The sequence below is a fragment of the Carassius carassius genome, chromosome 1 (assembly GCF_963082965.1).
Source record: "Carassius carassius chromosome 1, fCarCar2.1, whole genome shotgun sequence".
Taxonomy (NCBI): Eukaryota; Metazoa; Chordata; class Actinopteri; order Cypriniformes; family Cyprinidae; genus Carassius; species Carassius carassius.
This window is the reverse complement of record NC_081755.1, coordinates 16245449-16507891: the sequence shown is the minus strand read 5'-3', so window position 1 is coordinate 16507891 and position 262443 is coordinate 16245449. Positions and strand designations below refer to the sequence as shown.

Genomic DNA, 262443 nt, shown 5'->3' with positions numbered 1-262443 from the left:
GCGGCAAGGAACCGAAACTCCATCGGTTCCTTTTTTTACTACTATTTTTACTACTTTTTTTACTACTTTTTACTACTCTCCTCTAAAGAAATATAGTTTTCAATAAATTGTTCAGTAACTTGTTTGGTCTTGGTCGGCCATGCACAGTATTTTAGGCACAGTATTCAATGCACTACTTCACAGTAGTTCACTTGTGCACGCTTTATTATGACCCGAATCAACTGGTTGTGTCTCCTCAGATGACATCACTCTCACTGTGGATGGGAAAGACACATATGAAGAAGTGAAGAAGTCGGGAAGGTACAGGTAAGGCCATTCACACCTCTGCTGCTCATGCTGCTAATGTTTAGTACGGTTCTTATTTAAAGTGGATCTTTTTCAGAGAGTGCAAGAGAACCCAAGGTGTGTCCACTACAGACCTGGTCGGCCGCATGCTGCTTATGACCAAAGCTCATCACAGCAACATGGTAAGGCCCGAAAAATACTCAACATATGTAAATGCAGAAGGCTCTCACTAGACAAGCTTGATTTCAAACATGTCACCTCAGTTCATAATTCAAGTACATGTTGCTGGGTTGTAAAACCCATTTTTATGGAAACAATTACCATCATACTGTTGTACATTTTTGTTATATTGGTATAGCATATTCACCCTACTTTCACTTACTTATTAATGCTAGTTTGCTTGTCACTTTGGCATCATGTTTACACCATTGTCACCTCCACCTTATGTCCATAACTCTATCACTGATATTGTATTGGACCTGATCATAAAAAGTAACTTTTCAAAGATCTGTTCGAGTTTTTGAAAAAATACCTAGAATACTGATTGTTTGTCATGACATAGAATTACAAAAATGCACATTAAGTATGTACATGCTTACAATACACCGGCCAAGCATTCACATCTGCTTTTGTTTAGAGTTTGTTTTTGATATGTCTCTAGTACTGTATGCTATAATTACACATTGTCTAATTGGACATTCATTTCTTCCTTTCTTTTGTCTGCAGGGCAGATCAGACTATCAACAACACACAGACAACTTTGGAAGAGTGAGTGTTTTATTCCCTTTTGGGTTGTTTTTGTGGTCTTAATATTTTTTTTCTAAATGTTTTGAAGTACAATAGAGAGGATTTCTTTGGTAGTTTGGTTATAATCAATTATTCTGCCAGTACTACAGTATTGTATTAATTTGTGTACAAAACCATATTGCCTTAACCAAATCAGCATGGCAAGCCTGCCATCATGATTTTGCAGGTATCTGGGTTTTTTGTTGTTGTTGTTTTGAAATACAAATGCCAATAGGGAGCCCAGAATTCCATAGTATAAATAATATAAAATTGATTAGTCATTCTCAGATCCCCCTCTCCCTCCTAGGATTGTTTACTTGTTTTTCTGCTTTACCCTTTTGTTCCTACTTCTGCTAGCATTGCCTTCACATGCCTCTGCCAAGTTGGGACATAAAAAAGCTTTATTGTCTTCACAGTCCATAATCAGAGACTGAGCCATGAATGGAACCTCTGTTTCTGAGTTTAACATTGAGTAAATAATTCCTAGTCATTGCATCCAAATGGAGAGAGGAAAGTTCTTTAATGTCCCAAGACCTTCACTGATAGTGAAAAAAACACCCATTGCAAAGGACTCAGACTTGATTTAGGTGCAGATGCACTGTACTGTATGTCAAGAGTGCTGACTACAAGGTTATTGTTTTTCAGTCATTATTGTGTGCTCTTGACATCAGAAGAAAAAAAAAACGCTTGTTGGCTTATTCAAAGGGCTGCTGGTTTAACACATCTTCTTGGCCCTAACAGAACCACCAAAGTGCTCTCATCATTCATCATGGTCTTTATATTGTGTTTGAGAATAAAAAATGTATTACTATGTAAAAAAGTGCATTATTAGCAATGATTAGTTTAATGTTTAATGATTAATATTTATTGTTGTAATATTTGTTATCATTTCTGTTCTGCTCACCACAGGGTCCTAAAGGCCACAGTCCCTGGACAGGAGTGTCACAGTTCTTGCAGACGTCCCAAAAAATCATCCAGTTTGCCTCAGGAAAGGAACCACAGCCAGGAGACACAATTATCTATGTGGCTGGAGCTTTTGACCTATTTCGTATCCTTACCTGCTTAGACAGTAATAAGAGCACCCAAAATTTCTTCCATTAAAAACAAAATAATATAATAAAATATATTATTTAAATGTTTGAAAAAAAATAAATAAAACTGAATGAATTTATAAAAGAGATTTTAAACAGTCTGGTGGAGTTGTAGATTGTCAGTAAATAACAAATTATGTGTGTCTGTTCCTCACACAAATTTTATTGACTTCAGGTGATTGAACAGACAGAATGAATGACAGAAGGGTGAATTTTTCCTTGTAAGATAGAGAGTTGGTGAGCATTGGCTACTCACAACATCATCAAGAGGTATTACAGCTATTACACTACTGAAAATAAAATAACTTGGATACAGGACAGGTCCCCCTTTTATAAAAAGGTATAAAAATCACTTTTATATAAAAAAAGGTATATAAATAACCACACTGGGCCATTAACAGTGTTATTACTGTTGCTCTGTTCATTCTCTTATCTATGGCCATTTTTATTTGGCAGACTGGGGAACTTTATGTTAAATGCTCTGCAGAAAAAAAAAAAAAGAAAAAAAATTACCCAAAAAATTAACGTCCTTTCAAACGCACAGTGTGTGAACATATTAATCTATGCTGGTAATTATTCTGAAGGATTAAAGCAAACAGCTAGCACAGAATATAGATTCATTATGCTGTCATTCTTTGACATTTAAAAAATAATGAATCGATAATTGTTCATTTTATTTAGAGTTTTTACATGGACTGCATGTGCATTTTCTGAGAACATATGAGTAAGACAATATTCATGTTGTCCTCTTTACCCTGATGCAAATCAGATATTGGCCATGTGGATTTCCTGGATGCAGTGTCCCAGCTTTCAGAAAAGCCATATGTTATTGTGGGCTTGCACTTTGATCAGGTAAGCTGAATACAGGAAAATCTTAGAAATATATTTAAAACTAAAATTTTCTTGGTTGAGCACGATGCTGATTGTCTTTCAAAGGACATAAGAGATTAAGAGAAGGAGAAAGAGGAACGGCATGTTTGTTTGTTTTTATTATTATTATCATCACTTTAGGAGGTAAATCGTTACAAGGGGAAAAACTATCCAATAATGAACATCCATGAGAGGACTCTGAGTGTGCTGGCCTGTCGAGTGAGCATTAATCGTTTGCATTGCAGTTAATCCCCATTTATGTCTTGTTTTATATAAGATATTAATTAATATCTATATTTTGTTTTCAAATCTCCCAGTATGTCTCTGAGGTTGTTATAGGAGCACCCTATGCTGTCACAAAAGACTTATTGGACCATTTCAAGGTAAATACTCTTCCACTGTTTTAAAGTTGATTCTTGACTTTTTGTCAGACTTGATTAAGAGTTGGATAGAACACTGGTTTTTGACCATCAGCATAAAAACTGTGGCCAGTAGTTATGTTCACACACCAGTTTTTAGTATTGACAGCAGTATTTAGTGTACTGTACTGTATAACTGTATTAACAAATATACCTTGTATAACCCAGAAAATGATGACAACTAATTTTCTGTTACAATTATAAAATTAATTTAATCTTCTAATTAAAATAATAAAACTAAATGTTACGGTAAATAAAATAATTTTTACATTTATTTTCCAGAGGAACTTTGTGTAGAGTTGTGTGAAGACTCATCCACAACCTCAGATAAGAGGACTCTGTATAAATTAGCTGATTCGAGATTAAGATCAGACACATTCTTAATTTGTGGCCACAATATTTTTTTCCACATGTCAAGCTCTGGTTTTTCAGAGATGCAGTTTGATTTGGTTTGTGACCATGATAGTCATGCAGCTAATTTCATAGAGTTTATTCTAATTTACTTCACACACTTATAGTGATTTAAAAAGTTGTTCTAGTTATGTATTTATAATACTGTTATAATGAGGTATTCAGGGTTTGGAGTAATACACTGTCCCCATGGTATAGGTAGACCTGGTGTGCCATGGAAAAACTGAAGTTTTTCCAGACAGAGATGGATCAGACCCATATGCTGTAAGTGTCATGATATGAAAAAAAAAAAAAAAAAAAAAGAAGAAAAAAAAGGGGAAGTCGTGGCCTAATGGTTAGAGAGTCGGACTCCCAATCGAAAGGTTGTGAGTTCGAGTCCCGGGCCGGCAGGAATTGTGGGTGGGGGGAGTGCATGTACAGTTCTCTCTCCACCTTCAATACCACGACTTAGGTGCCCTTGAGCAAGGCATTGAACCCCCAACTGCTCCCCGGGCGCCGCAGCATAAATGGCTGCCCACTGCTCCGGGTGTGTGTTCACAGTGTGTGTGTGTGTTCACTGCTCTGTGTGTGTGCATTTCGGATGGGTTAAATGCAGAGCACAAATTCTGAGTATGGGTCACCATACTTGGCTGAATGTCACTTCACTTTATTATTACTTTTTTTGATAATTATTCAAAATTCCAACACAATACACTTTTATTTCATAATCTGTGCTTGTTTTCTGTGCTCAGGTACCCAGGAAAATGGGAATATTGCGAACAGTGGATAGTGGAAACAGTCTTACCACTGATGTCATTGTGCAGAGGATCATCAAAAACAGGTGTTATATTAAGCTCTTACCTGTTAACATGGAGGAATCCACTGGTGACCACTTTCTTTGTTTACTGTCATTTGCAGCATTTACTTCATGAATGCAAAGGGTACAATATTGTTAAATGAGCACTGGTATAAAAGCTTCCTTTGACTTCATTCTTCTTTAAACCTCTTGATCTCACAACACATAAACATCCACATTTCACTAAGCACATGGAAATTTTACTGATACTTGCCACCAAAGCACACAGATTGCAAAGTTGATTGTCTAATTTGTTATATATTGTTTTTTAAAAATTGAAGTAACACAGATAATTGATCAAATTATTGACTTGCCTACTTTGAGACAAATGTATTATTAATGATTGTTCAAGAAAATTAAATCTGTTTTCAAATAACTGAAGAGTATATAAAAGGGTGTGCTTGTGGGTGTGCGATTTAGAGATAGTTTTATAACCAAATTTATAATGAAACAATATTAAAAAATATATATTATTCATCTCATCTAATAAAATATTTTATTTATTGTCAGTAAAGCCATATTATAGGATTTCCTTTAAATCTAGAAAATATCCAGAAAATGGACTCTAAAAGGACTCTAACACTAGCATGCTCTATTCTTTTTTCATTCTATCTGGTTTCTTTTTATTTATTATATTTATTATTGCTATGTGTACTGCGTTAAGCTAACTGCCACTTGTCATAGCACTTGCATATAATTGATCTGTTGATTTTGTCCTCATTTGTAAGTTGCTTTGCATAAAAGCGCTGCTAAATGACTAAATTTAAATGTAAAATAGTACATACTTTGCTTAAGCAATTTTAAGGTGTGCTTTTAGACCTGTTGTATCCTACTTCTTACATTTGTAAATATTCTATGAGTGAAAATGTTCAATAACAATAAAGTTTTATTTTGTTGGTCACACCTAAGGTGACTTTTAAATCTAAGAAAAATCATTCAGTAGTTCTTTTACAGTAAATTGTAATGGACAATCACGGTCAGGAATGATCAATACAATGCTCACATTATTCCTTCATTTGCCTACCAGGCTGCTGTTTGAGGCCAGAAACCAGAAAAAAGAGGCCAAAGAGATGGCGGTAATCCAGGCCATGAAACGACGAGAAGAAGACAAGGCTAAAGAGAGAACGCAGGCTGTGCTGTAGGGAAGAAAAAAAGATCATCAGAGACTTACAAAACCCAGTACATGCAGTTGACTTTTTTCTAATGTGTCCAGATTTTGGACTTACATACCATAAGAACACCAGCAGCTGAGAGCTCCTTTCATTGAAGAATTAGCATGTGTTGTCTTGGGAGCATCTGCTTTTGTGAACCACTCTCGCACTCTCCACCTGAAGGACCTATTCATCATTTCTTGAAGGCAGTGAGCCATTTCCATCAGATCTGTTTACTAAGTAAAGAAGAAGGCTGGAACTTGTCCTGCACTTTGCTGTGTGCAGGATGTTGCCACTCTGGTGACCAACATGACCTACGTGGCCTTTACCTCCACATGTAACTCCAGAGTTATTCTAACCTTTGCTTGGAAATCAACACTCCTGAAGATCTGAATTCATCAGAAGAGCACTACAGTCTTCTGTCCTAAAACACTGTATTAATTATAAAGATTTAATATTTATCTGTCATTATTAATGGCTAATCCTCATATGAAGTATTTTTCATTGTAATATACAACAAAGTGAATTGTTGTATTAAAAATATATGAAAATAATAGTTAAGATATGGTGTTCATCCAACTTGTATTTTAATGTTTTTTTATGTTTATGTTTTTGTTTATTATTATTTTTTAACTTAACCATTATAACTAGTCAAAAGGATATACCATATTTCAGGAAGTTTTTGTTAAAAGTTCCCAAGGGTATAGTTCACAAAAAAAAAACAAAAATAAAAAATGTATTCACTCATGGCATTGCATTCAAAAGTACCATAAAAGTTGATATGTCTTGTACTTTATTTTCCCAAACTTCTTCTGTTAAACAAGAGTTTTGTGTGAGCAAACAGCATGAAATGTCAGTCTTATTTACTGATAACGTTGACTGCCACAGTTCTCAAAATTTATTTGTGGACAAATTAATTTAAACTTGCTAACCAGTTGTCAGGATCAGTAGGTGAAAATGTCACGTTCATTATTCACTTTTATTTTGTGGAAAATATCACTTCACTCTGTCTGCCTAACATCTCCTGTAATTCACAGAAGAATTTGAATATTGATTTAAAAGTACATGCTAATTTTGTTTTGTGGTGAAATATTTCCTTTAGGGTTTAAAGAGTTTTAAAGTTTCTGTTTTAAATGGATTAAAAATTAAATTATACTACATCTAGCTCTTAGAGTGAAAATGCTGATCAATAGTTAGTTCCTTGTTTTCTATTTTATTTAGAATGATTTTGGAAGGCAATTTCAGATCAGCATGTTAAGCTGAGCCACGTTGTACATGAATACAGGCATAAACTCCTTTACAAGTCCGCATATAGTTTTGAGTTTGTTTCTTATGAAGGTGTGTACACCATACCCAAAATTACTTTTGCAGAATGAGTAACAAATTATAGCCACAAGAGGTCTTCAGTGGAAATATGTGTAAAATTCATAGAAACCACAATGGACTGAAACCAACTAACCCTGTTTTGATGTGCTGTGATATATAAAGTGTATAAACCTCAATCATGGAACTAACTACTGTCTAAATATAATGGTTTCAGGGATTATATTATTTTAAGTCAACACTGAACTGACTTACATTGTTTTTTTTTCATGTATAATTTTTAAATTATATTACAATATAAAAGGTTGTTTTTTTATAGAATAACCCACTGTTTTTGTTAACATATTAGTCAACTTGAAATATACTGGAACTTAATTTTTAACTGAACAATTATTAAAGTTAGTGTCTGATTTTGGGAAATCAAATGAAAAGTTTATTTTTTTTATTTGTATATTTTTTATTTCTAACAAAACAGGAATTAATAACACGGTATCATAATAATTAATATCAGCTAATCTCCTTGTCTAGTTTTATGGGATTTAAAAAATGCAAATAAATAAATATCTAAATATGTAAGAGATCACGTCTGCCTAAATACATATTTAACTGTTTGTCTATTTGTCTATATATTTATTTATTTATTTGCCATTTGGAAAAAATAGTCTAACAAAGGAAGCAAATTGTATTATTTTTACACATTAAATTAAAGTCCCTATTATGTCCAATGACGTCACGTCCTTGAACCGCTTATTGAACAGGTGTGTTGCGTGAGGACTACCAAAAATATTGCATGTTTTAAATACGATTTTAACTAGCCTATATAATAGTTTTAGAAATGTTACGATGTTTTGACGTTTTAACTTCCCTGCAGGTAAGTTAAATATAAATTTGTACTTTAAAAGACAATGATGACTTGAGTAGTATAGTTGATTCATATAATGTTGTCGTTGAATCTCGTGGAGGCATGCATGACTGCATGTCTCGCGGCTGTGCTGACGTGCCTGAATCTGCGAAATGAAGATAAAAGGTCCTGCAATCAGAAGAATGCTCGAATTGAGCGCGAGACGAACGTGCACAGAGTCCTCATACTGGGTAACTCTGAGTTGAGATATCTACACTGTTCTTGTGTTGCCATAGAACCATGGTGTAAATAAATAAATCTATAATAACAACTGCATATTTATCGAACTCCTGAATGTTATGCGCATCCCTTGAAATCTAGCATTGTATTTGTAGTTTTTTTTTTTTCGGATTTCTGCAATAGTAACTTTTCCCTGTTTAATACTACTGTGCAATATTTTATTCCAAAAATAGGTACTCCAGAGAGCGGCAAAAGCACATTAATCAAACATATGAAGATCATCTACAGCCATGGCTTTACAAAACAAGAGCTCATCAGCTTCAAGGTGCAGCACTAACTTATTTAAATTGGTTGATATTCATTATCATTTTGCGTTGACTGATACAGAGTCAGAACAGTTGGTATTCTTACAGTATGTTAATATGGGTTTTTGTAAGGCTTACTGCATTAGTTCTCAACATCAGAACTACAGGTACATGCAGTGTTTAGGAAAGTTACACTATTGCATTAATTTCCTCCCTTTAAAAGTAACTCACTCTTTTAAGTTACATTCATTTTGAGTTGTCACCTGGGCTGCACTTCCTAACAACAAATATTAGCAACAACACTAATTTTACTGGTAATTCTAAAAAAAACACACAAATGTGATGTTTAACTGAATACTTTTTTGCTTATTCATATGGTTGAAATGGACCATCAAAGGGTCAGCAGTGAGATGTTTGGGGAAAATTCTCAGTTTGCATTTCAATGATTTCATTAATTCTTTTGAAAAACTGAAAATCTGTTTTTGGGCAAGTTTGATAAGAAAATCATGTTCACATTTAGTCTAGAACTACAATAACTATGTTTACCCTGCACACACAGCCTCTGCACCTTATTTCTCTCAACATGGAAACAATAGAGATCTCAATCAAGAAATTAGGAAACAAATTGAAAGTAATTTGCAAATAAGAGCACAGGCTGCAACCATAGACGGAAAAAAAAAACAGGCTGCAACATGATCTATATTTATACTATACCACCACATACCATTCTTCATTGCCCTAATAACTTTATAGTAAAGCTCCCATTATACATCAATAAAAAGTGAATTAGCTGTATTTTGATTCACTCCATATTTAAGGGGGAAACAAGTTGTTTTAAATGTGTAATAATTAACACAGTGACTTAATTATACAGTTACTTTAAGCTAATTGTGTCTAAAGCACAAAGTAAATATAAATATTAAAGACCGAAAACTCAAACATTATTTAAATATTAACCATTCATAATGTAATAAATCTATGTTTAACAGTCATGTTTTGTGCTTTACTGAAATGTATCATGGCTTGTATGATATGAATAAACCGTATTTGACTATGCTGTAAGTTACAGTGCTACCACATTAGTGTATCACTATTACCACACTGCATGTTGTACTATTCTCCAAATGGTTAATGTGTGTTTGGCTTTTAAATGTACAGCCTGCTGTGTTGGATAACCTGCTGACAAATATGAAGTTTGTGCTGCATGGCATGGGAATGCTGCGCATTAATTTGTCAAACAAGAAAAACAAGGTGAGTTATGCAGACTGTTCTGTCCATAACGATGTGCATGGCAGTTCTGCAGTTCCCAAATTCGGATTAAAAAAGGCGAAAAGGCCTCTTTTCTGTCTCAAAACTAAACTTAAAACTAAACTACAGTGACATTAAAAACTCATTTCTGTACATGCTCATGACACCAAATTGGCTTATTTGTATCTCAACTTTCTACTCTATATCTACACCTAAAAGCTTTCTAAACCCCTATATTTTGCATAATATTGTGGGAAATATTGTGTGGTTATAATATAGAATATAAAAACAAACGGCAATTGTCATTTAGGTACTGTAGGACCAGATTTGTGCCGTGAACTTTGAGACTGAGCAAGAGTTCTAATACACATTATAATGTACCCAAAACAAACGTCATGAAAGTATTACTGAACTGGCAGGGTAACGAATATGGGACAGAAATACCTTCTTTTCAACTCTTTATTGTTCTGCTTTTTTGTTTGTTTTAACCATGATCCAATTTAAAATTATTTTGGACCTTATACGACCAGGCCAGGTTCTTGGCAGAAGTTTAGACTGATTCAAACACAGGTCATTCAGATTTTTGCTATGTTTTTATAGGCCCATGCACATGCCGTCTTGTCATGTAAGTGTTGTGTAGGAGAAGATATGGAGCTACTGCCATTTGTGGCTCATTCATTCTGCAGTTTGTGGGGGGATCTGGGCATCAGGGCAGCAGTGGCCAGAGGCCATGAGTTCCAGCTCAATGATTCTGCACTATAGTGAGTATTTACTTTTCTGCCATTTGTACCATTGCATAATAAAGCTATAGTTTCTTTTGAATGCCACTGTTTTCTTCACTGACATTATAAATTAGCCAGTCAGAGCTAAGCTCGGCTCACTTGCAAAATCAGATGTTCTCTCTTCCACCCTCAATACCCATGGGTGAATTGCCCTTGAGCAAGGCACTGAACCCCCAGTTGCTCCCCGGGCGCTGGATATAGCTGCCCACTGCTCTGGGTGTGTGTTCACTTCTCACTGCTGTGTATGTGCACTTGGATGGGTTAAATGCAGAGCAACAATTGCGAGTATGGATTACCATACTTGGCAAATGTCACGACTTTCACTTTACCAACAATAATTATAGAGGCTGTGTAGAATGTAAGCTTTTATTTGACAGGAACATCTGTCCTACCACTGTACTGAATAATCATGAAGTATTTTCCTGCATCCTGATAGCCATATTAATAATGTCACATTTATTGCAGTAAAATTCTCCCCATGAGGAGATATTGAAGTGTGTAATGTAATGTTTGTCCCTGGAAACAATGATGCAATCATTGAAAACACTATTCCTGTAGCAATGCCCCAGTTTGTCATATGCAAATACAGCTCTTATCTGGCTCATTTCAGGGACAATTGCTTTTAATGCAGGAGATTTCAATTATGTTTGGGTTTGTCAGTTATTCTTATGTAACAAATTATGCTTTCATGAGAATTTTAAATGTTGATATGGATGAGTGAAATACTACAATGAATGAGAATTTACATGTTGATAAATGTATCCGTTGTAATTGCTATTTAGAATCTTTGTGTTTGCGAGTTGGAGCCTTAGGAAAATAACATCAGAACATAAGAAGTTTCTCATCTCATATTCCCGAATGAAAGATTTATGGCTGGATAATCTTTTCAGTTTGCCATTTGGAATATAATCTCCATGTTCTACCAAATGGCTTGCTCTTTAATTCCCCTATTTGGTTTGATATAATTTTCCAAAAATGCAAATAAAGAACATGATGAGTGACTTATGTGGTGATAGTGAGGATAGTTTATGAATGACAGTTGCAGGAGATTTAATACTTCATACTGTTATTTGTATTATCTTGCAGGTGACCACTGTAATTACTTTAGAGGGAAAAATGGGCATGTTGGTTTTTTTGTCAAATTGGGCATTAAACATTTTGTACTTTTGCTTTTTCCTCTGTTTTGTATGCTCACAAATCTAGTTTCTTTGAGAATATAAGTCGCATCATCACACCAAACTACATCCCCACTAAAACCGATGTCCTCAGAGTGCGAGTAAGGACTCATGGTGTCATCGAAACCCAGTTCAGAGTCAACAACTCTCTGTACAGGTAAACAGATTTCTGCAATATTATCATAGCTAAAAATGTGTGATTCTATGTCCATATTTTCATTACTGACTGATTTAAGATGATGTTTAGCAGAGTGTTCATGTGGCTCCTTTCCGTACAGTGAAATCACACAGTGACCAGGGTTTGTCAAGATTAAAAAAGGATAAAAATTAAGATTTATGTACACATGGATTTGATTTAAACACTGTATGTTTCCATTAACTTAGTCAAATTAGTTTAATAGTTTTAACTTAATTTTTCTCAAGTCGTATGAGATTCAGCTTTATTTTATTTTAATTTCATCATATCAATAATTGGTTTATAAATACTGATTTCTTTTTATTTATAGGCTATATGATGTGGGTGGCCATTGTTCAGAAAGAAAGAAGTGGTACAGTTATTTTGACAGTGTCCAGGCAGTGCTGTTTATGGTGGCTCTCAGTGGGTATGATCAAAACCTTGATGGAAATCATTCCAAGGTGAGTAGCATACTTTTTTACTTTCTAACTCTAGAATGCTGTCTTATGTTAACCCCAGATGGTTTAGTTAGGTAATTAAATTCTATTTACACTGTTAAAATAGCAGGATTTTCTGCCATTTTATACTACTTATTGTAAATAGTAGAAATTATCTGAACCTCAGTATTATAGTACATTATAAAACTTTATGCAATAACGTATTGAGTGTAAATGATCATTTTAATTCAAATTATTAAATCGATGCCACCTTATTGGTACAATAAAGCCCTCCTTACAACTACCCTTACCCTACTTAATACTTATTCTGCTTTTTGATTATTTCCTTAATTAAAATAAAAAATGAAATAAATGCCTTTCTGATGTTATGAGATTTGAAAAGGGAGAAAAAAGCTTCAAGAGTAAGAGTCAGCTAACAGCATAATTGTATGAATGATTCGGGAATAGGACAGAGCCTTTTCACCCTTTTGTCTATGCCCTGTGGTGTTTTCCATGAATTATGTGAGTTACATTTAATTAAACAGTTTCATTAAACAATCTGTTAAAGTTTCACTCAGTAATACAGTAATGAACATTTTCAAAAACTAGATGACATTCTACTCGCCCTTCAACCATCAAAGATCCCCTTTCTACTTAACATTTTATTGGACTGTCCAGCTTTTAATGTACAGAGAAAACTCACTTTGAGTTCAGTCAAATTTTGCCAGGAAAGTTTTTAAATTAACACGTTAAAAATCTTGTATGATATAACTTGTATTAGTTTGTATTTATTGTATTTGTTATATTGGTTTTTTTTTGCCATGAAAATAGCCTTTCATGCTGACATGGCATTACATAAATGTGTACTATATACTATACTAGTTTTAAAAGTTAGTTTTTGTACTATATACTATACTAGTTTTAAAAGTTTAAAAAGTGCAAAAAGAGGAAAAGATAAAGAGTATTGAAAATTTCTCCTACCATAGATATTAATCATACAATGTCACGCTAAAATGCCAAGCATTTACAAATAGTAACTTAAGGTTTATTTTTGTTTTTATTTTTAATAACAGAACCGTCTCCATGAAAGCCTGGAGTTCTTCAGATCCACATGTAACAGTGTTTTTTTCAGAGGAGCTTCTCTGGTGAGCTGCGTTTGTTTGTTTCCTGTAAAATCTGACATTAGGGCTTCCACATATTTAGTTCTGTTATTGTCATCTTTGATCTGAGCAAGAAAAATATATTTTATTCAAAAAAGATGATTATTCATACTATTACATGAAGCTTTATTCTATTTGTACTACTTTTTATAAGTCCATTGAAAGAATCAGTTTCTAATCTCCCCCACCCCACCCCCACATATTCATTCACAATTGTCTGCACTCATTGAGATTCAGTGTGTACACCTAACCTGCTTCATAACAAGTGCTGACCTCTCTTAACACTCATTCTGTACCACTTCAGTTATGCATTTCCATAAGATGTCTTTATCCATTAGTTAGTGGTCCTATTAAGAATTGTATAAAAAAAAATTCAGAGTATATACTAATTAATATAAACGATTCTTTCTGCAAAAGACAAAAATACTAGGGATGAATGAATTGAAAAGACTGAATGGCTTCAGATGTTTTTCATTTTCTTTTAACTTGGCATTTCAATTAAATTTTGCAGGTTTTATTTATGAACAAAATTGATCTGTTTGCTGAGAAAATAGTGTATTCTGGGAGACACCTGCGACTTTATCAGCCAGACTTCAGAGGTACTATACTTTTTTTTTTTTCTATACAGTCTTTTTGTTTATTTCTGTGGAGCATAACTTTTACAGGGTTTATAAATAAGCTTGCTAAAAGTACAAAGTATTAAATTAATGACCATAGATGTTGTTTGCTTCTCTCTCTCTGTGGATTTGTTGCCCTTCCATGTCTAGTTGACCCTTTTCTGTGTAATTTAAAACTGCAGAGACTGCAGATACTAATAATCCATCTTCTCTGGATACCTCACGTCACTCTTATAAGAACACCCTAGGAACAATGTTTAAGCATTGTTTGCATAATTTCTGTGCATCCAGACACACATGAAGACTTTAGTCTGGCATTAGGCAAATCATTATAGTTGTCAAGTGTTTTGTCTAACAGTGCGCTTTCCCACACTTGAAGATAGTTCTCACTATTTGAAGAATTAAACTGGATTCCACTCAATGATTAGGCCTTTGTGAATTTCTTTCATCCATTTATTTATTATAGCATTAAGCTATGTAGGTGAAAAACCTTTAAAGATATAAGCATAGTGTAAATGACCAGCAAACCCAACCCGACCTCACGGCAATTCGTACATTTTTCACAAGGTGGCTTATTCGTACGAATTCGTACGACCACACTCGTACAAATTCATACGATTGTTGCCAAATCGTACGTATTTTACGAGTTGCACAATTCGTATGAATTTGTACGAATGACCTACACCTAACCCCGCCCCTAAACCTAACTGTCACTGGGGTTTAGACAAATCGTATAAAATCGTATAAAAAAGAGTGAAGTCGTACAAATTCGTACGAATAAGCCACCTCGTAAAATACGTACGAATTGGTCGTGAGATAGCGTTGGCAAACCCAATAAAATGCATAAATTAGCAGGTTACACATGATTCCATTATAAGACTTGGGCTAAGGTAGACATCACTAATGTTTTTAAGGCAGGGTTTAGGTTAGGTTTTTTTTTTTAACTGTACATGCTACATGTGCATATGGCATACTGTATGTAATAGTATTATATATAATTGCATAAGGCCATCATTGTCTTTAACTTTTGGAATGATATTTGGTATGAATATATTATAAAGTAATATATTAATAAAGTTATATAAAGTTTGAATATATTAAGGAATTGATTCATTTGTTTCTATTTTTGGATGCAGGGTCAGACTGTGATGTGAGTTGTGCTGCTCAATATGTGACTGACCAGTTTGTGGCATGCGCTACCACCTCAGGCAAGATGTTGTACTCTCACTTCACCAATGCCACAGACCCCTCCAGCGTACATGATGCCTTCCAGCTCACCATGAGCGCTATTGTTAAACATAACCTTCAAACAATCTCACTTCTCTAATTTATTTTTTATTCCCATTTTTATTTTTGTCTGTTGTTTCTGTGTCTATTTTTAACAATTGCTTATTTTGAATGGATCATGAAATCCATTTTAATATTTTAACTATAGGCATGTTTTGATTTACCGGTTTAGTTAATTGACTTAATTGTGGGATCATTAAAGTGTTGTAAATAAATGGGTAAAATTATATTTAGTTGGATGTTTTCCTTGGTACTATAATGTGTCTTGCAGCATGTAAAAAAAAAAGTGGATCTGGTCAAGTTGTTAAATGACACTTTCATATGGATGTTCTCACATTTGAAAATATATTTGCCATTTACTTGAAATAACTTGATCAGTTTAAAAAAAAAAGTTGGTTTATCAAAACGACAAAAATACTGGTTCTTTGTGGTTGTCAAATATTAATGGAATATGTTCATAGGCAATGTAAGAAATTATATCTGCGATCACTCCTGTGGACACCTGTGTGTGTGAACTTCATGCATCCACTAAAATCCGCTGCCACATTAATAGACGCATGAAAGTAACTGTAAAATCGACGTTATAGTTTGGTTGTGAATTAATGAATGACATTCATTTTATTCCATATTACTGCAGTTTTAAGAGTGCATTAGTTCACACATGCTCAAAAATATTTTGGAATGATTGAAAGGTACTGTGACCATTATAAGCTGCTGAGATAGATTCTTGAGTCCAGGCTGAAGATCACACTGGCCCCACACTTAAATAAGCTACGGTCCTGGAGAAACTCACAGCTTTGCAGTTCTGGAAAGACATCCTTCACACAAATAGGCTACAGAGAGAAAGAAAAATAAAAAATAAAAAAATTCAGAAAAATTATCACAATATATGATAATTGTGTTGTAATTCAATATATGCTTTGATATTGTAATATCAGTTTGGAAGAAGCTGTGGTAGGAACATGGTTTGTTTTAAAAAGGCTAACCATTTTTTAAGACTGAACTTACCGTAAGTAGACTATATGATGTCTAACGATTCGATTCATTACGAATAGACAGTACTGATCTTACCATGTTTTTGAGGAAGTTGCGTGGAAAATGTGTTTCTGGCAGGGCATTGATGTCTGTCAGTGGGTCGATGGGCTCTACTTCTGGTTCTGATGTCCTGATCACAGACAGGAGTCCTGAAGCTCTGTCCACGGAGTAGAAACTTGGTCTCGCCGCTTGTTTGTACCAGCCATCCACTGGACAACAAACTGCTAGTAAAGAAATGAGCAGAAGTATCAATGCGAGTCTGTCAGATCTTTCCATGCTGATGTGTTTTGTTCCCTGAAGCTCCTCGGGCTCTGCTGTCATCATCTGTTTGCAGTCGTTTATATATGGAGATCCTGTGGTCATGATTCATTGCTCAGTGGGTAGATCATGGAGAGCTCGCTTAGAGATGGACAGTTATGCTTTCTACATTTTAAAAGAAAGTAGTTTACTGTAGAGCCAGGGTTATTATAGTTAACTAAAATTAAATTATACAAAAGAAATGTAATTCACTTGAAATGTTTACTAACGTTTTAAAATGACCAATGACCAAACTAATAAAAATGCTAAAAACAGACAAAACAATCTCGAAACCTCCAGTTGAAATTTAAAATGAAAAAATGTAAAAAGTTTTTTTTTTTTTAATATTTCAAAATATTAATAAAAACTAAAATATTGTCAGAAGTAACAGTGTAGAGCATAACCTTATTCATGCCAATTGATATCCCACTTATACAGTATATCCAAATTGTCTGTCTACTCCTAGCAGATGACTAGAAGTGCTGTCAGGTGAATATGAGAGTCTCACACAACATTTGATCTGGGATAGCCATTAATGTAAATGTTATCCAAAGATTAGATATACTTCTGCCTTGTTTTGTAGCCTATATCATATAAACAAATTAAATTTTTTAACAATTCAGTATTCAAAATGGCTTGGCATAAATGTTTAATTTGAATTTTTTCTGCAAGAAAAAAATGAATAAACATTGCATAAAAAGGCGCATAGATTCACTGATCCGGTATTTGAATCATTTTTACCATTACAGTTGAAGTAACACCACTTTATTCAGCAGAGATCATAAAAATGAGTATGTTTATTTTTATTTATTTATATACTTGTACTTGTTTTCACATAACGTGTAAACATTTTACTAGTTAGACTTTTTCCAAAGACTTTTTCCAAACTATAATTCCTGACTAAATGTATAACCAAGTGAAATATTATGAAGTTTCAATAACAATATACAATACTATACCATTCAAAAGCTTGATGTAAATAATGTTAATGTAACAAATAAATGTAACTATTACTCCATTTAATGATGTTTATACAAAGTCAAATATATGAGGGATAAGTAGCCTACAGCTCACCTGTTATGTGTGCCCAAATTTCTATGTAATAATATATGTTTCCAGTATCCAGTATAGTTCCAGTATCCATTACAGTATATTTTTCCAGTAACGCCTTTTGGAGCTCCACTATAGCATTGCCATGTTTCTTCTTTCTTTCCTTTTGCAATATACAGAGGAAAAAAAGTTTGGAAGCCCAGCATTTACATTCAACTTTATTTATAAAGTACTTTTAAGACCAATATGTGGAAACCAAAGTGCTGTACAAGAAGACTAAAAAAATAAAATATAAGAATAAAATTAAGCAAAACATTATAAACATACCACAACAACAACAAAGAACAAATTACAAGACATTATTAAATTCTAATGAAAACAAATGTTTTTAAGTGCACTCTGAAATGCAGGAAGTGTAGGAGAAGATTTTACAGACAGGAAGGTCATTCCAAAGCCTTGGAGCAGCAACAGAAAACAAATACAGCATACAAATGATAATGAATGCCATGTTTTTCAAAAATCTATCCTAGAGGGAGCATGTAAAGGGAAAACAAAACCCATGCCAGTATTGAACCCTGAGGAACCCCATATGTGAGAGGGGCAACAGATGAAGAGTAATTCCCTAGACTGACTGAAAAAGTCCTATCTTTTAAATCTGAAGAAAACCATTCTAAAGCTAAACCAACATGCCAACATGGTCTCTAAGGTGATCAATGAGAATCTTATGATCAACTGTGTCGAATGCTGCGGTAAGATCTAAAAGTAACAGAACAACACAACTTCCAGAATCAGCGCCACAAAGAATATCATTAGTAACCCTCAAAAGAGCTGACTCCGTACTATGGCTGACTCTAAACCCTGACTGAAATCTACCCGAGATGTTGTTCTTAACCAAAAAATCATTAAGCTGTGAATACACAATCTTCTTCAGTATCTTTGAAATAAAAGGCAATTTTGAAATGGGACAAAAATTATTCATATCAGAGGAGTCTAAACCAGCTTTTTTAAGAAGAGGCTGGATACCTGCATGTTTAAAACTTGGTGGAACAACACCTAATGTCAAGCTACTATTCATAATAGTAAAAATGCATGTACCAATAGAATGAACCACCTCTTTAAATAAAAGAGAAGGAATCACATCACAGGGAGACCTAGTGGGCTTCATGTGCGCAATTATTTCTTTGAGCTGTGGAAGACAGACAGACGTAAAACAAGTCAATTGATTTGGAAGAGCAGAGGGTACAATAAAATCATTAGTAACAGATTAAATCTGGGATCTGATTCCAGCAGTCTTATCAATTAAAAATTTTAAAAACATTTCACATGTGTCAACAGAAGGAGAGAGTAATGGCATAACAACAGAATGGAGTACAGTGTTTACAGTAGAAAAAAAACACTCTAGGATTATGGCAGTTCTTCAAGATAATATCAGAAAAATAATTAGCATTGTTTTCTGAATCAGCTTGTCATAATATTTCATCTTATTTTCAGCTAAGGCAAAACAGTAACAAACACATAACAACTAGTGTTATTGAACATTTTGTCTAACATCATTCACAATGTAGTGTGAAAAAAGTAAGAGTTATGTCTTCTCCAAAATAGATCAGTCCTGTGTGAGTGTCAACAAAGTCCAAAACATAGCTTTAAAAAAGAAAAGGTACCCAATCCATTCCATATTTGCTATTTTTATTCTTCACCCATTTGCAATATTGTATTTTCCATTGGGACTGTTGCCACGATTGGCTGCAACCTTTTTTTTTTTCTTTGTGAGAAATCTTGAATATAGTCTGGATCTGATACCAGTCCACATGATTCCCTTGAACGGAGTCTTCAACCCAAACTGAGTTGAGATATACGCCTTAAGGGTTCATCAGTCCTCAGAAAGACCATTATAAATGAGAAAAGTAGCTTCTTTCCCTAGGATTGTGTGTCCAGCAAAGAAGACTGGAAGAGTTCAGTGATCCAAGATCAAAATCCTAAATTGTCAGCTAAAGAAATACAAAATGGAACATGCTCCATAATGTATTTATCAATATGTCTATGTGATTTGTAAAACATAAAAAAAAAAAAATACAATAAAAAATGTCACTGAAAAATTCACTGCTGTCCAAACAAAATAAAAATAAATAAGTTTGCAGAATAGCATGGGGATGTTCTGCAGAAATACTGGCAAATTATAATTGTACAGTATATACAGTAAATATGTAAATTATTATATATACATCACAGCCTTGGGTTGTTTTACTCCATGAGGGTTTGGACAGCTATCTATCATCTATTTAAAAATAAAATAAGCAGGGGGCATAATGAAAATTCAGAGAAGTGAGCAGAAAATCTTATTGTTTTAGCTGAAAATCACAGTTTATGGAAGAGGGGTCGATGCAGGCACATATGAATTAAAAAGCCTCAAGGCATGTGCTGACAGAAGAAATATGAATATATGATACTAATTTAGGCCTATTTTCCTTTAGCTATATTAAAACCCTCTGGAGTCGATTAACGCGGATACGCGTTTTGAGTCACTTTCTCCTGATAACCCCGAAAAGAACTTAAATTACACTTTCAGTTTTAATCGTACAGATAAGAGAAAATAAATCAATCGAATCTGTAAAGGGTCTACTTTTTTTGGATACAGACATAATAACAACAAAACTTTGTGCACTTATAAAATAAAGATAACAAACAAGGTGTGCTGTCTGCAGCCTTTGTCTGCGCTGATCTTCTTTTACAAACACGTCATTAAAATGAACTGTAACTCCTCGAATACTCAACGAAAAGACATGAGAGAGATATCTATAGAAAGCTTGACATGTCTATTTTTAAACTGAACAAGTGCCGCCGAAAACAGATATTCTGTGATAAAGTAATCCATATGAAAACAACGCAACAACGAAACAACCCTTCTCCCTAATGTGAACGCGCTATTCGGTTTCAAACTGAGGCGCGCGGCTTGAATACGCCCACACAGAAGAAAAAGCAGCGAGACTGTTCTTCAAGTTTTTTTATTTTACTGTTTGCTTCGCAATGAGAGGATTAAGACATAATTCACCCCAAAAAGATGTGATGTGGTTGAGGATTTGAGAAATGGATTTCCTCAGAAAAAAAAGAATGAAGCACTTTATTCAGCAGAGATCATAAACATGAGTAAGTCTCTTTTTATTTATTTATATACTTGTACTGGTTTCACATAACGTGTAAACATTTTACTAGTTAGACTTTTTCCAAATACTTTTTCCAAACTATAATTCCTGACTAAATGTATAATCAAGTGAAACATTATGAGGTTTCAATAACAATATACAATACTATACCATTCAAAAGCTTGATGTAAATAATATAAATGTAACAAATCGATAACTGTAACAAATGTAAAAACAATGCTTTTCTTTCAATTTATTCCCCCTAAAAATATTCTCAGCTCTTTTCAACATTAATAATAATGATAATAATAATAACAATAAATGTTTTTTTTTTTGTAGAAAATAAGATTGTTAAAAGGATTTCTGAAGGATTGTGTGACTGGAGTATTGATGCCAAAAAATTTGTTTGAAATTCAGCTTTGATTGTTTCTAATAAACTGTTTAACTGCTCCCCCAAGTGTATATTAAATTATGTTGTGGGATAATTAAATATATTCTTAATAAACTACAAACATAAAATTATATACATTTATTTTGTTCTCACATTCTTTCTTGTAAATCCTCACTCACAGTGGCACAGCTGACTGAGAGGCTCATTATGCAGCTCATTATGCGGGCCTTTGTCTTCTCAGGTGTAAATCATAATGATATTCATGATAGTTGATGCCTACTCGCATATGACTTTTACCAACAAAAAGTGTTTTAGAAAATTTAAATCAATATATTGTTTTCTGTTAGTGAGTAAACAAGAAGATTTTCACATAATTTAGAAAAAAAAAATTCTAGGCTACAAGCTCCAGTTTTCAAAAGTCCCGGGAACCAATGTTCTCTATGTGTTTTATGGCCTTTTTCAAGTGTTTTAACATTTTTAGTTTCTCACTAACCACGCATAATATTTTTTTTCTCAAAAACACAATCATGTACATACATGCATTTCACATATTATTATAGCCAAGTTTGTGCTGACTACAGTGAGATTAGGCTTTACCCATTTAGATATTTATAAGAAACTGAAAAAAGCACAAATGTCAGGGCATGACAAAACTTCTCCAGGCCCCAAAAATACTGCCTTTATTGAGTTATTCTGTTAATCACATATATTCTGCTAAAGTTTGTATCATTGTACATTGTGTTATATTAGAATGTTTGTTTTAGTTCTTTGAATTCAGGAGGCTGAGGGATTCTCACCACAACAACTTTTGACCTTTCTGTAGTAGGCCTAAAATGCTGATGATGCAAGCATGATCTGTAAGCAGAACATGAAGGCTAGTTTGTGTCTTTAAAGAAGTTGGATACAAAGAAACAAGTTATTATTTCAGTCAGGCTATATTTTCAAGTGTTCTCCAAAAAAAAAAAAAAAAAAAAAGAATAGCCTAAATGTAATATTCTGTGACTAGAATTAAAAATAACTGAGGGCGTGTGGGGATATTATCCAAAGGCAGTGTACAGTTAAACCCTTATAATAAAAAAAAATATATATATAACATAAAATAATGATAAGAATCTTGCATTTTAGCAGACTGTTTAATGTATATAAGCAGTAGTACTTATTGTGTTACTGGCTTGTAGTTTTGTATGAATGGATCCACATGAAAATCACGCCCATTTTTAACGAAACGAAACTTCTGAGACGTTAAGCTCACTTACGTTAGCTCTTCCTCAACAGATACTTTCATGGTGTGTGGACTAACGTGATCAGATCTGACTGAGAGACTGACTGAGGGTCACATACACGATGATACGCCACGGTGACTTGTGTCCTCTTCTGTGAAAACGCACACCTGCGCTAGGTAAGACACAAACCTGAGAGTAAACTTGCCTTTATAATGTGTGTCAGTTTAGCTTTAGCATGTCACATGAGGAAGACACCAAACTGCAAATTTCTCTTAATTTGGCATTAATGTCATATATAAGATAATCTATACTGCTAAAATAACACTCGTACAGACTCTTCGTTTTTATAAGTAAACTTGTCTGAGCATAATTCTTGTTAGCTCGGATCATGTCAACGTCAGTATTGCGTTGTCATGTTTGTTTCGGGCTATTAGTTGAGCAATTTTACTGATAAAATGTTGGCTTACTATGCAAAAATAGTAAAGTTAAGTTGTCGATTAGACGTGAGACGTATACGTTTTGTTTGTTTAGTAGATTAGAGGATGGTTTTGAAATACAGGTTCGCCATTCAGACAAGTCATAGCCTGATCTTATTGCCTATAATGGTAAAGGAGCAGCTTATAATACGTAGATAATATATTTATAAGCATATACCCATATGCGCATGGTGATCGTATATATATATATATATATATATATATATAATATGTGTGTGTATATATTATTATTGTTTCATTTTGTGGTGGATTTCTTCTTGCTCGCACTACATTTAATTTACAGTGACTTGAGCGACAGCGGCCTCTATTGGACTGCAGTCACGCCATCTGCGTTTCAGAGTAGCGCGTTCACGCCATCAGCGTTTCAGAGTAGCACGGTCACGCCATCTGCGCTTCAAGTTTATTGCGCGTCTACTCGACGGTGCGTGGTACATTAACGTGCGAGCGCTACGTACAGCCTATTTATTTTAGTAAATCCTCCTTCGGTTGTCATATTTATTCATATTCATAAGAATGATTGAATTCATTCACGTTTTAAATGTTATAAGTGCATGTTATCATTCAATCTGTACCTGCTGTATTCTGCTTATGTGGAGAGTATCTAAATTATTATTTAAAAAATATTAAAAAGGATAAAAACCAAACTGCCATGTTATTGTTTCATTCTTTAATAATTGCATGCCAAAATCAGGAACAAAATAAAAAACATAAATCATAAATCGACAAATCATGAAGAATGCAATCTTTTTCACTACAGTTCAGATTGGAAAATTCATATAAAATTAAAATCAAATGGTTTTCTGCAAACTCTACCAGACTCTTGTTCTACATGTCCCCATGTACCACTGTGGTGATTGTCATATAATTTTACAGTATCATTCTTTAATAATTGCGTGCCAAAATCATGAAAAATTATATAATTTTCACTATACAGTCAGATTTGAAAATTCATAAACGATAAAAATCAAATTGTTTTCTGCAAACTCCACCGGACTCTTGTTCTACATGTGCCCATGTACCCCTTTGGTGATTTTCATATCATTTTACTGTATCATTCTTTTAATAATTGCTTGCCAAAATCATGAAAAATTATATATTTTTCACTATACAGTCAGATTTGTAAATCCATAAAAAATTTGAATCAAATTGTTTTCTGCAAACTCCATCAGATTCTTGTTCTACATGTGCCCATGTACCACTTTGGTGATTTTCATATCATTTTACTGTATCATTCTTTTAATAATTGCTTGCCAATATCATGAAAAATTATATCTTTTTCACTATACAGTCAGATTTGAAAATCCATTAAAAATTTGAATCAAATTGTTTTCTGCAAACTCCACCAGACTCTTGCTTTACATGTGCCCATGTACTACTGTGGTGATGTTCATATCATTTTACTGTATCATTCTTTAATAATTGCATGCCAAAATTATGAAAAATGCTATCATATTAACTATACAGTCAGATTTGAAACTTCATAAATAATTAAAATCAAACTGTTTTCTGCAATCTACACCAAACTCTTGTTCTACATGTACCCACGTACCACTGTGGTGAATTTCATATCAATTTACTGTATCATTCTTTAATAATTGCATGCCAAAATCATGAAAATTTATATCTTTTTCACTGTACAGTCAGATTAGAAAATTCATAAAAAATTAAAATCAAATTTTTTTCTGCAAACTCTACCAGACTCTTGTTCTACATGTCCTCATGGACCACTGTGGTGATCTTCGTATCATTTTACTGTATCATTCTTTAATAATTGCATGCCAAAATCATGAAAAATTATATCCTTTTTTACTATACAGTCAGATTTGAAAATTCATATAACATTTTAATCAAATTGTTTTCTGCAAACTCTACCAGACTCTTGTTCTACATGTCCCCATGTACCACTGTGGCGATTTTCATATAATTTTACTTCATCATTCTTTAATAATTGCATGCCAAAATCAGGAAAAATGCTATCTTTTTCACTATACACTCAGATTTAAAAATTCATTAACCATTGTAATCAAATTGTTTTCTGTAATCTCCATCAGACTCTTGTTCTACTTGTGCCCATGTATCACTGTGGTGATTTTTATATAATTTTACTGTATCATTCTTTAATAATTGCGTGCCAAAATCATGAAAAATTATGTAATTTTCACTATACAGTCAGATTTGAAAATTCATAAACGATTAAAATCAAATTGTTTTCTGCAAACTCCACCAGACTCTTGTTCTGCATATGCCCATGTACCACTTTGGTGATTGTCGTATCATGTTACTGTATCATTCTTTAATAATTGCATGCCAAAATAATGAAAAATGCTATCTTTTTCACTATACAGTGAGATTTGAAAATTCATATAAAATTAATATCAAATTGTTTTCTGCAAACTCCACCAAACTCTTGTTCTACATGTGCCCATGTACCACTTTGGTGATTGTCATATAATTTTACTGTATCATTCTTTAATAACTGCGTGCCAAAATCATGAAAAATTATGTAATTTTCACTATAGAGTCAGATTTGAAAATTCATAAACGAATAAAATCTAATTGTTTTTTGCAAACTCCACCAGACTCTTGTTCTGCATGTGCCCATGTACCACTTTGGTGATTTACATATCATTATACTGTATCATTCTTTAATAATTGCATGCCAAAATAATGAAAAATGCAATCTTTTTCACTATACAGTGAGATTTGAAAATTCATATAAAATTAATATCAAATTGTTTTCTGCAAACTCCACCAGACTCTTGTTCTACATGTGCCCATGTACCACTTCGGTGATTGTCATATAATTTTACTGTATCATTCTTTAATAATTGCGTGCCAAAATCATGATAAATTATATCATTTTCACTATACAGTCAGATTTGAAAATTCATATAAAATTAAAATAAAATTGTTTTCTGCAATCTACAGCAAACTCTTGTTCTACATGTGCCCACGTACCACTGTGGTGATTTTCATTTAAATTTTCTGTATCATTCTTTAATAATTGCATTCCAAAATCATGAAAAATTATGTAATTTTCACTATACAGTCAGATTAGAAAATTCATATAAAATTAAAATCAAATTGTTTTCTGCAAACTCCACCAGACTCTTGTCCTGCATGTGCCCATGTACCACTTTGGTGATTGCCGTATCATGTTACTGTATCATTCTTTAATAACTGCGTGCCAAAACCATGAAAAATTGTGTAATTTTCACTATACAGTCAGATTTGAAAATTCATATAAAATTAATATCAAATTGTTTTCTGCAAACTCCACCAGACTCTTGTTTTACATGTGCCCATGTACTACTGTGGTGATGTTCATATCATTTTACTGTATCATTCTTTAATAATTGCATACCAAAATTATGAAAAATGCTATCTTTTTCACTATACAGTCAGATTTGAAAATTCATATAAAATTAAAATCAAATTGTTTTCTGCAATCTACACCAAACTCTTGTTCTACATGTGCCCACGTACCACTGTGTTGATTTTCATATAAATTTTCTGTATCATTCTTTAATAACTGCATGCCAAAACCATGAAAAATTGTGTAATTTTCACTATACAGTCAGATTTGAAAATTCATAAACGATTAAAATCAAATTGTTTTTTGCAAACTCCACCACACTCTTGTTCTGCATGTGCCCATGTACCACTTTGGTGATTGTCGTATCATGTTACTGTATCATTCTTTAATAATTGCATGCCAAAATAATGAAAAATGCTATCTTTTTCACTATACAGTGAGATTTGAAAATTCATATAAAATTAATATCAAATTGTTTTCTGTAAACTCCACCAGACTCTTGTTCTACATGTGCCCACGTACCACTGTGTTGATTTTCATATAAATTTTCTGTATCATTCTTTAATAACTGCATGCCAAAACCATGAAAAATTGTGTAATTTTCACTATACAGTCAGATTTGAAAATTCATAAACGATTAAAATCAAATTGTTTTTTGCAAACTCCACCACACTCTTGTTCTGCATGTGCCCATGTACCACTTTGGTGATTGTCGTATCATTTTACTGTATCATTCTTTAATAATTGCATGCCAAAATCATGAAAAATTATATCTTTTTCACTATACAGTCAGATTTGAAAATTCATAAAAAAATTTGAATCAAATTGTTTTCTGCAAACTCCACCAGATTCTTGTTCTGCATGTGCCCATGTATCACTGTGGTGATTTTCATATCATTTTACTGTATCATTCTTTAATAATTTCATGGCAAAATCATGAAAAATGCTATCTTTTTCACTATACAGTCGGATTTGAAAACTCATAAAAAATTAGAATCAAATTGTTTTCTGCAAACAGAGTCTTGTTTTACATTTACCCACATTTTCATATAATATTACCATTTCATTATTTAATAATTGCACGACAAAATCATGAAAAATAGGATATTTTCCACTCTACAGTCATATTTGAAAATTCTTAAATATTTTAAATCAAATTCTTTTCTGCAATCTCCCCAGACTCTTGTTCTACATCTCCCCAGGTACCAGTGTAGTGGTTGTCATCTTACTTTACTGTATAATTTTTTAATAATTGCTTACCAAAGTCCTGACCGATGCTATTGACCTCGCTATATCCACATACAAACAAACCTATAGACTTTTATTTACTTTTGGCTGGCTTTGGGATAACCATGAGGTTTGGATATTGACTGTGTATTGGACATTATGTTTGGCTTAATGAAGGTTTTGGTAATTCTCATCCTGCCTTGTGTGTGCGGTTTCTCTGTCTTCACCCACAACATGAACATGTCATAACTTACAGGTAAATGTTTACAAATATTTATATGTTAATTTGAATAAAAATTTATGTAGCTTAATCCAATTTAATATTTTATCTGGTCTTTCAGATACAACTTTCAGTGTTGTGATGTACTATAAAATGTCCATATAACTGTCCTTTTCCATTATCACTAATCTTATGCTATTGTCACTATCCAGCAAGATCATCACAGTCACAAAGGAATTACTGTTAGTATAGTGGTTGTAGTTCTAATTTGTATATTGTGGCACATATCTTCATTATGTTGAATGGTCTCCAATGTCTCCACGATGCTTCAAGAAACCCACCTGCAAAGCTACAATACTATTAAACGTTTTAGGCACTTAATATTAAATGCTGTAATAAATAGTGATTGATATATAATAACTACATTAAATCAACATTTGATGTGAGCATTTTTTTGATGTGAGCAGCTTTTGTCCTCTATCCACTTGCAAATAGTTTTTCAGGTCGCTTGGCAGGTATGTTTTTGTGGTATCTTGGAGACATTGCCACAGTTCTTCTGGATTGAGTCTGTCTCATTTGTTTTGTTTCTTCATGTCATTCCAGACAGAATGGATGATGATAAGATCAGATCTCTGTGTAAAGCACTGGCTGTTGTCAGACAAAAATCTCAGTGGATTATTACAATTAATGTCAAAATAAATGTTTGGAAATGTATACTTCTATTTCCTCCTGACACACTACAGCAAAATAAATTATTGGCATAAAGGCATTTTTCTTTATTTTCATGACTATGAAAATTGTAGAGTCACACTGAAGACATCAAGGGCTATTTGACCGAGAAGGAGAGTGATGGGGTGCTGCGCCAGATGACCTGGCCTCCACAGTCACCGGACCTGAACTCAATCGAGATGGTTTAGGGGTGAGCTGGACCGCAGACAAAAGGCAAAAGGGCCAACAATTGCTAAGCATCTCTCAGGGAACTCCTTCAAGACTGTTGGAAGACCATTTCAGGTGACTACCTCTTGAAGCTCATCAAGAGAATGCCAAGAGTGTGCAAAGCAGTAATCAAAGCAAAAGGTGGCTACTTTGAAGAACCTAGAATATGACATATTTTCAGTTGTTTCACATTTTTTTGTAATGTATATAATTCCATATATAATTCCACATGTGTTAATTCATAGTTTTGATGCCTTCAGTGTGAATCTACAATTTTCATAGTCATGAAAATAAAGAAAACTCATTGAATGAGAAGGTGTGTCCAAACTTTTGGTCTGTACTATATATATTTATATACTAAGGATAACTAAGGATAATCCCAAATTCAGTTTGTCAGAAAATTAGATTATAAATTAAGACCAATACAAAGAAAGGATTTTTAGAAATCTTGGCCAACTAAAAAGTATAAAAATGAAAAGTACGAGCATGTACAGCACTCAATACTTTGTTTGGGCTCTTTTTGCCTGAATTACTGCAGCAATGCGGCATGGCATGGAGTCGATCAGTCTGTGGCACTGCTCAGGTTTTATGAGAGCCCAGGTTGCTCTGATAGTGGCCTTCAGCTCTTCTGCATTCTTGGGTCTGGCATATCGCATCTTTCTCTTCACAATACCCTGTAGATTTTCTAAGGGGTTAAGGTCAGGCAAGTTTGCTGGCCAGTTAAGAACAGGTACTCAAGAACCTGGTCCTTAAACCAGGTACTGGTAGCTTTGGCACTGTGTGCAGTTGCCAAGTCCTGTTGGAAAATGAAATCTGCATCTCCATGAAGTTGGTCAGCAGCAGGAAGCATAAAACCAGGTACTGGTAGCTTTGGCACTGTGTGCAGTTGCCAAGTCCTGTTGGAAAATGAAATCTTCATCTCCATGAAGTTGGTCAGCAGCAGGAAGCATAAAGTGCTCTAAAACTTACTGGCATACGGCTGCGTTGACCTTGGACTTCAGAAAACACAGTGGACCAACACCAGCAGATGACATGGCACCCCGAACCATCACTGACTCTGAAAACTTTACACTTGACCTCAAGCAACGTGGATTGTGTGCCTCTCCTCTCTTCCTCCAGATTCTGAGACCCTGATATCCAAAGGAAATGCAAAATTAATCAGAGAACATAACTTTGGACCACTCAGCAGCAGTCCAGTCCTTTTTGAAGCGAGACACTTCTGACGCTGTCTGTTGTTCAACAGTGGCTTGACACAAAGAATGTGACAGCTGAAACCCATGTCTTGCATACATCTGTGCGTAGTGGTTCTTGAAGCACTGACTCCAGCTGCAGTCCACTCTTTGTGAATCTCCTCCACATTTTTGAATAAGTTTTGTTTCATAATCCTCTCCGGGGTGTGGTTATCCCTATTGCTTGTACACTTTTTTTCTACCACATCTTTTCCTTCCCTTTGCCTCTCTATTAATGTGCTTGGACACAGAGCTCTGTGAACAGCCACTGTGATTATTAGTGAAATAAATCAAATTTTTGATGATATTCTAATAATATGACCAGCACCTGTATATGTATGTAAGGTATATATATATATATATATATATATATATATATATATATATATATATATATATATATATATATATATATATATATATAGTACTGGTAATTCAATATGCTGTTGTATATATATATATTTCCAATTGAATTTTTTGTCCAATTACGAGTTGCGAGATGCCTCGCATGTGCGACTCAATAGTCCTGCCATGTTCAGCTCCAAGTTTTAAAACTTAATTTGTACAATAAATTTTCATTACTTTTAAAAAATGTCATGATGACTTAAAATTAAATACATTTGCACTGAAAAATATAAAGAAAATCCTTTTGAAATGAGAATGATGCCATAGATTATTTTGGATGGAATACTAGATTGATTTATATAATGAAGATATGTGCCACAATATACAAATTAGTACTACAACCACTATACTAACAGTAATACCTTTGTGACCGTGATGATCTGGCTGGACAGTGACAAAAGCATAAGATTAGTGGTAATGGAAACATGAAGTTATATGGACATTTTATAGTACATCACAACACTGAAAGTTGTATCTGGAAGACCAGATAAAATATTAAATTGGTATAGGCTACATAATGTTTATTCAAATTAACATATACATATTTGTAAATATTCACCTGTAAGTTATGACGCTCATGTTGTGAGTGAAGACAGGGAAAACGCACACACAAGGCAGGATGAGAATTACCAAAACCTTCATTAAGCCAAACATAATGTCAAATACACAGTCAATATCCAAACCTCATGGTTATCCCAAAGCCATTCAAAAGTAAATAAAAGTCTACAGGTTTGTTTGTGTGTGGATATAGTGAGGTCAATAGCATCGGTCAGGACTTTGGTAAGCAATTATTAAAAAAGTATACAGTAAAGTAAGATGACAATCCCCACACTGGTACCTGAGGGGATGTAGAAAAAGAATCTGGTGGAGTTTGCAGAAAACAATTAGATTTGACCTTTTAATGGATTGTTTAAAATGTATTTACAGTGAGGAAGAAGATAGCATTGATCATGATTTGGTAAGCAATTATTAAATAATTATACTGTAAAGTATGATGAGAATCACCACAGTTTTACCGGGAAAGATGTGGAACAAGAATCTGATGGAGTTTGCAGAAAACAATTTGATTTAAATTTTATATGAATTTTCAAATCTTACTGTATAGTGAAAATTATATAATTTTTCATGATTTTGGCACGCAATTATTAAAGAATGATACAGTAAAATGATATGAAAAACACCAAAGTGGTACATGGGCACATGTAGAACAAGATTCTGGTGGAGTTTGCAGAAAAAAATTTGATTATAATTTTTTATGAAGTTTCAAATCTGACTATATAGTGAAAAAGATCGCATGTTGCCTGAATTTGGAATGCAATTATTAAAGAATGATACAGTAAAATGATATAAAAATCACCACAGTGATACATGGGCAATTGTAGAACAAGAGTCTGGTGGAGTTTGCAGAAAACAATTTGATTATAATCGTTTATGAATTTTCGAATCTGACTATAGTGAAAATTATATAGTTTTTCATGATTTTAGCATGCAATTATTAAAGAATGATACAGTAAAATGATATGAACATCACCAGAGTGGTACGTGGGTACATGTAGAACAAGAGTGTCTGATGGAGATTGCAGAAAACAACTTGATTATAATTGTTTATGAATTTTTCATTCTGTGTATAGTGAAAAACATAGCATTTTTTATGATTTTGGCATGCAATTATTAAAGAATGATATGACATTCTTGATATGATATGATATGATATGACAATGATATGACAGTAAAAGGATATGACAATCACAACAGTGGAACATGGGTACATGTAGAACAAGAGTCTGGTGGAGTTTGCAGAAAACAATTTGATTTAAATTTATATGAATTTTAAAATCTGACTGTATAGTGAAAATTATATAATTTTTCATGATTTTGGCACGCAATTATTAAAGAATGATACAGTAAAATGATATTAAAATCACCAAAGTGGTACGTGGGCACATGTAGAACAAGAGTCTGGTGGAGATTGCAGAAAACAATTTGATTATAATTGTTTATGAAGTTTCAAATCTGACTGTATAGTGGAAAAGATAACATTTTTCATGAATTTGGCATGCAATTATTAAAGAATGATACAGTAAAATTATATGAACATCACCACAGTGGTACGTGGGCACATGTAGAACAAGAATATGGTGGAGTTTGCAGAAAACAATTTGATTCCAATTGTTTAAGAATTTTCAAATCTGACTGTATAGTGAAAACGACATAATTTTTCATGATTTTGGCATGCAATTATTAAAGAATGATACAGTAAAATGATGTAAAAATCACCACAGTGATACATGGGCACATGCAGAACAAGAGTGTGGTGGAGTTTGCAGAAAACTATTTGATTATAATTTTTTATGAATTTTCAAATCTGACTGTATAGAGAAAAATATATAATTTTTCATGATTCTGGCATGCATTTATTAAAAAGAATGATACAGTAAAATGATATAAAAATCATCACAGTGATATATGGCCACATATAGAACAAGAGTCTGGTGGAGATTGCAGAAAACCATTTGATTTTAATTGTTTTTGAAGTTTCAAATCTGACTGTATAGTGAAAATGCTAGCATTTTTCATGATTTAGCATGCAATTATTAAAGAATGATACAGTAAAATGATATGAACATAACCACAGTAGTACATGGGCACATGTAGAACAAGAGTCTTGTGGAGATTGCAGAAAACAATTAGATTTTAATTTTTTATGAATTTTCAAATCTGACTGTATAGTGAAAAAGATCATTTTTCATGATTTTGGCATGCAATTATTAAAGAATGATACAGTAAAATGATATGAACATCACCACAGTGGTTCGTGGGTACATGTAGAACAAGAGTGTCTGATGGAGATTGCAGAAAACAACTTGATTATAATTGTTTATGAATTTTTCATTCTGTGTATAGTGAAAAACATAGCATTTTTTATGATTTTGGCATGCAATTATTAAAGAATGATACAGTAAAATGATATGAACATCACCACAGTGGTACGTGGGCACATGTAGAACAAGAGTCTGGTGTAGATTGCAGAAAACAGTTTGATTTGAATTTTTTATGAAGTTTCAAATCTGACTGTATAGTTAAAATGATAGTATTTTTCATAATTTTGGCATGCAATTATTAAAGATTGATACAGTAAAATGATATGAACATCAACACAGTAGTACATGGGCACATGTAGAACAAGAGTCTGGTGGAGTTTGCAGAAAACAATTTGAATTAAATTTTATATGAATTTTCAAATCTGACTGTACAGTGAAACATTTATAATTTTTCATGATTTTGGCAAGCAATTATTAAAAGAATGATACAAAAAAATGATATGACAATCACCAAAGTGGTACATGGGAACATGTAGAACAAGAATCTGGTGGAGTTTGCAGAAAACAATTTGATTCAAATTTTTTTATGAATTTTCAAATCTGACTGTATAGTGAAAAAGATATAATTTTTCATGGTTTTGGCATGCAATTATTAAAGAATGATACAGTAACATGATATGACAATCACCAAATTGGTACATGGGCACGTGTAGAACAAGAGTCTGGTGGAGTTTGCAGAAAACAATTTGATTTTAATCGTTTATGAATTTTCAAATCTGACTGTATAGTGAAAATTATATAATTTTTCATGATTTTGGCACGCAATTATTAAAGAATGATACAGTAAAATTATATGAAAATCACCAAAGTGGTACATGGGCACATGTAGAACAAGAGTCTGGTGGAGTTTGCAGAAAACAATTTGATATTAATCGTTTATGAATATTCAAATCTGACTGTATAGTGAAAATTACATAATTTTTCATGATTTTGGCACGCAATTATTAAAGAATGATACAGTAAAATTATATGACAATCACCAAAGTGGTACATGGGCACATGTAGAACAAGAGTCTGGTGGAGTTTGCAGAAAACAATTTGATATTAATTTGATATGAATTTTCAAATCTCACTGTATAGTGAAAAAGATAGCATTTTTCATTATTTTGGCATGCAATTATTAAAGAATGATACAGTAACATGATACGACAATCACCAAAGTGGTGTATGGGCACATGCAGAACAAGAGTCTGGTGGAGTTTGCAGAAAACAATTTGATTTTAATCGTTTATGAATTTTTAAATCTGAAAGTATAGTGAAAAAGATAGCATTTTTCATGATTTTGGCATGCAATTATTAAAGAATGATAAAGTAAAATGATATGAAAATCACCACAGTGGTACATGAGGACATGTAGAACAAGAGTCTGATGGAGATTGCAGAAAACAATTTGATTACAATGGTTTATGAATTTTTAAATCTGAGTGTATAGTGAAAAAGATAGCATTTTTCATTATTTTGGCATGCAATTATTAAAGAATGATAAAGTAAAATGATACGAAGATCACCACAGTGGTACATGAGGACATGTAGAACAAGAGTCTGGTAGAGTTTGCAGAAAACAATTTGATAAAAATTTTATATGAATTTTCAAATCTGACTGTATAGTAAAAAAAAAAAAAAAATTTTCATGATTTTGGCATGCAATTATTAAAGAATGATACAGTAAATTGATATGAAAATCACCACAGTGGTACGTGGGCACATGTAAAACAAGAGTCTTGTGGAGATTGCAGAAAACAATTTGATTTTAAATTTTTATGGATTTTCAAATCTGACTGTATAGTGAAAAAGATATCATTTTTCATGATTTTGGCATGCAATTATTAAAGAATGATACAGTAAAATGATGTAAAAATCACCACAGTGATACACGGGCACATGTAGAACAAGAGTCTGGTAGACATTGCAGAAAACAATTTGATTATAATCGTTTATGAGTTTTCAAATCTGACTATAGTGAAAATTATATACTTTTTCATGATTTTAGCATGCAATTATTAAATGCAATTATTAAAGAATGATACAGTAACATGATATGAAAATCACCAAAGTGGTACATGGGCACGTGTAGAACAAGAGTCTGGTGGAGTTTGCAGAAAACAATTTGATTATAATCGTTTATGAGTTTTCAAATCTGACTATAGTGAAAATTATATAATTTTTCATGATTTTAGCATGTAATTATTAAAGAATGATACAGTAAAATGATATGAACATCACCACAGTGGTACGTGGGTACATGTAGAACAAGAGTGTCTGATGGAGATTGCAGAAAACAACTTGATTATAATGGTTTATGAATTTTTCATTCTGTGTATAGTGAAAAACATAGCATTTTTTTATCATTTTGACATGCAATTATTAAAGAATGATACAGTAAAATGATATGAACATCAACACAGTAGTACATGGGCACATGTAGAAAAAGAGTCTGGTGGAGTTTGCAGAAAACAATTTGAATTTAATTTTATATGAATTTCCAAATCTGACTGTACAGTGAAAAATATATAATTTTTCATGATTTTGGCAAGCAATTATTAAAATAATGATACAGTAAAATGTAGTGTTGTCAAAAGACCCGGTACTTCGGTACCAAGTCGGTACTAAAAAAATGTAAATGTGACTGTACCAGGTTTCTTTAAGTACCGGTAGTACCGAGGTCCCGTTCAAACCCGGTTCAGCCATAGACAGTAAAAGAAAGGGTTTCAGCGCTATGATTTCCGTGAAGCAGAAAACGAGGACGGAATCTCAAAATCCAGTCATGGAAATGAAACTTACATTTTAATATGGACAGTCATAGAATTTGTCAAAGTTAGCATAAATTAATCAAATCTCCATATGGACCAGTATCTGTAAATGTTAAGCCGCAAATGTTGCTTGAAATATGAATCCGTGTTCTGCGCGAATTAATGAATGGCAGAGACGTGCGGGTTTGTTTACTACATAGACTGAAGCGCATGACGCTTGCATTAATTTCAGCATCTGAGCTTCAGAGTTCTCTCTCCATCAAGCGATCTTTTCAGTTTCTCACACATGCAAAAGAGAGAGAGAGCGAGAGTCTTACCACGCTGAATCGACACGCAGCGTGGAATAGTAAACTATTCTTTATTGTCTTTTCCTGTAATGGAGTTCATTTAGAATTATTCATATTCATTTTTGAACAAGCAGAAGACATACCGGTTTCTCTGGTAGTGGGCGGAGCTAATGCTCAAATGGCAATTTCATTGGCTGGCGCTGATTTTGTACCGTCCCTGTTTTGATTTCAGCAAATCAGTTTGACCGAACGCAGACAATGTGATTAATATTCATGAACCCAGCAGCTCATCAATTCATAGTGCATTGGATATACATTAGTATGATAGTAGAATTAGTAGTAGTATTATCTTTTAATAATAATAATTAATATGAATAATAATTAATATGATCTATTACTATTTTTTTTACAGAAACCCTCAATGACCAAAAATATATTAAGCATCACCACCAGTCTTAAGTTCAGTTAAAATGACAAATATGCATTCATTAGGCCTAAAAGTTAATTTTTACATAAAGGCATTGTGCTAGAAATTACTATTATTTAGTAAAATGTATGTGATACTGCTACTACTGTTGAAAAAATTTATAAAACTTTATTTTTTAAAGAAATAAATCACAATATTTCTTACATGTTTAAATTTTAATAGAAAATCCCCTTTATTTACCAGAAATGTTTAAATTTCATAAATTAAAAGACAAATTAAATTTGGGTGAAACTTGTTTACCGCTTTTCATAATTATATAACTTGTATAAAAACTTTAAACGCAATTGTAAATAAGTATAAAGAATGGCATTGGTTTTATTTTTAGTGCTAAAAAGTTTTTTTTTAATTAGCATATTTTTGTGTTTTGCTTTGGTACCGAAATTGGTACCGAGAACCGTGGATTTTCACTGGTATCGGTACCGAATACTGAAATTTTGGTACCGTGACAACACTAGTAAAATGATATGATAATCACCAAAGTGGTACATGGGCACATGTAGAACAAGAATCTGGTGGAGTTTGCAGAAAACAATTTGATTCAAATTTTTTTATGAATTTTCATATCTGACTGTATAGTGAAAAAGATATAATTTTTCATGATTTTGGCATGCAATTATTAAATGCAATTATTAAAGAATGATACAGTAACATGATATGAAAATCACCAAAGTGGTACATGGGCACGTGTAGAACAAGAGTCTGGTGGAGTTTGCAGAAAACAATTTGATTTTAATCGTTTATGAATTTTCAAATCTGACTGTATATTGAAAATTATATAATTTTTCATGATTTTGGCACGCAATTATTAAAGAATGATACAGTAAAATTATATGAAAATCTCCAAAGTGGTACATGGGCACATGTAGAACAAGAGTCTGGTAGAGTTTGCAGAAAACAATTTGATATTAATTTTATATGAATTTTCAAATCTCACTGTATAGTGAAAAAGATAGCATTTTTCATTATTTTGGCATGCAATTATTAAAGAATGATACAGTAACATGATACGACAATCACCAAAGTGGTACATGGGCACATGCAGAACAAGAGTCTGGTAGAGTTTGCAGAAAACAATTTGATTTTAATTTTATATGAATTTTCTAATTTGACTGTATAGTGAAAAAGATATAATTTTTCATGATTTTGGCATGCAATTATTAAAGAATGATACAGTAAATTGATATGAAAATCACCACAGTGGTACGTGGGCACATGTAGAACAAGAGTTTGGTGTAGATTGCAGAAAACAATTTGATTTTAATTTTTTATGAAGTTTCAAATCTGACTGTATAGTGAAAAATATATAATTTTTCATGGTTTTGGCATGCAATTATTAAAGAATGATACAGTAAAATGATATGAACATCATCACAGTAGTACATGGGCACATGTAGAACAAGAGTCTGGTGGAGTTTGCAGAATTTTTTTGATTTTAATTTTATATGAATTTTCAAATCTGACCGTACAGTGAAAAATATATAATTTTTCATGATTTTGGCAAGCAATTATTATAAGAATGATACAGTAAAATGATATGACAATCACCAAAGGGGTACATGGGCACATGTAGAACAAGAGTCTGGTGGAGTTTGCAGAAAACAATTTGATTTTTATCTTTTATGAATTTTCAAATCTGACTGTATAGTGAAAATTATATAATTTATCATGATTTTGGCACGCAATTATTAAAGAATGATACAGTAAAATTAAATGTGTGGCGAGTGGGGCAGGGCCGAGGGACGTGGGAACAAGGAGTGAGGCCGGCAATGATTGGGAAATCAGTGACACCTGCGACCCACCGCCGCTGTTTTGTGTTTATTTTTGTAATTAAAATGTTTTTTGATTGTCCGCCGGTTCCCGCCTCCTTCTTCCGGATGAATATGAAGGTTTTATCATTACAAAATGACAATCACCAAAGTGGTACATGGGCACATGTAGAACAAGAGTCTGGTGGAGTTTGCAGAAAACACTTTGATATTAATTTTATATGAATTTTCAAATTTCACTGTATAGTGAAAAAGATAGCATTTTTCATTATTTTGGCATGCAATTATTAAAGAATGATACAGTATAATGATATGAAAATCACCACAGTGGTACATGGGCACATGTAGAACAAGAATCTGATGGAGTTTGCAGAAAACAATTTGATTTTAATTTTATATGAATTTTCCAATCTGAACTGTAGTGAAAAAGATTGCATTCGTCATGATTTGTCGATTTATGATTTATGTTTTTTATTTTGTTCCTGATTTTGGCATGCAATTATTAAAGAATGAAACAATGACATGGCAGTTTGGTTTTTATTCTTTTTAATATTTTTTTTAATAATAATTTAGATTCTCTCCACATAAGCAGGATACATGCACTTATAACACTTAAAACATGAATGAATTCAATCATTCTTATGAATATGAATAAATATGAACCGAAGGAGGATTTACTAAAATAAATAGGCTGTACGTAGCGCTCGCTGGTTAATGTGCCACGCACTGTCGGGTAGACACGCAATGAACTTGAAGCGCAGATGGCGTGACCGTGCTACTTTTGAAACGCAGATGGCGTGACTGCAGTCTCTATTGGGGGATTTGGCAACATGTAGAGGAGGGCCGTTGGACAAAAATTCACGAATTCATGTTTCATGTTGTAAATTCACAATTACATGGTCTGTTTTATTAACACATTGTGGCGAGTGCGGCGGGGCCGAGGAACGTGGGAACCAGGAGTGAGGCCGGCAATGATTGGGCAAATCAGTGTCACCTGCGACCCACCGCCGGTCTCGAGTCCCAAGTAGGAGATGGAAGGATATAAAACTGGAGCGACGACAGTGAAGGACGAGAGACGACCAGGCCTGGGCTTTTAGTTGTGTTTTGGTTTTATTTGAGCGCACCAGTCGTCCGTGAGGGGCTGGTGCGCTGTTTTGTGTTTATTTTGTGATTATTAAAGTTTCCTTTGATTGCCCGCCGGTTCCCGCCTCCTTCTTCCAGATGAATATGAAGTTTTTATCATTACAAAATGACAATCACCAAAGTGGTACATGGGCACATGTAGAACAAGAGCATGGTCTGTTTTATTAACACATTTATATATTAATTTAGGTGAAATTTACATATTTATTTCTTTATGTTTGTATTAATGCATGTAGTTTTATTAGTTCTTTTGATTATTTTTTTGTTGCAAAAGAGTACATTTTCCCCAGAAGTAATGAAGGCAGTCATTTACATTGATTTTATAAAAGTTAAGAAATGTACAGTAGTTAAGCACAAGGTAAAGTGGAGGACAATTAACATTGCTTGGAGTGGCGCTTGTTGCTTTTGTAAAATGGCATCAACAATAGGATAACACGGCAGTGTTCAATAAATTGTCAATTGATCAATAAAAAATCACAACTATTAATTTTCCACCAATTGACGTAGCTGTTGGCTGTAAAGATTTGTCAAGCAACATATAAAAAAAATCATGATAAAGTTATTTTCAGTGAATGTCTGGTATGTGCATATCACAATGGCTTAATGATTCAGAGTATAGATCATTTTTGTTTGTAGAATGCTTAGCTAAAGTAATTTAAAATGATGATCATGTAATGTTGAAAAACTGTTTAAGAGTGCAATAAAAGTAAAAGTAGAATACAGTTGTTAAAAATAATAGGAAGGCAATTGTTCATTATTTCAAAGTCATAAAAATGTCTCGGTGGTAGATCATTGTGTTAGCAGAGCAAAAAGTTGTGGGTTTAATTCCTGGTAAAAAAAAAAAAATGTTTAGCCAGAATACACTGTAAGTCGCTTTGGATAAAAGTGTCTGCTAAATGCATAAATATAAATTTAAATGTAAACTGAAGTACAAGATACTCTTTGGAACATTCTTAAATCAATGTAGAGAACATTATTATCAGGTTTTTCATGTCAGATCCTGTGCTGCTGTCAGTAAAGAAAGAAAAACAGGAAATGTAATTATTAAGCCATTCTCAAATTCATAGTATTTCTTTTAATCTTTCTTCGTTTCATTTGTACATTACAACTTTTGACGGGATATTATTTTGTGTTAGAAAAATTGCAAAGCATTTTAACTAGTGACTTCTGAAATTCAGATACAATTGTGTGTTGTATGCAATTAATAGTCATAATAATTATTATTGTCATAAACATATTATTTTATTTTAAACTGGATCACTGCACTTAGATGAAGTATAGGCTGTTTTCTTACTTTCACATGATTCCCACAGTTTGTGTTTACTAAATTCACTATCTATATGGTGAACTTTGACTTATATGCAAATGGAAATTGAAAGCACTGTGGAGTTCTGAGAAGTCATGTGACCACATATGTATTATCATTATATTGTGGAATAGTGGGTAAAAACCCCTTACTTCATTCCTTTGCTCTTTGCAGATATTAACGGAGAATGCAGTGTCCCGAGTGCAGTCATGTGTCTTTGGAAAAGGCACCAAACTTCTGCAGTCTGTGTGGCTGTAAGCTGACATGTCAATCAAATGAGAATGCAGCAGGTGGGTGCTTGAGTCTTTATAGATCTTACCATTTTTGATTATGTAATTTCAATTGTTAATTACTATTGTTTATTTCCCTATTCTAAATACTTATTAATACATATTTTTATTCATACATTTTATTTCATTGAAGTTTCACAAAATGATAAAGAAATGATTTAATATAAAATGACATGTACTTTGACATTTACACAGGACATTTAACATGTAGTGTATATATATATATGTGTATATCTAACATCTAACACAATATGCAGTGGGGAGTATAGCTGCATCTCAGATCATTTGTGGTTAGTAGTTTTACTCCATATACTTAACTATAACTATATATTTTTTGTATTTAGAATAAAACAAAAAGTAATCAAAAGTTTAAGTGAATCATTTTCAGATTAATTTATTTGTGAAATCGTTTATACGCAGGTTTCAAGCACAAATTTGTGCACATGCTTAGTGAATGAGACCCAATGTGAGTTTGCTGTGTGACCTTTGTTTTTTGTTTATCAGACATGCCACAAGACAAGTTTCAAACATCCTCAAACATTCCACACAGTACCGATGCAGAAATTACTGATATCGGACGTGAATCAGAAGCATTGGGTTACCAGAATGCCAATTTATCCCCAAAACGACAAAATGAAGATATAATCCCTATCCCAAAGAAAAAGGTGCTGGACAATGAAATTAAATAGTGCTGGATTTTTTTTTCTTTTCTTTTCGTTTTTTTTTTTTTTTTTTTGTGAAATACTTATTTTGAAATTCTGTAGTAATTTATAATGCAATTGTTTTCATGCTTCGACAGAAAAGAAAGAAGAAGAAGAAGAAAGCAGGTGGTGCAGAGGGCCCTTCGTCTCTGACCTCAGATCTCTCTGATATATCGCTGACTGAAAAAGAAAAGAAAATGGAGGAAGACCAATCTTCTAACAGTGATGGCTCTTACTGCACTGTAGATGACATTACTAAACTGGCTGAATCATCCTCTCATCTGAGCCCACCAGAAACTGAAACTGCTGAGCTAAAACAACACGTTGTTTCTGCTTTACCCATAGATGCTACTGTAAGTCAGTCTGATAAGCAGCCTAATAGTAGCAAAGAGAGTTGTGTAGCACCTGAAACGACAGAAACATCTAAGTTACAACTGACCCAAGAGCAGAACAGCATTAGTACTGATAAGGCTTCTCCAGCAGTGACCATGGAAGCAAATCAGAAAGATGAAGAGGATAAAGTAATATCAAAGAATAAAGGACAAAAGAGTTTGTCCAAAAGAAAACAAACTTCTTTAGATCAATATGGTGATATGGACCAGAATGCAAGCATAAAGAGCAGCACAGGAAATCAAAGGGAGACAGATGATCATGATGTGGGGGCACAAAACAACCACAGCTCCAGTAGCGATTCTTCAGTGAAGGTTGAGGAGAGTGAGAAACAGCTGTCTACTCATGCAGACCGGAAGATTACAGCATCTGAGAAGCAAAATAAAAGTGAGGAAGCAGAAACAAGTGAAGGCATACATCATGTCTCATCTGCTACAACAAAAAAGTATGTAAATCTTTTTATGTGTTTTGTTAAATGCTTCTTCTTTTTTTTAAACCATGTTTCTCATATAATTTTAACTGAAATGTCAATACATACTTTAACTTTACAGAAATCAAAATAAGAAACCGCAGAATTCATCACAGGGCATGGTGTTTGGCCCACAGAATAAATCTAAGGTAAACAAATATTAAAATTATACAATTATTGTTAATAAAGTAAAACAAATGATACATTTTACCTACTTTGTAAATTTGGTAGCTGGATTAGAGCTAAAGCTTAGGGGAGGGCAGTAAGACATATGTTTTATTAGCTAACACCTTAACAATCTCAGATAGGCCATAGTTGGGGGTGGTGTTGGCGCAGTGGATAAGACACATGCCATTGGTGTGAGAGACCCGGGTTCGAATCCACTGTGTGATACCAATGTGTCCCTGAGCAAGACACTTAACCCCTAGTTGCTCCAGCGATATAGCAATTGTAAGTCGCTTTGGATAAAAGTGTCAGCTAAATGAATAAATGTAAATGTACTTGACTGGACCTGTATGTTGGTCTGTTACTGGAAATCCCAAACATGGAGTTACTGTATTTGATGAGCATTTATTTTTATGTTTATTTAGAAGAATCACGATTCCAGTGTGGATTCTTCAGTGAAGGTTGAGCAGAAGCCGCAGTCTGCTTGTGCAGGCCAGAAGAAAACAGCATCTGAAAAACAAAATAAAAGTGGGGAAGCTGAAACCAGTAAAGGCATTCAGCATGTCTCATCTCCTAAAACAAAAAAGTAAGCAAATGTTTTTATGTATTTTGATGAATGCTTACTGTTTTGTTTTTGTTTTTAAACAGATTTTTTATGTAATTGTAATTGAAATGTCAATACATACATTAACTTCACAGAAATCAGAATCAGGAACCGCAGAATTCATCACAGGGCATGGTGTTTGGCCCACAGAATAAATCTAAGGTAAACCAAAATTAAACATATATATTTATTAGCACTGTCAAACGATTAATCAATTAATTGCATCCAAAATAAAAGTTTTTGTTTACATAATATTTGTATGTATGCTGTTTATATTTATGATGTATATATAAATACACCCATGTATATATTTCAGAAAAATATGTTGTTTTATATTAAATATATTTATTTATAATATACATTAATGAATATAAACATAAACATGTAAATATTTTCAGAATATATACTGTGTGTGTATTTATATATACATAATAAATATATACACACACATACTATGCAAACAAAAACTTTTACTTTGGAAGCGATTAATCACGATTAATCGTTTATTAAACACTAATATTTATATAGAAATTATAAATAAAATTATTGTTAATAAATTGAAATAAATAATAAATCTTACCTATTTATGATAGTCACAATGAATCTGTGATTTATGCATTTTCTGAAATTTCCCTTTCTTTCTTTCTTTTCACAAGTATGGGTGTAAATTTGGGATCTGTAATTAGAGATAAATAAAGCTTAAGCCTGTCAGACATATTTTATTATCTAACACTAACAATCTCAGATAGCCCAAAAATTGGTCATATGGACCAATATGTTGGTCTGTTACTGTAAATTCTGTAAAGTTGACCATTTCTGTTAATGTTTCATTTAGAAGCAGCAGCAGTCTGATCATGGAAAGAAAGATTCTGCTATGGACCAGAAACAGAAAGAAAGTGATGATACAGAAAGTCAGTGTGTCACGCTCCAAAAAAGGTATGCTGAATCGTGTGATGAAAGTACTATTTGGACACACAGTTTTTTTCCCTCTGTAATATTATTGAATAAATATTTTTTAATTGCAGAAATCCAGCATCAAATCAACATATAAGTTCCAGTGACAAGCTCACCATTTACTTTCATGCAGTCCTGTCAAAACACTTCAAGTTTAAGCCAGATGAGGATTATATTTTTATAAGAGCTGGTGCTCACATTGGTAACTGGGAAAAAGATCTAGTTGAACTGTTTGTGACACGGTTAGTTAAGATTTTCTGAACCAGAAATTTATTATTCGTTGCTGAAACCAGTTATTTAAGAATAATTTGATTTTTAGGGATCTTGGAGAGCATGGATTTCTTGTTGAAGGGAAATTTGTATGCAAAAAAACTGATGCTGCATCTGTGTCCATCCCCTACAAGTATGTTGTGTATAAAGCAAAAAAGCAGCAGTATGAATTACGTTATGAATACATCTACAAATTGGATTCAGATGAAACCACCAACAGATGTCTGTTTGTTAAATCACATCTCCTAAATGATGAAGGTAGGTGAAGCTCTTCAGAAGTCTATATTTAACTTTTATTTACACACTTTTTGGAGACGGAATTTGTTCTTTTGGTGTATTGCAGGGGAATGGCATCAGTATGATGATATCATCTGTGCAGAACCATCTAATAATATGTTTGAATGGATCAGAAAAGCTGTTTGGCCTGATCATAAGAAAGGTGTACTCCAGGGGAGACAAATTGCTGGAACAGTCATGCTGGAAACTATCTTTGACCTCCTGAGAAGCTGGAGCAAAATGAACCTCAGCAACTTTTTTAGTCAACTCAGACAGTTTTTTGAGGTCTATGGAAACCCTTTTGTGTTTGAAAAGACACATACGAAATGGTACTCACTCGAATACAGTGAAAAAGATGTAAGTAAACCATATGTGACTCATCACATATTAAATATATTCATACATTACAAGACTAGTTCCTCCAAAAACATATATTCTGTTATTATGCATAAACACCACAAAAGCGCTGAATTATAAAAACGGGTAGATATTAATTGGTCTACTCTAAGGTGGCGTTAGCCAGGGAGTAAAAACTGTTCTTGTGCCTGGATGTTCTCTAGATCTGTAGCATCTAAATATAAACTGGGTTTCCATCTATAGTTCCAAATTTAATTTATGCGCAAAATTGTAATATAGCACAAAACATTTGCGAGATTTGCAACATTTGCAAAGAGAACTGTGACGAGTGGGGCGGGGCCGAGGGACATGGGAGCGAGGCCGGTGGAGTGATTGGAGATGAGCTACACCTGTTCGACCCGCCGGTCTCGAGGCCCATGGAGGAGATGGAAGGATATAAAACTGGAGCGACGACAGTGAAGGACGAGAGAGGACCAGGCCTGGGCTTTTAGTTGTGTTTTGGTTTTTATTTGCGCGCACCAGTCGTCCGTGAGGGGCTGGTGCGCTGTTTTGTGTTTGTTTTGTAATTAAAGTTTCATTTTGATTGTCCGCCGGTTCCCGCCTCCTTCTTCCCGACGATTAGGAAGTTTAATTCATTATAATGGTTCCGAAACCCGGGAGAAGGAGGGACGCGCTGCTGAAGATCCCTCGCCGCTGTGGTGAATCCGCGGTGCCAACGAGCAGGCGAGGAGTGTGCCGCCATGGATGCTCGAGGCGGTGGGCTGGAGCGAGTTGCCGGGGACGGGCGAGCTCGCTACCGGCCGCCCACGATAGGGAGGGGCGGCTGCCGTCCGTGAGGGAGCGGAGGAGTCTGCGCCGTTCGCCAGGTGGCCGGAGCCTGCTGCCATCCGCCGGAACGGGGAAGAGCAGGGAACGGGGGACTGCCCAAAACCGGAGGAGCCGTCGCCGTCCACCGGGCGGCGGAGGAGTGTCGTGCCGTCCGCCGAGGGCCGTCCAGTGCCACCGCCAGGCACCGCGGAGGAGATCGCCCAGCTGGTGGAGGGCCGAGCAGCGGTGCGTCTGGGAACCGGATTTTTTTTTTTTTTTTTTCTCCTCTCTCCCCTCTCTCGTCTCTGTCGCTCCTCCTTCCATCTCCTTTTCTCTCGCCTCGTCTGTCCTACCCCCAGGTTCCCGCAGGTCTCCGTGAGCGGTGTTGGGGAGTAGAGCGCAGTCTCGGGAGTACCCCCCGGCCTGCGAGGGGCAATGGGGGTATGTGACGAGTGGGGCGGGGCCGAGGGACATGGGAGTGAGGCCGGTGGAGTGATTGGAGATGAGCTACACCTGTTCGACCCGCCGGTCTCGAGGCCCATGGAGGAGATGGAAGGATATAAAACTGGAGCGACGACAGTGAAGGACGAGAGAGGACCAGGCCTGGGCTTTTAGTTGTGTTTTGGTTTTTATTTGCGCGCACCAGTCGTCCGTGAGGGGCTGGTGCGCTGTTTTGTGTTTGTTTTGTAATTAAAGTTTCATTTTGATTGTCCGCCGGTTCCCGCCTCCTTCTTCCCGACGATTAGGAAGTTTAATTCATTACAAGAACAAAATCATCACTTCCTGATAAACTGGCACTATATTTCTAAGAAAAGTAGGAGAATGTACTGAATATAATATTTCTAAGAAAAGTAGGAGAAGGTACTGAATATAATAATTTTCATATATAATAAATTACTTGCACCTCAGAATGAGCAGACGAGACACAATAAATACGGTTAAGGCTTTCGGAGGTGGATGCTGCTCTTTGGGAACGCAGTCTTTTAACTGTTCTGGGATGCAATTATACAGAAATATGTTGAGGACAGACTTTGCTTGGGCACTTCCGAATGACCATATAACAACATTTCAAATGCTGTGGAAGAAGATCGGTCTGCTGGTTAGTCAGGATTTACTGTTCCATAACACAAATGTCAAAACATTTTTTGACACGCTTGGAGGAATTTATTTGAAAATGTATTTCCATCTCCCGTTATTTGCATTTACCCTTTCCAAGCAGGTGTAAAAACAGTTTTGCGAATTAAGGCATTTTTATCTGAATAAAACTGTGTCAGTTATGCCTGTGGCAAATTGAACTTGACAAAGGAAGTACAACCTCTGCTGGGCCTTTTCTCAATGGAATCAATATGAATGTTCCGCTTCAGGTCCTGGGAGATGGTTGATCCCTGGAACCTGAAGGACTCCACTGCTGCCATAGTGCTGTGGAGAATGGTTTCTCTTCCCCAAACTCACTAGCTGCTGCTTTCAGGAAGTTGCTCCACTCACAGAACAGTTAGTTTGGTCAGGAGGATATCTTAGATTATATTTTTGAAGGCTGAACTGAAGTCCACAATGGGCATGTTTACATAGATTTAAGAGCTATGGTAAAAGGAAAAAAATTCTTATTAATTTTGGCCTTTTCCTCACAAAAATCTTCATTCAGAATATAGAGCACATATGCCAAATTGACTACTTTTATGATATTTTTATGGTACTTTTTATCTTCCTTTTTTAACTTGACAGTCACGGTTAATATAAAAGAAAAAGCTACCCTGTAATATTATTTTATGCAATATTGCACTTTTGTGTTTTACTGAAGGAGGAAGTTCATACACATTTAAAGTTAGAAACATAAACTTGAGTACATAAAGACAGAATTTATACTTTTTGAGGAACTAAGCCTTTAAAATTATCTAGCACTCAAATGCAAATGTCTACTGTACATGAAATCTAACATCGTCTCATTTTTATTTTGTCAGGTGAGAAAGCTTCTGAAGCAGTTCATGCTGGAGCGAGTGACTCCCGAGTTACAGAAAGACAACGAGGAAAAGAGTGAATTCATCAAGGAGCCACTGAAGGCTGGCCTTATTATGCTCTATGTATGGCACCAGTATCGTTTAGAATTAGACAAGGGAACTCTTTCTCGTCTTTGCACTGCCCTGTGCCTGCCAAGATTGCCTAAAGATAAATTCCTATCTTTCTGGACAGACATAACGGAATCATTCTTAGCAATAGAAAAGTGAGTATAGTTATCTTGGTTATAAGTAAATTATAGAGATGTATCACTTCTGGAATAAAATTAATAAAGTGAAAATTTTGTGACTGGACCAAGGCTGCATGGTCTGAGAGATTGTCGCATCAAATAAACTGTAGAACATGGTACATTTAAGAATACAAACTAAAATGAGATACAAACTAAAAAAGAACTAAATTATCAATCAGTTATATAACAAAAAAATAAATAATTCTGCCTCAAAAATATTTTTTTATACAGATTTACATACAAATTACGATTCAAATTAAGAAATGCATTATAAATGCAAAGAAATTCTTTAGCATTATATAAGCTTCTTTCTTTTTTTAAAGAAATCTATCAACTAAAAATGTAAATTCCCCCATTACCAACTATGGACTTATTTTTTCCCCATTTTATACAAAATTAGAGGTTCAGCATAATGATAATGCTTTTGTTTTTTCTATGCAGTGACTGCATATTGCGTTGAAGGGATAGTTCACCCAAAAATGAGAATGTTATCATAATTTACTCACCTTCATTTCGTTCCAAATCTGTATGAAAACAAAAGAAGGGTGAATAAATGATGAATATATATATATATATATATATATATATATATATATATATATATATATATATATATATATATATATATATATATATATATATATTTGGATAAAATATCCCTTCAAATGTACTATAAAACTAGTCTTTGTGTGCTCCACTCCAATTCAGACGGCCATTAGTATTATTAAAGTGTTTCTTTTTACAAATTGCCAAAATTATTTTTCAACAGCATGGCACAGTCATCAGCATTAATGCAGTTTATAAAATTCTCAGAGTATTGGTTTAATATACAGAGAACAGACTTGAATCCAGCTTGTTTTGAGAAAAGCATTATTATTTAAAAGCTTCTAATTACTTTTGATAACTGATTTGCTCTTCAGCTTGTCTGACATGGTGAAGGAACTGATCAACAAAGTGAGAGCAGAGGACATGCCCAAATGGATCATTGTAATTCCACTACTGCACCTTCTCAAGGGCACTTCAAACCCATTTGAGCCAGTGTCTACTAAGATCAACTCACAAAATGAGATGAGCTGGGCTGGACTTCAGGGACTCAAATCAGCTAATATAACTTCCACCAGATCCCAGGACCGAAGGTACTTAATTTGTCTGTAGGTTTCAAAATGCAATTCTAGATTAGATCATGTCAGTGTCAAACTTCTGAACCCACTTTAATTTATGAGCATATTAATACATGATTAATATATCATTGATGTCTGTTGAATCCCTCCATTTAAGGGCAATGCTCAATCTCATGAAGACCCATGGACATTTGGTGGAGGTGGACAAACTGCTGGCACGGTCTTGGATGTATCTGATGACAGTAGATGAGTTGGTCGAGTGCAGCTCTATCATCCAAGCAGAGCTCCTAGACATTCTACAGCTTTTCACCATCAAATGCCCCACTGACATAAACTACTTAACATCCACAGTGAGTATCAAGCCATCACAACAAATAACCAAATATGTACAAACCAGAACAGATTACATTAACTTGCTGTATATCTTTGGCAAAGAAAAGGATCTGCAACTCTGAAAATGTTGCTGTTTGAATTGTCCATTTTTGATTATTATATTTTTTCTTAGAGTGTAGCAGAGATTCTGGCACACATTCAAAGTTACTTGTTCGAAACAAAATACAGGTAAAGTTCACTAAAATACATTAGATTTCCATTAAATTAGATTTTATTGCCTTGGGGGCCCATGGCAAAAATGTAAGATAAAATACAGAAGAAGAAAATCTGATCCAAACAAATACAATGGCTAACTGGCTTTCATTACTGTTGTAGCTGTCCAAATGAGGATTATGGCATTCAGTGCATACAAGCAACTTGCAAACTTCTACAAAAGATCTGTGATCTAGTTCATTACTTCAGCTATGGACACAATTTCACTGATATTCCTATTGCTTGCATGAACCTTGTTGCCTCTGTTTTAGAATTTGCCCAGGTATTCCATTCTGAAATCATAACATATTTATTTTAAAGTACTGATTAAAGCCAATAGTCATTCAGAATTCAATGTGACAAATGTTATATTTTTTGTTCTTTAAGACATCACAACAAGCAGACACTTTTTCTGAGAAGATACTTGCGTTACTCAATGAGGCCAAGCAAACTGTCAGAGCATGGAGCACGCGCACTTTAAAAGGTAGACTTTTGAACAGAAGTTATTTGACGTGTGCCAACTTCACGACAGAAATTGAGGTAAGCAGAACAATTTACTTGAACAATTTACTTTAATAATTTACTTCAATTATTGTTATTTCTTTTGTGTTCTTTTTGACAGATTTGGAATAACATTATAGCCATAGATTTTGTGAGTAAGGACTTTACTAAAGAATGGAGAGAGACATTTACAACAGACTTTGAGGGGAAATATCAACAGGTATTAATTACACGGTTCCAGTATACATGTTTAGTTGGGTTGGAAAATAGTCCACTATTTTACATATTTTATTACAAAAATACTAATCTTTCAATTTCATTAACTTTATTAAATATCTTCATTATTCCACTGGTGTGCAGGGAACACTGTACTAAATATACTGTAGCAAAAGAAACAATGTCTTATCTTCACAGGTTTAAACTTGCAATCTGGATTGAATTTTTTTTTAACTTTTTTTAGGAAGATCAACTGGATCAAATCCAGGTTTATTGTTCAAAGATTGAGGAACTTAATGGCTCCCATCCTTATTTGGTGGGTAGTGTCGAGAAGTGTGCTCTCCAGGCTGTTACCACAATATGCCAGGTAAAGTACTTTCACTTCATTCTCACTGGCTTGTTCACTGCTGGCTTGAAATGCTTAGTGCTAGGGATTATGACCAAAATAGATTGTATAATATATATATAGTCCTGTGTTTGTGTGTGTGTGCATTGAAAGGTATAGTTCAACCAAAAATGATATTTGCTTATTTCTATAATTAGGTAGTTTCAAACTATTTTCTCTCTTTGTGGAAAACATGTAAGGGACAATATACAGTTATCCTTATTACATGGCTGTGCAAAACATATATACAACAAATATGGAATATTTAAGTGGAAATTGTCTAAAAATCCTACTTGTGTAGGATTTCCTAAGCATTCCACAAGGAAAAAAAATCCATTACAATATACAAAACAATCAGCCATGGCAACAAGACCACTGCAACAATTTTAGAACTCAAGTCCTCCAATTTCCTTTTCAGTAAAGTCAGTAAATTAAGATGCAGATGACAGCTGTTGTGCTTGAATAAAACAAGACCTCTGAACATCTCACCTCTTACCGCTGCAAATGACCAATCAGAATCAAGTATTGTACAAGTATTGAGCTGCATAATTTTAATGCAAAACCAGGGAACTTGACGCAAAGTGGAATAAATGGTGACAATGTTAATTTTGGTTTCATAAGTCGTTAGCACATAGAAAAAAAATGTATTTGATGTTAGACTTTTCTGTTCTTTGTCATTTTCATTGTTTAAAGTACAACAGTTGTTAAGGGTAGCTTTTGTGTGGTATTGAATATGGGAAGTGTACACTTACTGTGCTGACTTTTTTTAACAGACTAAATCCGAGGGGAAACTTTTTGAGAAATTGAACGAATATCGGATAAACTGGAAATTTGGAAAGCTTGTGTCTACCATCATCCTTAAGTCCTGGCCAAAAGATGACAAAGGAAACTATCTGGTGGAAGAAGAAGTTGTTCTCAAACATCTTCTGGGATGGACAGCAGCTAAGAATGTCTTCCAGCTTCATGGTAATTATATGGTTATTATAATTATATGGTTGCTGTGTTTACCAATAATGAGACAGAAACAGCATGTTGTTATTTATTTATTTGTTCTGCAGGTGCTGATGAAAAATTGATTGATCAGCTTTCTGATGAGGCTAGAGAGAAATTTGCCATGGCAACCTCATTATTCTTAAACATTTTAAATCAATTTGTGACTGGGAAAATAGCAATAAAGCTACTTAATCACATATTGCAAAAGAGGAGTGCTTTCTTTGAGCTGCTTTATTTAGGTAAAACACCTAACATGTAAGATTTGATCCTTTTACTATACAATAATTTGATGAGTCATTACCCTACTGTTTTTACAGACTGTTTTTGTGAGAATGAAAAATACAAGGACACCATTGTCATGAGGAGACTTCTTCAGTCTAGACAAGAGGAGGTTAAGTCTATAAATCATGAGAGAGCACTGGTGGATGCTCTTATCACAATGAGCCGCAATCTGCAAGAGCATGTGATGGGTATAGTATATGCTAGATTATCTGCTGAGCTTCTGACAATAACAGATTGCTTTCATAAAGATCACAATAACAGAACGTTTTTGTTTTAATACAAAATTTGTTCTGTTTTACAGTTGATTTTGAAGGGTTGGAAGAAAAACATAATATTGACATTGATGAGATGGACTTGGACAAGTTCATGGAAATTTGTTCAATAAATCAGATTCCTTCTGAAATGTCAGTGGTTACCTACTTTGAGCTAGATGATGATGTTCGATCTATGGCAGAGGTTCTAAACAGCTATAAAGACAGCTACATTTTCAAATCGTGTTGGGTGAAACAGGCCGCAGTGTTTGCAAAGAACTTTAAAGATGACGGAATAATATCTTCAGAGGAGGAATTGGTTATTACACTAGAAGATCTTCATAGTGAAATATTTATACCATGTTATGATGCCTACAATAACATATACACAAGGCTTAAAAATGGTAGCATAACATTTGAAGAAGTTGATGTAACTTTCAAAGCCTACAAGGGAAAATATGATGAATTGGAAGCGGAAGTTGCAATTATATGCAAACTGGATCACAGTTATGACCATTGCTGGGTCCAGGCAAGAATCCAGCAGATCGAGCAGTACCATGAGCTTCATCTGGCAGTAGAGTCAGCTCAGGTGGTCATGATGGTCAAACAAACACTCGGCCTACGAGGAGACTTTCAAGTTTTGGAGAAGTTGCTTGTTACTGTAAGTCATCAAATTTTTACCATTATGTTTCCTATTGCCAAATAAATGCATTTTTAATAAGAAATAAAGCATGCAGTAAACCCATTAGGCTTTCTTCCTTTCAGACACACTTGGAATTTAAACAGGAGCGTCTTGACAGCATTGACAATGAGTTGATGCAGGCAAAAACTGTGCTCGTGGACATCACAGAGGCCCGTAGACTGTGCCTTAGGGAGCTTGGCCTCAGAAAGAATTTTGTTATTTGGGTTAAAGAGGCTCTAGAAGGTAAATAATAAGTGTTTTTGCTGGTAATTGAATGTGATTTCTTAATTCTTAAGCTGTTTTATAAGCAAATGTTATTCATTTTTATCACTTCAGACATCAATGAGTTGAAAGTCTTTGTGGATTTGGCTTCCATCTCTGCTGGAGAGAATGATTTGGATGTGGATCGCGTAGCCTGTTTTCATGATGCAGTTCTTGGCTACTCCTCAGTGTTCTATGATTTGAAGCCAGATGCTGGCTTCAAGCACTTTAAAGAAATGCTGAAGAAACTTTGGAAGGCACTTGACAATGATCCAAACCTCCCAAAAAAATTGGTAAGAATATCTGCTAGCTTAACTAACTAAAGGAAGATATAGGAATTTTCATGTTCAGCATCATTTTCTCCATTTCAGTGTGACTCTGCAAGACACATAGAATGGTTGAAAACAGTCAAGGACAGTCACGGGTCAGTGGAGCTGTCATCTCTATCTCTGGCATCAGCTATCAACACAAAAGGCATCTACATGATCAGTGCACAAAATCTAAAGAAGGTTTGTTATTAACTGTTTGAGTTAAAATAAATGTAGCACCGACGATACGCACAGATATTTTGAAATATTTAAGAGTATTTGCTAACAATATATTGGATTGCAGATTAAAATCAGATTGAAGGGGTAGGTTTGCTTAGGAAAATGCTAACTGGTTTGTAGCTGGTCCAAGCTGGTTTAGTTGGTCTAGTCTTGTTCAGGGCCTTTCAAGGTAATCATGTTTCCAGTTGTTAAAAAACTAGTTAAGGCAATTGACAAGATCAAGCTCAAGATATCAGTTGGTGGAGAATATTTAAAAAATGGTAGCTAATTTATTGCTAGACCAAAATGGTCATCCAGCTCATTCAGGTCCCCACCATCTGATAATCCAGAAATTACCTAACTACAGCATTAACTAACATGGCATTCACTGAATATGTCCTGGTTATATAGGTAAACCGTAATAAGTACATGCATCTGATTGGCTGGAAACATAGTATTGAATGAACCAATTGGGGTATGAGTAGATATTCACAGAGTCACAGCTTCCACTTAAAATGTTTTTTGCTAGAGTTTTATACAGTTTCCTTGAGAAGAAGTGACAATAGCTCAATGGTTATTTTTAATGATCTTCCCTCTACAACAGATTTAAATGCATCAAAGGTCAGAAAACAGTGTAATTTTATCAGAATATGCATTTAATATCAGAGTCATTCAGTTTGTTCCAAGCAAGGTCGGAGCAAACCCCTCCTTCCATAAGCCTACTCTGCTCTGATTGGTCAGCTGGCTAAGCCTGTTGTGATTGGCACAGAGAAGAGTCGTTGAGCAAGTTAGCGAGTGTTACCATTGACAAAGCACCTTTACATAAGACAGTAATATCGTGCTTTACCTGGAAACCTAAAGCTGCACTAGGTATACATCACATATTTGCCCAAAAAGCTTGATAATTTTGAGCACTTTAAACAATTGAATATGTACACAAAGTATCAATCGTATTTACAGGTTGTGGTTTGGAGAGCTTGTTAGTCCAAATTAAGAAGATTAAAAGTCAATGAAGACAAAAGCCAAGTTTAGAGAAGCAATCCTTGGTAAAATGACATGCACATAAAAGGTTTGAATTATATTTCCGTGGTATCCTTGAACACAGCATCTTCTCAACATTCAAACACACTAACTAGCAGAAGTGTTTGTGGGCAGGGCAGACTCCATCATTATTTTGCGGGCATGCAGGGATTATGCAAGTGTGTTAAAAAAATTATGACTTGTTAAGGCGATTCAGAACCGATTCTCTCTTTTGAGAGACAATATGCAGATTGTTTTCATTTAAGGATAGCTACATTATAAATTGCAAAAGAGATACAGTACAGACCAAAAGTTTGGACACACCTTCTCATTCAAAGAGTTTTCTTTATTTTCATGACTATGAAAATTGTAGATTCACACTGAAGGCATCAAAACTATGAATTAATGTGGAATTATATATGGAATTATATACATAACAAAAAAGTGTGAAACAACTGAAAATATGTCATATTCTAGGTTCTTCAAAGTAGCCACCTTTTGCTTTGATTACTGCTTTGCACACTCTTGGCATTCTCTTGATGAGCTTCAAGAGGTAGTCACCTGAAATAGTCTTCCAACAGTCTTGAAGGAGTTCCTCCGAGAGATGCTTAGCACTTGTTGGCCCTTTTGCCTTCAGTCTGCGGTCCAGCTCACCCCTAAACCATCTCGATTGGGTTCAGGTCCGGTGACTGTGGAGGCCAGGTCATCTGACGCAGCACCCCATCATTCTCCTTCTTGGTCAAATAGTCCTTGATGCCTTCAGTGTGACTCTACATTTCAAAAACCCATATGACCTGCTCTTGAAGAAATATCAAACATTGTGTATTGCTTTTTTCAGTTGTGTTTGGAAAATATTCTGAAGCTACATATTATGGAAGAACATGATGAGGGCTGTGAAAAGCGTATTTATTCTCTGGAAGACCTCAGAGATCTTCAAAATAAATTGATGCTAATGTCTGGCAAAGGAGATCAGGGCCAGTGTGAAGTCGATCAGTTTGCAGAGGTGACTTTTTACCTCTTAGATGTTTTATTCTGTTAAATTTCACCATGAGTGCTATAATTATCCCCAGATTAACTTCCTTCCTTTTTCCAGGTTTTTGCCAGTGTACAAAGGTTGGGCTCTGTATTCATTGATTTGTTTGTTGCTGGAAATCCATTGTTCAGACACTGGGAGGCAAACATCAACTGTAATAGTAAAGAAGCATGTATGGTTTTGGACTTCAATTTAGGGAATGTTGTCAGTGTTGTCATGGTGGAAGGCGATGTCACAGAGCAGCTGCCAGAAGTCTGTAAGAAAATGGAGAGCTGCTTATGCTTCTGGAAAGATTTTATGGACAAGCAGAGATCTCAACATTATTACTTAAACTATTACACTGCGGAACAGGTAGTCTACCTGTGCCATCAGCTAGCCCAGGGCAATTTTGCTGCAATGGAAGATCAAGTTCTTATGATGCTCTCCTTTATCAAACCTAATTGCACCACTTCAGATTTGAGACAGGCTTGGCACAGGCTTCAGTATGAAGTAATTAAGAAGGGTCCTGAGCAAAATGATGACTTAGACTTTCAAACCTTTATGGAAGTCCCCAGTATGATGGAGAATGAAAGTATTGGGGAGCCAAGCCCATTGATTGATGACCTGGCAAGCCAGTTGGGGGATGCTATTGGGTCAAAAAAGCTAGATGTGATTTGGAATGCTTACATGCGGACCATGAACAATTTTCTGCCAGACTCCCTTAATGTCAAAAGACTTGGATATCTTCTTGAGATTTTGGCCAACAGCCCCAGCGAACACGAGGCTGATTCCTCACGGGTTGAGAGAACAAAGTACATTCAGAGAGAACTTCCAAATGGAATCGCTACTGGAAAACCAAATTTAATCATCTGCCCTTCTGAAGAAATTCTGACATCTTGTATTTCAATTTACATGAGCAGCAAGGGTCAGCCTCTACCAACCTATGATGAAGTACTCCTCTGTAGTGCTTCCACTTCTTATGAAGAAGTGGAACTTTTCCTCAGGCGCTGTCTTTCTGCTGGCTACAGGGGAAAGAAGATATACACAATGCTTTATGTGGACCAACTTACCTATGAAGTCAGCTACAAAGTTGAACAATTCTTTCAGCATCAAAGTGCACGGAGCAGAAATGATTACAGACTCATGTTGGTCTGCAGCTCTAACAGAGAACATGCATACCTTCCATCAGCTTTTAGTCAATTTAGATTGCACTTGATTCCCCAAGAACCAGTTGTCAGTATTCAGCAATACCTTTTTAGGCATTTTACAGTTCCAGCTGACATATCCAGTGCTGCTGCTGTGTTCAAAGACAGACAGTGTGTGGGAGTTGTATCCTCCGAAAGATCAGGAGTTGGTGAGTATGTATTCAAGTAATGGATTTAAATTGTCTAGTTTTCAGAATTTGTGTCCGTTAAATAAAGTACCCTATTTGTGATTATAATTATTTTTGTTAAAAGTGTAAGATAATACATGTAAATTACATCTGTGTTCTGCATTCTAGGAAAATCACTTTTCATTAAACGAATGTATGAGAATTTGAATATGACCAAGAAGCCTTCACAGCTGAAGTGCATCAGGTTAATTGAGCCAAGAGTTGATGAAAATGTCATACTTCAGTCCTTGCTCAACTGCCCCAAGAAAAAGCTTTCAGTCTATCATTTTGATGTCACCACCATGGTAGCTACCTGATTTAGATTTTACAATATATTTTTTTTTAAATAGGAAAAACTATTGATGCTATTTTCAATGTTGTTTATATACTTACAGGTAAAGAAAGGACTTCATGAATTTCTTTTCAGGCTGCTGTTCCTCGGATGCCTTATGGACTCAGAAGGAAACATGTGGAAAAGCAGTAATAAGCACTTGTATGTCATTGAGATACTAAGACCTGGGACATCCCAAAATGATCGAAGAGCTGTAAGTAAACTCATTAAATCACTTAGGAATTGTTGTCATTAATTAGAGAAATGCCTCATAAATTAATTTGTCTTTTCATTTTAGGGTGCAAAAGTTCCATCTGCCTTCTTGGATGTGTTTCCAAGTGTCTACTGCCGTCCACCCAAAGAGGTCCTTGAGTTAGAAATGAAAATGCTGGAAGATCCATCGTTAGAACTGGGTGATGATCCCCTTATGGATGACCAAGAGTTCAAGAGTGAGGCCTACCAACGGCCTTATCAGTACCTGCAGCGTTTTTACAGTGGTGTCAATTTGGATGCTTTCATGTACCAAGGAATTGAGGGAACTCATGTTGAATGCCTGCAGATGTTGTTTGTGTACTGTGGCATTGTAGACCCCTCTTGGGCAGAGTTGCGGAATTTCACTTGGTTCCTGAATTTACAGCTTCGGGATTGTGAGGGCTCTGTCTTCTGTGATGTTTCTTTCATAGGGGATACTCTGTTGGGATTCAAAAATTTTGTTGTTGATTTTATGATTCTCATGGCAAAGGATTTCGCCACTCCTTCACTTAGCATCTCTGACCAGAGTCCTGGGAGACTACACAATGATCTTTCTTCTACCAATGAAGAGGATCTGGCTCCGTTTAAGATAAGAAAGCGATGGGAGTCAGAACCACATCCATATATTTTCTTCAATGATGACCATGAGTCAATGACATTCATTGGCTTTCATCTTCAGCCAAATGCACAGAATGGGATTGATGCAATTGATCCATCAACAAACCGAGTAATCAAGCAGAACATTATGACCAGAGAGCTCTACGAGGGCCTCAAACTACAGAGAGTTCCTTTTAATGTTGATTTTGATGAGCTCCCAAGGTGGGAGAAAATTGAGAGACTTTCCAGGGTGTTGGGAATACATTGGCCGCTTGACCCAGATGAAACATACGAGCTCACCACAGACAACATTTTGAAAATCTTGGCAATTCACATGCGCTTCCGCTGTGGGATTCCTGTAATAATCATGGGTGAGACAGGATGTGGGAAAACAAGGCTAATAAAATTCCTTTGTGAGATGCACAGAAGTGGAGTTGCCACTGACAACATGAAATTAGTCAAGGTTCATGGAGGGACAAGCTCAGACATGATTTACACCAAAGTGAGAGAAGCAGAGGCCATGGCGTTAAGAAACAAGCTGGATTATGGGTTCGGCACTGTTTTGTTTTTTGATGAAGCAAACACAACAGAGGCCATTAGCAGCATTAAGGAAATCCTTTGCGACAACACTGCTGAGGGAGAGGATTTGACAGGTGACACTGGGTTGCAAATCATTGCTGCTTGCAACCCATACAGGAAACACACTGATGTAATGATCAAGAGATTGGAGTCAGCTGGTTTGGGATACAGAGTTCGTGCTGAGGAAACAGATGAAAAACTTGGGTCCATTCCTCTTCGCCAGCTAGTGTACAGAGTGCAGGCCTTACCACCTAGTATGATTCCATTAGTTTGGGACTTTGGACAACTTAATGACCATACTGAAAAAATGTACATCAAGCAAATAGTCGAAAGGGTAGCTGAAACCCATACCATTGATTCAGACTATGTCAAAACCATAACAGATGTTCTGTCAGCCTCACAGAAGTATATGCGAACAAGACAGGATGAATGTAGTTTTGTGAGCCTTAGGGATGTGGAGCGTTGCATGCAAGTTTTTGGCTGGTTCTACAAAAACCATCCAATGTTACTCTCAGAGCTTGCCCAGTTTGAAACTAATCAGAGAGCAGAGAGAAACGATCAAAATCAGAGGGATACTGATGAAAGAAACCCAATTCTTTGGTCATTAATTATGGCTGTTGGTGTATGTTACCATGCCTGTTTGGAGGATAAAGAGAAATATAGAAAAAAAATTTGCGGGTATCTTCCAAAGACTTACAGCCCAGTGAAAGTGATGCAGGAGATCTCCATTATTCAGGGTCTTTTTTTGAGTGGTGTTCCGTTGGGTGAAACCATTGCCCGAAACAATGCCTTGAAGGAAAATGTCTTCATGATGGTGATTTGCATTGAACTAAGAATACCCCTCTTTTTGGTTGGAAAACCTGGAAGCTCCAAGTCTTTGTCTAAAACTCTGGTTGCAGATGGCATGCAAGGCCAAGCAGCCCATTCTGATCTGTTTAGAAAAATGAAGCAAATTCATCTTGTTTCCTTCCAGTGCAGTCCTCATTCTACACCAGAAGGGATTATCAATACATTTAAGCAATGTGCCCGTTTTCAGGAAGGCAAGAATTTATCAGAGTATGTCTCAGTGGTAGTGCTAGATGAGATAGGTTTGGCTGAGGATTCCCAGAAAATGCCTCTGAAAACTTTACATCCGTTGCTGGAAGAGGGATGCATAGATGATCAGCCAGTACCACACAAGAAAGTGGGATTCATTGGTATTTCAAACTGGGCTTTGGACCCAGCCAAGATGAATAGAGGGATATTTGTTTCACGTGGTGATCCTGATGAAAAGGAGTTGATTGAGAGTGCAAAAGGAATATGTTCCTCAGATGACATGATCCTTGAAAGGGTGAGAGATTACTTTCAGCCATTTGCCCGTGCTTACCTGAACATCTGTAAGAAACAGGGAAAAGGTTTTTTTGGCCTGCGAGACTATTACAGCTTGATAAAGATGATGTTCACTGTTGCCAAAGCTAATGATCAGAAACCTAGTGCAGAACAGATTGTGAAGGCTGTGCTAAGGAACTTCAGTGGCAAGGATAACGTGGATGCTGTCACAGTTTTCACCAGCAGACTAAACATTAAACCCAGGCTTGAGACTATCAGTGCCATTGAGCTTGTAAGAGAGAACATCACAGCCATTGGGCAAGATGAAGAATGCAGATACCTTCTGGTTCTGACCAAAAACTATGCAGCCCTTCAAATTCTTCAGCAGACATTTTTTTCAGACCAGTACCAGGCAGAGATTATCTTTGGTTCAAGCTTTCCAAAAGACCAGGAGTATACTCAGATATGCCGCAACATTAACCATGTCAAGATCTGCATGGAAACTGGGCAAACCGTTGTGCTTTTGAACTTGCAGAACTTGTACGAAAGCTTGTATGATGCCCTGAACCAATATTATGTTAGCCTTGGGGGTCAGAAATATGTGGATTTGGGGCTTGGAACCCACAGAGTCAAATGCAGAGTACACAGAGATTTCAGGCTCATTGTCATTGAAGAGAAGGACATTGTGTACAAGCAGTTTCCCATTCCATTGATCAACAGATTGGAGAAACATTATCTTGACCTCAATACTGTACTAAAGAGTGAGCAAAAAGACCATGTTGAGAAGCTTGAGCAGTGGGTTCAATCCTTCATTTCTGCTAGAAGCCAGCACTTAATTGCTCCCCAAGCACGCCGTTACCTTCCAGCTGATGCTTTCATTGGCTACCACTCAGATACTTGTGCATCTGTTGTGCTGCAAGTTACAGAGCATCTCAAAGGGCAGGAGCTTTCAGATCCTAGAAAAGTGATCTTAGATGAGGCTAAATTGATCCTTTTAAACTGTGCAACACCAGATGCTGTTGTTAGGCTGGACTGCACTTCCCTCTCCAATATAGAAAGTGACCACTTGTCAAGGGTATACTTTGAAGACCAGAAGCACAGTTCCCTTGCCGACTTCATCCTTTCTCACCTACAGCAAGCAGGGCCTAGCCATATCTTTTTCACAGAGGTAAATCCATTGAATTTTAAATACTCTGATTATGACTGTAGAAGAGTGTTTTTTTATTTAGAGGCTAGAACTGACTAGGGGGCCTCAGGTGTCCTCTAAATGATGGTTTAAAGGTATAGTTCACCCAAAAAATGAAAATTCTGTCATTAATTAATTGCCCTCAAGTTTTCACAAACTAGTTAGACCTCTGTTCATCTTCGGAACACAAATTAAGATATTTTTGATGGAATCTGAAAGCTCTATGAGCCTCCCAGGGGTCATAGACAGCAAGGATCCTTACACTATCAATGTCCAGAAACATAACAAGGACATTGGTAAAAAAATCAGTGTAGCATCAGGAGATCAACCGTAATTTTACGAAGTTACAAGAATACTTTGTGTGCACAAAAGAAAACAAAAATAATGACTTTATTCAACAGTTTGTCTTCTCTGTATCACCCTGGCACATTTTTTTAAAGTATCAACTGAACATAAACAACGTATGCTATTTTGTCAGCACACAAAAAGTGTGTTGATTTTTTGGAGTGTTTCCACACAAAATGTATTCTTGTAGATTTGTAATATTATGGTTGAACCTCTGATGTCACATATATTATTTTACAGATGAGGGTGAGTAATTATTGACAGAATTTTTAGTTTTGGGTGAACAAGGTTTAAAATGAGTTTAAACGGATAAAAATCAAGATGAAAACTGGTAATGGAATTCGTATTTAATCAATTTAATTTTACTTATTTATAATTATTTTACTTGGATATTTTAAAATATTGCCACTTCTCGTTTCTTTAAATAAAGAGATTGAAGACAAACAACTTTTTCATTACAGCAGAAGCCCTAGAAATACCTTAGTCTATATTGTGTGGCATTCAAATACTGTCATACGTTATAGGGGACCTTGAAGACAAAAAGTTTTAGAACCACTGCTCTAGAGCAATTCATAAAATTTAAATCTTAGGACTTGGAATCTTTTTTTCTAATCCTTAGGTGACTACATTCTCAAGGCTTCTGACTGCCGCAGAAACTGAACAGCTACAGAACGTAGTTCAAAACATAGAGCTCCTCTCGCTACAGCAATTCGACACAGAACACTCATTCCTCAAGAAAATAAAGTATTGTGCTCACAACATCACTTGATCTTGTCACATTTCAAAACAATGCACATTTGTTCTTAATTAAATGGAATTAAAACCCTTTTCTCTGTACTCAGGAATTATTTGGAAAACACCACCGGGGACAAGATACTTCTTATCCAGTCCGATTTTGATGAAGGCTCCCAAAGGTTAAATGTCATTGCATCTGCAAAGTGAGTTAAATTTGGTTGGTGACATTTTTTTTTTACCAGTTCAGTAATGCAAAGCAGCTTAATTTGAACTTTAAATATATTTCCAGGTATTCTTCTATCAATGAAATCAACAAATTCAGGAAAGAGGACAATCAAAAGGTTTTTGTGTACTTCATTACTAAACTACCCAGAATGGATGGTGGAACTTCCTACATTGGATTTAATGGTGGTAAGACTAGTTTGATTTCATTTGTGTCCAACACTGTATGTTTTACCGAAAATCTGATCTCAAAATTTTCTTTTATAAGGGCCATGGAAGTCAGTCCACATTGATGATCTCAGAAGATCAAAAGATTTTGTCTTTGATATAAAAGCCTTGCAGTGTCGGACCATTAGCCAGCTGTTTGAAGAGAAAGCAGATGAACCTGAAGGTGATGTCATTTTATTTTTAAGATATCATTATCTTTAAAGGGTTGATTCACATTCTCAAAATAATTACAATCATTTTTATTGCTTGCAGCTATGGAGATTGATGACATGTACACAGAAGAAGAAAAGATGGAACTAGAAGACAATACTGTGAGTCACATCTTCAACAGCAGAACTGTATTTTCAGTATTTTTGTAATCCTATTGCCACCTTGTACAGTTTAGTTCACTTCTAGGAAGGTTCGGTAAGTAAAGATTAAGTTGTATTTCTTGTGCTCTTCAGGACTGGAAGAATGTTCTGGACACCACAGCACTAGTGCGAAGCTGTGTTCAGAGTGCAGTTGGCATGCTAAGAGATCAGACAGAGGCAAGCACCCGTAGCACCAAGAGAGTAGAGATTCTGCTAATGCTCTTGGCTGATAACAAGACTCTACACGGTGAGGGATCGCTGTTTCTATTTTTATTTTTTATAGCTTTCATTAACTGTCTTGTAAGAGATCATTGAAATTTAGGTATTTATGTTACCAGCTGAATTTCTGAAAACTTTAAAGAAGCGACTTCATTTTCTATTGAGGACTCATGATGAAAATACAATCTTTGCCAAGAGCTGGGTCTCAAAGGAAGCACTAAATACTGATGCATTGCAAGAAGGTGGGACTTTTAGGTAAGTGTAAGAAAAAATGTATGTGACAGTATATTAGATTGTAGCCTTTCAGATGTTCTCATGGAACCTCATTGGCTTTACTAGCCCTTATTGGCTCTTTGTAAATACCTACAGTATGTTGACAACCTAAATGGGTATTACCGCTGTGTGCTGTCTGCAGCCTTTGTCTGCGCTGATCTTCATTTACAAAAGCGTCATTAAAATGAACTATAACTCAGTGAATACTCAACAAAGAGACATGAGAGATATAGCTATAGAAAGATTGACATGTCTACTTTTAAACTAAAAAAGTGCTGCTGAAAACAAATATTCTGTGATAAAGTAATCCATATGAAAACAACGTGATGTCTGCTTTTCACGTCTCCCTTCATTATCTTCTAATGTGACCACCCCCCTTCGCTGAACGATCTATTCAGATTCTAATGTTACACTGAAGCGCGTGGCTTGAATATGCCCACACAACAGAAGACAACGCAGCAAGACTGTTCTTAAAGTTTTTTTATTTTACTGTTTGCTGTTCGCGATGAGAGGAATAAGACAATTCACCCCAAAAAGATGTGATGTGGTTGAGGATTTGAGATTTGGATATCCTCAGAAAAAAAGAATGAAGCACTTTATTCACTATAGATCATTAAAATTAGTAAGTCTCTTTTTTATAAATGTATATACTTTTCTAGTTTTCACATAACGTGTAAACATTTTACTAGTTAGACTTTTTCCAAACTATAATTCCTGACTAAATGTATAAAGTGAAATATTATGAAGTTTCAATAACAATATACATATACAAAACTATAACATTCAAAAGCTTGATGTAAATAATATAAATGTTACAAATAATTGTAACTGTAACAAATGTAACAAACAATGCTGTTCTTTCAATTTATTCCCCCTAAAAAAACCTGATAAAATATTCTCAGCTCTTTTCAACATTAATAATAATGATGATGATGATGATGATAACAAATTTATTTTGTTGAAAATAAGATTGTTAAAAGGATTTCTAAAGGATTGTGTGACTGGAGTAATGATGCAAAAAATTCTGTTTGTAAGTCAGCTTTGATTGTTCCTAATAAACTGTTTTACAAGTGGATATTAAATTGTGTTGTGGGATAATTACATTTATTCTAAATAAACTAGAAACATAAAATTGCAGTCATTAAACAGTCATTAAATATAAGGCCTATATATTTTTTTCCATCGATACTAAAACGCGAGTGAACTACAAAGCCTATTTCACCTCATCAATAATAGTTACGCTTCAAATGGGAAACATCACGAATATGGACACGTTTGGATTTGTCCCGAGTGAGAGAATGAGAAAGCCCAACCTTACCTTATGCTTAGCTTTAAATTATTATTATTATTTTTGTTTGTTTATATCTAAGCCTATATTATTCTATACTGCCATTATATTTATCCATTAGAATTATATATTTTTAATTCTTGTTTTGTTCTGATAAACTTTTTAAATTTAAAGGATTTGTTGTAAAGTGAAACTAAAAATATCCTGTTGGTAAATTAGTCTATGGCATTATTAGGCCAGCCGTTTTGCCAACCAATCAAGGCCAACCAATACATTTTGGTTGTCAACCTACTGTATACTTTCTATATATTCTGTTCTTTACCCTGTACCTTCTACTCTGTCTTCAACTCTACTTTTAATAATTATTTATTTGTTTTTTAGACATGCCCTGTGGAGGCGAGTTCAAGCAGTAGTAACTCCCTTCCTCGCACAACTTGTTTCTATTATTGACCGTGACTGCAATCTAGACCTCTTGCTGGATAGAAATTCTGAAGAATCTTTGAAGAAACTGTGGTTGGATATTTTTGGAGATTTCAAGTTACTAAATGTTCCTTACACAAGAGTGGAAAACAAGTATGTAATTATTTGATTTCAAGGTGCATTTTGTTGGGGCACAAAATATATGTAAAAATGCTAATTCTCCTGGTTTCACAAGCTTGGCTGTATGTTGTGTCTGTCTGGAATTCATAACGCAAAGCAAATATGCATTGCATTCTTAGCATTGCTGCTCAGTCAGTTTTTTTTCAAGGTCAACTACTGTCATTTCTGATTCTGAGCAATAGTAAAAAGAGAATACTGCTGAGTGCTGAGCAAGTTAATCAACTGGTATATAGCTGGCTACATGAATAATAACATTAATACCAATGAACATTATGATATTTCAGATTCTCCCCACGAATGAAAAGCAAGAGCATGTTGTGTAAATCTTAATCATACACTAACAATGTTTTCTAAGCAATCATGTCTACAATTAGCAAATGTCATTGCTTTAACTGAAAACATGTTTTATAGCTCAGAGACGAAGACAATCTTGGTTCAGAACCACATTGCAGTTGACAAGAACATGGGTTGCACCTTGCCTTTCAGCTGGAGGATTAAAGATTGTCTAGATGAACTCTGGGTGCATGCCTTGCAGCGAGAAGGTATTTTGCTCCACTTCTTCCCTTGCTATGTTTTTTTTTATTTTATTTTTTTATGACCAATCAGGTTTGTTATCTTGAATAGTTATTTTTCATTTTCCTTTCCACTCTCTTTTTATTATTATTATTGTTTTATTTTTATATTTTTAAGAGGAAAATGTAAACAATAAAAACTGTTTTGGCATTTCTTTTAACAGGACATTCTATTAAGCAATTTGAAGAGTTCTTTTGGAAGACCCCCTTGGGCAGGTACATCTCTGAAGCAACACAAGAGATGCAGATGGAGTTTTTCTACAGGTATCTCCAGGATTTCATCTCCATGACCATGAATGTAACATCAGAGGTGGATCTCAAGGTAAGTAACAGACCTTTTCAGAGCTAGATTTCTACCCATCATCTGCATATCCAAGCACACTTGTTCATGTTTTGTTTTTACCTTTTACTGTAGCTCTTACGTGGCGCCCTTACTTGTGGTGTACAAGAGCTTAGAAACAGTCAGGAAGCACATGAGAGTGGAGTCATTTCTCTGGCATGGGTTCATGCTGCCTACCATCATTTCAAGAACCGGATACAGAACCTCTACAGGATGATCAGTATAGAGCCTCGGATCGCTCACATGCTAATTGATAACAGATGTGCCAGAGAGGGCACAGAATTGGTATTTGCATTCAGCTCACTTTTGCTGCCGAAGTTTGGATGAAAATATTTATTAAAGTGTATTACAGTGATTGTTTATTTGCCCTGACCACCTTTCTGTTTTTCAGGTGTTAGATATGTATGCTGCTGTGGCCTGTATTGAATACCTGGAGCCCCAGAGTCTAGATGGAGATGTTCAGAATCTGGCTTGGCTTAGATGTGTAAAAAAACTACAGGTCCCAATTGAGCTGGTCTGCTGTGAGGAGGGCCTACGCCACTATGGAGAGAAAAGCAAGCAGATGGTCACCCACATTCAGTGAGTTATGATATCTACAATTTTTGTGTTTTCTGAGCTCAACAATTATTGTCTTATCATGAGTCTTGGGAAAAACCCAATCTGCGTCCATTGGGTTGCTTCAGAGATGTACCTGCCCAAGAGGGGCCTTCCAGAAGAACTCATCTAAACTTAATTATATTAATAACATACTGGTAAAAAACAAATTATAGCCTGAATGCACTGTAAGTTGCTTTTGGATAAAAGCATCTGCTAAATGCATAAATGTAAATGAAATAAATAATTAAAATGATTGCTTCACTGCAAGCTTTATCAGCATGAAATAGGCCAGCTAACCTATATATTAAAGGCACATTATGGCTTAGTATTTAAGGAATTAAATTTATATAAATGTGCAATTAGGCCTCTAATGGCTTAAATGAACATGCCTTTTACTGTCTCTTTAACTGATGGATGTATAAAATATAAAAAGAAGGAAAATCCTAAAAATGTATGAGCTATGACATGATTAGAATTAGCCCAAAGCGTAAATCAGACGAGCCCCGTCGTGCTCAGGCTGAAATGCGGGGCTCTTTGTCCATAACAATATTCAGGGTCCCCAACACACAACCCTGTATCCAGTGCTGGATTTGCCTGCAAATAAGACAAAGTGACAAAGTAACCTCAGTCGTGGTATTTCCGGCCCGAGACTCGAACCCACAACCTTACTGTATTGTGTAGTTATCAATATTATCATTTATTATCATAACATCATTGTATTATTAATTTTCAGACATGGCTGGCGTCGCATTTGCTCTCTGGCCTTGTTTGTGGAGCACATGCTGCTGGGTGTTGGAGATGTGAGGTTAAAACTCAGGCCACTAGTTCTGGAACACACTCGATGCCTAGCACAAGTGAGTCAGCTCTTTTTATTTCCTTGAAAATAATTTCTTAAGCAGTTTCATTTCTGCTTATCAGCACTTATCTCTTTGCTAAAGGTCTTAGAGCGAGACTCAAATCTCAAAGAGAGGCAGCCGTTTGAGACCGTGATCACCATACTCAAAGCCTGCAAAGATGGAGCATCTCAAATCATTTTCAGGTTTTTTTTATTAGTTATATTTTCTTTAATCAAAAGGTTTAGTAAGAGGCTACTAATGGAGTGTGGTGATTTGTCACTGTTGGTTTACACAGGTTTGGCATTCAGCCTTGTCCAGTGTGCATGGGAGACCCTCAGGACCCTTTGAGTCTGCCCTGTGACCACATCTACTGCCTAACCTGTATCAAACAGTGGCTAGGGCCTGGTCAGATGCACTGCCCTCTATGTGTTCAGGAAGTGCCTGATGGCTTTGTGCTCAAGGCATCTGATGAAATACGGTAATCTGCTTATTGTTTGGGATGAATAGTTGTTCTTTATCTCTCTGATTGTCTATCTGTATTCTCTCTATCATACTAAAAGGTGATGTGCTAATTTTGGTCATTAGGGATCTCATCAGTCAAAACGCATTGTTCAGAATGCGATGCAATGCTTTTTTCATTGATCTGGTCACTGCTGTGTGCTTCAAAGACAACACTCCTCCCAGCAGAGACATCATCCTACACCTGTTGTCCCTCCTTATGGTGGAGTCCCGCTCAGTCCCTCAGATCAGAGGTATGTCTATTTATATGTGTATGTGTGAAGGTCTATGTTTTGACCAGAATAAATAAATGACCAGAACATTGTTCCTCATCCTCTCAGGGCGAGACCGGAGGTTTTTGACTAAGGCTCTTTCCCCCTTTGATGACTCTGTTGATAAAAATCCAGTGGTGCGTTCTGTGGTACTGAAACTCCTGCTCAAGTACAGGTGAGTGTAGTGCTTCTAATAGTGACTTAAGTCACCATCTTAAACATTTATCGAGATAATATTTTTGTCTTTTCCCTTTTTCAGCTTTGATGACGTGAAGCACTATCTTCAGCATCATTTGACAGAAGTTGAGCAAAGCAACATCATTGAGGAGACTGATAAAACCGAGCTTTATTCTTTGTACATAAACTGTTTGGAGGTGTGTATATCACTGCCCTGACAAGCTTGCATTCACCTGCCATGTTTTAGAGCTTAGTTTGTGTAGTTTATGATAAAGAAAACTTTTTGGTAATATAAATAACTACATATCTCCTGTGAAAAAAAGCATGCTTATTAAGGCTAGTGTTTTTTTTTTTTGCTTTTATTCTTTTCTATATATCTTAACTTGCTTTTACTTTCTTTTTTTTCTTTTTTCTCAAGAATTAGTGTTAAAATACCCATATGTGCTATGTTTTATTTGGTCTAAAGTACAGTGTGTTTCTCCTGTCTCTGCAGGACTCAATGTATGATAGGACACAGTGGCATTCTGTGTTGGAGCAGCAGACCTGTTTACAGGAGGGAACTCGTTTTCTGCTGGAGTTCCTTCATTCTGATGCCGTGTCTACACACACTGTATCTATAGAGCACCTGCAGCACATTGCCAGAGTTCGATTGTGCCTAGATATGGCGGCTGACCTGCTAGTGAATAGAGTGACAAGTGCTGGTAATTTGAAAATGCCTGTAGTGCTTCAGAACATTTCCAAGTTAAATTAAAAAAATTACATTTTACATTTTAGAAAAATCTCCATGTTTTCAGTTTATGTCTCCTGTTCATGAAATATGCACTCTGGCCCTAGAATATTTACATGAGATTCACCCAAAAAAAAAAAAAAAAAAGTTTTATTGTCAAAGGCTAGAAATATAAGTTGAAAAAAATGTCTGTGTTTGAAATTTTTTGCTGTTATTGATATTGTTTTTCTGATTTTAGGTGCACACAATGATCCTTCAGCTTTTATACCACCATTTTTGGAAAGCGTGGTTAGTCTTTGCTGCCAAATCAGGAATGACTGGTACAGGGTTTACCTCATCAGAAAGATCTGCAGTCTTAATGGGGTTGAATATGTCCAGAAACTTCTGACACAGGAAGGGTTCAAGTGGCTATTTCCTCAAGAGATTCTTGAGTCGGTGGGTTTCAGTTTAATTAACTTCATAATCCTGGCATGAGTGACAAGTATTTATTCTTTAACTGCTAGGTTTATTTCTCTCAGAATCAAGATGACAGTCAAATCGACCAGTATCTAGCATGTGGAATGGACTACAAAACTATTCGAGATGCAGTAGCCAAAGCCATGCTAGATTGCAACATGAAAGCAATACAGAAAGTTATTGAGGTATTTATTTACTCCTTTACAATACACAAACACACACATTGTGTTCCAAAATCTAGAGATTTTTATTTGTAAATTTTATGCGTCTGACTTCCAGTGTCATATGCTTCCAGCTATTTTTAGTTGTACGAAACAGCTCATTTTGCTGTTTGATATTACAAATTGATGTGTCTTACTATAATATTTTAATCTATTATCTTAACCATGAATACACTGGTTTGTACTGCAAGTTTTTATCATTTACTGTACTTTGTTATTCCTCTTGTTATTTCCCTACAATGGCTAATGAACTGGAGATATCACAAATTCACAGAAAACGGCAGTGACCATGGCCAGAATTTAACAGTGGCTTTGGCCAAAAAAAAACACTAAAATGGAAAAAAGCCCAAATTCAAGGGGGATAAAAAAAATTCTCCTATACAAGTAAATAAAACCTAATAAATCTGATGGCTGATTTTTGATTTTGAACATTTCAGTGTTAACAGTCCATAGTATTCAATTAACTTTGTTTGACATAAAAGACAAACAGATTAATTTAATAAGATAATTATATACATTGTTAGATTGCCTCTTAATGGAAAAGTGTTTGACCCTGCTAGTGTCTATTAACAGAGATTTAGTTCAGTCACTTGTAAAGTTCCAGTTGGGTTAGGATGCCTCATTAGTAATAAGGCAGTTTACTAGTTTGTAAGTATTTTGTCCACTACTTAAACACTGAAATTAAATGCTTAAAATATGCAATGAAATATTTGCTATTTTTCTTCCTCAGTTAAACTTCTTTATATGTGTTGACCAGTTTGCAATGTCTTTCAAAACATATTTGGCAGAAGGATTGCAACTGCACACCCATGAAGAAAGCTGTTTATCTGCTACTAGCTTTGTTTAGAGAAGTCACTGCCCTGTACAGAAGTGGAAACACCAACATGCACCCTAAACCTGAGGTAAAAACACAAAGATACATTACACAACAATTATATACTGTATAATTAGCCATATTCTCTGTATTCTATGGATTTTTTGAGAACTGTACAGGTATATCACTGCTGTATGTCTGATATTCATGTTGTTTTCTGTAGCAATGTGCTGGCCTTGAAGATTTTATCAGAAGCTCAGAAGTCTTCGTCAATAATGAAATGAGAGCATTTGCTCAAGCGCTGGTGCAAAATGATCTTCATGCTCTTCGTGTACAACCACAGACGTCAGGCAGAGAATTTGTGCTGGTAGAGGTCACAGTTCACATGGCTGCAGTCCTGCTGTGTGGAAATCTTCCTTTACTTAAGCCACTGCAGCAACTGGCATTTTCCCCAAACAACATGATGGTATGAAACAATTACACTTTACGTGGTGATTAAAATGTGTTTGAGTGTGATATTTCTATCATGTTCTCCTGACAGGCTTCATTCATCCCAACTATGCCTGATGACATGTTGGCAGTTGCCCAGCAGGCCATGGGACAACTTCAGTGGTATTGTGAGTGGATTCTGTTTATCTGTGCTGCTATAGAATTTGCCAGTGTCATGCAAAATACAAGACCTGTAAAAATCCAGTGCACCTGGAAACCCAGTGGTTAATATCTGACCAGAATTGCAATATTATTATAATTAAAATGATTATTATAATTATTAATTATAAATTAATTATTATTTGACATTGTTTGCCTGGGTCATACATAAAATGTAATTTATCTCTCTGTTGTGATACCTAAAATAACAGCAACAACAATAATATAAGCCTGTTGACCTATGGTAGTATCATATCTTACAGAATGAAATTCCACAAAAGATTACTATGATAAAATAATTAATCCAGCTCTCGCTCACCTGACAAAGGAGGCAGAGCCAAGAGGGAAATTACCTGTGCGCTGAACTGCGCCGAGAGCACTTTAGGGACGTAGCCATGCCTGGGTTTTAAAATGACCTTCGATTAATTGGGCCCAAACTCAAGGCATGCAGGGCTCACCGAGAGGGCCTGCAGGTCACAAACACGCTTAACCGATGCTAGAGCAAGTAGCAGAGGTCCTTTGAGTGCTTCAAGGACCATGTGGAGGTCTCAAGTGGGAATGGTGAGAGGACGCGGGGGCTTCAACCACCTATCTCTCAGGAAACGCACAATGAGGCTGTTTCAACCCACAGATTGGCCAGAGATAGTAGCATGAAATGCTGCGATGGCTGCTACGTACACCTTGAGCGTGGAAGGGGTAAGACCCTTGTCTAGAGTATCGGAGATACGTCACACTCAACAGGGTCTTCGTTTCGTGCTGAGCACCAGTCAACTAAGACTGACCATTTCTGGGCGTAGAGGCCTCTTTTAGACTGAGCTCTAGCCTGAGCAGTGGTGTGTATCACGTCCCCGGGGAGGCTTAGAGGCTCCCATCGAGGGACCATATATGCAGAGCCCAGAGTTCTGGCCTGAGAGGGGAGGTCCCGCCTCAGGGGGATCGGCCATGGGGCTTTCATGGAAAGCCTGAACAGCTCCGAGGACCAAACTTGGCTCCTCCAGAGTGGGGCCACCAGGAGGACTCTGTGCCTGTCTTCCCTGACTCGTCTAATGACCTGAGGGATCAGATCGAGGAAAAAACGTAAAGAAGGAGGCTGGGCCAGTTGTGGGCCAGCGCATCTACAGTACAGACCAAAAGTTTGGACACACCTTCTCATTCAAAGAGTTTTCTTTATTTTCATGACTATGAAAATTGTAGATTCACACTGAAGGCATCAAAACTATGAATTAACACATGTGGAATTATATATGGAATTATATACATAACAAAAAAGTGTGAAACAACTGAAAATATGTCATGTCAATGTCAAATATGTAGGTTCTTCAAAGTAGCCACCTTTTGCTTTGATTACTGCTTTGCACACTCTTGGCATTCTCTTGATGAGCTTCAAGAGGTAGTCACCTGAAATGGTCTTCCAACAGTCTTGAAGGAGTTCCCCGAGAGATGCTTAGCACTTGTTGGCCCTTTTGCCTTCAGTCTGCGGTCCAGCTCACCCCTAAACCATTTCGATTGGGTTCAGGTCCAGTGACTGTGGAGGCCAGGTCATTTGGCGCAGCACCCCACCACTCTCCTTCTTGGTCAAATAGCCCTTGATGCCTTCAGTGTGACTCTACAATTTTCATAGTCATGAAAATAAAGAAAACTCTTTGAATGAGAAGGTGTGTCCAAACTTTTGGTCTGTACTGTATGTCTTTCGAAAAATAGGTTGGGCAATGAGAGTTGCTTTCTGAGGCGATTCATGCTGTGCGACTGGACTAGGACATGGCGCCCCTTCAGGATCGCCTGAAAGGATTGAAGGGCTCGTTCTACTGCCAGGATCTCGAAGCAGTTGATATGGAGATGGCTCTCCTCGTGCGACCACGAGCCGAAGGCTGGTCTGCCCTCGCACAGAGTGCCCCAACCCAGGTTGGATGCATCTGTTTAGAGCACCGTCCTTCTGGAAACTGCCTGCAGGGGTACTCCACGGCTGAACCAAACAGGGTTAATCCAAGGTTGACCTTGATGCGAAAGCGCCCATGCCGCCAAGCATGTGGTGGGACCCGGAGTTTCAGGCAGTATTGCAGGGGCCGCATTCGTAGGAGGCTGAGCTGTAAAACTGGAGAGGTGGAAGCCATCAGCCCTAGCATCCTCTGAAGGAACTTCAGAGGGAAACAGGCTTTGTTCCTGACGGAGGCCGCGAGCTACTGAATTACCAGAGCGCGCTCTGGTGATATGACTGCCCTCATATGGAGTCGAAAACCGCTCCCAGGAGTGTAATACGTAGGCTGGGGAGCAGTGAGCTCTTGGCGAAATTGACCCTGAGTCCTAGGCACTCTTAAGTGGCTCAAGAGCACGGATCTGTGGTGGTCTAGCTTGGTTCGCGACTGGGCTAGAATGAGCCAGTCGTCAAGATAGTTCAGAACACGGATTCCCATCTGTCTCAGAGGGAAAAGCGCCTCGTTCATGCACTTCATGAAAGTGCGGGGAGCTAGAGACTGCCCAAAGGGAAGGACTGTATATTGGTAAGCCACACCCTCGAACACAAATCTCAAGAATTGTCTGTGATGGGGATGTGGATGTGAAAGTAAGCGTCTTTCAGGTCCAGCGAGAAGAACCAGTTCTCGGGCCAAATCTGTGTGAGGATCTGCTTCAATGTCAACATCCTGAACTTCCGTTTCATGAGGGAAAGGTTCAGGAGCCTGAGGTCTAAGATGGGTTTGAGACCGCCATCTTTCTTGGGGACAAGGAAATAACGGCTGTAGAACCCCGATTAGCTTTCTGAGGAAAGTTAATCATAGATGATCTCTTTGGCTCCCTTCCTTAACAGCGTCATCACTTAGGTGTGGAGGACCTGAGCGTCGTCCGGCTCTACCAAAGTGGGAATCACCTCACGGAAATGCGGGGATCTTCGGGCGAACTGCAGTAAGTAGCCGTGTTTTATTATCCCCAACACCCCCTTTCTCTTTCTTCCCCAACAATCAGGAAAATTTAGAGGGCATCGGGTCCAGCACAATCCTTTGCCGTGGGGCCCTGACATCTAGGCGGTTTAGCACTCTTAGAAGGGCGAGCTGGGTGCTGCTCCTTAGGGGGCACCGCCTGGGGGGTAGAAGGGACAGGCTTGCATGGTGCTGAGTCGGCGCAGCCCTGGGGTGACTCAAGGCAGAGCTGGAGCGTTTGTGCAGGAAGTGTCGCATGGCCTGTGATGACTTCTGTGCTGCAGTGAAGCGCTCTGTGAAACCTTCTATGGCTTGCCCGGAGAGACTGGATGGAGAGACTGGGGCGTCAAGAAAGGCCACTTTGTCGCTTTCCTTAATTTCCGTCAGGTTGAGCCAGAGGTGGTGCTCCATCACCACCAGGTTGGCCATAGGTCGTCCGATGGCCTTGGTCTTGGCTTTCGTGGCGAGCAGTGCCAAATCCGTGGTGCTGCGGAGGTCGAGAAAAGCAGGTTCATTAGGGCTAGACTCATCCAGGGAACGGAGAAGCATTGCCTGGAACATTTGCAATATTGCCATGTTGTGCAGTGCTGAAGTGGCTTGGCCTGGAACACTTGCAATATTGCCATGGTGTGCAGTGCTGAAGTGGCTTGGCCCGGAGAAGTGTAGGCTCTGCCGGCCATGGCAGAGGTCGTCCTGCAGGGCTTGGAAGGAAGGGCTCTCTACAACAACAAAAAAATCTAATATTATTTTGTAAATTGCAAAAAAAATAACAAACAAAACAGCATCATATATTTATGCATTGCTTAACCCTCTTGGCGCCACGGTCAGGTTTACTCGACAAGATGCGGCACTGAATAAAACGGCCAATTTCATAGGGTGTCAAATTTCATGCGACCTCGCCTGCACCAGATAGCAGACATGTAATGCTTAATCTCTGACTCAAAAACACGTCATGCTTCTATTCAAAATCATCGAGCTAGAGTGCATTGAATCAGTGCAAACAAAAGTGGAGCTAGTGTGAGAGTGAGCCATTTTATCAGAGCAATATTGTCAACGTCAGCGAGTATTGGCATTAGATTATTATTATTATTATCATCATCATTATTATTATTATTATTATTATTATTATTATTATTATTATCTAATGGCATCAATAAAGCTTCAATAAACCCGCAATGTAGTGTTGGGACTTCTATTTGCGGACCCTGATTCTGAAGGGGAATATCTGCCTTCAGAAGATGACGTTGATACTGAAAGTGAATGTAATGATGAGCCAGAGACGTTCAGATCCAAATGCAGCGCTTTATTAAAGAATGGTCAAACAGGCAGAAATCAGGAATGGCGTCAGGTGTGTCAGGGATAACCAGAGTCGAAACCAGAAACAAGCAGAGATTGGGGCAGGCAGCAGAGAATCAGAGTCGGAGTAATCAGTCCGAAGATCAAACACGGGAATGACAAAACACAGGGAGAAACGCTCGGAAATGTTAGACAGGCTAGACAAGACTTCGCATTGAGTGAGAGTGAGTGTGCTGCTTTTATGTGTGTGTGTAAATGAGGTGCAGGTGTGGCAGGGTGATTGTGATGCAGTGACTCATGGGTAATGTAGTTCGGGTGTGGTGCAACAGTATGAGAGGTGCTAGTGTCCAAGTGACATCTGGTGGTTGATGGGTGGAATGGTCCTGAGTGGAGTGCCCTCTAATGAAGTTCATGGGCACTCCATCTAATAATCGTGACATAGCCCACCCCTAAAGGAGCGGCTTCCAGACGCTCAAAACAATCTAGGAGGGCGGTGGAGTGGAGGCGGAACAGGGGGAGGGATGGAGGGCCAGGTCCATGAGGAAGTGCAGTGGACTGGGGCAGAGCAGGTGGAACTGGAGCCCTTCCTGGGCCTAACTCAGGAAAACAGGAGCCCCTCCTGGGCCTGGCATAGGAAACAGGGGCCCGCCATGGGCTTAACTCGGGAACGGGAGCCTGCCATGGGCCTAACTCTGGAACAAGGGTCCACCAAGGCAGAGCAGGTGGCGTGGCAGCCCACCAGAGTGGAGCAGGTGGAGCTGGAGCCCACCAGGGAGGAGTAGAGGACCACCACAGCTGAGAAGATGGGACAGAAGCCCACCAGGGCGGAGCAGAGGACCACCACAGCTGAGAAGACGGGACAGAAGCCAACCAGGGCGGTGCAGAGGACCACCACAGCCGAGCAGCCGGGACAGAAGCCCACCAGGGCGGTGCAGAGGACCACCACAGCCGAGCAGACGGGACAGAAGCCCACCAGGGCGGAGCAGAGGACCACCACAGCCGAGCAGACGGGACAGAAGTCCACCAGGGCGAAGCAGAGGACCACCACAGTGGAGTCGATGGCACCGGACCGCAAGTCTGCTCAGGTGGGACTGAAACAGAGAACATTGACAGGTTAATAGCAGCCTCCGTGGCCGTGATGAGATGGTAGCTGGCCTCTTTGGCCATTACAGGGCAGGCGGTTAGTTCATGGAGGACCTCCGTGGCCATGACAGGACAGACAGAGAGTTGGTGGATGGTCTCCGTAGCCCAGACCGGAATGAATGAGAGCTCATTGACGGCCTCCCTGGCCGTGACAGGATAGGACGAGAGCTCTGAGATGTGACGAGGCTCTGGGAGTTCGGCTGAGATGTGACGAGGCTCTGGTAGATCTTTGGTGATTTGATTGGGTTCATGAAGATCATTGATGACTTGACTTTGCTCATGAAGATCATTAATGACTTGACTTTGCTCATGAAGATCGTTGGTGACTTGACTTTGTTCATGAAGATCGTTGGTGACTTGACTTTGCTCATGAAGATCGTTGGTGACTTGACTTTGCTCATGAAAATCGTTGGTGACTTGACTTGGTTCCTGAGGATCAACTGTGACTTGACTTAGTTCATGGAGGTTAATGGTGACTTGACTTTGCTCATGAAGATCATTGGTGACTTGACTTTGCTCATGAAGATCATTGATGACTTGACTTTGCTCATGAAGATCATTGATGACTTGACTTTGCTCATGAAGATCATTGATGACTTGACTTTGCTCATGAAGATCATTGATGACTTGACTTTGCTCATGAAGATCATTGATGACTTGACTTTGCTCATGAAGGTCATTGGTGACTTGACTTTGCTCATGAAGGTCAATGGTGACTTGACTTTGCTCATGAAGATCATTGGTGACTTGACTTTGCTCATGAAAATCGTTGGTGACTTGACTTAGTTCACGGAGGTTAATGGTGACTTGACTTTGCTCATGAAGATCATTGATGACTTTAATCGGTCCTTGAAGATCACCAGTGACTTGACTCTGTCTATGAAGAACACCAGTGACTAGCCCTGACTCTGGAAAGTCCATGGTGACTAGCCCTGACTCTGGAAAATCCATGGTGACTAGCCCTGACTCTGGAAAATCCATGGGGACTAGCCCTGACTCTGGAAAGTCCATGGGGACTACCCCTGACTCTGGAAAATCCATGGTGACTAGCCCTGACTCTGGAAAATCCATGGTGACTAGCCCTGACTCTGGAAAGTCCATGGTGACTAGCCCTGACTCTGGAAAGTCCATGGTGACTAGCCCTGACTCTGGAGAGTCCATGGTGACTAGCCCTGACTCTGGAGAGTCCATGGGGACTAGCCCTGACTCTGGAGAGTTCACTGGAACCTGACTCGACTCTGGAGAGTTCACTGGAACCTGACTCGACTCTGGAGAGTTCACTGGAACCTGACTCGACTCTGGAGAGTTCACTGGAACCTGACTCGACTCTGGAGAGTTCACTGGAACCTGACTCGACTCTGGAGAGTTCACTGGAACCTGACTCGACTCTGGAGAGTTCACTGGAACCTGACTCGGCTCTGGAGAGTTCACTGGAACCTGACTCGGCTCTGGAGAGTTCACTGGAACCTGACTCGGCTCTGGAGAGTTCACTGGAACCTGACTCGGCTCTGGAGAGTTCACTGGAACCTGACTCGGCTCTGGAGAGTTCACTGGAACCTGACTCGGCTCTGGAGAGTTCACTGGAACCTGACTCGGCTCTGGAGAGTTCACTGGAACCTGACTCGGCTCTGGAGAGTTCACTGGAACCTGACTCGGCTCTGGAGAGTTCACTGGAACCTGACTCGGCTCTGGAGAGTTCACTGGAACCTGACTCGGCTCTGGAGAGTTCACTGGAACCTGACTCGGCTCTGGAGAGTTCACTGGAACCTGACTCGACTCATGAAATTTCACTGTTGTTTTACTTGACTTTTGGGTGTTAGTAGTGACTTGACCTGACTCTGGAAAGTCGACGGGGCTGGCGGCCATCTTGTGCAGTGTCGCTGGGCTGGTGGCCCTCTTGTGCAGTGGCGCTGGGCTGGCGGCCATGACGTGAGTGAGTCCAGGGTCGTGTGCCTCTGCGACACCCACAGTGAATGTTGAGCCAACAATCAGCAGTGCATAGTCCATAAACTGACTAAGAGATGAGCGGGGACCCTCACTGATTACTCGTGACCTTAGTGGTTCATTTAGCCCATCACAAAAAAAGTCAATCAGCACAAAATCCGGCAGATCAGAGAAAAAGGTGAGGCCTAAGTACTCTTGTACATAGTCCTCGAGTGATCCAGTGCCCTGCTTGAGGGCTAATAGGCTTGCCATCTCCATACCTGACCAGTGTCCACACAAAAAGCTGCTGGATCCTGAGTGGCGAAGTCTTCTGTAATGATGAGCCAGAGACGTTCGGATCCAAATGCAGCGCTTTATTAAAGAATGGTCAAACAGGCAGAAATCAGGAATGGCGTCAGGTGTGTCAGGGATAACCAGAGTCGAAACCAGAAACAAGCAGAGATCGGGGCAGGCAGCAGAGAATCAGAGTCGGAGTAATCAGTCCGAAGATCAAACACGGGAATGACAAAACACAGGGAGAAACGCTCGGAAATGTTAGACAGGCTAGACAAGACTTGAGTGAGAGTGAGTATGCTGCTTTTATGTGTGTGTGTAAATGAGGTGCAGGTGTGGCAAGGAAATTGGCTGATGAATGAGGTGCAGGTGTGGCAGGGTGATTGTGATGCAGTGACTCATGGGTAATGTAGTTCGGGTGTGGTGCAACAGTATGAGAGGTGCTAGTGTCCAAGTGACATCTGGTGGTTGATGGGTGGAATGGTCCTGAGTGGAGTGCCCTCTAATGAAGTTCATGGGCACTCCATCTAATAATCGTGACAGTGAAAGTATAGCCCTACACCAAGCACAAACGGTGAATCCTTTGCCCAATTTAGATGGTCCTTTGCCCAATGTCAGTGGTGTGAACAATGTTTGCCGGGGTCGGAGTGTTCATCGCGAAATTAGCAGGCGTGTTAGTGTTGCAGGGAACGAGGCGGGAGATTTTTACTGCGCTAGACATGCAGCTTTGTCTTCTGACCGTGTGCCTCTCCGCAATCGCGGAGACAGTATTGTAGTGGAGACTTTGTCTAATGCCACTGGGTATGTTAGATGAGGTCAAAGTATTCATAGGACAGTTAGGGTGCAACGTGGAGGCAGGGTGGGGAGTCACAATGACACTGACAGTAGTCTGAGCTGTGCACACTCGGCGCGCGCACGAGGCAGATCTGGCCACGCTGCTCGTAGCAGGAGCAGAGGCGATGTGACATGGGGCATAGCTTTTGAACTAAACAGGTCTTGTCTACTTGTGTTTGTGTGTCATATGAATAATATGTATGTGCCCCATACATGGAATCAGAGTGCCTGCTGTAAATTAAAAATCTCTACAGCAAAAGGCCAACCGCTACATGCATTCGGTTTGTTTCTACCATTTATAAGTAATGATTTACACAGTTTGTTTACTACTTACTATTAACCTGAGCATTCAGTATTGTGCAATATAGCACACAGAAGGTGAGGGACATTTTGGGGGGAAAGAAGTGCTGCATTTTATCATTTAAACGTGACTTTTCATGAAAATTCTAGAATTCAAGATGGCCACCACCATATGACATCATAATATGCATATTAGATGTGAAAATTTAATACCTACATAAACATTGGGTCATCCTTACTATTTTTATAATTGACAAAGTCTCTATCTTTTATCACTTTTAAGATATAGCCTTTTGAAATTAAGATGTCAAAATCGAACGTTTCAGGAAAAAACCTCAGGAAAAAGGGTTAATCCCAAGAGCCGAAGCACTATTCACACAGATTGCATTTAAAAACATATGAGACGCAGTAAAAAGGAATAAACCTCCACAAATTCATGAAGTGTATTTTAAAAGTTGAAACTGTTTTAACTTTGCATGACTTTCTATACATCTCTTGTGTGGGAAGTGAGTGCAGCACTCATAGTTATACACCTAAAAAATGGGCTGAATATGCATCTGTGTGAATGGTTTCGGTTTTCACCTAATCAAGATCTTCTCCGTGTTGAGCTTCTATATTTCTCTAATATTTTGAATTAATAATGCAGCAGCGGTGCATCTCGTGGGCTAGAGTTGACTAACAAAACATTAAAATGCAACATTGTCACTTACATTATAACCGCATCTCATGCCCCACTGATGATGTTCCCTGATGCACACCTAACATCCAAATGCAATTTACAATTCCACTAATATTCATTCTTTATTCACCATCTCCTCATCACAGGCAGGCACATCACCAATATCAGCATGTGTTTGTGTTTGTGTTTGTGTGTGCTGTCTGCATCACTCACAGCACGTGCCTATATCTTCCGCTATATTGAAAAAAAATTTATATCGATATTGAAGGTGTACGGTACCGTCAATAAAAGCTGATACTGTTTTATCGCCCAGGACTATTTCAGAGATGGAGCAAGTTATTTAAATTCTTATTTTAACTTTTACTTTTTTATTTAACTTTTAAGTAATTAAATAAAAGATGATGAAAAAATAAAATAATACAGAAGAATAATACAGAATGCATGTATTAATGAAGTAAAAGGAATAACAATGCAGAAATTGCTTTCTGCATTGAGAGGATTATATATCGTCAATTCCTAATCTCTGGTCTCCCTTTGTGTTTAACAGTCTGTCCTAAAGGTCATCCTTGCACTGTTGGTGAGGTAGGGTCATGTGACTTAATTCCTATGATTTGCAGTAATGCTGCATTAACTAGATATTAATTGTCTTAGAGCACATAATTAGATTTGTGTTTTTTCTTCTTCTTTTTCTTCTTAAAATTAAAACATGATTTTCTTTGTTATCTGACCAGTGTGGTCGACCCATGGAGGTTGGTCGCTGTCCAGACTGTGATGCACCAATAGGTGGCACCAACCACAATCCTGTGCAAGGCTTCCAAGCCATGCAGATACAGTGAGTTACTATTGAGTTACTATTCCTATGTTTCATTCCTTACATAAATGACTGACTGTGGAAGCAGTTTTGACTAAGGCTTTTCTTGATTTTAAATTTAGCCATTTATTAGCAATAATGATGTGGATGGTGTCTTTTTAGAGTTAATTTTTAGAGGTAATTGTTTTAATAAATTTGAGGTAATTCTACTTATTTGCAGAGGGGACCGTACTCAGTCGGGACACATTCTGGGTGATGCACTGCGTCGTGACCAACCTGACATGCAGGACACAAAGAATATGTCACCTGTCCCCTTCGCTCTTCTCAGACTGCTCACACACATGTCCATGCTGCTGGGAGCTCAGAACAACCCACAGGTATTACATTTTGTTTTCATTTAATATATAAATATAGAGTAGGTGGACAACCAAAATGGGTAATACCGCCGCGTATACTGCTGCCACAGGGACATATCAATCACGTCTTAAAATCATTCACGAAACTACCGCCAAGTGGCGCAAAGGGACGGATTGGAAAAGTATGTAAGTGTAAAATGTTGGTTTTATAAAATGAAACTTATACATGACTTATATTTTTTTCCTCTAACAAAATACATTTCTTTTTTAGCATGTTTTTGGAAAAAATGTGCAGCAAATGAAAATAGGTGAAAATAGGTTTGAAAACAGGTGAAAATAGGTGATTAATTGGTTAAAATATAAGTTACTGTGGATTAACAAATGTACATGATATACTTAGGAGCAGAGTCTGGGCCTAATCTAGGTTATGTTATTAACTGTTTTCAAGTTTCATGTATGTTTTATCCATTTTTTTTCATCTTTTTTCATTGCATCTGAAAATGACTTTTGTGCATCACTTTCACTTTGCGCGCTCTGCGCAGAAACTGCCTCCCATGTTGCTCAGCTGCGGACAATTTCAAAATGTTTGATATAAAGGTTGATTTCCCATTTTATACAGGAATTGTTCATAAAAAAATATCTAATTATATTGTTAGTTTTATGCTAACTTGCAATCGAGGTCTTCGGATACTATACAAGATACAAGTTAATTTAGGCTATTTAACATGCACTGTGATATTTTACCTTTTTAACTTATAAAATCCTTGAGATTTTAAAGTCAGTTTAATAGTATTGAAATTCAAGTTAAATCTAGTATTTAAAAAAAAGATTTTAATTGCTTAAATTATTTATATGAATTAATAATGTTTTCATGACTTTTTCATCATATAATTTTTTATGAGCTGTATTCGTTTTCCATTTAAAAAAACCAAGCACCTATTTTTTTTCTTTTTTAAATCTATTATTTGCTCGCATATCTCGTACAACTGAGGATTTTTTTTTGTTTGTTTGTTTTTTGAGGAAGGTGCCACTGTCAGCGGAGTCAAAAGATAATTACATCATCAGAGTTGCCAATTAACTTCAGAAGTGGAAAATAAGGGCTAATTGAAAGATTCTTTCTTTTATTCTTTATTTATAATGTTTATTCTTGTAGAAAATAAGCGTTAATTCTTTAAGAAAATAAGGGACAGAATAAGGAACAAAATAAATAAAAATATTATGGACCGTTCTGAAAGAAGAATTTATGCAAACGTGTATAAAATGCTTTAAAAACTTTAACAGAGATGTCTAGAGGGTATTTAGGTCTGCCCCACACGTAAGATTTTTTAGTTACTAGTCGTTCATTTGTCATTATTTTCATATTTGCAAGATGAAATTCAAAGTGGTGACTCTCTCCATAATACATAGTGCTTTCGTTTTGAATTGATCGTATAAAAGTAGACATTTCAACCTTTCTGTAGATATATCTCTCATGTATGAGACACCACAATTTTTTAGTTATTTCATTATCAGGAAAAAATTCAAGTGATCGAGAGGGCGCCTCTCTGTCATGCATGCACATTAATAATTTTCGCACAAACACTTGAATATTAAAAATAATTTAAAATTTGCATACGCATTTCAAAGTAAATCTTTCAAAGGATGGTTTATTAATCAGTCCATTCTTTAGAGTTTGGAATGAAAGATGAGACTCTGATTGGTTTATTGCACATTACGCCCAAAAAAACACCCATTACTCATTAAGAGAATAGGGACAACCCGTTAGGCCAACCGTTTTTTCGTCATTAAAATAGCAAAAGTGGATTTGGACACACCTTGAGTTCACCTGCGCAGTGTGCTTTACACTTTGCGTTTAGATCATTAAAATAGGGCCCTCAATGATTTAGCTAAATCATGTAGGTTTAATTTATTTGTTTCTTGATTTAATTAGGCCTAAATAGTGTAAGCAAAATTATACAGTGCCTCACGTTTTACTAAAATAAACAAAATTATTTATAAAACACGCAACAATTTATTAATCAATGTACAGATAAATATCTTTTTCCCAAGAAGACATAAATGCATGTTGTTTTATTAAAGGAATTTTAAAATATAAATTAAAATATAAAAAAATATAAGCCGTGAGAATATTGACATGTTGCATATATATCAGTATAGCCTAGCTCAAATGTAACACATCGGTGAGGCAAAACTGACAGCTATGTGCCAAAATGTGTTTGATGTGCTTGTTTGATAACTTGTGGTTAATGCACTTTGTGCAATTTAGCACAGGCTAAATGCACTTTGCAGACGTGGCGGCGGTGGCATTAACAGTGGCAGAACAATCATTTTGTTTGGCCACCTACTGTATATATGGTCATATCCCAATTGTGTGTGGTTTTGAGTATTGCTACATGTGATGCATACATTACATACATCCAGATCAAATACTGTTTGAAGAGCTGAGGAAATGTATTAAGAACCAAACCCAGCTCTGGTGTAAAGCCAGCCAAACTAAGTCAAGTCACCTTTATTTATATAGCGCTTTAAGTAAAATACATTGCGTCAAAGCAACTGAACAACATTCATTAGGAAAACAGTGTGTCAATAATGCAAAATGACAGTTAAAGGCAGCTCATCATTGAATTCAGTGATGTCATCCCTGTTCAGTTTAAATAGTGTCTGTGCATTCATTTGCAATCAAGTCAATGATATCGCTGTAAATTGAGTGACCCCAACTAAGCAAGCCAGAGGCGACAGCAGCAAGGAACCAAAACTCCATCGGTGACAGAATGGAGAAAAAAACCTTTGGGGAAACCAGGCTCAGTTGGGGGGCCAGTTCTGCTCTGACCAGACAAAACCAGCAGTTCAATTCCAGGCTGCAGCAAAGTCAGACTGTGCAGCAGAATCATCTGTTTCCTGTGGTCTTTTCCCGGTGGTCGTCCGAGACAAGGTCTTTACAGGGGATCTGTATCTGGGGATCTAGTTGTCCTAGTCTCCGCTGTCTTTCAGGGCTGTAGAGATCCTCTCTAGGTGCTGATCCACCATCTGGTCTGGATACTTACTGGATCTGGGTGACTGCAGTAACCATCTGATCTGGATACAGACTGGATTTGGTGTCTATGGTGACCTCAAAATAAGAGCGAAACAGACTAATATTAGTGTAGATGCCATTTTTATCATGATGTAGCAAGTACATCGGGTGTTATGGGAAGTGTTCCCGGTTCCGGTATTACCTAATTAACGAAGCCTAATTAATGAAGCATATTAGTGTGTTTTGTGTAAGCCAGGTTAAAGAGATGGGTTTTTAATCTATATTTAAACTGCAAGAGTGTGTCTGCCTCCCGAACATTGTTAGGTAGGTTATTCCAGAGTTTAGGCACCAAACAGGAAAAGGATCACAGTTGATTTTGATATTCTAGGTATTATCAAATTTCCTGAGTTTTGAGAACGCTGCGGATTAACATTTCTGCATTTGACATTGAGAGCATAGGCCGTAATTTAGATATATTTTTGAGATGGAAAAATTTAGTTTTACAAATGCTAGAAACGTGGCTTTCTAAGGAAAGATTGCTATCAAATAGCACACTTAGGTTCCTAACTGATGACAAAGAATTCACAGAGCACCCATCAAGTCTTAGACAGTGTTCTAGGTTATTACATGCAGAGTTTTTAGGTTCTATAATTAACACCTCTGTTTTTTCAGAATGAAGCAGTAAGAAATTATTCGTCATCCAGTTTTTTATTCGTTTTTCAAATTGGTGTTGTAGCAACAATCACTTTCTGGGGAATAATTAACTCAAATGAAGTGAATATTCATGAGTCTATGAATATGATGTGCTTATTGCTTACAAATATTAAATTACCCAAAGAGGGAGTATTTAATCATTTAAAGGTTACCTTTACTAGAATTAATTTAAGTTATCTAGACCATCTGTTCGTCCCGCGAACTGGAAGCTAAACTTCCTTATCAAAAATCAATAAAAATACCCTTCTTACAAACTCCAAGAAATATTAATCTTCTGATCAGGAAAAAGCAATATTTTCTGAGTCTGTACTATTTAGATTATGATGGAGGGAGTCCTCTGTCCAACTGGCCCAGCTGTACTGGGCTAATGCGTGGGGGTAATGTGCTCTGTAGACGTTGCGGGGGTCGAGTCGAACGTATACTTTCTGGCTGTGCGTCCGACAATTCGTGATCAGGAGTCCCGGTTGCTCTTTCAATAAATAAATAAATAAAATGTCTGATGGCGGCTGGCCTCTGGTTGACTGGAGGCACAGGATGACAATCCACAGCAGCATCCTGTTACAGGCCAGAGAGAGAGAGGTAGGGAGGAAAAGGGAAAAGAGAGAGGGAACAGGTCAGTGAGGTTTGTCACGGGTTGGATGGGACAGTCTTTTCGCTTCAGTGGCGGCGGTTGAGTTTAGCTTGCATTGGCCCTTCCCTGTCTATCTCTGCTAGTGGTCGCATGTCTCTTAATCTTGTTACGGTGGACCCATTTGAGAACTGGTTCTCTCGATCCCCGGTTTAGCTGGATTTGGTACGCAACTGGGGAGAGTTTGTTCATAATCTCATGAGGTCCCGTCCAGTGTGGCAGGAATTTCTTTGACAGCCGCTGGGGGCCTGTCTGAGGTGGTGGGGTGAAGCTGTAATACAAGACCCTGTCGCCCACATTCAGTTCCTGGTGTGATGCTTTCTGGTCGTAATATGCTTTCTGGCCTTCAGCGCTTTTTTGCAGGTGTTGCTGGGCAAAAGCAAAAGTTGTTTTCAAATGTCTATGGAGCTCGTCAAGTAGGGCTGTCGCGATAACCGCAATATTGTAATACTGCACTATTGACAAGCAAACCGCAGAGGAAAGATGCAACCGCTGAAACCGCGGCAACCGCAGTGTTCATCTTTTTTTTTTTTTTTTTTTTTAATGAGCTGTGGCCTTTTTGTTTTTTTTTTTCAATTTGTCACTGTGCATTCAATGTTAAATAAATTACTGATACAATATGGTTATGACTGTAATTTTCTCGCGAGCCGTTGTAGCTTTATGGTGCTTCGTTTGTTTTGAATAGGCCGGCTGAAACGATGGGAGGCGCTCGATCTCGTCCCAAAACCTAATGTCACGTCGCCAGTTTGGGAACATTTTGGCTTTCAACCCAATGAAAAGGGCGAGCCAGCGAATATAGATGAGCCGATATGCAAAATTTGCTGCAAAAAGGTTCCTGTGATGTGGCAATACATCTAATTTGAGGTCATCGGGACATTCTAAAACGCTTAACGTGAAAAACGCTTAACGTGGTTTAATGTACCAATACAGTGATATTAACAGACCAAACTCACTAAACATCATGTTCATTTTTTTTATTTTTTTTATATGAGCTGTGGCCTTTTTTTTTTTTTTTTCAATTTGTCACTGTGCATTCAATGTTAAATAAATTACTGATACAATATGGTTATGACTGTAATTTTCTCGCGAGCCGTTGTAGCTTTATGGTGCTTTGTTTGTTTTGAATAGGCCGGCTGAAACGATGGGAGGCACTCGATCTCGTCCCAAAACCTAATGTCACGTCGCCAGTTTGGGAACATTTTGGCTTTCAACCCAATGAAAAGGGCGAGCCAGCGAATATAGATGAGCCGATATGCAAAATTTGCTGCAAAAAGGTTCCTGTGATGTGGCAATACATCTAATTTGAGGTCATCGGGACATTCTAAAACGCTTAACGTGAAAAACGCTTAACGTGGTTTAATGTACCAATACAGTGATATTAACAGACCAAACTCATTAAACATCATATTAATAAAGTATCTACAAAAAATCAGATGATCCCTGAATATGAATTCAACACGTTTAATAACACCTTAAGCCTTTTCCTCTTATAGAAAACCACCATAAGGCTTAACGTGTTATTAAACGACTTGCATTCATCTTCAGGGATCAACCGTTTTTTTTTTTTTTTTTTTGTACATCGTATACTTTATTAGTATAATGTTTAGTGAGTTTGGTTTTTAAAAATCACTGTCTTAGTACATTAAGCCACATTAAGCGTTTTCTTATAACGGTTTTCAATGGGAGGAAAAGGCTTAACGTGTTATTAAACGAGTTGCATTCATATTCAGGGCTCATCTGATTTTTTTTAAAGATATTATATACTTTATTAGTATGATTTTTTTTGTGAGTTTGGTCTGTTAATATCACTGTCTTAGTACATTAAGTCATGTTAAGCGTTTTTCACGGTAAGCATTTTAGTGTGTCCCCTGTCATCCAGCGCAGCTGCCCCCTCAAGCATCAGGTCGCGGAGCAACATCAAAAAGAACAGCTGAAACCGGCTAACAGTAAGGAGTAGCTGAAGCCTTTGCGAAATCTGTAAAATACAGCCATGAAAGTAACAGGCATACCTGCTGAAGTCACGGACAACCTCCACGTCAGTGCCCATACCCAAGAGAGCGTGAACAGATAATGAGCTCACACGCTATCTGTTTGAGGAGTGCATCGACTCCAACGCGAATCCACTGTCCTGGTGGGCCAGTGGCGTGATAATCAGTCTAGATTTCCGCTGCTGTACAAAGTCTCTTTGGTTTCTTAAAAAAAATGTATTGGAAAACGCATGTTCTTGTTGCTGTTTGGCATTTAACAATAAACAAAAAATTTTAAAACGTGTCTCTCTGTCAGTTAAAAAAGCAACAATATATGCTACATAACTCAATGATAGAGCTTTGTATGCAGCAAAATCAGGATAAATTAGGTATGTAAAAAAAAAAAAACGGCGGTAATACCGCATATGGCGCTATTGAGCCACCCATAATAACCGCAGGGCAAATTTCTTAACCGCGACACCCCTATCGTTAAGGTACTGGAATGTGGGGTAAGCGGTGACAAGGTTGGAGTCTCCTGGTTGATACAGCAAGTGTAGTGGCAGGGTCATCTGCCGCTCAGTCATGAGTTCAAAAGGGAACACCCGTGTTGATTCCTGCGGGGTGGCTCTGATGGCAATCAGCACAAGGGGTAGGTTCACATCCCAGTCTTTCTGGTTAGCAGACACATACTTTTTCAGCATGGCGACCACCGCTCGGTGCGATCTCTCTACCTGGCTGGACGCGATGTGATGGTGGCTGATGTAAAGTTAAGCTTGTACCCATAGGCATTTCCAGAGGGGTCCTACCCAGTCAATTTGGAGGTCTGACCACGGGAACGTGATCCCTCTGCGTTGCAGTGGGGCTCTGTGGTTTGGGTTTGCTGGTGTGAACTGGCAGCACACAAGACATTCTCTGACGTACTCTGCTACATCTCACTTCATGCCGGGCCAAAACGCCACCTGTCACACGTGGCTCTGGCACCGTGGTGTCCAGCACATGGTGTGTCGTGGGCATACATTAGCACTACCCCCATCGTGGCACCACAAGCCGAGGTGCTGTGCTGTCATCAGGTGCAAACCACAGAATGTCGTCCTGTATGTGCAGCATGTGTCTGGTGTTATATAGGTGTCGGAGGCACGAGCCATCAGTGAGCTCAGCCTGAGTGATAGGGTGGTTGGAGGGGTCAGAGAGGTGGTTAAAAAATGTCTTTATGGCAGTGTCAGAGGCTTGCATATCTGTAATGTCGTTGTTGGAAATCTGCGGAGTTAGCGATACCGGCTGTGAGGCAGGCACTGCAACGGGTGAAGGTCGTTTGCTGCGGGTTAACAGTGCAACATCGGGGCTGGGTGTGTGTTCTGGGGGTGACCACACCTCCCCATGTAGTGTGCCTGTTTTTGGCGAGGGCGTCAGTTTGTTCATTTAAGTCTTTGTCCAGACCTGGTAGCTTCGAGTGTCCTTTTACCTTCTTCCAGTACACAGTCATATTGTGTGTTTTTGTAATGTTATCACATTCCTGGAACAGGTGTTGGTGTTTGACTGGCTTGTTGTTTGCTGTTTTGAAACCATTCTGTTTCCAGCCCGGAAGGTTGCACACAAAACTGATGCTGGCATAGTTAGAGTCTGTACAGATGAGGATTTCTCTGATGTCATGGGCTGATGCGATCTGCAGAGTTATGAGAATAGCTGCTATTTCTGCATATTGTGATGACTGGGGACCTAATTTGAAGTGTTGTGGGGGGCACGGCTGGTCGTTAACCCACAGCACTCCTGCACCTGCCTTAAGGATGCCGTCGTGGTTGTAGGAGCATCCATCGACGTAGGCTGTGAGCATGCCTTGCCACGCATTCTCTTCAAAGTACCTGTGACAGGTTGGTTGTTGCTGTTGGGGTTCTTGTTCACCCATTGCTTCCGCAGGTGTGTTATAAGCAGTTTTGGCATGCGGCCAGGCCATTGCCCAGTGCAGACTTGTGATTCTGTGCATACTGTGCCTCAACATTGCGTCCTTGGAGAGCCATTAACCATGTGGCTATGCGTGAATTGGTGACCACGCCATCTGAGATTCGTTGGCTGTTGAGGAACATTACTGGCTGGTGGCAAGTCTCTATGATAACTTTCTGTGCCCCATTGTAATTGGAGAATCGCTGAATGGCCCATACAGTGCAGAGCAGAGCTTTTTCACAGTCTGAGAACTTACACTCTGGTGGAAGCAGTGTCTTGCTGGCATAGGCAACTACTTTCTTGTCTTGGTCATGCCGTTGGTACAGGCCAGCACTGAGACATTGGTCGAAAAACCCAGCTTCCAGGTAGAATTCCTTTTGTGGATGGGGGTAAGCAATGTCAATGTCAATGTCACCTTTATTTATATAGCGCTTTAAACAAAATACATTGCGTCAAAGCAACTGAACAACATTCATTAGGAAAACAGTGTCAATAATGCAAAAATGAGAGTTAAAGGCAGTTCATCATTGGATTCAGTTATGTCATCTCTGTTCAGTTAAATAGTGTCTGTGCATTTATTTGCAATCAAGTCAACGATATCGCTGTAGATGAAGTGTCCCCAACTAAGCAAGCCAGAGGCGACAGCGGCAAGGAACCGAAACTCCATCTGTGACAGAATGGAGAAAAAAACCTTGGGAGAAACCAGGCTCAGTTGGGGGGCCAGTTCTCCTCTGACCAGACGAAACCAGTAGTTCAATTCCAGGCTGCAGCAAAGTCAGATTGTGCAGAAGAATCATCTGTTTCCTGTGGTCTTGTCCTGGTGCTCCTCTGAGACAAGGTCTTTACAGGGGATCTGTATCTGGGGCTCTAGTTGTCCTGGTCTCCGCTGTCTTTCAGGGATGTAGAGGTCCTTTCTAGGTGCTGATCCACCATCTGGTCTGGATACGTACTGGATCCGGGTGACTGCAGTGACCCTCTGATCTGGACACAGACTGGATCTGGTGGCCACGGTGACCTCGGAACAAGAGAGAAACAGACAAATATTAGCGTAGATGCCATTCTTCTAATGATGTAGCAAGTACATAGGTTGTTATGGGAAGTGTTTCCGGTTCCGGTTTACCTAATTAATGCAGCCTAAAAATCCTTTAACGGATTTGGATAATAAAAGCATATTAGTATGTTATGTGTATGCCAGGTTAAAGAGATGGGTCTTTAATCTAGATTTAAACTGCAAGAGTGTGTCTGCCTCCCGAACAATGTTAGGTAGGTTATTCCAGAGTTTGGGCGCCAAATAGGAAAAGGATCTGCCGCCTGCAGTTGATTTTGATATTCTAGGTATTATCAAATTGCCTGAGTTTTGAGAACGTAGCGGACGTAGAGGATTATAATGTAAAAGGAGCTCATTCAAATACTGAGGTGCTAAACCATTCAGGGCTTTATAAGTAATAAGCAATATTTTAAAATCTATGCGATGCTTGATAGGGAGCCAGTGCAGTGTTGACAGGACCGGGCTAATATGGTCATACTTCCTGGTTCTAGTAAGAACCCTTGCTGCTGCATTTTGGACTAGCTGTAGTTTGTTTACTAAGCGTGCAGAACAACCACCCAATAAAGCATTACAATAATCTAACCTTGAGGTCATAAATGCATGGATTAACATTTCTGCATTTGACATTGAGAGCATAGGCCGTAATTTAGATATATTTTTGAGATGGAAAAATGCAGTTTTACAAATGCTAGAAACGTGGCTTTCTAAGGAAAGATTGCGATCAAGTAGCACACCTAGGTTCCTAACTGATGATGAAGAATTGACAGAGCAACCATCAAGTCTTAGACAGTGTTCCAGGTTATTACAAGCAGAGTTTTTAGGTCCTATAATTAACACCTCTGTTTTTTCAGAATTTAGCAGTAAGAAATTACTCGTCATCCAGTTTTTTATATCGACTATGCAATCCATTAGTTTTTCAAATTGGTGTGTTTCACCGGGCTGCGAAGAAATATAGAGCTGAGTATCATCAGCATAACAGTGAAAGCTAACACCATGTTTCCTGATGATATCTCCCAAGGGTAACATATAAAGCGTGAAGAGTAGCGGCCCTAGTACTGAGCCTTGAGGTACTCCATACTGCACTTGTGATCGATAGGATACATCTTTATTCACTGCTACGAACTGATGGCGGTCATATAAGTACGATTTAAACCATGCTAATGCACTTCCACTGATGCCAACAAAGTATTCAAGTCTATGCAAAAGAATGTTGTGGTCAATTGTGTCAAACGCAGCACTAAGATCCAATAAAACTAATAGAGAGATACACCCACGATCAGATGATAAGAGCAGATCATTTGTAACTCTGAGAAGAGCAGTCTCAGTACTATGATACGGTCTAAATCCTGACTGGAAATCCTCACATATACCATTTTTCTCTAAGAAGGAATATAATTGTGTGGATACCACCTTTTCTAGTATCTTGGACAGAAAAGGGAGATTCGAGATTGGTCTATAATTAACTAGTTCTTTGGGGTCAAGTTGTGGTTTTTTGATGAGAGGCTTAATAACAGCCAGTTTGAAGGTTTTGGGGACATGTCCTAATGACAATGAGGAATTAATAATAGTCAGAAGAGGATCTATGACTTCTGGAAGCACCTCTTTCAGGAGCTTAGATGGTATAGGGTCTAATATACATGTTGTTGGTTTAGATGATTTAACAAGTTTATACAATTCTTCCTCTCCTATAGTAGAGAATGAGTGGAACTGTTCCTCAGGGGATCTATAGTGCACTGTCTGATGTGATACTGTAGCTGACGGCTGAATGGTTGCAATTTTATCTCTAATAGTATTGATTTTAGAAGTAAAGTAGTTCATAAAGTCATTACTGCTGTGGTGTTGGGAAATGTCAACACTTGTTGAGGCTTTATTTTTCGTTAATTTAGCCACTGTATTGAATAAATACCTGGGGTTATGTTTGTTTTCTTCTAAAAGAGAAGAAAAGTAATCGGATCTAGCAGTTTTTAATGCTTTTCTGTAGGATGTTACTGAGTAGGATGTTACTTTCCCGCCAAGCAATACGAAATACCTCTAGTTTTGTTTTCCTCCAGCTGCGCTCCATTTTTCGGGCTGCTCTCTTTAGGGTGCGAGTATGCTCATTATACCATGGTGTCAAACTGTTTTCCTTAACCTTCCTTAAGCGTAAAGGAGCAACTTTATTTAAAGTGCTAGAAAAGAGAGAGTCCATAGTTTCTGTTACATCATCAAGTTGTTCTGAGGTTTTGGATATGCTAAGGAATTTGGATACATCAGGAAGATAACTTAAAAAGCAGTCTTTTGTGTTAGAAGTGATGGTTCTTCCATACTTGTAACAAGAAGTAGAATTTACAATTTTGGCTACATGAATTTTGCAAAGAACTAAATAATGATCTGAGATATCATCACTTGGCTGAATAATTTCAACACCATCAACATCAATTCCATGTGACAGTATTAAATCTAGAGTATGATTTCGACAATGAGTAGGTCCTGAAACGTGTTGTCTAACACCAATAGAGTTCAGAATGTCTATAAATGCTGATCCCAATGCATCGTTTTCATTATCAACATGGATATTAAAATCACCAACTATTAAAACTTTATCTGCAGCCAGAACTAACTCGGATGTAAAATCACCAAACTCTTTAATAAAGTCTGTATGGTGCCCTGGTGGCCTGTATACAGTAGCCAGTACAAACATAACAGGGGATTTATCATTAACATTTGTTTCTTTGGATAATGTTAATGAAGTACCATTACTTCAAATGAGTTATACTTGAAGCCTGCCCTCTGAGAAATCCTGAAAACGTTGTTATAAATTGAAGCAACACCTCCACCTTTGCCTTTTAGACGTGGCTCATGTTTATAACAGTAATCTTGGGGGGGTGGACTCATTTAAAATAATGTAATCATCAGGTTTTAGCCAGGTTTCTGTCAAACAGAGTACATCTATATTATGATCAGTGATCATATTATTTACAAAAAGTGTTTTCGTAGAAAGGGATCTGATATTCAATAAGCCAAGCTTTATCATTTGTTTATCCATATTGCTTCTGTTTTTTTATTTGTTGAACCTCAATTAAATTGTTAATCTTAACTTGGTTTGGACGTTTTTTGTATTTTCTAGTTCGGGGAACAGACACAGTCTCTATAGTGTGATATCTAGGTGAAAAAGTCTCTATGTGTTGAGAATTAACTGACCTCTGTGACGGGAGGCAGCTAGCAGACGGTCGGTTTAGCCAGTCTGTCTGCTTCCTGACCTGGGCCCCAGTTAGTCAAGTATAAACACTAAGACTATTTGCCATATTTCTAGAGAGAAGAGTGGCGCCACCCCAGGAGGGATGAAGACCATCTCTTTTCAACAGGTCAGGTCTGCCCCAAAAGCTCGTCCAATTGTCTATGAAACCTATGTTATTCTGTGGGCACCACTTAGACATCCAGCCATTGAGTGATGACAATCTGCTATGCATCTCATCACCACGGTAAGCAGGGAGGGGACCAGAGAATATTACAGTGTCTGACATCGTGCTTGCAAGTTCACACACCTCTTTAATGTTATTTTTAGTGATCTCCGACTGGCGAAGTCGAACATCATTAGCGCCGGCATGAATAACAATCTTACTGTATTTACGTTTAGCATTAGCCAGCACTTTTAAATTTGCCAAGATGTCAGGCGCTCTGGCTCCCGGAAAACATTTGACTGTGGTGGCTGGTGTCTCTATATTCACGTTCCGTACAATATAATCACCAATAACTAGAGCACTTTCATCAGGTTTCTCAGTGGGTGCATCACTGAGTGGGGAGAACCTGTTTAATGTTTTGATCGGAACAGAAGAGCGGTGTTTTGACCCACGACTACGCTGCCTCACCGTCACCCAGTTGCCCTGCTGCTGGGGCTCTGTTTCCGGAACCGAACAATGTACAGGAATCCCTGAGCTAGACGCATCCAAAGCCGTATCTAGAGCCCTAACATTCTTACTGTCCTCAATTAAAGTTTGGATGCGTGTCTCTAATTCTGAAATCTTCTCTGTCAGCCTAACTATTTCCCTGCATTTATCACATGTGAATCCCTCATCAGCGACAGAGATAGATAAACTGTACATGTGGCAAGAGGTGCAAGAAACAATGATAGGAGAAGCCATTACTCACCGTGCTTGATGAAAATTCTTACTGCGGTTGTTTGATGAACTTGTGAAAAACTGGAGCGAGGGAGAGGAGAAAAGAAAACAGCGATAGGTTCGAATGAAAACGCTAATGACAAGCTAACGAGTGCTAACGCTTTGCAGGTGTACTGCACTCACGTAAATAAAATAAAAGTGAACGATCAAAGTTAATCTGATAAGATTGATCGATAATATCAGAAATATGGTGTGAATTAAGTTATATTTTACCACTTTAAAAAACAGAGAGTGATAGTAAGATAAAGATTCTAGAGAAAAAAATAAAATAAAAACAGCTACACGGAGCTACAATTTGCTACAGAAGGCCAGCAGGAAGTAGAGAAAACACTGTCCAGTAGAGAAAACACTGTCCACTGAATCAAAGCAAGACATGGAGCTGTGCATAAATGTCTTTTTAGTTCTTTCATGGCGTGTTCTTTAGCCTTCGACCAGACGAAAGGGCAGTCCTTTTTTAACAGAGCTGTCAGAGGTCTGGCAATGTCTGAGTAGTTTTCGATCGACTGTCGAGAGTAATTGCATACCCCTAGAAAACTCCGCAGCTCAGAGACGTTAGTGGGAGGCTTGATGTTTTGAATAGCATGAATGCGGTTTGACTGTGGTTCAATATCTTGGGATCCGATGAGCAGGCCCACGTAGTTAACCTTAGTTCGGCACCACTGTCCTTTGTGGAGGACAAAGTCTATTTCTTTCAGGTGGTCAGCCACCATTGTGCTCTTCATGAGAACATCATCTACATAGATCAGGTTACCTCTCATTCTAGCGTCTGGGCAGGCTTTGTTCAGAAAGATGTTGAATTCAGCTGGTGAGTTGGCGTAGCCGAACGGACACCTGTTGAAGGTGAACTGTCGGTTGCCAAATGTGAATGCCAGCTTGTGTTGTTCTTCCGGGTGCACCATAATGGTCCAGAGTCCAGAGGCCACATCAAGTGTAGAGAAGATTGTGGCTCCTCTGATTCGGGGTATTTCTTGTTCTAGCTTGGTCATGGGCCATTGTGACAGCGGCACCTATTGATTCAGTTTCCTGTAGTCAATGGTGGGTCGCCATTTGCCGTTAGGTTTGAGGACGGGCCAGGTGGGGGCTGAGTAGGTGCTGTTGCATGGACGGATGACACCTTTCTCAAGCATAGACTCGATGATCTCCTGCACTGGTTCGTGTGAGGCGATGGGAATCTTGTACTCTTTGACAAAAGTGGGAGGAGCATCAGGGTGTGTAGGGATGCGCACCGTGTTGAGGTTGGTGAGACCACAGTCAAAAGAGTCTTTGGCGAAGGATTCTTTGAACTTATACAGAACTTGTCTGAGTTCTTGACGATCTGTATCGCTCTGAAGTGCATTAGCGTCTTGTAGAATTTGCTGCACTTTAGATTCAAAACCTGGGTAAGGCTCCTCCGTTCGTGTGACATCAGTCGGTTTGGTATTGAGAGGTGTAGTAGGTTCATTAGTCTCACCGACGTTCTGGTGGGAGACTGTATACTGTGAGGTGTTGGTCCTCGGTCAGCTCCGTTCTGCACACCTGGTCTTTGGTCACTGACATGACAGATGTGATGCCGATGAATTTGAAGGGTGCAGTGAACAATGTGCTGTCTGTACTCCCTTTCGGTATCAGTGCAGGTGGAATGGGCCCAATGAAAGGTAGTACAAGTTTAAAGTAATGAAAGTCATGGCTCACTAGTCATCCCAGCCGGTAGGCCTTGGGAATGTTGATGTCAGTTGCCATGCAGTTGTTGAACAGGATGTAGACTACACGAGATGACACTTCAGTGAGGGGTGTGGCTTCCAGTGTGAGTCCGAGTTCCACACATTCAATTGAGGGTTGGAAGAAACCCAGCGTGTGGTTTAAGGTTTGACCACATCTCATGTTGAGCCGAATAGTGACCCCTTTAGTGTGAGCTGGTACCACCGTTTCTTGTTCGTTGACTAAGGTGCAGACTTCTGGGATGGTCTGCCCTGACATGAGGTTGTCATGGTTGATGGAAACGCGTGGCTGCAAAGTCAATGGGGCCCATACAACTTCATTAAAAATGTCCACATGAGCCTTGAGACGAATCAAGAGGTCTGCTCCAATGTAAACATCGTGGGGCAGATCCGGAAGGACCAGGAAATAATGAGTCAGGCACCGATAATTCCATTTCACGTGCAAAGCGCAGATTCCTCTGGCAGACACCATAGAGGCTGGGTGTGAGTTCAAAGGGAAACGGGTGCGCTTGCTGGTATAAGGAAGGTCCGGTGTCTTCTCAATGATTGCATTGTATAGTGAGAGACTAATGGCTGAGTTGTCTGCCCATATGGCCAGAATACTGTCCGTTGTGGTTATATCATGCAGCTGCAGTTCGGTCTTGACCTTGGGGCAGTAGGTATCAGAGTCTTTGGTGGCCTTGAAGGTACAGAGGATCTAACTTGGGCCTTGGTTCGTTGTTGAGGCTGTGTACCCATGGCTGGCTGCTGGGGTTCCCGTGACCTCTGTGACCTGACAGTCTGGCTCTGTGGGAATTCCCGTGACCTCTGTGACCTGAAAGTCTGGCTCTGTGGGAGTTCCCGTGACCTTTGTGGCCTGACAGTCTGGCACCAGCGACCTGTCAAGTAGTGTTAATTTCGTCACCTATTTTTAATTTAGTCTTAGTCTTGTGCCAAATGTCCTTGTTAGTTTTAGTCATATTTAGTCATTCAAATATCTTTTTTTGTCAGTCAAGTTTTAGTCGACTAAAAGTCTCGTCATTTTAGTCTAGTTTTAGTCAAAAGAAAACTCAAGGTATCTTAGTCGACTAAAAGTCTTTTAATCTTAGTCTAGTTTTAGTCAAAAAAAATATAGTGTTTTTTTTAAAATAACACATTATTACTGATAAACATTTCAGTAAAAAAAAGTGTTTCACATATCTCAAACATTGGTTAAATGTCATAATTACCTGACAAAATACACTTGTTGAATGATTTTTGTTGGATGCAAATGTTAAATGTGTCTGGTTTTCAAATTCTGATTTAGGAGACACATTCACAAATGATTAACCTGATCACAATTTTTTACTTTATTGATACTGCTTTTAATCGTAATGCAAAGACCGGTCATCGGGACATAAGCTGTCATATACAATAAAAGAGCCTGCGCAGCAACAGGAAATATAATTTAACACAAAAAGCCTGCCTAGACGGTGGACTTGCGCTCAGGAATTTTTTTTTATTTTGTATTTTTTGAGCGGCGTGTGGACAAATTATTTTTACGCACACACTATTTTATTTCTTGATAACAGACCGCTGCTAACTATAACACACAAATGTCGAGCCTCTTCCTTCAACATAAGATGTCGTCGGCGCTCGTCACTCTTGTTCGCTTCAGGTGTTGTGTGTTCAGCAGTTTCGTGTTGCAGCCACAGGCTGGCAGCAACAGGAGTATGAGACCTGTAACTTCTAACTTGAGCAACAGCGTGAAGCCGCAAACTCGTTCTGAATTTTTAAAGGCGTAACAGTTGATGAAAAAGCAGAGACGATTGTAGACGAAAATGAAGAGAGATTTTATCTTAGTTTTTATTTTATGCAAAACATTTTCGTCTCGTCTTTTTTCGTCAACAATAATGCATGTTAATTTAGTCTTAGTCAGCATTTTTGGACAGTGGTGCAGTCTTGTCATCGTCTCGTCTTAGTCATGAAAAAAAGGTTGTTGACGAACATATTTCGTCTCGTCTCGTCTGACGAAATTATCACTACTGTCAAGTCAAGTCAAGTCACCCTTATTTATATAGCGCTTTAAACAAAATACATTGCGTCAAAGCAACTGAACAACATTAATTTGGAAAACAGTGTGTCAATAATGCAAAATGAGTACATCAGTTAAAGGCAGTACATCATTGAATTCAGTGATGTAATCTCCGTTCAGTTAAATAGTGTCTGTGCATTTATTTGCAATCAAGTCAACAATATCGCTGTAGATGAAGTGACCCCAACTAAGCAAGCCAGAGGCGACAGCGGCAAGGAAGTGAAACTCCATCGGTGACAGAATGGAGAAAAAAACCTTTGGAGAAACCAGGCTCAGTTGGGGGGCCAGTTCTCCTCTGACCAGACGAAACCAGTAGTTCAATTCCATGCTGCAGCAAAGTCAGATTGTGCAGAAGAATCATCTGTTTCCTGTGGTCTTGTCCTGGTGGTCCTCTGAGACAAGGTCTTTACAGGGGATCTGTATCTGGGGCTCTAGTTGTCCTGGTCTCCGCTGTCTTTCAGGGCAGTAGAGGTCCTTTCTAGGTGCTGATCCACCATCTAGTCTGGATACGTACTGGATCCGGGTGACTGCAGTGACCCTCTGATCTGGATACAGACTGGATCTGGTGGCTACGGTGACCTCGGAATAAGAGAGAAACAGACAAATATTAGCGTAGATGCCACTCTTCTAATGATGTAGCAAGTACATAGGGTGTTATGGGAAGTGTTCCCATAGTTCAAACCTGTGTGGCTGGAGGGGAAGAGGTTCTCGCACTTGAGCCCAGACTTTCAGCAGTTTGAAGTCTAGTAAAGGTTCAAAGCGATCTAGCAAGTCTTTCCTGATGAGAAATGAATAATTGTTCATTGGTGAGACATAAATAGGATGTACTAGACTCATAGGACCGCTGGTCAGGTGGATGGGAGCTACATTTCTGAGCTGGATGTCATTTTGGCTGTATGACTGCACATTCAGCTCGCAAGTGTGAAAATTAAGAGTTCGATTCTGTCTCTGAGCTTCAAATTTGAGCTTATCAAATAGTTGAGCCGATATCAACGTGAGGTCTGAGCCTGTGTCCACAAGGGCTTCGAGTCTCATTTCCTTTTCTAAGGTGATGGTTAGGTAGAGGTTCCGAGACACTCCCTTCTCGATCAGGTTCCCCAGGAGTTTTGGTGTTGGGGCTTGTGTGTTGATCGATAAGCAGTTATGGTATGTCTTGTATGTTTTGTTGTGGGTACAGATAACCAAAACAGCACTTTCTGGCACCTCAGTGTAAGGGAGGATGCTTTCTTGGTCAGGAGGTGCAGACGTCTACTGAACTGAGTGGGTGTTGCTGTTGTTTGATGATGCAACAGCTAGTTCAATAGTTTGTGGTTGAAAAACAGTGTTCTGTGTACTTGGTTCAGTTGTGGAGACGTCGGGAATGGCATTGGTTTCAGGCATAAGGTTTAGTCATGCTGTGTCTGGTTTATCCTTCTTGTCTTCCTTGCGAGGTTTCTTTTGAAGGAACTCTCTCAGTACACTCAGAAGTTCTGCAGCTTCGGACGTGGCTGCACTTTCCTTGTTAGATGTGGGTTCAGCCTTGAGTTTCCAAGCATCACGTTGAGAGTGTTCCCCCTCCCGGCTCTCTGGGCTTGGTGTTCTGGAGGCTGGAGGTCGGCTGTTTCTGGGTCACCGGCCGGCTTCCCAGGTGGCTCCCCCCTTTTGGTTGTGGGAGGGGCGGGGCCGGTCCAGAGCGGTCGTTCTAGTGCCTCGGACGGGCACCACCACCACGACTGCGCTGTCCTCTGCTGGCTTGGAACGGTCTTGACTCTCGGTTGCTGGGTCTATAACTGTGGTGCTGTTGGGCGCCCTCTAGGGTCAACTCTGAATAGGAATCCAAATAGTTGGGTGTTTTACAGCCTTTTCTGACACAGTCTTTTGTTTGGTGTAAGCCTTATGTGCTAAGTCACGTAACTGTTGCGTTGACATGCTACGTGGGCACGCTAACACTCCCAAATGGTGGCTGACAGTAGGATGGAGGTTTCGAAGAAACAAAGTTCGGAAGTTAAAGTCTTCCTCCATGCCTGGTTCATTTCGTGCTCCGAAGTAAGAACGTCGCAGTCGGTTATAGAAATTTGGTGGGGTTTCAAGTCGACCTTGCTTGAGGTCCATTGTGGTTACTAGCCCTTGGTCTGATTCTGGATCAGAGAATTCACACACCAAAGCTTTTCGCAGTTGCTGGTCGTCTGATTTGACGGTCTCTGGTTGACGGTCTAAGAAGCTGCGTACCTCACGACTGGACGTAATTCTGAGCAGGTACAGTTTGTCCCAAGTGGTTACGTCAGCGACAGTTTGTAAGTGAAGTCTATGTCTTGTAAGTAAGCGTGAATGTCATGGTCTCCTGCAGGATCTGGTTTGAACGTAGGGATGTTCCTAGCCAGCTTGTCCAGTTCTTTGGGAGCTATGTGTCCGTGGCTGGTGACCAGGACTTTCTGGAAGGGTTTTCCCTCCTCAGGGGTTCATGGAGGCTGGCTGGTGACATTTTGAAAAGCAGGCTTTCACCCCCTTTTTCAGCTCGAAGTTCTTGGCTGAAAGGCTTGGGCTCACTGGCCAGGGGAAACTCTGTGGAGTTTTTCCTCTTTCTGTTCACTTTGCAGTCTGTAAGAATGTTTCAGTTCTCTGTGAACAATGTCAACTTCATCTTTTAGTAAGTCTTTATGCTGCGTAAGGTCATGAATTTCTGCTCGGGACATTTTCAGGTGATTTTCATAGGCCTTTGCTTTAGCATCTCTTTCTTTGTTTGATTTCAGCCCTTTCAAGGAGGGCTTCACCTTGTCAGAGCTTTGCCTCGAGACCCTCTCGGGCTTCTCTCTCCAAATGTTCTCTTTGATCTGTGTCCAGACGAAGATTCTCCAGGGCATTTTGAAGTCTTTCTACTTCTTTCTGTAGCTCTGGATCTGTGGCGTCCTCTTTCTCGTGCTGGTCTTGGGTCTCGAGAAGTAGCTTATCTAGATGGCTCTGGGTGTGGGCCTGATACTTTAGGGCTTCCTCCGCTTGAAGTCTTAGAGTCGCGGCTTCCTGCTCCAGGTCGTGGTTGCTCTTTTTGCTGATCCGTGCCTGGGCGATGAGGAGGTGAGCTAGGGTCCCGTTGATCCATGCAAGTTTTTCGTGGGTGTAGCTCTGCGTCGGATCATGTGCCATCAGCTGGTTAATCTCAGTGTCCAGTTGTCTCTGGCTCAAGTGCTGCAGGTTACTGGCATCCTTGGGCAGGAAGGGGGTCATCATCGTCTCCAGCTTGAGGACCCCCATGAAAACGAGATGATTCATCTCATGGGGTTTATCCTCTAATAAATGTTCATAAATAAATGTCACTAGCTGACCACAAGGGACTGCGGGACTGGATGAACGAGACATCCTGGCTCACTGCGGACGAGAGAAACACAGCACACACACAAAGAGGCCAATGCAAGTTTGTTCTCTGGCTAACGAGCTATCGTACGGGCTATGCCGTCTATAAGAATTTCGGCTAACTGATGCAGACAGTTAGACAGTTAGGTGGGTCCAATTAAGGGTCGGCCCAAAATAGAGACTTTGACAGGGGGTAGCCTCATGGGTCACCTGGTGACACCGGCTGCTCGGTTGTCGCTTTACTACTTAGCTCTCCTTGGGGTCTCTTGGTGAACTGTAAGAAACAAAATCACAACAGCATGAAAAAGGTGAAGATAGGAAAGAGCACAGTGAAAACAAAAACACCAAATAAATTGGTCTGCAATGAAATGGAATGAATAAGAACTCTGGAAGTGTTAGGAAGAGAATAAAGGGGCTAAGCCTGCTACATTTTGCAAGAGTTTCTGCTAGGGTCTACAGCACGTGTGGCTATGGGAGTAAGAGACCTAGGAAAAGGGTGTGGCTTACAGAGGAAAAGTGGACCAAACACTTAACATATATCTGGGGGAATATCTAATATTCTGTGCCTTATAATAAGTGGATGGGTTTTATCACATTTGGTTCACCTGGGTGGAAACCAGCGGCGCGGTCAGCCTCCTTGGCGCTCCCAAACACTCAACCGCAGTCCCCGGCCCTCTGTTACTCTGGCGTTGCGCCCTCTAAAACAGCTTGTGACTTTTAACACAACCTGGCAACACCAAGATGTCAACCGCCAGACAGCACTGCAAAATTGGGCGTTCCCTAGAACCCTCTCTTAAAAGAGAGTGGCCCTCGTTTTAGGCCCCGGATTAGGTTCTGTTCCCAGAGATTGCATTGTTTGTGTCGGCTGCACTGCTGATGTCTCCACTGCGTGCCGCAATAGACAGAAATAAAGAAGAACCGAGTTTCACTCACAGCCAGTGTTGGTAACGCTGGTCGGCCCCCTTGCTCACTGGAAACCTGAGATGACTGTCCAATCATCAAGGGAGTTCTACAATCAAATACACAAAGGATGAACAAAGGAAACTTAAAGTGAATTAAGGTTTGGTTTGTTTAACATCAACTGAGTAAATATATATGTAGAAATGAAAGGTCACAGCTTTACCTAATAATGATAAAACAAAAAGGGAATTATGATAATGTTGGTAATTATCAAAATAACCTAAGCCAAAAGAAAAAAGAAAAAGAATTAAAATCAAAATAGAAAAAGACAGGAATGAAACACGGGAGAAGAAGTAGCTGGTTTTCACCACAACGGGGCGTACTCCCTCTCTGTGCTTAACCTGGTGAGCAGAAAACTTAATTCAAATTAAAAATTCAAAACTGGTTTAAATCGAAATTTAAAATAAGCATGTAAGAAGAATTAAAAGTAAAATCTGAATAATATCCTATAATAACCAATGATAACAGTAAGGTATCATTAATAATTATGAAAGAGAGAGATCAGAGAGCTGAAAACTGTGAAATGACTTAACAGGAGACTGCCACTAGATGGGTTACTTCCTTATAAGTGGGTCAATCAGTGGTTGGCCTGAGACACTTAATTTACACTATTAAACAATGAAATTCTAAATCAAATCATGTTTGAACCAAATTCAAAGTAAATGTGAACAGTCAAAGGCAGGAAAAATTGTCTAACCTGAAATAATATTTGCACGAGCAAAGCTGTAAATGCAAATAATTATTGAGAATTTAGACCGGTAATTCAATAAATCACAGGGGAATAGAGATTAGCAATTAGATTGCATTATCTTAAACGGCCATGAGATGGCGTACTTGCACTCATGCAAACTGGAATCAGAAGGCAGGGCTTAACTTGAAACTTCTAAATAATGGCCGCCCTCTGGTGTTTAGTCTGCTGAATTACAGCCAACTTCAATATGATTTAGAATCTGATCGTTTGTCAGGCTGATTTTCTGCATCAAAATCACAACTAAACAAACAGACAAAGGTTTTATGACCTTTGCGGTGCTATATTACAAGAGCTTGAGGCAGGATCCCTTCACTGCCAAACACACAACTATTAACAACAGGATTTGTCCATCTGTTGCCTCCCATACACATTTATCAAAATAGCACTTATGATTTAAATGTTTTAGGTTTACAATCGGGTAGCTAAGCCAATTTTAGACCAGGAGTTTTATCGTTTATGTTTTTGAATATCACTGTGGTTCACCACTAATTCAATAATGATATGTAATTACATGGCCTTCTTACTAAGGAACCAAAGGAACATCGCTCATGTTCAGATTTACATATTGCACTAAAAATAGAGATTTCTTCGTCTTTTTAATAGGCAGGTTATTTATATTAAAATGTTCTCACTGCAGAGAGATCTTGGTCTTCTCTTAACAGGAGACTTTTAACATTTACTGCAGTTTACTTTTATTAAAATAACCGTGACTATACTGTTAGGTATTTTTAGAAACTGTTAATGTGCTGAACAGCTGGCTTTTGTGCCGAATGAGTTCGCTTGCAGCATGACTTAACTCACAATTCAAAAATGCGCATACATAATATTAACATCCAAAAATACGCATGAATATGAATATGAATATTGCTCACAAAAACAAAGTTTGAACGCTGCCCAAAATAACTGCCCAAATAACAAAACAATAATAATATTACTGTCAAATTCATGTCAGATAATAAAAATTCCGTAATAAATACAGTAGTTCCCCATGTATTTGTTCATGTTTTATTAAGGGATAAGTCACACCATAAAATAATTCTAGCAATTTACACAGGACTAATAGTATATACAGCTGTATATACAGATACACACCCAGGTATCGGATCAGTACTCGGTATCGGTATTGGGAAGAGAAAAAGGGTATCGGAACATCTCTAACTGAATTGAATAAATACCTGGGGTAATGTTTGTTTTCTTCTAAAAGAGAAGAAAATAATCAAATCTAGCAGTTTTTAATGCTTTTCTGTAGGATAGGTTACTTTCCCGCCAAGCAATACGAAATACCTCTAGTTTTGTTTTCCTCCAGCTGCACTCCATTTTCCGGGCTGCTCTTTTAAGGGTGCCAGTGTGCTCATTATACCATGGTGTCAGACTGTTTTCCTTAACCTTCCTTAAGCGTAAAGGAGCAACTGTATTTAAAATGCTAGAAAAGAGAGAGTCCATAGTTTTTGTTACATCATCAAGTTATTCTGAGGTTTTGGATATGCTAAGGAATTCGGATACATCAGGAAGACAACTTACAAATGCATTCTTTTGTGGTAGAAGTTATGATTCTACCATACTTGTAACAAGAAGTAGAATTAAAAAAACATTGGTTTCTCTGGATAATGTTATAATGAGTTATATTTGAAACCTGTGTGGTGGTGTAAAGAAAATCTGCCCCTTCCGTGCCCATATCGGGATGTGAAACAATTAAGTCGAAATTATATAAAGGAAGAATGGCTGGGAAAAAAGGGGGGAAATGGTAAACTCAAACGCTAAGTGGCAGGTGAGCAAACCACACAATGGACGCGATTCTTACCTGAGTTGATCGGCGGGAGTGAGACGCACGCTGTATTAGGTCAGGGTGAGTGCGGAAATAAAGATTCACCAGGCTGCAGAGAGTGTGAGGAACTGCTGAAGGAACTCACAAGATCGTCATTCCATTGGGTTTTGCTAATCCAGAGAAAATACTGCCTCCCAATGAACTTTTCCCTGCCAGACATGGTCAGCGATATTGTTCACACACTAACGCACGTAATCGCACACTCTTCAACCACACATTCGCGAGTCGCTTTAAGTGACCGATTTATATGACTGACTTTCATTTAATTTCCCTTTCAGTATATCTATGACTTTGGTTGGTCAAGAGAAAAAAATATATACTAATCCTGTTTTTTCTGGACCGCTGATGAGTGTTTTGGAAGAGAATTTGGAAGAGAATGCCTCGGATCTGCTCATCTTGTTTACTTTGACGTCTACTCCTTGTCGTTTATTAAACCTTGTCGTTTACAATTGTTTTTCTATTTATTATTATTATTTTTTATTATCATTTGTTTGTTTTTTTCCTTTCCTCCTGTGTTTATATGGGTTTTTGATTTGTGTCCAGAATTGTGTTTAAAGAGGGGAAAATATATATATAATAATGAATTCTTTCAAACTGCAAGTTGTTGTTTGTCTTCTATCAACTAACATACAAGCAATCCATCTAGTTTTTGTGTAACTGTGTTTTTAAAAATCTCCCTGGGTTATCACGGTATTTAGACATTTATTTGGTGACAGGCCAAAATCCTGGTTGGTGCCCGAACTATGAAATAGATACCAAAAGGTCACTAGGGCGCGCCACCGTTACACCTGCCCTCTGAGAAATCCTAAAAACTTTGTTATAAATTGAAGCAACACCTCCCCCTTTGCCTTTTGGACGCGGCTCATGTTTAAAACTGTAATCTTGGGGGGTGGACTCATTTAAAATAATGTTATCATCAGGTTTTAGCCAGGTTTCTGTCAAACAGACCACATTTAGATTATGATCAGTGATCATATTATTTACAAAAAGTGTTTTCGTAGAGAGGGATCTGATATTCAATAAGCCAAGCTTTATCATTTGTTAATCCATATTGCATCTGTTTTTTATTTGTTGAATCTAAATTAAATTGTTACTCTTAAATTGGTTTGGACGTCTTTTGTATTTTCTTGTTCGGGGAACAGACACAGTCTCTATAGTGTGATATCTAGGTGAAAGAGTCTCTATGTGCTGAGAATTAACTGACCTCTGTGACGTGAGGCAGCTAGCAGGCACCTGCGGGCACCACTTAGACATCCAGCCATTGAGTGATGACAATCTGCTGTGCATCTCATCACCACGTTAAGCAGGGAGAGGACCAGAGCATATTACAGTGTCTGACATCATGCTTGTAAGTTCACACACCTCTTTAATGTTATTTTTAGTGATCTCCGACTGCGAAGTCGAACATCATTAGTGCCGGCATGAATAACAATCTTAATGTATTTACTTTTAGCATTAGCCAGCACTTTTAAATTTGCCAAGATGTCAGGCTCTTTGGCTCCGGGTTAACATTTGATTTTGCTGGCTGGTGTCTCTATATTCATGTTCCATACAATAGAATCACCAATAACTAGACCACTTTCATCAGGTTTCTCAGTGGGTGCATCACTGAGTGGGGAGAACCTGTTTAATGTTTTGATTGGAATAGAAGAGTGATGTTTTGACCCGCGACTATGCGCCTTACTGTCACCCAGTTGCCCTGCTGCAGGGGCTCTGTTGCCGGAACCGAACAATATACAGGAATCCCTGAGCTAGACTCATCCAAAGCCCTATCTAGAGCCCTAACATTCTTACTGTACTCAATTAAAGTTTGGGTGCGTGTCTCTAATTCTGAAATCTTCTCTGTTAGCCTAACTATTTCCCTGCATTTATCACATGTGAATCCCTCATCAGCGACAGAGATAGATAAACTGTACATGTGGCAAGAGGTGCAAATAACAATAGCAGGGGAAGCCATTACTCACCGTGATGAAATGTTCTTACCACAGTTGTTTGAGAACTTGTGAAAAACTGGAGCGAGAGAGAGTAGCGATTGAGTAGAGGAGAAAAGAAAATGCTAATGACAAGCTAACGCAATGCAGCTGCTGCACTGCACTCACGGATTTAAAATAAAAGTGAATTATCAAAATTAATCTGTTAAGATTGATCGATAATATCAGAAATATGGTGGGAATTAGGTCATATTTTATCACTTTATACAACAGAGAGTGATAGTAAAAACATGAACAAAAACACTTAAAAACATTCAAGCACCTTTAATTATATTCATCCCATATTCTTGCATGTTTCTCTTAAGAGTTACAAGCAGATCATCAAGCCTGCTGTTCTGGATCCTGGCCCATTCCTGATGGCCCATCTTTTGAAGGACATGGAGCAACTAAGCAGAGCTCTAGGCAAAGGGCTGGATGATACAGTCAGTTCAATTCATTTGACCATCCACAGTCTACTGGATCCCCATCAGACCAGCCAGTGTAAGAGTCCCACAACTCATCTTAAATTTGTCACTTGCCATATTGATCTCCTGCCTCAGATATTCTAGAAATATAACATTTTGATATTCTAAATAGGGCCGGTTCCTTATGATCCAAACCTATCCACTAAAGATACAAGAAATGGATGGGAAAATGCCATGAATACTGATGTCATCACAAACCAGCTGAAGGTCAACATGTCATCTTTTAGTACATCACAGAACCCAGAATGCATTATGCAACTTTTTTTGCATCTTAGTTTTAGTGTGTAAATCATGTTTGATTTTCAATTTATTCACTTCTTTTTCATTGCCTTTAGCAATGGAAATGGATCTACAAATGTATTTACAGTTAAAAACAAATTTCATTGTTAAGTAGTTGTTTTATAACACTGGACCTAACAAAAAGTGAAACCTGAATGTTTAAAATGTGTTAATTGTTGCATTAAGGACCTCAGTAGTAGGATATTTATATTAACCCTTAGATTAACGGATTATTTCCATTCTTTGATCTTTCTCTCAGGTTTTGGAGCATCAGCTAAAGGAAGTGAACTCCTTCATCAGGAAAGATGAACGAGTGTCTTCTAATCCAGTAATGAAGTTGACATTTGGGGAGCCAGGGCTTTTCCTTCGCTCTCTGCCCCAGAACTCCCTCATCCATAATTCATCCATCTGGAGCTGCAGAAGGAAGCTCTCGATGTTGAGTTTGACCCACATTGTGGAGCAAAACAATGGCCGGGACACCTTGCCAGTGCTCTGGAGGTTCCTTCAGAGGGTAAGATATATATCAACCAGAGTGTTTGTCATTAGTTGAACAATTAGAGTATGTATTTCATGATGCCTGCTTTCTAGACCGATTGTTTATGTTGTGCAGACAGTCATTTGATTATTAGCATGGTTGACTTTGATGTTAGTCTTACTGACATATGAAGGACCAGCCATAGTTTATTTAGTTTAAACATGCTGGTTAGTGGTGGGTGTATCTGCATTTGTAAAACAGAGTGGAAAAATTTTGAGAAAACAGCAACTGTAAAGCTGTATATTTCAGGAAGCAGAGCTACGGTTGGTGCGGTTCCTTCCAGACATCTTGGTTCTCCAGAGGGATTTGGTAAAAAAGTTCCAGAACATGACAGAGCTAAACTACAACACTATTGGAGAGTTCCTGCAAAATCAGAAAGCAGGTACCACCATATTATTGATGATTGCCTTGGGGAAAGTGTTGAGTCAGTATGGAGATATTAATGATTGGTCAATGATCATTACATTGTTGTTAATAATTTCAGTAAGCTTGTCGATGATTGATTTGCCCATTTTAAGCACAAATGTTTTCAGCAGTCTTGCAAGCATATGCCATTTCTCTAATAATCAAGTTTACTTTCATTGCAAAAATAGTGATTGTGCCATGTTTTCATTCAACAGCTTCACTCGCTACTTGGTATGAAAAGCGCATAAAAATCTTTATATCAACTTGGAACCAAATCAGGGTATCACTGACTACCACAGGTAAACCATCTCCTACCTACAATGGCAAGCATAAGTTTGTTTAAATAACTGGATTACTGCATTAATTAAAATATTGTCTGATCTTCATCAAGTCACAATTGTAGACAAACACAGTCTGAATTAACTAATAACTCTAAACATTGTACTTTTCAAAGTATTGAAAAGTATTTCAAATTGAGTATTTTATTGAAGTTAAGTGTAGAAATCAAAATATTTACAAGCATTCACAGACTTATTCTTTCCTCTGTCATGAACACTTTCTTTCCACTTTAGACTACGGTGCATTAATTTGACAGATGACTGTTATTTTTTTCCATTGATGAGTGATGCATGAGATGGTCTCTTTGTGTCAGGTGATATAAAGCTGCCGAATGATTACACTCAAGAGGATCTGGGTCTGGACGCAGACATGCAGGTGCTGCTGCCACAAAGAAGTGGCCTGGGCCTGTGCTCCACCGCCCTTGTCAGCTACCTCATCACCCTGCACAACGACCTCATCTACACTGTGGAAAGGTACACCGGAGAGGAGTCTGGGTAAGACATTCAGCAAATTTAGTGCAATGTCATTTGTGGTGCTTGATATAGTAGTCACTGCAGTTATTGACTTCAGCAAACCTATAACCCTAAGTATTAATCATCATGACATATAACTCATCATGTATCATATGTGTCTATGAGAGATATTTCATACCATGGGTCTTTAGATGTTTACTTTTATTGATCGTTCACCAGTAGTTCTCTGGCAGCTTAACTCAAGGTTTAAAGTCCAAAATGCAGCTGCTAGACTTCTTAGTGGTATACTCTTATTCTCTCTTTATTGGTGTGTGTTTTACAATAGAGTTTAAGGGGTTTTCAAGATGGTGGCTTGAAGGGAGGCTGTGTGTAGTTGAGCGGTAGTGTCTCTTTGCTGAGTTTCCTGCTATTACAATTAGGGCTGGGCGATATATCGAATGTAAGCAATAATATCTAATATTTCATATTTAAGCAAACTTTCCCAAAAGAATGCGCCGAATGTCCAAAAAAGGAACATGTAACTGCGGACTACTCATTGCGGAAGCGCAGCCGGCGATGATCTGAAAACATTAACAAGCTGGAGTTTAGCGATCTAATTAATGAAAGCGTAGTTTAGCCGGTCCATGTTCTTTCATGAGATCTTGACTGTATTGTTTAAGATTGTGATTGCTAAATAAATGCACTTACTCGGCCACTGATGTTTGAATAGAGAAACATAGACAATGGCCATTTGGGATTACTATTAGGGAATTTCACTGTTAAATTTACCAGTTTTCATAATATAGACAGAGAGAGTGCAAAAGTCTTTGGAATTTCATTTATATATATTTATATATAAAAAATAGCTATGTGCTTCAGCAACTAGCTCCCCAGCTAAGAGGAATTTTTAGTGTCAGTGGGAACATAGTTTCATGCCACAGAGCTTCTCTTAAAACCAATTGACAGACTTGTTTTCTTAGCTAAAAAAACTTGTAAAATAAATAAGATAAAATACTTATCCCAGTTGCAGTCTAAATTGTGAATTGCATGCACTAAATAAAAATTGACTGAATGCACTTTCCGTACTTGTTTTGCACTACTTCTGCACTACTTCAGTCACATATAAGTTCTAAGTTCACTGGATGCGGAGCCTGTTGGTAATACTTGATTGCCCAATGTAGATTGTAGGCTTTCCAGATAAGTATACACTGGTGCGAGTTTAAATTTGTTGGATATTTCCTCGTTTCCTTTTGTCGTTAGGGGACCTCTTTTCACTGGGGCTCCCATTATGCAATGCGAGGTAAAGTGTGAAATTTTTTTTAATTTTGGCTTTTTAATTTTGGCTCACTTGTCTGTTTGGCTGACATCCACATCGTTCAAATTGTACATTTGGACTACATTATGTATGATATACAATTAGAATGCTAAAGTTTAAAGTGTGTACATGGAATGTTAATGGTATTCATACACCTATTAATAGAAGAAAAGTTTTAACTTTTTTAAAAAAGGAGGGGGTACAAATTGCTTTACTACAGGAGACCCATTAAAATGATCAGTAACATGCTAAGCTATCACATATATATATATATAAATTTGCTGGTGGTTATGTGTCTATAATCCTCTGTGAGATTTTTTGCAGTGTTATTTCGGGCTGGATTCAGAACCAGGTGCTCGACTTCCTTACTAGTTGATATTATGTCCAGCTGGTATGACAGCCCTGATTCCAGCTTCCTGGATCATGCGGCCAGGTCATAGGCTTCTGCGGGAGCCTTCTTGATCATCAGGCCCCTGGCACAGCATTGCAAGAATTTCCTGTACGTCTGGCCAGGTCCCCCTGATGGGCGTCCTGGTCACCTGGATATCCCTTCTTGCTGACACATCAAGTGGGAAGTTCAGGTGGCATTTGTGAGAATCTTCTTGAAAAAAGGTTGTCTCAGGCAGTGCTCCCCTCGCCTCAGAGGGTTGTATTTGAGCTTGCCTCTTCCAGTCTGTTCGGCAACTCTGCAATGCTTAGGAAGCTTTAAGTACACATGCTAAGCTCTGTGTATTTTCTGAATCCATATGGTGGTAAGTGTGCACGCAAGACTCTGCGCACTTTCTGAAATCCGGTACGGTAAGGGTTACACGCTCCAATTCATTAACTAAACTGCTGCAGCGAATTCATCGCTATTCCCACAAGAGGCAAACGCACTCATGCATACGCCTTCTACAAACTAGGGTAAATGGTGAAATACATTCCCCGCAATTGCCTCATAATGAGCACAGCAGAGCAAATCTCAAGAACGCACTTGCTCTTTAGCAAACACATAGCATGCGAGCCGTGTGAACTGCCGGTATCATAGCAAAGCCTCTGGCGAGAAATATGCACTCCTAAACACTGTAAGCTTCAAACAAAACGGTCAGTGAAGATGAAAAAGAGTCAAGTCAAGTCACCTTTATTTATATAGCGCTTTAAACAAAATACATTGCGTCAAAGCAACTGAACAACATTCATTAGGAAAACAGTGTGTCAATAATGCAAAATGACAGTTAAAGGCAGTTCACCATTGAATTAAGTGATGTCATCTCTGTTCAGTTTAAATAGTGACAGCGGCAAGGAACCAAAACTCCATCGGAGACAGAATGGAGAAAAAAACCTTGTGAGAAACCAGGCTCAGTTGGGGGGCCAATTCTCCTCTGTCCAGACAAAACCAGCAGTTCAATTCCAGGCTGCAGCAAAGTCAGATTGTGCAGAAGATCATCTGTTTCCTGTGGTCTTGTCTTGGTGGTCGTCTGAGACAAGGTCTTTACAGGGGATTTGTATCTGGGGCTCTAGTTGTCCTGGTCTTCGCTGTCTTTCAGGGCTGTAGAGGTCCTTTCTAGGTGCCGTCTTAGTTACGTACTGGATCTGGGTTACTGCAGTGACCCTCTGATCTGGATACAGACTGGATCTGGTGGCTACGGTGACCTCGGAATACGAGAGAAACAGACTAATATTAGCGTAGATGCCATTCTTGTAATTATTTAGCAAGTGCATCGGGTGTTATGGGAAGTGTTCCCGTTTCTGGTTTACCTAATTAATGCAGCCTAAAAATCCTTTAACGGATTTGGATATTAGAAGCATATTAGTATGTTATGTGTAAGCCAGGTTAAAGAGATGGGTCTTTAATCTAGATTTAAACTGCAAGGGTGTGTCTGCCTCCCGAACAATGTTAGGTAGGTTATTCCAGAGTTTAGGCGCCAAAAAGGAAAAGGTGCTGAAGGCCCTCAGGGGTTGTCGCAAGTCACTTGATCGTGTTTTTGCATTGTATGCTTCAGCAATGGGTCACAACGAGGTGTTCCCCATAGCGACCCCTAGAGGACACACAGTTCGAAGTTCCCTTGAATGGGAATTGCTTTTATTAACATTTATTGGCCCTTTGGCCACCCAGGCGATTTTCTGACTACAGCGTTTGCCAAATTAGGGGAATTAAGACACTGTTTATTTGGGGAGATTTTAATTTTCATTTATGCCACATTATAGATAAATTCCTAACAGGTAAATCATTATTATCAACTCAGGCTAAAACTTTTAAGGCTCTCCGTGAAGATTTGAATATGTAGATATTTGGATGGCCTGCCATCCTGTAGAACAGGAGTATACTTTTTTTCTGTAGGGTTCATAGCTTCTATACCATTGGTTCCCAACCTGGGGTCCACACCCCCTTGGGGGGCGCCAGAGTTCACAGGGGGGGCGCGGGAGCGGATATGCTTTGAGGTGAATAAAGATGCATAAAATGTTCTACTAATAATTTTATCTAAAAATATTTTTTCAAAGTTTTTAAAAAATCATATGCTAACAATGCCAATTTCAATTACAATTTCGTTATTTCAAATGTAGGCGCGTTGCGCGTGGCAAGCGCGCTCATAATGTAAGAGACGCCGACGCGACCACAACAGTGCCCAACATCAAATGGCAAACATAATGCAAGCGGAACGAAACTGCTCGTTATTGTGTGGTTGACGGACCGTTTATCAGTTTGGACCAGTGCAGCGCGAGCCGATCGTGATCATGCGATGCTGTTACTACACAGCGCTAATAAGAGATTCAGTAAAGAAAGCATTTGAATTTGCCACAGAAGTAATAACATCGCTGCGAGATCTAGAGAGAAACATTCACATTTCTCCGTTATTAACGGATCAAACAGCGCGTGGAAACCAGGAAGAAACATTGTGCCGTGAATGAACTATCCAGTGTCCAGATCTGCAACATTCACCATGGATTTACTGAAGTAACACTTACTGCAACCATGAAAGTTAGGAAGGAATAGTAGGTTATAATGCCTTCAAGTAACATTACGTAGGTTTTATTTTGACATTATGAATACAATTGCTGCCCTCAAATGTTAATCTGAAATAAAATAAACCTTGGTTTATAACTACTACAATTTCATTTTTTCCAAGAAGCTGTTTTGTTTTATATACACATAAGAATAATAAATTATAGCTCCATAATTACTCAAAGTAAAAAATATCACACTTTATTATGTTAGTTTTAATATAAAAAAAAAAGAAATCAAGGAAATTTCTCTGGCATTTCTTTCTTTTTGCTGTATCAAAAACGTACCGAACCGTACCGTGACACAAGTGTATCGCATCGAACCGAACCGTGAATTTTGTGAACCGTTACACCCCTATATATATATTAGTGCTGGGAAAAAAATTAATAACATCCAAAATAAAAGTTTGTGTTTGCATAATATATGTGTGTGAACTGTGTATAATTATTTTGTATATAAATACACGCATATGTATTAATTTAAATTTTTTTGCATGTATATACATTTATACATAATTTATATTATATATAAATATAAATAATTTATATATAAATAAAAACATATATAAAATATAAACATGCATATGTGTGTATTTATATATACAAAATAATTATACACAGTACACACATATATATTATGCAAAAAAAAAAACTTTTATTTTGGATGCGATTAATTTTTTCCCAGCACTAAAATATATATATATATATATATATATATATATATATATATATATATATATATATATATATATATATATATATATATATATATATATATATGGGGGGGGGGGGGTCACGGATTGTTAAATATGTACATAGGGGGGCCCCAAGGAAAAAGGTTGGGAACCACTGTTCTATACTATGATAGATTATTTATTTTCTCCAAAAAATATGTTGCAGCATATAATGTCTTGCCATATAGGTAATATATCTATAATCGACCATGCAGCAGTTTTTGCCGAATACTCATTTGGGAACCAAAATACTAAATCTAATAGTTGGAGATTTCACCAATTAATTTTGGCTGATCATAATTTTATATCCTATTTTACAGAGGAGTTTAACTCTTTCATGTCCATTAACTCTGCCTCAACCGAAGATTCAATTCAATTCAAGTTTATTTGTATAGCGCTTTTTACTATACAAATCGTTGCAAAGCAACTTTACAGAAAACTATGTTTCTACGATATTTAGTAGTAGCTTATGGTGACTGTCAGTTTGTGCACGTACGTGCACGTAGACCTGGCGTGCGTTTTTTATTGTTTTATTTTACAACCCTGCTTGTTTTAATGTTTTTTCATTAAATATCTGTATTGACTGCGTGGTCATATTCTCGAATTATTTACTGCCATGCGACCTACAAAAGTAAAGCTTGGCGAGTCGATCAACGAGCATTGCTGCAGGTTGATTTTTGGCGGATGTGCTGTGCTTGTGCTCCCGCGGTCGTCTTCATTTCATCGGGTGAAACATCTCTCTCACTCGCAGCAGAGTCTGTGAGCAGCAACAACTTCCCCTCCGCGCGCACTGATACCAGAAACACGCTCCGCCTTCACACCATGAATAAAGTATTTCAATATGTTTGAAATGTTATGTTCATAACATAGCATATAAAATAATAATAATAATAATAATCAATAACCGGAGAGTTTCAAAGCGGCTTAAGCTATTTTGTGTAAACTTTTTTCCCTATATCACATGCCAAACTAATAACATTGTAAGCATTACATCTTTAATTGCTGCTTTCTGCTGTGAAAATTTTGTTCGTGATGAAAATAACAGTACTGTCTCTGTCAGTTATTTTATCTAAACAGATCGATTAACTTCTTCAAGAATTCAAAATAAGATAGCATGCTGATAATGTAGTAGCACTGTAAGATTACATTTGTTTGAATGCATTATTGCAAAAGCGATTGAGTGTGAATCTGTTTAAATCATGCTTTAACCCGAAAATAATCAGTAAAAGAAACAGACAAACTCTTAACCTCCCACTCGACTCTTGCAGTCATTGTAACCTTCTGATCAAGCTAAATATGTTTAACATTAATTCTTGCTGAAAATGCAGTTATATTATGGGCTGTTGGCATGAATTGTACTCGTGATGGAGCGCTCTTGGAGCGGGTGAAAACCACAAAGCTCATATTCAAGTGTTTGTGCAAAAATTATTAATGTGCATTAATGACAGGGAGGCGCCATCTCATCACTTTAATTTTTTCCTGATAATGAATTTATAATTTTTTAATTAACATAATATCGTAATTAACATAACATAAAATAAAAATATATCTACAGAAAGCTTGAAATGTTTTTTAAACAAAAACGAATTGTGTAATCTGTGAATGTTGCATTTCTCTCGCCGGAGAGAGCCAGCACTGTGAATATAACCAAAACAACAGTCCTATATAAACCAGTTCAGCAAGTGAAAGCCTCATAAGACACTGTCCATATGAAAGAGCAATTCACACCTTTATCTCGACCCCCACAAGCCATGCATAACTACCCAAAACCCAACCCCCTCCAGCTGAACAGAATTCGTTCTGTTTTTTGGCTCTGAGGAATGTGTGTTACTGGGCTGAAACATGCCTGCACTCGTATGTATTCATAATTTTCTCACAGCCCATATTATTATTTTCACAAGACCATAATGATACTAACAAATCATCAATTAATAATGAATCATTATTTTACGAAAATCATTGTAATTTGTGATCGTGGGTGTTTTCGGAAGGCTTTAAGACCAAGCAGAATCCTCTGTTCCCGCCTCACAGCGCGCGGGACTCGCGCTCAGTGATGCAGCTTCACTGTCTGCGGTTTGACTTTACTGAATCAGATTGAGGCGAATACAACTTATTGATCATGAGCCCAACATTTAGCAAGCAGGAAAACATTCATTCTAACAGAAGGAAGACGTATTTCATAGAGCGAGAGAGAGAGAAACTAGTCTAGGGCTTAAACTTGGAGCTCATTATATTGAAGTACAAATCCAAACACCAGAAACGTTATGTATTTTATGAATAATGAAATGTTATGAAAAGTATGCATTTTATTTATTCACATGCTGTATGGTTGAAATAATATTTTAGTTCACAACTTTAAGTTCCGATGTTTAAAAAAAATGCTTTATTGGCTAATGTTTCATAAACCTTCAGTTGTTATGCTCTAAAATCCATGCCATTATTAATTTCACAGTATTTTTACCACCTAAATGACTAATCTTTAAAGCCACAATTCTGTAATGGTCAAAATCACTCAGGCCAATGGTATTTTTTAATGACATTATTTTATTTATTTATTTATTTATTTTTTTTGAATAATTGTAGCCTACATAAATAGGTAAAGCAAAATAAATATTCGGATTGTCCCTTATTTTTTCCCTTGTTTTCTTAAAGAATAAACACGTATTTTTTACAAGAATAAACATGATAACATATTATTAATTAATAAAAATAATTTAAGCAATTAAAACCTTTTTTTAAAACTTGAATTTAAATACTATTAAACTAACTTTAAATTCTCAAGGAGTTTATAAGTAAAAAAAAAGTTCTAAAAGAACTTGTGATAACAATATAATTAGAACTAACAATATAATTTGATTTTTTTAAAATGAACAATTCCTGTATAAAATGGGACAGCAACCTTTATATCAGTGGTTCTCAACCTATTTTTCCAGCGGGCCGCACTATGGTCTAAGTGCAAGTCTCGCGGGCCGCACGCATATAATTTACATATTACGTCACCAATACAAACCAACCTGATTTATAATATTATAGCCTAAATATTATGATACATAATCTATTACATTCATTGAAATAAACAATTCTACTCCCCATAAATAAAACACCTGATGCTGTCGGGAGCTGACCAATTTTGTGAGATTCAGCTTGAAAGGAGTAACAGCACAAAGAAGTTGCGATTGTAACGCCTGTGTTATACTTTCCGCATGAGCAATCCGGACGCGTACACGGCCAGCGCGGACGCAGACTTCTTCAATTTATACTTCTGAATGCGCAGGCTGATGGTTCGCTCTGCAATTGCCCAGAATTATTGCACATCTGACTGTCTTTAAGATGCACGCTTGCATGACCTGACGTGCAACATTTCAGAAAATGTGCGTTCACAAATGTAGCCTTATTTTGATCCAGATATGGAAAGCACTTTGAATTTAATAATATGAGGTTCTCTCCAGAGATGTTTTGCCACATTTCTTCAATTAAGGATTGCTACGTAGTGTATGGTGTTTCTATTTGCCTGAACTTCTTCAAGTGAGTTGCGGGGCAAAAAAAACGAAAATCCAGCACTTCTCCTTCAATACTGATACTGCGACTATTCACAGTTTGTACATGTTCATTCCCTGGCATTTTTTGAATTTCTTTTTTTTCTCCCTTAAAAAACAATTTGTCCATTCTGATGCGCAATTTACCCAATGGCTGTTGATGACTATTTGTATTGAATTCTGCCAAAGTGCGCGCTGTATGTGTTCATTAAATGCTTATGCCAGTAAGTCTGCTCATGTCTGAAAATAATATATGAAGAAAAAGAATTCACATAAAAACATTAGGATATGGCTTATATTTCATTAGTAGCATATTTTTTTTTAATTGATGTAAAAAATAAAATTTTACAAACTGATAAAGTTTTTTTTTTTTTTTTTAATTCAGCATGTGGTGCGGGCCGCATTTGAATTCGTGACGGGCCGCGGGTTGAGAACCACTGCTTTATATCAAACATTCTTAAATCGTCCACAGCTGAGAAAATCCAATCCAAAATTCCAATCGCGTGAAGTGAATGTAATGAAAGAAGTCATTTTCAGATGAAAAAAAATGACAAAAAAAACCCTGGATAGCCTAGATTAGTCCCAGGCTCTGTTCTGAAGTATAAAATAATTATAATTACTGTTAACCAAGAGTAACACATTTTAACGGATTAATCGCCTATTTTCATTTGCTGAATGTTTTCTTTATTTTTTATTTTTTAAACGCTAAAAAATAAATTAAGTTTGTCAGAGGAAAAAAATATATGAGTCGTGTATAGGTTTCATTTTAATGGATTAATCACCTATTTTTTATCGCGCTAAAAAATAAATCTGAGTTTGTGAGAGGAAAAAATATAAGTCAGGTATAAGTTGCATTATATTACATTTACAAATAATAACGGCTGGCCTAATAATGTTATAATGTACCAACATGATATTTTTACAACAAATCCTTTAAATTTAACAAATTTATCAGAACAAAACAATAATTAAAAATATATAATTATAATGGATAAATATAATTGCAGTATATAATAATATAGGCTTAGTAATAAAAAAAATATATATAATAATTTAAAACTAAGCATAAGGTAAGGTTGGGCTTTCTCAGTCGGGAGAAATCCAAACGTTTCCATATTCGTGATGTTGCCCATTTGAAGCTTAACTATTATTCATGAGGTAAATAGGCTGTGTGCGTTTCAGTATCGATGAAAAAAAATCATAATTAACAATATGTCAAAGTGCTAACGCTGAATGTCTGGTGAACGACTGCTGTTTCCAGTGAATATGTGCACGAGGCAGCAGCGCGATCAAACAGCTGAAACAAATAATACTTAATTTTTGGTCACGCATAAGGCATAATTCAAAAATGCAAAGTGTTGGTTGTTTAAAAAATCAAGAATAATAACAGAGTTAATACTAATTATTGCTAAATGCTGGACCGTTCCCATTTTGCTCTGCATATGGAACCTGAAGTTTTTTTAAACCAAGATTGAACCGAAATGAAAATGAAATTAAAACATTTAGCTTATATATATATATATATATATACATATATATATATATATATATATATATACAAGGCCTTATATTTATTTACTGTTTAATGAAAATAGCATGCATATGATCCTTTGTGTAAAGGTCCTCTTTTTTTTTTTTTGCTTAGTAGACTGTAGCCTAGGACTATCCTACATTTTAAAAATTAACAAATTGTAAAAAAACATTTTTTTTTTTATGTTACAATGTTATATCATAATGTTATTGTTGTTTTACTTCCTTCTTTTATCTCATTTTACAATTACATTCATTTCGCAATCCGTCCCTTTGCCCCACCTGGCGGTAGTTTCGCGAATGATTTTAACACGCGACTGAATTACAGTTACCGCCGCGTGTAAGGCCCAGATAGGCTGGCCACCTACTGTGCACTCACAATTTAAGAGATACATTATTCTAATGCTTGGCGAAAGAGATGCGTTTTTAATCTAGATTTAAACAGAGAGAGTGTGTCTGAACCCCAAACATTATCAGGAAGGCTATTCCAGAGTTTGGGAGCCAAACGTGAAAAGGCTCTACCTCCTTTAGTGGACTTTGCTATCCTAGGAACTACCAAAAGTCTGGGATTTTGTGACCTTAGGGAGCGTGATGGATTGTAACGTGGTAGAAGGCTAGTTAGGTACGCAGCTAAACCATTTAGGGCCTTATAGGTATAATGATAATTTGTAACTGATACGGAACTTAATAGGTAGCCAGTGCAGAGACTGTAAAGTTGGGGTAATATGATCATATATTTTCTTGACTTGGTAAGGACTCTAGCTGCTGCATTTTGGACTACCTGTAGCTTGTTTATTGAAGAAGCAGGACAACCACCTAGAAGTGCATTACAATAGTCCAATCTAGAGGTCATGAATGCATGAACTAGCTTTTATGCATCAGAAACAGATAACATGTTTCGTAGCTTTGCAATGTTTCTCTAAGATGGAAGAATGCAGTTTTTGTAACATGGGAAATATGATTTTCAAAAGACAAGTTGCTGTCTAATATAACACCCAGATGTTTGACTGTAGAGGAAGTAACAGTACATCCGTCTAGTTGCAGATTGTAATCTACAAGATTCTGTGTAGTGTTTTTTGGTCCAATAATTAATATCTCTGCCTTATCCGAATTTAATTGTAGAAAATTATTGGTCATCCAATCTTTTACATTTTTAACACACTCTGTTAGCTTAGATAATTTAGAAGTTGAATGAAAAAAGTATGTCTCGTTGAGATATATAGCTGAGTATCATCAGCATAAAAGTGGAAGCTAATTCCGTATTTTCTAATAATATTACCAAGGGGCAACATGTATATTGAAAATAGAAGGGGACCTAGGACGGATCCTTGTGGCACTCCATATTTTATTGGTGATAAATGAGATGACTCCCCATTTAAATAAACAAAATGGTAGCGATCGTACAGGTAGGATCTAAACCATCTTAGAGCCTGTCCTTGAATACCTGTATAGTTTTGTAATCGATCATGTCATGATCTATGGTGTCGAACGCAGCACTAAGATCAAGTAAAACTAGAAATGAGATGCAGCTGACGCAAGAAGCAGGTCATTTGTAATTTTAACAAGTGCGGTTTCTGTGCTATGGTGGGGCCTGAAACCTGACTGAAATTCTTCATACAGATCATTTTTGTGCAGGAAGGTGCTCAATTGAGCAGACACAACTTTTTCTAAAATTTTAGACATAAATGGAAGATTTGAAATAGGCCTATAATTTGCCAGTTTACTAGAATCTAGTTTTGGTTTCTTAATAAGAGGCTTAATAACCGCCAGCTTGAATGGTTTTGGGACGTAACCTAAAGATAACGACCAGTTAATGATATTGAGAAGCGGTTCTTCGGCTACAGGTAACAACCCTTTCAGTAATTTAGTGGGTACAGGATCTAATAAACATGTTGTTGGTTTAGATACAGTGATAAGTTTATTTAGCTCTTCCTGTCCTATATTTGTAAAGCACTGCAGTTTTTCTTTTGGGTGCGATGGATGAAACTGAAGTGTTAGACGCTGTAGAATCTACATTCGCTGTTGTATTTCTAATGTTATCTATTTTATCAGTGAAGAAATTCATGAAGTCATTACTATTAACCCCTTACCAGTCACCCCCCATTTTTGGCATGGAGACAGAAATGACATGACCCAAAATAAAAATGTTTCTGCTCATGATTCTTTCTGACTAGATACATTATCAACATTTGTCCACAAAGCTGACACTTCAAAGTTTATTGTTCAGGAATCAGAATCACTCAGACTGTTATGATAATAGAGATATATAAGCTCAAACATAAAAACAGAAATAAGAATATTAAAAACATATTTTTTTAAATGTATTTAAAAAATTGTTGATGTAGGATATGAGTTTAGAAACACAGTGTAGCTAAAGCCACAAGTCTACCAAAGTAACTAATCTGTAAACCTGTGAATTTTATGAAATATTGAATATGAAGGCCATGTCATGTGTTTTTAGAGAAGGATAATCTGATTGATTTATGGCACTTGTCATCTCTGTAAGATCTCACATGTCACACAAACCACACTCCTGTGTGCTTTATCTGTGTTTTTGTCTCTGCAAACTCACCCATTCGTGATTATATTGTTCTCACCAAACTAGTCTTTCACACCTCCGCCTGGTATGACACATTATCTGCATTATTCTTTTATCATTATTCTTTTGCTTTTATTCCACCTTTGTTGTGGTATTTTTAAGCTTTACAATCCACTAAGCTGCTATCTCACTTCAGTCTCAGTATGTATTTAGCCCTTATTTATCAAAGTCTTACTATAAAAAATACAACAAAACATTTTCTTACGACCTTACGTGAATTATTGTGAATGCATTATGAATTAGAAATGCACCTGATATTAGTAGCATTAGAGCTAACGTTAGCATCAAGCTACATCAGACAATTTATTGAATTATTAGTACACTTTTACTCAAAACTCACTTTAAACCCCGATCGAGTGTTTGTAATAACTTCCTTTAGCGATGAGGGGTGGAATTTGTTCATTTACTGTTGTAAAAATATGCTATTTATAGCCTTTTACATCGCTGCACAAGTTAGCATTTCAGATGTACATTTTCAATTTTTTTTTATAAAGAACGCCCCAGAAAGTGAAAGTGAAACAATAATAAACTGGGGCCGTCGCAATGCTAAATGTTTGGTGTTAAACGTTGGTGAAATATTTGAATCAGGTGGCGTCTGGTTATTTGTTAATTTAGCCACTGTGCTAAATAAAAACCTTAGATTGTTTTGGTTATTTTCTATGAGTTTGTGTATATGCTCTGCCCTAGCAGTTTTTAGGGCCTGTCTATAGCTGGACATACTGTTTTTCCATGCAATTCTAAAAACTTCCAAGTTAGTTTTTCTCCATTTGCGTTCAAGACTACGAGTTACTTTCTTGAGAGAGTGAGTATTACTGTTAAACCATGGCACAGTACGTTTTTCTCTAACCTTTTTAAATTTGATGGGGGCAACAGCTTCTAATGTATAAGAGTAAATAGTGCCCATGTTGTCACTCATTTTGTCTAATTAATATTAGTATTTAGTATGTGTATTTTTGGGTACAAATATAAGAGATAGATTTGGCAGGTTATTTGTGAATCTGTCTTTGGTGGCTGGAACAATAGTTCTGCCCAGACGGTAACGCTGAGACATATAGTAAATATCAGTGATACGCAGCATGCACGATACAAGGAAATGGTCTGTAACATCATCGCTTTGAGGTACGATATCTATACCAGTAAGATTGATTCCATGCAATATAATTAAATCCAGTGTATGATTAAAACGATGGGCCCGGTGACATTTTGCTTTTCTCCATCTTTACTATGGGAAACAGCCAAAGTGTGTATGCTATAATAAGGTCTCTATAAAAAGCTAAGTAAAAGGCGCAGACAAGCCAAACAAAAAAAGATATTAGAATCTAAGTTTAAGGATGCTATGAGATTATATATTAAAAAACCAGCCCATCGTAAGATAAAGGAAATTTCAGCCCTTCGATCTCTTTTAGATTCTCTTTTAACAAAACAAGCAATTTGTTTTGCTAAACAAAAAATATACGAGCATGGGGATTATGCATTTAGCAGATGCTTTTATCCAAAGCGACTTACAGTCAGTGATGTGCTAGTTCCTAAGAAATAGTAACTAGTTGAAGTTACTAGTTACTTTATTCAAAAAGTAACTCAATTACTTTGTTGATTACTTACACCAAAAAGTAATGCATTACTGTTAAAAGTAACATTTTAGTTACTTTTTAAAAGAATGTTCTTTAATGTTCCTATTAATGCCCTTTTATGCATTATGGTCTATACAAACACAAAACTGACTTAAACAGAAAGTAATTTTTAAACACTATTTTGATTAAGTCAGACCAGCACAAACTGAATATTGTATATCACAAAGATATCTGAAATAATTAACAAAAACTAAAGTGGCTTCTGCATCATAAAAGCTGTTGTGTTGAACCCTTAAAAATGTTTCTTTCACAGCTTAAGTATGAAAACTATCAACAATGTACAACATAACACAAATTTTTTTTAAATAAATAAATGAAAGCAATCATTCAGAATCAATTTCGAGAAACTCAGCACCAAAAAAAATATATTATTGACAACCATAAATTATATGCAATAAAAAGAAAACATAAAAAATATAAATGTTGTTTAAAAATGAAGTCTATGTTATCATGCTAACGAGCTGCCTGAAAAGTCGGCGACTCCACAGTAGACACAGGCTGCATGTTTTTAACAATGTTTCACCTGTAGGAGAAAAACATACAATCCGTGGCAACGGTATTGCAACCAGTCCCCTCAGTTTATAAACCGTGCTCACAAATTCTCAAACCGTTCCATCGGTTAAACAAATTTTCAATCCATGCGCTCAGACAATTGAAACCGTACCCACAAATTCATTATCCGTGCGCACGCTTTCGCTATCCCATATCCTTGGATTTGTAAACTCACGGCTTTGTGGCTCCTCCCCCACCGGCAGATTAATTTGTTTATTAAACATTATTTTTTCATAGTATCATATGAGACGATCAGCTTTTTAGCGTTTATTTTACATTAATCACCAATAGGATAAGACACCGCCATCTGTGTTTTATAGCCTAAAATAAAAGCTAAAAAGAAGAAAAAAATAGGTAAAAAGCGATAAAAAACTAATTATGTGCCGGTTATGTTGTCATTTCTTTTCCACCTGAATGTGATGTTATAATAGGCCTAATTATTTAATAATAATATTAACAGTGAAGCATGCATCTAACTCTGTTTGGAGCTTAGTATAATAAAATCAACAAAATAAGTCTTAATGTTAAGAAAAAATATTACACAAAAATTTACAAACTGTAAAAGGTTATTTAAAAATAAGGAATTCATGAATTAATTTATGACAAACATTTTTACTGTCTTAAGTGCACTCATTGATTAAGCCTATAAATTAATAATAATAATAAAAATAACTATTATTTGTATCATTACTAATATTATTATACAGTTTATGCATAAGACACTTTTATCCAAAACGACTTACAAAAGAGGAACAAATTACTTCAGAGTCAGTCACAATGCCAGGTTTATTTTATAATAATAATCAAGGGCTAAGATTATCACAAATTAAACAAAATTTTGATGCACATCTTTCTTATTAAATCGTTGTATTCCACCTCTTACTACACTTGAAAGAGAATCACTTAAGACAGTTTGCGGTTAACCTATTCCACATAATAATATTCATTAAAACTGTATGTTAACACGTAGGAGCTTGCTGCATGAATCCGTGAGTACAGTTTAATAATCCGAGGGAACGGATTGCGAAAGCGTGCACACGGATAATGAATTCGTGGGTACAGATTCTAAAACCGAGGGTACGGTTTACAAAATCTGAGCGCACGGATTGAAAATTTGTGGGCACAGTTTTTTAATCCGTGGGCACGATTTGTTAAACCGAGGGAACAGTTTATGAATTTGTGAGTACGGTTTATGAACTGACAGGACGGATTGCAAAACCGTCGACACGGAATGATTTTTTTTCTCCTATAGGTGACGTGCGGGGCTCCGTACATTCGAACCAGAAAGGCACTGCTCACATTTGACTAAAAGGTTTTTGTCTTTTTGTTCAACTAAAGTGAAATAATGAGCATATTTCCAATTTGAGAAACTTGTGTTGCTCTCGCCTTGACTCACCATGACTGCCGCACATACTTGAATAAACGGAAACACGCCCACAGTGCGTCTTCCTGTTTACAGTGGTTGGCATCGACCAATCCTACAATGCGTCACTGCTGCAAACAGGTTAGGCTGTAGGCTACAGTTCAGCCAAAATTAATTAATAAACAAAAAGGTAATGGACAATGCACCATGTGGTAATGGAAACAGAGTTAATTTATTTAAAAAGTAATGGGTTACAGTATTAGTTACTGTCAAAAGTAACTGCGTTACAGTAACGCATTACTAATAACGCGTTACTGCCCAACACTGATTACAGTGCATTAAGGGGATAAAGTGGGGAAATATTTTGCATTCTGAACAAAGAAAAAATCTGACTCCCGGACTATCCTGTCCATTGTGGATAGTAGCAGTAAAAGATTTCTAGACAGCTTATCTATTAATAATACGTTTAAAGAATGGTTTGGGAATTCCTATAAATCAGAATTAGAAGGGGATTTAACACACGCCACAGAGCTTTTCTTCTCCACCCTCAAACTATCCAGTTTATCAGAGGATCAGATCTCTTCCCTTAATGCTCCCATATCTAAAAAGGAAGTTCTAGAAGCCATAAAGAGTTTGCAAATCTGGGAAAGCACCTGGCCCAGATGGGCTTAGTACTGAATATTACAAAGAATTTAGAGATTTATTTGTTGACACCTTACTAAATATTCTCAATGACTCGCCAATGATTTGCCATGATTCATGAGAGAGGTGAATACCCTTCATTTTGAAAAAAGGTAAGCAAGTGGAGGACTGTTCGTCATACTGACCTGTTTCGCTGCTTAATGTAGAGCTGAAGATTCTTTCTAAAATATTAGCAAAACGGTTAGAATGACTTCTCCTCGCTCTAATAAAGGATGACCAAACAGGTTCTATTGTAGGATGCAACTGTCAGTAACATGCAGCGCCTGTTGAATGTGATACAGTTTGCTAGGCAGCAGTCAGTGGATGGTCTTGTGATTTCTCTAGATGTGGAAAATGCAATTGATCGCATCGGAAGGCCCTGCTTATTTCATACATTACATAAATTTTGTCTTGGTGAGCACTTTATTAAGTGGATCAAGTTATTGTATAATGAACGTCTTAGTGCCGTACTGACTAATGGATGGCGCTCCTCTACACTCACCTAAAGGATTATTAGGAACACCATACTAATACTGTGTTTGACTCCCTTTCGCCTTCAGAATTGCCTTAATTTTACGTGGCATTGATTCAACAAGGTGCTGAAAGCATTCTTTAGAAATGTTGGCCCATATTGATAGGATAGCCTCTTGCAGTTGATGTAGATTTGTGGAATGCACATCCAGGGCACAAAGCTCCCGTTCCACCACATCACAAAGATGCTCTTTTGGTTTGAGATCTGGTGACTTTGGGGGCCATTTTAGTACAGTGAACTCATTGTCATGTTCAAGAAATCAATTTGAAATGATTCGAGCTTTGAGACATGGTGCATTATCCTGCTGGAAGTAGCCATCAGAGGATGAGTACATGGTGGTCATAAAGGGATGGTCATGGTCAGAAACAACGCTCAGGTAGGCCGTGGCATTGAAACGATGCCCAATTGGCACTAAGGGGCCTAAAGTGTGCCAAGAAAATGTCCCCCACACCATTACACCACCACCACCAGCCTGCACAGTGGTAACAAGGCATGATGGATCCATGTTCTCATTCTGTTTACGCCAAATTCTGACTCTACCATCTGAATGTCTCAACATAAATCAAGACTCATCAGACCAGGCAACATTTTTCCAGTCTTCAACTGTCCAATGTAGCCTCTTTTCCTATTTGTAGTGAAGATGAGTGGTACCCGGTGGGGTCTTCTGCTGTTGTAGTTCATCCGCCTCAAGGTTGTGCGTGTTGTGGCATCACAAATGCTTTGCTGCATTCATCGGTTGTAATGAGAGGTTATTTCAGTCAAAGTTGCTCTTCTATCAGCTTGAATCAGTCGGCCCATTCTCCTCTGACCTCTAGCATCAACAAGGCATTTTCGCCCACAGGGCTGCCGCATACTAGATGCTTTTCCCTTTTCACATCATTCTTTGTAAACCCTAGAAATGGTTGTGTGTGAAAATCCCAGTAACTGAGCAGATTGTGAAATACTCAGACCGACCCGTCTGGCACAAACAACCATACCACGCTCAAAATTTCTTAAATCACCTTTCTTTCCCATTCTGACATTCAGTTTGGAGTTCAGGAGATCTTGACCAGGACCACACCCCTAAATGCATTGAAGCAACTGCCATGTGATTGGTTGATTGGATAATTGCATTAATGAGAAATTGAACAGGTGTAAGATTAATAAGGGAATTAAGATCAATATAACTCAAAGGGGATTGAATTACAGTGAATAAGAACTGAATTAGTATGCAAATTATTCAGAATTAATATTTAACACTTTATCAACTATTCGTCCACCAATAAGTTGAGGTTAGGGTATTTTATCAATTCTGGACAAAATATTATCCCGTGCCCTACGGTAATAATATCATGAAATTATGACTGATTATGAGCAAGGTAACAGAATCTACAGTTTAAGGCAGTAACGTGTAAGCACACAGCACAAGACACTGGTATGTAAAATCAAACAAGGCTTTATTGAACTACTCTAATACACACAAACTAAACTAACGAAAACACACACACATTCATGAGACTTTGGATGCATTTCCTTCTCTAACGAAGTTGCTGGAGAGGGATTCTCTGGCGCTGATTGGCTGGCAGTCGGTCGATGATGCGTTCAGAGGGACAGCAATCGGATTGCGGGTTGCTATGCAATGGAGTTTCTCTGAGAGGGTTTTCTCGGACGAAGTTCAATAAAGGATCTTATGGAAGAGTTGATGAGTTTTGATGCCTTTATGGTATCGAACGAAAAACTTCGATACTATGAGTATCGAAAAAAAATTTATCTTTCGGTGCCAAATTTCGGTTCCAAAAGCCAAGCGGACGGATTTGTTTTGTTTTGTTTTTTTTTGCCAATCGGCTGTGTCTGTGTGAGCTTGTAGCATACGTGCATGTGAGGACCTAAATTCGCCGTGATTGGCTGTCCACCACCACGTGATATGATGGGGAGGATTTCTGAAGATACTCGCAGTCACACAACACAAGTGTAGTTGTTTTTTCTCAAAACGTTTCCGTTTTAAAATGCCAAAGAGGTCTAAAGTTTATAAAAGTGAATGCCGAGTCAGCAAAGTGCAACATATGCGATAAAAGTATTGCAACCAAAGCCGGCAATACCACCAATTTAATGAAGCATTTGTTTGGATGAGTGTTTTGCCCTCCCTCCCTCCCTGTTTAGTTTGGTCTACTCCATAGATACAGACGGTTGGTCTGGGAACGCCCCCGGGAAAGCCCGTCACGTGATGTGAATTTAGCCCGTGGGGAAAACATTGCCTTGGCGCCAATTGAAATACACGGGACAATCATGCCGAAGAGTTGCTGTGTCGTTTTCTGTACCTCCAATAAACTAACAAATTATGAATTGAAGTTCTACATCTTTCCTAATAAACATACAGAACTAGAAAGGATGACAAAATGGCTACAAGCAATAAGTTGTGAGAATGATTAAGGGAAGTTGTGGAATCCCAAGACTAATGTGTATGTGTGCAGTCGCCATTTCATCACAGGCAGGCAACGTTAACATTGTGTTCATTATTAACGTTATCAAAACTGTGTAAGGTTGTTTCAGAAAGTGGCAGGCATATATAATTAGCCTTATCATTCTACCTGAAGCAAAACTATGTAACATTAGCCTAGTGTCGAACCTAAACTCGCATGAAAACGCATCTGCTAAGAGGTGTAGTCTACATGGTACGCCGTATACCCACTAGAAAAGGCCAAGGATTTCCGTATACCCACTTAAAAAAGCATGAAGATACGTAACAACTAGGTTTTGTGTCTGAACTTTTACACTTTCATTCATAAATTCACCCCCTCTGTGTTTGCGAAGCGATTGAATCGCGGAATCCAGTCACAAATGGAACTGGCTATATAAAGCAGAACGTCACGTTGGCTATTTGGCTATTTTTGCTATTTTTGAATGAATACATCTACAATAGGGCTGTAAAATGAATCAAATATCGATATGGGCTAATGTGCATTTTTGTCATTCAAATGCACGTGATGTTCGCTGTGTTTTCCCCCACGCCGACTCCGCCCTCACCACGCCCCCAACTATGACTAGATGCCGACTGTATGTATTGCGTATCTTGAAACACGCCCTCTTTCACATCGTCTAAAAATCAGAGAGAGAGAGACAGATTTATCTGGTACAGCGAATTTCTCTGAGCAGCAGGCCACTGTATACGTTCACTTAAAACATAACCGACTGTGTTTACGAGGATACTTGCAGAGAAAATTATTTTGATATAATTGTGTGTGTATGTGTTCAGTCAGAAGTTACGATATGCAAAAGATGAATTCATTCTCAGTACGCGCATTGTCTGAAATGCTGCTCGCAGCGCGTGCTTTGAACGAGTGCGCGCAAGCTCGGAACGAGCGCGAATTGTTTCAAACGCTTGAATCAGCAAGATTTAGAAACAAGTGCAAACGATCAGCTACGATCCGTTTCACCCCTTCAAGCGAGTGAACAACGTGAATCAAGTTAGGAATTTTACATCACTATTCTTGATAGCCCATCGGACTGGAAAACACAATAGCCACAATAGCGTGGGGCTTACGATTTTGCGAGCCCTGCACATCCAGATCTATTTTCAACGGAGGATCAGTTCCCCTATTGGTTAAAATCCCCAAACTGTTTACTTAAATATTAAATTAATAAATGACATCAAAACAGGGGCGTTTGCGTTATGATGTGGTGGGCTGCTGTGGGCCAGAAAGTCCAGGGCCACTTTTTGGTCCCAGTCCGCCCCTGAATGGCACACCCCTATCCAAAAAGCACAACCAGTTGTATTAATAATGTTATCCTGAGTGTGAAGTATTAGCAGAATTTGTTTGAATTAAGGTGAAAAATAAAAGTTTTGTGTTTAATCTATTTGTGTTGATGTTGAAATGGATTTTAAAACATATGGTATCGAAAAAAGTATCGTTAGGAACCAGTATCGAAACGGAGGTATCGAAATTGGCACCGGATCGAAAGATTTTGAACAATACCCAGCCCTAGTTTTGAGTGAGCTCTTGGTTGTTTGAAGAGTACATGCTGGACGATGGAAAGGTCAGCACAAAACATAGGCAAGAGCCCAAGTCACTGCAAGCAGGGCAAAGATCTGAGGCAAAAAGCTTGTCATTGGGTTATAAGCGTGTCCATCTGACGCTTTAATAAGCAAACTTAATAGTTTAAATATGGTGCATCCTACTTCTAGAAATCATTTACCCATCAAGTAGGTACCGAAATACATATACTTCCCATAGTTGAGGTGGAAGTAAACAATGATTTAGCCGTGATAAGTGTTTAACACACAAAATTAACTTGAATAATATAAAGCATGCATAATACAGAGAATACACATGTATGAGGCAACTTCTGGTGATTAGTTCCTATAACTGAAGTAGAAAACCCTACGAATAGGCTTTAATGAAAGTTAAACACACATAAATAATTCCACAGGTTAAAACATAAATGATACTTAAAATATATGTATGGTAAAAACTGGTAATTAATTTAGCTTATTGGAAGCAATTTTGAGACCGTTGTTTGTATTAAACCACAAGTGGGTTAAATTTCAATGTGGAGACAAAGTCTCTGGAATTTACAGCTGCAGCAAGGAGGTCTTCCCTGGCTTAAGGTTTTTGGTTAAGGTTTTTGGTGATCCTGGGCCAAAGGAATGCCTTAGCATCCTTCCTGGTTCCTGATAAGGCTGGGGATTTATGCATTGGGGTCACCACAGGGGTTCTTGGTCATTTGGTCTTAAGTGTGGGGAACAAAGAGAAATCTTTTCCTGCTGTCCTGGCATCACTGGTATGAGATTAAGTCAAGTCACCTTTATTTATATAGCGCTTTCAACAAAATACATTGTGTCAAAGCAACTGAACAACATACATTAGGAAAACAGTGTGTCAATTAGGCAAAATGATAGTTAAAGGCAGTTCATCATTGAATTCAGTGATGTCATCTCTGTTCCGTTTAAACAGTGTCCGTGCATTTTATTTGCAATCAAGTCAACGATATCGCTGTAGATGAAGTGACCCCAACTAAGCAAGCCAGAGGTGACAGCAGCAAAGAACCGAAACTCCATCGTTGTCAGAATGGAGAAAAAAACCTTGGGAGAAACCAGGCTCAGTTGGGGGGCCAGTTCTCCTCTTACCAGACGAAACCAGTAGTTCAATTCCAGGCTGCAGCAAAGTCAGATTGTGCAGAAGAATCATCTGTTTCCTGTGGTCTTGTCCTGGTGGTCCTCTGAGACAAGGTCTTTACAGGGGATCTGTATCTTGGGCTCTAGTTGTCCTGGTCTCCGCTGTCTTTCAGGGCTGTAGAGGTCCTGATAGGTGCTGATCCACCATCTGGTCTGGATATGTACTGGATCCGGGTGACTGCAGTGACCCTCTGATCTGGATACAGACTGGATCTGGTGGCTACGGTGGCCTTTGGAATAAGAGAGAAACAGACTAATAGTAGCGTAGATACCATTCTTCTAATAATGTAGCAAGTACATTGGGTGCTATGGGAAGTGTTCCCGGTTCCGGTTTACCCAATTAATGCAGCCTAAAAATCCTTTAACGGATTTGGATATTAAAAGCATATTAGTATGTAGGGGTGCTCCGATCACGATCGTTAATGCGCATCTCGTCAGTAAAGCCGGTTTTCTAATCAGCGGTAAATTCCCTCAGGTGCGTGATTTCACATAAAGCAGCTGTTACTACACAGAGCCATTGTTAACTGAGAAGATGCGCAAATAAACGCTGAAAATGAAGTGGATTTGCGCATCTTCTCAGTTAACAACGGCTCTGTGTAGTAACAGCTGCTCTATGTGGAATCACGCACCTGAGGGAATTCATCTGATCTAGATGCAGACTGGATCTGGTTGGCTAAGGTGACCTCGGAATAAGAGAGAAACAGACTAATATTAGCGTATATGCCATTCTTCTAACGATGTAGCAAGTACATTGGGTGTTATGGGAAGTGTTCCCGGTTCCGGTTTACCTAATTAATGCAGCCTAAAAATCCTTTAACAGATTTGGGTATTAGAAGTGTATTAGTGTGTTATGTGTAAACCAGGTTAAAAAGATAGGTCTTTAATCTAGATTTAAACTGCAAGAGTGTGTCTTCTCCCGAACAATGTTAGTTATTCCAGGCACTAAATAGTTAAGGCGCTAAATAGGAAAAGGATCTGTTGCCCGCAGTTCATTTTGATTTTCTAGGTATTATCAAATTAAGTTTTTAGAATACAGGGGACATGGAGGACTATAATGTTACAAAGAGCTCGTTCAAAAACTGAGGTGCTAAACCATTCAGGGCTCTATAACTAATAAGCAAGATTTTAAAATCTATATGATGTTTGATAGGGAGCCAGTGTTGACAGAACCAGGCTAATATGATCATTCTTCCTGTTTATAGCAAGAACTCTAGCTGTTGCATTTTGGACTAACTGGTGTTTGTTTATTAAGCGTGCAGAACACCCAATAAATAATTAAAATAATCTAATCTTGAGGTCATAAATGCATAGATTAAAATTTTTGCATTTGACATTGAGAGCATAAGCGTTTCCACCGCTGGAACTTTACCCAGGAACTACAGTAGGTAGACATGCAAAACGCCCCTTTTACCGCTGCACGTACCACTGCTGCGGTGTCTGTAAAGTGCATTTGCAGCTTTTGACCGCTGAGTGGCGCTTTAACCACAAGTTATCAAACAAGCGCATCAAAGCACATTTTCTTAAATAGACGTCAGTTTTGCCTCCTGATGTGTTACATTTGACTGCTTCAGTACACCATAGTTAAAATATTTAAAATATTATATATATTTAATATGTAATATTAGTTTGGTACTTATGAAGTTATGTGCATTTCTTAGAATGAATTCAAGCAGGATAAATGTCAAGCCTGTGCCTGAGCCTGTGCTTATATTTTCTCTAAGCTACATGGTATTAAACCGTATTTTAGATTTGATACATTTAAAAGGTGTGCAGTATTATTTATATTATATGAATTATGTGTTATATTATTCAAAATAAATTTTGGTTTACTTTCCATAGGAGCATTAAAAGTGGTAACCTATTATTTAATATGCAAAATGTCAATATTTTCATATATTATGAAATAATATTTTCGAATATCCCACCCTCCTTGCAATCGGTGTCCAAAACCACGCTCCATAAACGCATTTATGCTTACAAACCAGAATACCAGAGACAACATTACTATAATTGGCTACATCAGCAGTGAAGTAAAGTAAAAGTAAAGTAGAAGTGAAGTAAAACCCTGCTCTGGTAGTAGGGAGCAGTGAACATGGTGTAGGGATCATATCGATCGGAACACAGTTCATGCATGTAGCTCACTTGTAACGAGTTGGTAAACTAACTCTGTTAACTAAGTGAGATATGCAAAATATGTGCATGAGGACTGGGATTGGGAACCGCTGGGCTACTCATGTGTCATTCACCAGCGAGAAAACTATTAAAATATTATATTACCAGAAAGATAGAATGGATTGTTGATGTTTCTCTGTCATTCTCGCTCTGTCTACACAGCGTGTGTGAACGCACTGATGACGTATCATTTCTGCGCAAATAGGGTGCTCAGAGGTATCCAGATACATACGTTAACAGGCAGGTAGAAAAGACATTTAAAGGGGTCATATGATGCGGTTTAAAATTTTCCTTTCTATGTTACAAGCTCTTTGTGCATAATGAAGATCTGTAAAGTTTCAAAGACTAAAGTCTCAAATACAAAGAGATATTCTTTATAAAAGTTTATGACATCTCTATGTCACATGAAGATTTGCATAGTGCCGCCCAAATGTTCACACAAAGAAAGGAGGCATAAATTTTATTCTCTCTGTTGCCTCTCTGTGTGGGTCACTCACTGTGTGGGACTTCCAACCAGCATAACAATTTTTTTTTTTGAATTCTATTGCACCTTTAAAACCTTCCTTTTAGAGAAGGCTTATATTATGTGTGTTATCCTGAGCTTTTTTTTGTATGTATTGTCATTTTATGCTCTTATTGTTTTTCTTTTTTTTTTCTTTTTTTATATTGGTTTTACAAAAAATTTACAGCACAATGTTCAGTAACTGTTGACCATCAATTTAAAAACAATAAAAAAATCCAGTATTTTATTGAAACTTTTCAACATTACTTTGAAATCAGACTTGCAATTTCCACTTTGCAGATGATAAAACAGCTCGTGATGCTGGATGAGTAAAAAAAAAAAAAAAAAACATCTGCAGGCTTACTTTGAAGTAGGTTTCTGCACCGTAACTAAAGCCAACAATATTACTTAGTGGTGTAATAGTACATTATATTATAATACTTAATTCCACGTTGCAACACACTGGAAGAAAATTGGGTGCCTACCACACCCAATTTCCCAGTTAGTCCCCTTAACATCATTCTCTGTCCTGTCTCCTTCCAGTTACACGGTAAGCCCAGGTGACCTGACGGAGCTGCACGTGATCCGTTATGAGTATGAGCGGGATGTGCTGCCGTTGGTGCTGTCCAACTGCCAATATATGATGGAGCGTGGGCAGGAAACCCTTGCGGAGTACGATCTGCCCAAAATTCAGCAGCAGATCCTCACCCGCTTTCTACAGGGCAAACCACACATCACCCTTAATGTACGTCACAGCACCACAAGAGTTGCCCATTTAGATGTGTTTTCAGGAGTTCTTCAGGATTGACAACCAGTAGAGTAGATAAATGAGCAAAATTGCATTTATTTTTGTTTTGTTTTGTGTTTTTGTCTTTTCATGTTTCAGGGTATTCCGACACTGGTGAACAGACAGGACAGAAATTATGAGATCATATTTAAAGATGTTAAGGGCAAAGTTCAACAAGTAAGTTATATTATTTATTACATTATAGATGTTTAAACATTGTATTGGTTATGTTATTGTTAGATGTAGGTCCAATGCTCAAAATGCTCTTAATGAATATTAATATTTTTTAAATGCAACTTTTAAAATTAATTGCATCCATTTAATCCACATAACAAGCCATTATATTATTGTGTATCCAAAGGAGTCGTTGCAGCCTCTGACACAGTACGACCTCGTGAAGGAGCTGCAGTCCTACAGTGACGTATGTGAGGCCCTGTCCACAGTTGAACTGGCCCTGGGTTTCCTCGCTATGACAGGGGGAGAGCCACACATGCAGCTGAGCACTTATTTGAAGGAGGTGCTACAGATGACTGACCGCATGGCCCCACATGTCTTCAAGGTTGGTCATGTGCACATTCTGCATTTATTATTTTTAATCAGTGGTGTTACAAGGATGCTATTGTCACTGGTCTAAAGGAAGCCCTGTATAGTTAGACTGGTTTAATGTCATGATAAGACTTGTTTCTCTTGGGGGTTTCAACACACATTCTTGTGTTAAAAAACTGCTAGGTGGAACAGAAGAGGCCTTTAGATATTTAAACTTTCAGGATGCCCGCGGGTTGTAAAAGTTAATAAAAGGTAGTAAATTAAATTTGCCTAAATTAAGGGCATTAAAAAGTAGTAAAAAGTAATAAACGTCATCTGACGAGATTTTTGAGCCCAATTTTTTTAGATACATTTTAAAATTGTGTTAAGTGCAGGCCTTTCTTCTAAAATTTGCGTGGATTTATTTATATGTTGAGAGTTGGACCTGAGCCATATCATGTGGGGTGTTCGTTCGCGAGCGTTGAAACAAGCTGGGTACCCGACTGGCTTGCTGCCAAACATGTTTGCGAGCTCGCTTCCATTTAGTAATTAAAACATGGGGAAATGCAAGTTTTTGGACCAATTATCGCAAAATATCAGAAGTTTTCATAATTGTTACAAAATATCCGCATAATCTGGGCTTAGAAGCGTCCCATGACATCATTGCAATGCTCATTCAGTCGAAGAAAGGCCTTGCGTTCTCATAGGACCAATTTACAAGAGCTACACTGGATAAACAAACCAAAAGCTGAACGAATCCGCTCTAATAGTTCGAGCTGCACAGACCGTTTATCTGCTCGAGCTGCAGCCGCACGCTGATCTAAGTCACACGACACCGTTATTCACAGCGCTGGGAGATACATTGAAAAAAGCAGTCGAATTCACCACAGAATCAGTAACATCTCTGTGAAATCTTGTGAGAAGCATTCAAATTCAGCGATGAATTCTGTTAAAGCTGATATCAGAATAAATGTGGAAACCAGGAAAAACAGTGTTCAAAAACACCTCCACCATTGACCATGGATTTAACAGTAAACTACAGGGACAACTTGTGGCAGAAATGGTCTAATGTTTTCGAGTGATTTTAAATGCTTCACACAACTTTTACCAGCACTTCAATTCTTTAAGTATTAACAAATTTGAAAGTTATTTTTAATGTGACGATATTTGTTAATCTTTAAAAGGTTTCCCCAATGTATAAAACTAAAAGTTTTATAATATAGGAAAGCAAACGCTTATTTAAAATAAAATAAAAAAGATATTAAATGACCACTAGTAGATGGCTGCAGAGAAGTACTTATAGGCCATTTCCACTCCCTAATATAGCCTATATATTTTTGTATTCATTAAGTTATATTTAGACATTATGAATGGCAGTAATAAAAGTACATGTTATCAGATGTAATATATTAATTACATCTGTAAGACTTCTGCTAAAGATCTGGGAATCATCTGCTGTGTACTCTGACAAAGGTCTCAGAAGCAGTTTTACATGCATTCTAATAAATATCTATTTGACATCTGACAGGAAACATCTTAGAGACATACTGCAGATGAACAAGCACTCTTAAAAATACAGCTTGCATATGTATATGCAGACATTAAATATACATCTCCGAGATGTACATGTGCGATTCAGTTTGGTAGACCTATATGCTTACATAGTTGTTTGTATTTGAACATTTTCATGCATTTGTGATCATTTTATTATTTAGCTTACTGCTGATTTTCGGTAATAGTAGCTATAATATTAGAACATTTATTTAATTAAATGGAGGTTGGAGTAGACTAACTTACCTGTTAAATATGGATATTCAGGATTAATAGCTCCAGTTTAGGCCTCAAGCAGGCAGGCCACCAGGTCCTGCTCCACCTCTCAAATTGACTAAATATTTGTCAGTGGTTCATAAACTTTTCACAGAATACCCCCTCAGAAAATATTAGGCTTTCCAAGTACCACCATTGTGACTAACATTGACATGGCTTGTGATGGGCATAGTGTTATAGACTTAGTGTAATGCTTAATCTGCAGGTTTAGCATGGCTCTGATAAAGCCAAACAAAAATTATAGGGATTTTGTTTAAATGATTTTATTTTATGTTTAATTGTATCCTGAGTACCACCAATAGTGAGCCACAGCTGGAGCACCAATGATCTAACTTTGACAGAACAGTCCTGACATATGTCACTGTCAAATGTAGCCCAACATTTGGGCCGTGTTTTCTGCGAAGCTTTGTCCAAAACTTTGGATAAAGGATCATTGTGACATCTTGATTACGCCCTCTGCTTTGCTTAAATGTATTAGCCTAATTTATTTTAATAACACCTGTGCTTACTTTAGGGCTGCACGACGTGTCTTTTAAGCATCGATATCTTGATGTACGAATCCACGATAGTCAAATCGCAGGATGTGCGATGTAGACTGTCATAGTTGATCCGTTATTCATTAACTGTACGGAACAGTTGCTCCCCGGCCCTTGACAAATTTGATTCGCAGATTAATTGCACAGCTTAACCATCATAGAGTGAAATTTTATCATTTGCATGTGTTTTTAAGTCCTGTCAGTTTAACAGGGCAGAGAGAGAGAGAGAGAGGGAGAGCATGAGAGAGAGAGAGAGCGTGTGTGAGAGAGAGAGAGAGCGACAGAGAGAGCTCGCTTGAGAGAGAGAGAAAGTGTGAGAGAGAGAGAGAGAGAGAGAGCGCGCGCGCGAGAGAGAGAGAGAGAGAGAGCCCCGGCCGCACGGTCACCGTCTTCAAACAACATGAGCGCTGTCTTGCTCTCTCTCCCTCGCGCATATTAATTAATTGACACGATGGTATCGATGTTTAAATCATTTAAAATGAGAATGTAAGTGTGCTCACCCCATTTTTGTTTATAAGAAAAAAATTTATTATATTTCATATCGCAATATATATCGCAGAAAAATACAATATCGCAATGTCATTTTTTCCCAATATCGTGCAGCACTAGCTTACTTCACGACCACCTCTTTTTTAGATTGCTCACACATCAGACTTACTGACTAATGATCTATAAAGAAGTCTCCTTCCTCTTCTGTCTTTATTTCTATTATTATCTCTGTGAGACGTTTCCAGTGTCCAGTCCAGTGGTATTAAATTCAACTTAATTTAATTCATTCAACACTGTGCTTTTTAACTTAAAAAACACAGTGTTTGTGACTCAAGATGCTAAAAATAATACCTGCTTACGAATTATCATACAAATAAAAAGAAGCACACACTGAAATATAGACTTTTTAGTCTCACTATTTCACTGCTCTGACTCTATCCCTAATCTGTTTACTGGAAATGTGTGATACTTGTATGTGATAATTGTGTGTGCAGGCATTAAGTAGGTGCAGCCTGAAACACTGTGTGGCACTGTGGCAGCTGCTCAGCTCTCTGAAATCAGAGACAATGCTACATCTGAACAGGGTGAGAAACTCAGCTCAGTAAATATAGTATTCTGTTGTGTTCTTTTAGTGAATTTGTTTGTGGTAATAACTCTGTTCATCTGCTCTTCAGGACCCATTTGTGGGCATCAGCAAAGAGTACAGAAATCCTTTGCAGGAGAAACACAAGAAGCTACTCCAAAGTTTTTTCACTAAGTCCAGCGCTGATGCCTTCCTGTTGGAAATGCATGAGTTTCTGCTTTTGGTCCTGAAGAACCCAAAAGCAACGGACACCTTTAGGCCTGGCTGGGGGTGAGACCTGATAGGAATATTACAAGCACTGCAAATTTTCTTCTAAATTTAGCTTTTTTCAAATATGCACAACCAGTTAAGTTTTTGGAGGGGTTTAACTTTTTGCTTTAGCTCATTATTTAGGCAGTTTAATAGGTAATTAAACATTTGCGAGAATTGCTTCTGTAGTAATCACTACAGTACCAGTGTTTAGTGCAATGCTGATTCTCCTGAAGCACAAGTATAAATACATTTACACAGTTTGTTAATGTAATAAGAATATTGCACATCCTTTAGCTGTACTATCCTTATGAGCTGCACTTAAACAAAAAAATAATGCTAGTTTAGTCTGATTCACAAACAAATTACAGTAGGTAGACAACCAAAATGGGTAATACGGCATGTTAAATGCAGGTCAGTCGCGTGTTAAAATCGTTCGTGTAAATACCGTCAGGTGGTGTGAAAGGACGGATTAGGAAATGAATGTAATTGTAAAATGAGATAAAAGGAGGAAGTAAAACAGCATAAAATTATGATATAACATTGTAACATCTTTAAAAAAACGAAAAAAAATTAAAGTTCTTGTCTTCCAGTTTACTTACTCAAGCCCAAAGGGCGAAGAGCCCTATTGATTTCCTTAGGATTATTTTTATTTTTTTCTATCTTTATTCTTCTCTTTTTTTTCCAAGGTTTTGGGGGCCCTTAACATGCTTAAAAAGTCTTGAAAATTGGCACACAGGTTGGCGTGGCACAGGGGCTCTACAGCGCCCCCTGGAAAACTGAGGGCCATATATCATACTTGCACGTATAGATATGAAACTCGATACACATAGATCTCATCAAACCAAACAACTTCCACACTGAATGTCATAAGCTCCGCCCAACAGGAAGTTGGCTATTTATGGTTTTGGGGAAAACACATGCTCTGGAATTTGATATACTCCTCTGAGGAACTCCACCCGTTTGCCACAAAACTCTGTAAACATGATCTCAATACATTGGGGATGCTAAATTGCAAGGATAGTTTTGATATCTCGAAAGGTTTAGCCGTGGCGAGGCAGGAAGTGTCTAATAACATCCACATACATTACCTGAGTTTGATCAAACTTCATCAGTTTGTTCGTTGTATGATATCGATTGCATTTATGTTACTATTAGGAGTCAAAGTTATAGCATCACCAACTGGCAGCAGGAAGTGTCATTTTCAAAATGCATTGAATTCAGCATCTTATTTTTACTATATTTGCTTCAAACTTAATCAGAATAATGACAAAACATGTAAATTTGTTATGGGGATCTTGATATCTAATATAGTGTTGCCATGGCAACATGGCAAACTGGAATATTCTGTTCTGGTGATTTTGAGGCAGATAACATGCTCAGAATTACATGAAACTCAAAACACATATCTGTATTAATGATAGATAGCACTCTATAGCGCCACCTTTTGTCAAAAGAGGGGCGGGTTAGTTTTAGTTACAGACACCAAACTCGGTACATATATTGTTCTTATCAAGACGGACAACTTTCTAATTCACAGTCATCAGCTATGACCAACAGGATGTCGGCTATTTTGATTTGAATGTTTTTTCGTTATTTTTTCGTTATTTGTTTGTTTTACTTGTTTTTTTGTTGTTCAACATGTTGGATGTTGTTTGTATAACTGTCTACGACAGACACACGCATCTAAGCATAGGTTCCTACATCGCGAAACGCAAATCGGACTTTGAGTTCTTGAACGCTGGCACCTTGTTTACAGACATCGCATCAGAGCCCTTTGTCTAGGCTGCATGGGCGCGACCGAGGAAACGCCACCGGAAAAGTGGGAAGAGAGCCGGCGTCTTTATCAGACTCAGACATCGTCCCCTCCTACCTCCTCTCCCAACCATTTTGCTGGCTAACGTTCAGTCACTGGACAACAAACTCTGTGAACTGCAGGCAAATATCTCATACCAATGAGAAATAAGGGACTGCTGCATTACTAGTTTCCAGACTCAGCCATCGAGCTTACGGGGTACTCTGTGCACCGCTCTGACAGAACGAAATAGCGCACAGGGAAAAGCAGAGTTGGGGGCGTTTGTTTTTTTTTATCAAAAACTCGTGGTGTGTTGAGAGGAACCTACACTCTATTAAATCCTTCAGCTCCCCTGATCTGGAATTTCAAATGCTTCTGTGTTGACTATTCTGGATACCAAGAGAATTCACAGCGGTCATAATCACAGCTGTTTACATTCCTCCTCAAGCCAACACAGACCATGCACTCAAGGAACTGTATTTGAATATAAGTGAGCAGGAAACTGCATACCCAGATCCAGCGTTTATTGTTACGGGGGACTTTAACAAAGCCAACTTCAGAACGAGAGTGCCAAAATATTTTTTTAGAGATGCATACAAATCTCTCCCCCACCCATCTTTCAGCAAATTGGATCACTCTTCCATTCTGCTGCTGCCTGCTTATAGGCAGAAAATGAAATGGGAAGCACCCGCCCTCAGGACAATTCAATGCTGGTCAGACCAATCAGACGCTATACTACAGGACTGTTTTGATCATGTGAACTGGGACATGTTCCGGGCAGCGTCTTATGCAACATAGAGGCATACTCAGAAACTGTAACGTGTTTCATCAGGAAGTGTGTAGAAGATGTAGTGCCGACAAAAACAATCCGCATCTACCCCAACCAAAAACCTTGCCTTGTCAGCGCGGACATACGCTTTTAAATACGGCAACGCTGATGATCGCAAACAAGCCAGTTACGATCTCAGAAAATCCATCAAAACCACAAAAAGACAATATAAAAACAAAGTTGAAGAACAATTCAACACCAACGATGCCAGACGCATGTGGCAGGGCATAAATAACATCACAGACTTTAAAGGGAATAAACCAGCTTCTGTTAACATCACCGCCTCTCTACCAGATGAGCTAAATAACTTTTATGCTCTTTTATGCTCGTTTCAACGCCGCCCACACAGAGAGCGCTCCCTGCAGTGGCTGCTGCAGAAGATGTGAGTGTACTCTCCGTCTCTGTCACGGATGTGACCTGATCCTTCAGACGGGTAAATATCCATAAGGCTGTGGGTTCCGATGGCATCCCAGGCCACGTACTCCGAGCATGCGCATTCCAACTAGCCGGTGTTTTCACAGACATTTTCAACCTCTCCCTCTATCTGTCTGTGGTTCCCTCATACTTCAAAAAATCTACCATTGTGCCCATACCAAAGAAAAACAAAATCACATGCTTAAATGACTGGAGGCCTGTTGCTCTCACACCCATCTTCAGTAAGTGTTTTGAGAGACTCGTCAGAGACTAAATCTGCTCTGTGCTGCCTGCCTCATTGGACCCGCTACAATTTTCATATCGAAGCAACCGTTCTACAGACGATGCTATTGCTTTCACCCTACACACTGCTCTCTGCCACCTGGAAAATAAGAAAGCCTATGCAAGAATGCTGTTTGTGGACTACAGCTCAGCATTTAACACCATAGTCTTTTTCCCTCAAGCTATCAGCCTGATGAACAGTCAGAACTAATACACCCTACAGCATACTCCCACAATATGGTATGCCACACACTGCACTTTAACTCCAACAGTTCAACACTGGACTATACATACACACTGCATTAATATAATACCCTACCCGTTAACGCTGGATACCATCCAATGCACATCCATAATATTTCTATATCCAGTTCCGTATATATGTTTTCATAATGTAAAACGTGTACATTCTGTGTATAGTGTATACTGTGTAGTGCTAACTGTATGTATGTACATATTGTGTTTAATGTGTAGTGTTAACTGTATGTATGTCTAATAGAACACTATGTGTACTGACTATATGTATGTGCATATTGCACATTTTCACCTGTTAAAGTCTGTATGGTTATATGTTAATTGTTTCTGCAATTTCTGGAGCAAGCTCAAAAGAATTTTACTCACCAAGGCACATGTGCTGTTACTTGACTTGACTTGACTTAAAAAGAGCTAAATTCAGGTGTTTGTGAGCTGTTTAAGTGTGAAAATGAAAGACCATTTGACAGCGCGAGACTGTCTAAGGGCAGAATATCAGAGCAAGAATGGACAAATCACATAAAAGATTAGTTCAAAATACATAATAGCTTGGCGAATATAAACAAATATAAATTGTCGAATATAAACAGCCACGTGAACATAAACTGTTGAGAATCATGGATCATGGAGTGGATCATGATACTGGATTTGAATATTAAAGCGACTGCATTTACCAGCTGCTTTCTGTCTTAAATTTTAATCTATGAAAAACAGAAAATCATTCGTCTTTTTATGCGTGTATGCGTGATGACATGTTATTTTACATTTGATTTGTCCAGCATCTAAACACCGAAAAACCTAAAACATGCTCTATTATACTATATTAGCAATTTCTTTATTGTACAATTTAACTGGTGTACACACTTTTATTTTCATAATAAACTTTTTTTTAGATTATAGACAGTTACAGTGGTCTGTAATAAATATTAACAGGTTTTGTTCAAGCTGCTTAAAATGGTTGAAGTAGGCTACTTTTTAAAATGTAAATCCTAAAAAAAAAAATATATTTATTTTACGGATTTACGAAAAGGTGCTTAACCTATAGAAAAAAAACCCTTCTTCATTACAATACAAAATAACAATTGTCAATAGTAAATATTATGAAAACAATAACTGTAGTACTTTTTTCATCATTCTATAGTTTGTATTATAATTGTAAAAACAAAAACAAATTTAGCAACTCGCGTAGTAATCATTCAACACTGCTTAAAAATTTAAGTGGAAAATTAAACTCTTAAAGCATAAATTCCATTTTTATATGGGTATATTATCAGTAAACTAATCATTAAATATTTGTAATCATTCAAAATATATTAGCTCCTGTCATAACATTCAGAAATGAAGGCTACAATGCTAATGTTGTCCACACGATGGCACCATAGAATAGCAAATACTTCAAGATCTGTTCAAAGACTTGAAAATGTTTCATTTAAGTGCATAAATAAAAAATGCATATACATTCATTCTTTTTTTCATAAACTAATAAAGCCAAATATAGTAATTATGCAAAAACTATAATCTCCTAAATACCATTACTTTTTATCTTATTTTAATAGTATTCACTACATATTTCTCAAATTATCACGCATTACTGAATAAGTGAAGAAGAAACACTATATTAGTTATCTATTTTCATGCTGTGCATATAATAGTACTCACATAAGGACTCATAATTTACTTGAAAAGTCCATTGTGTAACTGCATCATCTACACAAACCAATGTGCTTGGATCCCTAATGATCACCTTGACTTAAACCACATTGTTTCAGTTACCTTCTGTGTCTTTGCCCACAGTGCTTCAGTGACGCTTCAAAATGCTTCAAAATTGCTTAGCAGGTTTAGATAGGACTCGTCATTTTGGTTTTAGGACTTTGAAGAAAGATACATTCTACGTCTTCATCTTCGCTCAGTTGTAGATTAGGGATATTATTCAGTCTTATTATTATTTCATCGTCGCTCAGATCGTCTTCAGAATCAGTGATCGCTTGTTCATAAGCATCCGGCTTGCCCGCCAGAGTGCTGCATAATAAGTAGCCACACGTCCCTTGGAGGGTGGGGGCAATAACAAAAGAAACAAAAGACGGCTTATCCAGTAAGGAAAATTCACACAGACAATGACACGCCCCTACTGCGTGCTAGAATATCTGAAAAACAAGCCAAATTCAACCTCAAAATGTACGCTTTTAAATATACCAATACGGCTATCTCAAACACAGAGAGGCATCTTCGTGATCTCAACTAATAGATTCTGCAAAAAAAACGAATATCACCAATTTTGAAAAAAAAAACCGCTTGTTTCTCATTTTGCTTGAAAGTTGTGCTGCCGAATTGTGTCCGTGACGGGTCACATTTTTTAGACTATAAAATATTAATTCACACAGAATGTAGTCTATTCATAACTTATATACTGAACCATCTCTTTGTTTTTCTAGATCCCAAACAGAATCCATACTTCAGTAAAGTATCCGTCTATGAACATGTTTTACAGGCTGTTTTAGATTTATAACAGGAAATACAGACGTAACAGAAAACATTTTTGAGTTTTTGGAGACATAATTTTTTTTTGTTTATTTACAATTCACAAACCAGAAGCAACAATGAAAGTGAAAAGTTAAAGTCGTGACATTTTCCAAGTATGGTAGCCCATACTTGGAATTGGTGCTCTGCATTTAACCCACCTAAGTGCACACACACAGCAGTGAGAAGTGAACACACACCCGGAGCAGTAGGTAGCTATAGATCCAGTGCCCGGGGAGCAACTGGGGGTTCAGAGTGCCTTGCTCAAGGGCACTTCAGCCATGGGTATTGAGGGTGGAAGAGAGCACTGTTCATTCACTCCCTCCCACCTACAACTCCTGCCAGCACGGTAGCTAGTCCAGCTAGAGAGCATTAGGCCACAGCTGCCCCTACTTGGATCATGCACTTTTTCCTCATTGATTCGAAAAGAATCATGATCGTTCATCAATGGTAGCTCACTGTGAATATATCACAGTTCACTATCCGATTCACGCTTAGAGAAGCGCATTCTCGCTCATCATCGTGGTTAGGAAGACAAAACTCTTTCGAAACACATTTCCTAGTTAGTAACTATAGAAATGATCCCTGAAAGTATAGTCTGTATCTGCAGACAAGGGTTGGCCATTCTCAAAACATAAAATATCATTTTTATTTCAGTTTTCATTTTTGTGTTTTAGAGAAATAATCAGTGTTAAGGCATCTCTCCATTCCAGACAGTTCTGAAAGAAGAATTTATGCAAACGTGTATAAAATGCTTTAAAAACTTTAACAGATGTCTAGAGGGTATTGATAGGTCTGCCCCCACGTAAGATTTTTCTAGTTACTAGTCGTTCATTTGTCATTATTCAACTAATCAGAGGTTTAAATAAATTTACATAATCAAGTCTTAATATATCCCATGCTCAAGCACATGCATTGTTTGCCACAAAGCACAGGCAGAAGTAGCCTTATAATTGTGAAAAAGGAGACATTTAAATTATTTATTAATAAACAAATGTGTTCTTGTGAGCTGCAAGATGAAATTCACAGTGCTGACTCTCTCCACATGCCTTTAGAGAGAAATGCAACCTTCACCGATTAAATAATGCTTTAGTTTTTATTTAAAAGACATTTCAAGCTTTCTGTAGATATATTTTTCATGTATGTGAGACACCACAATTTTAAGTAAATTCATTATCAGGAAAAAATTCAAGTGATCAAGAGGGTGCCTCACTGTCATTAATGTGCATTAGTAATTTTTGCACAAACACTTGAATATGAATATTAATTCGCATTTTGCATATGCATTACAACGTAAATTATTTTTTATATGCAATTATCCAAAATAAAACCAAGATTTGTAATGAAGATAAAACAATTAAGAAAATAAATGCTGCAATAAATCACATGCGGCGTGCAAATCTTGCACTCTGACATTTTACACACCTCCATTTAAATGCGGTTGCAATTTTTTTTATTTTTACTTATATTATATGAAAGCAATTAGGGCAGGGCGATAAATCGATTTTATCGATTAACTTGAATATGTAATTTACATCGGTTTGTTTGAATGAAAATCAGTTTTCTTTTTAACATCCACCAACGCTCCACTCAGGCTCCCGTAGTTCTGAGTGGGCTCAACCCTCCCCCAAGTGTCTGATACAGAGACATTACAGAGCAGAGTATGAGCAGAGAGGTGTTATTCTTACTGGAGCTAAGAGCAGATTCTTTTAAGAGTCTGAGCGTCGTGGTTTTCACTCGCTCCAAGGGCACTCCATCACGAGTACAATTCATGCCAATAGCCCATAATATAACTGCATATTCAGCAAGAATTCACGTTAAACATATTTAGCTATAGCTTTTATCCCCATTTTTTATCCCCATCAGTAAACTGATGCCTCATTCTACTTATGACGAAATGTTCTGACAGTGCATTCAGATGATTTGACACTGTATTGTGATGTCATAAAGTTTAGACATACTTTTAGCACAGCGGGACGTGGCACAACTGTCTAGTGTAGACACAGACAGTGTCTGCTCTGTTTACAAATAATTTATATAAGAAAAAAAAAATAACGGCATAACGAGATGGAAATATAGACTAGAAAATATATTGACACTTGCTCTTTCCTCCGTCCATGACACTGACTCACTGCGGAGTTGCAAGTTTTAATCAGTTTTTAATCAGCACTTAACGCATTAATTAAAAGTAACGCAGTATTAAAAAATAAATAAATAAAGGTCTTTATAGGATTAAGGTTATAATGTTACTGTTTTTTTTTTGTTGTTGTTGTTGTTGTTGTTTTTTAATAATCTTGTCTCAGTTATAAATTTGACTGGTAAATGAATGATAAAGAATATAAAACTTGTTTTGAAAAATGTCTTTGTCATTTAAATAGATTTTAAATAGGAGGGCAAAAAAAATCGATTTCGTGAATCAGATTTTTTTTTTTTTAATCTGGGATATTTTTTTTTAGGCCAGATCACCAAGCCCTAAAAGCAAGTGAAGAAAGCTCCCTTTAAAATCACTTAAGTTGTCAGTTAATGAAGCTCTTTTTTACATTGTGTGCATTTTGTTGATTATAATGAGAGAACTTGAGTTTAATCGTGAGGACGTTTTATTAATCCATCCATTCTTTAGAGTTTTAAAGATTTAGCTAAATCATGTAGGTTATATTTATTCATTTCTTGTTTTAGGCTAATTAGGCCTAAATAATGGGAAAGAAATTATACAGTGCCTCACATTTTACTAAAATAAAGGAAATAATTAATCAACATGCAGCAATTTCTTAATCGGTGTACAGACAAATATATTTTTCCCAAGAAGGTCAAAATAAAGGACAGGTAACGAATAACAAAAATGAATGTTGGTTTATTAAAGGAATTTTAAAATATAAATTAAAATATAGGCCTAATATATGAGAATATTGGCATTTTGCATATTAATCCATGTAGGCTAGCTCACTAAAATAGGCTACCACTTTTAATGTTTCGATGCAAAGTAAACCACAATTTCTTTCGAATAATATAACACATAATTCATATAATATAAATAATACTGCACACCTATTAAATGTGTAAAATCTAAAATATGACTTAATACCATGTAGCTTAGAGAAAATATATGCACAGGGTCAGGCACAGGCTTGACATTTATCCTGCTTGAATTCGTTCTAAGAAATGCACATAACTTCATAAGTACCAAACTTTCATCTGTGAATATGAAATATTAATTTAATTAAATATTTTAAGTACAGTGTTTTTCTTTCATTTTCCCTGACTGCAGCCGTCAAATGTAATACATCAATACAGGCAAAACTGACGTCTATTTGCAAAAATGTAACTTGTGGTTTAAACGCCACTCAGCGGTCAAAAGCTGCAAATGGCACGGTAGTACGTGCCGCGGTGGAACCGCCATTTTGAATGGACACCTTCCTTCATTGATTTCTTTTCAATCACATTATGGGTTGGAATCAGTCTGATGAATATGTAATAAACTCACTGAATTCATCAGAACAGTTACTGAATAAACATTTGACTCACTTACTGATAACTATATAACTGCAAGTTATAGCATTGGCTGTTTTTTTGTTTTTTGTACTGAAGGCTTGTCAAACTAAAATTAATTTCTGACTGGTTTTGTGTCCAATACTTATTTTACCCACTGTATATGCATTATTGAATTGTGAGCATATATACATACAGGTGCATCTTAAATAAATTAGAATGTCGTGGAAAAGTTATTTTATTTCAGTGTATTAAATAACTAGTGCATTGAATTTATTTAGACTGAAGTAGTTTAAGTCTTTGGTTCTTTTAATTGTGATGATTTTGGCTCACATTTAACAAAAACCCGCCAATGTTGTTGGACTTCTGGAAAGTATGTTCATTTACTGTACATGTACTCAATACTTGGTAGGGGCTGCTCTTTCTTTTAATTACTTTTTTTTATTATTACAGTTTGTGGACCTGCTGAGGTGGTATGGAATCTCAGGTATTTTTGACAGTGGCCTTCAGCTAATCTGCATTTTTTGGTCTCTTCTTTCTCATTTTCCTCTTGACAATAGCCCATAGATTCTTTATGGGGTTCAGCTCTGGTGAGTTTGATGGCCTGTCAAGCACACCAACACCATGATCATTTAACCAACTTTTGGTGCTTTTGGCAGTGTGGGCAGGTGCTAAATCCTTCTGGAAAATGAAATCAGTATCTTCAAAAAGCTGATCAGAAGAAGGAAGCATGAAGTGCTCCAAAATGTCTTGGTAAACGGGTGCAGTGACTTTGGTTTTCCAAAAACAAAATGGACCACCACCAGCAGATGACATTGCACCCAACATTACCACAGACTGTTGAAACTTAACACTGGACTTATAGCAACTTGGGCTATGAGCTTCTCCACCCTTCCTCCAGACTCTAGGACCTTGTTTTCCAAATGAAATACAAAACTTGCTCTCATCTGAAAAGAGGACTTTGGACTAGTGATGCACCGAAATGAAAATTCTGCGCCGAAACCGAAACCGAAAATTTAGGATGCACTTGAACCAAAAAACCGAAACCGAAGCCGAAAATGGCTTCTTTTAAAAACGTATATATATATTGCTTGGATTTAATGGATCTGAATTGAAAAATCACAATATAATAATCAAACTTTTATTTACAGTTACATAACAAAACATAAAATATTTTTTACAATAAATATAAATAATAATTATTCTTCAAGTTTTATGTTCCATCAAATAAAATAGTTTTTTAAAAATTGTGCAAAAAAATCCAAAATTTTGGAGATTTTTGCAGAACAAATGTTACATATTGCAACTTTGGTGTCCTCTCGTATAGGGCTGTCACTTTTGTGGAAAAAAAAATCCTGTTTCGATTTTTGAGACATAGGCAAAGAGTTCATTGAATCGTTAGTAAATTGCCTATATTTGGCGTTGATCCGTTTTTCAACGCCAAATATAGGCAAATCCACCAACAACTAAACAGGCATTAGGGCGAACGTAAAGAGGGCGCTTGAGACGCGCACAAGTCAGCAATGTGGACTGCCATAACATCAATGAAAAACATTACTGAAGGCTACATTGATATTATGAACTAATAGGCTCTGTGTGTGTGTGTGTGTGTGTGTGTGTGTGTGTGTGTCAGAACCTGCAGTTGCTGTGTGACGCGCGTTCGCTGCGAGCGTATAGTGACGAGCTGGACGCGCTCCGAGAGAAGGCCGTTAAAATCGATTCCCTGTTTTCGTTTTCGAAACTTGTGTTGGTTGGTCAGATCGATTGTGCAGCTTTTGTGACAAGCTTTTTTTGATTGTGACAGCCCTTTGACATGCTTAATGTTTGATAGGCAGACGCGGGATAACAGCTTGACCGTGAGTGAAACCTAAGCGCTTGCGCACGGATGGGAGGGGCGGGTGACATTCATTTTCGGTTTACGTTTTCGGCTGTTTTTTTTATTTCGGCCCGAAACCGATAATACCATTTCGCCCGAAAATTTTCGGCGGCCGAAATTTCGGTGCACCCCTACTTTGGACCACTTGGCAACAGTCCAGCTCTTCTTCTCCTTAGCTCAGGAAAGACACCTCTGACATTGTCTGTGGTTCAGGAGTGGCATAACAAGAGCCACAATAACTGAAGCCAAATTCCTTGTCATGTCTGTATGCCCGTTACCCCAGCCTCAGTCCATTCCTTGTAAAGTTCACTCAAATTCTTGAATCGATTTTGCTTGACAATCCTCATAAGGATGCAGTTGTCTTTGTTGGATCTGCATCTTTTTCTTCCACACCTTTTCCTTCATTAAACTTTGTTAACATGCTTGGATACGGCACTCTGTGAACAGCCAGCTTCATTGTCTTCTGGACAACTGTCAGATCAGCAGTCTTCCCCATGATTGTGTAGCCTTGTACTAGTGAAATACTGAGTAACCATTTTGAAGGCTCAGGAAACCTTTGCAGGTGTTTTGAGTTGATTAGCAGATTGGCATCTTAACATATTCTAATTTGTTGAGATAGTGAATTGGTGGGTTTGGTTACATCGTCTGGTTACAAGATGTAACCAATCTTTACAGCCAAGGAATGCACAATACCAACTCTGAACACAGAGCAGGTTGAACCCAGGTTGAAAGCAGGTTGATGTGCTACAGCAGCAGAAGACCACACCGGGTACCGCTCCTATCAGCTAAGAACAGGAAAAGGAGGCTACAGTTGACACATGCTCACCAATTTTGGACAATAAAAGATTGGAAAAACTTTGACCTGGTCTGATGGGTCTTTATTTCTCCTAAGACATTCAGATGGTAGGGTTAGAATTTGGTGTAAAGAACATGAAAGCATGGATGCTAATTACAGATAATGCACCAGTTACAAAGCTCAAATCATCTCAGATTGGTTTCTTGAAAATGACAATGAGTTCACTTTACTCAAATTTTCTTCAAAGTCACCAGATCTCAATCCAATAGAACCGCTTTGGGATGTGGTGGAACTGTAAATTCGCATCACGGATGTGCAGCTGACAAAATCTGCAGCAACTGCGTGAATCTATCATGACAATATGGACTAAAGTCTCTGAGGAATGTTACCAACACCTTATTCAATCTATGCCATGAAGAATTAAGGTAGTTCTGAAGGAAACTAGCAAGTTGTAACTAATAAAATGGCCAGTGAGTGTGATGTGTGACATACAGCAAAGTATGGTGACCCGTACTCCGAAATCTTGCTCTGCATTTAACCCATCCAAAGTGCACACACAGCAGTGAACACACACACACCATTTATGCTGCAGCGCCCGGGGAGCAGTTGGGTGTTAATGCCTTGTTCAGGGGCACCTAAGTCATGGTATTGCTTGCCTGAGACTAGCCACTAGGCCGTGACTTCCCCCGCTAGGCCCGTCTTCCCCCTATACTGACTATATATTGTGTGTGTGTATATATATATATATATATATATATATATATATATATATATATATATGTGTGTATGAATGTATGTTTTTATGTATGTAGTTATTAACCAAAAAGATAATAACTCTTCTTTCACTGTCCACAAATTTGTATGCAGTTTACAAAAAAAATCTATAAAATTGTGGTTGCAAAAAGTATTACACTAAAAATACTATAACTCAAGATAATCAAAGTTAATTAAATTGGGTTTTGTATTCTACAGCAATCTGCAGATCAGAATCTGTGGATGCCTTGTAAGATTTTTGTGATGTGCACTCTAAAGCCCCTGGTGAACATATGTAAATCTATTATAACTCACTAAATTCTTTCTGTCTTACAGCCTTAAAGACACGGTTATGTCCTACATGGAGCGAAAAGATCTGGACATTCCTCCTGAGGTTGATGAGTTCTTCCCAGAAGAGATCCTGCTCTCACAGTACACAGACACATGGAAGTTCTCTGTTCTTCTCAGACAAGAAAGAAACCAAAGATAGATTCTGTATTATGTACTTTTGTTGTCTTATCCAGTCACTCTCATATCAGAGAAAGCTTAGAAATTATTTACAAATGACATCAGTAAAAAAGTCATCAGTATAAATTTGTGAAAACCATGCCTTTTGTGCACCTTATGCTGTATATTTGCTCCCTTATATAAAGAACTTTGTAATGTAATATTAAGGTTCAATCTGTCAAAGTAATATCTTTGATAATTAGCAAGTACAGTGCAACTTATGACAAAGTTCAAAACAATCATACGTGTAACTTTTCTTCTGTAAATTTTTCTCTGTTTTGTTTGGGTGTTGCCAACATTTGCTTAACCATCCCTTCCTTATTTGCTTACTTGTTACTTTAAGATACATACACACTCATTTAAGAACGTGAACTGTTGATTGTTGAAATATACACTCCACATCATGAGCAAGTTTTTGATAGTATGTTTTTTTTTTGGTTAATGTTTTTTTTCTTTTTTCTTTTTTTTATATATAACATAGGTGTTCCATAAAAATACAAATATATATCTTTTACAGCTTTTTAGGGATTTCTAACCTCATATTCTATTGCATTTTTTTTCTGTGCTATACTATACTAAAAACAATGTTTCTGTGATCATCATGTGTGCTGGAAAATGCTGTGATGTTTACTTTTTCTGTGACTAACATGGATTTCAATAAAGAGTTATTAAATGTTTACATCCACTTCAAAGTTGGCATGTTGTATAACAAGTATGTTTAAAGATTTTGATTTGTTTGGAAGGTGAGCCCCCCAGTAAAAATATTTTTCAAATGCAGTTTTTTAGATATATAATTTGACTGACTGTCCTAATTGATATGCTCTAAGGAACTATTGAACATTGACCTTGTTGCTATCGACTGATGCTCACTTACAGTGGTGTAGTAAACTGGCTCGAAAGGTTAAATGTATATAAATAATTACAATTATTTATATCAGCTGCCAGTAGTAACTGCAGCAGAATTAATATGGTCAGTAACTAATCTGTTCGTCCAGTGAACATTCAGTGTAATTTCATATAAACTTTTAAGAAATGATATTTTCATGGCCACAGAAAATAACCTTACAGAATTAATGCAGTAGAGCAGTGGTTTTCAATTCCTCGCCCACAAACGAATCTTACTATGGAAGTGTGACATAATATACCTCTGTAAATAAAGAATGAATTAAAATTAAATTCTCGTCTTGCACACTTTAATGCCCTTTGAATGGAATCATGGTGAATATCCGGTGATGTCCACTTCACAGGGCATTTTTGGTCAAATAGAACAAATGTCTGAAGCCGCAATGAGAGGAGTAGAAAACTACAGTAGAGCATATAGCTTGATTGGAATCATAAAAGGGACATTCAAAAACCATCAGTGCCATTTTACAACGGGGTCAACAGCTCTCTGTAGGTCTAAACCTCTGTTTGGTTTAGTTAAATGTATGATACTTGCATTGCCTTGGTCATTGAACGAGTGTCCGGATGCAGTCTGGGATTAAAGTCTTGATTGTTTTGAGGTTTGGACTTGTGATCATGTTCTTCCAGTTTTGAAGAGTGATGAAGATATTCTGACTCAATGGTGATTGGGAGTTTCTTCCCAGGTGGAAAGTGAAAAAGAGCTAAAGAGAGATGTGATGTGATCTGAGGATCTTTGGTCGACTGTTGAATTGTTGATCTGTTTGTTATTTTATGGGAGTGAGCAGATTTTTGACAAGGATTTCTTCTTTCCTTTTTAAAGCAAGGACTACAATGGAAATAAGTTACTGTAACTCTATTGCATTATCCTTGACAAGAAAACCTTCTGTTTTGAATTGTAGTGAATTGCTACTTTTTGTGTAAAATAAACTTAACTCGACTCAATGGAAAGACAAGGCCGAAAGCCTGGCACAAACTTAAGGGTTCCAAAAGAGTTCTAGCTCGCATCCTTATCTTCTCTGAATCTAAAAGACTTGCAGACTCGCTGTGTTAAGGTCTTGAGATCTCATTAGAGATTATTTGTTCAATATAGCAAATAATTGGGGGTCTGATTGGTCCAAATACTATAGTTGCCTAGGAGCTAAGTCCAAGAAGACAGATATTCTTGAGAGTTAAAAACAGAAGTGATGTGAAGCTTATATTAAAAAAAAAAAAAAAAGAAAGTACATGTTCCCTTTCATACATTCTCCCAATACTATAAGGGCTATTACTATCAGTAACACTTTATTTTAAGGTGTTACAGTGCAATAAGACATTTAAGTAATGAGTTTTATTATGTATATGTGCTTAGAGTTAAGATTAGGGTTTGGCTTAAGGTTTTAAGGTAACAAGAACACCTTAAAATAAAGTGTCACCCTATCAGTTGATACAACTTTTACATGGCAGTTTCCAAGAAAACTGATGAATAATATTCCACTTTAGATCATGAAAATGAGTTAATTTAGGAATAAGTATTTTTAGGTTATGGTCATTGGGAGAAATAAATTACCCCAAAATTCAATATATTGACATGACAATATTGTCATGATTGTTTTCCCTACAGTAAATGTATTTTTATAGAATGAGCTTGATTCTGATGAATCAAGACCAAATTCATATTTTTGGATGAGTCAGGCTTTAATCTGGCCAAGACAAGGAGGAGAGGTCAAAATTAAATTGGCCAGTGAGCAACTGTCAAAGTACCTGGGCAATGTGGAGCCAATATGTGTGCAGCTATTGCGGAAGATAGTGTGTTAGGTCACAGATCTAGCTATCCTTGATGAGCTAAATCAGGTCTATAAAGATGATGGTGTGACCTATGTATGTTAAGGATAATGCAGTTTTACCATGCTCAGATATCATGGTGTCAGCCCATCCAGAGCGCTATATTTACACTCATACTTCCCTTTCATTAACCCAATTGAGGATTTTTTTTTTTGCCACGTGACATCACAGAAGACCAATGTCAGGCATGGCCATGCCAGAAAATTCTTTCCATGATGTTCTTCTGATCATGAAAACATCCATTGTGATGTGGATGAAAATCTTAGGCTAAATCCACAAGACAGGATTGATGGAAACAGAGAGGAACTCTCCCGTTGACAGTTTACCATACTGTAGTTTTTTTAGTATGCCACTTCAGCTGTCTTCGTGTTTTATCCTCCAGAAAATGATTTGAAAATGGTGTTGGATAATAAAGAATGGTAAATATTTTGTATTTACCCTCTGGGGTCAGAGGGTGTTTTGGGGCCCTGGAGAAGACATGCCATTTTCTCAGATTTTAGCTATTAATGCATTTTAAGATAATGAAAATACACAAATTTAAGGGCAAGACTGGTTGTTCATAAATTCATGTGAACATGCACTGCATGTTTGACCACAATCAGAAAGAATTTGTCACCTGAAAACTTAGCAAAAACAAAATGTAAACAGACTCATTGATTATCTCTAGTGGAAAAATAATATTTACATATCACACATTCATAATAGAATAGAAGAAATGTGTTCTGACTATATGTGCTCATTGTAGCTAACATTATCTTTTGCCAATTGCCGTACACACTTTTGCATTTCGAAATTCAATGATTTTTAATTCATTCGTTTTGCGCAAAGATTATTCCTATGTAAACATCATGTTTAAATGTTTCTATAACTCTTACAAAAGTGTGAAACATTATAGTTCTCAAAAGTAAACATGTTACATGAATTACGTTAAGAAATGTTACAAAAGTGGAGAAACATGTTTAGCATATGCACAAATTCTATATGCTTACGTACGCCAGAGATGTTGATTTATTATTTACTATTTATTACTTATTTGAATCCAAGAAGATAGTGATAGTAACTGATAACTTTCTTTAAAGTTTTATATCCTTGTGCTTAAAAAGATTCTGTGGACAAACACCTCAGGGGAAATAATTTGGAATGGAGGTTTGTTAAAATAATAAAAAGTTCAGTCAAATATTTAATGATTTGTATGTGTATGATGTATGTGTACACATGTATGTACACAAAATGTGTATTTTGTAATGCTGTCTGAACAAGATGACTAAATTTATTGGAGTAATAAAAATATAATTTACCAAGCTGCGTTAAAAAAACAATTGTTTATGGAACAGATTTTCTGAATTCTATATGCATTATAAACATTTATTTTCTTGCGTGACTCTCTTTCTTAGTGATCTGGTGTCTTGAAGCACAAAAAGTTGTCTCTTCTTTACTCTTCTTTACAAGAATGTAGAAACTTTAACATGCTCACATTTTAAAGAATGTGTGGCTTTCAGTGTTAATAGGTTGTATTGTTTCAGTTGTAATAGTTTTAAGGGTAAATCAGACTTAAATCTTCGTGTTGATGCTTCATGTGATCGTACTTTGTGGACGACACAAAGATGCTCTAAAAGACATATCTTAAAGAGAAAAACTGTAACCTAATATTCATTAATTCCTTTTATGACAACAGCTCACAAAGAGATGCCTTCAACTAAAAACATACACAGTCTAACAAACTAATTGTGAACGACCATCCAAAATCTTAAAATGTGAGTATAAAGTATGCATTAGAGAAAAAACATTTATTGTTATTGTAAAACACATTGTTATTCTTAGATGTGGCTTATGCCTTGCCTAAGATCTGTTGGCATGCACAAAAAAATTGTTATAGCACTATATAGCACATAGACTTAGAAATGTATGTCTCACATGCATAGAAAGTTCATTAGATGATTAAAAGATGATGATAACAGTTTAAACATCAAGTTTCAACACACAGCCTTGTCAGTTTTTAATGTGTTAGACGTTCTATGCAGAGAACCTTATGTTAGAGCTTCAATGCTCAGGTTTGTCAGTTTACAGGTTTCTGGGAACACCAATGTTTGAAATAGTGCTTCTGTTCAAATGAACTGCAAACTACCACAAATCTGCTAAAAGCTTCACTCTCAGTGAGAGAAAGCTGCTTCATTCAATGTTAAGGGTAAAACTTGCCAAACTGAAAGATGCTTATGTCTTATGAAACAAAATGTTTTTTGCAATGCATAAAGACCGTTTTTAATGTGTTAGAAGTTATATGCACAAACACTTATGTTATAGAGCTTCAATGCTAAAGATTGTCAGTTTACAGGTTTCTGAGACCACTAATGTTGAAATAGTGCTTATGTTCAAATGAACTGCAAACTAGCCCAAATCTGCTCAAAAGCTTCTCTCTCAGTGAGAGAAAGCTGCTTCATTCAATGTTAAGGGCGAAATAAGTGTCTGCTAAATGAATAAATGTAAATGTAATGTAAATGCATCTGGTAAAATTAAGCGTAAACAAGCCCACATATGCAATACAGCTTCTATCTCAGTCAGAGAATGATGCTTTTTACCATATTAAAGGCCAAACTTGCCAACATGAAGATCTCTCTGACTAATGAACTAATGTGTTTTTTGCAATGCAGAAACACTGTTTTTAATGTGTTAGACGTTCTATGCACATAAAGTTATGTTAGTGCTTCAATGCTCAGGGTTGTCAGTTTAGAACTTGTCAGAGCACTAACTCTTAGTTTGTGCATCTGTTGAAATTAAGGTTAAACAAGCCGACATATGCAATACAGCTTCTAAGTCAGAGAATGATGCTTTTTACCACATTAAAGGCCAAACTTGCCAACATGAAAAATCTCTCTGACTAATGAACTAATGTGTTTTTTGCAATGCAGAAACACTGTTTTTAATGTTAGACGTTCTATGCACATAAAGATATGTTAGAGCTTCAATGCTCAGGATTGTCAGTTTAGAACTTGTCAGAGCACTAACATAAGTTTTTGAGCATTTAACTTCTGACACATTAAAAACTGTCTCACCGCATTGCAAAAAAACATTTTATTTCATTAGACATAATCATCTTTCAGTTTGTTAAGTTTTGCACTAAACATTGAATGAAGCAGCTTTCTCTCATTGAGAGAGAAGGTTTTAAGCAGATTTGGGCTAGTTTGCAGTTAATTTGAACAGAAGCACTATTTGAACATTAGTGGTCTCAGAAACCTGTAAACTGACAATCTTGAGCATTGAAGTCCTAACATTAGTTTTTGTGCATATAACTTCTAACACATTAAAAACTGTCTTACAGCATTGCAGAAAACATTTTATTTCATAAGGCATAAGCATCTTTCAGTTTGGCAAGATTTGTACTGAATATTGAATGAAGCAGCTTTCTATAATAGAGAGACAAGCTTTTGAGCAGATTTGGGCTAGATTTCACTTCATTTGAACAGAAGCACTAATTGAACATTACTGGATTCAGAAACCTGTAAACTGACAATCTTGAGCATTGAAGTCCTAACATACGTTTTTGTGCATATAACTTCTAACACATTAAAAACTGTCTTACAGCATTGCAAAAACATTGTATTTCATAAGGCATAAGCATATTGAATGAAGCAGCTTTCTATAATAGAGAGACAAGCTTTTGAGCAGATTTGGGCTAGATTTCACTTCATTTGAACAGAAGCACTAATTGAACATTACTGGACTTAGAAACCTGTAAACTGACAATCTTGAGCATTGAAGTCCTAACATACGTTTTTGTGCATATAACTTCTTACACATTAAAAACTGTCTTACAGCATTGCAAAAACATTGTATTTCATAAGGCATAAGCATCTTTCAGTTTGGCAGGATTTGCACTGAATATTGAATGAAGCAGCTTTCTCTAATAGAGAGAAGCTTTTGAGCAGATTTGGGCTAGATTTCACTTCATTTGAACAGAAGCACTATTTCAACATTACTGGACTCAGAAACCTGTAAACTGACAATCTTGAGCATTGAAGTCCTAACATAAGTTTTTGTGCATATAACTTCTAACACATTAAAAACTGTCTTACAGCATTGCAAAAACATTGTATTTCATAAGGCATAAGCATATTTCAGTTTGGCAAGATTTGAACTGAATATTGAAACAAGCGGCTTTCTCTAATAGAGAGACAAGCTTATGAGCAGATTTGGGCTAGATTTCACTTCATTTGAACAGAAGCACTATTTCAACATTACTGGACTCAGAAACCTGTAAACTGACAATCTTGAGCATTGAAGTCCTAACATAAGTTTTTGTGCATATAACTTCTAACACATTAAAAACTGTCTTACAGCATTGCAAAAACATTGTATTTCATAAGGCATAAGCATCTTTCAGTTTGGCAAGATTTGTACTGAATATTGAATGAAGCAGCTTTCTATAATAGAGAGACAAGCTTTTGAGCAGATTTGGGCTAGATTTCACTTCATTTGAACAGAAGCACTAATTGAACATTACTGGATTCAGAAACCTGTAAACTGACAATCTTGAGCATTGAAGTCCTAACATACGTTTTTGTGCATATAACTTCTAACACATTAAAAACTGTCTTACAGCAATTGCAAAAACATTGTATTTCATAAGGCATAAGCATATTGAATGAAGCAGCTTTCTATAATAGAGAGACAAGCTTTTGAGCAGATTTGGGCTAGATTTCACTTCATTTGAACAGAAGCACTAATTGAACATTACTGGACTTAGAAACCTGTAAACTGACAATCTTGAGCATTGAAGTCCTAACATACGTTTTTGTGCATATAACTTCTTACACATTAAAAACTGTCTTACAGCATTGCAAAAACATTGTATTTCATAAGGCATAAGCATCTTTCAGTTTGGCAGGATTTGCACTGAATATTGAATGAAGCAGCTTTCTCTAATAGAGAGACAAGCTTTTGAGCAGATTTGGGCTAGATTTCACTTCATTTGAACAGAAGCACTATTTCAACATTACTGGACTCAGAAACCTGTAAACTGACAATCTTGAGCATTGAAGTCCTAACATAAGTTTTTGTGCATATAACTTCTAACACATTAAAAACTGTCTTACAGCGTTGCAAAAACATTATATTTCATAAGGCATAAGCATCTTTCAGTTTGGCAAGATTTGCACTGAGCATTGAATGAAGCAGCTCTATCTCACAAAGAGAGACAAGCTTTTGAGCAGATTTGGGCTAGATTTCACTTCATTTGAACAGAAGCACTATTTCAACATTACTGGACTCAGAAACCTGTAAACTGACAATCTTGAGCATTGAAGTCCTATCATAAGTTTTTGTGCATATAACTTTCGAACACATTAAAAACTGTCTTACAGCATTGCAGAAAACATTTTATTTCATAAGACATAAGCATCTTTCAGTTTGGCAAGATTTGCACTGAACATTGAATGAAGCAGCTCTATCTCACAAAGAGAGAAGCTTTTTAGCAGATTTGGGCTAGATTTCACTTCATTTGAACAGAAGCACTATTTCAACATTACTGGACTCAGAAACCTGTAAACTGACAATCTTGAGCATTGAAGTCCTAACATAAGTTTTTGTGCATATAACTTCTAACACATTAAAAAATGTCTTACAGCATTGCAAAAAACATTTTATTTCATAAGACATAAGTCTCTTTCAGTTTGGCAAGATTTGCACTGAACATTGAATGAAGCTGCTTTCTCTAATAGAGAGAGAAGCTTTTGAGCAGATTTGGGCTAGATTTCACTTCATTTGAACAGAAGCACTATTTCAACATTACTGGACTCAGAAACCTGTAAACTGACAATCTTGAGCATTGAAGTCCTAAAATTAGTTTTTGTGCATATAACTTCTAACACATTAAAAACTGTCTTACAGCATTGCAAAATCATTGTATTTCATAAGGCATAAGCATCTTTCAGTTTGGCAAGATTTGCACTGAATATTGAATAAAGCAGCTTTCTCCAATAGAGAGACAAGCTTTTGAGCAGATTTTGGTTAGATTTCACTTCATTTGAACAAAAGCACTATTGAAAGTGAAAGTGAAGTGACATTCAGCCAAGTATGGTGACCCATACTCAGAATTTGTGCTCTGCATTTAACCCATCCAAAGTGCACACACACAGAGCAGTGAACACACACACACACACACACACACACACTGTGAGCACACACCTGGAGCAGTGGGCAGCCATTTATGCTGCGGCGCCCAGGGAGCAGTTGGGGGTTCGATGCCTTGCTCAAGGGCACCTAAGTCATGGTATTGAAGGTGGAGAGAGAACTGTACATGCACTCCCCCCACCCACAATTCCTGCCGGCCCGGGACTCAAACTCACAACCTTTCGATTGGGAGTCCGACTCTCTAACCATTAGGCCACGACTTCCCACTATTTCAACATTACTGGACTCAGAAACCTGTAAATTGACAATCTTGAGCATTGAAGTCCTAACATTAGTTTTTGTGCATATAACTTCTAACACATTAAAAACTGTCTTACAGCTTTGCAAAAACACTGTATTTCATAAGGCATAAGCATCCTTCAGTTTGGCAAGATTTGCACTGAATATTGAATGAAGCAGCTTTCTATAATAGAGAGACAAGCTTTTGAGCAGATTTGGGCTAGATTTCACTTCATTTGAACAGAAGCACTCTTTCAACATTACTGGACTCAGAAACCTGTAAACTGACAATCTTGATCATTGAAGTCCTAACATAAGTTTTTGTGTGCATATAACTTCTAACACATTAAAAACTGACTTACAGCATTGCAAAAAACATTTTATTTCATAAGACATAAGCATCTTTCAGTTTGGCAAGATTTGCACTGAACATTGAATGAAGCAGCTTTCTCTAATAGAGAGACAAGCTTTTGAGCAGATTTGGGCTAGATTTCACTTCATTTGAACAGAAGCACTATTTCAACATTACTGGACTCAGAAACCTGTAAACTGACAATCTTGAGCATTGAAGTCCTAACATAAGTTTTTGTGCATATAACTTCTAACACATTAAAAACTGTCTTACAGCATTGCAGAAAACATTTTATTTCATAAGACATAAGCATCTTTCAGTTTGGCAAGATTTGCACTGAACATTGAATGAAGCAGCTCTATCTCTCAGAGAGAGAAGCTTTTGAGCAGATTTGGGCTAGATTTCACTTCATTTGAACAGAAGCACTATTTCAACATTACTGGACTCAGAAACCGGTAAACTGACAATCTTGAGCATTGAAGTCCTAACATAAGTTTTTGTGCTTATAACTTCTAACACATTAAAAACTGTCTTACAGCATTGCAAAAACATTGTATTTCATAAGGCATAAGCATATTTCAGTTTGGCAAGATTTGCACTGAATATTGAATGAAGCAGCTTTCTATAATAGAGAGACAAGCTTTTGAGCAGATTTGGGCTAGATTTCACTTCATTTGAACAGAAGCACTATTTCAACATTACTGGACTCAGAAACCTGTAAACTGACAATCTTGAGCATTGAAGTCCTAACATAAGTTTTTGTGCATATAACTTCTAACACATTAAAAACTGTCTTACAGCATTGCAAAAACATTATATTTCATAAGGCATAAACATGTTTCAGTTTGGCAAGATTTGCACTGAATATTGAATAAAGCAGCTTTCTCTAATAGAGAGACAAGCTTTTGAGCAGATTTGGGCTAGATTTCACTTCATTTGAACAGAAGCACTATTTCAACATTACTGGACTCAGAAACCTGTAAACTGACAATATTGAGCATTGAAGTCCTAACATAAGTTTTTGTGCATATAACTTCTAACACATTAAAAACTGTCTTACAGCATTGCAAAATCATTGTATTTCATAAGGCATAAGCATCTTTCAGTTTGGCAAGATTTGCAGTGAATATTGAATAAAGCAGCTTTCTCCAATAGAGAGACAAGCTTTTGAGCAGATTTGGGCTAGATTTCACTTCATTTGAACAGAAGCACTATTTCAACATTACTGGACTCATAAACCTGTAAACTGACAATCTTGAGCATTGAAGTCCTAACATTAGTTTTTGTGCATATAACTTCTAACACATTAAAAACTGACTTACAGCATTGCAGAAAACATTTTATTTCATAAGACATAAGCATCTTTCAGTTTGGCAAGATTTGCACTGAGCATTGAATGAAGCAGCTCTATCTCACAAAGAGAGACAAGCTTTTGAGCAGATTTGGGCTAGATTTCACTTCATTTGAACAGAAGCACTATTTCAACATTACTGGACTCAGAAACCTGTAAACTGACAATCTTGAGCATTGAAGTCCTAGCATAAGTTTTTGTGCATATAACATTCGAACACATTAAAAACTGTCTTACAGCATTGCAGAAAACATTTTATTTTATAAGACATAAGCATCTTTCAGTTTGGCAAGATTTGCACTGAACATTAAATGAAGCAGCTCTATCTCACAAAGAGAGAAGCTTTTTAGCAGATTTGGGCTAGATTTCACTTCATTTGAACAGAAGCACTATTTCAACATTACTGGACTCAGAAACCGGTAAACTGACAATCTTGAGCATTGAAGTCCTAACATAAGTTTTTGTGCTTATAACTTCTAACACATTAAAAACTGTCTTACAGCATTGCAAAAACATTGTATTTCATAAGGCATAAGCATATTTCAGTTTGGCAAGATTTGCACTGAATATTGAATGAAGCAGCTTTCTATAATAGAGAGACAAGCTTTTGAGCAGATTTGGGCTAGATTTCACTTCATTTGAACAGAAGCACTATTTCAACATTACTGGACTCAGAAACCTGTAAACTGACAATCTTGAGCATTGAAGTCCTAACATAAGTTTTTGTGCATATAACTTCTAACACATTAAAAACTGTCTTACAGCATTGCAAAAACATTATATTTCATAAGGCATAAACATGTTTCAGTTTGGCAAGATTTGCACTGAATATTGAATAAAGCAGCTTTCTCTAATAGAGAGACAAGCTTTTGAGCAGATTTGGGCTAGATTTCACTTCATTTGAACAGAAGCACTATTTCAACATTACTGGACTCAGAAACCTGTAAACTGACAATATTGAGCATTGAAGTCCTAACATAAGTTTTTGTGCATATAACTTCTAACACATTAAAAACTGTCTTAAAGCATTGCAAAATCATTGTATTTCATAAGGCATAAGCATCTTTCAGTTTGGCAAGATTTGCACTGAATATTGAATAAAGCAGCTTTCTCTAATAGAGAGACAAGCTTTTGAGCAGATTTGGGCTAGATTTCACTTCATTTGAACAGAAGCACTATTTCAACATTACTGGACTCATAAACCTGTAAACTGACAATCTTGAGCATTGAAGTCCTAACATTAGTTTTTGTGCATATAACTTCTAACACATTAAAAACTGACTTACAGCATTGCAGAAAACATTTTATTTCATAAGACATAAGCATCTTTCAGTTTGGCAAGATTTGCACTGAGCATTGAATGAAGCAGCTCTATCTCACAAAGAGAGACAAGCTTTTGAGCAGATTTGGGCTAGATTTCACTTCATTTGAACAGAAGCACTATTTCAACATTACTGGACTCAGAAACCTGTAAACTGACAATCTTGAGCATTGAAGTCCTAACATAAGTTTTTGTGCTTATAACTTCTAACACATTAAAAACTGTCTTACAGCATTGCAAAAACATTGTATTTCATAAGGCATAAGCATATTTCAGTTTGGCAAGATTTGCACTGAATATTGAATGAAGCGGCTTTCTCTAATAGAGAGACAAGCTTTTGAGCAAATTTCGGCTAGATTTCACTTCATTTGAACAGAAGCACTAATTTCAACATTACTGGACTCAGAAACCTGTAAACGAACAATATTGAGCATTGATGTCCTAACATAAGTTTTTGTGCATATAACTTTTAACACATTAAAACTGTCTTACAGCATTGCAAAAACATTGTATTTCATAAGGCATAAGCATCTTTCAGTTTGGCAAGATTTGCACTGAATATTGGATAAAGCAGCTTTCTCTAATAGAGAGACAAGCTTTTGAGCAGATTTGGGCTGGATTTCACTTCATTTGAACAGAAGCACTATTTCAACATTACTGGACTCAGAAACCTGTAAACTGACAATCTTGAGCATTAAAGTCCTAACATTAGTTTTTGTGCACATAACTTCTAACACATAAAAAACTGTCTTATAGCATTGCAGAAAACATTTTATTTCATAAGACATAAGCATCTGTCAGTTTGGCAAGATTTGCACTGAACATTGAATGAAGCAGCTCTATCTCACAAAGAGAGACAAGCTTTTGAGCAGATTTGGGCTAGATTTCACTTCATTTGAACAGAAGCACTATTTCAACATTACTGGACTCAGAAACCTGTAAACTGACAATCTTGAGCATTGAAGTCCTAACATAAGTTTTTGTGCATATAACTTCTAACACATTAAAAACTGTCTTACAGCATTGCAAAAACATTGTATTTTATAAGGCATAAGCATATTTCAGTTTGGCAAGATTTGCAGTGAATATTGAATAAAGCAGCTTTCTCTAATAGAGAGACAAGCTTTTGAGCATATTTGGGCTAGATGTCACATCATTTGAACAGAAGCACTATTTCAACATTACTGGTCTCAGAAACCTGTAAACTGACAATCTTGAGCATTGAAGTCCTAACATTAGTTTTTGTGCAATATAACTTCTAACACATTAAAAACTGTCTTATAGCATTGCAGAAAACATTTTATTTCATAAGACAAGCATCTTTCAGTTTGGCAAGATTTGCACTGAACATTGAATGAAGCAGCTCTATCTCACAAAGAGAGAAGCTTTTGAGCAGATTTGGGCTAGATTTCACTTCATTTGAACAGAAGCACTATTTCAACATTACTGGACTCAGAAACCTGTAAACTGACAATCTTGAGCATTGAAGTCCTAACATAAGTTTTTGTGCATATAACTTCTAACACATTAAAAAATGTCTTACAGCATTGCAAAAAACATTTTATTTCATAAGACATAAGTCTTTTTCAGTTTGGCAAGATTTGCACTGAACATTGAATGAAGCAGCTTTCTCTAATAGAGAGAGAAGCTTTTGAGCAGATTTGGGCTAGATTTCACTTCATTTGAACAGAAGCACTATTTCAACATTACTGGACTAAGAAACCTGTAAACTGACAATCTTGAGCATTGAAGTCCTAAAATTAGTTTTTGTGCATATAACTTCTAACACATTAAAAACTGTCTTACAGCTTTGCAAAAACATTGTATTTCATAAGATAAGCATATTTCAGTTTGGCAAGATTTGCACTGAATATTGAATAAAGCAGCTTTCTCTAATAGAGAGACAAGCTTTTGAGCAGATTTTGGTTAGATTTCACTTCATTTGAACAAAAGCACTATTGAAAGTGAAGTGACATTCAGCCAAGTATGGTGACCCATACTCAGAATTTGTGCTCTGCATTTAACCCATCCAAAGTGCACACACACAGAGCAGTGAACACACACACACACACACACACTGTGAGCACACACCTGGAGCAGTGGGCAGCCATTTATGCTGCAGCGCCCAGGGAGCAGTTGGGGGTTCGATGCCTTGCTCAAGGGCACCTAAGTCATGGTATTGAAGGTGGAGAGAGAACTGTACATGCACTCCCCCCACCCACAATTCCTGCCGGCCCGGGACTCAAACTCACAACCTTTCGATTGGGAGTCCGACTCTCTAACCATTAGGCCACGACTTCCCACTATTTCAACATTACTGGACTCAGAAACCTGTAAATTGACAATCTTGAGCATTGAAGTCCTAACATTAGTTTTTGTGCATATAACTTCTAACACATTAAAAACTGTCTTACAGCTTTGCAAAAACACTGTATTTCATAAGGCATAAGCATCCTTCAGTTTGGCAAGATTTGCACTGAATATTGAATGAAGCAGCTTTCTATAATAGAGAGACAAGCTTTTGAGCAGATTTGGGCTAGATTTCACTTCATTTGAACAGAAGCACTCTTTCAACATTACTGGACTCAGAAACCTGTAAACTGACAATCTTGATCATTGAAGTCCTAACATAAGTTTTTGTGTGCATATAACTTCTAACACATTAAAAACTGACTTACAGCATTGCAAAAAACATTTTATTTCATAAGACATAAGCATCTTTCAGTTTGGCAAGATTTGCACTGAACATTGAATGAAGCAGCTTTCTCTAATAGAGAGACAAGCTTTTGAGCAGATTTGGGCTAGATTTCACTTCATTTGAACAGAAGCACTATTTCAACATTACTGGACTCAGAAACCTGTAAACTGACAATCTTGAGCATTGAAGTCCTAACATAAGTTTTTGTGCATATAACTTCTAACACATTAAAAACTGTCTTACAGCATTGCAAAAACATTGTATTTCATAAGGCATAAGCATATTTCAGTTTGGCAAGATTTGCACTGAATATTGAATGAAGCGGCTTTCTCTAATAGAGAGACAAGCTTTTGAGCAGATTTGGGCTAGATTTCACTTCATTTGAACAGAAGCACTATTTCAACATTACTGGACTCAGAAACCTGTAAACTGACAATATTGAGCATTGAAGTCCTAACATAAGTTTTTGTGCATATAACTTCTAACACATTAAAAACTGTCTTACAGCATTGCAAAAAATTGTATTTCATAAGGCATAAGCATATTTCAGTTTGGCAAGATTTGCACTGAATATTGAATAAAGCAGCTTTCTCTAATAGAGAGACAAGCTTTTGAGCAGATTTGGGCTAGATTTCACATCATTTGAACAGAAGCACTATTTCAACATTACTGGACTCAGAAACCTGTAAACTGACAATATTGAGCATTGAAGTCCTAACATACGTTTTTGTGCATATAACTTCTAACACATTAAAAACTGTCTTACAGCATTGCAAAAAAATTGTATTTCATAAGGCATAAGCATATTTCAGTTTGGCAAGATTTGCACTGAATATTGAATGAAGCAGCTCTATCTCACAAAGAGAGAAGCTTTTTAGCAGATTTGGGCTAGATTTCACTTCATTTGAACAGAAGCACTATTTCAACATTACTGGACTCAGAAACCTGTAAACTGACAATCTTGAGCATTGAAGTCATAACATAAGTTTTTGTGCATATAACTTCTAACACATTAAAAACTGTCTTACAGCATTGCAGAAAACATTTTTTTCATAAGACATAAGCATCTGTCAGTTTTGCTAGATTTGCACTGAACATTGAATGAAGTAGCTCTATCTCACAGAGAGAGATGCTTTTTAGCAGATTTGGGCTAGATTTCACTTCATTTGAACAGAAGCACTATTTCAACATTACTGGACTCAGAAACCTGTAAACTGACAATCTTGATCATTGAAGTCCTAACATAAGTTTTTGTGCATATAACTTCTAACACATTAAAAACTGACTTACAGCATTGCAGAAAACATTTTATTTCATAAGACATAAGCATCTTTCAGTTTGGCAAGATTTGCACTGAATATTGAATGAAGCAGCTTCCTCTAATAGAGAGACAAGCTTTTGAGCAGATTTGGGCTAGATTTCACTTCATTTGAACAGAAGCACTATTTCAACATTACTGGACTCAGAAACCTGTAAACTGACAATCTTGATCATTGATGTCCTAACGTAAGTTTTTGTGCATATAACTTCTAACACATTAAAAACTGTCTTACAGCATTGCAAAAAAATTGTATTTCATAAGGCATAAGCATATTTCAGTTTGGCAAGATTTGCACTGAATATTGAATGAAGCGGCTTTCTCTAATAGAGAGACTAGCTTTTGAGCAGAGTTGGGCTAGATTTCACTTCATTTGAAAAGGAAAGCACTATTTCAACATTACTGGACTCAGAAACCTGTAAACTGACAATATTGAGCATTGAAGTCCTAACATAAGTTTTTGTGCATATAACTTCTAACACATTAAAAACTGTCTTACAGCATTGCAAAAACATTGTATTTCATAAGGCATAAGCATCTTTCAGTTTGGCAAGATTTGCACTGAATATTGAATGAAGCAGCTTTCTCTAATAGAGAGACAAGCTTTTGAGCAGATTTTGGTTAGATTTCACTTCATTTGAACAGAAGCACTATTTCAACATTACTGGACTCAGAAATCTGTAAATTGACAATCTTGAGCATTGAAGTCCTAACATTAGTTTTTGTGCAAATAACTTCTAACACATTAAAAACTGTCTTACAGCATTGCAGAAAACATTTTATTTCAGAAGACAAGCATCTTTCAGTTTGGCAAGATTTGCACTGAATATTGAATGAAGCGGCTTTCTCTAATAGAGAGACTAGCTTTTGAGCAGATTTGGGCTAGATTTCACTTCATTTGAACAGCAGCACTATTTCAACATTACTGGACTCAGAAACCTGTAAACTGACAATCTTGAGCATTGAAGTCCTAACATTAGTTTTTGTGCATATAACTTCTAACACATTAAAAACTGACTTACAGCATTGCAGAAAACATTTTTTTCATAAGACATAAGCATCTTTCAGTTTGGCAAGATTTGCACTGAACATTGAATGAAGCAGCTTCCTCTAATAGAGAGACAAGATTTTGAGCAGATTTGGGCTAGATTTCACTTCATTTGAACAGAAGCACTATTTCAACATTACTGGACTCAGAAACTTGTAAACTGACAATCTTGATCATTGATGTCCTAACATAAGTTTTTGTGCATATAACTTCTAACACATTAAAAACTGTCTTACAGCATTGCAAAAACATTGTATTTCATAAGGCATAAGCATATTTCAGTTTGGCAAGATTTGCACTGAATATTGAATAAAGCAGCTTTCTCTAATAGAGAGACTAGCTTTTGAGCAGATTTGGGCTAGATTTCACTTCATTTGAACAGAAGCACTATTTCAACATTACTGGACTCAGAAACATGTAAACTGACAATATTGAGCATTGAAGTCCTAACATAAGTTTTTGTGCATATAACTTCTAACACATTAAAAACTGTCTTACAGCATTGCAGAAAACATTTTATTTCATAAGACATAAGCATCTATTAGTTTGGCAAGATTTACACTGAACATTGAATGAAGCAGCTCTATCTCACAAAGAAAGAAGCTTTTTAGCAGATTTGGGCTAGATTTCACTTCATTTGAACAGAAGCACTATTTCAACATTACTGGACTCAGAAACCTGTAAACTGACAATATTGAGCATTGAAGTCCTAACATAAGTTTTTGTGCATATAACTTCTAACACATTAAAAACTGTCTTACAGCATTGCAAAAACATTGTATTTCATAAAGCATAAACATCTTTCAGTTTGGCAAGATTTGCACTGAATATTGAATGAAGCAGCTTTCTCTAATAGAGAGATAGACTTTTGAGCAGATTTGGGCTAGATTTCACTTCATTTGAAAAGAAAGCACTATTTCAACATTACTGGACTCAGAAACCTGTAAACTGACAATCTTGATCATTGAAGTCCTAACATAAGGTTTGTGCATATAACTTCTAACACATTAAAAACTGTCTGACAGCATTGCAGAAAACATTTTATTTCATAAGACATAAGCATCTTTCAGTTTGGCTAGATTTGCACTGAACATTGAATGAAGCAGCTCTATCTCACAGAGAGAGAAGCTTTTGAGCAGATTTGGGCTAGATTTCACTTCATTTGAACAGAAGCACTATTTCAACATTACTGGACTCAGAAACCTGTAAACTGACAATCTTGATCATTGATGTCCTAACATAAGTTTTTGTGCATATAACTTCTAACACATTAAAAACTGTCTTACAGCATTGCAAAAACATTGTATTTCATAAGGCATAAGCATATTTCAGTTTGGCAAGATTTGCACTGAACATTGAATGAAGCAGCTCTATCTCACAAAGAGAGAAGCTTTTTAGCAGATTTTGGCTAGATTTCACTTCATTTGAACAGAAGCACTATTTCAACATTACTGGACTCATAAACCTGTAAACTGACAATCTTGAGCATTGATGTCCTAATATAAGTTTTTGTGCATATAACTTCTAACACATTAAAAACTGTCTTACAGCATTGCAAAAACATTGTATTTCATAAGATATAAGCATCTTTCAGTTTGGCAAGATTTGCACTGAACATTGAATGAAGCAGCTCTATCTCACAAAGAGAGAAGCTTTTTAGCAGATTTGGGCTAGATTTCACTTCATTTGAACAGAAGCACTATTTCAACATTACTGGACTCAGAAACCTGTAAACTGACAATCTTGAGCATTGAAGTCCTAACATAAGTTTTTGTGCATATAACTTCTAACACATTAAAAACTGTCTTACAGCATTGCAAAAACATTGTATTTCATAAGGCATAAGCATCTTTCAGTTTGGCAAGATTTGCACTGAATATTGAATGAAGCAGCTTTCTCTAATAGAGAGAAAAGCTTTTGAGCAGATTTTGGTTAGATTTCACTTCATTTGAACAGAAGCACTATTTCAACATTACTGGACTCAGAAACCTGTAAACTGACAATCTTGAGCATTGAAGTCCTAACATTAGTTTTTGTGCATATAACTTCTAACACATTAAAAACTGACTTACAGCATTGCAGAAAACATTTTATTTCATAAGACATAAGCATCTTTCAGTTTGGCAAGATTTGCACTGAATATCGAATGAAGCAGCTTTCTCTAATAGAGAGACAAGCTTTTGAGCAGATTTGGGCTAGATTTCACTTCATTTGAACAGAAGCACTATTTCAACATTACTGGTCTCAGAAACCTGTAAACTGACAATCTTGAGCATTGAAGCTCTAACTTTAGTTTTTGTGCAATATAACTTCTAACACATTAAAAACTGTCTTACAGCATTGCAGAAAACATTTTATTTCATAACACATAAGCATCTTTCAGTTTGGCAAGATTTGCACAGAACATTGAATGAAGCAGCTCTATCTCACAAAGAGAGAAGCTTTTTAGCAGATTTGGGCTAGATTTCACTTCATTTGAACAGAAGCACTATTTCAACATTACTGGACTCAGAAACCTGTAAACTGACAATCTTGAGCATTGAAGTCCTAACATAAGTTTTTGTGCATATAACTTCTAACACATTAAAAACTGTCTTACAGCATTGCAAAAACATTGTATTTCATAAGGCATAAGCAGATTTCAGTTTGGCAAGATTTGCACTGAATATTGAATGAAGCAGCTTTCTCTAATAGAGAGACAAGCTTTTGAGCAGATTTGGGCTAGATTTCACTTCATTTGAACAGAAGCACTATTTCAACATTACTGGACTCAGAAACCTGTAAACTGACAATCTTGGGCATTGAAGTCCTAACATAAGTTTTTGTGCATATAACTTCTAACACATTAAAAACTGTCTTACAGCATTGCAAAAACATTGTATTTCATAAGGCATAAGCATATTTCAGTTTGGCAAGATTTGCACTGAATATTGAATAAAGCAGCTTTCTCTAATAGAGGGACTAGCTTTTGAGCAGATTTGGGCTAGATTTCACTTCATTTGAACAGAAGCACTATTTCAACATTACTGGTCTCAGAAACCTGTAAACTGACAATATTGAGCATTGAAGTCCTAACATAAGTTTTTGTGCATATAACTTCTAACACATTAAAAACTGTCTTACAGTATTGCAGAAAACATTTTATTTCATAAGACATAAGCATCTATTAGTTTGGCAAGATTTACACTGAACATTGAATGAAGCAGCTCTATCTCACAAAGAAAGAAGCTTTTTAGCAGATTTGGGCTAGATTTCACTTCATTTGAACAGAAGCACTATTTCAACATTACTGGACTCAGAAACCTGTAAACTGACAATATTGAGCATTGAAGTCCTAACATAAGTTTTTGTGCATATAACTTCTAACACATTAAAAACTGTCTTACAGCATTGCAAAAACATTGTATTTCATAAAGCATAAACATCTTTCAGTTTGGCAAGATTTGCACTGAATATTGAATGAAGCAGCTTTCTCTAATAGAGAGATAAACTTTTGAGCAGATTTGGGCTAGATTTCACTTCATTTGAACAGAAGCACTATTTCAACATTACTGGACTCAGAAACCTGTAAACTGACAATCTTGATCATTGAAGTCCTAACATAAGTTTTTGTGCATATAACTTCTAACACATTAAAAACTGTCTTACAGCATTGCAGAAAACATTTTATTTCATAAGACATAAGCATCTTTCAGTTTGGCAAGATTTGCACTGAACATTGAATGAAGCAGCTCTATCTCACAGAGAGAGAAGCTTTTGAGCAGATTTGGGCTAGATTTCACTTCATTTGAACAGAAGCACTATTTCAACATTACTGGACTCAGAAACCTGTAAACTGACAATCTTGATCATTGATGTCCTAACATAAGTTTTTGTGCATATAACTTCTAACACATTAAAAACTGTCTTACAGCATTGCAAAAACATTTTATTTCATAAGACATAAGCATCTGTCAGTTTGGCTAGATTTGCACTGAACTTTGAATGAAGTAGCTCTATCTCACAGAGAGAGATGCTTTTTAGCAGATTTGGGCTAGATTTCACTTCATTTGAACAGAAGCACTATTTCAACATTACTGGACTCAGAAACCTGTAAACTGACAATCTTGAGCATTGAAGTCCTAACATTAGTTTTTGTGCATATAACTTCTAACACATTAAAAACTGTCTTACAGCATTGCAAAAACATTGTATTTCATAAGGCATAAGCATATTTCAGTTTGGCAAGATTTGCACTGAATATTGAATAAAGCAGCTTTCTCTAATAGAGAGACTAGCTTTTGAGCAGATTTGGGCTAGATTTCACTTCATTTGAACAGAAGCACTATTTCAACATTACTGGACTCAGAAACCTGTAAACTGACAATCTTGAGCATTGAAGTCCTAACATAAGTTTTTGTGCATATAACTTCTAACACATTAAAAACTGTCTTACAGCATTGCAGAAAACATTTTATTTCATAAGACATAATCATCTTTTAGTTTGGCAAGATTTGCACTGAACATTGAATGAAGCAGCTCTATCTCACAAAGAGAGAAGCTTTTTAGCAGATTTTGGCTAGATTTCACTTCATTTGAACAGAAGCACTATTTCAACATTACTGGACTCATAAACCTGTAAACTGACAATCTTGAGCATTGATGTCCTAATATAAGTTTTTGTGCATATAACTTCTAACACATTAAAAACTGTCTTACAGCATTGCAAAAACATTGTATTTCATAAGATATAAGCATCTTTCAGTTTGGCAAGATTTGCACTGAACATTGAATGAAGCAGCTCTATCTCACAAAGAGAGAAGCTTTTTAGCAGATTTGGGCTAGATTTCACTTCATTTGAACAGAAGCACTATTTCAACATTACTGGACTCAGAAACCTGTAAACTGACAATCTTGAGCATTGAAGTCCTAACATAAGTTTTTGTGCATATAACTTCTAACACATTAAAAACTGTCTTACAGCATTGCAAAAACATTGTATTTCATAAGGCATAAGCATCTTTCAGTTTGGCAAGATTTGCACTGAATATTGAATGAAGCAGCTTTCTCTAATAGAGAGAAAAGCTTTTGAGCAGATTTTGGTTAGATTTCACTTCATTTGAACAGAAGCACTATTTCAACATTACTGGACTCAGAAACCTGTAAACTGACAATCTTGAGCATTGAAGTCCTAACATTAGTTTTTGTGCATATAACTTCTAACACATTAAAAACTGACTTACAGCATTGCAGAAAACATTTTATTTCATAAGACATAAGCATCTTTCAGTTTGGCAAGATTTGCACTGAATATCGAATGAAGCAGCTTTCTCTAATAGAGAGACAAGCTTTTGAGCAGATTTGGGCTAGATTTCACTTCATTTGAACAGAAGCACTATTTCAACATTACTGGTCTCAGAAACCTGTAAACTGACAATCTTGAGCATTGAAGTCCTAACATTAGTTTTTGTGCATATAACTTCTAACACATTAAAAACTGTCTTACAGCATTGCAGAAAACATTTTATTTCATAACACATAAGCATCTTTCAGTTTGGCAAGATTTGCACAGAACATTGAATGAAGCAGCTCTATCTCACAAAGAGAGAAGCTTTTTAGCAGATTTGGGCTAGATTTCACTTCATTTGAACAGAAGCACTATTTCAACATTACTGGACTCAGAAACCTGTAAACTGACAATCTTGAGCATTGAAGTCCTAACATAAGTTTTTGTGCATATAACTTCTAACACATTAAAAACTGTCTTACAGCATTGCAAAAACATTGTATTTCATAAGGCATAAGCATATTTCAGTTTGGCAAGATTTGCACTGAATATTGAATAAAGCAGCTTTCTCTAATAGAGGGACTAGCTTTTGAGCAGATTTGGGCTAGATTTCACTTCATTTGAACAGAAGCACTATTTCAACATTACTGGTCTCAGAAACCTGTAAACTGACAATATTGAGCATTGAAGTCCTAACATAAGTTTTTGTGCATATAACTTCTAACACATTAAAAACTGTCTTACAGTATTGCAGAAAACATTTTATTTCATAAGACATAAGCATCTATTATTTTGGCAAGATTTACACTGAACATTGAATGAAGCAGCTCTATCTCACAAAGAAAGAAGCTTTTTAGCAGATTTGGGCTAGATTTCACTTCATTTGAACAGAAGCACTATTTCAACATTACTGGACTCAGAAACCTGTAAACTGACAATATTGAGCATTGAAGTCCTAACATAAGTTTTTGTGCATATAACTTCTAACACATTAAAAACTGTCTTACAGCATTGCAAAAACATTGTATTTCATAAAGCATAAACATCTTTCAGTTTGGCAAGATTTGCACTGAATATTGAATGAAGCAGCTTTCTCTAATAGAGAGATAAACTTTTGAGCAGATTTGGGCTAGATTTCACTTCATTTGAAAAGAAAGCACTATTTCAACATTACTGGACTCAGAAACCTGTAAACTGACAATCTTGATCATTGAAGTCCTAACATAAGTTTTTGTGCATATAACTTCTAACACATTAAAAACTGTCTTACAGCATTGCAGAAAACATTTTATTTCATAAGACATAAGCATCTTTCAGTTTGGCAAGATTTGCACTGAACATTGAATGAAGCAGCTCTATCTCACAGAGAGAGAAGCTTTTGAGCAGATTTGGGCTAGATTTCACTTCATTTGAACAGAAGCACTATTTCAACATTACTGGACTCAGAAACCTGTAAACTGACAATCTTGATCATTGATGTCCTAACATAAGTTTTTGTGCATATAACTTCTAACACATTAAAAACTGTCTTACAGCATTGCAAAAACATTTTATTTCATAAGACATAAGCATCTGTCAGTTTGGCTAGATTTGCACTGAACTTTGAATGAAGTAGCTCTATCTCACAGAGAGAGATGCTTTTTAGCAGATTTGGGCTAGATTTCACTTCATTTGAACAGAAGCACTATTTCAACATTACTGGACTCAGAAACCTGTAAACTGACAATCTTGAGCATTGAAGTCCTAACATTAGTTTTTGTGCATATAACTTCTAACACATTAAAAACTGTCTTACAGCATTGCAAAAACATTGTATTTCATAAGGCATAAGCATATTTCAGTTTGGCAAGATTTGCACTGAATATTGAATAAAGCAGCTTTCTCTAATAGAGAGACTAGCTTTTGAGCAGATTTGGGCTAGATTTCACTTCATTTGAACAGAAGCACTATTTCAACATTACTGGACTCAGAAACCTGTAAACTGACAATCTTGAGCATTGAAGTCCTAACATAAGTTTTTGTGCATATAACTTCTAACACATTAAAAACTGTCTTACAGCATTGCAGAAAACATTTTATTTCATAAGACATAATCATCTTTTAGTTTGGCAAGATTTGCACTGAACATTGAATGAAGCAGCTCTATCTCACAAAGAGAGAAGCTTTTTAGCAGATTTTGGCTAGATTTCACTTCATTTGAACAGAAGCACTATTTCAACATTACTGGACTCATAAACCTGTAAACTGACAATCTTGAGCATTGATGTCCTAATATAAGTTTTTGTGCATATAACTTCTAACACATTAAAAACTGTCTTACAGCATTGCAAAAACATTGTATTTCATAAGATATAAGCATCTTTCAGTTTGGCAAGATTTGCACTGAACATTGAATGAAGCAGCTCTATCTCACAAAGAGAGAAGCTTTTTAGCAGATTTGGGCTAGATTTCACTTCATTTGAACAGAAGCACTATTTCAACATTACTGGACTCAGAAACCTGTAAACTGACAATCTTGAGCATTGAAGTCCTAACATAAGTTTTTGTGCATATAACTTCTAACACATTAAAAACTGTCTTACAGCATTGCAAAAACATTGTATTTCATAAGGCATAAGCATCTTTCAGTTTGGCAAGATTTGCACTGAATATTGAATGAAGCAGCTTTCTCTAATAGAGAGAAAAGCTTTTGAGCAGATTTTGGTTAGATTTCACTTCATTTGAACAGAAGCACTATTTCAACATTACTGGACTCAGAAACCTGTAAACTGACAATCTTGAGCATTGAAGTCCTAACATTAGTTTTTGTGCATATAACTTCTAACACATTAAAAACTGACTTACAGCATTGCAGAAAACATTTTATTTCATAAGACATAAGCATCTTTCAGTTTGGCAAGATTTGCACTGAATATCGAATGAAGCAGCTTTCTCTAATAGAGAGACAAGCTTTTGAGCAGATTTGGGCTAGATTTCACTTCATTTGAACAGAAGCACTATTTCAACATTACTGGTCTCAGAAACCTGTAAACTGACAATCTTGAGCATTGAAGTCCTAACATTAGTTTTTGTGCATATAACTTCTAACACATTAAAAACTGTCTTACAGCATTGCAGAAAACATTTTATTTCATAACACATAAGCATCTTTCAGTTTGGCAAGATTTGCACAGAACATTGAATGAAGCAGCTCTATCTCACAAAGAGAGAAGCTTTTTAGCAGATTTGGGCTAGATTTCACTTCATTTGAACAGAAGCACTATTTCAACATTACTGGACTCAGAAACCTGTAAACTGACAATCTTGAGCATTGAAGTCCTAACATAAGTTTTTGTGCATATAACTTCTAACACATTAAAAACTGTCTTACAGCATTGCAAAAACATTGTATTTCATAAGGCATAAGCAGATTTCAGTTTGGCAAGATTTGCACTGAATATTGAATGAAGCAGCTTTCTCTAATAGAGAGACAAGCTTTTGAGCAGATTTGGGCTAGATTTCACTTCATTTGAACAGAAGCACTATTTCAACATTACTGGACTCAGAAACCTGTAAACTGACAATCTTGAGCATTGAAGTCCTAATATAAGTTTTTGTGCATATAACTTCTAACACATTAAAAACTGTCTTACAGCATTGCAAAAACATTGCATTTCATAAGACATAAGCATCTTTCAGTTTGGCAAGATTTGCACTGAACATTGAATGAAGCAGCTCTATCTCACAAAGAGAGAAGCTTTTTAGCAGACTTGGGCTAGATTTCACTTCATTTGAACAGAAGCACTATTTCAACATTACTGGACTCAGAAACCTGTAAACTGACAATCTTGAGCATTGAAGTCCTAACATAAGTTTTTGTGCATATAACTTCTAACACATTAAAAACTGTCTTACAGCATTGCAAAAACATTGTATTTCATAAGGCATAAGCATCTTTCAGTTTGGCAAGATTTGCACTGAATATTGAATGAAGCCGCTTTCTCTAATAGAGAGACAAGCTTTTGAGCAGATTTGGGCTAGATTTCACTTCATTTGAACAGAAGCACTATTTCAACATTACTGGACTCAGAAACCTGTAAACTGACAATCTTGAGCATTGAAGTCCTAACATTAGTTTTTGTGCATATAACTTCTAACACATTAAAAACTGACTTACAGCATTGCAGAAAACATTTTTTTCATAAGACATAAGCATCTTTCAGTTTGGCAAGATTTGCACTGAACATTGAATGAAGCAGCTTCCTCTAATAGAGAGACAAGATTTTGAGCAGATTTGGGCTAGATTTCACTTCATTTGAACAGAAGCACTATTTCAACATTACTGGACTCAGAAACCTGTAAACTGACAATCTTGATCATTGATGTCCTAACATAAGTTTTTGTGCATATAACTTCTAACACATTAAAAACTGTCTTACAGCATTGCAAAAACATTGTATTTCATAAGGCATAAGCATATTTCAGTTTGGCAAGATTTGCACTGAATATTGAATAAAGCAGCTTTCTCTAATAGAGAGACTAGCTTTTGAGCAGATTTGGGCTAGATTTCACTTCATTTGAACAGAAGCACTATTTCAACATTACTGGACTCAGAAACCTGTAAACTGACAATCTTGAGCATTGAAGTCCTAACATTAGTTTTTGTGCATATAACTTCTAACACATTAAAAACTGACTTACAGCATTGCAGAAAACATTTTTTTCATAAGACATAAGCATCTTTCAGTTTGGCAAGATTTGCACTGAACATTGAATGAAGCAGCTTCCTCTAATAGAGAGACAAGATTTTGAGCAGATTTGGGCTAGATTTCACTTCATTTGAACAGAAGCACTATTTCAACATTACTGGACTCAGAAACCTGTAAACTGACAATCTTGATCATTGATGTCCTAACATAAGTTTTTGTGCATATAACTTCTAACACATTAAAAACTGTCTTACAGCATTGCAAAAACATTGTATTTCATAAGGCATAAGCATATTTCAGTTTGGCAAGATTTGCACTGAATATTGAATAAAGCAGCTTTCTCTAATAGAGAGACTAGCTTTTGAGCAGATTTGGGCTAGATTTCACTTCATTTGAACAGAAGCACTATTTCAACATTACTGGACTCAGAAACCTGTAAACTGACAATCTTGAGCATTGAAGTCCTAACATAAGTTTTTGTGCATATAACTTCTAACACATTAAAAACTGTCTTACAGCATTGCAAAAACATTGTATTTCATAAGGCATAAGCATATTTCAGTTTGGCAAGATTTGCACTGAATATTGAATAAAGCAGCTTTCTCTAATAGAGGGACAAGCTTTTGAGCAGATTTGGGCTAGATTTCACTTCATTTGAACAGAAGCACTATTTCAACATTACTGGTCTCAGAAACCTGTAAACTGACAATCTTGAGCATTGAAGTCCTAACATAAGTTTTTGTGCATATAACTTCTAACACATTAAAAACTGTCTTACAGCATTGCAGAAAACATTTTATTTCATAAGACATAAGCATCTATTAGTTTGGCAAGATTTACACTGAACATTGAATGAAGCAGCTCTATCTCACAAAGAAAGAAGCTTTTTAGCAGATTTGGGCTAGATTTCACTTCATTTGAACAGAAGCACTATTTCAACATTACTGGTCTCAGAAACCTGTAAACTGACAATCTTGAGCATTGAAGTCCTAACATAAGTTTTTGTGCATATAACTTCTAACACATTAAAAACTGTCTTACAGCATTGCAAAAACATTGTATTTCATAAAGCATAAACATCTTTCAGTTTGGCAAGATTTGCACTGAATATTGAATGAAGCAGCTTCCTCTAATAGAGAGACAAGATTTTGAGCAGATTTGGGCTAGATTTCACTTCATTTGAAAAGAAAGCACTATTTCAACATTACTGGACTCAGAAACCTGTAAACTGACAATCTTGATTATTGATGTCCTAACATAAGTTTTTGTGCATATAACTTCTAACACATTAAAAACTGTCTTACAGCATTGCAAAAACATTGTATTTCATAAGGCATAAGCATATTTCAGTTTGGCAAGATTTGCACTGAATATTGAATAAAGCAGCTTTCTCTAATAGAGAGACTAGCTTTCGAGCAGATTTGGGCTAGATTTCACTTCATTTGAACAGAAGCACTATTTCAACATTACTGGACTCAGAAACCTGTAAACTGACAATCTTGAGCATTGAAGTCCTAACATAAGTTTTTGTGCATATAACTTCTAACACATTAAAAACTGTCTTACAGCATTGCAAAAACATTGTATTTCATAAGGCATAAGCAGATTTCAGTTTGGCAAGATTTGCACTGAATATTGAATGAAGCCGCTTTCTCTAATAGAGAGACAAGCTTTTGAGCAGATTTGGGCTAGATTTCACTTCATTTGAACAGAAGCACTATTTCAACATTACTGGACTCAGAAACCTGTAAACTGACAATCTTGAGCATTGAAGTCCTAACATTAGTTTTTGTGCATATAACTTCTAACACATTAAAAACTGTCTTACAGCATTGCAGAAAACATTTTATTTCATAAGACATAAGCATCTTTCAGTTTGGCAAGATTTGCACTGAACATTGAATGAAGCAGCTTCCTCTAATAGAGAGACAAGATTTTGAGCAGATTTGGGCTAGATTTCACTTCATTTGAACAGAAGCACTATTTCAACATTACTGGACTCAGAAACCTGTAAACTGACAATCTTGATCATTGATGTCCTAACATAAGTTTTTGTGCATATAACTTCTAACACATTAAAAACTGTCTTACAGCATTGCAAAAACATTGTATTTCATAAGGCATAAGCATATTTCAGTTTGGCAAGATTTGCACTGAATATTGAATAAAGCAGCTTTCTCTAATAGAGAGACTAGCTTTTGAGCAGATTTGGGCTAGATTTCACTTCATTTGAACAGAAGCACTATTTCAACATTACTGGACTCAGAAACCTGTAAACTGACAATCTTGAGCATTGAAGTCCTAACATAAGTTTTTGTGCATATAACTTCTAACACATTAAAAACTGTCTTACAGCATTGCAGAAAACATTTTATTTCATAAGACATAAGCATCTATTAGTTTGGCAAGATTTACACTGAACATTGAATGAAGCAGCTCTATCTCACAAAGAAAGAAGCTTTTTAGCAGATTTGGGCTAGATTTCACTTCATTTGAACAGAAGCACTATTTCAACATTACTGGACTCAGAAACCTGTAAACTGACAATCTTGATCATTGATGTCCTAACATAAGTTTTTGTGCATATAACTTCTAACACATTAAAAACTGTCTTACAGCATTGCAAAAACATTTTATTTCATAAGACATAAGCATCTGTCAGTTTGGCTAGATTTGCACTGAACTTTGAATGAAGTAGCTCTCTCACAGAGAGAGATGCTTTTTAGCAGATTTGGGCTAGATTTCACTTCATTTGAACAGAAGCACTATTTCAACATTACTGGACTCAGAAACCTGTAAACTGACAATCTTGAGCATTGAAGTCCTAACATAAGTTTTTGTGCATATAACTTCTAACACATTAAAAACTGTCTTACAGCATTGCAAAAACATTGTATTTCATAAGGCATAAGCAGATTTCAGTTTGGCAAGATTTGCACTGAATATTGAATGAAGCAGCTTTCTCTAATAGAGAGACAAGATTTTGAGCAGATTTGGGCTAGATTTCACTTCATTTGAACAGAAGCACTATTTCAACATTACTGGACTCAGAAACCTGTAAACTGACAATCTTGAGCATTGAAGTCCTAACATTAGTTTTTGTGCATATAACTTCTAACACATTAAAAACTGTCTTACAGCATTGCAGAAAACATTTTATTTCAGAAAACATAAGCATCTGTCAGTTTGGCTAGATTTGCACTGAACATTGAATGAAGTAGCTCTATCTCACAGAGAGAGATGCTTTTTAGCAAATTTGGGCTAGATTTCACTTCATTTGAACAGAAGCACTATTTCAACATTACTGGACTCAGAAACCTGTAAACTGACAATCTTGAGCATTGAAGTCCTAACATTAGTTTTTGTGCATATAACTTCTAACACATTAAAAACTGACTTACAGCATTGCAGAAAACATTTTTTTCATAAGACATAAGCATCTTTCAGTTTGGCAAGATTTGCACTGAACATTGAATGAAGCAGCTTCCTCTAATAGAGAGACAAGATTTTGAGCAGATTTGGGCTAGATTTCACTTCATTTGAACAGAAGCACTATTTCAACATTACTGGACTCAGAAACCTGTAAACTGACAATCTTGATCATTGATGTCCTAACATAAGTTTTTGTGCATATAACTTCTAACACATTAAAAACTGTCTTACAGCATTGCAAAAACATTGTATTTCATAAGGCATAAGCATATTTCAGTTTGGCAAGATTTGCACTGAATATTGAATAAAGCAGCTTTCTCTAATAGAGAGACTAGCTTTTGAGCAGATTTGGGCTAGATTTCACTTCATTTGAACAGAAGCACTATTTCAACATTACTGGACTCAGAAACCTGTAAACTGACAATCTTGATCATTGATGTCCTAACATAAGTTTTTGTGCATATAACTTCTAACACATTAAAAACTGTCTTACAGCATTGCAAAAACATTGTATTTCATAAGGCATAAGCATATTTCAGTTTGGCAAGATTTGCACTGAATATTGAATAAAGCAGCTTTCTCTAATAGAGAGACTAGCTTTTGAGCAGATTTGGGCTAGATTTCACTTCATTTGAACAGAAGCACTATTTCAACATTACTGGACTCAGAAACCTGTAAACTGACAATCTTGAGCATTGAAGTCCTAACATAAGTTTTTGTGCATATAACTTCTAACACATTAAAAGCTGTCTTACAGCATTGCAAAAACATTGTATTTCATAAGGCATAAGCATATTTCAGTTTGGCAAGATTTGCACTGAATATTGAATAAAGCAGCTTTCTCTAATAGAGGGACAAGCTTTTGAGCAGATTTGGGCTAGATTTCACTTCATTTGAACAGAAGCACTATTTCAACATTACTGGTCTCAGAAACCTGTAAACTGACAATCTTGAGCATTGAAGTCCTAACATAAGTTTTTGTGCATATAACTTCTAACACATTAAAAACTGTCTTACAGCATTGCAGAAAACATTTTATTTCATAAGACATAAGCATCTATTAGTTTGGCAAGATTTACACTGAACATTGAATGAAGCAGCTCTATCTCACAAAGAAAGAAGCTTTTTAGCAGATTTGGGCTAGATTTCACTTCATTTGAACAGAAGCACTATTTCAACATTACTGGACTCAGAAACCTGTAAACTGACAATATTGAGCATTGAAGTCCTAACATAAGTTTTTGTGCATATAACTTCTAACACATTAAAAACTGTCTTACAGCATTGCAAAAACATTGTATTTCATAAAGCATAAAAATCTTTCAGTTTGGCAAGATTTGCACTGAATATTGAATGAAGCAGCTTCCTCTAATAGAGAGACAAGATTTTGAGCAGATTTGGGCTAGATTTCACTTCATTTGAAAAGAAAGCACTATTTCAACATTACTGGACTCAGAAACCTGTAAACTGACAATCTTGATCATTGATGTCCTAACATAAGTTTTTGTGCATATAACTTCTAACACATTAAAAACTGTCTTACAGCATTGCAAAAACATTGTATTTCATAAGGCATAAGCATATTTCAGTTTGGCAAGATTTGCACTGAATATTGAATAAAGCAGCTTTCTCTAATAGAGAGACTAGCTTTCGAGCAGATTTGGGCTAGATTTCACTTCATTTGAACAGAAGCACTATTTCAACATTACTGGACTCAGAAACCTGTAAACTGACAATATTGAGCATTGAAGTCCTAACATAAGTTTTTGTGCATATAACTTCTAACACATTAAAAACTGTCTTACAGCATTGCAAAAACATTGTATTTCATAAGGCATAAGCAGATTTCAGTTTGGCAAGATTTGCACTGAATATTGAATGAAGCAGCTTTCTCTAATAGAGAGACAAGCTTTTGAGCAGATTTGGGCTAGATTTCACTTCATTTGAACAGAAGCACTATTTCAACATTACTGGACTCAGAAACCTGTAAACTGACAATCTTGAGCATTGAAGTCCTAACATTAGTTTTTGTGCAAATAACTTCTAACACATTAAAAACTGTCTTACAGCATTGCAGAAAACATTTTATTTCATAAGACATAAGCATCTGTCAGTTTGGCTAGATTTGCACTGAACATTGAATGAAGTAGCTCTATCTCACAGAGAGAGATGCTTTTTAGCAGATTTGGGCTAGATTTCACTTCATTTGAACAGAAGCACTATTTCAAGATTACTGGACTCAGAAACCTGTAAACTGACAATCTTGAGCATTGAAGTCCTAATATAAGTTTTTGTGCATATAACTTCTAACACATTAAAAACTGTCTTACAGCATTGCAAAAACATTGCATTTCATAAGACATAAGCATCTTTCAGTTTGGCAAGATTTGCACTGAACATTGAATGAAGCAGCTCTATCTCACAAAGAGAGAAGCTTTTTAGCAGACTTGGGCTAGATTTCACTTCATTTGAACAGAAGCACTATTTCAACATTACTGGACTCAGAAACCTGTAAACTGACAATCTTGAGCATTGAAGTCCTAACATAAGTTTTTGTGCATATAACTTCTAACACATTAAAAACTGTCTTACAGCATTGCAAAAACATTGTATTTCATAAGGCTTAAGCATCTTTCAGTTTGGCAAGATTTGCACTGAATATTGAATGAAGCCGCTTTCTCTAATAGAGAGACAAGCTTTTGAGCAGATTTGGGCTAGATTTCACTTCATTTGAACAGAAGCACTATTTCAACATTACTGGACTCAGAAACCTGTAAACTGACAATCTTGAGCATTGAAGTCCTAACATTAGTTTTTGTGCATATAACTTCTAACACATTAAAAACTGTCTTACAGCATTGCAGAAAACATTTTATTTCAGAAGACATAAGCATCTGTCAGTTTGGCTAGATTTGCACTGAACATTGAATGAAGTAGCTCTATCTCACAGAGAGAGATGCTTTTTAGCAAATTTGGGCTAGATTTCACTTCATTTGAACAGAAGCACTATTTCAACATTACTGGACTCAGAAACCTGTAAACTGACAATCTTGAGCATTGAAGTCCTAACATTAGTTTTTGTGCATATAACTTCTAACACATTAAAAACTGACTTACAGCATTGCAAAAACATTGTATTTCATAAGGCATAAGCATATTTCAGTTTGGCAAGATTTGCACTGAACATTGAATGAAGCAGCTTCCTCTAATAGAGAGACACGATTTTGAGCAGATTTGGGCTAGATTTCACTTCATTTGAACAGAAGCACTATTTCAACATTACTGGACTCAGAAACCTGTAAACTGACAATCTTGATCATTGATGTCCTAACATAAGTTTTTGTGCATATAACTTCTAACACATTAAAAACTGTCTTACAGCATTGCAAAAACATTGTATTTCATAAGGCATAAGCATATTTCAGTTTGGCAAGATTTGCACTGAATATTGAATAAAGCAGCTTTCTCTAATAGAGAGACTAGCTTTTGAGCAGATTTGGGCTAGATTTCACTTCATTTGAACAGAAGCACTATTTCAACATTACTGGACTCAGAAACCTGTAAACTGACAATCTTGAGCATTGAAGTCCTAACATAAGTTTTTGTGCATATAACTTCTAACACATTAAAAACTGTCTTACAGCATTGCAGAAAACATTTTATTTCATAAGACATAAGCATCTATTAGTTTGGCAAGATTTACACTGAACATTGAATGAAGCAGCTCTATCTCACAAAGAAAGAAGCTTTTTAGCAGATTTGGGCTAGATTTCACTTCATTTGAACAGAAGCACTATTTCAACATTACTGTACTCAGAAACCTGTAAACTGACAATATTGAGCATTGAAGTCCTAACATAAGTTTTTGTGCATATAACTTCTAACACATTAAAAACTGTCTTACAGCATTGCAAAAACATTGTATTTCATAAAGCATAAACATCTTTCAGTTTGGCAAGATTTGCACTGAATATTGAATGAAGCAGCTTTCTCTAATAGAGAGATCAACTTTTGAGCAGATTTGGGCTAGATTTCACTTCATTTGAACAGAAGCACTATTTCAACATTACTGGACTCAGAAACCTGTAAACTGACAATCTTGATCATTGAAGTCCTAACATAAGTTTTTGTGCATATAACTTCTAACACATTAAAAACTGTCTTACAGCATTGCAGAAAACATTTTATTTCATAAGACATAAGCATCTTTCAGTTTGGCAAGATTTGCACTGAACATTGAATGAAGCAGCTCTATCTCACAGAGAGAGAAGCTTTTGAGCAGATTTGGGCTAGATTTCACTTCATTTGAACAGAAGCACTATTTCAACATTACTGGACTCAGAAACCTGTAAACTGACAATCTTGATCATTGATGTCCTAACATAAGTTTTTGTGCATATAACTTCTAACACATTAAAAACTGTCTTACAGCATTGCAAAAACATTTTATTTCATAAGACATAAGCATCTGTCAGTTTGGCTAGATTTGCACTGAACTTTGAATGAAGTAGCTCTATCTCACAGAGAGAGATGCTTTTTAGCAGATTTGGGCTAGATTTCACTTCATTTGAACAGAAGCACTATTTCAACATTACTGGACTCAGAAACCTGTAAACTGACAATCTTGAGCATTGAAGTCCTAACATAAGTTTTTGTGCATATAACTTCTAACACATTAAAAACTGTCTTACAGCATTGCAAAAACATTGTATTTCATAAGGCATAAGCAGATTTCAGTTTGGCAAGATTTGCACTGAATATTGAATGAAGCAGCTTTCTCTAATAGAGAGACAAGCTTTTGAGCAGATTTGGGCTAGATTTCACTTCATTTGAACAGAAGCACTATTTCAACATTACTGGACTCAGAAACCTGTAAACTGACAATCTTGAGCATTGAAGTCCTAACATTAGTTTTTGTGCAAATAACTTCTAACACATTAAAAACTGTCTTACAGCATTGCAGAAAACATTTTATTTCATAAGACATAAGCATCTGTCAGTTTGGCTAGATTTGCACTGAACATTGAATGAAGTAGCTCTATCTCACAGAGAGAGATGCTTTTTAGCAGATTTGGGCTAGATTTCACTTCATTTGAACAGAAGCACTATTTCAACATTACTGGACTCAGAAACCTGTAAACTGACAATCTTGAGCATTGAAGTCCTAATATAAGTTTTTGTGCATATAACTTCTAACACATTAAAAACTGTCTTACAGCATTGCAAAAACATTGCATTTCATAAGACATAAGCATCTTTCAGTTTGGCAAGATTTGCACTGAACATTGAATGAAGCAGCTCTATCTCACAAAGAGAGAAGCTTTTTAGCAGACTTGGGCTAGATTTCACTTCATTTGAACAGAAGCACTATTTCAACATTACTGGACTCAGAAACCTGTAAACTGACAATCTTGAGCATTGAAGTCCTAACATAAGTTTTTGTGCATATAACTTCTAACACATTAAAAACTGACTTACAGAATTGCAGAAAACATTTTATTTCATAAGACATAAGCATCTTTCAGTTTGGCAAGATTTGCACTGAATATTGAATGAAGCAGCTTCCTCTAATAGAGAGACAAGATTTTGAGCAGATTTGGGCTAGATTTCACTTCATTTGAACAGAAGCACTATTTCAACATTACTGGACTCAGAAACCTGTAAACTGACAATCTTGATCATTGATGTCCTAACATAAGTTTTTGTGCATATAACTTCTAACACATTAAAAACTGTCTTACAGCATTGCAAAAACATTGTATTTCATAAGGCATAAGCATATTTCAGTTTGGCAAGATTTGCACTGAATATTGAATAAAGCAGCTTTCTCTAATAGAGAGACTAGCTTTTGAGCAGATTTGGGCTAGATTTCACTTCATTTGAACAGAAGCACTATTTCAACATTACTGGACTCAGAAACCTGTAAACTGACAATCTTGAGCATTGAAGTCCTAACATAAGTTTTTGTGCATATAACTTCTAACACATTAAAAACTGTCTTACAGCATTGCAAAAACTTTGTATTTCATAAGGCATAAGCATATTTCATTTTGGCAAGATTTGCACTGAATATTGAATAAAGCAGCTTTCTCTAATAGAGAGACTAGCTTTTGAGCAGATTTGGGCTAGATTTCACTTCATTTGAACAGAAGCACTATTTCAGCATTACTGGACTCAGAAACCTGTAAACTGACAATCTTGAGCATTGAAGTCCTAACATAAAGTTTTTGTGCATATAACTTCTAACACATTAAAAACTGTCTTACAGCTTTGCAGAAAACATTTTATTTCATAAGACATAAGCATCTTTCAGTTTGGCAAGATTTGCACTGAACATTGAATGAAGCAGCTCTATCTCACAGAGAGAGAAGCTTTTTAGCAGATTTGGGCTAGATTTCACTTCATTTGAACAGAAGCACTATTTCAACATTACTGGACTCAGAAACCTGTAAACTGACAATCTTGAGCATTAAAGTCCTAACATTAGTATTTGTGCATATAACTTCTAACACATTAAAAACTGTCTTACAGCATTGCAAAAACATTGTATTTCATAAGGCATAAGCATCTTTCAGTTTGGCAAGATTTGCACTGAATATTGAATGAAGCAGCTTTCTCTAATAGAGAGAAAAGCTTTTGAGCAGATTTTGGTTAGATTTCACTTCATTTGAACAGAAGCACTATTTCAACATTACTGGACTCAGAAACCTGTAAACTGACAATCTTGAGCATTGAAGTCCTAACATTAGTTTTTGTGCATATAACTTCTAACACATTAAAAACTGACTTACAGCATTGCAGAAAATATTTTATTTCATAAGACATAAGCATCTTTCAGTTTGGCAAGATTTGCACTGAATATCGAATGAAGCAGCTTTCTCTAATAGAGAGACAAGCTTTTGAGCAGATTTGGGCTAGATTTCACTTCATTTGAACAGAAGCACTATTTCAACATTACTGGTCTCAGAAACCTGTAAACTGACAATCTTGAGCATTGAAGCTCTAACTTTAGTTTTTGTGCAATATAACTTCTAACACATTAAAAACTGTCTTACAGCATTGCAGAAAACATTTTATTTCATAACACATAAGCATCTTTCAGTTTGGCAAGATTTGCACAGAACATTGAATGAAGCAGCTCTATCTCACAAAGAGAGAAGCTTTTTAGCAGATTTGGGCTAGATTTCACTTCATTTGAACAGAAGCACTATTTCAACATTACTGGACTCAGAAACCTGTAAACTGACAATCTTGAGCATTGAAGTCCTAACATAAGTTTTTGTGCATATAACTTCTAACACATTAAAAACTGTCTTACAGCATTGCAAAAACATTGTATTTCATAAGGCATAAGCAGATTTCAGTTTGGCAAGATTTGCACTGAATATTGAATGAAGCAGCTTTCTCTAATAGAGAGACAAGCTTTTGAGCAGATTTGGGCTAGATTTCACTTCATTTGAACAGAAGCACTATTTCAACATTACTGGACTCAGAAACCTGTAAACTGACAATCTTGAGCATTGAAGTCCTAACATTAGTTCCTTTTCAGGAACTCGAGCTGCGTCGAAACGCTTTTGGGGAACATCCCTGACGAGACCGACTCTGAATATCGTGTGCAATCAGTCCATCGGAAAGGCGTGACGTCACGGGCGGGGTGACGTAGCGACCAGGAAGCTATAAAAGCACGTACCGTGCAGCTGGCTTCAGCTTCGAATCTGTCAGCAAGCGCTCTGTGTGTGCATGTGCAAAAGTCTGTCCTGTTGGTCCTATTTATTGTTGTCTGTCCCTTAGCTTAAAAAGATCGCTAAAACAGCTCAATATGCCTAAGCAAAAGCAAAAGACCAAACATTTGAAGGGCGATTCCAAGCCGCGTTACAGACTGTGTGTTCCTCCCTGCACTCGCTACATTACGAGTGGAGATACACACAGGCTGTGCGTGGCTTGCCTGGGATCGAAGCACGCTGAGTCGGCTCTCGAGGGGGCCGACTGCCCGCATTGCGAACGTTTACCAATGCGGACGCTTCGATCCCGGAGGGCTCTCTTCGAGGAGGGAGCCTTCACCAGCGTTCCTCGCGGTGCTGGCCCCGCTTCTGCCGAGGCAGAGCGGCTGCTGCACTCGTGGGGTTCGCAGGTGGATCTGTCAGAAGGAATGGAGACGGGCCAGTCCTTATCTCCTTCCTCATCTGCCAGATCCGGCGCCCAAACCCTGGGTTCGGAAGCACGCTCGTCGGTTTCTTCCCCCCAGGGTGAGGGATCAGCTCTTCACCTCTCGTCCTCCGAGGAGGTCGATGTGGAGACTGTTGCTGGGGATTCGCCACCCCTGTCGCCCCAGTATGAGGAGCTTTTGGAGGTGGTCACGCGTGCAGTAGATAAGTTAAAAATCGACTGGCCTGCTGAAAAACAGACTGAGCCGCAGAGAAGCAAATTAGACGAACGCTTTCTGCGGCCGAAGCAACCACCTCCACGTCGGAGCCTTCCATATTTTCCCGATCTCCATGATGAGTTATCGAGATCGTGGAAACACCCGTATTCGACCCGCCTCTTTGGCCCTGATTCACTATATTATGGCAACGTGATGGGGCTGGGAGAGCGTGGTTATAGAGCGATGCCACGGGTTGAACAGACGCTCGCGGGCTATCTGTCACCCGGTTCGGCCTCGTCTCTAAAGGCTCCGACATTGCCCACTAAGCCGCTTCGAGTTACATCATCGCTAGTGGGCAAAGGTTATGTGGCAGCAGGTCAGGCTGGGGCGTGCCTTCATACTATGGCAGTCCTGCAAGCTTATCAGGCTGACCTGCTGAGAGATGTCGATGAGGGGGAGGGGATTAAGTCTGAAGAGATTGAAGAACTCAGGAAGACCGCTGATCTCTCCCTCCGCGCCACTAAGGAGACCGCTCGCGCAATTGGGCGGTCTATGGCAGCTTTAGTGGCCGCGGAGAGGCATTTGTGGCTGACCCTGTCAGAAATTAAAGAACGGGACAGGGTCTGCCTCCTGGACGCCCCGCTTCAAGCCTCGGGCCTGTTCGGCGACACAGTTAATACTGTCGTCGACAGGTTCCAGGAGGCGCACAAGCAGGCGGCGGCGTTCCAGAGTTTCCTCCCTCGTCGCTCTCGTGGTGCATCTGGGCGGGAGATGACCACGCCACATACCGGCTCCTCACACCGGGAAGCGCAAAAACAGAGTGTCGCCACTCGTGCTCCCCCACGTCGGGACCGAGGGCAACGACGCTCTGAGTCGGGGGCTTCTAGGGCGAAAGCCGATTTAAGATCTGTCATCGAAGCCCGGAAGTCCTCGACGAAAAGATCCTGACGCCAGGATCCAGAGGGTAGCCCCTGCTGGGGTAGAGCGCGGTTCACCTCATTACACGGTGCCTGTCTCACCTCAGTACCCTCAGGAGGTCGGTCTGCCAACCCTGCCAGAGTTTCAGGGCGCAGCGGCCTCCAGCGAGCGCCACTCCCAGTTACTTCCGCCCGTGAGCGTAGCGGAGCTGGGATGCTCGCCGCCCCTTCGGGGGCCTCTTACACCAGAGGTCAGTCTCGAGAGACTGATTCCCTTAGTAGATTATTTAGCAGCGTGGAAGCTACTGCCAAATGTATCTCAATGGGTCCTGCGTACAATAGAAAGAGGCTATTGCATTCAGTTCGGTCATCCACCACCGAAGTTCAACGGGGTTACACCGACTGTGGTCGGCCCCCAGCAGGCTCTGGCTATGGAACAAGAAGTGAAGACCCTATTAAGGAAGGAGGCCATCGAGGTGGTCCCTCCTCTAGACAGGGAATCCGGATTTTACAGCCGGTATTTCATAGTTCCAAAGAAGGATGGGGGGTTGCGTCCGATCCTAGACTTGCGTCTCCTGAACCGCTCAGTTATGTCACTGAAGTTCAAGATGCTCACTGTCAACCAGGTTGTAGCTCAAATCAGATCCGAGGACTGGTTTGTCACAATAGATCTCAAAGACGCATACTTCCACATATCCATCCTTCCACAACACAGGAAGTTTCTGAGGTTCGCTTTCGGGGGCAAAGCTTATCAATATCGAGTACTTCCCTTTGGCTTCGCACTCTCACCCCGCACGTTCACGAAATGTATGGATGCGGCTCTGGTATCCCTCCGTATGCAGGGCATCCGCATTTTAAATTATATCGACGATTGGTTGATCCTAGCTCAATCAGAGCAGATGGCGGCTCGACATCGAGATGTCGTTCTCGCACACATGGGGGAGCTGGGTTTGAGACTAAACGCCAAGAAGAGTGTACTTTCTCCAGTTCAGAGAACCACCTATCTAGGCGTAGTGTGGAATTCGACCACGATGCAGGCACGCTTGTCTCCTGCTCGGATCGAGTCGATCCTCACATCAGTCGAGAGAGTCAAAGAAGGCCAGTCACTCACTGTCAAACAATTCCAGAGATTGTTAGGGCTGATGGCAGCTGCGTCCAACGTGATACCTTTTGGCCTGCTGTACATGAGACCCCTACAGTGGTGGCTCAAGTCCAAGGGCTTTTCCCCGAGGGGAAATCCACGTCGTGTTATCAAGGTCACGCGGCGGTGCCTTCGTGCCTTAGACATGTGGAGGAAACCTTGGTTCTTGAATCAGGGCCCGGTGCTGGGAGTTCCTTGTCGCCGTGTAACGCTAGCGACAGATGCGTCCCTCACCGGTTGGGGTGCGGTCATGAGCGGCCACCCTGCCCGCGGTCTGTGGAGTGGTCGCCATCTAACATGGCACATCAATTGCCTAGAGATACTAGCGGTCTATCGAGCATTGAAATATTTCCTCCCAGACCTGAGAGGTCACCATGTGTTGGTGCGCACCGACAACACATCAGTGGTCTCTTATATCAATCACCAGGGGGGTCTGCGTTCGCGCCCCTTGTACAAGCTGGCACACCAGATCCTTCTGTGGTCCCAGGGCAAGCTCCTCTCGATCAGAGCAGCGTATATTCCTGGGAGATTGAATGTGGGAGCAGACATACTGTCGAGACAGGGGCCGAGGCCCGGGGAATGGATGCTTCACCCCGAGGTGGTGAAGCAGATATGGAGAGTATTTGGTACAGCCCAGGTGGACCTCTTTGCGACTCAGGAGACATCGCAATGTCCCCTCTGGTTCTCTCTAGTTCATCCAGCTCCTCTGGGACTGGACGCTATGGTACAGACCTGGCCGAGGCTTTGTCTGTACGCTTTTCCCCCTATCGCTCTGCTCCCGGGAGTTCTGGCGAGAGTACGCCGGGACGGGGCCCGTCTACTACTAGTAGCCCCGTTCTGGCCGGGCCGAGTATGGTTCTCAGATCTAGTCTCGCTCCTCGACGGCTCTCCGTGGGAGATACCGATCAGGACAGACCTACTCTCACAGGCGCAGGGCACGATAATTCACCCTCGCCCGGAGTTGTGGAAGCTGTGGGTGTGGCCCCTGAGGGGGCACAGCTGTTAGCAGCTGGTCTCTCAACCGAGGTTGTTGAGACCCTACTCCAATCCAGAGCTCCCTCTACGAGGAAACTGTACGCCCTGAAGTGGAAGCTCTTCACTTCATGGTGCAGAGACCGCCAGCTTGACCCAGCAGACTGCCCAGTTGGTACAGTTCTGGAGTTTTTACAAGCCAGGCTCTCTGCGGGGTTATCCCACTCCACCTTAAAGGTTTACGTGGCGGCCATAGCTGCTTTCCACGTCCCTTTCAATGGTCAGTCAGTGGGTAGACACCCCCTAGTTACACGTTTCCTCCGCGGTGCGCTGAGGCTGAGACCTCCAGTACGATCCCGTGTTCCCCCCTGGGATTTGGTTGTGGTTCTAGAGGCTCTTTGTAAAGCTCCATTCGAGCCAATGCAAGATATCTCAGATAGACATCTGACACTTAAAACTGCCCTATTACTGGCAATCACCTCACTAAAGAGAGTTGGAGATCTTCAGGCCCTTTCGGTGGCCCCTACCTACTTAGACTTTGCCCCTGGTATGGCCAAAGCATTCTTATACCCTCGAGCGGGTTACGTTCCGAAGGTTCCCTCTGTTACACCACAGCCTATCGTACTGCAGGCCTTCTGTCCTCCTCCCTTTCGGGAGCACGACCAAGAGAAGCTAAACTGTATGTGTCCAGTGCGAGCACTGGACGCATACGTCCACAGAGCTGCCCTGTGGAGAAAATCAGACCAATTGCTTGTTTGCTACGGTCCTTCTAACAAGGGTTCTCCTGCCACCAAGCAGACCCTTAGTCGTTGGATAGTCGAGGCTATCAACCTCTCCTATGAGTCCTCTGGTCTTCCCCCTCCTTTGGGGGCCAAGGCTCACTCTACTCGGAGTATGGCAGCCTCCAAGGCCTTCTCAGCAGGTGTGTCCCTCTTGGACATCTGCAACGCTGCGGGGTGGTCCACGCCCTCCACATTTGTCCGATTTTACGATCTTGACATGCGAGCCACGCCGGGCTCTTCTGTTCTCTCGTCTTAGCTGTGCTCTTTTGACTACACACTAGGCAGGGATTTGGAAGTCTGGCAGCGTGGGCACATCGTTCCCCAAAAGCGTTTCGACGCAGCTCGAGTTCCTGAAAAGGAACGTCTCAAGGTTACGTATGTAACCCTAGTTCCTTGAAGGAACGAGACGCTGCGTCGCAGAGCCATACTCCCGGCACCCCTGCCGGCGCTTGCTTCCCTACTCGAAGCTGAAGCCAGCTGCACGGCACGTGCTTTTATAGCTTCCTGGTCGCTACGTCACCCCGCCCGTGACGTCACACCTTTCCGATGGACTGATTGCACACGATATTCAGAGTCGGTCTCGTCAGGGACGTTCCCCAAAAGCGTTTCGACGCAGCGTCTCGTTCCTTCAAGGAACTAGGGTTACATACGTAACCTTGAGACGTTTTTGTGCATATAACTTCTAACACATTAAAAACTATCTTACAGCATTGCAGAAAACATTTTATTTCAGAAGACATAAGCATCTGTCAGTTTGGCTAGATTTGCACTGAACATTGAATGAAGTAGCTCTATCTCACAGAGAGATACTTTTTAGCAAATTTGGGCTAGATTTCACTTCATTTGAACAGAAGCACTATTTCAACATTACTGGACTCAGAAACCTGTAAACTGACAATCTTGAGCATTGAAGTCCTAACATTAGTTTTTGTGCATATAACTTCTAACACATTAAAAACTGACTTACAGCATTGCAGAAAACATTTTTTTCATAAGACATAAGCATCTTTCAGTTTGGCAAGATTTGCACTGAACATTGAATGAAGCAGCTTCCTCTAATAGAGAGACAAGATTTTGAGCAGATTTGGGCTAGATTTCACTTCATTTGAACAGAAGCACTATTTCAACATTACTGGACTCAGAAACCTGTAAACTGACAATCTTGATCATTGATGTCCTAACATAAGTTTTTGTGCATATAACTTCTAACACATTAAAAACTGTCTTACAGCATTGCAAAAACATTGTATTTCATAAGGCATAAGCATATTTCAGTTTGGCAAGATTTGCACTGAATATTGAATAAAGCAGCTTTCTCTAATAGAGAGACTAGCTTTTGAGCAGATTTGGGCTAGATTTCACTTCATTTGAACAGAAGCACTATTTCAACATTACTGGACTCAGAAACCTGTAAACTGACAATCTTGAGCATTGAAGTCCTAACATAAGTTTTTGTGCATATAACTTCTAACACATTAAAAACTGTCTTACAGCATTGCAAAAACATTGTATTTCATAAGGCATAAGCATATTTCAGTTTGGCAAGATTTGCACTGAATATTGAATAAAGCAGCTTTCTCTAATAGAGGGACAAGCTTTTGAGCAGATTTGGGCTAGATTTCACTTCATTTGAACAGAAGCACTATTTCAACATTACTGGTCTCAGAAACCTGTAAACTGACAATCTTGAGCATTGAAGTCCTAACATAAGTTTTTGTGCATATAACTTCTAACACATTAAAAACTGTCTTACAGCATTGCAGAAAATTGTATTTCATAAGGCATAAGCATATTTCAGTTTGGCAAGATTTGCACTGAATATTGAATAAAGCAGCTTTCTCTAATAGAGAGACAAGCTTTTGAGCAGATTTGGGCTAGATTTCACATCATTTGAACAGAAGCACTATTTCAACATTACTGGACTCAGAAACCTGTAAACTGACAATATTGAGCATTGAAGTCCTAACATACGTTTTTGTGCATATAACTTCTAACACATTAAAAACTGTCTTACAGCATTGCAAAAAAATTGTATTTCATAAGGCATAAGCATATTTCAGTTTGGCAAGATTTGCACTGAATATTAAATGAAGCAGCTGTATCTCACAAAGAGAGAAGCTTTTTAGCAGATTTGGGCTAGATTTCACTTCATTTGAACAGAAGCACTATTCAACATTACTGGACTCAGAAACCTGTAAACTGACAATCTTGAGCATTGAAGTCCTAACACAAGTTTTTGTGCATATAACTTCTAACACATTAAAAACTGTCTTACAGCATTGCAGAAAACATTTTATTTCATAAGACATAAGCATCTGTCAGTTTGGCAAGATTTGCACTGAACATTGAATGAAGCAGCTGTATCTCACAAAGAGAGAAGCTTTTTAGCAGATTTGGGCTAGATTTCACTTCATTTGAACACAGAAGCACTATTTCAACATTACTCGTCTCAGAAACCTGTAAACTGACAATCTTGAGTATTGAGGCTCTAACATTAGTTTTTGTGCATATAACTTCTAACACTTTAAAAACTGTCTTACAGCATTGCAGAAAACATTTTATTTCATAAGACATAAGCATCTTTCAGTTTGGCAAGATTTGCACTGAACATTGAATGAAGCAGCTCTATCTCACAAAGAGAGAAGCTTTTTAGCAGATTTGGGCTAGATTTCACTTCATTTAAACAGAAGCACTATTTCAACATTACTGGACTCAGAAACCTGTAAACTGACAATCTTGAGCATTGAAGTCATAACATAAGTTTTTGTGCATATAACTTCTAACACATTAAAAACTGTCTTACAGCATTGCAGAAAACATTTTTTTCATAAGACATAAGCATCTGTCAGTTTTGCTAGATTTGCACTGAACATTGAATGAAGTAGCTCTATCTCACAGAGAGAGATGCTTTTTAGCAGATTTGGGCTAGATTTCACTTCATTTGAAAAGAAGCACTATTTCAACATTACTGGACTCAGAAACCTGTAAACTGACAATCTTGATCATTGAAGTCCTAACATAAGTTTTTGTGCATATAACTTCTAACACATTAAAAACTGACTTACAGCATTGCAGAAAACATTTTATTTCATAAGACATAAGCATCTTTCAGTTTGGCAAGATTTGCACTGAATATTGAATGAAGCAGCTTCCTCTAATAGAGAGACAAGCTTTTGAGCAGATTTGGGCTAGATTTCACTTCATTTGAAAAGAAGCACTATTTCAACATTACTGGACTCAGAAACCTGTAAACTGACAATCTTGATCATTGATGTCCTAACATAAGTTTTTGTGCATATAACTTCTAACACACTAAAAACTGTCTTACAGCATTGCAAAAACATTGTATTTCATAAGGCATAAGCATCTTTCAGTTTGGCAAGATTTGCACTGAACATTGAATGAAGCAGCTTTATCTCACAAAGAGAGAACCTTTTTAGCAGATTTGGGCTAGATTTCACTTCATTTGAACAGAAGCACTATTTCAACATTACTGGTCTCAGAAACCTGTAAACTGACAATATTGAGCATTGAAGTCCTAACATAAGTTTTTGTGCATATAACTTCTAACACATTAAAAACTGTCTTACAGCATTGCAAAAAAATTGTATTTCATAAGGCATAAGCATATTTCAGTTTGGCAAGATTTGCACTGAATATTGAATGAAGCGGCTTTCTCTAATAGAGAGACTAGCTTTTGAGCAGAGTTGGGCTAGATTTCACTTCATTTGAAAAGGAAAGCACTATTTCAACATTACTGGACTCAGAAACCTGTAAACTGACAATATTGAGCATTGAAGTCCTAACATAAGTTTTTATGCATATAACTTCTAACACATTAAAAACTGTCTTACAGCATTGCAGAAAACATTTTATTTCATAAGGCATAAGCATATTTCAGTTTGGCAAGATTTGCACTGAATATTGAATAAAGCAGCTTTCTCTCATAGAGAGACAAGCTTTTGAGCAGATTTGGGCTAGATTTCACTTAATTTGAACAGAAGCACTATTTCAACATTACTGGACTCAGAAACCTGTAAACTGACAATCTTGAGCATTGAAGTCCTAACATAGGTTTTTGTGCATAAACCTTCTAACGCATTAAAAACTGTCTTACAGCATTGCAGAAAACATTTTATTTCATAAGGCATAAGCATATTTCAGTTTGGCAAGATTTGCACTGAATATTGAATAAAGCAGCTTTCTCTAATAGAGAGACAAGCTTTTGAGCAGATTTGGGCTAGATTTCACTTCATTTGAACAGAAGCACTATTTCAACATTACTGGACTCAGAAACCTGTAAACTGACAATATTGAGCATTGAAGTCCTAACATTAGTTTTTGTGCATATAACTTCTAACACATTAAAAACTGTCTTACAGCATTGCAGAAAACATTGTATTTCATAACACATAAGCATCTTTCAGTTTGGCAAGATTTGCACTGAACATTGAATAAAGCAGCTCTATCTCACAAAGAGAGAAGCTTTTAAGCAGATTTGGGCTAGATTTCACTTCATTTGAACAGAAGCACTATTTCAACATTACTGGACTCAGAAATCTGTAAACTGACAATCTTGAGCATTGAAGTCCTAACATAAGTTTTTATGCATATAACTTCTAACACATTAAAAACTGTCTTACAGCATTGCAGAAAACATTGTATTTCATAACACATAAGCATCTTTCAGTTTGGCAAGATTTGCACTGAACATTGAATAAAGCAGCTCTATCTCACAAAGAGAGAAGCTTTTAAGCAGATTTGGGCTAGATTTCACTTCATTTGAACAGAAGCACTATTTCAACATTAATGGACTCAGAAATCTGTAAACTGACAATCTTGAGCATTGAAGTCCTAACATAAGTTTTTATGCATATAACTTCTAACACATTAAAAACTGTCTTACAGCATTGCAGAAAACATTGTATTTCATAACACATAAGCATCTTTCAGTTTGGCAAGATTTGCACTGAACATTGAATAAAGCAGCTCTATCTCACAAAGAGAGAAGCTTTTAAGCAGATTTGGGCTAGATTTCACTTCATTTGAACAGAAGCACTATTTCAACATTACTGGACTCAGAGATCTGTAAACTGACAATCTTGAGCATTGAAGTCCTAACATAAGTTTTTATGCATATAACTTCTAACACATTAAAAACTGTCTTACAGCATTGCAGAAAACATTTTATTTCATAAGGCATAAGCATATTTCAGTTTGGCAAGATTTGCACTGAATATTGAATAAAGCAGCTTTCTCTCATAGAGAGACAAGCTTTTGAGCAGATTTGGGCTAGATTTCACTTAATTTGAACAGAAGCACTATTTCAACATTACTGGACTCAGAAACCTGTAAACTGACAATCTTGAGCATTGAAGTCCTAACATAGGTTTTTGTGCATAAACCTTCTAACGCATTAAAAACTGTCTTACAGCATTGCAGAAAACATTTTATTTCATAAGGCATAAGCATATTTCAGTTTGGCAAGATTTGCACTGAATATTGAATAAAGCAGCTTTCTCTAATAGAGAGACAAGCTTTTGAGCAGATTTGGGCTAGATTTCACTTCATTTGAACAGAAGCACTATTTCAACATTACTGGACTCAGAAACCTGTAAACTGACAATATTGAGCATTGAAGTCCTAACATTAGTTTTTGTGCATATAACTTCTAACACATTAAAAACTGTCTTACAGCATTGCAGAAAACATTGTATTTCATAACACATAAGCATCTTTCAGTTTGGCAAGATTTGCACTGAACATTGAATGAAGCAGCTTCCTCTAATAGAGAGACAAGATTTTGAGCAGATTTGGGCTAGATTTCACTTCATTTGAACAGAAGCACTATTTCAACATTACTGGACTCAGAAACCTGTAAACTGACAATATTGAGCATTGAAGTCCTAACATAAGTTTTTGTGCATATAACTTCTAACACATTAAAAACTGTCTTACAGCATTGCAAAAACATTGTATTTCATAAGGCATAAGCATATTTCAGTTTGGCAAGATTTGCACTGAATATTGAATAAAGCAGCTTTCTCTAATAGAGAGACTAGCTTTTGAGCAGATTTGGGCTAGATTTCACTTCATTTGAACAGAAGCACTATTTCAACATTACTGGACTCAGAAACCTGTAAACTGACAATCTTGATCATTGATGTCCTAACATAAGTTTTTGTGCATATAACTTCTAACACATTAAAAACTGTCTTACAGCATTGCAGAAAACATTTTATTTCATAAGACATAAGCATCTATTAGTTTGGCAAGATTTACACTGAACATTGAATGAAGCAGCTCTATCTCACAAAGAAAGAAGCTTTTTAGCAGATTTGGGCTAGATTTCACTTCATTTGAACAGAAGCACTATTTCAACATTACTGGACTCAGAAACCTGTAAACTGACAATATTGAGCATTGAAGTCCTAACATAAGTTTTTGTGCATATAACTTCTAACACATTAAAAACTGTCTTACAGCATTGCAAAAACATTGTATTTCATAAAGCATAAACATCTTTCAGTTTGGCAAGATTTGCACTGAATATTGAATGAAGCAGCTTTCTCTAATAGAGAGATAAACTTTTGAGCAGATTTGGGCTAGATTTCACATCATTTGAAAACAAAGCACTATTTCAACATTACTGGACTCAGAAACCTGTAAACTGACAATCTTGATCATTGAAGTCCTAACATAAGTTTTTGTGCATATAACTTCTAACACATTAAAAACTGTCTTACAGCATTGCAAAAACATTTTATTTCATAAGACATAAGCATCTGTCAGTTTGGCTAGATTTGCACTGAACTTTGAATGAAGTAGCTCTATCTCACAGAGAGAGATGCTTTTTAGCAGATTTGGGCTAGATTTCACTTCATTTGAACAGAAGCACTATTTCAGCATTACTGGACTCAGAAACCTGTAAACTGACAATCTTGAGCATTGAAGTCCTAACATTAGTTTTTGTGCATATAACTTCTAACACATTAAAAACTGTCTTACAGCATTGCAAAAACATTGTATTTCATAAGGCATAAGCATATTTCAGTTTGGCAAGATTTGCACTGAATATTGAATAAAGCAGCTTTCTCTAATAGAGAGACTAGCTTTTGAGCAGATTTGGGCTAGATTTCACTTCATTTGAACAGAAGCACTATTTCAACATTACTGGACTCAGAAACCTGTAAACTGACAATCTTGAGCATTGAAGTCCTAACATAAGTTTTTGTGCATATAACTTCTAACACATTAAAAACTGTCTTACAGCATTGCAGAAAACATTTTATTTCATAAGACATAATCATCTTTTAGTTTGGCAAGATTTGCACTGAACATTGAATGAAGCAGCTCTATCTCACAAAGAGAGAAGCTTTTTAGCAGATTTTGGCTAGATTTCACTTCATTTGAACAGAAGCACTATTTCAACATTACTGGACTCATAAACCTGTAAACTGACAATCTTGAGCATTGATGTCCTAATATAAGTTTTTGTGCATATAACTTCTAACACATTAAAAACTGTCTCACAGCATTGCAAAAACATTGTATTTCATAAGATATAAGCATCTTTCAGTTTGGCAAGATTTGCACTGAACATTGAATGAAGCAGCTCTATCTCACAAAGAGAGAAGCTTTTTAGCAGATTTGGGCTAGATTTCACTTCATTTGAACAGAAGCACTATTTCAACATTACTGGACTCAGAAACCTGTAAACTGACAATCTTGAGCATTGAAGTCCTAACATAAGTTTTTGTGCATATAACTTCTAACACATTAAAAACTGTCTTACAGCATTGCAAAAACATTGTATTTCATAAGGCATAAGCATCTTTCAGTTTGGCAAGATTTGCACTGAATATTGAATGAAGCAGCTTTCTCTAATAGAGAGAAAAGCTTTTGAGCAGATTTTGGTTAGATTTCACTTCATTTGAACAGAAGCACTATTTCAACATTACTGGACTCAGAAACCTGTAAACTGACAATCTTGAGCATTGAAGTCCTAACATTAGTTTTTGTGCATATAACTTCTAACACATTAAAAACTGACTTACAGCATTGCAGAAAACATTTTATTTCATAAGACATAAGCATCTTTCAGCTTGGCAAGGTTTGCACTGAATATCGAATGAAGCAGCTTTCTCTAATAGAGAGACAAGCTTTTGAGCAGATTTGGGCTAGATTTCACTTCATTTGAACAGAAGCACTATTTCAACATTACTGGTCTCAGAAACCTGTAAACTGACAATCTTGAGCATTGAAGCTCTAACTTTAGTTTTTGTGCAATATAACTTCTAACACATTAAAAACTGTCTTACAGCATTGCAGAAAACATTTTATTTCATAACACATAAGCATCTTTCAGTTTGGCAAGATTTGCACAGAACATTGAATGAAGCAGCTCTATCTCACAAAGAGAGAAGCTTTTTAGCAGACTTGGGCTAGATTTCACTTCATTTGAACAGAAGCACTATTTCAACATTACTGGACTCAGAAACCTGTAAACTGACAATCTTGAGCATTGAAGTCCTAACATAAGTTTTTGTGCATATAACTTCTAACACATTAAAAACTGTCTTACAGCATTGCAAAAACATTGTATTTCATAAGGCATAAGCATCTTTCAGTTTGGCAAGATTTGCACTGAATATTGAATGAAGCCGCTTTCTCTAATAGAGAGACAAGCTTTTGAGCAGATTTGGGCTAGATTTCACTTCATTTGAACAGAAGCACTATTTCAACATTACTGGACTCAGAAACCTGTAAACTGACAATCTTGAGCATTGAAGTCCTAACATTAGTTTTTGTGCATATAACTTCTAACACATTAAAAACTGTCTTACAGCATTGCAGAAAACATTTTATTTCAGAAGACATAAGCATCTGTCAGTTTGGCTAGATTTGCACTGAACATTGAATGAAGTAGCTCTATCTCACAGAGAGAGATGCTTTTTAGCAAATTTGGGCTAGATTTCACTTCATTTGAACAGAAGCACTATTTCAACATTACTGGACTCAGAAACCTGTAAACTGACAATCTTGAGCATTGAAGTCCTAACATTAGTTCCTTTTCAGGAACTCGAGCTGCGTCGAAACGCTTTTGGGGAACGTCCCTGACGAGACCGACTCTGAATATCGTGTGCAATCAGTCCATCGGAAAGGCGTGACGTCACGGGCGGGGTGACGTAGCGACCAGGAAGCTATAAAAGCACGTGCCGTGCAGCTGGCTTCAGCTTCGAATCTGTCAGCAAGCGCTCTGTGTGTGCATGTGCAAAAGTCTGTCTGTTGGTCCTATTTATTGTTGTCTGTCCCTTAGCTTAAAAAGATCGCTAAAACAGCTACAATATGCCTAAACAAAAGCAAAAGACCAAACATTTGAAGGGCGATTCCAAGCCGCGTTACAGACTGTGTGTTCCTCCCTGCACTCGCTACATTACGAGTGGGGATACACACAGGCTGTGCGTGGCTTGCCTGGGATCGAAGCACGCTGAGTCGGCTCTCGAGGGGGCCGACTGCCCGCATTGTGAACGTTTGCCAATGCGGACGCTTCGATCCCGGAGGGCTCTCTTCGAGGAGGGAGCCTTCACCAGCGTTCCTCGCGGTGCTGGCCCCGCTTCTGCCGAGGCAGAGCGGCTGCTGCACTCGTGGGGTTCGCAGGTGGATCTGTCAGAAGGAATGGAGACGGGCCAGTCCTTATCTCCTTCCTCATCTGCCAGATCCGGCGCCCAAACCCTGGGTTCGGAAGCACGCTCGTCGGTTTCTTCCCCCCAGGGTGAGGGATCAACTCTTCACCTCTCTTCCTCCGAGGAGGTCGATGTGGAGACTGTTGCTGGGGATTCGCCACCCCTGTCGCCCCAGTATGAGGAGCTGTTGGAGGTGGTCACGCGGGCAGTAGATAAATTAAAAATTGACTGGCCAGCTGAAAAACAGACTGAGCCGCAGAGAAGCAAATTAGATGAACGCTTTTTGCGGCCGAAGCAACCACCTCCACGTCGGAGCCTTCCATATTTTCCCGATCTCCATGATGAGTTATCGAGATCGTGGAAACACCCGTATTCGACCCGCCTCTTTGGCCCTGATTCACTATATTATGGCAACGTGATGGGGCTGGGAGAGCGTGGTTATAGAGCGATGCCACGGGCTGAACAGACGCTCGCGAGCTATCTGTCACCCGGTTCGGCATCGTCTCTAAAGGCTCCGACATTGCCCACTAAGCCGCTTCGAGTTACATCATCGCTAGTGGGCAAAGGTTATGTGGCAGCAGGTCAGGCTGGGGCGTGCCTTCATACTATGGCAGTCCTGCAAGCTTATCAGGCTGACCTGCTGAGAGATGTCGATGAGGGGGAGGGGATTAAGTCTGAAGAGATTGAAGAGCTCAGGAAGACCGCTGATCTCTCCCTCCGCGCCACTAAGGAGACCGCTCGCGCAATTGGGCGGTCTATGGCAGCTTTAGTGGCCGCGGAGAGGCATTTGTGGCTGACCCTGTCAGAAATTAAAGAACGGGACAGGGTCTGCCTCCTGGACGCCCCGCTTCAAGCCTCGGGCCTGTTCGGCGACACAGTTAATACTGTCGTCGACAGGTTCCAGGAGGCGCACAAGCAGGCGGCGGCGTTCCAGAGTTTCCTCCCTCGTCGCTCTCGTGGTACATCTGGGCGGGAGATGACCACGCCACATACCGGCTCCTCACACCGGGTAGCGCAAAAACAGAGCGTCGCCACTCGTGCTCCCCCACGTCGGGACCGAGGGCAACGACGCTCTGAGTCGGGGGCTTCTAGGGCGAAAGCCGATTTAAGATCTGTCATCGAAGCCCGGAAGTCCTCGACGAAACGATCCTGACGCCAGGATCCAGAGGGTAGCCCCTGCTGGGGTAGAGCGCGGTTCACCTCATTACACGGTGCCCGTCTCACCTCAGTACCCTCAGGAGGTCGGTCTGCCAACCCTGCCGGAGTTTCAGGGCGCAGCGGCCTCCAGCGAGCGCCACTCCCAGTTACTTCCGCCCGTGAGCGTAGCGGAGCTGGGATGCTCGCCGCCCCTTCGGGGGCCTCTTACACCAGAGGTCAGTCTCGAGAGACTGATTCCCTTAGTAGATTATTTAGCAGCGTGGAAGCTACTGCCAAATGTATCTCAATGGGTCCTGCGTACAATAGAAAGAGGCTATTGCATTCAGTTCGGTCATCCACCACCGAAGTTCAACGGGGTTACACCGACTGTGGTCGGCCCCCAGCAGGCTCTGGTTATGGAACAAGAAGTGAAGACCCTATTAAGGAAGGAGGCCATCGAGGTGGTCCCTCCTCTAGACAGGGAATCCGGATTTTACAGCCGGTATTTCATAGTTCCAAAGAAGGATGGGGGGTTGCGTCCGATCCTGGACTTGCGTCTCCTGAACCGCTCAGTTATGTCACTGAAGTTCAAGATGCTCACTGTCAACCAGGTTGTAGCTCAAATCAGATCCGAGGACTGGTTTGTCACAATAGATCTCAAAGACGCATACTTCCACATATCCATCCTTCCACAACACAGGAAGTTTCTGAGGTTCGCTTTCGGGGGCAAAGCTTATCAATATCGAGTACTTCCCTTTGGCCTCGCACTCTCACCCCGCACGTTCACGAAATGTGTAGATGCGGCTCTGGTATCCCTCCGTATGCAGGGCATCCGCATTCTGAACTATATCGACGATTGGTTGATCCTAGCTCAATCAGAGCAGATGGCGGCTCGACATCGAGATGTCGTTCTCGCACACATGGGGGAGCTGGGTTTGAGACTAAACGCCAAGAAGAGTGTACTTTCTCCAGTTCAGAGAACCACCTATCTAGGCGTAGTGTGGAATTCGACCACGATGCAGGCACGTTTGTCTCCTGCTCGGATTGAGTCGATCCTCACATCAGTCGAGAGAGTCAAAGAAGGCCAGTCACTCACTGTCAAACAATTTCAGAGATTGTTAGGGCTGATGGCAGCTGCGTCCAACGTGATACCTTTTGGCCTGCTGTACATGAGACCCCTACAGTGGTGGCTCAAGTCCAAGGGCTTGTCCCCGAGGGGGAATCCTCGTCGAGTTATCAAGGTCACGCGGCGGTGCCTTCGTGCCTTAGACATGTGGAGGAAACCTTGGTTCTTGAATCAGGGCCCGGTGCTGGGAGTTCCTTGTCGCCGTGTAACGCTAGCGACAGATGCGTCCCTCACCGGTTGGGGTGCGGTCATGAGTGGCCACCCTGCCCGCGGTCTGTGGAGTGGTCGCCATCTAACATGGCACATCAATTGCCTAGAGATACTAGCGGTCTATCGAGCATTGAAATATTTCCTCCCGGACCTGAGAGGTCACCATGTGTTGGTGCGCACCGACAACACATCAGTGGTCTCTTATATCAATCACCAGGGGGGTCTGCGTTCGCGCCCCTTGTACAAGCTGGCACACCAGATCCTTCTGTGGTCCCAGGGCAAGCTCCTCTCGATCAGAGCAGCGTATATTCCTGGGAGATTGAATGTGGGAGCAGACATACTGTCGAGACAGGGGCCGAGGCCCGGGGAATGGATCCTTCACCCCGAGGTGGTGAAGCAGATATGGAGAGTATTTGGTACAGCTCAGGTGGACCTCTTTGCGACTCAGGAGACATCGCAATGTCCCCTCTGGTTCTCTCTAGTTCATCCAGCTCCTCTGGGACTGGACGCTATGGTACAGACCTGGCCGAGGCTTCGTCTGTACGCTTTTCCCCCTATCGCTCTGCTCCCGGGAGTTCTGGCGAGAGTACGCCGGGACGGGGCCCGTCTACTACTAGTAGCCCCGTTCTGGCCGGGCCGAGTATGGTTCTCAGATCTAGTCTCGCTCCTCGACGGCTCTCCGTGGGAGATACCGATCAGGACAGACCTACTCTCACAGGCGCAGGGCACGATAATTCACCCTCGCCCGGAGTTGTGGAGGCTGTGGGTGTGGCCCCTGAGGGGGCACAGCTGTTAGCAGCCGGTCTCTCAACCGAGGTTGTTGAGACCCTACTCCAATCCAGAGCTCCCTCTACGAGGAAACTGTACGCCCTGAAGTGGAAGCTCTTCACTTCATGGTGCAGAGACCGCCAGCTTGACCCAGCAGACTGCCCAGTTGGTACAGTTCTGGAGTTTTTACAAGCCAGGCTCTCTGCGGGGTTATCCCACTCCACCTTAAAGGTTTACGTGGCGGCCATAGCTGCTTTCCACGTCCCTTTCAATGGTCAGTCAGTGGGTAGACACCCCCTAGTTACACGTTTCCTCCGCGGTGCGCTGAGGCTGAGACCTCCAGTACGATCCCGTGTTCCCCCCTGGGATTTGGTTGTGGTTCTAGAGGCTCTTTGTAAAGCTCCATTCGAGCCTATACAAGATATCTCAGATAGACATCTGACACTTAAAACTGCCCTATTACTGGCAATCACCTCACTAAAGAGAGTTGGAGATCTTCAGGCCCTTTCGGTGGCCCCTACCTACTTAGACTTTGCCCCTGGTATGGCCAAAGCATTTTTATACCCTCGAGCGGGTTACGTTCCGAAGGTTCCCTCTGTTACACCACAGCCTATCGTACTGCAGGCCTTCTGTCCTCCTCCCTTTCGGGAGCACGACCAAGAGAAGCTAAACTATATGTGTCCAGTGCGAGCACTGGACGCATACGTCCACAGAGCTGCCCTGTGGAGAAAATCAGACCAATTGCTTGTTTGCTACGGTCCTTCTAACAAGGGTTCTCCTGCCACCAAGCAGACCCTTAGTCGTTGGATAGTCGAGGCTATCAACCTCTCCTATGAGTCCTCTGGTCTTCCCCCCCCTTTGGGGGCCAAGGCTCACTCTACTCGGAGTATGGCGGCCTCCAAGGCCTTCTCAGCAGGTGTGTCCCTCTTGGACATCTGCAATGCTGCGGGGTGGTCCACGCCCTCCACATTTGTCCGATTTTACGATCTTGACATGCGAGCCACGCCGGGCTCTTCTGTCCTCTCGTCTTAGCTGTGCTCTTTTGACTACACACTAGGCAGGGATTTGGAAGTCTGGCAGCGTTGGCACATCGTTCCCCAAAAGCGTTTCGACGCAGCTCGAGTTCCTGAAAAGGAACGTCCCAAGGTTACGTATGTAACCCTAGTTCCTTGAAGGAACGAGACGCTGCGTCGCAGAGCCATACTCCCGGCACCCCTGCCGGCGCTTGCTTCCCTACTCGAAGCTGAAGCCAGCTGCACGGCACGTGCTTTTATAGCTTCCTGGTCGCTACGTCACCCCGCCCGTGACGTCACGCCTTTCCGATGGACTGATTGCACACGATATTCAGAGTCGGTCTCGTCAGGGACGTTCCCCAAAAGCGTTTCGACGCAGCGTCTCGTTCCTTCAAGGAACTAGGGTTACATACGTAACCTTGGGACGTTTTTGTGCATATAACTTCTAACACATTAAAAACTGACTTACAGCATTGCAGAAAACATTTTTTTCATAAGACATAAGCATCTTTCAGTTTGGCAAGATTTGCACTGAACATTGAATGAAGCAGCTTCCTCTAATAGAGAGACAAGATTTTGAGCAGATTTGGGCTAGATTTCACTTCATTTGAACAGAAGCACTATTTCAACATTACTGGACTCAGAAACCTGTAAACTGACAATCTTGATCATTGATGTCCTAACATAAGTTTTTGTGCATATAACTTCTAACACATTAAAAACTGTCTTACAGCATTGCAAAAACATTGTATTTCATAAGGCATAAGCATATTTCAGTTTGGCAAGATTTGCACTGAATATTGAATAAAGCAGCTTTCTCTAATAGAGAGACTAGCTTTTGAGCAGATTTGGGCTAGATTTCACTTCATTTGAACAGAAGCACTATTTCAACATTACTGGACTCAGAAACCTGTAAACTGACAATCTTGAGCATTGAAGTCCTAACATAAGTTTTTGTGCATATAACTTCTAACACATTAAAAACTGTCTTACAGCATTGCAAAAACATTGTATTTCATAAGGCATAAGCATATTTCAGTTTGGCAAGATTTGCACTGAATATTGAATAAAGCAGCTTTCTCTAATAGAGGGACAAGCTTTTGAGCAGATTTGGGCTAGATTTCACTTCATTTGAACAGAAGCACTATTTCAACATTACTGGTCTCAGAAACCTGTAAACTGACAATCTTGAGCATTGAAGTCCTAACATAAGTTTTTGTGCATATAACTTCTAACACATTAAAAACTGTCTTACAGCATTGCAGAAAACATTTTATTTCATAAGACATAAGCATCTATTAGTTTGGCAAGATTTACACTGAACATTGAATGAAGCAGCTCTATCTCACAAAGAAAGAAGCTTTTTAGCAGATTTGGGCTAGATTTCACTTCATTTGAACAGAAGCACTATTTCAACATTACTGGACTCAGAAACCTGTAAACTGACAATATTGAGCATTGAAGTCCTAACATAAGTTTTTGTGCATATAACTTCTAACACATTAAAAACTGTCTTACAGCATTGCAAAAACATTGTATTTCATAAAGCATAAACATCTTTCAGTTTGGCAAGATTTGCACTGAATATTGAATGAAGCAGCTTTCTCTAATAGAGAGATAAACTTTTGAGCAGATTTGGGCTAGATTTCACTTCATTTGAAAAGAAAGCACTATTTCAACATTACTGGACTCAGAAACCTGTAAACTGACAATCTTGATCATTGAAGTCCTAACATAAGTTTTTGTGCATATAACTTCTAACACATTAAAAACTGTCTTACAGCATTGCAGAAAACATTTTATTTCATAAGACATAAGCATCTTTCAGTTTGGCAAGATTTGCACTGAACATTGAATGAAGCAGCTCTATCTCACAGAGAGAGAAGCTTTTGAGCAGATTTGGGCTAGATTTCACTTCATTTGAACAGAAGCACTATTTCAACATTACTGGACTCAGAAACCTGTAAACTGACAATCTTGAGCATTGAAGTCCTAACATTAGTTTTGTGCAAATAACTTCTAACACATTAAAAACTGTCTTACAGCATTGCAGAAAACATTTTATTTCATAAGACATAAGCATCTGTCAGTTTGGCTAGATTTGCACTGAACATTGAATGAAGTAGCTCTATCTCACAAAGAGAGAAGCTTTTTAGCAGACTTGGGCTAGATTTCACTTCATTTGAACAGAAGCACTATTTCAACATTACTGGACTCAGAAACCTGTAAACTGACAATCTTGAGCATTGAAGTCCTAACATAAGTTTTTGTGCATATAACTTCTAACACATTAAAAACTGTCTTACAGCATTGCAAAAACATTGTATTTCATAAGGCATAAGCATCTTTCAGTTTGGCAAGATTTGCACTGAATATTGAATGAAGCCGCTTTCTCTAATAGAGAGACAAGCTTTTGAGCAGATTTGGGCTGGATTTCACTTCATTTGAACAGAAGCACTATTTCAACATTACTGGACTCAGAAATCTGTAAACTGACAATCTTGAGCATTGAAGTCCTAACATTAGTTTTTGTGCATATAACTTCTAACACATTAAAAACTGTCTTACAGCATTGCAGAAAACATTTTATTTCAGAAGACATAAGCATCTGTCAGTTTGGCTAGATTTGCACTGAACATTGAATGAAGTAGCTCTATCTCACAGAGAGAGATGCTTTTTAGCAGATTTGGGCTAGATTTCACTTCATTTGAACAGAAGCACTATTTCAACATTACTGGACTCAGAAACCTGTAAACTGACAATCTTGAGCATTGAAGTCCTAACATTAGTTTTTGTGCATATAACTTCTAACACATTAAAAACTGTCTTACAGCATTGCAAAAACATTGTATTTCATAAGGCATAAGCAGATTTCAGTTTGGCAAGATTTGCACTGAATATTGAATGAAGCAGCTTTCTCTAATAGAGAGACAAGCTTTTGAGCAGATTTGGGCTAGATTTCACTTCATTTGAACAGAAGCACTATTTCAACATTACTGGACTCAGAAACCTGTAAACTGACAATCTTGAGCATTGAAGTCCTAACATAAGTTTTTGTGCATATAACTTCTAACACATTAAAAACTGTCTTACAGCATTGCAAAAAAATTGTTTTCATAAGGCATAAGCATCTTTCAGTTTGGCAAGATTTGCACTGAATATTGAATGAAGCCGCTTTCTCTAATAGAGAGACAAGCTTTTGAGCAGATTTGGGCTAGATTTCACTTCATTTGAACAGAAGCACTATTTCAACATTACTGGACTCAGAAACCTGTAAACTGACAATCTTGAGCATTGAAGTCCTAACATTAGTTTTTGTGCATGTAACTTCTAACACATTAAAAACTGTCTTACAGCATTGCAGAAAACATTTTATTTCAGAAGACATAAGCATCTGTCAGTTTGGCTAGATTTGCACTGAACATTGAATGAAGTAGCTCTATCTCACAGAGAGAGATGCTTTTTAGCAAATTTGGGCTAGATTTCACTTCATTTGAACAGAAGCACTATTTCAACATTACTGGACTCAGAAACCTGTAAACTGACAATCTTGAGCATTGAAGTCCTAACATTAGTTTTTGTGCATATAACTTCTAACACATTAAAAACTGACTTACAGCATTGCAGAAAAGATTTTTTTCATAAGACATAAGCATCTTTCAGTTTGGCAAGATTTGCACTGAACATTGAATGAAGCAGCTTCCTCTAATAGAGAGACAAGATTTTGAGCAGATTTGGGCTAGATTTCACTTCATTTGAACAGAAGCACTATTTCAACATTACTGGACTCAGAAACCTGTAAACTGACAATCTTGATCATTGATGTCCTAACATAAGTTTTTGTGCATATAACTTCTAACACATTAAAAACTGTCTTACAGCATTGCAAAAACATTGTATTTCATAAGGCATAAGCATATTTCAGTTTGGCAAGATTTGCACTGAATATTGAATAAAGCAGCTTTCTCTAATAGAGAGACTAGCTTTTGAGCAGATTTGGGCTAGATTTCACTTCATTTGAACAGAAGCACTATTTCAACATTACTGGACTCAGAAACCTGTAAACTGACAATCTTGAGCATTGAAGTCCTAACATAAGTTTTTGTGCATATAACTTCTAACACATTAAAAACTGTCTTACAGCATTGCAGAAAACATTTTATTTCATAAGACATAAGCATCTATTAGTTTGGCAAGATTTACACTGAACATTGAATGAAGCAGCTCTATCTCACAAAGAAAGAAGCTTTTTAGCAGATTTGGGCTAGATTTCACTTCATTTGAACAGAAGCACTATTTCAACATTACTGGACTCAGAAACCTGTAAACTGACAATCTTGAGCATTGAAGTCCTAACATAAGTTTTTGTGCATATAACTTCTAACACATTAAAAACTGTCTTACAGCATTGCAGAAAACATTTTATTTCATAAGACATAAGCATCTATTAGTTTGGCAAGATTTACACTGAACATTGAATGAAGCAGCTCTATCTCACAAAGAAAGAAGCTTTTTAGCAGATTTGGGCTAGATTTCACTTCATTTGAACAGAAGCACTATTTCAACATTACTGGACTCAGAAACCTGTAAACTGACAATCTTGATCATTGATGTCCTAACATAAGTTTTTGTGCATATAACTTCTAACACATTAAAAACTGTCTTACAGCATTGCAAAAACATTTTATTTCATAAGACATAAGCATCTGTCAGTTTGGCTAGATTTGCACTGAACTTTGAATGAAGTAGCTCTATCTCACAGAGAGAGATGCTTTTTAGCAGATTTGGGCTAGATTTCACTTCATTTGAACAGAAGCACTATTTCAACATTACTGGACTCAGAAACCTGTAAACTGACAATCTTGAGCATTGAAGTCCTAACATAAGTTTTTGTGCATATAACTTCTAACACATTAAAAACTGTCTTACAGCATTGCAGAAAACATTGTATTTCATAAGGCATAAGCAGATTTCAGTTTGGCAAGATTTGCACTGAATATTGAATGAAGGAGCTTTCTCTAATAGAGAGACAAGCTTTTGAGCAGATTTGGGCTAGATTTCACTTCATTTGAACAGAAGCACTATTTCAACATTACTGGACTCAGAAACCTGTAAACTGACAATCTTGAGCATTGAAGTCCTAACATTAGTTTTTGTGCAAATAACTTCTAACACATTAAAAACTGTCTTACAGCATTGCAGAAAACATTTTATTTCATAAGACATAAGCATCTGTCAGTTTGGCTAGATTTGCACTGAACATTGAATGAAGTAGCTCTATCTCACAGAGAGAGATGCTTTTTAGCAGATTTGGGCTAGATTTCACTTCATTTGAACAGAAGCACTATTTCAACATTACTGGACTCAGAAACCTGTAAACTGACAATCTTGAGCATTGAAGTCCTAATATAAGTTTTTGTGCATATAACTTCTAACACATTAAAAACTGTCTTACAGCATTGCAAAAACATTGCATTTCATAAGACATAAGCATCTTTCAGTTTGGCAAGATTTGCACTGAACATTGAATGAAGCAGCTCTATCTCACAAAGAGAGAAGCTTTTTAGCAGACTTGGGCTAGATTTCACTTCATTTGAACAGAAGCACTATTTCAACATTACTGGACTCAGAAACCTGTAAACTGACAATCTTGAGCATTGAAGTCCTAACATAAGTTTTTGTGCATATAACTTCTAACACATTAAAAACTGACTTACAGAATTGCAGAAAACATTTTATTTCATAAGACATAAGCATCTTTCAGTTTGGCAAGATTTGCACTGAATATTGAATGAAGCAGCTTCCTCTAATAGAGAGACAAGATTTTGAGCAGATTTGGGCTAGATTTCACTTCATTTGAACAGAAGCACTATTTCAACATTACTGGACTCAGAAACCTGTAAACTGACAATCTTGATCATTGATGTCCTAACATAAGTTTTTGTGCATATAACTTCTAACACATTAAAAACTGTCTTACAGCATTGCAAAAACATTGTATTTCATAAGGCATAAGCATATTTCAGTTTGGCAAGATTTGCACTGAATATTGAATAAAGCAGCTTTCTCTAATAGAGAGACTAGCTTTTGAACAGATTTGGGCTAGATTTCACTTCATTTGAACAGAAGCACTATTTCAACATTACTGGACTCAGAAACCTGTAAACTGACAATCTTGAGCATTGAAGTCCTAACATAAGTTTTTGTGCATATAACTTCTAACACATTAAAAACTGTCTTACAGCATTGCAAAAACTTTGTATTTCATAAGGCATAAGCATATTTCAGTTTGGCAAGATTTGCACTGAATATTGAATAAAGCAGCTTTCTCTAATAGAGAGACTAGCTTTTGAGCAGATTTGGGCTAGATTTCACTTCATTTGAACAGAAGCACTATTTCAGCATTACTGGACTCAGAAACCTGTAAACTGACAATCTTGAGCATTGAAGTCCTAACATAAAGTTTTTGTGCATATATCTTCTAACACATTAAAAACTGTCTTACAGCATTGCAGAAAACATTTTATTTCATAAGACATAAGCATCTTTCAGTTTGGCAAGATTTGCACTGAACATTGAATGAAGCAGCTCTATCTCACAGAGAGAGAAGCTTTTTAGCAGATTTGGGCTAGATTTCACTTCATTTGAACAGAAGCACTATTTTTAACATTACTGGACTCAGAAACCTGTAAACTGACAATCTTGAGCATTAAAGTCCTAACATTAGTTTTTGTGCATATAACTTCTAACACATTAAAAACTGTCTTACAGCATTGCAAAAACATTGTATTTCATAAGGCATAAGCATCTTTCAGATTGGCAAGATTTGCACTGAATATTGAATGAAGCAGCTTTCTCTAATAGAGAGAAAAGCTTTTGAGCAGATTTTGGTTAGATTTCACTTCATTTGAACAGAAGCACTATTTCAACATTACTGGACTCAGAAACCTGTAAACTGACAATCTTGAGCATTGAAGTCCTAACATTAGTTCCTTTTCAGGAACTCGAGCTGCGTCGAAACGCTTTTGGGGAACGTCCCTGACGAGACCGACTCTGAATATCGTGTGCAATCAGTCCATCGGAAAGGCGTGACGTCACGGGCGGGGTGACGTAGCGACCAGAAAGCTATAAAAGCACGTGCCGTGCAGCTGGCTTCAGCTTCGAATCTGTCAGCAAGCGCTCTGTGTGTGCATGTGCAAAAGTCTGTCCTGTTGGTCCTATTTATTGTTGTCTGTCCCTTAGCTTAAAAAGATCGCTAAAACAGCTCAATATGCCTAAGCAGAAGCAAAAGACCAAACATTTGAAGGGCGATTCCAAGCCGCGTTACAGACTGTGTGTTCCTCCCTGCACTCGCTACATTACGAGTGGGGATACACACAGGCTGTGCGTGGCTTGCCTGGGATCGAAGCACGCTGAGTCGGCTCTCGAGGGGGCCGACTGCCCGCATTGTGAACGTTTGCCAATGCGGACGCTTCGATCCCGGAGGGCTCTCTTCGAGGAGGGAGCCTTCACCAGCGTTCCTCGCGGTGCTGGCCCCGCTTCTGCCGAGGCAGAGCGGCTGCTGCACTCGTGGGGTTCGCAGGTGGATCTGTCAGAAGGAATGGAGACGGGCCAGTCCTTATCTCCTTCCTCATCTGCCAGATCCGGCGCCCAAACCCTGGGTTCGGAAGCACGCTCGTCGGTTTCTTCCCCCCAGGGTGAGGGATCAGCTCTTCACCTCTCGTCCTCCGAGGAGGTCGATGTGGAGACTGTTGCTGGGGATTCGCCACCCCTGTCGCCCCAGTATGAGGAGCTGTTGGAGGTGGTCACGCGGGCAGTAGATAAATTAAAAATCGACTGGCCTGCTGAAAAACAGACTGAGCCGCAGAGAAGCAAATTAGACGAACGCTTTCTGCGGCCGAAGCAACCACCTCCACGTCGGAGCCTTCCATATTTTCCCGATTTCCATGATGAGTTATCGAGATCGTGGAAACACCCGTATTCGACCCACCTCTTTGGCCCTGATTCACTATATTATGGCAACGTGATGGGGCTGGGAGAGCGTGGTTATAGAGCGATGCCACGGGTTGAACAGACGCTCGCGGGCTATCTGTCACCCGGTTCGGCCTCGTCTCTAAAGGCTCCGACATTGCCCACTAAGCCGCTTCGAGTTACATCATCGCTAGTGGGCAAAGGTTATGTGGCAGCAGGTCAGGCTGGGGCGTGCCTTCATACTATGGCAGTCCTGCAAGCTTATCAGGCTGACCTGCTGAGAGATGTCGATGAGGGGGAGGGGATTAAGTCTGAAGAGATTGAAGAACTCAGGAAGACCGCTGATATCTCCCTCCGCGCCACTAAGGAGACCGCTCGCGCAATTGGGCGGTCTATGGCAGCTTTAGTGGCCGCGGAGAGGCATTTGTGGCTGACCCTGTCAGAAATTAAAGAACGGGACAGGGTCTGCCTCCTGGACGCCCCGCTTCAAGCCTCGGGCCTGTTCGGCGACACAGTTAATACTGTCGTCGACAGGTTCCAGGAGGCGCACAAGCAGGCGGCGGCGTTCCAGAGTTTCCTCCCTCGTCGCTCTCGTGGTACATCTGGGCGGGAGATGACCACGCCACATACCGGCTCCTCACACCGGGTAGCGCAAAAACAGAGCGTCGCCACTCGTGCTCCCCCACGTCGGGACCGAGGGCAACGACGCTCGAGGGCAACGAGTCGGGGGCTTCTAGGGCGAAAGCCGATTTAAGATCTGTCATCGAAGCCCGGAAGTCCTCGACGAAACGATCCTGACGCCAGGATCCAGAGGGTAGCCCCTGCTGGGGTAGAGCGCGGTTCACCTCATTACACGGTGCCCGTCTCACCTCAGTACCCTCAGGAGGTCGGTCTGCCAACCCTGCCAGAGTTTCAGGGCGCAGCGGCCTCCAGCGAGCGCCACTCCCAGTTACTTCCGCCCGTGAGCGTAGCGGAGCTGGGATGCTCGCCGCCCCTTCGGGGGCCTCTTACACCAGAGGTCAGTCTCGAGAGACTGATTCCCTTAGTAGATTATTTAGCAGCGTGGAAGCAACTGCCAAATGTATCTCAATGGGTCCTGCGTACAATAGAAAGAGGCTATTGCATTCAGTTCGGTCATCCACCACCGAAGTTCAACGGGGTTACACCGACTGTGGTCGGCCCCCAGCAGGCTCTGGCTATGGAACAAGAAGTGAAGACCCTATTAAGGAAGGAGGCCATCGAGGTGGTCCCTCCTCTAGACAGGAAATCCGGATTTTACAGCCGGTTTTTCATAGTTCCAAAGAAGGATGGGGGGTTGCGTCCGATCCTAGACTTGCGTCTCCTGAACCGCTCAGTTATGTCACTGAAGTTCAAGATGCTCACTGTCAACCAGGTTGTAGCTCAAATCAGATCCGAGGACTGGTTTGTCACATTAGATCTCAAAGACGCATACTTCCACATATCCATCCTTCCACAACACAGGAAGTTTCTGAGGTTCGCTTTCGGGGGCAAAGCTTATCAATATCGAGTACTTCCCTTTGGCCTCGCACTCTCACCCCGCACGTTCACGAAATGTATGGATGCGGCTCTGGTATCCCTCCGTATGCAGGGCATCCGCATCTTAAATTATATCGACGATTGGTTGATCCTAGCTCAATCAGAGCAGATGGCGGCTCGACATCGAGATGTCGTTCTCGCACACATGGGGGAGCTGGGTTTGAGACTAAACGCCAAGAAGAGTGTACTTTCTCCAGTTCAGAGAACCACCTATCTAGGCGTAGTGTGGAATTCGACCACAATGCAGGCACGTTTGTCTCCTGCTCGGATCGAGTCGATCCTCACATCAGTCGAGAGAGTCAAAGAAGGCCAGTCACTCACTGTCAAACAATTCCAGAGATTGTTAGGGCTGATGGCAGCTGCGTCCAACGTGATACCTTTTGGCCTGCTGTACATGAGACCCCTACAGTGGTGGCTCAAGTCCAAGGGCTTTTCCCCGAGGGGAAATCCACGTCGAGTTATCAAGGTCACGCAGCGGTGCCTTCGTGCCTTAGACATGTGGAGGAAACCTTGGTTCTTGAATCAGGGCCCGGTGCTGGGAGTTCCTTGTCGCCGTGTAACGCTAGCGACAGATGCGTCCCTCACCGGTTGGGGTGCGGTCATGAGCGGCCACCCTGCCCGCGGTCTGTGGAGTGGTCGCCATCTAACATGGCACATCAATTGCTTAGAGATACTAGCGGTCTATCGAGCATTGAAATATTTCCTCCCAGACCTGAGAGGTCACCATGTGTTGGTGCGCACCGACAACACATCAGTGGTCTCTTATATCAATCACCAGGGGGGTCTGCGTTCGCGCCCCTTGTACAAGCTGGCACACCAGATCCTTCTGTGGTCCCAGGGCAAACTCCTCTCGATCAGAGCAGTGTATATTCCTGGGAGATTGAATGCGGGAGCAGACATACTGTCGAGACAGGGGCCGAGGCCCGGGGAATGGATGCTTCACCCCGAGGTGGTGAAGCAGATATGGAGAGTATTTGGCACAGCCCAGGTGGACCTCTTTGCGACTCAGGAGACATCGCAATGTCCCCTCTGGTTCTCTCTAGTTCATCCAGCTCCTCTGGGACTGGACGCTATGGTACAGACCTGGCCGAGGCTTCGTCTGTACGCTTTTCCCCCTATCGCTCTGCTCCCGGGAGTTCTGGCGAGAGTCTACTACTAGTAGCCCCGTTCTGGCCGGGCCAAGTATGGTTCTCAGATCTAGTCTCGCTCCTCGACGGCTCTCCGTGGGAGATACCGATCAGGACAGACCTACTCTCACAGGCGCAGGGCACGATAATTCACCCTCGCCCGGAGTTGTGGAAGCTGTGGGTGTGGCCCCTGAGGGGGCACAGCTGTTAGCAGCTGGTCTCTCAACCGAGGTTGTTGAGACCCTACTCCAATCCAGAGCTCCCTCTACGAGGAAACTGTACGCCCTGAAGTGGAAGCTCTTCACTTCATGGTGCAGAGACCGCCAGCTTGACCCAGCAGACTGCCCAGTTGGTACAGTTCTGGAGTTTTTACAAGCCAGGCTCTCTGCGGGGTTATCCCACTCCACCTTAAAGGTTTACGTGGCGGCCATAGCTGCTTTCCACGTCCCTTTCAATGGTCAGTCAGTGGGTAGACACCCCCTAGTTACACGTTTCCTCCGCGGTGCGCTGAGGCTGAGACCTCCAGTACGATCCCGTGTTCCCCCCTGGGATTTGGTTGTGGTTCTAGAGGCTCTTTGTAAAGCTCCATTCGAGCCAATGCAAGATATCTCAGATAGACATCTGACACTTAAAACTGCCCTATTACTGGCAATCACCTCACTAAAGAGAGTTGGAGATCTTCAGGCCCTTTCGGTGGCCCCTACCTACTTAGACTTTGCCCCTGGTATGGCCAAAGCATTCTTATACCCTCGAGCGGGTTACGTTCCGAAGGTTCCCTCTGTTACACCACAGCCTATCGTACTGCAGGCCTTCTGTCCTCCTCCCTTTCGGGAGCACGACCAAGAGAAGCTAAACTGTATGTGTCCAGTGCGAGCACTGGACGCATACGTCCACAGAGCTGCCCTGTGGAGAAAATCAGACCAATTGCTTGTTTGCTACGGTCCTTCTAACAAGGGTTCTCCTGCCTCCAAGCAGACCCTTAGTCGTTGGATAGTCGAGGCTATCAATCTCTCCTATGAGTCCTCTGGTCTTCCCCCTCCTTTGGGGGCCAAGGCTCACTCTACTCGGAGTATGGCGGCCTCCAAGGCCTTCTCAGCAGGTGTGTCCCTCTTGGACATCTGCAACGCTGCGGGGTGGTCCACGCCCTCCACATTTGTCCGATTTTACGATCTTGACATGCGAGCCACGCCGGGCTCTTCTGTTCTCTCGTCTTAGCTGTGCTCTTTTGACTACACACTAGGCAGGGATTTGGAAGTCTGGCAGCGTGGGCACATCGTTCCCCAAAAGCGTTTCGACGCAGCTCGAGTTCCTGAAAAGGAACGTCCCAAGGTTACGTATGTAACCCTAGTTCCTTGAAGGAACGAGACGCTGCGTCGCAGAGCCATACTCCCGGCACCCCTGCCGGCGCTTGCTTCCCTACTCGAAGCTGAAGCCAGCTGCACGGCACGTGCTTTTATAGCTTCCTGGTCGCTACGTCACCCCGCCCGTGACGTCACGCCTTTCCGATGGACTGATTGCACACGATATTCAGAGTCGGTCTCGTCAGGGACGTTCCCCAAAAGCGTTTCGACGCAGCGTCTCGTTCCTTCAAGGAACTAGGGTTACCTACGTAACCTTGGGACGTTTTTGTGCATATAACTTCTAACACATTAAAAACTGACTTACAGCATTGCAGAAAACAGTTTATTTCATAACACATAAGCATCTTTCAGTTTGGCAAGATTTGCACAGAACATTGAATGAAGCAGCTCTATCTCACAAAGAGAGAAGCTTTTTAGCAGATTTGGGCTAGATTTCACTTCATTTGAACAGAAGCACTATTTCAACATTACTGGACTCAGAAACCTGTAAACTGACAATCTTGAGCATTGAAGTCCTAACATAAGTTTTTGTGCATATAACTTCTAACACATTAAAAACTGTCTTACAGCATTGCAAAAACATTGCATTTCATAAGACATAAGCATCTTTCAGTTTGGCAAGATTTGCACTGAACATTGAATGAAGCAGCTCTATCTCACAAAGAGAGAAGCTTTTTAGCAGACTTGGGCTAGATTTCACTTCATTTGAACAGAAGCACTATTTCAACATTACTGGACTCAGAAACCTGTAAACTGACAATCTTGAGCATTGAAGTCCTAACATAAGTTTTTGTGCATATAACTTCTAACACATTAAAAACTGACTTACAGAATTGCAGAAAACATTTTATTTCATAAAGACATAAGCATCTTTCAGTTTGGCAAGATTTGCACTGAATATTGAATGAAGCAGCTTCCTCTAATAGAGAGACAAGATTTTGAGCATATTTGGGCTAGATTTCACTTCATTTGAACAGAAGCACTATTTCAACATTACTGGACTCAGAAACCTGTAAACTGACAATCTTGATCATTGATGTCCTAACATAAGTTTTTGTGCATATAACTTCTAACACATTAAAAACTGTCTTACAGCATTGCAAAAACATTGTATTTCATAAGGCATAAGCATATTTCAGTTTGGCAAGATTTGCACTGAATATTGAATAAAGCAGCTTTCTCTAATAGAGAGACTAGCTTTTGAGCAGATTTGGGCTAGATTTCACTTCATTTGAACAGAAGCACTATTTCAACATTACTGGACTCAGAAACCTGTAAACTGACAATCTTGAGCATTGAAGTCCTAACATAAGTTTTTGTGCATATAACTTCTAACACATTAAAAACTGTCTTACAGCATTGCAAAAACTTTGTATTTCATAAGGCATAAGCATATTTCAGTTTGGCAAGATTTGCACTGAATATTGAATAAAGCAGCTTTCTCTAATAGAGGGACAAGCTTTTGAGCAGATTTGGGCTAGATTTCACTTCATTTGAACAGAAGCACTATTTCAACATTACTGGTCTCAGAAACCTGTAAACTGACAATCTTGAGCATTGAAGTCCTAACATAAGTTTTTGTGCATATAACTTCTAACACATTAAAAACTGTCTTACAGCATTGCAGAAAACATTTTATTTCATAAGACATAAGCATCTGTTAGTTTGGCAAGATTTACACTGAACATTGAATGAAGCAGCTCTATCTCACAAAGAAAGAAGCTTTTTAGCAGATTTGGGCTAGATTTCACTTCATTTGAACAGAAGCACTATTTCAGCATTACTGGACTCAGAAACCTGTAAACTGACAATCTTGAGCATTGAAGTCCTAACATAAGTTTTTGTGCATATAACTTCTAACACATTAAAAACTGTCTTACAGCATTGCAAAAACATTGTATTTCATAAGGCATAAGCATCTTTCAGTTTGGCAAGATTTGCACTGAATATTGAATGAAGCAGCTTTCTCTAATAGAGAGAAAAGCTTTTGAGCAGATTTTGGTTAGATTTCACTTCATTTGAACAGAAGCACTATTTCAACATTACTGGACTCAGAAACCTGTAAACTGACAATCTTGAGCATTGAAGTCCTAACATTAGTTTTTGTGCATATAACTTCTAACACATTAAAAACTGACTTACAGCATTGCAGAAAACATTTTATTTCATAAGACATAAGCATCTTTCAGTTTGGCAAGATTTGCACTGAATATCGAATGAAGCAGCTTTCTCTAATAGAGAGACAAGCTTTTGAGCAGATTTGGGCTAGATTTCACTTCATTTGAACAGAAGCACTATTTCAACATTACTGGTCTCAGAAACCTGTAAACTGACAATCTTGAGAATTGAAGTCCTAACATTAGTTTTTGTGCATATAACTTCTAACACATTAAAAACTGACTTACAGCATTGCAGAAAACATTTTATTTTATAAGACATAAGCATCTTTCAGTTTGGCAAGATTTGCACTGAATATCGAATGAAGCAGCTTTCTCTAATAGAGAGACAAGCTTTTGAGCAGATTTGGGCTAGATTTCACTTCATTTGAACAGAAGCACTATTTCAACATTACTGGTCTCAGAAACCTGTAAACTGACAATCTTGAGCATTGAAGCTCTAACTTTAGTTTTTGTGCAATATAACTTCTAACACATTAAAAACTGTCTTACAGCATTGCAGAAAACAGTTTATTTCATAACACATAAGCATCTTTCAGTTTGGCAAGATTTGCACAGAACATTGAATGAAGCAGCTCTATCTCACAAAGAGAGAAGCTTTTTAGCAGATTTGGGCTAGATTTCACTTCATTTGAACAGAAGCACTATTTCAACATTACTGGACTCAGAAACCTGTAAACTGACAATCTTGAGCATTGAAGTCCTAACATAAGTTTTTGTGCATATAACTTCTAACACATTAAAAACTGTCTTACAGCATTGCAAAAACATTGTATTTCATAAGGCATAAGCAGATTTCAGTTTGGCAAGATTTGCACTGAATATTGAATGAAGCAGCTTTCTCTAATAGAGAGACAAGCTTTTGAGCAGATTTGGGCTAGATTTCACTTCATTTGAACAGAAGCACTATTTCAACATTACTGGACTCAGAAACCTGTAAACTGACAATCTTGAGCATTGAAGTCCTAACATTAGTTTTTGTGCAAATAACTTCTAACACATTAAAAACTGTCTTACAGCATTGCAGAAAACATTTTATTTCATAAGACATAAGCATCTGTCAGTTTGGCTAGATTTGCACTGAACATTGAATGAAGTAGCTCTATCTCACAGAGAGAGATGCTTTTTAGCAGATTTGGGCTAGATTTCACTTCATTTGAACAGAAGCACTATTTCAACATTACTGGACTCAGAAACCGGTAAACTGACAATCTTGAGCATTGAAGTCATAATATAAGTTTTTGTGCATATAACTTCTAACACATTAAAAACTGTCTTACAGCATTGCAAAAACATTGCATTTCATAAGACATAAGCATCTTTCAGTTTGGCAAGATTTGCACTGAACATTGAATGAAGCAGCTCTATCTCACAAAGAGAGAAGCTTTTTAGCAGACTTGGGCTAGATTTCACTTCATTTGAACAGAAGCACTATTTCAACATTACTGGACTCAGAAACCTGTAAACTGACAATCTTGAGCATTGAAGTCCTAACATAAGTTTTTGTGCATATAACTTCTAACACATTAAAAACTGTCTTACAGCATTGCAAAAACATTGTATTTCATAAGGCATAAGCATCTTTCAGTTTGGCAAGATTTGCACTGAATATTGAATGAAGCCGCTTTCTCTAATAGAGAGACAAGCTTTTGAGCAGATTTGGGCTAGATTTCACTTCATTTGAACAGAAGCACTATTTCAACATTACTGGACTCAGAAACCTGTAAACTGACAATCTTGAGCATTGAAGTCCTAACATTAGTTTTTGTGCATATAACTTCTAACACATTAAAAACTGTCTTACAGCATTGCAGAAAACATTTTATTTCAGAAGACATAAGCATCTGTCAGTTTGGCTAGATTTGCACTGAACATTGAATGAAGTAGCTCTATCTCACAGAGAGAGATGCTTTTTAGCAAATTTGGGCTAGATTTCACTTATTTGAACAGAAGCACTATTTCAACATTACTGGACTCAGAAACCTGTAAACTGACAATCTTGAGCATTGAAGTCCTAACATTAGTTTTTGTGCATATAACTTCTAACACATTAAAAACTGACTTACAGCATTGCAGAAAAGATTTTTTTCATAAGACATAAGCATCTTTCAGTTTGGCAAGATTTGCACTGAACATTGAATGAAGCAGCTTCCTCTAATAGAGAGACAAGATTTTGAGCAGATTTGGGCTAGATTTCACTTCATTTGAACAGAAGCACTATTTCAACATTACTGGACTCAGAAACCTGTAAACTGACAATCTTGATCATTGATGTCCTAACATAAGTTTTTGTGCATATAACTTCTAACACATTAAAAACTGTCTTACAGCATTGCAAAAACATTGTATTTCATAAGGCATAAGCATATTTCAGTTTGGCAAGATTTGCACTGAATATTGAATAAAGCAGCTTTCTCTAATAGAGAGACTAGCTTTTGAGCAGATTTGGGCTAGATTTCACTTCATTTGAACAGAAGCACTATTTCAGCATTACTGGACTCAGAAACCTGTAAACTGACAATCTTGAGCATTGAAGTCCTAACATAAGTTTTTGTGCATATAACTTCTAACACATTAAAAACTGTCTTACAGCATTGCAAAAACATTGTATTTCATAAGGCATAAGCATATTTCAGTTTGGCAAGATTTGCACTGAATATTGAATAAAGCAGCTTTCTCTAATAGAGGGACAAGCTTTTGAGCAGATTTGGGCTAGATTTCACTTCATTTGAACAGAAGCACTATTTCAACATTACTGGTCTCAGAAACCTGTAAACTGACAATCTTGAGCATTGAAGTCCTAACATAAGTTTTTGTGCATATAACTTCTAACACATTAAAAACTGTCTTACAGCATTGCAGAAAACATTTTATTTCATAAGACATAAGCATCTGTTAGTTTGGCAAGATTTACACTGAACATTGAATGAAGCAGCTCTATCTCACAAAGAAAGAAGCTTTTTAGCAGATTTGGGCTAGATTTCACTTCATTTGAACAGAAGCACTATTTCAACATTACTGGACTCAGAAACCTGTAAACTGACAATCTTGAGCATTGAAGTCCTAACATAAGTTTTTGTGCATATAACTTCTAACACATTAAAAACTGTCTTACAGCATTGCAGAAAACATTTTATTTCATAAGGCATAAGCATATTTCAGTTTGGCAAGATTTGCACTGAATATTGAATACAGCAGCTTTCTCTAATAGAGAGACAAGATTTTGAGCAGATTTGGGCTAGATTTCACTTCATTTGAACAGAAGCACTATTACAACATTACTGGACTCAGAAACCTGTAAACTGACAATCTTGAGCATTGAAGTCCTAATATAAATTTTTGTGCATATAACTTCTAACACATTAAAAACTGTCTTACAGCATTGCAGAAAACATTTTATTTCATAAGACATAAGCATCTGTCAGTTTGGCTAGATTTGCACTGAACATTGAATGAAGTAGCTCAATCTCACAGAGAGAGATGCTTTTTAGCAGATTTGGGCTAGATTTCACTTCATTTGAACAGAAGCACTATTTCAACATTACTGGACTCAGAAACCTGTAAACTGACAATCTTGAGCATTGAAGTCCTAATATAAGTTTTTGTGCATAATAACTTCTAACACATTAAAAACTGTCTTACAGCATTGCAAAAACATTGTATTTCATAAGACATAAGCATCTTTCAGTTTGGCAAGATTTGCACTGAACATTGAATGAAGCAGCTCTATCTCACAAAGAGAGAAGCTTTTAAGCAGATTTGGGTTAGATTTCACTTCATTTGAACAGAAGCACTATTTCAACATTACTGGACTCAGAAACCTGTAAACTGACAACCTTGATCATTGATGTCCTAACATAAGTTTTTGTGTGCATATAACTTCTAACACATTAAAAACTGTCTTTTACAGCATTGCAAAAACATTGTATTTCATAAGGCATAAACATCTTTCAGTTTGGCAAGATTTGCGCTGAATATTGAATGAAGCAGCTTTCTCTAATAAAGAGATAAACTTTTGAGCAGATTTGGGCTAGATTTCACTTCATTTGAAAAGAAAGCACTATTTCAACATTACTGGACTCAGAAACCTGTAAACTGACAATCTTGATCATTGAAGTCCTAACATTAGTTTTTGTGCAAATAACTTCTAACACATTAAAAACTGTCTTACAGCATTGCAGAAAACATTTTATTTCATAAAACATAAGCATCTTTCAGTTTGGCAAGATTTGCACTGAACATTGAATGAAGCAGCTCTATCTCACAGAGAGAGAAGCTTTTGAGCAGATTTGGGCTAGATTTCACTTCATTTGAACAGAAGCACTATTTCAACATTACTGGTCTCAGAAACCTGTAAACTGACAATCTTGAGCATTGAAGCTCTAACTTTAGTTTTTGTGCAATATAACTTCTAACACATTAAAAACTGTCTTACAGCATTGCAGAAAACATTTTATTTCATAACACATAAGCATCTTTCAGTTTGGCAAGATTTGCACAGAACATTGAATGAAGCAGCTCTATCTCACAAAGAGACAAGCTTTTGAGCAGATTTGGGCTAGATTTCACTTCATTTGAACAGAAGCACTATTTCAACATTACTGGACTCAGAAACCTGTAAACTGACAATCTTAAGCATTGAAGTCCTAACATTAGTTTTTGTGCAAATAACTTCTAACACATTAAAAACTGTCTTACAGCATTGCAGAAAACATTTTATTTCAGAAGACATTAGCATTTGTCAGTTTGGCTAGATTTGCACTGAACATTGAATGAAGTAGCTCTATCTCACAGAGAGAGATGCTTTTTAGCAGATTTGGGCTAGATTTCACTTCATTTGAACAGAAGCACTATTTCAACATTACTGGACTCAGAAACCTATAAACTGACAATCTTGAGCATTAAAGTCCTAACATTAGTTTTTGTGCATATAACTTCTAACACATTAAATACTGTCTTACAGCATTGCAGAAAACATTGTATTTTATAAGACATAACCATCTGTCAGTTTGGCTAGATTTGCACTTTACATTGAATGAAGTAGCTCTATCTCACAGAGAGAGATGCTTTTTGGCAGATTTGGGCTAGATTTCACTTCATTTGAACAGAAGCACTATTTCAACATTACTGGACTCAGAAACCTGTAAACTGACAATCTTGAGCATTGAAGTCCTAACATTAGTTTTTGTGCATATAACTTCTAACACATTAAAAACTGACTTACAGCATTGCAGAAAACATTTTATTTCATAAGACATAAGCATCTTTCAGTTTGGCAAGATTTGCACTGAATATTGAATGAAGCAGCTTCCTCTAATAGAGAGACAAGATTTTGAGCAGATTTGGGCTAGATTTCACTACATTTGAACAGAAGCACTATTTCAACATTACTGGACTCAGAAACCTGTAAACTGACAATCTTGATCATTGATGTCCTAACAAAAGTTTTTGGGCATATAACTTCTAACACATTAAAAACTGTCTTACAGCATTGCAAAAACATTGTATTTCATAAGGCATAAGCATATTTCAGTTTGGCAAGATTTGCACTGAATATTGAATAAAGCAGCTTTCTCTAATAGAGAGACTAGCTTTTTAGCAGATTTTGGTTAGATTTCACTTCATTTGAACAGAAGCACTATTTCAACATTACTGGACTCAGAAACCTGTAAATTGACAATCTTGAGCACTGAAGTCCTAACATTAGTTTTTGTGTATATAACTTCTATAACACATTAAAAACTGACTTACAGCATTGCAGAAAACATTTTATTTCATAAGACATAAGCATCTGTCAGTTTGGCTAGATTTGCACTGAACATTGAATGAAGTAGCTCTTTCTCACAGAGAGAGATGCTTTTTAGCAGATTTGGGCTAGATTTCACTTCATTTGAACAGAAGCACTATTTCAACATTACTGGACTCAGAAACCTGTAAACTGACAATCTTGAGCATTGAAGTCTTAATATAAGTTTTTGTGCATATAACTTCTAACACATTAAAAACTGACTTACAGCATTGCAGAAAAGATTTTTTTCATAAGACATAAGCATCTTTCAGTTTGGCAAGATTTGCACTGAACATTGAATGAAGCAGCTTCCTCTAATAGAGAGACAAGATTTTGAGCAGATTTGGGCTAGATTTCACTTCATTTGAACAGAAGCACTATTTCAACATTACTGGACTCAGAAACCTGTAAACTGACAATCTTGAGCATTGAAGTCCTAACATAAGTTTTTGTGCATATAACTTCTAACACATTAAAAACTGTCTTACAGCATTGCAAAAACATTGTATTTCATAAGGCATAAGCATATTTCAGTTTGGCAAGATTTGCACTGAATATTGAATAAAGCAGCTTTCTCTAATAGAGAGACTAGCTTTTGAGCAGATTTGGGCTAGATTTCACTTCATTTGAACAGAAGCACTATTTCAGCATTACTGGACTCAGAAACCTGTAAACTGACAATCTTGAGCATTGAAGTCCTAACATAAGTTTTTGTGCATATAACTTCTAACACATTAAAAACTGTCTTACAGCATTGCAGAAAACATTTTATTTCATAAGGCATAAGCATATTTCAGTTTGGCAAGATTTGCACTGAATATTGAATACAGCAGCTTTCTCTAATAGAGAGACAAGATTTTGAGCAGATTTGGGCTAGATTTCACTTCATTTGAACAGAAGCACTATTACAACATTACTGGACTCAGAAACCTGTAAACTGACAATCTTGAGCATTGAAGTCCTAATATAAATTTTTGTGCATATAACTTCTAACACATTAAAAACTGTCTTACAGCATTGCAGAAAACATTTTATTTCATAAGACATAAGCATCTGTCAGTTTGGCTAGATTTGCACTGAACATTGAATGAAGTAGCTCAATCTCACAGAGAGAGATGCTTTTTAGCAGATTTGGGCTAGATTTCACTTCATTTGAACAGAAGCACTATTTCAACATTACTGGACTCAGAAACCTGTAAACTGACAATCTTGAGCATTGAAGTCCTAATATAAGTTTTTGTGCATAATAACTTCTAACACATTAAAAACTGTCTTACAGCATTGCAAAAACATTGTATTTCATAAGACATAAGCATCTTTCAGTTTGGCAAGATTTGCACTGAACATTGAATGAAGCAGCTCTATCTCACAAAGAGAGAAGCTTTTAAGCAGATTTGGGTTAGATTTCACTTCATTTGAACAGAAGCACTATTTCAACATTACTGGACTCAGAAACCTGTAAACTGACAACCTTGATCATTGATGTCCTAACATAAGTTTTTGTGTGCATATAACTTCTAACACATTAAAAACTGTCTTACAGCATTGCAAAAACATTGTATTTCATAAGGCATAAACATCTTTCAGTTTGGCAAGATTTGCGCTGAATATTGAATGAAGCAGCTTTCTCTAATAAAGAGATAAACTTTTGAGCAGATTTGGGCTAGATTTCACTTCATTTGAAAAGAAAGCACTATTTCAACATTACTGGACTCAGAAACCTGTAAACTGACAATCTTGATCATTGAAGTCCTAACATTAGTTTTTGTGCAAATAACTTCTAACACATTAAAAACTGTCTTACAGCATTGCAGAAAACATTTTATTTCATAAAACATAAGCATCTTTCAGTTTGGCAAGATTTGCACTGAACATTGAATGAAGCAGCTCTATCTCACAGAGAGAGAAGCTTTTGAGCAGATTTGGGCTAGATTTCACTTCATTTGAACAGAAGCACTATTTCAACATTACTGGTCTCAGAAACCTGTAAACTGACAATCTTGAGCATTGAAGCTCTAACTTTAGTTTTTGTGCAATATAACTTCTAACACATTAAAAACTGTCTTACAGCATTGCAGAAAACATTTTATTTCATAACACATAAGCATCTTTCAGTTTGGCAAGATTTGCACAGAACATTGAATGAAGCAGCTCTATCTCACAAAGAGACAAGCTTTTGAGCAGATTTGGGCTAGATTTCACTTCATTTGAACAGAAGCACTATTTCAACATTACTGGACTCAGAAACCTGTAAACTGACAATCTTAAGCATTGAAGTCCTAACATTAGTTTTTGTGCAAATAACTTCTAACACATTAAAAACTGTCTTACAGCATTGCAGAAAACATTTTATTTCAGAAGACATTAGCATCTGTCAGTTTGGCTAGATTTGCACTGAACATTGAATGAAGTAGCTCTATCTCACAGAGAGAGATGCTTTTTAGCAGATTTGGGCTAGATTTCACTTCATTTGAACAGAAGCACTATTTCAACATTACTGGACTCAGAAACCTATAAACTGACAATCTTGAGCATTAAAGTCCTAACATTAGTTTTTGTGCATATAACTTCTAACACATTAAATACTGTCTTACAGCATTGCAGAAAACATTGTATTTTATAAGACATAACCATCTGTCAGTTTGGCTAGATTTGCACTGAACATTGAATGAAGTAGCTCTATCTCACAGAGAGAGATGCTTTTTGGCAGATTTGGGCTAGATTTCACTTCATTTGAACAGAAGCACTATTTCAACATTACTGGACTCAGAAACCTGTAAACTGACAATCTTGAGCATTGAAGTCCTAACATTAGTTTTTGTGCATATAACTTCTAACACATTAAAAACTGACTTACAGCATTGCAGAAAACATTTTATTTCATAAGACATAAGCATCTTTCAGTTTGGCAAGATTTGCACTGAATATTGAATGAAGCAGCTTCCTCTAATAGAGAGACAAGATTTTGAGCAGATTTGGGCTAGATTTCACTACATTTGAACAGAAGCACTATTTCAACATTACTGGACTCAGAAACCTGTAAACTGACAATCTTGATCATTGATGTCCTAACAAAAGTTTTTGGGCATATAACTTCTAACACATTAAAAACTGTCTTACAGCATTGCAAAAACATTGTATTTCATAAGGCATAAGCATATTTCAGTTTGGCAAGATTTGCACTGAATATTGAATAAAGCAGCTTTCTCTAATAGAGAGACTAGCTTTTTAGCAGATTTTGGTTAGATTTCACTTCATTTGAACAGAAGCACTATTTCAACATTACTGGACTCAGAAACCTGTAAATTGACAATCTTGAGCACTGAAGTCCTAACATTAGTTTTTGTGTATATAACTTCTATAACACATTAAAAACTGACTTACAGCATTGCAGAAAACATTTTATTTCATAAGACATAAGCATCTGTCAGTTTGGCTAGATTTGCACTGAACATTGAATGAAGTAGCTCTTTCTCACAGAGAGAGATGCTTTTTAGCAGATTTGGGCTAGATTTCACTTCATTTGAACAGAAGCACTATTTCAACATTACTGGACTCAGAAACCTGTAAACTGACAATCTTGAGCATTGAAGTCCTAATATAAGTTTTTGTGCATATAACTTCTAACACATTAAAAACTGTCTTACAGCATTGCAAAAACATTGTATTTCATAAGACATAAGCATATTTCAGTTTGGCAAGATTTGCACTGAACTTTGAATGAAGCAGCTCTATCTCACAAAGAGAGAAGCTTTTTAGCAGATTTGGGCTAGATTTCACTTCATTTGAACAGAAGCACTATTTCAACATTACTGGACTCAGAAACCTGTAAACTGACAATTTTGAGCATTGAAGTCCTAACATAAGTTTTTGTGCATATAACTTCTAACACATTAAAAACTGTCTTACAGCATTGCAAAAACATTGTATTTCATAAGGCATAAGCATCTTTCAGTTTGGCAAGATGTGCACTGAATATTGAATGAAGCAGCTTTCTCTAATAGAGAGACAAGCTTTTGAGCAGATTTGGGCTAGATTTCACTTCATTTGAACAGAAGCACTATTACAACATTACTGGACTCAGAAACCTGTAAACTGACAATCTTGAGCATTGAAGTCCTAATATAAATTTTTGTGCATATAACTTCTAACACATTAAAAACTGTCTTACAGCATTGCAGAAAACATTTTATTTCATAAGACATAAGCATCTGTCAGTTTGGCTAGATTTGCACTGAACATTGAATGAAGTAGCTCAATCTCACAGAGAGAGATGCTTTTTAGCAGATTTGGGCTAGATTTCACTTCATTTGAACAGAAGCACTATTTCAACATTACTGGACTCAGAAACCTGTAAACTGACAATCTTGAGCATTGAAGTCCTAATATAAGTTTTTGTGCATAATAACTTCTAACACATTAAAAACTGTCTTACAGCATTGCAAAAACATTGTATTTCATAAGACATAAGCATCTTTCAGTTTGGCAAGATTTGCACTGAACATTGAATGAAGCAGCTCTATCTCACAAAGAGAGAAGCTTTTAAGCAGATTTGGGTTAGATTTTACTTCATTTGAACAGAAGCACTATTTCAACATTACTGGACTCAGAAACCTGTAAACTGACAACCTTGATCATTGATGTCCTAACATAAGTTTTTGTGTGCATATAACTTCTAACACATTAAAAACTGTCTTACAGCATTGCAAAAACATTGTATTTCATAAGGCATAAACATCTTTCAGTTTGGCAAGATTTGCACTGAATATTGAATGAAGCAGCTTTCTCTAATAAAGAGATAAACTTTTGAGCAGATTTGGGCTAGATTTCACTTCATTAGAAAAGAAAGCACTATTTCAACATTACTTTACTCAGAAACCTGTAAACTGACAATCTTGATCATTGAAGTCCTAACATTAGTTTTTGTGCAAATAACTTCTAACACATTAAAAACTGTCTTACAGCATTGCAGAAAACATTTTATTTCATAAAACATAAGCATCTTTCAGTTTGGCAAGATTTGCACTGAACATTGAATGAAGCAGCTCTATCTCACAGAGAGAGAAGCTTTTGAGCAGATTTGGGCTAGATTTCACTTCATTTGAACAGAAGCACTATTTCAACATTACTGGTCTCAGAAACCTGTAAACTGACAATCTTGAGCATTGAAGCTCTAACTTTAGTTTTTGTGCAATATAACTTCTAACACATTAAAAACTGTCTTACAGCATTGCAGAAAACATTTTATTTCATAACACATAAGCATCTTTCAGTTTGGCAAGATTTGCACAGAACATTGAATGAAGCAGCTCTATCTCACAAAGAGACAAGCTTTTGAGCAGATTTGGGCTAGATTTCACTTCATTTGAACAGAAGCACTATTTCAACATTACTGGACTCAGAAACCTGTAAACTGACAATCTTAAGCATTGAAGTCCTAACATTAGTTTTTGTGCAAATAACTTCTAACACATTAAATACTGTCTTACAGCATTGCAGAAAACATTGTATTTTATAAGACATAACCATCTGTCAGTTTGGCTAGATTTGCACTGAACATTGAATGAAGTAGCTCTATCTCACAGAGAGAGATGCTTTTTGGCAGATTTGGGCTAGATTTCACTTCATTTGAACAGAAGCACTATTTCAACATTACTGGACTCAGAAACCTGTAAACTGACAATCTTGAGCATTGAAGTCCTAACATTAGTTTTTGTGCATATAACTTCTAACACATTAAAAACTGACTTACAGCATTGCAGAAAACATTTTATTTCATAAGACATAAGCATCTTTCAGTTTGGCAAGATTTGCACTGAATATTGAATGAAGCAGCTTCCTCTAATAGAGAGACAAGATTTTGAGCAGATTTGGGCTAGATTTCACTACATTTGAACAGAAGCACTATTTCAACATTACTGGACTCAGAAACCTGTAAACTGACAATCTTGATCATTGATGTCCTAACAAAAGTTTTTGGGCATATAACTTCTAACACATTAAAAACTGTCTTACAGCATTGCAAAAACATTGTATTTCATAAGGCATAAGCATATTTCAGTTTGGCAAGATTTGCACTGAATATTGAATAAAGCAGCTTTCTCTAATAGAGAGACTAGCTTTTTAGCAGATTTTGGTTAGATTTCACTTCATTTGAACAGAAGCACTATTTCAACATTACTGGACTCAGAAACCTGTAAATTGACAATCTTGAGCACTGAAGTCCTAACATTAGTTTTTGTGTATATAACTTCTATAACACATTAAAAACTGACTTACAGCATTGCAGAAAACATTTTATTTCATAAGACATAAGCATCTGTCAGTTTGGCTAGATTTGCACTGAACATTGAATGAAGTAGCTCTTTCTCACAGAGAGAGATGCTTTTTAGCAGATTTGGGCTAGATTTCACTTCATTTGAACAGAAGCACTATTTCAACATTACTGGACTCAGAAACCTGTAAACTGACAATCTTGAGCATTGAAGTCCTAATATAAGTTTTTGTGCATATAACTTCTAACACATTAAAAACTGTCTTACAGCATTGCAAAAACATTGTATTTCATAAGACATAAGCATATTTCAGTTTGGCAAGATTTGCACTGAACTTTGAATGAAGCAGCTCTATCTCACAAAGAGAGAAGCTTTTTAGCAGATTTGGGCTAGATTTCACTTCATTTGAACAGAAGCACTATTTCAACATTACTGGACTCAGAAACCTGTAAACTGACAATCTTGAGCATTGAAGTCCTAACATAAGTTTTTGTGCATATAACTTCTAACACATTAAAAACTGTCTTACAGCATTGCAAAAACATTGTATTTCATAAGGCATAAGCATCTTTCAGTTTGGCAAGATGTGCACTGAATATTGAATGAAGCAGCTTTCTCTAATAGAGAGACAAGCTTTTGAGCAGATTTGGGCTAGATTTCACTTCATTTGAACAGAAGCACTATTTCAACATTACTAGACTCAGAAACCTGTAAACTGACAATCTTGAGCATTGAAGTCCTAACATTAGTTTTTGTGCAAATAACTTCTAACACATTAAAACTGACTTACAGCATTGCAGAAAACATTTTATTTCAGAAGACATAAGCATCTGTCAGTTTGGCTAGATTTGCAATGAATATTGAATGAAGCAGCTTCCTCTAATAGAGAGACAAGATTTTGAGCAGATTTGGGCTAGATTTCACTTCATTTGAACAGAAGCACTATTTCAACATTACTGGACTCAGAAACCTGTAAACTGACAATCTTGAGCATTGAAGTCCTAACATAAGTTTTTGTGCATATAACTTCTAACACATTAAAACTGTCTTACAGCATTGCAAAAACATTGTATTTCATAAGGCATAAGGATATTTCAGTTTGGCAAGATTTGCACTGCATATTGAATAAAGCAGCTTTCTCTAATAGAGAGACTAGCTTTTGAGCAGATTTGGGCTAGATTTCACTTCATTTGAACAGCAGCACTAATTCAACATTACTGGTCTCAGAAACCTGTAAACTGACAATATTGAGCATTGAAGTCCTAACATTAGTTTTTGTGCATATAACTTCTAACACATTAAAAACTGTCTTACAGCATTGCAGAAAACATTTTATTTCATTAGGCATAAGCATATTTCAGTTTGGCAAGATTTGCACTGAACATTGAATGAAGCAGCTGTATCTCACAAAGAGAGAAGCTTTTTAGCAGATTTGGGCTAGATTTCACTTCATTTGAACAGAAGCACTATTTCAACATTACTGGACTCAGAAACCTGTAAACTGACAATCTTGAGCATTGAAGTCCTAACATAAGTTTTTGTGCATATAACTTCTAACACATTAAAAACTGTCTTACAGCATTGCAGAAAACATTTTATTTCATAAGGCATAAGCATATTTCAGTTTGGCAAGATTTGCACTGAATATTGAATAAAGCAGCTTTCTCTAATAGAGAGACAAGCTTTTGAGCAGATTTGGGCTAGATTTCACTTCATTTGAACAGAAGCACTATTTCAACATTACTGGACTCAGAAACCTGTAAACTGACAATCTTGAGCATTGAAGTCCTAACATTAGTTTTTGTGCATATAACTTCTAACACATTAAAACTGTCTTACAGCATTGCAGAAAACATTGTATTTCATAACACATAAGCATCTTTCAGTTTGGCAAGATTTGCACTGAACATTGAATGAAGCAGCTCTATCTCACAAAGAGAGAAGCTTTTAAGCAGATTTGGGCTAGATTTCACTTCATTTGAACAGAAGCACTATTTCAACATTACTGGACTCAGAAACCTGTAAACTGACAATCTTGAGCATTGAAGTCCTAATATAAATTTTTGTGCATATAACTTCTAACACATTAAAAACTGTCTTACAGCATTGCAAAAACATTGTATTTCATAAGGCATAAACATCCTTCAGTTTGGCAAGATTTGCACTGAACATTGAATGAAGCAGCTGTATCTCACAAAGAGAAAAGCTTTTTAGCAGATTTGGGCTAGATTTCACTTCATTTGAACAGAAGCACTATTTCAACATTACTGGTCTCAGAAACCTGTAAACTGACAATCTTGAGCATTGAAGTCCTAACATTAGTTTTTGTGCATATAACTTCTAACACAATAAAAACTGTCTTACAGCATTGCAGAAAACATTGTATTTCATAACACATAAGCATCTTTCAGTTTGGCAAGATTTGCACTGAACATTGAATGAAGCAGCTCTATCTCACAAAGAGAGAAGCTTTTTAGCAGATTTGGGCTAGATTTCACTTCATTTGAACAGAAGCACTATTTCAACATTACTGGACTCAGAAACCTGTAAACTGACAATCTTGAGCATTGAAGTCCTAACATTAGTTTTTGTGCATATAACTTCTAACACATTAAAAACTGTCTTACAGCATTGCAGAAAACATTGTATTTCATAACACATAAGCATCTTTCAGTTTGGCAAGATTTGCACTGAACATTGAATGAAGCAGCTCTATCTCACAAAGAGAGAAGCTTTTTAGCAGATTTGGGCTAGATTTCACTTCATTTGAACAGAAGCACTATTTCAACATTACTGGACTCAGAAACCTGTAAACTGACAATCTTGAGCATTGAAGTCCTAACATAAGTTTTTGTGCATATAACTTTTAACACATTAAAAACTGTCTTACAGCATTGCAGAAAACATTTTATTTCATAAGGCATAAGCATATTTCAGTTTGGCAAGATTTGCACTGAATATTGAATAAAGCAGCTTTCTCTAATTGAGAGACAAGCTTTTGAGCAGATTTGGGCTAGATTTCACTTCATTTGAACAGAAGCACTATTTCAACATTACTGGACTCAGAAACCTGTAAACTGACAATCTTGAGCATTGAAGTCCTAACATTAGTTTTTGTGCATATAACTTCTAACACATTAAAACTGTCTTACAGCATTGCAGAAAACATTGTATTTCATAACACATAAGCATCTTTCAGTTTGGCAAGATTTGCACTGAACATTGAATGAAGCAGCTCTATCTCACAAAGAGAGAAGCTTTTAAGCAGATTTGGGCTAGATTTCACTTCATTTGAACAGAAGCACTATTTCAACATTACTGGACTCAGAAACCTGTAAACTGACAATCTTGAGCATTGAAGTCCTAACATTAGTTCCTTTTCAGGAACTCGAGCTGCGTCGAAACGCTTTTGGGGAACGTCCCTGACGAGACCGACTCTGAATATCGTGTGCAATCAGTCCATCGGAAAGGCGTGACGTCACGGGCGGGGTGACGTAGCGACCAGGAAGCTATAAAAGCACGTGCCGTGCAGCTGGCTTCAGCTTCGAATCTGTCAGCAAGCGCTCTGTGTGTGCATGTGCAAAAGTCTGTCCTGTTGGTCCTATTTATTGTTGTCTGTCCCTTAGCTTAAAAAGATCGCTAAAACAGCTCAATATGCCTAAGCAGAAGCAAAAGACCAAACATTTGAAGGGCGATTCCAAGCCGCGTTACAGACTGTGTGTTCCTCCCTGCACTCGCTACATTACGAGTGGGGATACACACAGGCTGTGCGTGGCTTGCCTGGGATCGAAGCACGCTGAGTCGGCTCTCGAGGGGGGCGACTGCCCGCATTGCGAACGTTTGCCAATGCGGACGCTTCGATCCCGGAGGGCTCTCTTCGAGGAGGGAGCCTTCACCAGCGTTCCTCGCGGTGCTGGCCCCGTTCTGCCGAGGCAGAGCGGCTGCTGCACTCGTGGGGTTCGCAGGTGGATCTGTCAGAAGGAATGGAGACGGGCCAGTCCTTATCTCCTTCCTCATCTGCCAGATCCGGCGCCCAAACCCTGGGTTCGGAAGCACGCTCGTCGGTTTCTTCCCCCCAGGGTGAGGGATCAGCTCTTCACCTCTCGTCCTCCGAGGAGGTCGATGTGGAGACTGTTGCTGGGGATTCGCCACCCCTGTCGCCCCAGTATGAGGAGCTTTTGGAGGTGGTCACGCGTGCAGTAGATAAATTAAAAATCGACTGGCCTGCTGAAAAACAGACTGAGCCGCAGAGAAGCAAATTAGACGAACGCTTTCTGCGGCCGAAGCAACCACCTCCACGTCGGAGCCTTCCATATTTTCCCGATCTCCATGATGAGTTATCGAGATCGTGGAAACACCCGTATTCGACCCGCCTCTTTGGCCCTGATTCACTATATTATGGCAACGTGATGGGGCTGGGAGAGCGTGGTTATAGAGCGATGCCACGGGTTGAACAGACGCTCGCGGGCTATCTGTCACCCGGTTCGGCCTCGTCTCTAAAGGCTCCGACATTGCCCACTAAGCCGCTTCGAGTTACATCATCGCTAGTGGGTTATGTGGTTATGTGGCAGCAGGTCAGGCTGGGGCGTGCCTTCATACTATGGCAGTCCTGCAAGCTTATCAGGCTGACCTGCTGAGAGATGTCGATGAGGGGGAGGGGATTAAGTCTGAAGAGATTGAAGAACTCAGAAAGACCGCTGATCTCTCCCTCCGCGCCACTAAGGAGACCGCTCGCGCAATTGGGCGGTCTATGGCAGCTTTAGTGGCCACGGAGAGGCATTTGTGGCTGACCCTGTCAGAAATTAAAGAACGAGACAGGGTCTGCCTCCTGGACGCCCCGCTTCAAGCCTCGGGCCTGTTCGGCGACACAGTTAATACTGTCGTCGACAGGTTCCAGGAGGCGCACAAGCAGGCGGCGGCGTTCCAGAGTTTCCTCCCTCGTCGCTCTCGTGGTGCATCTGGGCGGGAGATGACCACGCCACATACCGGCTCCTCACACCGGGAAGCGCAAAAGCAGAGCGTCGCCACTCGTGCTCCCCCACATCGGGACCGAGGGCAACGACGCTCTGAGTCGGGGGCTTCTAGGGCGAAAGCCGATTTAAGATCTGTCATCGAAGCCCGGAAGTCCTCGGCGAAAAGATCCTGATGCCAGGATCCAGAGGGTAGCCCCTGCTGGGGTAGAGCGCGGTTCACCTCATTACACGGTGCCCGTCTCACCTCAGTACCCTCAGGAGGTCGGTCTGCCAACCCTGCCAGAGTTTCAGGGCGCAGCGGCCTCCAGCGAGCGCCACTCCCAGTTACTTCCGCCCGTGAGCGTAGCGGAGCTGGGATGCTCGCCGCCCCTTCGGGGGCCTCTTACACCAGAGGTCAGTCTCGAGAGACTGATTCCCTTAGTAGATTATTTAGCAGCGTGGAAGCTACTGCCAAATGTATCTCAATGGGTCCTGCGTACAAAAGAAAGAGGCTATTGCATTCAGTTCGGTCATCCACCACCGAAGTTCAACGGGGTTACACCGACTGTGGTCGGCCCCCAGCAGGCTCTGGCTATGGAACAAGAAGTGAATACCCTATTAAGGAAGGAGGCCATCGAGGTGGTCCCTCCTCTAGACAGGGAATCCGGATTTTACAGCCGGTATTTCATAGTTCCAAAGAAGGATGGGGGGTTGCGTCCGATCCTAGACTTGCGTCTCCTGAACCGCTCAGTTATGTCACTGAAGTTCAAGATGCTCACTGTCAACCAGGTTGTAGCTCAAATCAGATCCGAGGACTGGTTTGTCACAATAGATCTCAAAGACGCATACTTCCACATATCCATCCTTCCACAACACAGGAAGTTTCTGAGGTTCGCTTTCGGGGGCAAAGCTTATCAATATCGAGTACTTCCCTTTGGCCTCGCACTCTCACCCCGCACGTTCACGAAATGAATGGATGCGGCTCTGGTATCCCTCCGTATGCAGGGCATCCGCATTTTAAATTATATCGACGATTGGTTGATCCTAGCTCAATCAGAGCAGATGGCGGCTCGACATCGAGATGTCGTTCTCACACACATGGGGGAGCTGGGTTTGAGACTAAACGCCAAGAAGAGTGTACTTTCTCCAGTTCAGAGAACCACCTATCTAGGCGTAGTGTGGAATTCGACCACGATGCAGGCACGCTTGTCTCCTGCTCGGATCGAGTCGATCCTCACATCAGTCGAGAGAGTCAAAGAAGGCCAGTCACTCACTGTCAAACAATTCCAGAGATTGTTAGGGCTGATGGCAGCTGCGTCCAACGTGATACCTTTTGGCCTGCTGTACATGAGACCCCTACAGTGGTGGCTCAAGTCTAAGGGCTTTTCCCCGAGGGGAAATCCACGTCGAGTTATCAAGGTCACGCGGCGGTGCCTTCGTGCCTTAGACATGTGGAGGAAACCTTGGTTCTTGAATCAGGGCCCGGTGCTGGGAGTTCCTTGTCGCCGTGTAACGCTAGCGACAGATGCGTCCCTCACCGGTTGGGGTGCGGTCATGAGCGGCCACCCTGCCCGCGGTCTGTGGAGTGGTCGCCATCTAACATGGCACATCAATTGCCTAGAGATACTAGCGGTCTATCGAGCATTGAAATATTTCCTCCCAGACCTGAGAGGTCACCATGTGTTGGTGCGCACCGACAACACATCAGTGGTCTCTTATATCAATCACCAGGGGGGTCTGCGTTCGCGCCCCTTGTACAAGCTGGCACACCAGATCCTTCTGTGGACCCAGGGCAAGCTCCTCTCGATCAGAGCAGCGTATATTCCTGGGAGATTGAATGTGGGAGCAGACATACTGTCGAGACAGGGGCCGAGGCCCGGGGAATGGATGCTTCACCCCGAGGTGGTGAAGCAGATATGGAGAGTATTTGGTACAGCCCAGGTGGACCTCTTTGCGACTCAGGAGACATCGCAATGTCCCCTCTGGTTCTCTCTAGTTCATCCAGCTCCTCTGGGACTGGACGCTATGGTACAGACCTGGCCGAGGCTTCGTCTGTACGCTTTTCCCCCTATCGCTCTGCTCCCGGGAGTTCTGGCGAGAGTACGCCGGGACGGGGCCCGTCTACTACTAGTAGCCCCGTTCTGGCCGGGCCGAGTATGGTTCTCAGATCTAGTCTCGCTCCTCGACGGCTCTCCGTGGGAGATACCGATCAGGACAGACCTACTCTCACAGGCGCAGGGCACGATAATTCACCCTCGCCCGGAGTTGTGGAAGCTGTGGGTGTGGCCCCTGAGGGGGCACAGCTGTTAGCAGCTGGTCTCTCAACCGAGGTTGTTGAGACCCTACTCCAATCCAGAGCTTCCTCTACGAGGAAACTGTACGCCCTGAAGTGGAAGCTCTTCACTTCATGGTGCAGAGACCGCCAGCTTGACCCAGCAGACTGCCCAGTTGGTACAGTTCTGGAGTTTTTACAAGCCAGGCTCTCTGCGGGGTTATCCCACTCCACCTTAAAGGTTTACGTGGCGGCCTTAGCTGCTTTCCACGTCCCTTTTAATGGTCAGTCAGTGGGTAGACACCCCCTAGTTACACGTTTCCTCCGCGGTGCGCTGAGGCTGAGACCTCCAGTACGATCCCGTGTTCCCCCCTGGGATTTGGTTGTGGTTCTAGAGGCTCTTTGTAAAGCTCCATTCGAGCCAATACAAGATATCTCAGATAGACATCTGACACTTAAAACTGCCCTGTTACTGGCAATCACCTCACTAAAGAGAGTTGGAGATCTTCAGGCCCTTTCGGTGGCCCCTACCTACTTAGACTTTGCCCCTGGTATGGCCAAAGCATTCTTATACCCTCGAGCGGGTTACGTTCCGAAGGTTCCCTCTGTTACACCACAACCTATCGTACTGCAGGCCTTCTGTCCTCCTCCCTTTCGGGAGCACGACCAAGAGAAGCTAAACTGTATGTGTCCAGTGCGAGCACTGGACGCATACGTCCACAGAGCTGCCCTGTGGAGAAAATCAGACCAATTGCTTGTTTGCTACGGTCCTTCTAACAAGGGTTCTCCTGCCACCAAGCAGACCCTTAGTCGTTGGATAGTCGAGGCTATCAACTTCTCCTATGAGTCCTCTGGTCTTCCCCCTCCTTTGGGGGCCAAGGCTCACTCTACTCGGAGTATGGCGGCCTCCAAGGCCTTCTCAGCAGGTGTGTCCCTCTTGGACATCTGCAACGCTGCGGGGTGGTCCACGCCCTCCACATTTGTCCGATTTTACGATCTTGACATGCGAGCCACGCCGGGCTCTTCTGTTCTCTCGTCTTAGCTGTGCTCTTTTGACTACACACTAGGCAGGGATTTGGAAGTCTGGCAGCGTGGGCACATCGTTCCCCAAAAGCGTTTCGACGCAGCTCGAGTTCCTGAAAAGGAACGTCTCAAGGTTACGTATGTAACCCTAGTTCCTTGAAGGAACGAGACGCTGCGTCGCAGAGCCATACTCCCGGCACCCCTGCCGGCGCTTGCTTCCCTACTCGAAGCTGAAGCCAGCTGCACGGCACGTGCTTTTTTAGCTTCCTGGTCGCTACGTCACCCCGCCCGTGACGTCACGCCTTTCCGATGGACTGATTTCACACGATATTCAGAGTCGGTCTCGTCAGGGACGTTCCCCAAAAGCGTTTCGACGCAGCGTCTCGTTCCTTCAAGGAACTAGGGTTACATACGTAACCTTGAGACGTTTTTGTGCATATAACTTCTAACACATTAAAAACTGTCTTACAGCATTGCAGAAAACATTTTATTTCATAAGACATAAGCATCTGTCAGTTTGGCTAGATTTGCACTGAACATTGAATGAAGTAGCGTTATCTCACAGAAAGAGATGCTTTTTAGCAGATTTGGGCTAGATTTCACTTCATTTGAACAGAAGCACTATTTCAACATTACTGGACTCAGAAACCTGTAAACTGACAATCTTGAGCATTGAAGTCCTAACATTAGTTTTTGTGCATATAACTTCTAACACATTAAAAACTGTCTTACAGCATTGCAGAAAACATTTTATATCATAAGGCATAAGCATATTTCAGTTTGGCAAGATTTGCACTGAATATTGAATAAAGCAGCTTTCTCTAATAGAGAGACAAGCTTTTGAGCAGATTTGGGCTAGATTTCACTTCATTTGAACAGAAGCACTATTTCAACATTACTGGACTCAGAAACCTGTAAACTGACAATCTTGAGCATTGAAGTCCTAACATTAGTTTTTCGTGCATATAACTTCTAACACATTAAAACTTTCTTACAGCATTGCAGAAAACATTGTATTTCATAACACATAAGCATCTTTCAGTTTGGCAAGATTTGCACTGAACATTGAATGAAGCAGCTCTATCTCACAAAGAGAGAAGCTTTTAAGCAGATTTGGGCTAGATTTCACTTCATTTGAACAGAAGCACTATTTCAACATTACTGGACTCAGAAATCTGTAAACTGACAATCTTGAGCATTGAAGTCCTAACATAAGTTTTTATGCATATAACTTCTAACACATTAAAAACTGTCTTACAGCATTGCAGAAAACATTTTATTTCATAAGGCATAAGCATATTTCAGTTTGGCAAGATTTGCACTGAATATTGAATAAAGCAGCTTTCTCTCATAGAGAGACAAGCTTTTGAGCAGATTTGGGCTAGATTTCACTTAATTTGAACAGAAGCACTATTTCAACATTACTGGACTCAGAAACCTGTAAACTGACAATCTTGAGCATTGAAGTCCTAACATAAGTTTTTGTGCATATAACTTCTAACACATTAAAAACTGTCTTACAGCATTGCAGAAAACATTTTATTTCATAAGACATAAGCATCTGTCAGTTTGGCTAGATTTGCACTGAACATTGAATGAAGTAGCTCTATCTCACAGAGAGAGATGCTTTTTAGCAGATTTGGGCTAGATTTCACTTCATTTGAACAGAAGCACTATTTCAACATTACTGGACTCAGAAACCTGTAAACTGACAATCTTGAGCATTGAAGTCCTAATATAAGTTTTTGTGCATAATAACTTCTAACACATTAAAAACTGTCTTACAGCATTGCAAAAACATTGTATTTCATAAGACATAAGCATCTTTCAGTTTGGCAAGATTTGCACTGAACATTGAATGAAGCAGCTCTATCTCACAAAGAGAGAAGCTTTTAAGCAGATTTGGGTTAGATTTCACTTCATTTGAACAGAAGCACTATTTCAACATTACTGGACTCAGAAATCAGTAAATTGACAATCTTGAGCATTGAAGTCCTAACATTAGTTTTTGTGCATATAACTTCTAACACATTAAAAACTGACTTACAGCATTGCAGAAAACATTTTATTTCATAAGACATAAGCATCTTTCAGTTTGGCAAGATTTGCACTGAACATTGAATGAAGCAGCTCTATCTCACAAAGAGAGAAGCTTTTTAGCAGATTTGGGCTAGATTTCACTTCATTTGCACAGAAGCACTATTTCAACATTACTGGACTCAGAAACCTGTAAATTGACAATCTTGAGCATTGAAGTCCTAACATTAGTTTTTGTGCATATAACTTCTAACACATTAAAAACTGTCTTACAGCATTGCAGAAAACATTGTATTTCATAACACATAAGCATCTTTCAGTTTGGCAAGATTTGCACTGAACATTGAATGAAGCAGCTTTATCTCACAAAGAGAGAAGCTTTTAAGCAGATTTGGGCTAGATTTCACTTCATTTGAACAGAAGCACTATTTCAACATTACTGGACTCAGAAACCTGTAAACTGACAATCTTGAGCATTGAAGTCCTAACATTAGTTTTTGTGCATATAACTTCTAACACATTAAAAACTGTCTTACAGCATTGCAGAAAACATTTTATTTCATAAGGCATAAGCATATTTCAGTTTGGCAAGATTTGCACTGAATATTGAATAAAGCAGCTTTCTCTCATAGAGAGACAAGCTTTTGAGCAGATTTGGGCTAGATTTCACTTCATTTGAACAGAAGCACTATTACAACATTACTGGACTCAGAAACCTGTAAACTGACAATCTTGAGCATTGAAGTCCTAACATTAGTTTTTGTGCATATAACTTCTAACACATTAAAAACTGTCTTACAGCATTGCAGAAAACATTGTATTTCATAACACATAAGCATCTTTCAGTTTGGCAAGATTTGCACTGAACATTGAATGAAGCAGCTCTATCTCACAAAGAGAGAAGCTTTTAAGCAGATTTGGGTTAGATTTCACTTCATTTGAACAGAAGCACTATTTCAACATTACTGGACTCAGAAATCAGTAAACTGACAATCTTGAGCATTGAAGTCCTAACATTAGTTTTTGTGCATATAACTTCTAACACATTAAAAACTGACTTACAGCATTGCAGAAAACATTTTATTTCATAAGACATAAGCATCTTTCAGTTTGGCAAGATTTGCACTGAACATTGAATGAAGCAGCTCTATCTCACAAAGAGAGAAGCTTGTTAGCAGATTTGGGCTAGATTTCACTTCATTTGCACAGAAGCACTATTTCAACATTACTGGACTCAGAAACCTGTAAATTGACAATCTTGAGCATTGAAGTCCTAACATTAGTTTTTGTGCATATAACTTCTAACACATTAAAAACTGTCTTACAGCATTGCAGAAAACATTTTATTTCATAAGGCATACGCATATTTCAGTTTGGCAAGATTTGCACTGAATATTGAATAAAGCAGCTTTCTCTAATAGAGAGACAAGCTTTTGAGCAGATTTGGGCTAGATTTCACTTCATTTGAACAGAAGCACTATTTCAACATTACTGGACTCAGAAACCTGTAAACTGACAATCTTGAGCATTGAAGTCCTAACATTAGTTTTTGTGCATATAACTTCTAACACATTAAAACTGTCTTACAGCATTGCAGAAAACATTGTATTTCATAACACATAAGCATCTTTCAGTTTGGCAAGATTTGCACTGAACATTGAATGAAGCAGCTCTATCTCACAAAGAGAGAAGCTTTTAAGCAGATTTGGGCTAGATTTCACTTCATTTGAACAGAAGCACTATTTCAACATTACTGGACTCAGAAACCTGTAAACTGACAATCTTGAGCATTGAAGTCCTAACATAAGTTTTTATGCATATAACTTCTAACACATTAAAAACTGTCTTACAGCATTGCAGAAAACATTTTATTTCATAAGGCATAAGCATATTTCAGTTTGGCAAGATTTGCACTGAATATTGAATAAAGCAGCTTTCTCTCATAGAGAGACAAGCTTTTGAGCAGATTTGGGCTAGATTTCACTTAATTTGAACAGAAGCACTATTTCAACATTACTGGACTTAGAAACCTGTAAACTGACAATCTTGAGCATTGAAGTCCTAACATTAGTTTTTGTGCATATAACTTCTAACACATTAAAAACTGACTTACAGCATTGCAGAAAACATTTTATTTCATAAGACATAAGCATCTTTCAGTTTGGCAAGATTTGCACTGAATATTGAATGAAGCAGCTTCCTCTAAGAGAGACAAGCTTTTGAGCAGATTTGGGCTAGATTTCACTTCATTTGAACAGAAGCACTATTTCAACATTACTGGACTCAGAAACCTGTAAACTGACAATCTTGAGCATTGAAGTCCTAACATTAATTTTTGTGCATAGAACTTCTAACACATTAAAAACTGTCTTACAGCATTGCAGAAAACATTGTATTTCATAACACATAAGCTTCTTTCAGTTTGGCAAGATTTGCACTGAACATTGAATGAAGCAGCTCTATCTCACAACGAGAGAAGCTATTTAGCAGATTTGGGCTAGATTTCACTTCATTTGAACAGAAGCACTATTTCAACATTACTGGACTCAGAAACCTGTAAACTGACAATCTTGAGCATTGAAGTCCTAACATAGGTTTTTGTGCATATAACTTCTAACACATTAAAAACTGTCTTACAGCATTGCAGAAAACATTTTATTTCATAAGGCATAAGCATATTTCAGTTTGGCAAGATTTGCACTGAATATTGAATAAAGCAGCTTTCTCTAATAGAGAGACAAGCTTTTGAGCAGATTTGGGCTAGATTTCACTTCATTTGAACAGAAGCACTATTTCAACATTACTGGACTCAGAAACCTGTAAACTGACAATATTGAGCATTGAAGTCCTAACATTAGTTTTTGTGCATATAACTTCTAACACATTAAAAACTGTCTTACAGCATTGCAGAAAACATTGTATTTCATAACACATAAGCATCTTTCAGTTTGGCAAGATTTGCACTGAACATTGATTAAAGCAGCTCTATCTCACAAAGAGAGAAGCTTTTAAGCAGATTTGGGCTAGATTTCACTTCATTTGAACAGAAGCACTATTTCAACATTACTGGACTCAGAAACCTGTAAACTGACAATCTTGAGCATTGAAGTCCTAACATAAGTTTTTATGCATATAACTTCTAACACATTAAAAACTGTCTTACAGCATTGCAGAAAACATTTTATTTCATAAGATATAAGCATCTTTCAGTTTGGCAAGATTTGCACTGAATATTGAATGAAGCAGCTTTCTCTAATAGAGAGACAAGCTTTTGAGCAGATTTGGGCTAGATTTCACTTCATTTGAACAGAAGCACTATTTCAACATTACTGGTCTCAGAAACCTGTAAACTGACAATCTTGAGCATTGAAGCTCCAACTTTAGTTTTTGTGCAATATAACTTCTAACACATTAAAAACTGTCTTACAGCATTGCAGAAAACATTTTATTTCATAAGACATAAGCATCTTTCAGTTTGGCAAGATTTGCAAAGAACATTGAATGAAGCAGCTCTATCTCACAAAGAGACAAGCTTTTGAGCAGATTTGGGCTAGATTTCACTTCATTTGAACAGAAGCACTATTTCAACATTACTGGACTCAGAAACCTGTAAACTGACAATCTTGAGCATTGAAGTCCTAACATTAGTTCCTTTTCAGGAACTCGAGCTGCGTCGAAACGCTTTTGGGGAACGTCCCTGACGAGACCGACTCTGAATATCGTGTGCAATCAGTCCATCGGAAAGGCGTGACGTCACGGGCGGGGTGACGTAGCGACCAGGAAGCTATAAAAGCACGTGCCGTGCAGCTGGCTTCAGCTTCGAATCTGTCAGCAAGCGCTCTGTGTGTACATGTGCAAAAGTCTGTCCTGTTGGTCCTATTTATTGTTGTCTGTCCCTTAGCTTAAAAAGATCGCTAAAACAGCTCAATATGCCTAAGCAGAAGCAAAAGACCAAACATTTGAAGGGCGATTCCAAGCCGCGTTACAGACTGTGTGTTCCTCCCTGCACTCGCTACATTACGAGTGGGGATACACACAGGCTGTGCGTGGCTTGCCTGGGATCGAAGCACGCTGAGTCGGCTCTCGAGGGGGCCGACTGCCCGCATTGCGAACGTTTGCCAATGCGGACGCTTCGATCCCGGAGGGCTCTCTTCGAGGAGGGAGCCTTCACCAGCGTTCCTCGCGGTGCTGGCCCCGCTTCTGCCGAGGCAGAGCGGCTGCTGCACTCGTGGGGTTCGCAGGTGGATCTGTCAGAAGGAATGGAGACGGGCCAGTCCTTATCTCCTTCCTCATCTGCCAGATCCGGCGCCCAAACCCTGGGTTCGGAAGCACGCTCGTCGGTTTCTTCCCCCCAGGGTGAGGGATCAGCTCTTCACCTCTCGTCCTCTGAGGAGGTCGATGTGGAGACTGTTGCTGGGGATTCGCCACCCCTGTCGCCCCAGTATGAGGAGCTTTTGGAGGTGGTCACGCGTGCAGTAGATAAATTAAAAATCGACTGGCCTGCTGAAAAACAGACTGAGCCGCAGAGAAGCAAATTAGACGAACGCTTTCTGCGGCCGAAGCAACCACCTCCACGTCGGAGCCTTCCATATTTTCCCGATCTCCATGATGAGTTATCGAGATCGTGGAAACACCCGTATTCGACCCGCCTCTTTGGCCCTGATTCACTATATTATGGCAACGTGATGGGGCTGGGAGAGCGTGGTTATAGAGCGATGCCACGGGTTGAACAGACGCTCGCGGGCTATCTGTCACCCGGTTCGGCCTCGTCTCTAAAGGCTCCGACATTGCCCACTAAGCCGCTTCGAGTTACATCATCGCTAGTGGGTTATGTGGTTATGTGGCAGCAGGTCAGGCTGGGGCGTGCCTTCATACTATGGCAGTCCTGCAAGCTTATCAGGCTGACCTGCTGAGAGATGTCGATGAGGGGGAGGGGATTAAGTCTGAAGAGATTGAAGAACTCAGAAAGACCGCTGATCTCTCCCTCCGCGCCACTAAGGAGACCGCTCGCGCAATTGGGCGGTCTATGGCAGCTTTAGTGGCCACGGAGAGGCATTTGTGGCTGACCCTGTCAGAAATTAAAGAACGAGACAGGGTCTGCCTCCTGGACGCCCCGCTTCAAGCCTCGGGCCTGTTCGGCGACACAGTTAATACTGTCGTCGACAGGTTCCAGGAGGCGCACAAGCAGGCGGCGGCGTTCCAGAGTTTCCTCCCTCGTCGCTCTCGTGGTGCATCTGGGCGGGAGATGACCACGCCACATACCGGCTCCTCACACCGGGAAGCGCAAAAGCAGAGCGTCGCCACTCGTGCTCCCCCACGTCGGGACCGAGGGCAACGACGCTCTGAGTCGGGGGCTTCTAGGGCGAAAGCCGATCTAAGATCTGTCATCGAAGCCCGGAAGTCCTCGACGAAGAGATCCTGACGCCAGGATCCAGAGGGTAGCCCCTGCTGGGGTAGAGCGCGGTTCACCTCATTACACGGTGCCCGTCTCACCTCAGTACCCTCAGGAGGTCGGTCTGCCAACCCTGCCAGAGTTTCAGGGCGCAGCGGCCTCCAGCGAGCGCCACTCCCAGTTACTTCCGCCAGTGAGCGTAGCGGAGCTGGGATGCTCGCCGCCCCTTCGGGGGCCTCTTACACCAGAGGTCAGTCTCGAGAGACTGATTCCCTTAGTAGATTATTTAGCAGCGTGGAAGCTACTGCCAAATGTATCTCAATGGGTCCTGCGTACAAAAGAAAGAGGCTATTGCATTCAGTTCGGTCATCCACCACCGAAGTTCAACGGGGTTACACCGACTGTGGTCGGCCCCCAGCAGGCTCTGGCTATGGAACAAGAAGTGAATACCCTATTAAGGAAGGAGGCCATCGAGGTGGTCCCTCCTCTAGACAGGGAATCCGGATTTTACAGCCGGTATTTCATAGTTCCAAAGAAGGATGGGGGGTTGCGTCCGATCCTAGACTTGCGTCTCCTGAACCGCTCAGTTATGTCACTGAAGTTCAAGATGCTCACTGTCAACCAGGTTGTAGCTCAAATCAGATCCGAGGACTGGTTTGTCACAATAGATCTCAAAGACGCATACTTCCACATATCCATCCTTCCACAACACAGGAAGTTTCTGAGGTTCGCTTTCGGGGGCAAAGCTTATCAATATCGAGTACTTCCCTTTGGCCTCGCACTCTCACCCCGCACGTTCACGAAATGTATGGATGCGGCTCTGGTATCCCTCCGTATGCAGGGCATCCGCATTTTAAATTATATCGACGATTGGTTGATCCTAGCTCAATCAGAGCAGATGGCGGCTCGACATCGAGATGTCGTTCTCGCACACATGGGGGAGCTGGGTTTGAGACTAAACGCCAAGAAGAGTGTACTTTCTCCAGTTCAGAGAACCACCTATCTAGGCGTAGTGTGGAATTCGACCACGATGCAGGCACGCTTGTCTCCTGCTCGGATCGAGTCGATCCTCACATCAGTCGAGAGAGTCAAAGAAGGCCAGTCACTCACTGTCAAACAATTCCAGAGATTGTTAGGGCTGATGGCAGCTGCGTCCAACGTGATACCTTTTGGCCTGCTGTACATGAGACCCCTACAGTGGTGGCTCAAGTCCAAGGGCTTTTCCCCGAGGGGAAATCCACGTCGAGTTATCAAGGTCACGCGGCGGTGCCTTCGTGCCTTAGACATGTGGAGGAAACCTTGGTTCTTGAATCAGGGCCCGGTGCTGGGAGTTCCTTGTCGCCGTGTAACGCTAGCGACAGATGCGTCCCTCACCGGTTGGGGTGCGGTCATGAGCGGCCACTCTGCCCGCGGTCTGTGGAGTGGTCGCCATCTAACATGGCACATCAATTGCCTAGAGATACTAGCGGTCTATCGAGCATTGAAATATTTCCTCCCAGACCTGAGAGGTCACCATGTGTTGGTGCGCACCGACAACACATCAGTGGTCTCTTATATCAATCACCAGGGGGGTCTGCGTTCGCGCCCCTTGTACAAGCTGGCACACCAGATCCTTCTGTGGACCCAGGGCAAGCTCCTCTCGATCAGAGCAGCGTATATTCCTGGGAGATTGAATGTGGGAGCAGACATACTGTCGAGACAGGGGCCGAGGCCCGGGGAATGGATGCTTCACCCCGAGGTGGTGAAGCAGATATGGAGAGTATTTGGTACAGCCCAGGTGGACCTCTTTGCGACTCAGGAGACATCGCAATGTCCCCTCTGGTTCTCTCTAGTTCATCCAGCTCCTCTGGGACTGGACGCTATGGTACAGACCTGGCCGAGGCTTCGTCTGTACGCTTTTCCCCCTATCGCTCTGCTCCCGGGAGTTCTGGCGAGAGTACGCCGGGACGGGGCCCGTCTACTACTAGTAGCCCCGTTCTGGCCGGGCCGAGTATGGTTCTCAGATCTAGTCTCACTCCTCGACGGCTCTCCGTGGGAGATACCGATCAGGACAGACCTACTCCCACAGGCGCAGGGCACGATAATTCACCCTCGCCCGGAGTTGTGGAAGCTGTGGGTGTGGCCCCTGAGGGGGCACAGCTGTTAGCAGCTGGTCTCTCAACCGAGGTTGTTGAGACCCTACTCCAATCCAGAGCTCCCTCTACGAGGAAACTGTACGCCCTGAAGTGGAAGCTCTTCACTTCATGGTGCAGAGACCGCCAGCTTGACCCAGCAGACTGCCCAGTTGGTACAGTTCTGGAGTTTTTACAAGCCAGGCTCTCTGCGGGGTTATCCCACTCCACCTTAAAGGTTTACGTGGCGGCCTTAGCTGCTTTCCACGTCCCTTTTAATGGTCAGTCAGTGGGTAGACACCCCCTAGTTACACGTTTCCTCCGCGGTGCGCTGAGGCTGAGACCTCCAGTACGATCCCGTGTTCCCCCCTGGGATTTGGTTGTGGTTCTAGAGGCTCTTTGTAAAGCTCCATTCGAGCCAATACAAGATATCTCAGATAGACATCTGACACTTAAAACTGCCCTGTTACTGGCAATCACCTCACTAAAGAGAGTTGGAGATCTTCAGGCCCTTTCGGTTGCCCCTACCTACTTAGACTTTGCCCCTGGTATGGCCAAAGCATTCTTATACCCTCGAGCGGGTTACGTTCCGAAGGTTCCCTCTGTTACACCACAACCTATCGTACTGCAGGCCTTCTGTCCTCCTCCCTTTCGGGAGCACGACCAAGAGAAGCTAAACTGTATGTGTCCAGTGCGAGCACTGGACGCATACGTCCACAGAGCTGCCCTGTGGAGAAAATCAGACCAATTGCTTGTTTGCTACGGTCCTTCTAACAAGGGTTCTCCTGCCACCAAGCAGACCCTTAGTCGTTGGATAGTCGAGGCTATCAACTTCTCCTATGAGTCCTCTGGTCTTCCCCCTCCTTTGGGGGCCAAGGCTCACTCTACTCGGAGTATGGCGGCCTCCAAGGCCTTCTCAGCAGGTGTGTCCCTCTTGGACATCTGCAACGCTGCGGGGTGGTCCACGCCCTCCACATTTGTCCGATTTTACGATCTTGACATGCGAGCCACGCCGGGCTCTTCTGTTCTCTCGTCTTAGCTGTGCTCTTTTGACTACACACTAGGCAGGGATTTGGAAGTCTGGCAGCGTGGGCACATCGTTCCCCAAAAGCGTTTCGACGCAGCTCGAGTTCCTGAAAAGGAACGTCTCAAGGTTACGTATGTAACCCTAGTTCCTTGAAGGAACGAGACGCTGCGTCGCAGAGCCATACTCCCGGCACCCCTGCCGGCGCTTGCTTCCCTACTCGAAGCTGAAGCCAGCTGCACGGCACGTGCTTTTATAGCTTCCTGGTCGCTACGTCACCCCGCCCGTGACGTCACGCCTTTCCGATGGACTGATTTCACACGATATTCAGAGTCGGTCTCGTCAGGGACGTTCCCCAAAAGCGTTTCGACGCAGCGTCTCGTTCCTCAAGGAACTAGGGTTACATACGTAACCTTGAGACGTTTTTGTGCATATAACTTCTAACACATTAAAATCTGTCTTACAGCATTGCAGAAAACATTTTATTTCATAAGACATAAGCATCTGTCAGTTTGGCTAGATTTGCACTGAACATTGAATGAAGTAGCGTTATCTCACAGAAAGAGATGCTTTTTAGCAGATTTGGGCTAGATTTCACTTCATTTGAACAGAAGCACTATTTCAACATTACTGGACTCAGAAACCTGTAAACTGACAATCTTGAGCATTGAAGTCCTAACATTAGTTTTTGTGCATATAACTTCTAACACATTAAAAACTGTCCTACAGCATTGCAGAAAACATTTTATTTCATAAGGCATAAGCATATTTCAGTTTGGCAAGATTTGCACTGAATATTGAATAAAGCAGCTTTCTCTCATAGAGAGACAAGCTTTTGAGCAGATTTGGGCTAGATTTCACTTCATTTGAACAGAAGCACTATTACAACATTACTGGACTCAGAAACCTGTAAACTGACAATCTTGAGCATTGAAGTCCTAACATTAGTTTTTGTGCATATAACTTCTAACACATTAAAAACTGTCTTACAGCATTGCAGAAAACATTGTATTTCATAACACATAAGCATCTTTCAGTTTGGCAAGATTTGCACTGAACATTGAATGAAGCAGCTTTATCTCACAAAGAGAGAAGCTTTTAAGCAGATTTGGGCTAGATTTCACTTCATTTGAACAGAAGCACTATTTCAACATTACTGGACTCAGAAACCTGTAAACTGACAATCTTGAGCATTGAAGTCCTAACATTAGTTTTTGTGCATATAACTTCTAACACATTAAAAACTGTCTTACAGCATTGCAGAAAACATTTTATTTCATAAGGCATAAGCATATTTCAGTTTGGCAAGATTTGCACTGAATATTGAATAAAGCAGCTTTCTCTCATAGAGAGACAAGCTTTTGAGCAGATTTGGGCTAGATTTCACTTCATTTGAACAGAAGCACTATTACAACATTACTGGACTCAGAAACCTGTAAACTGACAATCTTGAGCATTGAAGTCCTAACATTAGTTTTTGTGCATATAACTTCTAACACATTAAAAACTGTCTTACAGCATTGCAGAAAACATTGTATTTCATAACACATAAGCATCTTTCAGTTTGGCAAGATTTGCACTGAACATTGAATGAAGCAGCTCTATCTCACAAAGAGAGAAGCTTTTTAGCAGATTTGGGCTAGATTTCACTTCATTTGAACAGAAGCACTATTTCAACATTACTGGACTCAGAAACCTGTAAACTGACAATCTTGAGCATTGAAGTCCTAACATAAGTTTTTGTGCATATAACTTCTAACACATTAAAAACTGTCTTACAGCATTGCAGAAAACATTTTATTTCATAAGGCATAAGCATATTTCAGTTTGGCAAGATTTGCACTGAATATTGAATAAAGCAGCTTTCTCTAATAGAGAGACAAGCTTTTGAGCAGATTTGGGCTAGATTTCACTTCATTTGAACAGAAGCACTATTTCAACATTACTGGACTCAGAAACCTGTAAGCTGACAATCTTGAGCATTGAAGTCCTAACATTAGTTTTTGTGCATATAACTTCTAACACATTAAAACTGTCTTACAGCATTGCAGAAAACATTGTATTTCATAACACATAAGCATCTTTCAGTTTGGCAAGATTTGCACTGAACATTGAATGAAGCAGCTCTATCTCACAAAGAGAGAAGCTTTTAAGCAGATTTGGGCTAGATTTCACTTCATTTGAACAGAAGCACTATTTCAACATTACTGGACTCAGAAACCTGTAAACTGACAATCTTGAGCATTGAAGTCCTAACATAAGTTTTTATGCATATAACTTCTAACACATTAAAAACTGTCTTACAGCATTGCAGAAAACATTTTATTTCATAAGGCATAAGCATATTTCAGTTTGGCAAGATTTGCACTGAATATTGAATAAAGCAGCTTTCTCTCATAGAGAGACAAGCTTTTGAGCAGATTTGGGCTAGATTTCACTTAATTTGAACAGAAGCACTATTTCAACATTACTGGACTTAGAAACCTGTAAACTGACAATCTTGAGCATTGAAGTCCTAACATTAGTTTTTGTGCATATAACTTCTAACACATTAAAAACTGACTTACAGCATTGCAGAAAACATTTTATTTCATAAGACATAAGCATCTTTCAGTTTGGCAAGATTTGCACTGAATATTGAATGAAGCAGCTTCCTCTAATAGAGACACAAGCTTTTGAGCAGATTTGGGCTTGATTTCACTTCATTTGAACAGAAGCACTATTTCAACATTACTGGACTCAGAAACCTGTAAACTGACAATCTTGAGCATTGAAGTCCTAACATTAATTTTTGTGCATAGAACTTCTAACACATTAAAAACTGTCTTACAGCATTGCAGAAAACATTGTATTTCATAACACATAAGCATCTTTCAGTTTGGCAAGATTTGCACTGAACATTGAATGAAGCAGCTCTATCTCACAACGAGAGAAGCTTTTTAGCAGATTTGGGCTAGATTTCACTTCATTTGAACAGAAGCACTATTTCAACATTACTGGACTCAGAAACCTGTACACTGACAATCTTGAGCATTGAAGTCCTAACATAGGTTTTTGTGCATATAACTTCTAACACATTAAAAACTGTCTTACAGCATTGCAGAAAACATTTTATTTCATAAGGCATAAGCATATTTCAGTTTGGCAAGATTTGCACTGAATATTGAATAAAGCAGCTTTCTCTAATAGAGAGACAAGCTTTTGAGCAGATTTGGGCTAGATTTCACTTCATTTGAACAGAAGCACTATTTCAACATTACTGGACTCAGAAACCTGTAAACTGACAATATTGAGCATTGAAGTCCTAACATTAGTTTTTGTGCATATAACTTCTAACACATTAAAAACTGTCTTACAGCATTGCAGAAAACATTGTATTTCATAACACATAAGCATCTTTCAGTTTGGCAAGATTTGCACTGAACATTGAATAAAGCAGCTCTATCTCACAAAGAGAGAAGCTTTTAAGCAGATTTGGGCTAGATTTCACTTCATTTGAACAGAAGCACTATTTCAACATTACTGGACTCAGAAACCTGTAAACTGACAATCTTGAGCATTGAAGTCCTAACATAAGTTTTTATGCATATAACTTCTAACACATTAAAAACTGTCTTACAGCATTGCAGAAAACATTTTATTTCATAAGACATAAGCATCTTTCAGTTTGGCAAGATTTGCACTGAATATTGAATGAAGCAGCTTTCTCTAATAGAGAGACAAGCTTTTGAGCAGATTTGGGCTAGATTTCACTTCATTTGAACAGAAGCACTATTTCAACATTACTGGTCTCAGAAACCTGTAAACTGACAATCTTGAGCATTGAAGCTCCAACTTTAGTTTTTGTGCAATATAACTTCTAACACATTAAAAACTGTCTTACAGCATTGCAGAAAACATTTTATTTCATAAGACATAAGCATCTTTCAGTTTGGCAAGATTTGCACAGAACATTGAATGAAGCAGCTCTATCTCACAAAGAGACAAGCTTTTGAGCAGATTTGGGCTAGATTTCACTTCATTTGAACAGAAGCACTATTTCAACATTACTGGACTCAGAAACCTGTAAACTGACAATCTTGAGCATTGAAGTCCTAACATTAGTTTTTGTGCATATAACTTCTAACACATTAAAAACTGTCTTACAGCATTGCAGAAAACATTTTATTTCATAAGACATAAGCATCTGTCAGTTTGGCTAGATTTGCACTGAACATTGAATGAAGTAGCGTTATCTCACAGAAAGAGATGCTTTTTAGCAGATTTGGGCTAGATTTCACTTCATTTGAACAGAAGCACTATTTCAACATTACTGGACTCAGAAACCTATAAACTGACAATCTTGAGCATTGAAGTCCTAACATAAGTTTTTATGCATATAACTTCTAACACATTAAAAACTGTCTTACAGCATTGCAGAAAACATTTTATTTCATAAGGCATAAGCATATTTCAGTTTGGCAAGATTTGCACTGAATATTGAATAAAGCAGCTTTCTCTCATAGAGAGACAAGCTTTTGAGCAGATTTGGGCTAGATTTCACTTAATTTGAACAGAAGCACTATTTCAACATTACTGGACTTAGAAACCTGTAAACTGACAATCTTGAGCATTGAAGTCCTAACATTAGTTTTTGTGCATATAACTTCTAACACATTAAAAACTGACTTACAGCATTGCAGAAAACATTGTATTTCATAACACATAAGCATCTTTCAGTTTGGCAAGATTTGCACTGAACATTGAATGAAGCAGCTCTATCTCACAAAGAGAGAAGCTTTTTAGCAGATTTGGGCTAGATTTCACTTCATTTGAACAGAAGCACTATTTCAACATTACTGGACTCAGAAACCTGTAAACTGACAATCTTGAGCATTGAAGTCCTAACATAGGTTTTTGTGCATATAACTTCTAACACATTAAAAACTGTCTTACAGCATTGCAGAAAACATTTTATTTCATAAGGCATAAGCATATTTCAGTTTGGCAAGATTTGCACTGAATATTGAATAAAGCAGCTTTCTCTAATAGAGAGACAAGCTTTTGAGCAGATTTGGGCTAGATTTCACTTCATTTGAACAGAAGCACTATTTCAACATTACTGGACTCAGAAACCTGTAAACTGACAATATTGAGCATTGAAGTCCTAACATTAGTTTTTGTGCATATAACTTCTAACACATTAAAAACTGTCTTACAGCATTGCAGAAAACATTGTATTTCATAACACATAAGCATCTTTCAGTTTGGCAAGATTTGCACTGAACATTGAATGAAGCAGCTCTATCTCACAAAGAGAGAAGCTTTTTAGCAGATTTGGGCTAGATTTCACTTCATTTGAACAGAAGCACTATT

General features: G+C 38.3%; 3 protein-coding genes and 1 non-coding gene across 4 annotated transcripts in view; 3 read left to right on the top strand and 1 right to left on the bottom strand.

Moving 5' to 3' along the window:
• The window catches only part of LOC132140324 (ethanolamine-phosphate cytidylyltransferase-like), a 24634-nt gene extending 18225 nt beyond the window's left edge, over nt 1–6409 (top strand). Inside the window, exons 3-12 of the mRNA XM_059549115.1 lie at nt 240–306; nt 383–467; nt 1012–1053; nt 1981–2119; nt 2932–3014; nt 3174–3251; nt 3350–3415; nt 4061–4126; nt 4594–4682; nt 5725–6409. Coding sequence (XP_059405098.1) covers nt 240–306; nt 383–467; nt 1012–1053; nt 1981–2119; nt 2932–3014; nt 3174–3251; nt 3350–3415; nt 4061–4126; nt 4594–4682; nt 5725–5839 — 830 coding nt within the window. The 3' untranslated portion in view covers nt 5840–6409. The remainder of the gene's footprint in view (nt 1–239; nt 307–382; nt 468–1011; nt 1054–1980; nt 2120–2931; nt 3015–3173; nt 3252–3349; nt 3416–4060; nt 4127–4593; nt 4683–5724) is intronic.
• A 1478-nt stretch (nt 6410–7887) lies between these two features.
• Nucleotides 7888–15667, top strand: LOC132108129 (guanine nucleotide-binding protein G(o) subunit alpha-like). The gene is made up of 10 exons (XM_059514739.1): nt 7888–8043; nt 8147–8263; nt 8486–8577; nt 9716–9808; nt 10406–10566; nt 11791–11919; nt 12269–12398; nt 13448–13519; nt 14046–14133; nt 15288–15667. Exons 1-10 carry the CDS (start codon nt 8007–8009, stop codon nt 15476–15478), a joined length of 1110 nt encoding a protein of 369 aa, XP_059370722.1. The 5' UTR covers nt 7888–8006; the 3' UTR covers nt 15479–15667.
• A 6933-nt stretch (nt 15668–22600) lies between these two features.
• Nucleotides 22601–155707, top strand: LOC132104442 (E3 ubiquitin-protein ligase rnf213-alpha-like). Its single transcript, XM_059510283.1, has 70 exons — nt 22601–22750; nt 41200–41315; nt 41820–41980; nt 42115–42851; nt 42958–43024; nt 43466–43626; nt 43740–43812; nt 44480–44580; nt 44670–44840; nt 44918–45126; nt 45212–45501; nt 48267–48526; nt 49471–49686; nt 49829–50021; nt 50177–50232; nt 50380–50539; nt 50644–50796; nt 50879–50977; nt 51218–51340; nt 52132–52324; nt 52417–52590; nt 52669–52821; nt 52935–53545; nt 53650–53809; nt 53903–54120; nt 54199–54336; nt 56213–56377; nt 56468–57740; nt 57888–58063; nt 58154–58303; nt 58388–61993; nt 62976–63100; nt 63199–63294; nt 63381–63502; nt 63582–63704; nt 63794–63852; nt 63985–64138; nt 64230–64365; nt 66053–66244; nt 66683–66813; nt 67008–67165; nt 67259–67468; nt 67575–67762; nt 68514–68634; nt 68719–68819; nt 68912–69094; nt 69202–69368; nt 69456–69561; nt 69646–69760; nt 70057–70264; nt 70529–70725; nt 70809–70931; nt 71759–71869; nt 72005–72247; nt 72323–72398; nt 82358–82392; nt 82542–82642; nt 82842–82998; nt 109352–109526; nt 109623–109717; nt 110049–110300; nt 110574–110706; nt 110945–111028; nt 111382–111562; nt 137345–137546; nt 137688–137765; nt 137950–138147; nt 141460–141549; nt 141640–141818; nt 155134–155707. The coding sequence occupies exons 2-70, from the start codon at nt 41213–41215 to the stop codon at nt 155285–155287; spliced, it is 15909 nt and encodes a 5302-aa protein (XP_059366266.1). The 5' UTR covers nt 22601–22750; nt 41200–41212; the 3' UTR covers nt 155288–155707.
• Nucleotides 148275–148487, bottom strand: LOC132154047 (small nucleolar RNA U3). Its single transcript, XR_009437055.1, has one exon. It is a non-coding gene; the product is annotated as a small nucleolar RNA U3 (small nucleolar RNA).
• Nucleotides 155708–262443: the final 106736 nt, after the last annotated feature.

Coding starts and splice junctions, on each gene's coding strand:
- LOC132108129 (XM_059514739.1), top strand. CDS start 8,007: ATGTTACGATGTTTTGACGTTTTAACTTCCCTGCAGG. Junction 9,809..10,405: donor TGTCAAACAAGAAAAACAAG/GTGAGTTATGCA, acceptor ATGTTTTTATAG/GCCCATGCACATGCCGTCTT. Junction 11,920..12,268: donor GTCAACAACTCTCTGTACAG/GTAAACAGATTT, acceptor TTTTATTTATAG/GCTATATGATGTGGGTGGCC.
- LOC132104442 (XM_059510283.1), top strand. CDS start 41,213: ATGCAGTGTCCCGAGTGCAGTCATGTGTCTTTGGAAAAGGCACCAAAC. Junction 45,127..45,211: donor ACATCTCCTAAATGATGAAG/GTAGGTGAAGCT, acceptor GGTGTATTGCAG/GGGAATGGCATCAGTATGAT. Junction 137,766..137,949: donor TTAAGGGCAAAGTTCAACAA/GTAAGTTATATT, acceptor GTGTATCCAAAG/GAGTCGTTGCAGCCTCTGAC.